Source organism: Homo sapiens, chromosome 9, assembly GCF_000001405.40.
Source record: "Homo sapiens chromosome 9, GRCh38.p14 Primary Assembly".
Classification (NCBI taxonomy): domain Eukaryota; kingdom Metazoa; phylum Chordata; class Mammalia; order Primates; family Hominidae; genus Homo; species Homo sapiens.
The window spans coordinates 27,076,492-27,320,284 of record NC_000009.12 but is presented as its reverse complement, the minus strand read 5'-3'; the positions used below and the strand labels follow the sequence as shown (position 1 = coordinate 27,320,284).

General features: G+C 40.1%; 2 protein-coding genes, 1 long non-coding RNA gene and 3 pseudogenes across 10 annotated transcripts, besides 8 other annotated features; 2 read left to right on the top strand and 4 right to left on the bottom strand.

Moving 5' to 3' along the window:
• Positions 15,732-16,232: an enhancer, noted in NCBI's record as "H3K27ac hESC enhancer chr9:27304051-27304551 (GRCh37/hg19 assembly coordinates)". NCBI's record gives its function as "activates a minimal SCP1, AML or CMV promoter by ChIP-STARR-seq in naive and primed H9 embryonic stem cells {active_cell/tissue: H9 hESC(naive and primed)}" and the evidence as "EXISTENCE:reporter gene assay evidence [ECO:0000049][PMID:30033119]".
• Positions 16,233-16,733: an enhancer, noted in NCBI's record as "H3K27ac hESC enhancer chr9:27303550-27304050 (GRCh37/hg19 assembly coordinates)". NCBI's record gives its function as "activates a minimal SCP1, AML or CMV promoter by ChIP-STARR-seq in naive and primed H9 embryonic stem cells {active_cell/tissue: H9 hESC(naive and primed)}" and the evidence as "EXISTENCE:reporter gene assay evidence [ECO:0000049][PMID:30033119]".
• EQTN (equatorin) lies at positions 23,135-35,631 on the top strand. Of its 3 annotated transcripts, NM_020641.3 has the most exons (8): positions 23,135-23,305; positions 23,547-23,672; positions 25,883-25,969; positions 27,798-27,884; positions 29,222-29,266; positions 30,554-30,613; positions 33,923-34,076; positions 35,313-35,631. In NM_020641.3, exons 1-8 carry the CDS (start codon positions 23,230-23,232, stop codon positions 35,560-35,562), a joined length of 885 nt encoding a protein of 294 aa, NP_065692.2. In that variant the 5' UTR covers positions 23,135-23,229; the 3' UTR covers positions 35,563-35,631. The 3 variants fall into 3 exon arrangements, with proteins under 3 accessions (NP_065692.2, NP_001155057.1, XP_011516222.1); NM_001161585.2 differs by lacking the exon at positions 27,798-27,884; XM_011517920.2 differs by lacking the exons at positions 23,135-23,305; positions 23,547-23,672; positions 25,883-25,969; positions 27,798-27,884 and adding an exon at positions 27,891-29,029.
• A 1,860-nt stretch (positions 35,632-37,491) lies between these two features.
• REXO6P (RNA exonuclease 6, pseudogene) lies at positions 37,492-74,601 on the top strand (annotated as a pseudogene). The gene is made up of 17 exons (NR_026679.1): positions 37,492-37,955; positions 39,361-39,517; positions 39,670-39,857; positions 41,557-41,924; positions 42,509-42,734; positions 43,175-43,321; positions 44,335-44,503; positions 45,999-46,195; positions 48,197-48,358; positions 51,768-51,864; positions 57,020-57,076; positions 57,482-57,573; positions 58,249-58,455; positions 61,517-61,590; positions 61,766-61,873; positions 72,775-72,895; positions 74,523-74,601. The product of NR_026679.1 is annotated as an RNA exonuclease 6, pseudogene (transcript).
• Positions 39,879-40,380: an enhancer, noted in NCBI's record as "H3K4me1 hESC enhancer chr9:27279903-27280404 (GRCh37/hg19 assembly coordinates)". NCBI's record gives its function as "activates a minimal SCP1, AML or CMV promoter by ChIP-STARR-seq in naive H9 embryonic stem cells {active_cell/tissue: H9 hESC(naive)}" and the evidence as "EXISTENCE:reporter gene assay evidence [ECO:0000049][PMID:30033119]".
• Positions 68,135-68,634: an enhancer, noted in NCBI's record as "H3K27ac hESC enhancer chr9:27251649-27252148 (GRCh37/hg19 assembly coordinates)". NCBI's record gives its function as "activates a minimal SCP1, AML or CMV promoter by ChIP-STARR-seq in naive and primed H9 embryonic stem cells {active_cell/tissue: H9 hESC(naive and primed)}" and the evidence as "EXISTENCE:reporter gene assay evidence [ECO:0000049][PMID:30033119]".
• Positions 68,635-69,136: an enhancer, noted in NCBI's record as "H3K27ac hESC enhancer chr9:27251147-27251648 (GRCh37/hg19 assembly coordinates)". NCBI's record gives its function as "activates a minimal SCP1, AML or CMV promoter by ChIP-STARR-seq in primed H9 embryonic stem cells {active_cell/tissue: H9 hESC(primed)}" and the evidence as "EXISTENCE:reporter gene assay evidence [ECO:0000049][PMID:30033119]".
• Positions 79,964-80,464: an enhancer, noted in NCBI's record as "NANOG-H3K4me1 hESC enhancer chr9:27239819-27240319 (GRCh37/hg19 assembly coordinates)". NCBI's record gives its function as "activates a minimal SCP1, AML or CMV promoter by ChIP-STARR-seq in naive H9 embryonic stem cells {active_cell/tissue: H9 hESC(naive)}" and the evidence as "EXISTENCE:reporter gene assay evidence [ECO:0000049][PMID:30033119]".
• Positions 80,465-80,965: an enhancer, noted in NCBI's record as "NANOG-H3K4me1 hESC enhancer chr9:27239318-27239818 (GRCh37/hg19 assembly coordinates)". NCBI's record gives its function as "activates a minimal SCP1, AML or CMV promoter by ChIP-STARR-seq in naive H9 embryonic stem cells {active_cell/tissue: H9 hESC(naive)}" and the evidence as "EXISTENCE:reporter gene assay evidence [ECO:0000049][PMID:30033119]".
• On the bottom strand, positions 90,111-211,060 carry TEK (TEK receptor tyrosine kinase). Of its 5 annotated transcripts, none has more exons than NM_000459.5 (23): positions 210,643-211,060; positions 162,143-162,454; positions 151,680-151,790; positions 150,656-150,808; positions 147,538-147,669; positions 146,923-147,063; positions 139,917-140,045; positions 136,675-136,826; positions 134,656-134,800; positions 129,595-129,756; positions 127,662-127,796; positions 122,686-122,970; positions 117,166-117,465; positions 115,220-115,374; positions 113,493-113,703; positions 111,054-111,164; positions 107,388-107,578; positions 106,688-106,801; positions 102,527-102,597; positions 101,468-101,508; positions 100,140-100,236; positions 91,980-92,079; positions 90,111-91,127 (listed from the first exon to the last, which is right to left on the bottom strand). In NM_000459.5, exons 1-23 carry the CDS (start codon positions 210,692-210,694, stop codon positions 91,053-91,055), a joined length of 3,375 nt encoding a protein of 1,124 aa, NP_000450.3. In that variant the 5' UTR covers positions 210,695-211,060; the 3' UTR covers positions 90,111-91,052. The 5 variants fall into 5 exon arrangements, with proteins under 5 accessions (NP_000450.3, NP_001362404.1, NP_001277006.2 ...); NM_001375475.1 differs by having other exon boundaries at positions 115,223-115,374; positions 210,643-210,835; NM_001290077.2 differs by lacking the exon at positions 139,917-140,045.
• RPL36AP34 (ribosomal protein L36a pseudogene 34) lies at positions 109,659-109,958 on the bottom strand (annotated as a pseudogene).
• On the bottom strand, positions 121,884-121,998 carry RNA5SP280 (RNA, 5S ribosomal pseudogene 280; annotated as a pseudogene).
• LOC124902134 (uncharacterized) lies at positions 213,744-217,587 on the bottom strand. The gene is made up of 2 exons (XR_007061440.1): positions 217,209-217,587; positions 213,744-215,673 (listed from the first exon to the last, which is right to left on the bottom strand). It is a non-coding gene; the product is annotated as an uncharacterized LOC124902134 (long non-coding RNA).
• Positions 239,227-239,427: a silencer, noted in NCBI's record as "peak7214 fragment used in MPRA reporter construct". NCBI's record gives its function as "represses an SCP1 promoter by STARR-seq MPRAs in K562 erythroleukemia cells {active_cell/tissue: K562}" and the evidence as "EXISTENCE:reporter gene assay evidence [ECO:0000049][PMID:32103011]".

The following is a 243,793-nucleotide window of genomic DNA, read 5'->3' as shown; positions in this document are numbered from 1 at the left end:
AAGAGAGGAAGTCAAAGTGTCTCTGTTTGCAGATGACGTGATTGTATATTTAGAAAACTGCGGTAGCTCATGCCTGTAATGCCAGCACTTGGGAGGCCAAGGCGGGCAGATCACGAGGTCAGGAGATTGCGACCATCCTGGCGAACACTGTGAAACCCCGTCTCTACTAAAAATACAAAAAAAATTAGCCAGGCTTGGTGATGGGCGCCTGTAGTCCCAGCTACTCAGGAGGCTGAGGCAGGAGAATGGCATGAACCTGGGGGGCGGAGCTTGCAGTGAGCAGAGATCGTGCCACTGCACTCCAGCCTGGGCAACAGAGCGAGACTCCGTCTCAAAAAAAAAAAAAAAAAACAAAGAAAAAAAGAAAAGAAAACCCCATCGTCTCAGCCCAAAATCTCCTTAAGCTGATAAGCAACTTCAGAAAAGTCTCAGGATACAAAATCAATGTGCAAAAATCACACGCATTCCTATACACTAAAAATAGACAAACAGAGAGCCAAATCATGAGTGAACTCCCATTCACAATTGCTACAAAGAGAATAAAATACCTAGGAATACAACTCATAAAGGATGTGAAGGACCTCTTCAAGGAGAACTACAAACCACTGCTCAAGGAAATAAGAGAGGACACAAACAAATGGAAAACATTCCATGCTCATGAATAGGAAGAATCAATATTGTGAAAATGGCCATACTGCCCCAAGTAATTTATAGATTTAATGCTATCCCCATCAAGCTACCATTGACTTTCTTCACAGAATTGGAAAAAACTACTTTAAATTTCAGAAGGAACCAAAAAAGAGCCTGCATAGCCAAGACAATCCTAAGCAAAAAGAACAAAGATGGAGGCATCACGCTACCTGACTTCAAACTATACTACAAGGCCACAGTAACCAAAACAGCATGGTACTGGTGCCAAAACAGATATATAGACCAATGGAACAGAACAGAGTTCTCAGAAATAACATCACACATCTGCAACCATCTGATCTTTAACAAAACTGGCACAAACGAGCAATGGGGAAAGGATTCCCTATTTTATAAATGGTGTTGAGAAAACTGGCTAACCACATGCAGAAAACTGAAACTGGATCCCTTCCTTACAACTTATACAAAAATTAACTCAAGATGGATTAAAGACTTGAAGGTAAGACCTAAAACCATAAAAGCCCTAGAAGAGGGCCAAGCATTGTGGCTCACACCTGTAATCCCAGCACCTTGGGAGGCCGAGGCAGGCAGATCACAAGGTCAGGAGATTGAGACCATCCTGGCTAATACGGTAAAAGCCTGTCTCTACTAAAAATACAAAAAAATTATCCAGGTGTGGTGGCGGGCACCTGTAGTCCCACCTACTCGGGAGGCTGAGGCAGGAGAATGGCGTGAACCCAGGAGGTGCAGCTTGCAGTGAGCCAAGATCGCGCCACTGCACTCCAGCCTGGGCGACAGAGTGAGACTCCGTCTCAAAAACAAAACAAAAAAAGCCCTAGAAGAAAACCTAGGCAATACCATTCAGGACATAGGCATGGGCAAGGACTTCATGACTAAAACACTAAAAGCAATGGCAACAAAAGCCAAAATTGACAAATGGGATCTAATCAAATTAAAGAGCTTCCGCACAGCAAAAGAAACTATTATCAGAGTGAACAGGCAACCTACAGAATGGGAGAAAAATTTTGCAATGTATCCATCTGACAAAGGGCTGACATCCAGAATCTATAAGGAACTTAAACAATTTTACAAGAAAAAACCAAACAACGCCATCAAAAAGTGGGTGAAGGATATGAACAGACACTTCTCAAAAGAAGACATTTATGCTGCCAACAAACGTGAAAAAAGCTGATCATCACTGGTCATTAGAGAAATGCAACTCAAACCACAATGAGGTACAATCTCACACCAGTTAGAATAGTGATCATTAAAAAGTTGGGAAACAACAGATGCTGGAGAGGATGTGGAGAAGTAGGAATGCTTTAACACTGTTGGTGAGAGTATAAATTAGTTCAACCATTGTGGAAAACAGTGTGGCGATTCCTCAAGGATCTAGAAGCAGAAATACCATTTGACCCAGCAATCCCATTACTAGGTATATACCCAAAGGATTATATATCATTCTACTATAAAGACTCAAGCACATGTGTGTTTATTGCAGCACTGTTCACAATAGCAAAGACTTGGAACCAACCCAAATGCCCATTAATGATAGACTGGATAAAGAAAATGTGACACATACACACCATGGAATACTATGCAGCCACAAAAAAGGATGAGTTCATGTCCTTTGCAGGGACATGGATGAAGCTGGAAACCGTCATTCTCAGAAAACTAACACAGGAACAGAAAACCAAACACCACATGTTCTCACTCATAAGTGGGAGTTGAACAATGAGAACACATGGACACAGGGAGGGGAACATCACACACTGGGGCCTGTCAGAAGGTGGGGGGCTAGGGGAGGGATAACGTTAGGAGAAATACCTAATGTAGATGAGAGGTTGATGGGTGCAGCAAACCACCATGGCATGTGTATATCTATAACAAACCTGCACGTTCTGCACATGTATCCCAGAACTTAATGTATAATAAAAAATAAGAAATAAATAAAAATGGGCAAAGAAAAAAAACAAGATAACGCACATGAACACATTTGCATTTTAGCAGAAGTTCCTTTATCCTATTACAGAATTTTCCAGGGAGACATCAGGCATATAGTTTAGCTTCTCAACAGATTAATGTTATCCTTTCCTGCGGTAGAATTCAATATTAAGTTTGATGATAACCTGGCTTATAAAGATAATAAAACTGGATCATAGAAAAACTTCACTGATCACAGCAGATAAACCTGGGTTTTAATCTCTGGTTTGCCACTACCATATACCTGTCACATTGGGTAGTTTATTAAACTGTGCCATACCTCAGATTTTAGAACTGCAAACTGGCCTTATGAATTTATTTCTATATAACTTATAGTCATTTTGGGAGAATAAGATAACATATTTGGAACAATAGATGTATATATAAATTCTGTATTTAATTCTGCTATATTAATAATATATTTATAGCTACTCTGTAATACAGATGATTCCAATAACAGCCACTATAGCTAATAGCAATAATAGGATACAGTATCTGATAAAAGCTTTTTATCAGATAAAATGACGCAACAAAGTGATTTATAGACAAAGAGCAATGGGGAATGAGGCTTCTATAAATCACGCATATAAGGAGTTCCTCTGCTTCTCAGTTTCACTGTGTGAAATGTACACCAAAATGTGCCACAGAAGTGGACTATGGACTGAATTTGGCCCACAGGCATGTTTTATTGGACCTATGCAGTTTTGCCCCAATTAGGCTTTTTTTAAAAAGCTAGCTACCATTTATACTTGGGAAATATGACAGATAAAAATCAGGAATCTTGACTTTTCTTACAAAATCAGATTTGGCAAAACCAAGCTTTTGTTACCCTGCGGCTGGACCTGGCTGAGAAGTGGCTGACCCGCTGAAATGGGACATAGCTTTGCTCTCCTCACGGCTCCCCATTGCCTTCCAGACACGCAGCTGACCGTTAGCTACCATTTATCTTCTTGCACTGAGATGCTTCACTCATACACATTTCTTGCCCCTTCCCTGGAGGCTTTTCAGGTTGTAGCCCCTGTTACACCATTTCTAGATAGGCCACCGAGGAAGCCACTATCAATTTTCAAATTTACCCACACACACATTGAATATCTGCTATATTCTTATTTTTTTTTCTAGTAACCAAAATTGTGTTAATGATGAGAAATGAAAAACAGTATTAGGAGACAATAAATTTCAACCAGATGTCTTCAACTCCCTACCCAACAACAAAAATTTATGTTCTCGTAAGAAGCTTACTTCCTCTATAGAAATTAAGATAATTAAATCCATCCAATCTTTTTTTTTTTTTTTTTTTTTTTTGAGACGGAATCTCGCTCTGTCGCCCAGGCTGGAGTGCAGTGGCATGGTCTCGGCTCGCTGCAAGCTCCGCCACCTGGGTTCACACCATTCTCCTGCCTCAGCGTCTCCAGTAGCTGGGACTATAGGTGCACGCTGCCATGCCCGGCTAATTTTTTTGTATTTTTAGTAGAGATGGGTTTCACTGTGTTAGCCAGGATGGTCTTGATCTCCTGACCTCGTGATCTGCCCGCCTCGGCCTCCCAAAGTGCTGGCATTACAGGTGTGAGCCACCGTGCCCGGCCAAATCCATCCAATCTTTTAATTATCCCAAATACATAAGCTTCAACTCTGCTTCCACAGAAACTTATCTGTGACAAAATTATAAATAAATGTCGCTGAAAAGCAATGGTAGCATCATTGTAATAATTATATATTTTATCTGGTTTTACTTCTCTTTCATTGTGTAATAGATTTTAGCAAAACATGTTATTTTAACTAAAACTTCTCATTGTTTTAATGCAACACTCATCATCTAATTGAGTTTTCATGAACATGAAAACCAAGCAAAAATCCCTGATTTGATAGATTAAAAACTAAATGAGGAAGTCAACTTCAATCTAATTAAACATTGATTTTGTTTGCAACTATATTACTGCATACCAAATTAAGTTGAGTGTCTACTCCAGAGGAAGTCATATGATTGAGATTTGACTTCGTATTATCAAATCAGCAAAGAATAAAAGTCTAAGCAGTTTTGAGAAATATATAGAACATGGAGGAAGATGAATATCAACAATCCTGTTTATTAACTCACAAACAACATTATGGATAGGTATTTTCCATGACTGTGTATATGTATGTCTCTGCAATGTATGTATTTGGTATGGCTGAAAACTGCTTGTTAGCTGATATCTGTAGAGGCAACAGCATTTAGGAAATTCCTAAACTGTGACTTGTCTATCTAGAGGCTAATTATCTCAATTATCTATCTCACTTAAGGCTGTCTTAATCAGAAGTATAATCACATAAACGTATAACAGGGATGTTTGGCCCACATGAGTCTTGGGAAGGCAAAACCTTGGTAAAGATGCTTAGTAGTTTTATTTTAGTCAAGAGGAAATTTAGCAGGAAAAGTTCATATTGGCTGGAAAATGAGGAACTGGGCTACCCACCGATGTCTGGTTGAGTCTCTTTTCCACTCACAACCCTGCAATACTATGCTACTCTTTTCCTCAAACTAAAAGCCTGGGCTCCCACTGCTCTTCCCCTTTCCCTCCAGCCCCTCTGGCCTCCTGGCTGGCCTTGAACATGCTGGGTATGTGCAGTGGCTGTTCCCTGCCTTGGATGCTGTCCTCCCAGATAGCCACACTTCCAGCTCTGTCTCTCTTTCAAGTCTTCTCATGTCACCTTCTCAGTAAGACCTCTATGATCACACTTGCCCACCAGAACTCACGGTCCCTCTTTCTTTGCTCTACTTTTCTTTTTCCCATAGCACTTACAGAATTTATTTCTTTATTAGGTTTCTTGTTTACTGTCTGTCTCCCCCAACTAGAAAATAAATCCCATGAGATCAGAAATCTGTCTATTTTGTTTATTGATGTATCCCAGGCACGTAGAACATAGGGTCTGGCTCATAGTAGATGATCAATAAATAGTTGGTGGATGAATGAGTACACATGGCAGATGGGTGCCTAATTAAAATCTATTACCAGGGAAAGATTAATTTGAAGTAATATATAAGAATAATATTAATTTAATGATATTAACACCCAAAGCTTACATATCAACTAAATGCTATTGAGCGCTCACTATACACTAAGTACACACTAAGTGTTTTACATGAATAATCTCATGTAATATTCATGGCAACCCCATGAGGTTGATCATCTATTTTTACCCCCATCTTATAGTCCAGGTTACTAAGTGATTTGTCCAAAGTCAGAAGCAAGAAAGTTATGGAGCAAGATTTAATGCCACATAAGTGTGTTCCAGAGACCACACTCTTAACTGTAGGGCGTAGATACCTTCACCCTTTTGGCACTGGGCACTCTTTCGGATTGTCTCCCTCTCGTTGGACACAAGCCCCATGTGGTTTAGCGATTCAGTCTTCGGTTTCTTTTCTGGCCATTTGTTACTGTAGTTTCATTAGTGCTTCTAATGATCAGTCCATCTGAGATCATACTGTATTTCTTTTCAAAAGCTGCACATTCAAGATAACAGAGGGTACCCTGAGTCAGAGATTAGGTGAGACAAAGGATCTAACGGGGGACACCAAAAAGGTCAGATTGACCAGTCCACAGAGTGTTGACTGACACAAAGTTAAGGCCAGAGGTGAAAGTGGAGTCCCTAAATTGGCAAGAGACAGAAAGACAATCTAAAGTCCGCTATTCAGGGTAGGAGCAGGGTGTTCCTATGATCACTCGAAAAGGGACCTAGGAAAGTTCTAGGTCTAGCTCCCTGCTGTGAAATAGAAATGAAGCATGCATTTCACTCACAGGAATATAAGCGGACTTTTAAGAATTAATAAACAGAAATACTCAAAGCAGAAGATATTATCTTCTAGTCAATATGAATTAATAGTTGCAAAACTATCACAGTTAATTTTTGCTAATTTTCCTTCTCTACCAAAGAAATTAACTGGCATTCATTATTCAGCCGTAATGTAAAATATCTGAGCACATGAATAATTAGAAATATGCACTCAAAGGCTAGAGCAATGTGTGGTTGTAAGATTTATTAATGCCTATATTCCATTAACTATATTTAGAAATCAGTAGGGATTGCATTACATGTTAAAAGCAGCATCTATTCGATTGACCTGACTTGTGTAGCTTCCTTTAAGGTCACTGGAAGTTATGCAGACCATAAATGTTCTCTGGTTCCTGGTTCCATCAGGAGATCTTTAATATGTTAGGATGTAATTCAGGCGTATGTTTTAAAACTTGGTGAAATATGCTGTGATGAAATGAATGTCTCTTACTTTCCCATTCCTAGGGCTTTGTCGACAAACAATTCAACTACAGAATACAGAAGGAGGCAGCTCATTAAGAGATGGGCAGGTGGAGAGTGAATTTTTTTACTGTTAAGTCATTAAAGTCAGCCATGACTTAACCACGGATGTTAAAGAAAATTTATGCAAAAAGCAAGCTCATTTCACACTTCCATAAACAATATGTAGCTCAAACCTTAGCATGAGCTTCCTGAGGTTGTGCAGATAGCATCAGGTGTAGCTTTCGTATTAAGCACCAGCAGGGCATTATATGGACAATGAATTCAGCAAAACCTTGTGAATTTATAGGTTTGAAATAAAGGAAATAAAAAATTTCAAGTCCAGAAAGTCACTAACAGCCATAAACCAGTTAATATCTATCATCTGCATTCAGAAGAAGGAATGTGCTACCTTTGGCCTCAGGATATTTAATTGGAATTTGAATTGTTTCTTCTAAGTGATTGGAAAAAGACTATTGTGTGACTTGGATAGAGAAACATAATGGGAAGGTACTTAAGTCCCTCCACTACTGCAAAAAAAAGAGATGATAAATGAAGTGATTTTTAAATGAACATCCTTGGCTGCTCATAGATTCCTGAGTTACTGTGTTAGAAAGGACTAGGAGCAGAGCAGGTGGGTATGCCAAGTGCTTTTTAAAGGAATTAGGGAAGATATTTTAGGGGAAAGAGATACCTGGAATTTATTTACTGAAGGTCCAGTTTGTGCCAAGCACCGTGCTTGGTACTTGACGTGTAGTCCCTCGTCCGATTTTTGTAGTCGTCCATTGAGGGAAGCATTGGTGACAGCAAACATTCTGTAGTCTGTGCAGATAGAGACTGAGCACTGATTGCATGCTGGGAGCAGTGGTGAGCTTAACCAGGGACAATCCCTGCTTTCATATAGAGGTAGGCATTGTGCCAAGCATTTTACTTGGGTCATCTGAATTAATCCTCACCATAAGGCTATGAGGCAGGTATCATTGCTATTATTCCCGTTTTACAGGTCAGACCATGCAGCTGGTTAGTGGTGGAGCTGGGATTGGAACCCAGGCAATCCATCTCCAGAGCCCCTGCTCTTAATCACCATGTTATATTGCCCCCCAACACATGCACACAAACACACTTTATTATTTTTTTTAATTATTCTTTCTTTTAGATTGTTCACTTGCTAAATTGGTTAACAAGGCTTCTTTCATCATGAGGATCATAAAATTAGTTACCCACCCCCGTCCCCTGCCCAAAAGACTAAAGGACCTTGGGAAGTAATGATGAAGAAGTTACACAGGACAAGACAAATGCCTCCTTCATGGTACAGAAAGGGCGGGTCTCATGAAAAAATGTCACGGGAAGTTCAGGTTGTCAAGGGAGAGGAATATGTGGGCTTATTGCCCCTGCTACAAATGTTTCTGACCTGGCCTTGCCTGCAGGAGAAAAGGGAAGAAAGACTGACAAGGGAAGCTCAACCTTCACCAGCTTGATAAGAGCAGTGAGGAGTCCCGGGGCCCTTCATCCCTTGATCCCAGTCAGAGGGGATCACATCATCCCACTTCCCACAGACAGTTTCATTTCTGACCAGACCATTGTCTTCCAGGGAAGACTAGTATATCCCGAGGGGAGGAAATAAATGCTGTCTCCTCATTTTTGGCAATGGAAATATGCAAGACTGGGAAGCATGTAGGGAAATTCAATCTAATTCAGTAAATATTTGCATCACTACTATAGCTGGGCACTCTTCGTCAACATAGTAATATCAGGCTCTTAATCAATATAGTAGGTTCTTAGTAAATATAGGCTCTCAGTCAATATAGTAATTTATCTGCAAATGCTATCATTGCATAGACTTCACAGTTTCCGTGGCCAAATAAGTTTGCAAAATACCAGGTAAAACATTAAAAAAGGGCTTTTTGCTAGAGTACTCTTGAAGCCTTCAGGGTAACGTGCACCATGACTGTCCAAAAGAGGAATGTAACATTTTGTGCAAATGCAGTTGATGACAGGAGCTTTTTATAGATCATTTTGTGGCATTGCAGTTTGATGCAACATATTTGGGCATGAGGTCTTTATTAGGTCTCAGTAACAACATGAATGATGGATATTACCCTCATGAATAGAAGAGCCCCAAAAGTGATTCTTGGCTTTTAGGGATATCTGTTTACAAACTGTTCAGTTCCAAATACTAACCATTGTAATTACAGGAGTTTTTCTCAGGATGTATTGAGAAGGCTGGCTACCTCTCTGTGATTTTCAGACACAGAGGAGAGGAGTATTGGAGGCCTCTCAGAGTCTGTTTGTCTTAGAGTCAGTGAATGATTTCAGGGCTTTACGCTATTAAAAAAGCATCTCCAGATAAGGGGTCCTAAGACAGGAGAAATATTTGCACTGCTTTCCATTATTATAATCACAAGCTGGGGATGTGATTATAATATTCTACCTTAGCACAGAAAACAAAAGTTGGCAACAGCTTCTAGAGTACACAAAAGGGAAGTCTCCAGAATGACAGTCCAACGATAAGAGGAGTGAGCCCAGAATAGGGCCTTGTCCTAGTTTTAAACAGTGTACCAAGGGCAACAAGAAAATGGGCGCCAGTCTCAAAAGTGAGATTAAAAAAGCTGCCCTCAGGCATTGGTGAGTGTAACAGAAGACAAGGTCTTTGAAGGAGTCCTCAAAATCTCCCCAGGGGAGGTTAGAGGAGGTTGGGAAACAATGGTAGGCTGGAACTAGCTTGTAATCCTGAGAGCTGATTAATGAATTTGCAAGAATTCTGCAAGCCAGATATTAAACACAGCCATTATTAAAAATAAATTATATAACTATACAATTAAATAAAGCATATTTTAAAATACAGGTAATAAATACTCAAAAGTTGACATTTCCTAATTATTTTACAATTATCTATGCTCAAGCTTATTTACATCCATTATGTGTGTATGATAGAAATGTTATATAATGCTGTGTTACTGGCTCATCTTTCCCCAACTCCGGATTCAGTGACATTATGTTGGTAGCCCAGAATCAGGTATGGTGGAGATACTTACAACATGAAAATTGGCAAATGCTACAGATCAAAACTTTTCTTTTTCTTTCTGTTTTTTTTTTTTAATTAGACAGCCAGTTAAACACTCACTAACACTCTTTTTTATGTAAAGCTGGTTTCTTTTTAAACTTAAAAAATGTTTTTAATTGACAAATAAAATTGTAGTACTTATGGGGTACAATGTGATGTTTTGATGATAATATGTATATATTGTAGAATGGCTAAATCAAGCTAATTAACATGTATATTGCCTCACATAGCACTTTTTCATAGTGAGAACACTTAAAAATCTCTCTCAGTAATTTTCAAGTGTATGTCATTATTAACTACACAACGTGGCGTAAAATAGGTCTCTTGAACTTATTCTTCTCCCTAGCTGAAATTTTGTGTCCTTTGACCAGCATCTCCCCAGTACCATCCCCCACCACCAGCCCCTGATAACCAACATTCTCTTCTCTGCTTCTGTGAGTTTGACTTTTTAAGATTCCACATATAAGTGAGATCGGCAGTATTTGTCTTTCTGCACCAACACTTTTAATGGAAAATGACATTTACTGAATGCTGAGCCCTGAGATAACTACTTTCCATAATTAACTCCTTTCAATCTTATAGATTCCTAGGTGCTAGTATCTTAGGTTTACTCTAAAGGAAAGGATGGAGATGTGGTTTTCTTCTTTGTTAATCCTAATATTCTGCTTCTGCAGACCAAAGAGCTGTAGTAATTCACATGGGATGAACAGATATTCAAGGATACACTTTTTTTAGTGACCAGCACCTGCCATCTCTAAGTCCCAGTTAATAATAGATGCTGTTGGTGTCCTGTCCATATCCCTCAGGAGGAAATTACAATTCATCCATGGGCTGTTTACCCTTGAAAATGAATGGGCCCAGGAACAATCCATAATACAAAAGAAATATGCATTATGGATTGGAACCAAGCAGATCTGGGTGGCACAAGTAAGTTAAACCAAGCAGTGGCCCAGACCCATGTCACCTAGTTATGTTGCCCCAATGCCTCTCTCTCAGCTTACAGTTATGATCTTATCCAGGACTCCCTACAAACAACTAAGGAGAAAAAAATTCAAGCCTCATTCATAGATGGGTCAGATCAATAATATGCAAGCCAAACATTCCTTGTAGCTCCACTGCTTCCCTATTGCTCCACTCAGTGTGACCCTGGAAGACAGTGATGCGGGAGGGAGTGGCATCCCAATGCGCAGATTTTCAAGAAGTGCTCCTGGCTATCAACTTTGCATGGAATGCAAAGTGAATTAATTGAGTTTAGTTTCAGGCCCACGTCCTTTGTGTGATCTTTCAGGTCCCACCATAGGTAATTACAAGGCTTTGCCTGGCAAGCTTCACCCCTCACACCAAACTTAGCACACAGCCAGAGCTTTTCAGTTTCCTGGAGGGAGTTGCAGTCAAGGACTCATTCATCCCCTGCGGGCTATATGCATATGAATACTTACAGTCCTAGTGCAGGTGTCACCATTTGTAGGCCTCCTCATCAGGGGCCCTTAACTAAGGAACTTTTCTCCACTTGACTCAGTACTTTTTTATACCTAGCCCTTCTCCTTAGATGAGGAGATGTGATGGCAAACAGTAAGGGGATCTAGAATGTGTGATAAAGAGCTGACATATGTCAAATATGGACCCAGATCCAACTTCAGCATTAGGGACTACACTTTATCTACTGGCCCTTATGTGGTGGGTCTCTTTTCAGAAACTGTGATTGGCTAATACCTTTAAGAGTCTTTGACAGCACTGAAGTAAACTCTGAACACTGATCAAGCTGCAATAATGATGTAATTGTGTTTTAGGATGGGGTCCAGGATAATGAATGAGGATGGTCCCTGAAGGCCTTACTGTGGGTCTTGTGAAAGAGAGCTAGGTCTTCCTCTTTCATAGTGGGATTCAGTAGGCATCACTTAATTCTGAAAGCCCAAAGCTATTATATTGGCGTGTTAGGAGAGATTTGGATGCAAATAACCAAAGAATAAGCTGAAGCACTGAAGATTTTTCTGGAAGATATAAATGAGGGGTACCTGGGACACAACTGTTGTTGGTAGCAAAATTTGTTAAGATGCTTGTCTCCTTAAATTGTATGCACATTTAATTTTGAGTAAAATTTTTAAAAGGAATCAGCGATGGGATAGAGGGAACTTAATGTGGGGTGTGTGTGTAACTGAGCAGCTAAGGGCTTGAGTGTAGCAGACGCTGTCATACCCCACTTTTATCCCCTTGACACTCCATTCTTGTGAGTACAAAAGGCTCTTTACTAGAAACATCTGCAACTATGAACCTGAGGGCTTGCCTGGACACAAGGAGATGCCCAGCTCGTACATAGGTGTTCCACAGTGGGCAGGCCTATGAAAGCCTACCCCAAAGTCTGAGGAAGCTGAGAGGCTGAAGAAAGAGTCTGATAAATACAGTTTCTTAGAAAGAAACATTTAAAAGGCCTTACAAACAGAAGCCATGTTTGCGTCTCAGGCCACCGCAAGACAAGATGGTGGATCCCCGCACCATTACCCCCAAGACCAAAGGCTTATACACCACAGGGAGAAAATTGGTTCAGCACAGATTTGTAGGACAATTGAAGTATGATAACATCAAAGTTATTTGACCTAAGGGAAGGATTTATGGTAAGTACTTGCTCTTACACGAGGAACAATAGATAAACTGGAAATTTTAGAGGCCTTTCCAGAATGTTGGTCAATCAGAAGCCAAAGTGGCAGATTAGCTTCCAAGATGGAGTTGCTTCAGCCTTCACAATGGGTCAGACTGGAAGAGATAGGGAGATGCCCCAAAGTGGTAGAAAGGGATCTAGACAGGGCACTGACTTTATCCACTGATGTTACTCCTGGGAGATGATCCCCCAAAGCACCAAGAGGCAAAGGGGGAAGTGACAGTGGAAGGAGCATCCCCTGCTGTGGACAACAGGAGCACAGTCCTATGAGGGACCTCTGGGAGATGATGCACACAAGCCTCAGAGTTATGGAGATAACCCCCAGGACACTGTGACCATTGCTAGGACTTCACTTGGTGAACTGGAAAAGTTGCAGGCAGAAGGGATGCACTGGTGCTTGTGAGAGACTTAGGGGAGAAGGTGAGTATGAAGACCCAGGGATCGGTTGGTAGTTGCTGAGTGTTCTTTATGCATTAAGAGGAAAATGACAGGTTCCGCTCAGCCAGTTATCAATTTAAGTCCCAACCTGAAGGTCAAAATCTTCATGGCAGCATATAGAGGGACCTGCATCTCCTGTAGTTAGTGAATAGATCCAGGACTAGATTGTCAGCAAAACTTCAGAGAAGACTGAATCTACAGCCTTGGCAAGTCTCTTATACCAAAATCAAGGCCCTGATAAGGAAGAAGTGGATCATGAAATGTGGAATAAGTATAACTAGGTGGATTTGTTCAACTGCCCCCTTGTAGAAGTATCCACTGCCCCTTTACCAAAAGATAGCACCTTCCCCCTTCCCTGAAGACTATGCAGAGGTCTCAGCTGAGGTGGCTTTATGCCCTGCAAGATGATACTTGATTTCTTTAGATATGCTGTCATCTCCTCCCTTGGCTACTAGATTAATAACTCAGGTCAAGTCTCAGCATGGCCTGATTAGGAAAGTACTGGTCCTGATATGGAAGGAATGATCCATTCGGCTAAGAAAGAGCAATAAAAATAGGAGGACATGCATGGGAATATATCTTAAACTGGTGCTTGACCAAGGGAGATAGAATATGAGGCTGGCTGGCTAAGAGAGTAGATTTGTGGGGGCATATTCTCAGGGCATAAGATTTAATGCCTTAATATACTGCTGGGATGGTTACTAGATGCTCAGAAAAACTCTGTTCCACAACTTTATGTTTCGTGAGTGTGGAAGCCCTGGTTCTCAGGGAGGAGACATTTCCATCAGAACATGGGAAGAATCCCACTAACCCTAAAGCTGTTAATGCTGCCTGGTCATTTAGGGCTCTTCATGCTAATAGACCAGCAGGTAAAAAGAGTTACCATACCGGCAGAGGTAATTGACCCTGACCATCCTGAGGAGCTAGGGTTGCTGCTACATAAGAGGGGCAGAGAGGAGTCTGGTCAGAACTCCATGTTAACTATAAATGAGCAATTACAACAACTGCAGCCTAAGTCATAGAAACCAAGACCCCAGCTGAGCAGACTAAACCATCAGAAGCTACCTTCTAGAACCAATTGTAGGGGACACAGATGATAAATGCTCATTATGGCCTCTGGACTGCCACAGCAATGAGAATTGTAGTTCTCCCATAACCCTCCTCTTAGAAGTTTTTCCCCAGAAGTTGTTACAACCATCATTCATCTTGAAGAATCCGTGACAGGATACAAGCGGATCTGATGAATCTGAGCAACACAAGGGGTGGGCTGTAGCGGATGTCAGCATCTTCCCACATCTCCCCAAACCTGTCTTTATCATTTTTAGGTACACCTGTCATCAGTCTGTTTAACTTCCAAAGCTAGCACATAGAACTCTTTCTTGGAGAACTGCCCTCAGATTCCCATAGCACACAGAAAGACCCAGAGGAACCTGGAAATTTAACTCCCCTGGGTAGCCCTTAACCACTGTCTGACATCAACATGGGATGACAGACTCAGCTCCCTTACTTTGGGCTGGGGCGATTCCGAGGCATGACTTTCCCTCCAAAATTTTCTTGAAGGATCAGGTTAAATTTCCCCTCTGTGAGACCTTGCCTAAGACTGCTCTCCTGCTTGGTGTCCTCTTTCCCTGTCCTGCTTCTTCAACTGCCTTACTTGCTTCCTATAGGAGCACTTCCTTAATCAATCACTGGTTCTCACATCCTAGTTTTGGAATCAGCTTCTAGAGGAGCCCAATCTAAGACACTTGCCAATATATACTTAACAGCATCACTTCAATTATCAACCCATAAAAATGTCCTCTTAAATTAAGCTTCATCACTCAAGGAAGCATCACAGGTATTTTTCCAGGGGTAAACAGACTTTTAAAGAGCTAGTTGTTATTTCATATTTTACAGATGAGGAAACTGAAGATCAGAGAAGTTAAACTATCATGCCATGGTCACGTATAACTAGAAAGTAATGGTGTTTGTAGTCAAGCTACATTTTATTTTTCTTTAGAATGCATGCTTCTCAACTTCACCACATGGCCTAGAAAGGAGAACAGTATACTCTTCATGTCCTGAGAAGATAATGACCTAACTCTAGTAGAAATAGTAATGAAAAGGAAGCGGTGGATATAAGCATGTCTCAAAGAAGGGAAGCCATCTGATTAGCTGTGGAGTAAGAAGCAAGGGATTAAGAAAAGTCACCTATGATACTTTATCTTCCAGCCTGGGAGACTGGAAAGTTGAGAGAAGAAGCTTATGTATATGCACATGAGGGAAGAGCCAGAAAAGGGCACAGAGCCAGGTAGAGTAGAGGCATAATATGTCTGTATTTGATCTCATCTCTAGGTTTAGAAGCTTTTGGAAAAGAATAATTTTGCCCATTTATGTGCAAATTTCCAGCATCCATTCTTATACCAATCATGTCTGGTAATTACAGAGATGTGATTTGCATTAGGGCCAGATGCAGGGATCTATTCACACAAAGAAGACACCTGATAATTACAAGAGTTCAAATGCAGCCAATCAGTGAATACAGACTGGAGAAAGCAACAATTGCCAATGGAAAGCTTGCCAAAACAGACTAGTCTGGCTGAGAGAAGAAGAAAAAGGCTTTTATTTATAAAAAGTATAAAATAAATTGCACCCCCCCCTTTTTTTGTCTCTACCTTTCATAGAAAGATTGTCCTGAAACGCAGACTCCCTCTTTTAATGAGATTCTGGAAAGACAAAATAGCTGATTAGCCCCAGCATTTGAGAAGAAAGATTTGTCGAAATTATTTTTAGAAAATTAGCACCAAAGCCAAACAGTCTCCCTTTCTGCATTTTCATGATCTCTGCATTTATTTTCATGGCCTCTCCTTTACCTCCTGCCCATTACTCTACAAATCTCTAGGCTCCTTCTCTCACCTTCTAGTTTTCACAAACTGAAACCAGACTGCTCTTTCTAAATCCAAGACCTGGTGATGACACTTTTCCTTCCCCATTCTTCCTCGGAATCCTTCAATGGCAGCCCATCCCTACCTGAATAACCTAAACTCCTCCCTCCAGAGAGACCCAAGTCAGGCTTTTCATAGGTTATGAAAAATGACCAACAGGGCCAGGCATGGTGATTCACGCCTGTTATCCCAGCACTCTGGGAGGCCGAGGCAGGCGGATTACCTGAGGTTAGGAGTTCGAGGCCAGCCTGGCTAACGTGGTGAAACCCTGTTGTAAAAATACAAAAATTAGCCGTGCATGGTGGTGGGCGCCTGTAATCCCAGCTACTGGGGAGGCTAAGGCAGGAAAATTGCTTGGACTGGGGAGGCAGAGGTTGCAGTAAGCCAAGATCACGCGGCTGCACTTTAGCCTGGGTGACAGAGTGAGACTCTGTTTCAAAAAACAAATAGAAAAAAGAAAATGACCAACAGTCCTTTCTTTCATGGGCTTCTAGATTTTTTAATTCTGTGGGCTAGAAAGTTTAAAATTAAAGAAAAGTGATTTATAGATGCAACTGTCTATTACCACCCTTATCCCATAGAAGAAAACATTTTAACACCTAAAGAGTAGAAAAGGTAAAACTAAAATAAAAGTCCTTTAGGTTCCCCTAAAGCTTCTGTGTCTTAGAGGGAACACTGGCTGACGCTATTTGGTTGTAATACAGTTGTTTGAAATAGGTATTTGCTGTTTAAGGAACAGGGAACTATTTTTGTTGTTTGTTGCTGTTGTCTTCTCCCTGGGGCATTCTGAGTGCCTGGAAGCACTTGATTTGCTTGTGCAGTCCAGCCCTTAAATGCCTGGTCATTCTCAGTGTGATCCTGCATCCCAGCCCCTGTCGCCTGACCCGGCAATGAGTCAGCCAGCCCCAGAAGAGGGAGGGCAGAGAGAGACACACACCCAGCCTGTGCTGTTGCCGCTGCCCCCGAGGTGACTTGATGATAACTCCTGCAACTCCCCCAATAGAGGAGAAATGACTCTCTTTTCTTCAGGCCGTGAGACTTCTCCACACCCACTTCTCTCTCTTCTTGCCCAACCTGCTTAGAATACGGAGAAACTGGAACCATTAAAGTCTCTTCTTTGGCTCAGGATCCTTCCTTTTCTCTCCAATGGGTGGTCTCACGAGGAAGTCAGGCAGCAATAGAGATTGTTTGTGTGCAAGCCACAGTCTGTGTTTCTGTCTAAATATCTCTAGAGGAACAATTAGCTGCTCCGTACCTAGAACTACACAATGCGTTTGTTTTGTTTTGTTTTGTTTTGTTTTGTTTTGTTTTGTTTTGAGACGGAGTCTCGCTCTGTCTCCCAGGCTGGAGTGCAGTGGTGCGATCTCGGCTCACTGCAAGCTCCGCCTCCCGAGTTCACGCCATTCTCCTGCCTCAGCCTCCCAAGTAGTTGGGACTACAGGCGCCCGCCACCATGCCTGGCTAATTTTTTTTTTCTTTGTATTTTTAGTAGAGACAGGATTTCACTGTGTTAGCCAGGATGGTCTCTATCTCCTGACCTGCGATCCGCCCGCTTCGGCCTCTCTAAGTGCTGGGATTACAGGCTTGAGCCACCGCGCCCGGCCGTAGTGAGTTCTTAATTAGAATAATACTCATCGAATCTGAGTTGGATATTAAAAAAGTAAAGAGAGATGGGGGCTGCTGGATGATGAGTGAGTGAAGAGGTCAGGAAATGTGAGACATCTAAGGGATTGAAGAACAAGGATGTCAGGTGTATCCAGAGTAGAGAGCTGCCAGGATGGAAGGATGTGGCAGAAGGTGATTTGTCTGAATGTAAGTTTCCAAAGTGTTCCAGCTATTTATTGCTGCATTGCAAAGTATGCTGAAACTTGGCGACTTAAAGCAATACCCACTTTAACATATCTCATGCTTTTGTGGGTCATGAATTCAGGCAGGGCTCAGCAGGGCAATTCTTCTGAATGATGTAGCTAATCATTTATTTTCTTTTATGCACTATGTAAACTTACTACTCAGATTTAAGGAAAATAATATTCAAATTAATTTTTTAAGCACAGTTTTTGGGCTTATATTAATGGACTGTGACAACTAATTTATACCTTGTGGAATTTATCTCCATTTAATGAATTCTCTCGAAGACTGGGATGACTCAATTAACATTCTTAATATTCTTTAAAAATATGTTTTAGGCCATTATATAAAATTGTGTTATTTATGGATGCGGTGGCTCATGCCTGTGATCCTAGTGCTTTGGGAGGCCGAGGCAGGCAGATCACCTGAGGTCAGGAATTTGAGACCAGCCTGGCCAAAATGGTGAAACCCCGTCTCTACTAAAAATACAAAAATTAGCTGGGCATGGTGGTGGGCGCCTATAATCCTAGCTACTCGGGAGGCTGAGGCACAAGAATTGCTTGAACCCTGGAGGCAGAGGTTGCAGTGAGCCGAGATTGCACCACTGTACACCTGCCTGGGCGACAGAGTGAGACTTTGTGTAAAAAAAAAAAAAAAAAAAAAATTGTCTTGTTTCTTAGTATGTGTATGTCTTCAACTTCATTCTCTATACTACTTATATGACCTACCCAATAGGATACTGGTGTACTCTGCCTCTTGAAAAAATATGGGTATATGAAAACCTCACCACATCTAATTCTTTTAGACCTGAGGAAAAATTATGTATATAAATCTGTAAAGTAAACAAGTTCAGCCCAATAAATGGGTCTTAAATAGTACTGGCTGTGAAACTTAATTTTCCCATTTTTCAGATGAGTGAAAGTTCAGGGTCAGAGAAGAGATGATTTGCCCATGATCATACAGCTAAGAAGTGATGGAGCTAATATCCAAATATATGGCCTCCTACTCTAGGCTTAGTGCTGTTGAGAGAAAAGACACAGAAATGGGAAAGGGCTTGTAATCCAGATGTGGTCAATAAACATGAAATCATTCAGGAAATAAAGTCACAGAGTACAAAGTATATTTAATGACATTCTTGGTATTAGCAAGAGATGCCTTTCAGGGTCTTCTTTAAAGACTTAAAATATGACATTATGTAGAGAAAATAATATACACTTGATTATTTTAAAGAAAAATTTATACTAGATTGTGTTATAGAACATCTACATTTATGGAAGGGCTACATTACAGCCCAAAATTATAACCTCCAGAGAGGACACGTTCAATTTTAGTTTGCATAATCTCTTCTATTTGTCTATTCTATACATTTGCTAGGGCTGCTGTAACCAGAAACGAGTACCACAAACTGAGTAGCTTAAACAACAAATTTATAGTGTCACAGTTCTCGAGGTTACAAGTCCTAGATTAATATATTGGCAGGATTGGCTCCTCCTGAGGGGCATGAGGGAGAATCTGTTCCATGCCTTTTTCCTAGCTTCTGGTGGTTTGCTGGCAATCTTTGATGTTCCATGGCTTCTGCTGTACCTCCCTGATCTCTCCCTTCATCTCCACATAGTATTTTTTCTGTGTGTCTCTGTGTCCAATTCTCCTCCTTTTCATAAAAACACCAGTCATGTTGTGTTGGGGTTTCATCCTACTCCAGTATGACCTCTTCTTAACTAATTATATCTGCAACAACTCTATCTCCAAACGTGGTCACATTTTGAGGTTCTGGGGATTAACACTTCAACATGTGAAATTTGGGGGCATACAGTTCAACCCATAACACCTCTGAAAATATGTTCTAAAAAGAATACTGATCATAGGACAAAGAAAGGTTAACATCATTTTTTTTTTTTTCTTTTTTGGAGCAATAGGTCTCGCTATGTTACCCAGGCTAGTCTCAAACTCCTGGGCTCAAGTGATCCCCCTACCTTGACCTCCCAAAGTGCTGAGATTATAGGCACAAACCACCACACCTGGCCTAAAGTCAATTTTTAAACAAACTTAGTTTCATTAAATCTAATGCTTTTTTTATAAAGCCTACAATATCTGTACTCTACCAATTCAATTACCTAGGAAGAGCATTAGTCACATTAAAAACTAACAATCTTTTGAATATAGGAGGACTCAGTGGAGAAGCTATATGATAAAGAAAATTCCATTCATGTCATTAGAAAATGCTAAGTTGACTTTTTGGCACTTAAGTGCTTCCTGAACTAAATAAAGTGTTTTATTCCCTCATTCATCAAGCACCTGTTATGGGCCACACAGTGTGCCAGCTTTGGGGCACACAGTAGTAAACATGTTTCTCCAGCTAGCACTGACTTCCCCTTTATTGCCAGGGACAGGGGAAATTCCATTGATGCCATCTTCCTCCTGGAACAACTTCTTCCGAGTTTCACCAGGGCTGAGCTATGTCATTCAAAGCTCTAAGGTGGTTTGCAGCAACATGGAGCATGCTTGCTTCAAGTCTCTCTCCTTTTCTATGTGTCACCCTGTTAGAGAGATAACAAAGTAAAGGGCTCCCAAGGCCTGCCAGCTCTTTACTCATATCTCTTTTTTTCGCTTCTCAGCTTTCACTTGAGAATAAGCTAAGGAAGAAAAACAGCTCTACACAGGACCACTTCCCTTTGGCTGACTAAAGCTTTGATGCTAAGCTTTGCTTGCCTGACCATCTTTTCCCTGAGGATAAATCTTCCCAATTTCCTTCCTCCTCCTATGCAATTAGACTCCTGGTGAATCTATCTCCAGTTCACCAGGTGTGTTCAGTAGGGAGTCACAAGTTGGACTTAATTTGTGAGCATTCATTACCCTAAAAAGATTATCAAGTCTTTTTAAAGTCATGCTTTTTTTTCTTGAAGTAATATGTCATCTTGACTATGGATATTCTCTAATGTTGAGAAGCTGTCATCAACAATAATTACATTTGAGAGTGGGGAAGTTAGGTGATCCTATCAGGAAGAGAAATGCTGCCTATTTGATTTGTCTTTATTTCTTATTACTTGAGTTATTGTATAACTAATAATGGATAATATTGCCTATACTTAAGTCCTCTTCTAACTAATTAAATATTAGATTATTTTCTCCACTTGTATGTAAAGTAAAAGATGAGTTTCATGATAAAAATATTTTAAACAAAAAAAGTTTTATATTTTATGAAAAAAATAGGTTTTATGGCCAAAAACCATGAAAAAATGCTCAACATCACTAATCATCAGGGAACTGCAAATTAAAGCCACATGAGATACCACCTTATCCCAGCCAGAATGGCCATTACTAAAAATTTAAAAAAAAAATAGATGTTGCCATGGATATTGGTGAAAAGGGAATGCTTATACACTGTTGGTGGGAATAAAAATTAGTACAACACCTATAGAAAGCAGTATGGAGATTTCTTAAAGAATTAAAAGTAGATCTACCCTTTGCAATCCCACTACTGGGTATCTACCCAAAGGAAAAAAAGTAATTATATCAAAAAGACACCTACACACATATGTTTATCCCAGCACAATTCACAATTGCAAAGATATGGAACCAACTTAAGTGCCCATTAACTGATGGGTGGAGAAAGAAAATATGGTATATATACACCATGGAATACTATTCAGCCATAAAAAAGAAAAAAATAATGTCTTTTGCAGCAAATTGGATGGAGTTGGAGGCCATTCTTTTAAGTGAAATAACTCAGGGATGGAAAAACAAATACCACATGCTCTCACTTATAAGTGCGAGCTAAGCTATGGGTACACAAAAGCATACAGAGTGGTATAATGGACATTGGAGACTCAGAAGGGGGGAAGAAGGGAGCTGGGTGAGGGATAAAAAACTATATGTTGGGTTCAATATACACTACCGGGTGATGGGCAGACTAAAATCTCAGCTTTCACCACTATACAATTCATCAATGCAACCAAGAACCACTTGGACCCCAAAAGCCATATGAAATATAAATACATATAAGACCTATATTTTATATATTATATAATTATATATTTTATAAAATATATAATATATTTATATAACTAATATATAATATGTTATTATTAATTATTTATATAATATAGGCCTTAAAATCTAAAAATGACCAGTTTTAGAGAACTTTTCTAAAGAATTATAGTTAAGATAATCCATTAACCAGAACTTGTAGACTTGTAGGGCATTTGGCATCAGAACTTGGTTTTTCTGCCTAGTTGTTTTTTTTGTTTTGTTTTTTGTTTTTTGTTTTTTTTTTTGGAGACAGAGACTCACTTCTTCACCCAGGCTGGAGTGCAGTGGTGTGATCTCGGCTCGCTGCAAACTCTGCCTCCCATGTTCAAGCACGTGGGCCACCACGCCTGGCTAACTTTTGTATTTTTAGTAGAGATGAGGTTTCACCATGTTGCCCAGGGTGGTCTTGAACTCCTGACCTCAAGTGATCTGCCCACCTCAGCCTCCCAAAGTGCTGGGATTACAGGTGTGAGCCACTGCGTCCAGCCTCTGACTAGTTTTTAAAAGATATTTTTATTGCATTTATCCAAGAAAACACATCATATTGCAATGCTTTGAGAAACAAAAAGATCTGTTCTCATTTTACTCTTAACAATATTAATGGTTGCAGGGAGCCGAAGGCTCGTGGGACGTGAGCCACTCAGCATTCCACTGGAGGCTATATGATCAAACAGCAAACTGTTTATTATGAATGCAGGATGTGGGCAAACTCACGACTGCTCCTGCCCACAGAAGGTTTGCTGGAGGCAATCACTCCCTGGCACCGAGGTTATCTACTGCGACATCTAGAGAATGCAGTGTTGCATGCCTACTCTGGACCGGGCAGCTGACCCCTTCTTCCATCCTCCTTCTCACTATCTCTCTTGCCTAATAAATACAGAGGGCTGTGTAAAGCTCAGGGCCCTTGCCCACTAGAGGCAAGGTGCCCCCGACCCCTTCTTCCAAATATACTCTTTTGTCTTTGTCTTTTATTCCCGCATTCGTCCCCCTTTGTTCAGTCCCCTAGGTCCGTGCGGGTTACAAGTGGCACCCTGACTAGCCACAGAATCGAGTGCTCTACAAATGGTTCTTTAAAATCCAGAGCCGAGTAATTAACATTCTTTTATGAAAACACACTTATTAACTTTCAAAGAAAATCTTGTAATGGTTTATTTAAAAAATAACTAAAAACCATTATAGTACCTGAGATAAAGCAGTCTTCAGACTGAGTCACAAAGCTGTTGGGAACCCCCACCCCCACCAACATTCTGATGCCCATCTGACAGTGATGTCATAATGTCCTAGTTAGACACAGGACCTGCTGGGCCACAGAAAGGAGGCTCTGGGTAGACGCACTAGATTACTGGATAAATCACTTCAATTTCCCAATGAATTTTATATTGTTTATTTTTATACCTGGAGTTTTTTCCTTAAAAAGTAGCACTTTGAAGCCTACTATTGAAGGTGAGAGAGCATTTAAAACTTTTATAAAAATAGTAGGTAAGAAGGATGACCCATAATCATGAAAAATTGGTATGTGGCAGTTTTCTACAGGAGGATATAAACTTTATTGTTGGAGCTATGGTATGTTTTAGATTTTAAATCTCTGCCTCTAATCCTTTGTGAAAAAAATGCAGTTAGAAAAAGAAAGCAGTAAAAGAAATCAACATATTTCTGATCTATGGTGTGTGATACTTTTTTTTAGCATTGCCTAATGTGCTACCTTTAAATGAAGATGTTAATAAGCAGGAAGAAAAGAATGAAGATCATACTCCCAATTATGCTCCTGCTAATGAGAAAAATGGCAATTATTATAAAGATATAAAACAATGTAAGTCTTTAAAGTGAATAGAAATGTATATGCAAAAGTTGATTATCCTGGTTTCACTTAAGTGTCCTTTTTAAATTTCCATCATTTCCCCCTGTATTTGTTGGGTATTTTATTTCTACTTCTGTGACCTGCCTGTTCATACCCTTGCCCATTTTTCCATTAGGTTGTATTTTCATTTCTTTTTAAGGGCTCTTTTTATGTAGAATATATTAATCCTTTTTACGGTAAAAGTAATAAATGTTTTCTGCCAAGATGCTGCTTATCTTTAAGGCTTATTTTATTTTATTGTATCGTATTCAGTTTTTGAGACAGAGTCTTGCTCTGTCACCCAGGCTGGAGTGCAGTGGCACGACCATGGCTCACTGCAGCCAGCCTTGACCTCCCAGGGTTCAAGCAGTCCTACCACCTCAGCCTTCCGAGTAGCTGGAACTATAGGCACATGCCATCACACCAAGCTAATTTTTGTATTTTTTTTGTAGAAACGGTGTTTCATCATGTTGCCCAGGCTGGTCTCCAACTCCTGGGCTCAAGCGATTCACCCATCTCACCCTCCCAAAGTGCTAGGATTACAGGTGCGAGCCACCACACCTGGCCAAGCCTGTTTAAGTATCTTTAATAACTGAGAAGATTTCAAGTTTTATAATATCAGTTCTGTTTATTTATTTCTTTATAATCTCTGCATTTTGTGTCTTGCCTAAGCAGGCTTTATCCAGTCCAAAATATTGTTTTCTTGAATTTTAAAAGTAATTTTATCGTTGTTTTTTTTTTTTTTTTTTTTTTTGAGACGGAGTCTCGCGCTGTCGCCCAGGCTGGAGTGCAGTGGCGCAATCTCTGCTCGCTCCAAGTTCCGCCTCCCGGGTTCACACCATTCTCCTGCCTCAGCCTCCTGAGTAGCTGGGACTACAGGCGCCCGCCACCACGCCCGGCTAATTTTTTGTATTTTTAGTAGAGACGGGTTTCACAGTGTTAGCCAGGATGGTCTCGATCTCCTGACCTCGTGATCCGCCCGCCTCGGCCTCCCAAAGTGCTGGGATTACAGGCGTGAGCCACTGCACCCGGCCTATGTTTTTGTTTTTAACTTGAGCTTTAAATCCAATTATTTTTGTGTATGGCATAAAGTAGGGATAAAACATTATGTTTTTCAAGGATGATAGCCAAGTGTCTAACACCAAGTCCCTACTGATGTGAAACTTATATTTAATTAACCAAACTCTAAGATGAAATTAGGCCAATTGTTATACTTGTTTTTTTAAACTGTCTGTCCCTAGAAAGATACCAGTGTTTCAACTTTTATACTTTCATAACTCATGGCATGAGTGTTGGGTTGTGACTTTGTTTTATTTTTCCATAGCTCTGTCTCAGGAATTGCTCAAAAACGATGAAATATTAATGGTACCGTTTTTATGTGTGTCGTCCATAATTTATCTGTTATCTTGTGGGAGAACATTTAGTCTATGTGCAGTTTTTCCCATGTACATTCTTCTCATATACACACTGGGGTGAATTTCTTTGTTCTCACAAAGAGAGAAATGAATACATATGTAAATATTAAATACACATACATTCGTGTGTGTATAGAATTTTGTATCATCTTATGAAATTTTGGAGAGAGGAGACACATGTGCATGTCCAGTCTGCCGTCTTGATCCAATTCACTTTGATCCTTTGGCGGGGGGAATATATACATTAGTTTTGAATTGCAGCCAACTCCACTAATGAGTCTTAAGAGCAGCATTCTTTATGTGCATGTGTAAATTTGAGTATATGTGAGGGACCTTAATTGTTATCAAATGATATGCTTTTTAAGCTGAAGTGTTCATTCCATAGTCTAACAGAAGGTTCAAGGGCAGGTAAATGCTTCTTACCCGGTTTTTTGATAATGTCAATACAAACAGTGATAATGTTGCACATCTACAAATCTACTTCAGCACCTGTTATGTGCTTACATATTTTTTTCCACAAATTTCTCCAAAAATTGCTTCTTGGAAAGGGTCATTTGGCATAAAGATACTAGTTTGGCTTTTTTCAATGAGTTTTAGATTTGACCCTTGCCCCACTTTCTTATTTTGTAGATGAAAAAAAAATGACTATAACTTTTTTAATTTTTTTTTAATTAGTGCATGTTTTAAGAAAAAAACTCAGAGGAAGAAAAAGGTAAAGGAAAAAAAGTGACTTAGCTAGTTGCTGAAGACTTTCGCTTTTGTTTTTAGATGTGTTCACAACACAAAATCCAAATGGCACTGAGTCTGAAATATCTGTGAGAGCCACAACTGACCTGAATTTTGCTCTAAAAAACGGTAAGAAGTGAAAGGCACCATTGCACATGTAAAAGCCATTAAAGCAGGATTTCAAAACAGCAATAAGAGACTGTTGGGGAGAAAAGAAGTCTTCGTTCCTAAATAAGACTAACATTTTCCCTCTAAAGTAGATTCTGTGACTGGGATCCAGCTTAGTTCTTGGCCATCCTCTCTGCTTTTCTCACACTTCCTCCCACACAAATACACCTGAGACTCCACATCCATTACACTGATAATTTCAGAAGCTGGGGAGGTTCTTGCATTTCTAAACCTCATACATATGGTTTATGTGGAAAGAAAAATTAAATGATAACTACATTTAGGATTCTAGGAAAATTTACATCTTTCTTAAACCCACGTTTTTTTGCCTTTCTGATTTTTGTCTTCAGCTTTAAATGGGGAAGAGAGAATGTTTCTAGCTATGGCAATGTCAATATTGAGAAATGTGAGACTCAGGAATGCCTAATTATTAACAAAGCTACTTGATAATAATGGAATATTTTGAGCAATTTCAAACCTTGGGATTTAAATGAGACAGTAACATTCCAAGGGCTTATATTAATTCAGTAAATCACTTACGGGAATCTTGCTTATCCACAACAAACAACATCTTGAGTTGTCTGGGACAAGACATGAAGAGGCAGCTCTTAAGTGTACCAGCTACCTCAAATTCCCTTAGGATATGAGTTATTGAGTACAGACTGCAGGACCCAAGGAAGAGACTGCGAAACCCTCACTTTTATTTCCACAATTCAGGCCCCCAGAGGATTGTCAGGGAAAGTGGGATTGGAATAAGACATTCCTGCCATTTTAAACGGGGCTCTGACAGAAGGAGACCTGCTGGCATGGTAGGGACGTTCTAGAGGAGCAAGCCCCCAGGAAGATGGAGATCTGCGGATAACTTTGACTAAGGGTTGCTTGCTTAAGTATAGTCCCTAAAACTCTGAAGGCAAGGGGGAAAAACTGAGGCAATCTAGATGCTTTTCTCCAGAGGATAAGGGTTGCAAAGCAGAATTTAAGGATGACTTACTCACTTTTCGAGTTCTGCTTGAATCACTATCAACTCCAGTAACTGATTCCCTTTCCCAACTTTCCTTGGCAGCAAGACACTTGTCATGGGTTTGTGGGCTTGGTGTGAATTTTTTCTGCCCCTCTGTAGAAGTCCTCCTATAGAGGGTGCCCTGTACTCCGTATGGAACTTTATTGACTCCTGTATTAAGCAGTTAATTGAAATGGCCATCAACTTGAAGAAAGGGTCTTCCAGTCACAGTTGTTACCAAACACTCCCTTAGTGACATTCCTCTAGAGGGACCCATTACAGACTGAGATATATACTAAATTAGACCTGAAAACCCTTGATTTGTAGTCCAAAATCTTTATATCCAAATGTCTGTTTCCAATTTACAAACACACTTAATACTCAGCCTCCCTTTCTTGCGTCGTTACACTGAACAGCAGCCAAGCTGCTCTGGACAAAGAGGATCATTTCACCGCCTGTGCAGGGAACCATCTGGAGCCAATTATCTTCTCCAAGAGATCTTCTTTACCTCTGAAGAAAGCCCGGGGCCGCATGTTCCTTTGCCTCTCTTTCACAAATTATAGTCATGTTAATCCCACCTCAGACACCCCATGATCACAAAAACTTTATTCTTCAATACCTTCTTCTTTCTCCTTTATTTCTGGAAAATGTTAATGTCTTTCTCTTCCGTTTCTTCTCTCTCCTTTTCTTTGTTCCATAATATCCATTTAATAGATATTAAAAAATATCTATTCTCAGATGTTTCGTCAGTATTTTTACATGCTGATAATTCTTTTTCCCTTTTCCTAGATAAAACTGTCAATGCAACTACATATGAAAAATCCACCATTGAAGAAGAAACAACTACTAGCGAACCCTCTCATAAAAATATTCAAAGTATTTAAATTACTACACTGTATTCATACCTGGAGAATATCATTATGTGACTTAAAAATTTAAGTTTCACTACTCTGAGCATTACATAAAGCCATAGCATGCTTAAAGAATTTATACTGCTACCTTTTAAAGTCACTAAAATCTTTTAAATGGTGAATGTCTAACAGTCAGTCTTCAGGTATACCTGACAAAGGATGAGAAATGAGCTTTTGTAGAAATAGAACTTTATTTTAATAAAAATGTGTTACATTTGTGTCTATATTAAATACGTACTTACAAATTAGTATATATTTATAAATATATGTCGAATGTATTTGAAATATAATTTATTTTGCTAATAATGGAAAATATTCTGCCTGCTTGAGGAATAAACTTATCTCTGGTTAGGGTCAATTATTAGTGTTTCCTATGATTATTTGAGGTTGGGAGTGGGAGGCTGCAAAATCAAAATTACCATTTTACTTCCCTGTCAAGAATATTGTTCCTTATAAAATATGTGTGGAGCCATAACAACCCAGGATGGCTCTCCTCTAAGGTCTTGAATAAGCGGCCTAATTGAAGAGAATGGATACTTACGTGTCGTTACATGAAACCCTATTTTCTCCAGTTTATGCAATCCAAGTATGTTTCTAATGTAATTATTCTGAATTAGTTTGCATTTTTAACACTACTGAAAAAAATCTTTTTTGATGTGTTTTAAAATGAAAACCTGATCATCCTGGTATTCCCCTTCTTAAACGTCTTTAGTAACTTACTACTAAGTTTGAGGTCAAGTTTTAACTCCTTAACCAAGCATTCAATTCCGAAACAATCTGGCCACTGTGAAAATTTTCCACTCTCAACTCTGGTTACGTTCTGCATCCACACCCTTCACTCAAGACTTACCTGAAGCTCCCAGAGCTTACTGAGCCTGCTTACGATTGTGCGTTTGCTCACGGCTGGAATGAGCTCGCTCTCACCTTGTTTGCCTGGTGAACTATTGCTAGTTCTCTAAGCTTATATTGGAACATCATCTCCCTTTTGAAGGGTTTCTGGCCTTAAGAAGTTAAATTAAACCCTGTGCATACCACCTGTGCATTTCCATTAACGCCTTCATTAATCTGCTACATAAGCAGCAATGATTCTTGTCTGCAGCCAAAATTAAGGTGGGTTCCTTGACTGTAATGTCTGAGCCTTGTTTACTTCTATAAGTTAGTGCCAACCACAGGTCTGACACATTATAGGAGCTCAAAGTTTAACTGCTAAATGACTAACAAACGAATGTTCCTCAAACTAAATTATTTTGTTATCCTGTTGTTTTCTTGTTGTTCTTGTTGTGTTTTGTTTTGTTTTAACAGGATCAACCCCAAACGTGCCTGCATTTTGGACAATGTTAGCTAAAGGTAAAGTCATACAGCTAGGTAGCTTGGGAAACATTTTGGTTTTCTAAAATCTTACTTAGAGCTAAGATCAGTCTAAATACCTCTAATACTGAGACAATAAGTCAACATTTTGTTGCCACATGTAATAGCAAACTTCAAAACAAACCTAGAAAGGTGATAAAGTGTCACACATTTTCTGATTACTCACTCTTTACAAAAGTTTTATTCTCTTACAAATGTTAAATGTTATTCAATTTATTTATGGTTAAAATTTTTCAATAAGATTCTTGCTCAATATCATTCATCTTTGTATTTGGAGCAGTGCATGCAAAAGCACACAGATGCATATATAAATGCAAAGTGTATACCAAAATATATGCATGCATAAAAGTGTGTCTCATAAATATGTAAGCATGCATGTATAGCATGATGTACATAGTATTTCTATGCGTGTGTGTATAAATGCATGTGCATATATGGATGTACACATGTATAAAGGTAATGCATGTATCACACAGAAATATATGCATTGTATATGTGAAATATATACCATATTCAGTTGATCATTATTTGCATATTCTGTGTTTGCATTCTGTATCACCTACTCATTAATATTTCTTTGTCACCCCAAAATCAGTAGTTGCAACACCTTCACAGTCATTTATGGACATTGGCAGAGCTTTGAAAATTTTTGATTGTCTGACACACACATTCCCAGCTGAAGTAGAACAAGGCAATATTCTGCCTTCTTTATTCAGCTCTCGTTCTGTAAATAAGTGTCATTTTTGCAGCCCACTTAATGCCACGTTTTTTGCATTTTTTGTGCTTTTTTGTTGATGATTTTGCTGTTTAAAATGGCCCCCAAATGTAGTGTTAAATTGCTGGTTATTGTTCCTAAGTGCAAGAAGGCTGTGATGTTCCTTATGGAGATAATATGTGTTAGAGAAGCTTCATTCAGGCAAGTGTTATAGTGCTGTTTTCTATGAGTTCAGTGTTAATGAATCAACAATATGTATTAAGTGAAGTATCTTTTAACAGAAACACACATAAAACAAGGTTATTTATTTATCAGTTGATGAAAATGCTGTGACCAGACTTGCAGGAATCTAACCCTGTATTTACCCTGGGAGCAACAGTTCAGTATTCGTTAATACAGTGTTTATAAGACTTTATAGAATATAACTGCCACGAATAATGAGAACAGACTGTACACACACTGGGTACTATAATTATACATACACATACATACACAGGCAATAATTTTAGTAAGTGAACGTTGTTTACCATAACCCCAATTTGTTTTAACAGCTATAAATGGAACAGCAGTGGTCATGGATGATAAAGATCAATTATTTCACCCAATTCCAGGTAAGAACAAAATATTTCAATTGACTGGGTGCAGTGGCTAATGCCTATAATCCCAGCACTTTGGGAGGCTGAGGCAGGTGGATCGCTTGAGTCCAGGAGTTCGAGACCAGCCTGGGCAACATGACAAAAACCTTTTCTCTACAAAAAATACAAAAATTAGGTGGGCACGGTGGCATGTCATTGTACTCCAGCCTGAGCGACAGAGTGAGACCCTGTCTCAACAAATGAACCAAAGTACTTCAACTAATAGACACATAAATACTCTTACACATCTTAGTGTCTTTATGATGATAATATTTTTCCTAGTGAAGTCTGGCGTATGAAAGGTGACTAACATCTCAGAGAGGACATTCACTGTTCAGGAGAGTTATAGTTCCCAAGCATTCTTTTTTAGTTATACCTCCCACATGACCATTACCACCTTCCTGTTTTGTAACATTTATTCCTGAAACCAAATGGAGGAGGTGAGTGAATAATATGTAGAATGCAGTCTTTTTTCAAAATAGACTTTATTTTTAGAGCAGTTTTGGGTTTAAAGAAAAATTTGGCAGAACGTACAGAATTTCCATATTTCACCCTCCTCAGTTTCCCCTATGTCTTGCATGATGTGGTACCTTTGTTACAATTTATGAACCAATAATAGTGATTCATTATTAATTGAAGTCCATAATTTACATCAGGATTCACTCTGTATTATACAGGTCTTTGGGTTTTGACAAATGCATAATATCACGTGTCTACCATCCCAGTATCATACGAAAGTTTCACTGCCCTAAAATCTCCTCTGCCCCATCAATTCATCCCTTTGTTCCTCTCTCCTCCTGAACCCCTGAAAACCACTGATCTTTTTACTATCGCTATAGTTTTGCCTTTTCTAGAATGTCATATAGTTGGAGTCATACAGTATGTAACCTTTTCAGACTAGCTTCTTTCACTCAGCAATATGCATTTAAGATTCCTCCATGTTTTCTTGTGGCTTGAGAGCTCATTTATTTTTATTACTGATATTCCATTGTATGAATGCACCCTAGTTCATTCTTCTACTGAATGACATCTTGGTTGCCTCCAATTTTTGGCAATTATGAAAAAAGCTATTGTAAACACTTGTGTGCAGGGTTTTGTGTGTACATAAGTTTTCGACTCATTTTGGTAAATACCTATGAATATGATTTCTGGATCATATGGTAAGAGTATGTTCATGTGCAGTGGGTGGCTTGCCTGTAATCCTAGCACTTTGGGAGGGCAAGGTGGGAAGATGAGAGTGGTTATCTTTGTAAGAAACTACCAAACTATCTTCCAAAGTATTTTTGGAATTCTCACCAGCAATCAATGTGAGCTCCTGTTGCTGGATAGAGTTTTCCTTAATGGCTTAATTATACTAATAGAGGTAAAACTCCTAATTTGAATGGAAAATTTCATGAAAGAACCACATTAATTTCCCCAAAAAAAACCTCTGTCCTACAAATAAATGGTTGAAAAATAGCATGATGATATATCTAAGACCTGTCCCCTCATTTGTGCACTGGATTGATAAGTGTGGCCATTTGCCTTGTGGCGCTTCAAGAAAATTGAGTCATTTGTCTGGGTACTGTAATCCCAGCACTTTGGGAGGCTGAGGCAGGCAGATCACCTGAGGTCAGGAGTTCGAGACAAGCCTGGCCAACATGGTGAAACCCCGTCTCTGTTAAAAATACCAAAAAATTAGCCAGGCGTGGTGTTGGGTACCTGTAATCCCAGCTACTCAGGAGGCTGAGGCAAGAGAATCACTTGAACCCGGGAGGCAGAGGTTGCAGTGAGCTAAGATTGTGCCACTGCACACTGCACTCTAGCCTGGGTGACAGAGCAAGACTCCATCTCAAAAAAAGAAAAGAAAAGAAAATTGAGTGATCCTTCTTTGTTTAGAAAAGTTATAAACAGGAATGACAAATGCTGGCTCATTTTATAAATACTGTGTCATTTCTCCTATTTAATATTTAAGTGATTAAATTCAGCTTGACTGATTTTATTGTTTATTGAGCACATACTACGTGTTAGGTGTTGTAGATACATTATTATGTTAGTCTTCACAGCAACTCCATGAAGTTGGTATTATCTTCATTTTACAGTTGAGAAAACTGAGGCTTAGAGAGAAAAGCTGCCCACGCTTGTAACTAGCTTTTCTGTCACTTCCAGTGATTACGAATTCCAAACCCTTCTCTAGTTCTGACCATCACCTAGATAAAGAAGATGTACTATGAGCACACATCTTTATTAAAAACCCTTTCAGGAGACAGAAAAGCAATTCAGGAGCACAGCCCATTTTAACGTAATTTGTTTAATTATTCCCAAAATAACAGGCCTCGAAGCATTAAAAGAGTCATTGACAACTGTATACATTTTCATAGTCTAAGGTCACACACTGACAATTATAATTTTTTAAAATCAGAGAATATAGACATGGAAGCTTGTCATTGCTTATCACCTAAATATCATTACCTAGAAAATAGTGAAAACCCTTGGAACTTTTGAGTTGGCAGATGCTGGGGGTTGGCTGGGGTAAAGGGGAGAAATAACATGTTGCCATCATTAAATGTTTATTAAGTCAGATATATATTCAGGAAAATGTAAAATTTGGCAGTAAACCTATCATTTCATTAATAGATTTAGTTAAAAAAAGACTCTTGATATCTCTGGATCCAGACATAATCTTATATTTAACTTATTTTAGAAAGTTAAATAAATTGATTCTATTTATTTTTGTAATGTGAAGTACACTAGGTTTAGTCTTTTCAGTAATAAAATGGCAAAACTAGCCCTTAAGCTTCATGGAGGAAGCATTCACTATACCACCCTTTTAGCTTAAAAGAAAAATCAGTGTATGACGCAGCACTAGAGCATGCACCTTTACCTCCTGAAAGACTGGTCCCTTGTGTGTAAGTCAATCGTTTTGAATAATAATCTCTTCAGACATGGTAGATTAAATCAGAGAAAGTCTGCTATATATGCATTTTGACATCTGGTAACCCGGATTTGCAACCAGCTTTTGCCACTTACTATGTGCTATGCGCAAACACAGAAACTTCTGTGATACTGTAAAATGGAGCTAAGGACAGCTCCTTCGGGGTTGCTGTGAAGGTTAAAGAGGCAAGTTAATAGTGCTTGGCTTTAGAGAGTAGCTTTCTCCTTTGCATTGCCTGCGGGATGGGAGACCGGCCAGTTAATACTCTGGATGGTGGAGGGCTTGCTTCTCTGTATTTGCTTTGCAATCTTTACTCCTTCAGGAGAACACACTGAACACCCTATTTTCCACTGCATTCTCTTTCTTTTCAGAGTCTGATGTGAATGCTACACAGGGAGAAAATCAGCCAGATCTAGAGGATCTGAAGATCAAAATAATGCTGGGAATCTCGTTGATGACCCTCCTCCTCTTTGTGGTCCTCTTGGCATTCTGTAGTGCTACACTGTACAAACTGAGGCATCTGAGGTAAGTCTGCAGACCTCTGCAGTCTTTACAACAAATGCATGACATCGCATTCTCTCCCTCCTCTCTTTAGTAGATTCTTAGGAATATGTGACCTCTGAATTCATCCATACGACATTCAAATTGATTCCATTTACCCTATTCGGATGGAGCACGGGACTGTCTTTAAGGGAATATCCTACTTGAACTTTTTCCCAGTAGTCATCCAGAGATAGAAATAACCTTAGTCAATTGGAAAGGATAAAGCGAATCTAGATATGCTCTTTTTTATATAGCCCTGGAGCAAATATATTTTGTTCTGAATAGCATATCTGCTTAGCATCTAATGTTTTTTATTCAAGCAAGCCTTGAGACTTTGAAAAAACAGCCAATCTCTATCACCTTTACATTGTGAGACCTGTCCAGAGGCTCTTTCTTATAAAAATATTAAATTCAACTCAAGCCTGATTGAAGGAATTATTTAACATTTTTCAGGCAGTGTAACAGATTACCTTCAAAAATCCTAACAGAATTGCTTAATGTTCATAATGATCATTAATTCCATTCTTTTCATTGTGCTGTTTTTGACGAATGGTGTATTTCTGTGGTCCATTAAAACTGTGATCCTAGGTATTTATTCCCCATCATTCAATTTCATTGTACATGTTTCTTATTAAATTTTATTAAGGCAACTTCTACTGTTTTAGTAAATTGGTTTATAAATTCTAGTAGAGATTTGAAACATGCTTCAAAGTGTTACATAGAATCAAATTACAATGAAAGAAAAACTAGGCCGGGCGTGGTGGCTCACACCTGTAATCCCAGAACTTTGGGAGGCCAAGGCAGGTGGATCACGAGGTCAAGAAATCAAGACCATCATGGCCAACATGGTGAAACCCCGTCTCTACTAAAAATACAAAAATTAGCTGGGCATAGTGGCGCATGCCTGTAGTCCCAGCTACTCGGGAGGCTGAGGCAGGAGAATCGCGTGCCCCTGGGAGGCGGAGGTTGCAGTGAGCCGAGATTGCGCCACTGCACTCCAGCCTGGAGATAGAGTGAGATTCTGTCTCAAAAAAAAAAAAAAAAAAAAAAAAAAAAAGGAAAAGAAAAGAAAAACTATATATCATTCACATAATGTTACTAAGTAACTAACACTTTGGGCAAAATTCGTATATTTTAATTTTTGAATGCTTTTCTAAGCTGAGTTACAAATGTACACAATTAAAAACAATTCTTGATATATGTTCTTTTCTTCTTCAGTTATAAAAGTTGTGAGAGTCAGTACTCTGTCAACCCAGAGCTGGCCACGATGTCTTACTTTCATCCATCAGAAGGTGTTTCAGATACATCCTTTTCCAAGAGTGCAGAGAGCAGCACATTTTTGGGTACCACTTCTTCAGATATGAGAAGATCAGGCACAAGAACATCAGAATCTAAGATAATGACGGATATCATTTCCATAGGCTCAGATAATGAGATGCATGAAAACGATGAGTCGGTTACCCGGTGAAGAAATCAAGGAACCCGGTGAAGAAATCTTATTGATGAATAAATAACTTTAATTATTTTGTCATCAAAAGACCTTTCTTTATGTCTTCTGTTAATGTCATGAGTTTGAAACTGCCGAGACAAACATTCTGGTGTCTTAAAAGGAGGACAGACTCAATACAAATTATCTCTCGGTTATAAAATTTAATGGAAAATACACAAGAAGATAATTTAAGGTGTGAGAAACTCATCAAGTAAAAACATTCCTGGAGAGTGACTTTGAAAGATATTTTCTCTAGGCTGGTTCACTTTAAAACAAGGACATTTAGATATTTACCTTCCCCAGGGGCATTTTGAGAACATCAGGGAACTCACCACTGCCTATGCGCCCCCTCACCACCGCTGAAGCAAAAAGAACACACCTGTTCATGTTTTATTGACAAAACAGTTGTGCCATCAAGAGATGAAACTAAATTAATGGTAGGAACTCTTAGCATTCTTGAACTGTTTAAAAGTCGTCAGGGGTTGCTCTCACATGACAAAAGGTAAGAAAGAAAAGATACTTTTCCATTTCTTTTCTTTTCTTTTTTTTTTTTTTTTTTTTGAGAGGGAGTCTCGTTCTGTCGCCAGGCTGGAGTGCAGTGGCGCGATCTCGGCTCACTGCAACCTCTGCCTCCCGGGCTCAAGCGATTCTCCTGCCTCAGCCTCCTGAGTAGCTGGGATTACAGGCACACGTTACCACGCCCGGCTACTTTTCGTATTTTTAGTAGAGATGGGGTTTCACCATGTTGGCCAGGATGGTCTTGATCTCTTGACCTCATGATCCGCCTGCCTTGGCCTCCTGAAGTGCTGGGATTACAGGTGTGAGCCACCGCACCCGGCCATATTTTTCCATTTCTAAAGTATCCATAATCGTTTGAGACAACACAGTGTTCCAGAAGAAGAGAGAGGAAGAGGGGAATTCCAGAAGGTAATTTCCTAGCTGGGGACTCATGGACCTTGAGTCTTTTAGAGCTGAAGTGCCCTTCTTTCTCTCTTCCCCCAGGCATCCAGGATTATTATGTTTCACTGAAAGAAAAGCAATGCTTTTCAAAGACTTATTCAAGTTTATTAGTGACTTTTGTGGCTATCCATACCAAAAGTATTTCAATTTACAAAGACAGAAAATAGGGATAAAGTTTCCTTTTTAGAAATTAGTTTCGGCTGGGCGCGGTGGCTCATGCCTGTAATCCCAGCACTTTGGGAGGCCCAGGTGAGCAGATCACGAGGTCAGGAGTTTGAGACCAGCCTGGCCAACATGGTGAAACCCTGTCTCTACTAAAAAAATAAAAAAAATTAGCCACGTGTAGTGGCACACGCCTGTAATCCTAGCTACTCAGGCTGAGGCAGGAGAATTGCTTGAACTCGGGAGGCAGAGGTTGCAGAGAGCTGAGATCACACCACTGTACTACAGCCTGGGCGAGAGAGCAAAACTCCATCTCAGAAAGAAAAAAAAAGAAGAAATTAGTTTCAAGTGGAGGGATTTAGCGACATGCATCATGTCTTTTCTGGATATGTATGGATATGGGAGAAGAACTTAGGGCATGTTTCATTGCCCTCTTCAATTCTTACCATACCAATAGCTTTCATTTACTGAGTACCTACTTTATAATAGGCACTTTAGAACATTGTATCACATTAAATTCTACTATCTTATGAAAGGTGAGTTTATTTTACAGATCAGAAAACAGAAGTTCAGGTAAATCAGATAAATTGCCTAAGAGCACCTGCTGTGATGTGCTTCCAATCTGAGGTTCTCTCCATGATCCATGAAGGTGAATAGTCAGACTTGCAGCAAAAGTCTTTAGGATCAACACAGGCCCAGCACCCAAGACACATAAGGTTCCTTAACTCAGGTGTTCTTTCAGCTCTTGGGAAACTGTTTTCCTTTCCTTTAGCTTGGGTATCTATAATTCTTCTTCCTCACGAGAATAAACACACATTTTACTCTCACCTGCCACTTCCCCTACTATCCATTGTTAGAGTCCTTCACTCCCAAATTTCGCCGCAGACTCCCGCCCAGTCTCACTCACCATTGGTTGGGAAAGCTACGAAGCTCCGCCTTTGAATAGTGATGGGCTATAAAAGACGGCACCTTTGAGGGAAAAGGCAGTAGGTCAGGCGCTCACCTTTGCCTGCTCTCTGGCAACAGTGCTCACAGTTTCTGAGCCAGTGGAGGTGGCCTGGAGCAGCAGCCCATGCTACTCTCTGCCGGTTATTTTGCCATTTCTCTGTGCCCTTTTGACAGCTCCAGGGATCGGTGCCAGCATTTGTACTGCCAGTTCAGGCACCTGCAGATCTGGTGGAAAAGTGAGGGAGGTGATTGCAGTTGCTTGGAGATGCTCCAGGTGCAAAGGAGTTGTGTTGAGTCCACAGGTGAGAAAGGGACATGAGAATATCAGGTGGGCTTGGAGCGAGGTTGATAACCAACTATTCCCACGTTTTCTCTCCACCCCTCCTTAGGAGGTACCAAGAATTTTCCTGATTGGAAAGGGGTGGAAGAGCCACTTTTCAATCATGTAAAAAGTAGTAGTAGTACTAGTAGTAGTAGTACTTGTCTTTGGTACTAAAGTAAAGCATTGTACAAAGTTGAGTACAGCATTACTCTGGCTACAATATCTAAAATGGCCAAAAGAGATATGTTAGCTATATATTTTTAAATGGGCTACTCATCCTTAGACCGTTGGCATAGTTTGCCTTGTAAAGTGCAGTGAAGGTATTTTGAGGGGGATGGAAGGGGAGTGGGCACAGGAAGAATGTCAGGAGGTACTGGTATGTGTGGTCTCTTTTCCTCCCTCTCCTGCTCTAAAAGTGAGAAGAGGGTCTCACAGCCAGTGCTGGTTGGGAGAGGTCTTCTTGTTTCTCACTGCTGACCCTCTATGCCATCCATAACTAAACCTTCATTTTCTGAACAGGTTTTCTGGACCTCTGACCTGCTTGCCCTGGAAGGCATCATAAAACCGGTTCCTTTTTAGCCTATCAGTCTCTCCCCCATTCTGAAACTCCCTCTTATTTCCTGTTGCTGATGCTCCCTAATCATCCTCTTCCCCAAAACCTCAAAGGGGACTTTCAATTCTGTTCCCCCATCCCCGTAGGTGTATTTTGCTGCTTTGTTTTCCTCTACCTTAACTACTCACAGTGATGCAGGTGAACCCCAAAACCGGGGCTCAGCTCGGGAGGGTTCTTGGCTTTGCTCAGGAAAGAATTCAAGAGCCAGCCAACAGTGAAAGCAAGCAAGTTTTTAAAGAGTAACATTGTACAGCGAAAGTGGTGGCTCCATAGAGCAGGGCTCCCTCAGGCAGAGCAGCACTTGTGGACTGCCGGCTTAGCTATATTTATACCTACTTACAATTACAGGCTAAGTAAGGGGTAGTTTGTTCACAAACTTTCTGGAAAAGGGGCAGGGAGTTTGTGGAACCAGATAAAGTAACTTTCTGCCATTGCCATGGCGTTTGTAAACTGTCTTGGCACGGGTGGGAGTGTCATTATTTTATGCAAATGGAGAGCCCAGAGCAGGAGCTACAGCATGGGTTGCTGCTATATTTATACTCACTCTTAATTGCATGCTAATCAAGGGGCGGGTTATTTTAAATTTTCTAGAAAAGGGGCAGGGAGTTCCTGGAACCATAAAAGGGAACTTCCAAGCATTGCCATGGCATTTGTAAACTGCCACGGCTCTGGTGGGAGTGTCTTTAATAATGATCATTGAGAGCAGAGGTTGCTTTCCTTGCCGTCTTCTGGTTTCTGGCAGCTTTCTCTGCTACATCCTGTTTTTGATCAGCAGGAGCCTTACTGGTGCTGGAAAAGCAAGTCCTCCTGATCTACCTCCCTACTGCCAAAGGAACCTAGGATCAGTTCCTACGGACTGGCTGTGACGGGAAAGAAGCACCAGCACTCGCCTTAGAACTAGCAGCCAAGTCCATCTAAAGTGACCAGGAGTAAGTCTTCCCAGCATCACACACCCAGGAGCAGCAGCCTTAAGTTCTAGCCCCTATTCCCTCTTTCTTCCTCCCTCCTGCCACAAGAGCGTCCTAAACATGCCGAACAGTGAGGGTGCTACAGGGGTCCTGATTGACGGTGTTTTTTGCAGGCCTTTTGGGTGGTCCCTCAGTTCCTGAAACACTGGGTTGTAGAGGGAAGCTGTCCCAGAGATGTTTGGAAAGGTGGTTGGCTTGGGCAGGCGTCAAGAGCATCTCTTCCATCCCTCAGGAGGAGCGGGCACCAGCTCCCCAGTAACCGAAAGAACTGCTGGGCCTGCGGGGCTCCACGGTGCCCCAGGTGGGTGGACCAGCGCGCTGCTCAGATGGGGGCAGGGCCAAAGTCACCAGGTCAGGAAGTCGTGGGCGAGGGGCTTGCGTGGGCGCGTGAGCTCTTTGCGAGGACCAGTAAATGGCATTTCTTGGGAACGCAGGATCCTAGGAAGGTACCTAGGATGCCGTGCATAAGATTTGCTGCTTGTTAAGAAACAGGTGCAAGGTATCCTCTCTCCGTCACTCATCCCCAAGGTGGAATTACTATAAGGAGCTTCCTGTGCTCTTGTGAAAGGTGGAAAAGACAGGAAGAAAACTGGCTGTTAGGCCTCTGTTAATTCTGGTGAAGGCAAGGAATAATTACCAATCAAAGGAGCTGTTGCCAATCAGCTCTAGCCTGAGAAAAGATTCTAAGCATGCCTTCAAACTTCAAAATTAACGCTCCAAATCTAGCTTCTGGTGAAGTTAAAAAACAGAAACAGAAAAACTTAACACTGTTCGTGACATGGAAGGAAAGTATAATCATGTCTTTTCAGTAGTGCCCCCAAAGCACTATGTAACAGCCCTTACTAAATCATTGCAACCAAATAAAACCCAGCTTAAGCAAAAGGCACTTCCACCTGCTTATCTGGAGTTTACTGCCCTTAAATTTAAAGAGAAATTAGATCCAGGCCTTTATCTTTGGATCCTAAGATAATTCTCATTCTTGTGCGTGCGCCTCTCCTTCCCCATCTATCAAAATGTCACATTTCCACTACATTGTTTTGGATTTCAATCATGTTAATTTCTTAATAGGAAATGAATGGTAAGTTGAAAGACTGTTGAGCCAGGAAAAAGCTTATTATGTGAAAAGGAAGCATGTGTGTGTTAACAACACATGTAGGTTATCTAAAATAAATTCAGAGTTATAAAAAACAATATAATTGGGACCACGTCTCAGATCTGAAATCTCTTGTTTGGGAGAAGGTATAAGTTATCCTGTAATTGATACAGGAAAGTGTATCTTGGAAAGAGAGAAGAGGTCGTATTTATCCTGGTAAAAATTAGGGAAGGAGCTGCCAGGGTGTTGTGGACAGCTGTTACTTCAAGCCTATGTCTTGTCACTCTCCTGGGTTTCCTCAGTAGTGTAGATCTAGCTAGAGTTTTGTCTGTCAATTCTTAGATTGTCATGGTTGTTAAGGGCTGGGGGTTATTTTGTGCTTGAAGCATTCTATAGATATCAGGGACCTTAGAATGTTGAGACTCACTAAAGGAAGGAAAGACTAATGCTTTAAATACATTTTTCTTGTGGACAGAGGAGATGTGCCAGTGGAGAAGACTATATACAGTTCTGTGTAAGTGGTATTCAGTTATTTTAAGTTTCCAAATTGTCATTGCTTGGTAATAAGGTGAATATTTTCTATCCAAAGTATGTCATGTTTGACACAAACAATTAAGCACAAACAAGGCCTGTCCTACTGATGTATAGTCACCTTAGTAATAAGGTGTAAATGTATTTTAATCAGTCATGGGAATGAGCTAGACATTTGGAAAACTTAAACAGTGATAGCCATTGGCTTCTCACTCTCCATCTAGAACTGATCACTTAGCAAACTACCTCCTGTATTTAAAACTGGGTTTGGAAGGGTTAATGTCCTTCTGATAGGAAGCTACTTCTCCAGGGTATTCTAGAATCTGCATTTCATCATGATTGTAATGATAAAACAAAACTTATTTTCTACTGACAGTCCTAGACATAACTATGGAAAAATTAGAACAGAAAAAATGAGTTAGTCAAGGCTGAGGTTGAAGAAGAGCAGAAGAGGATCTCCAAATGAACTTTAGCACTTGAAGAACTGACTCAAAGCCCTGTGGCCTCCTTGAATGACACAAATGTGAGGCAAGATTTTCCTGAAAATAGCCTGCTCCCAGAGGAAAAGTGAATTGCACCATCAAAGAACAAAGACAGACTGGAAAGTATGTGATGGACCTCAGATGTCCAGAGACTGATCTTGAATATGATCCTTTCCTCAATTATTCTGCGGAGGTACTTGGGGCATCTAAAGCAAAGCAGGATGAGGCTGATCAACAGCACTTCTGCCACTTGAAAACACCTGTGAGTGAAGGTCGCCACACATCCCTGGAGAGCCAAAGGCCTTCTGTTTCACCAATAAGAAGTAAAACAGATCTTTAAGAATCTGAAGATGATCTTATAATAGATGTACCTCCAGTCATGCCTACTTCTAAGAAATCTAAACTATGTAGAGGCTTCAAACATCATTATAAGGATAAATGGACACATATCACGCCCCCGGAGGAGAAAAATCTTAAAATTAGTGGCACAGAAGAAGAAAAAAACAGATAAAACCCAACTAACCACACAAATAGATGATGACAGTAACAAATTACAACTACCTACATTGCTCATGAAAACATCCCCAGGTATTAAAACTAATGTAAATTTATATCATTTTAAAACAGTACCTAAGAAGGAAAAATTTGGGGATGAAAAAAGCCATGACTGTATTTTAGAAGGAGGTTCATCTTCTGCACCTCTCAATGGCAATGAAATAATGAAAGAAAGTTGTAATAAGAAAGTTACCTAAAGAACAAAAAACAGGTAAAAACAAAATTATGATACACAAAAAGAAGAAATTAAATGTTGGTATTCACCAAGCCAGTTCCACATTTCTTATTCAGATGACCTTGCAAAAGACAATGTGCCAAGAATGCAAGGTAATAATCAAGACCTCATTACTTTTGAAGAAGCAAATTAGCCAAATTTGGTTCTGATCCAATCAAATCTGATAATGGTTGTACTGAAGATGACACCTCCTCTCATTCTGATGACACTATGAAAGAATGTCTTTAAGTTTCTAATGAGCTCGTTGAAAGTGAATCTCATAAGGAAAAGACTGCTAAACAGGTTAGCATTTTTTTTCTTTTATTGTTTTCTTAAATCTAATGGAGTTTTGCTTAAATACATATTTTATATTTGTTCTAAATTCTATACAATATACACCTACATAATACACATATTCTAATAGTTTTGATCAATAACATATTGGAGTGACAAGGCAAAAGCCTTGATAAGTGGCCAGCCATAGTGTCTGGCAGAGTTGACAGTTTCCAGAGGCCATAGTACTATATACAGTAACTTATAGTTGACTTCTCAAATTAGAGGATTTTTTGTTGTTGTTTGTTTTGAGATGGAGTCTCTGTCGCTCATGCTGGATCGCAGTGAGGCGATCTCGGCTCACTGCAACCTCTGCCTCCCAGGTTCAAGCAATTCTCCTCCCTCGGCCTCCCAAGTAGCTGGGACTATAGGCGCGTGCCACCACACCCAGCTAATTTTTGTATTTTTAGTAGGACGAGGTTTCACCCTGTTGGCCAGGCTGGTCTCGAACTCCTGACCTGAAGTGATGCACCTGCCTTGGCTTCCCAAGGTGCTGGAATTACAGGCGTGAGCCACCGCGCCCGGCCTAGAGGATTCTTTTATAGGAATCTACACAGGTAAAACTATTCAAATTCAGTTTTTTGTGAATTTTTATTAAAAAATTTGTCCACACTTTGTTGCTTAGATTCCTATGGCTTTTTGAGAAACATGCTAAATTTGCCTTTACTGTGCTGAAATTGGATAATTCTTTTTTCCACTAGGCTTCAGAAAAGGATGATATGTTATATTACAAAAACACATCTGGACCAAAAAAGAGAATTGCACACTCTGGCAAATTTGATGTGAATTATTTAGTTCCTCATCTCCCCGCTGCTCAAAGCTTTATATAAAGTGCATACCTTGTTATTTCCAGTTTTATTATTCTAGGACTATTTATCCTTTTGTCCACTAGGGGGCACAATTTACTGGCAGTCGGTACATTGATTCCTGCTTGTTAGCATTTTCCTGTCCGTTTCCCCACCCCACCCACAGATCTAACATTTTCATTGAAAGCAGGTATATTATCATTGGGTAGCCTCTTAACCATAAATTTTAAAAGTCGATCCTCATTATTCACAGATTCCAAATTTGCGAATTCACCTACTCAGTAAAATTGACGTGTAACCTTAAAATCAAGACTTGCTGTGCTTATGAGATCATTCACAGACAACGCAGAGTGGCAAAAAATTTGAATTGCCTGACATGCACATTCCCAGTTAAGGCTGAAGAAGGTGATAGCCTTCTTGTTTAAGCTCACATAATGTAAAATGTCCTTTTGCAGTCCGTTTAGTGCCAGGTTTTTTTGTATCTGTGTGCTTTTTGTTGGTGATTTTGTGCTGAAAATTGCCGCTCATTGTAGTGCTGTCTAGTGCTCCTAAGCATAAAAAGAATGTGATGTGCCTTACAGAGAAAATATGTGCTAGATAAACTTTGTTCAGGCATGAGTTTTAGTGCTGTTGGCCACGAGGGTATTAAATGAGATGTCTGTAAACATGACACATATGTAAAGCAAGGTGATACTTTGATTGACCAAAAAAAAAAATGTGACCAGAGACTTACCTGAACCTAACCCCATGTTTGTTTGTTTTAGGAGCAGTGGATTCAGTGTTCACTAAATCTGAGTTTGTGGTGACTTACAGAGTATAACTACCTGAAATAACAAGAATCGACTTTAGTTTTCAAAATAATTATAAACTTTTGTAATTTATAAGTGCTGAAGTTCTTTTATGACATAAAAAAGAAATTGAAGAAGCAGTTCAGTGAGTAGTATTCCTTTAACATTTTTGTGTTTAAAAAAGTGATATTTAGGCCAGGCGTCATATATCATGCCTGTAATCCCAGCACTTTGGGAGGCCGAGGCAGGTGGATCACGAGGTCAGGAGATGGAGACCCTCCCGGCCAACATGGTGAAACCCTGTCTCTACTAAAAATACAAAAATTAGCTGGGTGTGGTGGCGCATGCCTGTAATCCCAGCTACTCTGGAGGCTGAGGCAGGAGAATCGCTTGAACCAGGGAGTCGGAGGTTGCAGTGAGCCGACATCGCACCACTGTACTCCAGCCTGGCAACAGAGTGAGACTCCGTCTCAAAAAAAAAAAAAAAAAAAAAAAAAAAAGATATTTAATAAACTTTCTGCATGGCAGAGTCTATACTTCCAAATCACAAATGAAAACCTGAATTTCAGTTCTTCATAGAATAGTTGGGTGTCCTTGGGCAAGTTATTTAATTTTTCTGAGCTTCAGTTTCCTTATCTATGAAAGGAAAATTGAGTGCCTACCCCAGGGTCAAATATATAAGTACTTAATAAATGCTAGTTACCTTCCTCTTATTTCTTACAAAGTTTTTTTGGTGGCTAACATTATTTCCCTTTAACTGCAAATGTTGTGGTGTTTATAGTTTTAATTTTATTGTGCTATGTAAAAAAAAAAAAAAAAAAGCCAGGTGTGATGGCGCGTGCCTGTAGTCCCACCTACTCCCTGTTACCCCCTCCCCAATTCTTGTATATAAATAGTTTTTGGCTTTGTAAATAACTGTCCTTAAAATTCTCACAAGTTGAAATAATTGGACTAAAGATAAAGAATTTTAAGATTTTTAAAGCATTCTTTAAAAATCTTATTGTCACTGTATTGCCTTCCAGAAGGGTTTTCACAATTTATAGTCCTTCTCAATGTTTCAGAGTTCTCTTCCCACAAACCCTTACCTACGATGCACATTATAATTTTTTAAAGCCTGCAAATCTGGTTAAAATTTTATTGCCTTATCTTATATTACATTTCTTTAATTATTAGTGAAGCTAAACATTCTTTCCCATGTTCCATTCTCTTATAACAAATGTTGCTGTGGAGAAGTCTGCTTGCCTGCTATTTCACCCTTTGAGTCGTGTGATACTTTTGTCTGCCTATCCAAAGGATTCTTCCTTTAATTCTGAAGTCCAATAACTTTAGTAGATATGTCTTATTAGCTATTCTATTTTTTCTGTCTACATACAAAGTATCACTTTTGTATGAAATTTAATTTTTTAGTTAAAACTTTCTTAAATTATGTTTCAGTAGTTGTTCAGTTTTATTATTTCCTTATTTCTGGGGATACTCCAACTATGCATGCATTGGATCACAATCAGCGTTACAAATGTGGTCAATTTACTGTGTGGCTGGCTGTAAGGCCCCCAACGAGCTTCTATGATAGAAGAAAGGCAAAATTATCAATTTTATCAATTTTTCATCATTTTCATTTGTTTTATGTTGCTGCCCTATAGGCCTCAACCAATAAAGAGGTCATTAGACCATTCAGGGTACCAGTCCCACTGCTAACAAGCCCCACTGGAATCATTCGGGCCCAGCAAAGCAGTACAGATAAAGGCTGCCATAAAGAATGGGAAGGCTTTTATTGATGCCACTTCAGAACAGAAGAAAAATGCATCTACATGTCCAGCCTCTCAGAGCCAAAGGAAAGGTTTGGAAAAAAGCTTTTTTTAAAAAAAAGTCACTTATTTAAGAAATGGAATTTTACTTCATTTTAAAAAATATTTCTTAAAAATCCACATGCTACCAAGTATAGTTGAATCAATGGCACAGTTTTACATGAAATAATATGATTGATATTTAAATATTTTGTCTACATCTTTTTTTTTTTTTTTTTTTTTTTTTTTTGAGACACAGTTTTACTCTGTGGCCCAGGCTGGAGTGCAGTGGCACAATCTAGGTTCACTGCAACCTCTGCCTCCCAGGTTCAGGTGATTCTCATGCCTCAGCCTCCTGAGTAGCTGGGCAGGCATGTGCCATCCATCACACCTGGCTAATTTTTTTTTTCTTTTTTTGTATTATTAGTAGAGACGGGGTTTTGCCGTGTTAGCCAGGCTGGTCTCAACTCCTGACCTTAAAGCGATCCACCCACCTCGGCCCCCCAAGTGCTGAGATTACAGGCATGAGCCACCACTCCCAGTCAATACTTTGTTTATCTCTAAATGATACACAATAGTAGTACTATTTTGCAAGTATTTTACAATTGTTTTATCAATTATCTCAATTCATTCTTCTGAATTATACTGGAGTGGGTTATTGGGATTTTTTTGCATTTGAATGTTGTTTTCTTCCAGGTTGCATGTTTCAAACCTATAAAGGAAGTGTTGTGAAATTTTGAATTAATGATTAAACTCTAATCATCTGAGGTTAATGTCATTAAAATTTATCTTTTCTTTTCCTTGTTCATGAAAACTTCTTAGAATATTCACTCACAATGGACCTTCATCTGAATGTAGTTCTTTCAAGAGAAAACCCAACTGCAAAACCAACCAAATCGTTCATTCCTGTCAAAAGTATTGCTTCTCTTTCTGTTTAGGTATTATAAACTAAGTCTGAACACCAGAATTATATTTCATCATATCCTGCTTACATATAGAGTCCCTGGAAGAGTGGCTATATTTTTTTCTGAAGCTTTCAAATTCAGATAAATGCCAGACCCAATAGAGAAAAATGTCAACATTTTTTAGCTTACCGATGAATATAGTTATTTTCATTATGATGTAATTTGTGTCACTCTTAGATGTTTTGTTGATTCTATCCTTGGAAATAGTAGGCATTGTTTTAGACTTAAAACATCTATGGCTATGGTTAATTGAAACCTACTCAACATTTTTTAAAAGGAAAGTTTCAAGCTGTGTCCAGTGAGGGTGTATATTTGTTTATGTATATGAGACAGAGACAGCTCTTTACTAAATAATGCCATCAGTGATATGATGTTGTAGCCTTCTTTAAGTAATTCTTATTCTACTTGTGGCAGTGATTTTCCTCCCCTGTTTTCCAATTATTTTGTAGCAGAAAACCACCTGGCAGTTTTAAGGTTTTCTCCATCCCTAAAATGTCTTTGTATTACATGCAAACAATTACTGAGAAGTATGATGTTGGCTTGGTTTTATTTTTCCTCAAAGGTGAAGCAGATTAACTGATTTTAAAGTTCTCTGGGTCTTTTTATAAGTCCTTCAGAAGAAATGCTAAGAGTTTATAGCTGGGATCACTTTAATATTAAGTATACTCAAGTCACTCAGAAATTTTAAGTCCAAGCATTTTTCTTAATGATGTGCTATCAGAAAGACATTGGGATACATAGTTGAAGGATGGCAACCTACAAACTTTGCTATATTTGAATCAGAGGAGCAAATCCCAGCTTTAGGAATCTGGTTGTGGAACAGTAGTACAATTAGATGAGTGATCAGCTATCATTGCGTACGTGCAGGTAGCAGCACAGATGTGGCAGTCTCACTTCTCCATTTTGTGAGTTTAAGTAATTTTATACTTTGTGTTTATTCTACCTCTTCAACTTGACACTTGAAATTACTTTTCAATTTAATTTTGATATAACTGACCTAAGGTAGTTTTACTTCTTCCATATACTCAGTAGGAATATTAAACAGAAACATGTCTTCTTTTCTCTAATAACACTTTTATTTTTAACAAGAGGCCAAAAGATACATTTAACAAGATGGCTCATCGGAAAAGACATTCAGTAACATCAGAATTCTTATCCAAAGTACCTGATGAAGTAAGACAACGCTACATCAACCTCTTTGTTGAGAAGTATTTGAAAGTTTGTAAAACAGAGGATGAGGCTGTTTACAAGGTTGGTATTATATAATGTAATTTATCTGAAGACACACACAAAATTATTACATTGAATAAAAAACTCATGGAGCACAACTAGCAAATAACTTTATTCATTTTCTCTTCATTACATTTTCAAAACCAGGCCATGGGACTGGTTCAGTTCCTTCTTCCCTCTTGGATGACTTTTATGGTCTTTTTCAGTTACCAAAAGTCCCCTGGTTACTTCTAGGGGGTCTGGGCAGGGTGAGGACTGTCTGCTAGCTCCATCCTCTGCACAGGGGAGCCCCATGGCTCAGAAAACCTAACAAAGGAAACATGGGTACAGCAGTGGTAATAAGGGGCATGCTTGTCTTATTCCTGATCCTAGGGGGAAAGCTTTAAGTCTTTCTTCATTAAGTACAATGATAACTATGGGGTTTTTACATATAACCTTTATTAAGTTGAGACAATTCCTTTCCATTCCTAGTTTGTTGAGTGCCTCATTGTGTTAGATTTTGTTAAATGCTTTTTTCTTCATCTATTGAGCTGTCACACAGGTTTTATCCTTTATTCTATTAATATGATACATTGCATTGACTTTCTGTGTTAAACCTTACATTTATTTGATAGGTGTTCTTGGTCATGGCATATAATCTTTTTTTATACGTTGCTAGGTTACATTTCCTAGTATTCCATTGAGGATTTTTGTGTCTATATTTATCACAGATATTGTTCTGTAGCGTTTTTTGTTAGTGTCAATGACTTTTTAAAATTGCTATAAAATACACGTAACATAAAATTACCATTCTAACCATTTAAGTGTACAATTCAGTGGTATGATGTGTATTCACAATGTTATGAAACTATCACTACTATCCATTTCCAGAGCTTTTTTATCATTTCAAACAGAAATTCTGTACTCATTAAATAACTCCCCATTCCTCTCTCCTTTCAGTCTCTGGTAATCTCTATTCTACTTTATGTTTCCATGAATTTTCTTTTCTTTTCTTTTTTTTTTTTCTTTTTTTGACAGAGTCTCACTTTGTCACCAGGCTGGAGTGCAGTGGCGCAATCTCCACTCACTGCAACCTCTGCCTTCCAGCTTCAAGCGATTCTCCTGCCTCAGCCTCCCAAGTAGCTGGGATTACAGGTGCATGCCACCATGCCCAGCCATGTTTCTATGAATTTTCTTATTCTATTTATCTCATGTAATTGAAATGATATACTGTTTGTCCTTGTATGTCTGACTTCTTTCATTTAGCATAATGTTTTAAAGGTTTATTCATGTTGTAGCATGTATTCAAATTTTATTTATTTTTACAACTGAATAACACTTTACGGTATGTATAACCATACTTTTGTTATCCATTTTGTTCACTCAATAATGGATGGAGATTGTAGTTTTCTTTGCAGTAATGATTCTGTCTCTTTTTTGGTCTCAGGGTTATATTGACCTCATAGAATAAATTGGAAAGTGTTCCCTCCTCTTTTATTTTTTGGTTTATAAGACAGCCTTAGCTTTCACTTCCTGCTTGTGCAGGGCCTCAAGGTTGGCCACTGGTGAATGAATAGGATTTTCTCTTTTCCCAGGTCTTAAATGGAACACTTGTTAAACCCAGGATTATGTCAGAGCCTTTACAAATCTCTAGGGTCATCTAGTTCTCCAAGAGTTTCTTTTAAATTCCTAGCCAAACTATTGTTTGCCAGACTAAAACCATAGCCCTAGCTAGCTGTGATATTGCCAGGATATTGCTATTGTTTCAGTTGCACCCTGGAGATAGGGTTTTTTCCCTCCATACTCTGAACTCTGAGTCAAATCAAATACCCACAACACCCTAGGAATAGAGATTTTTCAGGGAACTGGTTTTTTGTTTGAATATTGATAGTGCTCTAGCAATAATGCTTTTAGTATGGTTCTAAAAAAGATATGTCTACTCTGTTGGCTCTCAGGGCCAACCTTTCACAACCGTGGCGCCACTAAGCTGGGAAGGGAAGGGAGGTAGGAATTTCACAGAACCCACTGTGTTACCAAGGTTCAGTAGTTTCTCTTAGACAATTTTCAGTTTGTTCTGTGGCTTTAGTTATTAGAATTTTGAAATGGTTGATTTTTAGTTGTTTTGCCAATATTTTTATTGCTTTTGTGGGACAGTAAGTTCATGAAGGTTCTCGCTCTACTATTCCAGAAGTCTGTGTCCTCTAGGATTCTATGTAGGTTAAAGAATAATGGCAAAAATAAAAAGGGACAATATGAGCCTCTTATGTGTTGTTCATTTTCTTCCAGCTTTGTCTTTTTTCATCATGTGTCTTTTCTTCCTTACTCCCTCTAACCTCCCATGGCTTTATCTCTGATGATTTAGTGTAATGAGAAGAGTCTTGGTGGCATTTGGGTACACCTAGGTTCAATTACCAGCTCTGTAACAATAAGCAAGATGTTTCCTTTGTTCAAGCCTAGTTTCATCATATAAATCAGTGATGACACCCATTCTCATACAGTCATAATGAAGATTAAATGAGAAAACATTTAATATGCTTAAAACAAACCTGCATATACTAGGTATATAAATTAATAATATATTTAATATTTATTATCATAACACTCCATTTGCTTGTTTCTTTCATATTTCATTCCTTTTCCTTTTACTGACTTAATGACCCTTGGTATAAAAATAATTATGTAATGGTTTCAGGAAGGTAAATTTTATAGAAGAAAAAATGAAGATCATGTCCTCCATTTGCTGTGTAATCCTAAGCAAATTAACCACTTTGAGCCTTAGTTTCTTTTAAATGGAAATAGTAATATATGCCTCTGGTATATTTGGGGCTGGCTGTGAGAATCAAATGAATTGATGTATATTCTCAGCTTTGTATAGGTATTGCACTATATACCGTATACCAATATACAGTAGCCTTTTGTCTATGAAGCAAGAGTATCTGGTTCTTGGGTTGGAGTCATAGAACTGTTTTTTTTCTTCTTTTTTTGAGACAGAATCTCTCTCTATCCTCCAGGCTGGAGTGCAGTGGTGTGATCTCGACTCAATGCAACCTCCACGTCCCAGGTTCAGGCGATTCTCCTGCCTCAGCCTGCGGAGTAGCTGGGATTACAGGCACCTGCCACCACGCCGGGCTAATTTTTGTATTTTTAGTAGAGATGTGTTTTCACCATGTTGGCCAGGCTAGTCTCAAACTCCTGGCCTCAAGTGGTCCACCCACCTCGGCCTCCCAAAGTGCTAGGATTACAGACGTGAGCCACCATGCCCGGACTATTTTTTTTTTTTCTTCTTAAAAAACAAACACAAAATGGAAAATAAGTTGCTTTTCATTGGTGGCACAGTTTTCCCCCATTCATTAAGTTACATAAATATTTTGCCATATTCATTATATTGCAAATGACATTTCCTGTTCATAGGCTTTTGGCTTAATATTTAATTATTCAATTTTTGACCTAGGCTAAAATAGAAAAAAAGGCAATATATGAAAGGTGTAGCAGGAGAAATATGTATGTGAACATAGCAGTAAATTATCTTAAGAAGCTAAGAGATCAAGGTAATTTATTTTTTTCAATTAATCAAGTGATAAAACCTGTAATTAGTACCTGACCCTGAATACTTTTTCTCATTAGTAGGGCCATCTTTAGCTTATACCAAGGAATTTATTTTTTAAATAGTCTCTTTAGTGGAATGTGTAGGTGGTACTTGTGGTTGAAAATCAGCTGCATTTGAAATTGGATGTATAACTATAACCTTATTGTCAGAGGTTATCACTGAAATATTTAAACTTGTTTTCTGGTTATGAAAGTAACTCACTTCTATGCGGAATAGCATTTCTCAACCTTGTTTTCGTTATCGTCCCCCTAAGAAATCTTTGCAGACATTATTTTTTCTATCACCTCCCTCTTCCCCCTTCATAAAATTAAGTGCCGCTTTAGGAGATACACCTAATGCTAAATGACGAGTTAATGGGTGCAGCACACCAGCATGGCACGTGTATACATATGTAACTAACCTGCACATTGTGCACATGTACCCTAAAACTTAAAGTATACTAATAATAAAAAAAAATAAGTGCCAAGGGATAAGATTTTATTAGGTAAGGTTGAATTTTGAAGAACCATATACCATCATAGTATTTAAGATTTTCTTCATCCCTCAAGAGTCAATTTTGCTCCCTTGTGGGCAGTATCAGTTCCATCAAGAATGTATGGCATGAATTCAAATAATATAGAAAAACATAAAGAGTAAAAAGCAGCCAAGACAACTCTTTCATATTTCTTATTTAGACCTTTCTATGTATTACTACAGAGATGTATATAGTTTTAAAATTTTTAGTGAATATGATAATTTTATATATACAGTATGTCTAGCTATTTTCACTGAATAAGGTATCAGAGGCCTTGTCAGTTAATCTAGAATCTGTTAACATCTGGATCTATATCATGCTTTTTATAATGGCTACGATATTCTATTATGTAGAATCTATACGATAGATATTCTTTTCTATAGAACTTATACTAAAGATACAAAAGTTAGCCGGGCGTAGTGGTGGCCCAAACACATTTGGATATTTGGAGTGCTTACATTTTTTCCTATATGACTTTTTCATATATGATTTTTTTCTCTGACTTTTGTAGATGATTATTTCACATAGAAAAAAATATTTTTCTATATATTCTGTGATAAATTTAAGTGTAACCTCTAACATTTTCTCCTACATGATGATATGTATCCTAGCACAAATTCCTGTGCGCAGAAGCAAGGGTCTGCGTGTTTGAAACTGGTAAATATTGCTAACTGCATCCAAAGAGTTTGCCCATTTATATTCCCCTTCGATAAAGTAGAAGTATATGTGTTTTTCTCACACCTTGCCAAAGCTTATCATTTAGCCTCTGTCAGACTGCAATGGTGTAGAGCAAAAATGAAGTTAGTTTTTTTTCTTTTCTTTTCGAGACACGGTGAGGCTCTGTTGCCCAGGCTGGAGTGCAGGGGTTCAATCCTTCGCCTCCCATGGTCAAGGGATCCTCCCACTTCAGCCTGTTGAGTAGCTGGGACTACAAGCATACTCCATCACACTCAGCTAATTTTTGTATTTTTTGTAGAGATGGGGTTATACCACATTGCCCAGGCTTGGTCTCGTGTGCCTGAGCTCAAGCAGTCCTCCCACGTAGACCTCCCAAAGTGTTGGGATTACGGGCATAAGCCACCACTACTGGCCTGAAGTTAGTCTTTTTTAAAAAAATTTATTACTGGCAGAGTTAAAGCGGTTCTTTTTTTTTCTTTCTCTCTCTTCTGCATCCCTCCTCCCACTCCCCCGTTTCTTATTGGTCTGTTCATCTGGAACAACCTTTGCCTATCACCGTTTTAATGTGCTGCAAATCCATTCCTCAGTTTATCGTTTGTTCTTCAGCCTTATTTATGAAGTATTATTAGATAGATGTGATTGCAAAGTGTAATCAGTCTCTTTGATTTCTGGGTTTTGTCTCAGACTATTCCAATCTCAAGAACATAAACTATCAATCTATGATTTTTGTGGCATTTCTTATGTATGACACTTTAGGGGTTTTTGGGTTTTGTTTGTTTGCTTGCTTGCTTGTTTGTTTTGAGACAGAGCCTCACTCTGTCACCCAGACTGGAGTGCAGAGGTGTGATCTCGGCTCACTGCAGCCTCCGCCTCCTAAGTTCCTGCCTCAGGCTGTCAAGTAGCTGGGATTACAGGTGCCCACCACTACGCCTGACTAATTTTTGTATCTTTAGTGGAGACGGGGTTTCACCATGTTGGCCAGGCTGATCTCGAACTCCTGACCTCAGGTGATCCGCCTGCCTCGGCCTCCCAAAGGGCTGGGATTATAGGCATAAGCCACCACGCCCGACCTCTTTAAATAGATTTAAATACATGTGTTAATATATGCAGGGTCTGTTAGGTTAGTCTTTTCAGGTTAAGCTAACTCTTCCCCCTTCTATTCATATTAAATATAGCACATAGAAATGGAACGTAGAGGTCTTAGTATCTGTTTTAAATATTTCCCATGAAAATAGAAATGGTTTGCAAGTTGTTACAGTTGTGGTAAATTATAATATAAAACATATTGACTCAAATTTAGACATAATCCATTATACAAAATGTATTAATTTGAGCAAATATCAAGTCTTGACATTTTTAATAGTTCAGTAGATTTAACTTTTTTCCCAGCTTGGAATTTGTTATGAAGACATTTGGACTCACATGTTGGATACTTGTTTTAAGATAAAAATAAATATTTTACCATGCTTATATCTTTTTTAATGTGCTATGTGTTTTTATGGAACAGACAAGAATAATCATTAATTTCAGAGAATTTCTTGTATCTTTTAGTCGTGCCTAGAAGCAGTAATGACAAGAAAACAATTTAGAGAGTAGGAACAGAAAAATAGGCCACACGCGGTGGCTCACGCCTGTAATCCCAGCACTTTGGGAGGCCGAGGCAGGTGGATCACGAAGTCAAGAGATCGAGACCATCCTGGCCGACATGGTGAAACTCCGTCTCTACTAAAAATACAAAAATTAGCTGGGCGTGGTGTTGTATACCTGTAGTCCCAGCCACTCGGGAGGCTGAGGCAGGAGAATTGCTTGAACCTGGGACACAGGTTGCAGTGAGCTGAGATCGCGCCACTGCACTCCAGCCTGGTGACAGAGCAAGATTCTGTCTCAAAAAAAAAAAGGGGGGGGGGGGAGTGGGGGAAGGAACACAAAAATGGTAAGCTTACTGTAATAATAGTAATAAGCCCTGTAATTGATACCTTAAGGGGAAAGTAACCCTGGTATAGTACAAATATTAAATTATTATGTTTATGAAGGGTCAACTGCATACTATGCATTTTTGATATCCTTTTAAAAAATCAGTACAAATACACCATGGAATACTGTGCAGCCATAGAAAAGAGTGAGTTCATGTCCTTTACAGGGACATGGATGAAGCTGGAAACCATCATTGTCAGCAAACTAACACAGGAACAGAAAAGCAAGCACTGCGTGTTCTCACTCATAAGTGGGAGTTGAACAATGAGAACACATGGACACGAGCAGAACATCACACACTGGGGCCTGTCGGGGTGGGAGGCAAGGGGAGGGAGAGCATTAGGACAAATACCTAACGCATGTGGGGCTTAAAACCTAGATGATGGGTTGATAGGTGCAGCAAATCACCCTGAGATATGTATACTTATGTGACAAACCTGCACGTTCAGCACATGTATCCCAGAATTTCAAGTAAAATAAAAAAAAAGTATAAATAAGGGGAAAGAACTTACATTTAAGCTATATTTGGATTGAATTCTCAACTATTTTGCTTTTTTGATTAGCATGTGTTAATTTTTCTTTTTTGGTTAACGTATGTCCAGTCAGCAAGACCAATGCTTCTCAAATGTCAAACTTTCCATGGGTTTGAATTACCCGGGACTCTTGTTAAAATGCAGAATCTGGTTCAGTAGGTCTGGGAAGGATCTCAAACCCTGAATTTATAACAAACTCCAAGGAGCAAGAAGCTACAGAAAAGGAGTTATTAGACTTTGGCTACATTTTGAATAAAAGCAAATGGTAGTGCTTCTCCTCTAATAAAGCCTTACATATGAGAATGAAAACAAAATAGATCCTTTTGAATCTCCTAATACTTCTCACAAAATAATTTTTCCTTTTGCCAAAGCGTTTACCAAAGAGTATCTAGCAAATTCTGTTAGAGTTTTAAATAAGAAAATAGATACAATTCTAAAAGAATCCGTAAAAATGAGGGGCTCTTGGTCTGGGTTAGTGATGTTGGAAATGGAACCTGAACTTGAACTCTTTTGCCATGAGAGACTTGTCGTGTTTCCCTCTGTGGTCCTTGATTATAAGCATTTGTTGTATCCTTGTCTGAATATTAAGGATAACCGCATAGTTTGGAACCAGAAGGCCTGGGTTTGTGTGTCAGTTGTGCTGTGTAACCTTGGGCATGTGTCTTTATTTTTCTGAGCCTCATTTTCCTCATCTGTAAAAATGAAATCAATGCAGTTGCCTTTCTAAGTTAATGTAAAGTTTAAACCAAAGTGCTATGCTTACTATATGCTATTACTGATATGATTCTTCCCTTCTCTCACCCAAAGCGTATGATGTCACATGGTATACGGAACAATGTCGGTTTTGTTGGTGTTGCTGGATGATGGATATGAAGACCTAGAATTTTTAGGCCACTACCTTACTTAATCAGAACCCTAGCATTTCAGATCTGAAAGGGTTGGTAAACTCTAACCTTACCACAATGTAAAGAAAGATAATGCTACATAAATTTTATGGAATAGCTTTTCTTTTTTTCTTAGTGCTCATAGGAGTTATTCTCTATAGACATCTTAAAAACTACTTGCTAACTGAGGAACAGCTACACAAAAATAACTACCCTAGACCATACCCCAACAAACCAGGAAGTATTCTTTTAAACCTAGGCATGAAAAAAACTTGGAAATGATGGTAAGTAGATGGGGCCCACAATTACCCTTTCTACATGCTAAGACTGAAACCTAGGGGGCCCAGTGTTCTGATAAATATATATATATGTTTATGTTTTTATATATGTTTATATATATGTTTATGTATAATTATTTTAGTGGAAATGAGATTTTTTGGTCAGCATAGTTATACCACTGATAAAAACATTTTTGCACTGTGTTTCATTTCCCTTTTCATTTCAATTATCTAGGTGCTTAATTTTATCTAAGTGATCTACTTTATTAAGTCCTCAAAACAACCATTTCAGGTAAGCATTGTTATTCCCCTGATTACACAAATGAGGAAACTGATGTTCAGAGAATTCAAATAACTTGTCAAAGGTCACAGAAAATAAGTGGGACAGCCAGGATTTGAAGCCAAGGTGTCCAACTCCTGAGCTCCTACTCTTCATCACTATTCATTTACATATACAATGCCATGTTTTGAAAACTATAAATTCTCACTGTGAATTATTATACAAAGATTTATAATTAGTCTTATTTTGCATGTTCTCCAAATACTAGGCATAATTAGTTAATATGTTCATCCCCACTGAGAGAGAATGCTAAACATCACAGCTGTCAAACTTTAGGTTGATGATCAGAGTATGAAATGCAGTTATACAAATATTCTACAGTGACTAGAAAATATTTGTCATCTTCTGCATCTTTAGGACTTCTCCCTTGGGATTATCTTCACTATTAGCTTTTCTCGTTTTGTTTTATTTTTTCACATCCCCTCAATGGAAGGCAATACACTTAGCAGGTAAGAATATGGACTCTGAAGGGGGAAGTCAGGCTTCCTAAAGGCTGTTTTCTCAGTGAAGTGTTATTCAAGGTCTGGATGCTAGATAAGTCATTTAACCCCTCCTACCCTCTGTTTTCTCATTCTGAATATGAGGATAATGATAACTACCCCATCAGGTTGTTGTGAGAATCCATTAAAATAATGTATATAGAGTGCTTGACACAGAGCCTGCCTCATAATCTAATCTCATCATGGATATTCAAATAAGAGTTGCTGTTATCACCATTATTATCACTATCAGAACCAGTCTGAGGTTTATTAATAAAACAAATATTCATGAATGGGTCTAGTGAAAAACGCAGATATACTCTTAATAACTTAATAATAAATGTACAGTTTATTGTGGGAGACTCTTGAAGGGATAAAATCATAAGGAAGACATGGCTCCTATTTCAGGGAGCTATTATGTACTAGAGTAGTTGACTGGTCAAGTTGGTTACAGTCAAGTTGTAACACTAAAACTACAATTGGCTGGCACTGGGCTGACTTTGGAGCTAGGTAGGGGGGAGGGGGCGCCTGTTTAAGCAGCAGCAGCCCTGGTGCAATAAGCAAGCCACTTGCAAATTCTCCCTTGAGTGATCCTGTAGCTTCTCCTGTTACTCTGTAATCACACTGGGTATGTGCTTCCCACAGGATCAAGCATGCAAAGGCAAGTCTCCACATTGGCTCATTTACCTTTTCTCTCCCATCTCATCTGGAATAATCCTACTTCATGTTTTGTTTCGGCACCTAAGAAGCTCTGTTGTCGATGTGGAAAAATATATGGTGTGACTCCCTCAGGTTGACACAGCAGGGTAGAAGAATGTAACTACCAATTTGGCGGAGTGTTGAGTCATAAAGGTAAGTATTTGGTAGTTCTGTTTGGTTTGACAAGCCAGCTGTTCAGAGAAGTGGAATGAAGTATTAAGTTCAATGTTCAGTACAGTCCAATAAAGAAAAAACTACATCAACTCTAAAACCTTTATTGTAGATACCTGCATCTGACCACCACTTGACTTACCCTTGCAGCTCATTGGCTCAAGAACCCTCAGGCTATGACAATTCTTCTTTTTTTAAGACCTTAAGTCAGTCAGCTGCCTCCTGACCTTGCCCTTTCCACATGCCAACATTGCAGTAGTTTTTGTTTGTTTGCTAATTGCTTCAATTCCTTGCAGGTGACCTTGCCTAATACTTTACTGAAAAAACAAAGCCTTTGCGAAATAATGCCCTGCTCTTCCCTCCCAGTAGATTCACCAACATCTGCTCCTTTCTGGAGTCATGATGGAGGAAGCATCCCTGTTCCCGTCACAGTTCCTCTCCATGTGCTCTGTATCCTGTCCTCGTGCACCTACTCAGGGACTCACCAGACTCCCCTTCTCTATAAGATCAGCATGTTCTCGACATACCATTCTGGTATCTCCCATTTGTTTTAGCAAACTAAACCTCCATGGTCCCGGTCTCTTGCTGCATAGCTACTCTCATTTCTCTGCCTGTCCTCCAGCACCTACTCAGGGACTCACCAGACTCTCCTCTATAAGATCAGCATGTTCTCGACATACCATTCTGGTATCTCTCATTTGTTGTAGCAAACTAAACCTCCATGGTCCCAGGTCTCTTGCTGCATAACTACTCTCATTTCTCCGCCTGTTGCATATGCTTCATGCACAACAAAGAGTTGTCTATGCTAGCTGGCTTTACTCTCCACTCACCACTGAAGCTCACATCAGTGACCTCGAGGCTGCTGGATCTAATAGACTTGTTTCTGAGTCACTTGACTTATCTTTTCAGTACTGTCTTACCTTATAGTATTCTCCTCTCTGCTTTTGTAACAACACCCACTTCTGCCTTTCTTCCTCCCTTTCCAGCTACTTCCTTTCAACCTCCTCTGCTGAATATTCTTCCTTACCAGCCTCTAGTGGCAGAAATTCTCAGAGCTTTGGGAGCCTTGTCTCTCCATATCCCCCTTCTCCCTAGATGAACTGATTCTTTCCCATGGCTTTCAACAGCCTCTAACTGCTGTTAGCCCCTAAATGTGTATCTCTAAAGAAACATTTCCCCTGGACTCCCAGCTTTGCTGAATATCCATCTGCCTGCCTATGTGGGTTTCCCTCGGGTACCACAGCATCACCTGCATGAAGATGAGCTTGTGATCCTCTCCCCACCCTGGGATCATCTCCAGCACCCTCAATTCCCTATAGTCCACTTAGGTGTATTTGTTCCCCTGCTTAACCAAGAAACCTGGTGTCATCCTCACTGCCTCCTTTTTGTACACCCTTTCATCTGGACAGTGTGCGAGTCCCACTGTTCTGTGTCAAAAGCATATCCCAAACCTCCTGCTTCTCTGATCTGGCCCCTGCCCCCTCTTCCACCCTTTCCCTTGCTGTCTTTACACCACACTTTCTCCCACCTTTCTGGAGCCTTCTTGCCTGCTGCATCCTCGACTTTTCACATGGCTAATTCCTTCTTAACCTGGAGGTCTCTGCTTAATTGTCACATCCTCAAGGTCTTTTCCTGACCGTACTTTCTAAATAGGGCCTCCCTCTTCTGCAGCACCCTGTCTCTTTCTTCTATAGCAGTTAATTATATTTTGTAATGAGTTAGTAATCTGTCCACCATCTTCAAAAAATAAGCTTCTGGAGGGACTGTCCAACATTTTTTTCTCCCCATGTTCCCCCAGCACTTAGCACAGTTTCTGACACACGCAAGCCATCAGTAAACATTTGGATGGGTGAACAGGTAAATTATTTATGTAGATGTGGACATAACTATGGATAATATTGTAATAAATCCTATAAAAAGGAAATAGAGGGGAACCATGGGAGGAAAAATATATGAATAAATAATGTCATCAAGTAAATCAGACAAGCTCAATCCATCTTTAAAGCATGGAGGGCTTAGTTTGGGAAAGTGGGAGACTGTGAATTCCAAGAAGACGAACAAGGAGGGAAGATGCTGAGGAAGAATAAGTGTAGCAAACAAACCAGTTGGGCTGATGGGACCATACAGGATAATGGGCAGAACAGGGACTTCGGAGCCAGCAGAGCTGAGAGTTGGGGCTGTTCTGCTGCTTGCTTTCCCGGGCACGTTACTTTTACACCCTGAGCTTTTCTTACCATTTTGTAGAAAGGGCTTTGTATGGCAGTTTTTACTAGAAAAACTAGTGCAAAAACTAGTGCAAAAACTCCCTGGAGGCAGAGGGACTTGTTAGGGAGCAATTGGGAGAATATTTCCTAGGGCCAGACAGAAGGGCTCAGGGTAGGTAAGGGTATGGATGAGGTGGATGATAGGAGTAGGGTAAGAAAAGAGATATGAAGTATTGAGATTATTGCTGCGAAGAACGTGCAAGGTGTCTGGCGAAGGATGCAAAAGCCGAAGGCATCAGGACTTTGAAGGTCCAGCCAAGGTTGGAGCCAACATCTGTATTGTGGTCTCAGTCTGCATAACTGGGTGATTTTTCTTGGGTTGGATAAAAATCTGGATACAGGAATGGAGAAGGTGGTAGTTGGAACTAGTCATACAGAAGGTTCTAGCAGAAAGAAAAGGTCAGGGAGTAAGAGTAGATGTTGAGAGGATGATTGAAGTGGTTTGACTGTCAAACCAGTCAATGCAGGATAAAGTAAGGAAGCCAGAGGAGAGCTGATGGGCCAGGGCAAATGATAAAAAGAGGGGAAGAAAGGTGTTCACAACATTAGCAATTATAATTCACCTTCAAGCATGGCCCGTGAGAACTCTGCTTATCGGAATAGATTTTTGTCTATTATGCAATATCTAAAAAAGTAACTGAAGAGAGGTGACTTAAAAATATTTGCACAGTAGAGTCCTTAAAGCTCTTTAAGGGTCAAAGAAAATGCATGTTCATGAGAGTTAGTCACTCTGCCTTGTAAAGCTTGTTTTGATTTTTATTTTTTCGGTTGGTTTACAGTCCTCAGTGGCTTTGAATCTCAATACGGCTGTTGTGGAGGTTTCCTTGGATCGCCCCGGTGTCAGGTCGCCAAGGTAGGACTTGTCACCCAAAGTGCTGCCTGTTTCAGAAACCAAGTTGTAGCCTCCAACACAGGCCTTGGTGATGGATAAGCTTTTGAAAAAATTAACTAATTTTCAGTTGATGACATTTTATGAGCCTAATTGTACTTAGAAAAAACAGTAATTTATTTGACAATGTTTGTTTCAGCTTCATGTTCATGACCACAAAGAAAACCTAAAGGGCTTTGTGAAGACTTTTGTCAAGTTCCCACCTGCTGATGGTAATCACCGTGTGTTTGCAGTAAGTTGTGAGATGGTATGTTGGTTTTATATTTTACTTTACTGTGGTTATTATGACTGAATGATTGTGTAGCAGTCTACCTGGTAGAAGGGTTTCCAGGGCCTTATTCCTTGACGACACAGTGCTGCATTGGTTGTTCACAAATTTTCAGATGAAGCCATTAAAGCTGAGAAGAGTTAGTGAATTGGTTAAGTTCACGCACCTAGAGCGATGGAGCCAGGAACTGTCCTGAGTGTCTTTTTATCGGTCAAATTTCTAAAATATACAAATAGTGGTAATTCTACTCATCAAATTGCTGAAATTATGTGAGTGAAAAATAATCAGCATAAAAGCTTTAATGCTTTTGGCAAAATCATTTCTAGAGACAATAAAATCTTTATAGGGACTTATGTTCCTTTACATAAGAATCAGTGCTAAAAAGTGGGGAAAACAGAATTTGGAATTACAAGACCTGGAAAGTTCTACTAGCTGTGACCTTCTGAGCAAGTCTCTTAGATGCTCTAAGCTGTAAATTATGGAGTCAGTAACAACCCCATAGTGACTATGAAAATCAGATATGCTAAAATATAGGAAAGTGCTTTGTACATGTCAAACATATGAATAGTCATCTTTAATAAAACATAAGATAAGTTTTTATTCCCCATTGTATATTTGGAAAGAAGATTTGTGGCATTTCCTTATACTAAAGATAGAAGACAGTATTCCATTTTCCAGCTTAAGATCTTTTTATTATTGTTATTATACTTTAAATTCTGGGGTACATGTGCAGAACGTGCAGTTTTGTTACAAAGGTATACACGTGCCATGGTGGTTTGCTGCACCCGTCAACCTGTCACTTACATGAGGTATTTCTCCTAATGTTATCCCTCCCCTAGCTCCCCACCCACCAACAGGCCCTGATGTGTGTTTTTCCCCTCCCTGTGTCCATGTGTTCTCATTGTTCATATCCCACTTATGAGTGAGAACATGCGGCGTTTGGTTTTCTGTTCTTGTGATAGTTTCCTGAGAATGATGGTTTCCAGCTTTATCCATGTCCCTGCAAAGGACATGAACTCATCATTTTTTATTCCATGGTGTATATGTGCCACATTTTCTTTATCCAGTCGATCATTGGTGGATATTTGGGTTGGTTCCAAGTCTTCGCTATTGTGAACAGTGCCACAACAAACATAAGTGTGCAAGTGTTTTTATAGTAGAATGATTTATAATCCTTTGGGTATATACCCAGTAATGGGATTGGTGGGTCAAATGGTATTTCTGGTTCTAGATCCTTGAGGAATTGCAATACTGTCTTCCACAATGGTTGAACTAGTTTACACTCCCACCAACAGTGTAAAAGCATTCCTATTTCTCCACATCTTCTCCAGCATCTATTGTTTCCTGACTTTTTAATGATCACCATTCTAAGTGGCGTGAGATGGTATCTCATTGTGGTTTTGATTTGCATTTCTCTAATGACCAGTGATGATGAGCATTTTTTCATATGTCTGTTGGCTGCATAAATGTCCTCTTTTGAGAAGTGTCTGTTCATATCCTTTGCCCATTTTTTGGTGGTTTTTTTTTTCTTGTAAATTTGTTGAAGTCCTTGTAGATTCTGGATATTAGCCCTTTGTCAGATGGATAGATTGCAAAAATTTTCTCCCATTCTGCAGGTTGCCTCTTCATACTGATGATAGTTTATTTTGCTGTGCAGAAGCTCTTTAGTTTAATTAGATCCCAGTTGTCTATTTTCGCTTTTGTTGCCATTGCTTCTGGTGTTTTAGACATGAAGTCTTTGCCCATGCCTATGTCCTCAATGGTATTGCCCAGGTTTTCTTCCAGGATTTTTATAGTCCTAGGTCTTACGTTTAAGTCTTTGATCCATCTCGAGTTGATTTTTGTATAAGGTGTAAGGAAAGGGGTCCAATTTCAGTTTTCTGCATATGGCTAGCCAGTTTTCCCAACACCATTTATTAAATAGGGAATCTTTTCCCCATTGTTTGTGTCAGGTTTGTCAAAGAACAGATGGTTGTAGATGTGTGGTGTTATTCCTGAGACCTCTGTCCTGTTCCATTGGTCTATATATCTGTTTTGGTACCAGTACCATGCTGTTTTGTTACTGTAGCCTTGTAGTATAGTTTGAAGTCAGGTAGCGTGATGCCTCCACCTTTGTTTTCCTTGCCCAGGATTGTCTTGGCTATGCAGGCTCTTTTTTTGGTTCCATATGAACGTTAAAGTAGTTTTTTCCAATTCTGTGAAGAAAGTCAGTGGTAGCTTGATGGGGATAGCATTGAATCTATAAATTACTTTGGACAATATGGCCATTTTCACGACATTGATTCTTCCTATTCATGAGCATGGAATGTTTTTCCATTTGTTTGTGTCCTCTCTTATTTCCTTAAGCAGTGGTTTGTAGTTTTCCTTGAAGAGGTCCTTCACATCCCTTGTAAGTTGGATTCCCAGGTATTTTATTCTCTTTGTAGCTATTGTGAATGGGATGTCACTCATGATTTGGCTCTCTGTTTGTCTGTTATTGGTGTATAAGAATGGCAGTGAGCCGAGATCGCGCCACTGCACTCCAGCCTGGGCGACAGAGCGAGACTCCGTCTCAAAAAAAAAAAAAAAAAAAAAAGAATGCTTGTGATTTTTGCACGTTGATTTTGTATCCTGAGACTTTGCTGAAGTTGCTTATCAGCTTAAGGAGATTTTGGGCTGAGACAATGGGGTTTTCTAAATACATGACCATATCATCTGCAAACAGAGACAATTTGACTTCCTCTCCTCCTATTTGAATACACTTTATATCTTTCTCTTGCCTGATTGCCCTGTCCAGAACTTCCAATACTATGTTGAATAGGAGGGGTGAGAGAGGGTGTCCTTGTCTTGTGCCGGTTTTTAAAGGGAATGCTTCCAGTTTTTGCGCATTCAGTATGTTGGCTGTGGGTTTGTCATAAATAGCTCTTATTATTTTGAGATAAGTTCCATCGATACCTAGTTTATTGAGAGCTTTTTGCATGAAGGGGTCTTGAATTTTGTCGAAGGCCTTTTCTGCATCTATTGAGATAATCATGTGGTTTTTTTCATTGGTTCTGTTCATGTGATGGATTACGATTATTGATTTGCATATATTGAACCAGCCTTCCATCCCAGGGATGAAGCCCACTTGATGATGGTGGATAAGCTTTTTGGTGTGCTGTTGGATTTGGTTTGCCAGTATTTTATGGAGGATTTTTGCATTGATGTTCATCAGGGATATTGGCCTGAAATTTTCTTTTTTTGTTGTGTCTCTGCCAGGTTTGGGTATCAGAGGATGTTGGCCTTGTAAAATGAGTTAGGGAGGATTCCCTCTTTTTCTATTGTTTGGAATAGTTTCAGAAGGAATGGTACCAGCTCCTCTTTGTACCTCTGGTAGAATCTGGTTGTGAATCCATCTGGTCCTGGACTTTTTTTGGTTGGTAGGCTGTAAATTACTGCCTCAATTTCAAAACTTGTTATTGGTCTATTCAGGGATTTGACTTCTTCCTGGTTTAGACTTGGGAGGGGGTATGTGTCCAGGAATATATCCATTTCTTCTAGTTTTTTCAGTTTATTTGCGTAGAGGTGTTTATAGTATTCTCTGATGGTAGTCTGTATTTCTCTGGGATCGGTGGTGATAACCCCTTTATCAACTTTTTTTGTCTATTTCATTCTTCTCTCTTCTTTATTAGTCTGGCTAGTGGTCTATTTTTTTTATCTTTTCAAAACACCTACTGGATTCATTGAATTTTTTGAAGGGTTTTTCGTGTCTCTAGCTCCTTCAGTTCTGCTCTGATCTTAGTTATTTCTTGTCTGCTGCTAGCTTCTGAATTTGTTTGCTGTTGCTTCTCTAGTTCTTTTAATTGTGATGTTAGGTTGTTGATTTTTAGATCTTTCCTGCTTTCTCTTGTGGGCATTTACTGCTATAAATTTCCCTCTACACACTGCTTTAAATATGTCAAATGTGTCCTAGAGATTCTGGTACATTGTATCTTTGTTCTCATTGGTTTCAAAGAAAATCTTTATTTCTGTTTTCATTTTGTTATTTACCCAGTAGTCATTCAGGAGCAGGTTGTTCAGTTTCCATGTAGTTGTAGGGTTTTGAGTGAGTTTCTTAATCCTGAATTCTAACTTGATTGCACTGTGGTCTGAGAGACTGTTATGATTTGCATTCTTTTACTTTCAATTATGTGGTAGATTTTAGAATAAGTGCGATGAGGTGCTGAGAATAATGTATATTCTGTTGATATGGTGTGGAGAGTTCTATAGATGTCTATTAGGTGCACTTGGTCCAGAGCCGAGATGAAGTCCTGAATATCCTTGTTAATTTTGTCTCGTTGATCTGTCTAATATTGACAACGGAGTGTTAAAGTCTCCCACTATTATTATGTGGGAGTCTAAGTCTCTCTATAGATCTCTAGAAACTTGCTTTATGAATCTGGGTGCTCCTGTATTGGGTGCGTATATATTTAGGATAGATAGCAGTTCTTGGTGCATTGATCCCTTTACCATCATGCAGTGCCCTTCTTTGTTTCTTTTGATCTTTGTTGGTTTAAAGTCTGTTTTATCAGAGACTAGGATTGCAATCCCTGCTTTTTTTTTTTTTTTTTTTTTTTTTTTTTTTTTTTTGCCTTCCATTTGTTTGGTAAATATTCCTCCATCCCTTTATTTTGAGCCTATGTGTGTCTTTGCATGCGAGATGGGTCTCCTGAATACAGCACACTGATGGGTCTTGACTCCTTATCTGATTTGCCAGTCTGTGTCTTTTAATTGGGGCATTTGGCCCATTTACATTTAAGGTTAATATTGTTATGTGTTAATTTGATCCTGTCATTGTGATGCTAGCTGGTTATTTTTCCCAGTAGTTGATGCGGTTTTTTAATAGCATCAGTGGTCTTTAGAATTTGGTATGTTTTTTCAGTGGCCGGTACCAGTTGTTCCTTTCCATGTTTAGCGCTTCCTTTGGAAGCTCTTGTAAGGCAGGCCTGGTGGTGGCAAAATCTCTCAGCATTTGCTTGTCTGTAAAGGAATTTATTTCTCCTTTGCTTATGAAGCTTAGTTTGGCTGAACAGGAAATTCTGCCACTTGTTTCTTTTCACTCTTTTTTCTCTAATCTTCTCAAGTTGAAAATTCTTCCCTTTAAGAATGTTGAATTTTGTCCCCCACTCTCTTCTGGCTTGTAGGGTTTCTACAGAGAGATCCGCTGTTAGTCTGATCGGCTTCCCTTTGTGGGTAACCCAACCTTTCCCTCTGGCTGCCCTTAACATTTTTTCTTTCATTTCAACCTTGGTGAATCTAACAGTTACGTGTATTGGGGTTGCTCTTATCGAGGAGTATCTTTGTGGTGTTCTCTGTATTTCCTCAATTTAAATGTTGAGTTGCCTTGCTAGGTTGAGGAAGTTCTCCTGGATAATATCCTGAAGAGTTTTCCAACTTGTTTCTATTCCTCTCATCTCTTTCAGGTACACCAATCAAACATACATTTGGTCTTTTCACATAGTCCCATATTTCTTGGAGGCTTTGTTTGTTTCTTTTCACTCTTTTTTCTCTAATCTTCTCACTTTCATTGAGTTGATCTTCGATCTTTGATATCCTTTCTTCCGCTTGGTCGATTCAGCTATTGATACTTGTGTATGCATCACAAAGTTCTCGTACTGTGCATTTCTCAGCTCCATCAGGTCATTTATGTTCTTCTCTAAACTGGTTATTCTAGTTAGCAATTCGTCTAACCTTTTTTCAAGGTTCTTAGCTTTCTTGCGTTGGGTTAGAACATGCTCCTTTAGCTCAGAGGAGTTTTTTATTAACCACAGTTTTGTTCCCTTGCTGGTGAGGAGTTGTGATCCTTTGGAGGAGAAGAGGCATTCTGGTTTTTGGAATTTTCAGCCTTTTTGCGCTGGTTTCTCCCCATCTTTGTGGATTTATCTACCTTTGTTTGGCCTTTGATGTTGGTGACCTTCAAATGGTGTCTTTGGATGTCCTTTTTGTTGATGTTGATACTATTCCTTTCTGTTTGTTAGTTTTCCATCTAAAAGTCCGGACCCTCTGCTGCAGGTCTGCTGGAGTTTGCTGGAGGTCCGCTCCAGACCCTTTTTGCCTGGGTATCACTAGCGGAGGCTGCAGAACAGCAAAGATTTCTGCCTGTTCCTTCCTCTGGAAGCTTCACCCCAGAGGGGCACCTGCCAGATGCCAGCTGGAGCTCTTTTTTATGAAGTGTCTGTCGAACCCTGCTGTGAGGTGTCTCCCAGTCAGGATACATGGGGGCCAGGGACCCACTTGAGGAGGCAGTCTGTCCCTCAAATGCTGTGCTGAGAGATCCGCTGCTCTCTTCAGGGCTGTCAGGCAGGGACATTTAAATCGGCTGAAGCTGCGCCCACAGCCACTCCTTACACTAGGTGCTCTGTCCCAGGGAGATGGGGGTTTTATCTATAAGTCCTAACTGGGGCTGCTGCCTTTTTTTCAGAGATGATCTGCTGAGAGAGGAGGAATCTAGAGAGGCAGTCTGGCCGCAGCGGCCTTGTTGAACTGCGGTTGGCTCCGCCCAGTTTGAACTTCCCAGTGGGTTTGTTTACCCCGTGAGGGGGAAACCCCATACTCAAGCCTCAGTAATGGTGGACGCCCCTCCCCGCACCAAGCTTGAGCATCCCAGGTCGACCTTAGACTGCTGTGTTGTCAGTGAGAATTTCAAGCCAGTGGATCTTAGCTTGCTGGACTCCATGGGGGTGGGACCCGCCAAGCCAGACCACTTGGCTCCCTGGCTTCAGCCCCCTTTCCAGGGGAGTGAATGGTTCTGTCTCGCTGGCATTCCAGGTGCCACTGGGGTATGGAAAAAAAAAAAAAAAAAAAAAAACTCCTGCATCTAGCTTGGTGTCCGCCCAGCCACCCAGTTTTGTGCTTGAAACCCAGGGCCCTGGTAGGGTAGGCACCAGAGGGAATCTCCGGGTCTGCCGGTTGCAAAGACTATGGGAAAAGCACAGTATCTCGGCTGGAGTGCACCGTTCCTCCAGGTGCAGTCTCTCATGGCTTCCCTTGGCTAGGGGAGGGAAATCCCCCAACCCCTTTCACTTCCCAGGTGAGGCGATGCCCCACCCTGCTTCAGCTCATCCTCCGTGGGCTACACCCACTCTCCAACCAGTCCCAGTGAGGTGAACCGGATACCTCAGTTGGAAATGCAGAAATCACCCGCCTTCTGCGTCGATCTCACTGGGAGCTGCAGACTGGAGCTGTTCCTGTTCAGCCATCTTGCCAGCCCTCCCATCTATTATACCCTTATTTGTTCTTATTCTTCCATGAGTTTAATAGAATCTTCCCTAATTCCTTTTTTTGGAACGAATCAGGAAATAGGTAACTATTGATATTCATAATGACAAAATGAGAACTGAAGGGCTGACATTAGTTAAAAAACAAAACAAAACAAAACAAAAACCTTTGAATCTTGAAAACATTCAAATGCATTTGATGCATTACATTCTTTAGAAAATATTTTTAAACAAACCCATGCACTCCATCTATGCTAACTTCTTCTTGATCTAAATGTCTTATTAACTATGTGTCATATTCCCTAACTAAGCCAAGTAATGGAGCCAGGTATCTTTTGCTCCTTACAAAAGACAATATCACCATATAGTTTCAGTTAAAAATACTTGTGCAGTATTTTTCTCCCTTAGCAGTAGCTGAGTTCTAAATATTTATTTTAGTGTGTGCTTTATGAAAGCCACTAGAGTAGTCACTTTCCTGCATGCATTTTCATTGGGTCCTCATAAACTAGTAGGTTGGTAATTATCCCTACTTTACAGAAGAGCAGACTGAGACCAGAAGATTAAATAACTACCTGAAAATAACATATAGTAAGTAAATGGCAGATCAAAGCATAGTTCAAACCCAGGTTTTCTAGAATCTGCCCAGGGCTCCATCTGTTCGACCATGCTACCCATATTTTGTCTTTAGGCTTATGTTACTGGGAGACAGGATACTTAACAAATGGTATTGAATAAAATTCAGATTATGCAAAGATCAGAATTCAACAGGAACTCTGAACTTGTAATAATGTATTCTCCCCTCAGCCTTGCATTATGGAACCAAATGATAAATTTTCCTAGTTTACCAATGTAAACTAGCAGAGAGGTAGTTGACAGTCATGCAGATAAGATCTTTGTTTCATTCAGCTGTTTGTCACATTGGGTCAATAATGTGTTCTAACTATAACTGATAAAATTCATGGAGTTAAATTTTTATATGCTATTATATGTCATCTTGGGGTAGGTTTTCTGGTGTGGCAGAAGATGACTTGAAGAACATTAAAACATCAACCCGTGATGTCCAAGCTATCTTGTTGAACCTGTTTAGTGCTGACACTGTACTAATGTGTCACTAAAGTGATGTATTAATCGGACATCACTTTGAACATAGTCTATACCCTTAGGTAAAGAATTAGAAGCCAACATATTTTTTTACAAAAAAAATGTATAAAACCACATGTGTTAAGATAGCAGTCATTATCATTATGTTATAATTGATACTTGATTTGCCCTGTTAACCAAGAAGACAATAATCGCTGTCTTTGCTGATGATACAGTCTAACTACCACAAACTAGAAGCCGTGTCAGACAGTTCACATCATCTGGCTAATCAAGATCATAAAGAATAGTCCCTCATCAATTATGATAAAACCCAAACCATTGTTTTCACAGACTTTCCTTAATAATCAAATAGACAAGACTAAATTTATTAACTGATTATTTTATTCACATACTTAGGGGTCTTTTTCCACATTAAGTCAGGTAGGCTCAAAATTAAATGTTAGGTTCATTTTCTTGGCATAATAGACATGAAAACCTTTCCTTAATATACTCCAGGTTAAAATGTGTGTGTTTTGCTCTACGTTCTAGACCTGGGCCAGTGAACTACGGCCCATGGGCTGGCCACCTGTTTTTCTAAATATTTTTCTTGGAATGAAGCCATCATACCCACTCATTTACAGATTGTGTATGGCTGCTTTCACACTTTAATGATATTGTTGAGTAGTTGTGACAGATCATGTGACTTGCAAGCTGAAAATATTAAATCTGGCACTTTTAGAAAAAAGTTTACCCATCCCATCGTAGAACGGTGTTATCCAAAAGAACTTTCTATTCTACATCTGCACTACCCAATATGGTAGACACTAGGCACACTTGGCTGTTGAGCACTTGAAAGATGTCTAATGTGACTGAGGAAATGCATTTCTAATTTTGTTTAATTTTAATTTGAATTTCAACAGTCCCATAAAGCTTGTGGCTACCACATTGCACAACACAGCTCTAGAACTTTCGGGACCTTTAGCTGAGTGTTTGTCTCAGCCACCCCTAGGACTAGCCTTCATGCAGAGAAGGGCTAGCTCTTCTTCAGTGCAAAAATATGAGTAAGGCCATTTAATTTTCATAGATGAATATCAGCCTTTTTCTTGATGAAGCTGGTATCCAAAGTATAGGATATTTGTTTCAAAGAGTAATGTTGTCTCTGCATGTGACAAATGAGACTGGAATGTACTTGCCTCTGGACCTTGCCAAACTGTAAGAAAAGAGAGTTGGGGACATGAGTTTTTCATAAGAAAAAAGGGGTATCCTCTTGTCCCCTCAAAAACATCATCTCCCAAACTGCACCTCTCACTATGACTTTCCTGCCCCTGATTTCTCAGGAACCATTCTATCCTGCATGTCCTCCAGACCAGAAAATTTCAAAACATTGCATTTCCTCATTCCTTGGAATCGTTCTGTTTCTTCCACCCAGAAGACTCATGGATTTTCATACTTTTCTCTATTTCCACCATCAACTTCTTTTAGAGTCATCTTATGGAAACTTCCCTTGTCCCCCAAGCTGAGTTTTGTCTGTTCCAACCCCTGTTTCACCTTTCCCCACTACTCTGAAAATCCCTGAGAGTAGGGACACTGTGCTAGGATGCCCCAAAGTGGTACCTGCTGCGGGAGTTCCCCACTCCCTCCTTCTCCCGTGCAGCTTCTTGATCATTTCTCCTCTTCTTGTGCTCTGTGCTCCCTACAGACTACCCTGCAGGTAGGAACCAGTGCCGAGCATGGTGGCTGGCACACTGAATAATCATTTAAAGTGTTATGTCAGGCAAGGCATAGTTGATACTAAATTTTAAATTTATGACTCCTCATTTCTTAGTCTTCAAATTACTCTTGTTCTCAGGCTAATCTTTAAATGCTTCTTTCAAAGTACAGTTCTCCTAATAAGGAATCCAAACTGGTACCTGACTTCCTGAGCCCTTAGATTATCTGACCCCTCTCCCTCCATATCTATTCTATCAATAATATTTTCCACATCACCAAACTTCAGTAAAAACATATTCAGCTTCTTCCATGTGTAATCATGGGGGATTTGGAACTAGATAGGCCTGAGCTGTTGTGTGTGCCTTCTCCCCAGAGGCAGATAAGCAAACCACTGAAATGCGATATGGCATGTACTGAACTGGGGTGTGCCCCTCTCAGCCAAGTCACAATGTGGGCAGAGCCTGGTTCTCTGCCTCCCCGAGTGCTTGTGAGAACCTCTCTGCCCTGATGTTGCCCTCTGGTGGTTCCTCATGGTAGAAAAGTGTGGACTCTGAAGTTAGACTGTTTAGATTTTATTTCCTTCAGCTCTACTAAGTAAGTTTAGGCAAGTTTTTTAACCTCTCAAAATTTCAATTTCCTTGTCTATGAAGAGGGACAATAAAAATACCTATCTCATTAGGTTACTCTGCAAAGTACAGCAGGATAAACTATGCAATATACTTAGTCCAGTAACTGACACATCACGACTGTTGCCTGTTCTTGTATCATAGTCCTTGTTCCTAAGTAGTTATTGCTGCTATCAGCATCCTTATTTTGGAGTTTTTACTTTTATTTGAAAGTTAAAGGTGTTTTTTTTTTTTTACTTTTATTTGATAGTTAATTCACACTTCAGTTGTGGACATATCGGTTATGTTTCCTCATCAGCTTGGCTTGCCTCCCAAAAGACCCCTTAGGAGTCTAATGGCTGATTGCCTGCAGAGAATCGTTCAGGATGATGGTAAGAGCCCATTTGCTCATGACTGATGTCAAGACCCTCAGTCTGACTTGACTGAACAACAGTGAGGTTCATCATAAAGGTCTACTGTCTAAGATGCTTAAGGTAGGAGACCAGGTTCTTTTCTGGGGGTTCTCTCCTCTGGTGGAGAATCCTAAAGCATCTGCCTGTGCTTGTGTAAAAAACCATTATATGCCATTGCCTGGTATAGTCCTGGGTGTTCCTCATGAATCAGAACAGCAATCTCACTGAGAACAGTGGTCAGATCATTGGGTCTGGCCTTTGAATTCATGCACAGAACTTTTGTTGTTCCATTCTAAATCTTGCTGTATACCTCTTTTCATATGTGCTTCTCATTAGAACAAAAGAGGTTCTTTCTACATTTGATTGGGTCCAGGTTATCTCACCAAGAGAAAATTTGTGTGTGTGTGGGGTGGGGGGGGGGGTATGGCTCAAATTCAGTCATTATGTGTGAACTTGATTTATACCAGATTTGTATATCTTGCTGCCAATTTTTCTATTTCTGCTTTTTCTGATGAAATATACCCAATGTTAAACAAGTTAATCAAGTACAACAAATCTAGCCACCAATTACCTGTTCGTGGCATTGCTATATGCACAGTTTCACCAGTGTCTGGCGTGGAATGGAGGATACCTGTATATTCATGTATGCCTATATAGGCCCTTCCTGTGTACAAACAGTAGAGCAAGTTAACTTTAAATATGTTAAAATTATATTACGCTGCTTTGTTTCTAAAGATTCTCGAGATATGGATGTTCCTCTGATCATATCATTCATTATACAAAATGATTTCATTTTATGATGAACTTACACTCCTCTCCAGAGAATCTTTTACATCCTCTGCTTTGTTAAGAATACTCATTTCAGAAAGAATTCCCATAACATTCTATTATAGAATTTGTAGGGCCTTCTGTTGAAAATAATCTTGAACCATGGTCATAATCTTTCAGTTAACAAATCTGTTTAAAACAAAATCTTCTAAAAGTTAAAAAAATATCAGAGCTTTCTTGGGGTAAGACACAAGTAAAGAAATGAAAACTATTACACCATTTTAGAAGCATTGACCATACGACTTTCTCACCCAATCTCAGATATCATTTATTATTCTCACCAGAACTATACAGCTTTATGTTTTGGGTAAATTTTATCTACTTTTTAAAACCATATAAACTTGTGCCTAAAGTTGTTCTTTTATTTAGAGAGATTACTTTTTTTTTTCTTTTTTTAACCATTCGACATTTCTGGCTTCTAGGCAGATGTCTTGCTTTGGTGATCCCTCCACTTTCTTCTCATACCTCCCTGGGAAGGAGATACACAGCTGAGGGTACCGATGTGCTAGCCAATCATTGCAAGGTAGTGATAATGTGACAGAGGAAAGACTACCTAGAAAAAGAACAATGTTTGTTAATCTAGTACATTCATGTAAAACATTTATAAAGCAATCATTGGAGGTTGTATTAGGTATTAATGATATTTCGATAGGTGAGCAGTGTTAACTTTGTTAGAAACATAAATTGAAGGCTTAATTTTGAGAAATATGTAAGTAACATCAGAGATTATGGTTGTCTTATGTCTAACACTTTAAAAAATATTCTGTACTATTTGGAGGTCACAATGCTAGTGAAAATGCAAAAGCCTGCATGGATCTGGTCATTTGGAAGGTAAAAGAAGACGTGAAAGGAAAGAAGTAGTCACCTTGCCCAAGAACATCTTTAATTTCTGAATTGCTGTTTCGGTGACTTCTCTGGCCCCTACTACTGGCAGTAGAGTTTGGTCGATGATGGTATGGGGTTTCTGGACACTTTCAAAGAGAAGAAGAGGAAAAGCGCTGTTGAGGTTGAGTTACTACATTTTTTTATTACACTTTAAGTTTTAGGGTACATGTGCACAACGTGCAGGTTAGTTACGTATGTATACATGTGCCATGTTGGTGTGGTGCACCCATTAACTCGTCATTTAACATTAGATATATCTCCTAATGCTATCCCTCCCCCTGCCCCCACCCCACAACAGGCCCCGGTGTGTGATGTTCTCCTTCCTGTGTCCATGTGTTCTCATTGTTCAATTCCCACCTATGAGTGAGAACAGGCGGTGTTTGGTTTTTTGTCCTTGTTATAGTTTGCTGAGAATGATGGTTTCCAGCTTCATCCATGTCCCTACAAAGGACATGAACTCATCATGTTTTATGGCTGCATAGTATTCCATGGTGTATATGTGCCACATTTTCTTAATCCAGTCTATCATTGTTGGACATTTGGGTTGGTTCCAAGTCTTTGCTATTGTGAATAGTGCCTCAATAAACTTACATGTGCATGTGTCTTTATAGCAGCATGATTTATAATTCTTTGGGTATATACCCAGTAATGGGATGGCTGAGTCAAATGGTATTTCTAGTTCTAGATCCCTGAGGAATCACCACACTGACTTCCACAATGGTTGAACTAGTTTACAGTCCCACCAACAGTGTAAAAGTGTTCCTTTTTCTCCACATCCTCTCCAGCACCTGTTGTTTCCTGACTTTTTAATGATCGCCATTCTAACTGGTGTGAGATGGTATCTCATTGTGGTTTTGATTTGCATTTCTCTGATGGCCAGTGATGATGAGCATTTTTTCATGTGTCTTTTGGCTGCATAACGTCTTCTTTTGAGAAGTGTCTGTTCATATCCTTTGGCCACTTTTGGATGGGGTTGTTTGTTTTTTTTCTTGTAAATTTGTTTGAGTTCATTGTAGATTCTGGATATTAGCCCTTTGTCAGATGAGTAGATTGCAAAAATTTTCTCCCATTCTGTAGGTTGCCTGTTCGCTCCAATGGTAGTTTCTTTTCCTGTGCAGAAGCTCTTTAGTTTAATTAGATCCCATTTGTCAATTTTGGCTTTTGTTGCCATTGCTTTTGGTGTTTTAGACATGAAGTCCTTGCCCATGCCTATGTCCTGCATGGTATTGCCTAGGTTTCCTTCTAGGGTTTTTATGGGTTTAGGTCTGACATTTAAGTCTTTAATCCATCTTGAATTAATTTTTGTATAAGGTGTAAGGAAGGGATCCAGTTTCAGCTTTCTACATATGGCTAGCCAGTTTTCCCAGTACCATTTATTAAATAGGGAATTGTTTCCCCATTGCTTGTTTTTGTCAGGTTTGTCAAAGATCAGATGGTTGTAGATATGCGGCGTTATTTCTGAGGGCTCTGTTCTGTTCCGTTGGTCTATATCTCTGTTTTGGTAACAGTACCATGCTGTTTTGGTTACTGTAGCCTTGTAGTATAGTTTGAAGTCAGGTAGTGTGATGCCTCCAGCTTTGTTCTTTTGGCTTAGGATTGACTTGGCAATGAGGGCTCTTTTTTGGTTCCATATGAACTTTAAAGTAGTTTTTTCCAATTCTGTGAAGAAAGTCATTGGTAGCTTGATGGGGATGGCATTGAATCTATAAATTACCTTGGGCACTATGGCCATTTTCACATTGTTGATTCTTCCTACCCATGAGCATGGAATTGTTCTTCCATGTATTTGTATCCTCTTTTATTTCATTGAGCAGTGGTTTGTAGTTCTCCTTGAAGAGGTCCTTCACATCCCTTTTGAGTTGGATTCCTAGGTATTTTATTGTCTTTGAAGGAATTGTGAATGGGAGTTCACTCATGATTTGGCTCTCTGTTTGTGTGTTATTGGTGTATAAGAATGCTTGTGATTTCTGCACATTGATTTTGTATACTGAGACTTTGCTGAAGTTGCCTATCAGTTTAGGGAGATTTTGGGCTGAGACAATGGGGTTTTCTAGATATACAATCATGTCATCTGCAAACAGGGACAATTTGACTTCCTCTTCTCCTAACTGAATACCCTTTATTTCTTTCTCCTGCCTGATTGCCCTGGCCAGAACTTCCAACACTATGTTGAATAGGAGTGGTGAGAGAGGGCATCCTTGTCTTGTGCCAGTATTCAAAGGGAATGCTTCCAGTTTTTGCCCATTCAGTAAGATATAGGCTGTGGGGTTGTCATAGACAGCTCTTATTATTTTGAGATACATCCCTTCAATACCTAATTTATTGAGAGTTTTCAGCATGAAGGGTTGTTGAATTTTGTTAAAGGCCTTTTCTGCATCTATTGAGATAATCATATGGTTTTTGTCGTTGGTTCTGTTTATATGCTGGATTACGTTTATTGATTTGCTTATGTTGAACCAGCCTTGCATCCCAGGGATGAAGCCCACTTGATCATGTTGGATAAGCTTTTTGATGTGCTGCTGGATTCGGTTTGCCAGTATTATATTGAGGATTTTTGCATCAATGTTCATCAGGGATATTGATCTAAAATTCTCTTTTTTTGTTGTGTCTCTGCCAGGCTTTGGTATCAGGATGATGCTGGCCTCATAAAATGAGTCAGGGAGGATTCCCTCTTTTTCTGTTGATTGGAATAGTTTCAGAAGGAATGATACCAGCTCCTCCTTGTACCTCTGGTAGAATTCGGCTGTGAATCCATCTGGTCCTGGACTTTTTTTGGTTGGTAAGCTATTAATTATTGCCTCAATTTCAGAGCCTGTTACTGGTCTATTCAGAGATTCAACTTCTTCCTGGTTTAATCTTGGGAGGGTGTATGTGTCGAGGAATTTATCCATTTCTTCTAGATTTTCTAGTTTATTTGCATAGAGGTGTTTATAGTAGTCTCTGATGGTAGTTTGTATTTCTGTGGGATTGGTGGTGATATCCCCTTTATCATTTTTTATTGCATCTATTTGATTCTTCTCTGTTTTCTTCCTTATTAGTCTTGCTAGCGGTCTATCAATTTTGTTGATCTTTTCAAAAAACCAGCTCCTGGATTCATTGATTTTTTTGAAGGCTTTTTTGTGTCTCTATTTCCTTCAGTTCTGCTCTGATTTTAGTTATGTCTTGCCTTCTGCTAGCTTTTGAATGTGTTTGCTCTTGCTTCTCTAGTTCTTTTAATTGTGGTGTTAGGGTGTCAATTTTAGATCTTTCCTGCTTTCTCTTGTGGGCATTTAGTGCTATAAATTTCCCTCTACACACTGCTTTGAATGTGTCCCAGAGATTCTGGTATGTTGTGTCTTTGTTCTCATTGGTTTCAAAGAACATCTTTATTTCTGCCTTCATTTCGTTATGTACCCAGTAGTCATTCAGGAGCAGGTTGTTCAGTTTCCATGTAGTTGAGCTGTTTTGAGTGAGTTTCTTAATCCTGAGTTCTAGTTTGATTGCACTGTGGTCTGAGAGACAGTTTGTTATAATCTCTGTTCTTTTACATTTGCTGAGGAGTGCTTTACTTCCAAGTATGTGGTCAATTTTGGAATAGGTGTGGTGTGGTGCTGAAAAGAATGTATATTCTGTTGGTTTGGGGTGGAGAGTCCTGTAGATGTCTATTAGGTCTGCTTGGTGCAGAGCTGAGTTCAATTCCTGGACACCCTTGTTAACTTTCTGTCTCGTTGATCTGTCTAGTGTTGACAGTGGGGTGTTAAAGTCTCCCATTATTATTGTGTGGGTGTCTAAGTCTCTTTGTAGGTCTCTAAGGATTTGCTTTATGAAACTGGGTGCTCCTGTATTGGGTGCATATAGATTTAGGATAGTTAGCTCTTCTTGTTGAATTGATCCCTTTACCATTATGTAATGGCCTTCTTTGTCTCTTTTGATCTTTGTTGGTTTAAAGTCTGTTTTGTCAGAGACTAGGATTGCAACCCCTGCCTTGTTTTGTTTTCCATTTGCTTGGTAGATCTTCCTCCATCCCTTTATTTTGAGCCTATGTGTGTCTCTGCACGTGAGATGGGTTTCCTGAATAAAGCACCCTGATGGGTCTTGACTCTTTATCCAATTTGCCAGTCTGTGTCTTTTATTTGGAGCATTTAGCCCATTTACATTTAAGGTTAATATTGTTATGTGTGAATTTGATCCTGTCATTATGATGTTAGCTGGTTATTTTGCTCATTAGTTGATGCAGTTTCTTCCTAGCCTTGATGGTCTTTACGATTTGGCATGTTTTTGCAGTGGCTGGTACTGGTTGTTCCTTTCCATGTTTAGTGCTTCCTTCAGGAGCTGTTTTAGGGCAGGCCTAGTGGTGATAAAATCTCTCAGCATTTGCTTGTCTGTAAAGGATTTTATTTTTCCTTTACTTATGAAGCTTAGTTTGGCTGGATATGAAATTCTGGGTTGAAAATTCTTTTCTTTAAGAATGTTGAATATTGGTCCCCACTCTCTTCTGGCTTGTAGAGTTTCTGCCGAGAGATCAGCTGTTAGTCTGATGGGCTTCCCTTTGTGGGTACCCTAACCTTTCTCTCTGGCTGCCCTTAACATTTTTTTCCTTCATTTCAACTTTGGTGAATCTGACTATTATGTGTCTTGGAGTTGCTCTTCTCGAGGAGTATCTTTGTGGTGTTCTCTGTATTTCCTGAATTTGAATGTTGGCCTGCCTTGTTATATTGGGGAAGTTCTCCTGGATAATATCCTGCAGAGTGTTTTCCAACTTGGTTCCATTCTCCCCATCACTTTCAGGTGCACCAATCAGACATAGATTTGGTCTTTTCACATAGTCCCATATTTCTTGGAGGCTTTGTTCATTTCTTTTTATTCTTTTTTCTCTAAACTTCTCTTCTTGCTTCATTTCATTCATTTGATCTTCCATCACTGATACCCTTTTATCCAGTTGATCGAATTGGCTAGTGAGGCTTGCGCATTCATCACATAGTTCTCGTGCCTTGGTTTTCAGCTCCATCAGGTCCTTTAAGGACTTCTCTGCATTTGTTATTCTAGTTAGCCATTTGTCTAATTTTTTTTCAAGGTTTTTAACTTCTTTGCCATGGGTTTGAACTTCCTCCTTTAGCTTGGAGTAGTTTGATCGTCTGAAGCCTTCTTATCTCAAGTCATCAAAGTCATTCTCCGTCTAGCTTTGTTCCGTTGCTGGTGAGGAGCTGCGTTCCTTTGGAGGAGGAGAGGTGCTCCGATTTTTAGAGTTTCCAGTTTTTCTGCTCTGTTTTTTCCCCATCTTTATGGTTTTATCTACCTTTGGTCTTTGATGATGGTGATGAACAGATGGGTTTTTGGTGTGGATGTCCTTTCCGTTTGTCAGTTTTCCTTCTAACAGTCAGGACCCTCAGCTGCAGGTTTGTTGGAGTTTGCTGGAGGTCCACTCCAGACCCTGTTTGCCTGAATATCAGCAGTGGAGGCTGCAGAACAGCAGATATTGGTGAACAGCAAATGTTGCTGCCTGGTCGTTCCTCTGGAAGTTTTGTCTCAGAGGAGTACCCAGCCATGTGAGGTGTCAGTCTGCCCCTACTGGTTGTTGCCTCCCAGTTAGGCTACTCGGGGGTCAGGGACCCACTTGAGGAGGCAGTCTGTCCGTTCTCAGATCTCCAGCTGCGTGCTGGGAGAACCACTACTCTCTTCAAAGCTGTCAGACAGGGACACTTAAGTCTGCAGAGGTTTCTGCTGCCTTTTGTTTGGCTGTGCCCTGCCCCCAGAGGTGGAGTCTACAGAGGCAGGCAGGCCTTCTTGAGCTGCTATGGGCTCCGCCCAGTTTGAGCTTCCTGGATGCTTTGTTTATCTACTCAAGCCTCGGCAATGGCAGGCGCCCCTCCCCCAACCTCGCTGCCACCGTGCAGTTTGATCTCAGACTGCTGTGCTAGCAATGAGCGAGGCTCCGTGGGTGTAGGACCCTCTGAGCCAGGCTCGGGATATAATCTTCTGGTGTGCCGTTTGCTAAGAGTGTTGGAAAAGCGCAGTATTAGGGTGGGAGTGACCTGATTTTCCAGGTGCCGTCTGTCACCCCTTTCTTTGACTAGGAAAGGGAATTCCCTGACCCCTGGCACTTCCTTGGTGAGGTGATGCCTCGCCCTGCTTCGGCTCACGCTTGGTGTGCTGCACCCACTGTCCTGCACCCACTTTCCGACACTCCCCAGTGAGATGAACCTGGTACCTCAGTTGGAAATGCAGAAATCACCCGTCTTCTGCGTCGCTCATGCTGGGAGCTGTAGACTGGAGCTGTTCCTATTCAGCCATCTTGGCTCCACCCCCTGACTTACTATATTTTTAAAGGTTACATTTCCACAGTAATTTCTAAAATTGGGACTGAGCCAGGTGAACAGGACAAAGAGAAATAAAGTTGGTTTGAATTTTCAGCTCATCTTCAAAGTAGTGGAAGATGGTTTAGATTTGAAGCAATGAGTCTGTGACTTTCATGAGGATCATTTCTCAGGTTACCTCCATTTCTTTTTCCTCTGAGATACCTGAAACCATCATACTTCTTGAAGTTAAAAACATCTTTACCTAACAAAATTATAACAGATTTCTTTAGCTCTCGTATCCATAAATAGAAGTTGAGATTTTTCTCCCCCTCACAAAATATATGGAAGTAAATGTAAACTTCTCAGTGCACTCTGTTGACATAAAGGTTTTGGTCATTTGGCTATTGTGTAATGTGTTTTTATTCTAACTTGTGCAGTTACTTGATTTTTAATTCATAACAACTCACTGATTATTTAAGGCCGTCTAATATGGATCTTCTAAACACAGGAAGTTCTAGACTATATCCCTAGTACCTGAATTGTCTAATCTCTTTAGGGGGTTAGTTCTTTCCTGATAGAGATAGAGATAGAGAAATATAGAGATACATATAGAAATATATAGATATATATATAGAAATATATAGAGATACATACATATGTGTGTGTGTGTGTGTGTGTGTGTGTGTGTGTGTGTGTGTGTGTGTATGGCAGTGGGATCTGGATCTGTCTCTCAGGCTGGAGTGCAGTGGCATGATTATAGCTCACTGCAGCCTCAAGCTCCTGGGCTCAAGTAATTCTCCCACCTCAGCTTCCCAAGTAGCTGGGACCACAGGTATACTCACCATGCCCAGCTAGTTTTATTTTTTGTAGAGAAAGTCTTGCTATGTTGCGCAGGCTGTTCTCAAACTCCAGGACTCAGGTGATTCTCCTGCCTTGGCCTCCCAAAGTGCTGGGATTATAAGAATGAGCCACTGAGCCCAGCTTGGACCTATATTTTTTAACTGAAAAGTAAAAAAATTGTATATTTATGGTGAACAATGTGATATTTTGATATACATATGTACATTGTAGAATAACTAAATTTATTTAACATTTGCATTACCTCACATATTTTTTTGTGGTGAGAACACTTAAAATCTACTCTCCTAGCAATTTTCATGTATACAATATATTATTATTAACTGTAGTCACCATGATATACAATAGCTCTCCTAATCTTATTCCTTCAGTCTAACTGAAATTTTGTGTCCTTTGACCAACATCTCCAGTGGCCCTCACCCCCAGTCTCTGGTAACCACCACTTTACTCTCTGTTTCTGTGGTTTGACTGTTTTACACTTCTCAAGTGCATGAGATACTGCAGTATGCATCTTTTTTCTCCTGGCTTACCTTACTTAATATAATGTCCTCCAACTTCATTCATGTCACAAATGACAGGATTTCCTTTTTTTTAAAGGCTGAATAGTATTCCATTGTGTATATATACAACATTTTCTTTATCCATTCATTCACTGATGGACACCTAGGTTGATTCCATATCTTGGCTATTGTGAATAATGCAGCGAACATGAGCGTATAGACATTTCTTTGATATACTGATGTAATATCCTTTGAATATATATCAAGTAGTGGAATTGCTGGATCATATAGTAGTTCTATTTTTAACTTATTGAGAAACTGCCATACTGTTTTCCATAATGGCTATACTAATTTACATTCCCACCAACGGTGTGCAAGGATTCCCTTTTTTACACATCCTCATTAACACTTGTTATCGTTCTTTTTGTTAATAGCCCGTCTAACAAATGTGAGGTGAGAACTCATTGTGGTTTTAATTTGCATTATTCCGATTATTAGTGATGTTGAGCATTTTCTTCATATGCCTGTTGGTCATACGTATATCTTATTTTGTGAAATGATTTATTCAGGCCCTTTCTCTATTTTTTCAATTATTTGTTTTCTTACTATTGAGTTGTTTGCATTCCTTATGTATTTTGAGTATCAACTCTTATCAGATGGATGGTTTGCAAATATATTCTCCCATTTTGTAGGCTGTCTCTTCACTTTGTTGATTGTTTCCTTTGCTGTGAAGAAGCTTTTTAGTTTGATGGAATCCCATTTGTCTGGTTTTTCATTGCCTGTGTTTTTAGGGTCATATCCCAAAAATCTGCTCAGACCAATGTCATGGAGTTTACCCCGGTGATTACCTTAGTACCCCTAGAACTACTTCTAGTAGTTTTACAGTTTCTAGTCTTACATTTAAGTCTTCCATCCATTTTGAGTTGATTTTGTACGTGGTGTGAAATGGGGGGGTAATTTCATTCTTCTGCATATGAATATCCAGTTTTCCTAGCACAGTTTATTGAAGAAACTATTGTTTCCCCATTGTGTGTTCTTGGCATTTTGTTAAAAATTGACCACAAATGTGTAGATTTATTTCTGGACTCTCTATGTTGTTCCATTGGTTCATACGTCTGTTTTTATGTCAGTACCATACTGCTTTGATGACTATAGCTTTGTAGTAGATGTTGAAATCAACTAGATGCCTCCAGATTTGTCCTCTTGCTCAAGATTTCATTGGGTATTTGGGATCTTTTGTGGTTCCATACAAACGTTATGGTTGTCTTTTCTATTTCTGTGAAAAATGCCATTAGAATTTTGATAAGTATTGAATCTATGGATCACACTGGGTAGTATGAACATGTTAACAATATTAATTCTTACAGTCTGCGAATGTGGAAAATTATTTCATTTATTTGTGTCTTCTTTGATTTCTTTCATCAATGTTTTATGGTTTTCATTGTACAGATCTTTTACCTTTTGGGTTAAACTTATTCCTATTTAGTTTTTAGTAACTATTGTAAATGGAGTTTTATTTCTTTTTCAGATAGCTTGTTGTTAATAGATACACTACTGGTTTTTGTAGGTTGATTTTTGTATCTTGCAGCTTTACTGAGTTTATTTACACTAACAGGGTTTTTTGGTAGAGTCTTTAGAGTTTTCATTATATAAGATCATGTTGTCTGCAAACAGAGACAATTTAACTTCTTCCTTTCAGAACTGGATACCTTTTCTTTCTTTCTCTTGCTTAATTGCTTTGGCTAGGACTCCTAGTATTAGGTTCAATAGAAGTAGCAAGAGTGGGCATCCTTTTCTTGTTCCTGATCTTAGAGGAAAAATTTTCAACTTTTCACCATTGAGTATAATGTTAGCTAGGGGACTGTCCTATATGGTGTTTACTGGGTTAAGGTACATTCCTTTTTATACCAATTTTGTTGAGAATTTTTATCATGAAGAGATTTTGTTACATGGCTTTTCTACATGTATTGAGATGATCATATGGTTTTTGCACTTCTTTCTGTTAATGCCATGTGTCACATTTATTGATTTGCATATATTGACCCATCCTTGCAACCTAGGGATAAATTGCACTTAATTATGGTGAATCATGCTTTTAATGAGCTGTTGAATTTGGTTTGCTAGTTTTTTGTTGAAGATTTTTGCATCTGTGTTCACCAGGGATATTAGCCTATAATTTTCTTTTCTTGTAGTGTCCTTGTCTGGCTTTGGCATCATGAAATGAACTTGGAAGTTTTCCTTCCTTTTCAGTTTTTTTTGAAAGAGTTTGAGAAGAATTGGTATTATTTCTTCCCTAAATGTTTGATAGAATTCACCAGTGAAGGCATCAGGTGCTAGGCTTTTCTTTCATGGAAGATTTATTACTGACTCATAATCTTCTTACTGGTTATTGGTCTGCTCAGGTTTTCTATCTATTAATGATTCAGTCGTGGTAGGTGGTATGTATCTAGAAATGTGTCAATTTCTTCTAGATTATTTGTTGTCATATAGTTGTTCATATTAGTCACTTATGATTTTTCTTATTTCTGTAATATTTCTATCTATTCAGATCTATTAATATTTGCTTTATGTATTTAAGATGCTCTGACATTAGATGCATACATATTTACAGTTACTATATCTACTTGATAAATTGCTCTTTTTATTATATAATGACCTTGTTTGTCTCGTTTCACAGTTTTTGGCATAAAATCTATTTTATATAATAGAGACACTCCTGTTCTCTTCTCGTTTCTATTTGGACAGAATACCTTTTTCTATCCTTATACTCTTATTCTGTGTGTATCTTTAAAAGTGAAGTGAGTCTCTGTAGGCAGCACATAATTGGGTCTTATTTTTTTATTCAGCCAATCTATGTTTTTTAATTGGAGAATTTAACATTTACATTCAAGGTAATTATTGACATGTAAGGACTTACTATTGCCATTTTGTTAATTGTTTTCTCTTTGTTGTGTAGATCTTTTTCCTTTTTTCCTTAAGATGATTTTCTCTAGTGGTATGTGCTTTGATTTCTTACTTTTTTATCTTTTGTGTATCCTGTGTAGATTTTTGCTGGTGGTTACCTGGAGGCTTATATAAAAATCTTACAGTTATAATAGACTACTTTAAGCTGATAACAACTTAATTTTGATTGAATAAAGTAACTATTCTTCCACCCCCAACATTTTTTGATGTCATAATTTATATTTTTTATATTGCATATCCCTTAACAAATCATTGTAGCTGTTATTTGTGATAGTTTTCCATTTTAACATTCGTCCTAAAGATAGTGATTTACACACCACAATTACAGTATTATTCTGAATTTGTGTTTTAACTTTTGCCAATGACTTTCATATTTTCATGCTATTAATTTAGCAGCCTTTTCATTCAGCTTGAACTCTCTTTAGCATTTCTTATAAGTCAGATGTAGTGGTAATGAAATTCCTCAGCTTTTGTCTGGGAAAGTCTTTATTTCTTCATTTCTGAAGGACAGCCTTACCGGATACAGGATTCTTGGCTGACATTATTTTCTCTTCAGAACTTTGACTATATCATTCCACTCTCTCCTGGCCTGTAACATTTCTGCTAAGAAATTGGCTGCTAGTCTTATTGGAACTCCGTTACATATGTTAATCTTCTTTTTCCTTGCTGCTTTCAGGATCCTCTTTGTTTTTTGACAATTTGATTATAATATATCTTGCTGTAAATATTATTTGGATTGAATCTGCTTGTAGACTTTTGACGTTCCTGTACCTAAATATTTATCTTCCCCAAATTTGGAAAGTGTTATGCTGTTTATTTCTTAAATAAGCTTTCTACCCCTTTCTGTCTCTTCTCCTTCTTGAACTCTTATAACTCAAACATGTGCTCTTTTGATGCTGTCTCACAAATTCCATATGCATTCTTCATTACTTTTCATCCTTCCCCCCAACCCCATGACTACATATTTTCAAATCACATATTTGAATTCAAATTCTTTTGCTGCATCAATTCTGTTGTTGTTGTCTATCGCATTTTTCATTTCATTTATTTTTCAGCTCCAGAATGTTGGGGTTTTAAAATATAATTTCCATCTGTTAAATTTCTCATTTTGATTGTTTACTGTTTCCATGACTTTATTGAATCATTTCTCTGAACACTTTTGAAGTTTGCTGAGCTTTCTTAAAACAATTCTTTTGAATTCTTTATCAGGCAGTTTGTATATTTCTTTGGGGTTAGCTACTAGATTATTGTGCTCTTTTGGTGGTGTTGTGTCTGTTTTTTTTTTTTTCTTTTTATGTTTCTTGTTGCTTATGTTGATACCTGTGCATTTGGTGGAACAGTCACATTTGCAAAACTCATGGGCTAGTTTCACTGTGGAAAGACCTTCCTCTCCATGGAATATCAGACCATTTGCTGACTGTGGTGCAGTAGTTCTGGCACCAGTTCTGTCAGCAGAGGTTGGTGTTGACAAAGGTGGCAGGCCTCCTCAGTGGTCAACACTGTGGATGTCCACAGTGCCAGCAAGGGTTGTTGAGGTCTTCAGAGACAATGGCTGAGGAGATCCTCCTGATCTCTTTTCTCCCACTAGGGAAGTTATAGCTGAAAGGGTATGTCTTGGCACTGGGTCTGGTTTATGGGCTGTCTTGCAGTAGTGACAGTACCAGTATTTGAGTGGTACCTGTGGAACAGTCATGGAGCTGAGGCCTGAAACATGAGAACATGTGGAGAGTCTGTTGCTATGAGATCTGGGAATTAATGGCACTGGTGCCTGGGGCACAAGCAACCCTCCTACAGTAACAGTATGCAAGCCACAGATGCTCTGGAGCGGCTGGTAGAGACAAGAATGGGAGCACAGACACGCACAGTGTTAGAGAAGCTCCAGAGTCAGGGCAGGGCCTCGTTCTCTATGGTGACTGAGCTGTTGGCTTGAGGCACAAGCACCCTGTCTGTCATGTTGGTAGCAGCTTTGGGCTACAAATGCTTGTGAAGTAGCCAGGGAACCAAGAATGGAAGCACAGGTATACACAGAGTTAGCATGGCTCTAGGGTTAGGATGGAGCCTAGTTATCCATGCGGCTGAACTGGTGTGTAGAGTATGGACTCTAGGGCCCAGGGTACAAACTAGCTCACTATGGCAGTCGCTACAGTGTCTGAGACGAGGGTGGGCCCAATGCAGCCACAGAGCCTGAGACTGGAGCTTGTGGGCTCTTATGAAGTGGCTGCAGCCCCAAGATTGAGGTATGTACAGGGTTAGAAGAAATGGTGGCTCCTTTCTTAAAGTGTCTCAACAGCAACCACTTCTGGGGGTAGGGGTTTTTAGGGATGTGCATTTCCTTTTCTAAGGTTCTCCAGTGGGAATGACTATCTGATACCTCAGTGGCAGGAGATGCTGGTATCCTCTGTAAAGCAGGTCACTGTGACCACAGTAGTTCTGCTGTGTGGCTCATACCAAGGCCTCCACCTTTGTTCGTAGACATCTCCTGGTGTATTAAATATGCTGATCACAATCCTTTCTGTGTGATTATTCTCCATTATTGTGCTCCACTGTATTGCTGCATATCCTATAATGGGCCCTTGCACTCCCTCTGGGTTGTTTTGGTATGTGAATAGTTGTCTGTGTTTATTTATCTATTCTTTTTTTTTGTGGGAAGATAAAGACTGGTATCTCCTAGTATGCCCTCTTGGTGAAGACATGCTAGACCGATATTTCAGTGGCTTTTCATTCATGTTTCCATTTAGTTAAGTGTTATGTGAGCAGCCTTTATTTTGCTCTGTGTCTTTGCTTGAATATGCTGTTGGGAATAAAGAGTGTTCAGGATGAATTCAGTTGCCTAGTTGTAATTCCTGAATACATAAGAATATGTAAAGTTTGTGCAGCATGTAGAACTACAATATGTCCTCAATGTTCTCAATAGGTTCTTGGAAACTGACTTAAGTGAAATAATGTACTGTATGCTACAGACACTTAACTCTTGTCTCTTTCTTTATTATACTTTAAGCTCTGGGGTACATGTGCAGAACGTGCCGGTTTGTTACATAGGTATACACGTGCCATGGTGGTTTGCTGCACCCATCAATCTGCCATCTACATTAGGTACTTCTCCTAATGCTAGCCCTCCTCAAGAGGCCCCGCTGCGTGATGCCCACCTCCCCCACATCCCCCCATGTCCATGTGTTCTCACTGTTCAACTCCCACTTATGAGTGAGAACATGTGGTGTTTGGTTTTCTGTTCTTGTGTTGGTTTGCTGAGAATGATGGTTTCCAGCTGCATCCATGTCCCTAAGAAGGACATGAACTCATCCTTTTTTATGACTGCATAGGGTTCCATGGTGTGTATGTGCCACATTTTTTTTTATCCAGTCAATTATTGATGAGCATTTGGGTTGGTTCCAAGTCTTTGCTATTGTGAACAGTGCTGCAATAAACATACGTGTGCATGTGTCTTTATAGTAGAATGATTTATAATCCTTTGGGTATATACCCAGTAATGGGATTGCTGGGTCAAATGGTATTTCTGGTTCTAGATCCTTGAGGAATCGCCACACTGTCTTCCACAATGGTTGAACTAATTTACACTTTCAGCAGCAGTGTAAAAGCATTCCTATTTATCCATATCCTTTCCAGCATCTGCTGTTTCCGGACTTTTTAATGATCACCATTCTAACTGGCATGAGATGGTATCTCATTGTGGTTTTGATTTGCATTTCTCTCATGACCAGTGACGATGTGCTTTTTTTTTCGTGTTTGTTGGCTGCATAAATGTCTTCTTTTGAGAAGTGTCTGTTCATATCCTTTGCCCACTTTTTGATGGGGTTGTTTTTTCTTGTAAATTTGTTTAAGTTCTTTGTAGATTCTGGATATTAGCCCTTTGTCAGATGGCTAGATTGCAAAAATTTTCTCCCATTCTGTAGGTTGCCTGTTCACTCTGATGGTAGTTTCTTTTGCTGTGCAGAAGCTCTTTCGTTTGATTAGATCCCATTTGTCAATTTTGGCTTTTGTTGCCATTGCATTTGGTGTTTTAGTCATGAAGTCTTTGCCCATGCCTATGTCCTGAATGGTATTGCCCAGGTTTTCTTCTAGGGCTTTTATGGTTTTAGATCTTACGTTTAAGTCTTTAATCCATCTTGAGTTAATTTTTGTATAAGGTATAAGGAAGGGATCCAGTTTTCTGCATATGGCTAGCCAGTTTTCCTAACACCATTTATTAAATAGGGAATCATTTCCCCATTGCTTTTGTCAGGTTTGTCAAAGATCAGATGGTTGTAGATGTGTGGTGTCATTCCTGAGGCCTCTGTTCTGTTCCATTGGTCTATATATCTGTTTTGGTACCAGTACCATGCTGTTTTGGTTACTGTAGCCTTGTAGTATAGTTTGAAGTCAGGTAGCCTGATACCTCCAATTTTGTTCTTTTTGCTTAGGATTGTCTTGGCTATGTGGGCTCTTTTTTGGTTCCATATGAAATTTAAAGTAGTTTTTTCCAGTTCTATGAAGAAAGTCAATGGTAGCTTGATGGGGATAGCATCTCGTTTCTATGAGTTACTCTATGGTAAAATTGGTTTCACTACATAGTACTGCAGTTTCCACAAACCTATCAATGACATTGTGTGAGGACTTTATTTAACATTGTAACACAATTAAAAGGAATTCCAATTCTAAGCCCTTGGTTCACACTGGAACACTCCCAAAGGTGTACTGCCTGTTGCAAGAAAAAGAAATAAGCAGTAGAACACTTCTAGGAGACCTTTTCAATCTGATGAGCTTCAGATTCCGTAACTGGTGGAGTATACTCGCACTACTCTAGGTGCTAGGGATGGATAATTTAAACGATTTTTCTTTAAAGTATAATAAGGACATGTGGCAATAGCTATGAGACACACTCCTGGATGAGACGTGAGTAGGCAAGACATTTATTCACTCATGATATATCAGTGCAAAGTGTGCCTACAGTATACAAGGTAAACTCACAACTCATCAAAACTAAAACTTTTTACAATGTGCAATACATGTAGGGATATTAATTCAATATATAAATGTCACATGTCTCCCAAATGTCACCCAGGCTTTCTGTTATTTCTTAAAATATACAAGTCAATATTACCAGAGAAAAGAAAAGAAAATCCCATTATTTTATCCTAAACTTATGTATACTTCTCTAAAGATTCTTAGGCTTGTAAGCAATGAGATTTAAGTCTATTTTTAGATGTTAGCATCCTGGACTGACTTGCAGGCTGTGGAAACACAAGACAGAGTGGTCACATGACTAAATGAAACGGGACTGGCTGCTACAGGTGAGGGATAAAATTGAGAGAGAAGAATCTGATTTATATCACTTAGATTTTTCAGTGTCTTAAATATTAACCTATGACTTGTTAGAATTCATATAGTTCTCTCACTTAACCTGTACTATCAGGGTCATTGTTAGGTTTATTAACAATATTTTACTTTGACACAGGAAAACATTTAATAGCATTCAACATAAAGGTAAATATCAAAATATCTAGGACAACAATGAGTTATGCATTATACTAATTGTACTCACGCCTTCCTATGAAGTCCACATTTTTAAAAAAATATATTATTGCATATGAAACCACAAACAGGCATTCTGATTTCAGCCCATTCTTAAAACAGTATATACAGTCCTATTAGAGTCAGAGCATACTACATAGATCCATGCATGGGATCTACAGTGGTGAAGGTCCCAGGTGTACAGCACATATGTACACTTATATATCACATCCTTTGGCAGAGGCATGTTTTCTCAGCAGGTGTCAAGGGTCTCCCATGCCAGTGAAAGGGAAACAGAGGGTATACAGATGTTCTGTCCTAGGCCGCTTCTTCAGCAGAACAGTCAATTCCTGCATAAGTAAACTTCTCATAAAGCGTGGTATTCACGTAGGTCTGGAAGAATGAAAATGGTTCAGAGACATAGGCTGCTTTGATTCCACCTCTGCCAGCGGCAGTTACAGCAATACCTTGGTTTTCTTAGTTTGTTGCAACTCATATACTAAGCACTTGGGGGATACTTTTCTGTCCTCAGTCCCTCTGTTGTATTTGATGACTTTCTTCCTAAAATGCATCCCCTTGCGTTCTGCAAGTAAGATTTCATACTGTATCCTCAGTTTCTGAGCTTGCCTTTCTCACAGTGTCTTATTGGTACCTCCTAATGTGTTCAGCTTCCCTAGGGTTCCTTCTTCTGGGTTCCTTCCTCTGTCTGAATCTCATTTTCACATCTGTGTGATCTCACCTGCATCTCTAGTTGAATTACCACTTGGGTTTTGATGACTATTTCTTTAAACTGTGTTTACTTTTATTTTGACTCCCAGATCGGTACAGCCAACTTACTTCTAGAAATTTTTATGGAGTTCCTGACCCTCATTATAGTAACCTGCAGGTCAGGCTCTGTTGTCTACTTGCTGTGTGTCCTTGGTCAAGTCACCCACTTCTGAGTCTGTTTCTTCATCTATAAAATTAAAGGGTCAGGCTATATGACGAAAATTCCTTCCAACTCTAATAGGCTAATTCTGTATGTTATTCTAGTGTGTACGTGACTGTATCTTGTATAGAAATCTTATTTCCCCCCAAAATTGTAACTTCTTCAAAGTCGCGGGGGTGGAGGGACATCCTTTGTTTCTATAATACTTAGGGCCATGCCAAGAAGAACTTCTTCAATTATTTCAATGTTTTTTATGAACCACCCTGGGCACATCAGGTATTCCAATTAAAGATCTCCTGCCTGACTTTAATACTTACCTTTCGCTCCTCTAACATTCTGTTTAAGGACACCAATATCTGGGCAAATGATGGCCTCTCATAAGGCTTCTCCCGCCAGCATTGTCTCATTAGATCATACCTTCGAAAGCAAAGAATTAAAGGGTTAATTCTATAACTGTGCTTCAGTCCTAGGCACGGCAGGAAAAGAGAGGAGAGAATGAAGCCACCCAATGCATGGTTATGAAGCTTAACCAAAGTACAGCCCCTAGGAAGTTTCTATGAGGACTCCCACCTCCCTAAGCCAGTCTCATTTCAACTCCTCATAGATTTAGTTCCTACCCTCGGTACTGTTTCTGCAGGACCTTGGTCTCAGCTATTGCAATCATCTAGAAAGAACTGGGTATGTGTCTAGAGCAGCATTTGCCTTGGAATGCTGCATATTTCAAAATGTTAGTGTCTCTTAAAGGGCCCATGCTCAAACTTGTAAAATGCCACCCACATAAAGTCCCTTTAAGAGGCAGGACTTTTAGAAGCACTGTCATTAAAAACAAAAAAATGCCTGTTTAACCAGGTGCTATGGACTGAATGTTCATGCCACCCAAAAATCATGTGTTGAAACCATGTGATGGTGTTTGAAGGTAGGTCCTTTGGGAGGTGATCAGGTCATGAGGGTAGAACCCTCATGAATGGGATTCGTGCTCTTACACAAAAGGCCTCAAAGAGCTCTTTTGCCCCTAGTGCCACGTGAGGACACAGCAGAAAGATGGCCATCTATGAGCTAGGAAATGGCTCATGGCCACCAAATCTGCTAGCGCTTTGATCTTGGATTTCCCAGCCTTCAGAACTGTGAGAAATACATCTCTGTTGTTTATAAGCCACCATGTTTATGGTATGTTGTTACAGCAGCCGGAAATGACTAAGACAACAGGTTTAACACAAAGTTTCCAAAGTAATTGACCGCAGAACTCCTTTCCCCTTGCATCATGTATTTATATCTTGCACAACACGTGAAAACATAGTTTGGGAAACACTGACCTAAGACAGTGCTTACTCAGTTGTGCTCAGAACTACTCTGTTATTAAAATGCAGAATTCTGGAACCTGCCCTAAACTTACAGAATCAATGACTGACAGTGGGGACCAAGAGCCCACATGCTGAACAAATGACTCTGGGGAACCTTATGTGCATGGAAGGCTATCAACCATTGGCTTAGGGTGTCACAGATCCCAGAACAGCTTACACTTTAACATAAGTTTCTTAAAGACTAAAAAATCTTCTCACCCCTTATGAAGTGAATCTCAAAAGGTGGAATTTTAGGGACTGTCTAGTGATGGTCAACTATGTCCAGGTTTTTCCAGGATGGTATGTATGCTTCTTGCTCCAGTGAGATTAACACCCTCCTTCACTCTTAGAAGTAGCTCCATTTAGACAATAAATTATCTGCTCAACCTAGAGCCTTGCAGTCTTCAAACATGCCAGTTAGCTTCTACCACGGATAGTTCTGGGAATGCTGGTATCACTACAGTTCATTATTCTTACCCTTGGAATAAATCTTACTTTTGAAAGTAATCTTAGCAGAAGCAAGGTTCTAGGCAAGAAAATGTATCTTTATTTTTTTATTATTATACTTTCAGTTCTGGGATACATGTGGAGAACATGCAGGTTTGTTACATATGTATACAAGTGCCATGGTGGTTTGCTGCACCCATCAACCTGTCATCTACATTAGGTATTTCTCCTAATGCTATCCCTCCCCTAGCCCCCACCCCCCGATAGGCGTGTGATATTCCCCTCCCTGTGTCCATGTGTTCTCATCCTTAAACTCCAACTTATGAGTGAGAACATGCAATGTTTGGTCTTCTGTTCTTGTGCTAGTTTCCTGAGAATGTTGGTTTCCAGCTTCATCCATGTCCGTCCAAAGGACAAGAACTCATCCTTTCTTATGGCTGCATAGTATTCCATGGTGTATATGTGCCACGTTTTCTTTATCCAGTTTATCATTGATGGGCATTTGGGTTGGTTCCAAGTCTTTGCTATTGTGAACAGTGCTGCAATAAACATACGTGTGCATGTGTCTTTATAGTAGAATGATTTATAATCCTGTGGGTATATTCCCAGTAATGGGATGGCTGGGTCAAATGGTATTTCTAATTCTAGATCCCTGAGGAATCGCCACACTGACTTCCACAATGGTTGAGCTAATTTACACTCCCACCAACAGTGTAAAAGCATTCCTATTTCTCCACATCCTCTCCAGCATCTGTCATTTCCTGACTTTTTAATGATTGCTATTCTAACTGGTGTGAAATGGCATCTCATTGTGGTTTTGATATGCATTTCTCTAATGACCAGTGATGATGAGCTTTTTTCATGTTTGTTGTCTGCATAAATATCTTCTTTTGAGAAGTGTCTGTCCATATCCTTTGCCCACTTTTTGATGGGGTTGTTTTTTTCTTGTAAATTTGTTGAAGTGCTTTGTAGATTCTGGATATTAGCCCTTTGTCAGAAGGATAGATTGCAAAAATTTTCTCCCATTCTGTAGGTTGCCTGTTCACTCTGATGGTGGTTTCTTTTGCTGTGCAGAAGGTCTTTAGTTTAATTAGATCCCATTTGTCAATTTTGGCTTTTGTTGCCATCGCTTTTGGTGTTTTAGTCATGAAGTCTTTGCCCATGCCTATGTCCTGAATGGTATTGCCCAGGTTTTCTTCTAGGGTTTTTATGGTTTTAGATTTTACGTTTGTCTTTAATCCATCTCGAGTTAATTTTTTATAAGGTGTAAGGAAGGGGTCCAATTTCAGTTTTCTGCATATGGCTAGCCAGTTTTCCCAACGCCATTTATTAAATAGGGAATCCTTTCCCCATTGCTTGTTTTTGTCAGGTTTGTCAAAGATGAGATGGTTGTAGATGTGTGGTGTTATTCCTGAGGCCTCTGTCTTGTTCCTTTGGTCTATATATCTGTTTTAGTACCAGTACCATCCTGTTTTGGTTATTGTAGCCTTGTAGTATAGTTTGAAGTCAGGTAGCTTGATGCCTCCAGTTTTGTTCTTTTTGCTTAGGATTGTCTTGGCTATGCAGGCTCTTTTTTGGTTCCATATGAAATTTAAAGCAGTTTTATCTAATTCTGTGAAGAAAGTCAATGGTAGCTTGATGGGGATAACACTGGGCAGTGTGGCCATTTTCACAATATTGATTCTTCCTGTCCATGAGCATGGAATGTTTTTCCATTTGTTTGTGTCCTCTCTTATTTCCTTGAGCAGTGGTTTGTAGTTCTCCTTGAAGAGGTCCTTCACATCCCTTGTAAGTTGGATTCCTAGATATTTTATTCTCTTTGTAGCAGTTGTGAATGAGAGTTCACTCATGGTTTGGCTCTCTGTTTGTCTGCTATTGGTGTATAGGAATGCTTGTGATTTTTGCACACTGATTTTGTATCCTGAGACTTTGCTGAAGTTGCTTATCAGCTTAAAGAGATTTTGGGCTGAGACAATGGGGTTTTCTAGAAATACAATCATGTCATCTGCAGACAGAGACAGTTTGACTTCCTCTCTTCCTATTTGAATGCCCTTTCTTTCTTTCTCTTGCCTGACTGCCCTGGCCAGAACTTTCAATCCTACGTTGAACAGGAGGGGCGAGAGAGGGCATCCTTGTCTTATGCCGGTTTTCAAAGGGAATGCTTCCAGCTTTTGTCCATTCAGTGTGATACTGGCTGTGGGTTTGTCATAAACAGCTCTTAATATTTTGAGATACGTTCCATCAATACCTAGTTTACTGAGCGTGTTTAGCCTGAGGGGGTGTTGAATTTCCTTGAAGGCTTTTCTCCATCTATTGAGATACATGTGGTTTTTTTCATTGGTTCTGTTTAGATGATGGATTATGTTTATTGATTTGCATATGTTGAACCAGCCTTGCATCCCAAGGATGAAGCAGACTTGATCATGGTGGATAAGCTTTTTGATGTGCTGCTGGATTCTGTTTCCCAGTATTTTATTGAGAATTTTCGCATCAATGTTCATCAGGGATATTGGCCTGAAGTTTTCTTTTTTGTTGTGTCTCTGCCAGGTTTGGGTAACAGGATGATGCTGACCTCATAAAATGAGTTAGGAAAGATCCCTCTTTTTCTATTGTTTGGAATAGTTGCAGAAGGAATGGTACCAGCTCCTCTTTGTACCTGTGGTAGAATTCAGCTGTGGATCCGTCTGGTCCTGGACTTTTTTTGGTAGGTAAGCTATTAATTCTGCCTCAATTTCAGAACTTGTTACTGGTCTTCGACTGGGATTCGACTTCTTCCTGGTTTAAACATAGGAGGATGTATGTGTCCATGAATTTATCCATTTCTTCTAGATGTTCTAGTTTATTTGCGTAGAGGTGTTTATAGTATTCTCTGATGGTAGTTTGTATTTCTGTGGGATCAGTGGTGATATCCCCTTTATCATTTTTGTTGCATCTATTTGATTGTTCTCTCTCTTCTTCATTAGTCTGGCTAGCAGTCTATTTTGTTATCTTTTCAAAAAACTAGCTCCTGGATTCACTGATTTTTTTTGAAGGGTTTTTCATGTCCCTGTCTCCTTCAATGCTGCTCTGATCTTAGTTATTTCTTGCCTTCTGCTAGTTTTTGCATTTGTTTGCTGTTGCTTCTCTAGTTCTTTTAATTGTGATGTTAGGGTGTCAATTTTAGATCTTTCCTGCTTTCTCCTGTGGGCATTTAGAGCTATAAATTTCCCTCTACACACTGCTTTAAATGTGTCCCAGAGATTCTGGTATGTTGTGTCTTTGTTCTCACTGGTTTCAGAGAACATCTTTATTTCTGCCTTCATTTCGTTATTTACCCAGTAGTCATTCAGGAGCAGGTTGTTCAGTTTCCATGTAGTTGTGTGGTTTTCAGTGAGTTTCTTAATCCTGAGTTCTACTTTGATTGCACTGTGGTCTAAGAAACTGTTATGATTTCCGTTTTTTCGCATTTGCTTAGGAATGTTTTACTTCCAGTTATGTGGTCAGCTTTAAGTGTGATGAGGTGCTGAGAAGAATGTATATTCTGTTGATTTGGGGTGGAGAGTTCTGTAGATGTCTATTAGGTCTACTTGGTCCAGAGCTGAATTCAAGTCCTGAATATCCTTGTTAATCTTCTGTCTCGTTGATCCGTCTAATATTGATAGTGGGGTGTTAAGACTCCTCACAATAATAGTGGGAGACTTTAAGTCTCTTTGCAGTTCTCTAAGAACTTGCTTTAAGAATCTGGGTGCTCCTGCATTGGGTGCATATATATTTAAGATAGTTAGTTAGCTGTTCTTGGTGCATTGATCCCTTTACCATTATGTAATGTCCTTCTTTGTCTCCTTTGATCTTTGTTGGTTTAGTCTGTTTTATCAGAGACTAGGATTGCAACCCCTGCTTTTTTTTATTGCTTTCTATTTGCTTGGTAAATATGCCTCTGTCCCTTTATTTTGAGCCTATGTGTATCTTTGCACGTTAGATGGGTCTCAATATTATAATGTGTGAATTTGATCCTGTCATTATGCTGCACTAGCTGGTTATTTTTCCCATTAGTTGATGCAGTTTCTTTGTAGTGTCGATGGTCTTTAGATTTTGGTATGTTCTTGCAGTGGCTGGTACCGGGTTTTCCTTTCCATGTTGAGTGCTTCCTTCAGGAGCTCTTGTAAGGTATGCCTGGTGGTGACAAAATATGTCAGCACTTGCTTGTCTGTAAAGGATTTATTTCTCCTTCAGTTATGTAGCTTAGTTTGGTTGGATACGAAATTCTGGGTTGAAAATTCTTCTCTTAAGAATGTTGAATACTGGCCCCCACTCTCTTCTGGCTCGTAGGGTTTCTACAGAGAGGTCTACTGTTAGTCTGTTTGGCTTCCCTTTGTGGGTAACCTGACCTTTCTCTCTGGCTGCCCTTAACATTTTTTCTTTCATTTCAACCTTGGTGAATCTAACGATTTATGTGTCTTGGGGTTGCTCTTCTCAAGGAGTATCTTTGGGGTGGTCTCTGTATTTTGTGAATTTGAATGTTGGCCTGTCTTGCTAGGTTGGGGAAGTTCTCCTGGGTGATATCCTGAAGAGGGTTTTCCAACTTGGTTCCATTCTCCCCATCACTTTCAGGTTTGGTCTTTTCACGTAGTCTCGTATTTCTTGGAGGCTTTGTTCATTCCTTTTCATTATTTTTTCTCTAATCTTGTCTTCATGCTTTAAGTGTATCTTCAGTATCTGATATCCTTTCTTCCACTTGATCCATTCAGCTATTGATACTTGTGTATGCTTCTAGAAGTATTCGTGCTGTGATTTTTAGCTCCATCAGGTCATTTACGTTCTTCTCTAAACTGGTTATTCTAGTTGCAATTCATCTAACCTTTTTTCAACGTTCTTAGCTTCCTTGCATTGGGTTAGAACATGCTCGTTTAGCTTGAAGGAGTTTGTTATTACCCACCTTCTGAAGCCTACTTCTGTCAGTTTGTCAAACTCATTCGTCCAATTTTGTTCCCTTGCTGGCAAGGAGTTGTGATCCTTTGGAGGAGGAGAGGCATTCTGGTTTTTGGAATTTTCAGCGGTTTTGCACTGGTTTCTCTCCATCTTCGTGGATTTATCTACCTTCAGATGAGGTTTTGGTGTGGAGGTCCTTTTTGTTGATGTTGATACTATTCCTTTCTGTTTGTTACTTTTCCTTCTAATAGTCAGGCCCCTGTGCTGAAGGTCTGCTGGAGTTGGCTGGAGGTCCACTCCAGACCCTGTCTGCCTGGATATCACTAGCAGAGGCTGCAGAACAGCAAAGATTGCTGCCTGGGTTCATCCCAGAGGGGCACCTGCCAGATGCCAGCCAGAGCTGTCCTGTATAAGATGTCCTGTCGACCCCTACTGGGAGATGTCTCCCAGTCAGGGAGCACAGGGGTCGGGTCAGGGACCCACATGAGGAGGCAGTCTGTCCCTTAGCAGAGCTCAAGTGCTGTGCTGGGAGATCCACTGCTCTCTTCAGAGCTGGCAGGCAGGAACGTTTAAGTCTGCTGAAGCTACACCAACAGCCACCCTTACCACTAGGTGCTTTGTCCCATGGAGATGGGAGTTTTATCTATAAGCCCCTGGCTGTGGCTGTTGCCTTTCTTTCAGAGATGCCCTGCCCAGATAGAAAGAATCTAGAGAGGCAGTCTGGCTATAGTGGCTTTGAGGAGCGGCGGTGGGCTCCACCCAGTTCGAACTTCCCTGTGACTTTTTTTACATTGTGAGGGGAAAACCGCCTACTCAAGCCTCAGTAATGGCAGATGCCTCTCCCCTCACCAAGCTGGAGCGTCCTCCCCCAGGTCAACTTCATACTGCTGTGCTTGCAGCGAGAATTTCAAGCCAGTGGATCTTAGCTTGATGGGCTCCACTGAGCTAGACCACTTGGCTCCCTGGCTTCAGCCCCCTTTCCAGGGGAGTGAATAGTTCTTACTTGCTGGTGTTCCAGGTGCCACTGGGGTATGAAAAGAAACTCCTGCAGCTAGCTTGGTGTCTGCCGAAATGGCCACCCAGTTTGGTGCTTGCAACCCATGGCCCTGTTGGCATAGGCACCAGAGGGAATCTCCTGGTCTGCAGGTTGCAAAGACTGTGGGAAAAGCTTAGTATCTGGGCTGGAATGCACCATTCGTCATGGCACCGTCCCTCCTTCGCTAGGAAGGGAGTTCCCCAACCCCTTGCGCTTCCCAGGTGAGGCTTCAGCTCACCCTCCATGGGCTGTACCCACTGTCTAACCAGTCCCTATGAGATGAGCCGGGTACCTCAGTTGGAAATGCAGAAATCACTTGCCTTCTGCGTTGATCTCACTGGGAGTTGCACACTGGAGCTGTTCCTATTCAGCCATCTTGCCAGCCCGAAAATGTATCCTTCTTAATTAATCTTAATGAACAGCTTTGAAATCTTTATCCCCAAGGATAGTGTTGTATGTTTAAAGAATTTGTTTCAGAGCTTTTCTGCATTTGTTGCCCTTCCTCATTTCAACCTTCCCAAGAGTCATTAAATTCCTCCTGAATTTCTATGCCTGTAAAGCTAATACTTCTTGTGTATTATATAACAGTATTAGGTGAATAAAAGGGGAGGGGTTCCTATTTGGGATCTCTGTGTGTAGGTGTTTGTGTATAGTGTATACCGGCTGACTTTGCTAGAGTCAGCTGGCCCCAGAAACACACAGGGGGAAGGTAAGACAAAATAGCCCCAGGATGAGGCCTGACTTACACCTCATCATCACAGTTCAGGGGCTTCTCCAGTCTGTAGCCCTGGGGCAGCTTCTCGTAGAGTTCTGCACAAGTCATCCCGCAGTAGGGTGTGCCTCCTGGAAGACAAACAGTGCCACTCTAAGTCCTCTCTGGCATGAAAAGCAATGCTTCCTGTCCAGGGTTTCTAAATATAAGGGGCCAGGAGGAAGACATGGTATGGCAAGAGAGGGTGAGCATCCTGCATGCCTCCCTTGGCAAACTCACTGCACATCAAAGCTGGGCTTACACTATAGACTATGCCAAAGCATGATCATTGCTTCAGGGGAAGGAACCACCACAGGCTTCCTTAGTGCCTGTTCTAAGTCTCCCCACACAAAGCACATCTATTATACCAATAAGATTAACCTTTATTATACCAATAAGATTAACCTTTTTTTCTGATTGGAAGTCCATAGTTTTATAACTCATATTTTATCAATGATAGTTATGGCCAGTTTTTTAATTACAAAAGCCATGCATGTTGGTTTATTGTAGAACAGTTTTTTAAATTTTAAGTTCTGAGATACATGTGCCATGGTGGGTGGTTTGCTGCACCTATCGACCCATCATCTAGGTTTTAAGCCCCACATACATTAGGTATTTGTCCTAATGCTCTCCCTCCCCTTGTTCCCTACCCTCTGACAGGCCCTAGTGTGTGATGTTATCCTCCCTGTGTCCATGTGTTCCCATTGTTCAACCCCCACTTATGAGTGACAACATGTGGTGTTTGGTTTTCTATTCCTGTGTTAGTTTACTGAGGATGATGGTTTCTAGCTTCATCCATGGTCCTGCAAAGGACACGAACTCATTCCTCTCTTTTTTGTGGCTGCATAGTATTCCACGGTGTATATGTACCACATTAAAAAGCATGAAGAATAAATGTTATTACCTTTCTGTGTAGTGCCTTCCAGTTTTTTAAAATATGCAATATTGATAAAACTAGGATCAGGGTATACATGAAATTATTACATATTTTCACATGCTATTAAATGGCTTTCAAAAATGTGACTTTTAATAGCTGCATAATCTAAGAGTTTTAGAAGTTAACCTGGCAACTTGTACAAGCGGAGCCAATTAATATATAATAAAGTTCATGGCCTCCAGGTCATTAGTGTTAAATATGACGTTAGGTATAAGGCTTTTAAAAAGAAAAATATGGGAATTAATACACTATGTTTCTATTTCCAAGTCACATCTGGTAGAACCACATACAAACGGCATCCTGTGGAATTATGCAGCAAGGGAGTGCTAGAGGCTTCCACTCACTTTGCCTAGAGTCTCACCTGGTAGATAAACATAGATACTCACCTAAGCTAACAATCTCCCATAGTAACACACCATAGGACCATCTGCAGGAGGGACAAGTGTGAAACCAACAATCAGCAAACAGAGTCACCGCTCATTTTCCGGCCCCAAAAGCCAGGGAGACCCACCCTTTCTGAGAAAAGGAGATGTTAAATGTCTACATCCTAGGATAGGCCCTTGCACACAGTGTAGGTTTCTCTCCTCTTAGCTCAATGGAAGGGTTACAACAAAGAAACAGTGTTCACTTTGCCAGAGCCCCCAAATCACTTTAACTAGAGACTACAAGGTGGTACTGTCCAAAACAGATGAAATTTGTTGTGGAGCTTGACAGATCTGAGTTAAATCCAATCTCTGCCACCCAATACTTATGTGACCTGGAAACAGTTGCTGAACCTCTTGGGACCTCTTAGTGTATTCTTCCAAAAGTGGGGACAATAATCCCTGCCTCAAAATTATGCAGAGAAACATAAAAAGCACCTTGCATACAGTGAGGACACAGCAATTGCCCACCCCCTCCTCATGCCCAGACATCAGCAAAACCCCTTGGACAAGTCACCACCCTCGGGGCCTTGGTTTTTCCTCCTGGAAATGGGGTACAAGGCAAGATGACCTAAATCTCAAGCCAATCCTTCCTTTCACCGCCAGCCTCTGATGCATCACTGCAGGCTGCAAGCAGAGACGACCCCCGCCACTGTCTGGCCTTATTTTGTCCCCAGCAGCTATTCTGGGTTGCTTCCTCTGATCTAGGTCTGGGAGAGGAGCCACAGGAAGGCCGGTATGTCCCTTCTTCCTGTTGAGTCCGAGAATTCGCAACTTGAAGCACATGAGGAATACACAACTTCAGTATGCAGAGGGAAACCCAAAACCTGCCACAAGTGATTCTGCACTCCTCTGGAAACTGTCTACTCTGTGGCTTTATTCTGCTAATTTATTTCCTGAGCTTTTTAGTTACCTTTGTTCCCGAGAGCTACAGGACATTCCTGTATCTTTTTAAAACCTCTGTCAAATGTATATGTTTCTGGGAGGGAAAAAAAATCCCTTGGCAATAAGAAGTTTACTCACACATCACTGTTGGTTGTGTACACACTGTAATTCAGTGACTCGATGGCCATCCAGCGCACTGGGAGCCTTCCCTGGAGAGAACAAAGTGAGATTTCACTTAACTGGGACAGGGTCTTTAAGAGGCTCTCAGCCTGCCTGAGCTGTGGCTCCACAAATGATTGCTGGGTAGACTCAGAAATCATTGCTTTGTGTATGTCCCAGCTACATGTGTTTTCAAATTTCAAAACATGCAAACAAACAGTATAAGTCCTATTTATCTTTCGGGGTCCAGCAGCGTTATATGAATGGAAGTGTGAGTGTGCACGCATGGTAGTCGGTCATTCCTTATTCACCTTATAGCCCTCAGAGGCACTCCGAGGCTTGAAAGGGGAGACAGGCATAGACACTGAGTGAGAATTTAACTGTATTAATAATATGGAAAAGGGAAGCAGGGTGGAAAAGGGAAACTGGGGTAGGGTGAAGAGAACAACTACGCCTGGAGATGATGGAGGGAGATTCTCCAGAGGACGGGATATCCCAGCATGGTTCTATAAGATGTTTAGGTGTCATTAGGTAGATGGGAGAGGAAAGAGCATCTCTGGACAAGGGGAACAGTGTGCATGTGTAACAGTAGAGATTGAGCTGATTTGTAGCTAGTGTAGTTTATGTTGGGTTTGGAGACATACTGATCCTTTCGATGCCTGGTCCTGACTGCCTCCAGGCTCTCCCCATATCTTGTTTTACTGATCCCAGGCTAGGCAAAATCAGATGTGCCTGGACATTGTAAAGCTTGACTTTAAAGTTTTATTCCTAGTTTCCTCAAAGTCTCTATGATTTGGGGCTCCCTTCCTATCTACTCATTCAAGAATCATAGGGTTGGTCATTGAGAGGTTGATCCCTCCCTCCCGGAGATTTGTCCAGACTTTCACAGTGGCATCTCCACCTAGATTAGCCAGTGGGTGGAACAAAACCAGGAGCACTTGAGGGACCTTTCTCAGCTCTCCAGAGCAGGTGTTCTCCTAGGTCATGCATTTATGAGACCAGCCCTGCCCTAGATCCCAAGGACGATTCCTGAATGTGCAATTGTCTCCCAGTTCTTTGTGGAGTGGCAATATTCTGATGCATACATTTCTAAACATAAATTCTAAATGGTAATTTTGTACTTTTAGGTTCAAGTATGGAAGTATTTTTTCTCACATCTACCTATTTATTGTTCTCCTCCACATCCACACCTCCTCCCTTCACTCTCTGTCCACACCACCCCATCTCCCAGCTGTTATTCTAACTCTCTCTACAGTGTTATCTGTTTTCTTTTTGCCCTCATTCACTCCCAGCCTGCTGGCTTCCAACCTCACACCTCCTAATTGTTAAGTTCCTTGTGCACTTTTTCATTTATTTTTTTATTTGACTTCTTTTGGATCTCGTCACTTCTGTCTACTGTATCACCTCAGTTCAGTCCACCATCATACCACACCTGATGACAACAATCTCTCCTGGTCTCTCTGCCTAACTGATCTCCCTCCCTAATTGTCTGTTCTCTACCCTGTAGTCAGGATGATCATGCTAAATGGCAAATTTGACCATGTAGTTCTATTCCTTAAAATTCTTTAATGTCCCTATGGTTCCAAGATCCCAAATCCTTAGCTGGAATTCAAGGCCCTTCAGGACTTTATCCTTGCTTCCTCTTCCAACCCTGAAGTTTAACTCTCCCTTCCTCTCTGCAATACACCCCCAGCCATAGTGAATTACTTAAACATCTCCTAAAGGTTTCATGCTTTCCTTTTCCTCTAGGGGTTCTGTATGTACTGTGTCCTCCAGCTCATCCAACTTATTCTCACATCCTCACTGCCTATCTAACATTTACTATGAAACTCAGGATTTGACCTCCTCCAGGAAGCCCTCCTTAACTTCCTTTCAGCTTGGTTCAGTGCACCTTCTTTGTGTTCCCGTAGCATCTATGCTTTCCTTGCTCTTTGCATTTATCAGCTGTTACAATCCTGAGTCATATGTCTACGAGCTCTTTGAAGGTGGAGACTGTGTCTGACTTATGTTACCCCAAAATCTAGCACAAGCATGAAACATTGTACTAACAAATCCATGATGACGGGATGGATATATTAATCTATGATAGTGAAACCCCAAATTGCTTAGTATAGTAGTTTGCAGTAATACTTCCAGTATTAAAATCACCCTGGGTAACTTAAAAAAAAAAAAAAAAACCCTAATGCAGGGTTCTCACCCTAGACCAATTGAATCAGAATATCCACAGGATAGGACTCAATCATCTGGGGATCTTTAAAAAATGCAGATGCTTTGAAGTACAATGAGAATTGAAAATCTGATTTTAAAATTGGCTGCCAGAGAAGGTAGCCACTGTGTTCTCTAGGAGTGTCTTGCCACACTGCACCTTTCTTGCAGGGAACTTGCTCCTCTCCAATCCTTCTTTCTTCCCCCTTCCCTCAAACCTGGCCCTTTCCTCCCCAGCCCCAAGGTGCTAAAGAACACCTTTACCCTGTTTAGTCTATTGTAAGATAGAGTTGAGACCTGATAGGTGCTCTCCCCCTGTAAATAACCCCAATATTGCAGAAATCACTGCCCTTTATGAAATGCCAAGCAAACCAGTGCTAGTCTTGGGAGGCTGAGGAGAGCATCCAAATAGAATGGGTAGATTGTGGAGTTATCCTGTGTTATCCCTCCACCTTCTCACCCAGGGTACCCACATCCCCCAAGTGCTGGAGTAAAGCAGGGAAAAGGATTTCAGGAAGGAGATTTGAGGACACCAGGTGGTGAGGGAGGAGTTGGGAAAGCTGGAGTAGGTAGGTGAGTGATGGATTCTGCTTCTTTAAGAAAACAAGCCCACCCCTGCTCCAGAGAAGCATCTGCTTTGAGTATGCCTGAAAAGGTTAGGGAGAAAAGCATCACCTGGAAGCCAGCCCTCAGGGAGGCACACATGGCTTCTGAAAGTGTTGATGTTGATAAGCATGCAGGGCCCTCGAAGAGCCAAAGGGACCCAGCTTCACACCCTCATCAGAAAGGAGAGTGGAAAGATCCAAAATGATTACGTTCACTGTGGTTGTAGCTATGTAAAAGGATGTATGCTGTGAAAGGCAATAAGCCAAAATGAAAAAAATATATATGCCAAGGTGGTGAATTATGGGTGATTTCCTTTCAAAATGTTCTTGAGTATTGTTTTACTTTATCTTCTCAGTAACTAAAATAAGTATGATGGGAAAAAAAGAAGCCTGGAATTGAGAATAAATGCCGGAACCTGAGCCTTGCTAAGAGACAATTTGGTGTGCCCACAAAAGCAAAAAGATTGTCTATATCTTATGACAACTGGAGCCATCCCAGGAAAGCTGGGACCAAGTAATGTTCATCAGACCTAAAAAAGGGAGAGCCATCCACCAGAGTAGATCTGCCAGACACATGGAAAGGCTGCAGGGCTTGTCATCCCTAAGGCCCCTGCATTCTGCCCACCCAAGGAAAAGAGAGGATGGTGACATTTCATCCACACAGCTGTAACATGCAGGGATGCGGTACTTCTAGGACTATGTGATTCTAGACTGGGCACCAAAAGCAGAATGAGTATCTCTCTTCCTCTAAGACTGTATGGTTAGGTTCTCCTGCAATCTTGTACTTAAAGATAAAATATTACTGTTTGGGAGAGTGGATTTTATTTGGGTTTGAATAGTGACCATTGAGGTTTCAGTGAAGAGAGAAATCTTAGATGAGCCTGTAGAAGTTATGAATTTCTCTGTAGAGCCTCCTGGTGATTTAGAAACCATTTAGTTTGTCTTCTTGACTTTTGGAAAATATGTTAATTTTTTTCCTTGCTGTGTCAGCTGTGCATGAAAGGGGATTGTGCAAGCTCCTCAGAGGTTCCTGAGTGAGATGCCTTGGGGTCTGGACTGGATAGAACCAAGACCCCAAACCACTAGGTTTGAACATTCAATCACTTGGTCACACATGACAGTGCCTTCTTCATTATTAATTAATGCAGATGCTGCAATCATGTTAGGAACCAACATTTAGAAAGAATGTTTCCCAGGGCACACAGTATCTACTGGGACATACAGTCAGATGCTTCAGTCACCACAGAGCACTGACAGTCTCAGAAGCAACATCAGGAGACAGGGGAGTACCTCGGAAAGGATGCGATCAGTGTCTGTGTCTGGCACTTACCATTGTCTTTTTCACATACACCTCTTGACCTCGGGACAATCCAAAATCTGCTATTTTTGCCACATAGTTTTCACCAACTAAAATGTTTCTGGCAGCCAGATCCCTGTGGATAAACTGAAATTTTTGAAAACATTATGTATTTTCAGCCTAATGAAAGCCCCAGGGCTGAAAACTTTGGGGAACAGGAAAGAAAACAATAGTATAAAAAAGGATTTTAAACAGTCACAATCCAGTTCCCTTAAAGTTCCCCTCCAAAATTCCCTGGTAATGGATTCTGCCAAATGACACACCACATCTTGGCAGAAGAATTTCAGAAAACGAACAAATAAAAAACACAGGTTGTTAAATCCTCCAGCTGTAATGTAGTGTGTCTCTGTTATTACACATTATTTAGAGGCAAACCAGGCTAAGAGAGCTTAAGGTACCTCGCTACGTATTAGGAAAATTATAAAATTTGCATATATGAAATTAGATAGAAGAAAATTATACAATTTTCATAATTATGAAAATTGCTAGATAAACATATTGTCAGTACTAATTTTTCTTTAAATAGATGGACTATTCACAGAGAGATTAAAATGAGGGAGATTTTAAGAAGGAGTTAAAGAAGAGAGGTTGACAGACCCTACAAACATATTGAAACTGACTTTAGAGGGAACTCCACAGGAAAGATATCCAAAGCGAAGTCCTCCGGACAAACCTGTTTTTGGCTCAAGTAGTCCATGCCCCGGGCCACGTCGGCAGCGAAGTGAAGGAGCTGCTGGGAGGACAGTGTGGACGCGGTGCTATTGGCAATGGCAAATGCTGGGTCCGTCTCCAGCACACGGCTCTTGCGAAGGAAGTCCAGAAGGTTTCCATGGGGCGCGTACTCAATGGCCAGGTACAAGTAGCCTGGAGGGAAGGAAGAGAGCATCGACTCATCAGTGGCCCTGAACAGCTATGACATTTAAGAGATGTGCTGTGGAAATTGCCTATAAACTCCATTTTGTCTAAAAAACACATCTAGCAACACCACCCAGGGAGCACTGGGGGACAGGAGGAAGACGGGTGACACCCTCCTGCAATACTCAAAAGGGGCCAGGCTGCAACGCTTGGTTTTGCTCCTTCCCACCCCCTCTCCATTCCTACCAAACCTGCACTCACACAGAGGGCTTCCTGAAATGCTTTTACCCACTCAGTAATAACAGTAGAGTGAGTCAAAGCATGCTCTTCCAGATCTCAGACACGTTCTTCACGTCACCTTTTCATTTGCATTCCATTTTGATCAAGGAGCTTAGTAACATGAGCCAGGCATGTTATTCTAGTCTGCCTCTAGCTATTCCTGAGGTTGTTATTATTTTTCAACAATTAAATATCCATGTGGAAGGAGCCACAACAGGTAATTGTCTCTCCTGCCTTCTACTCCTCCTCAAAACCCATCCTAAGTCACCATATTGCTGATTGGGTCTCTGGCCACCAGAGGTTAGTTTCAAAGATTGCATTTTGCTTCAAGATACCAGAAAACTCAAGCTTTTAGGAAAAAATAAAACAATAGTTCCTAGAAAAACTTATGGTTCATTGTCACTTTTTTGTTCCACATCATTTCTCTCTCTCTTTTTTTTTTTAATAAAACGTTATTTGCCCAGTTTTGTTACTTTTGTTTTCTTGGAATTTTTAAAAAATAAATTATCCCCTTGCGAAAATTTTTTTAAAGGGAATTTACTTGCTAAAAACATCGACATTTATACCTACTAAAAATGTAAAGTTAAAGTTATTTTACTGGTTTTTTTTAAAGAAGAATTTTTTGGGCAAACCATGTTTTTAAAATGATGTATGAATTAGAACTTGAAGCCCAGTGCAGTGGCTCACACTTGTAATCCCGGCACTCTGGGAGGCCAAGGCAGATGGATTGCTTGAGCCCAGGAGTTTGAGACCAGCTTGGGCAGTATACTGAGACCTAATCTCTACAAAAAATAAAAATAAAATAAAAATTAGCCAAGCATGGTGGTGCATCCCTGTAGTCCCAGCTACTTGGGAGTACTTAGGCTGAAGTGGGAAGACTGCTTGAGCCCAGGGATGGGGAGGTTGCAGTGGGCTGACATCGTGCTACTGCACTCCAGACTGGGCAACAGAGTGAGACCCTATCTATCTATCTATCTATCTCAAAAAAAAAAAAAAAAAAAAAAGCTTGAAAGATCTTCTAAGAAATTGAAATTCTAGCAAAAAAGAAAAGTAATATTGAAACCTGTTGCACTATAATGAAAGTTAGACCTAAATTATGGTATACATGTGCTTTCTCACATCTTTACTGAATTATTTTAAAATAATTTAAATATGTATTTATTAATAAAGATAAAGGTAATTTACCTTAAATACATATATATGCACATATATTCATATATATACACATATATTCATATATATACATATATTCATATATATATATACACATACATATATTCATACATATATATTCATATATATATATATTTTTTTTTAAACTGAGTCTCTCTCTGTCGCCTGGGCTGAAGTGCAGTGGTGCGATCTCGGCTCACTGCAACCTCCGCCTCCCAGGTTCAAGCGATTCTCCTGCCTCAGCATCCCGAGTAGCTGGGACTACAGGCATGCGCCACTAGGCCCAGTTAATTTTTTGTATTTTTAGTAGAGACAGGGTTTCACCATGTTGGTTGGCCAGGATGGTCTCGACATCTTGACCTTGTGATCTGCCTGCCTCGGCCTCCCAAAGTGCTGGGATTATAGGCGTGAGCCACCACGCCCGGCCTATCTTAAAATTTTAAGAGCCAGCTATGTGCTAATGTGATGACGAAGCAAAATTTTAAGGGATATATTTTTGTTGTTGTGGTTTTTTTTCCCAAGAAGGAAGCTGCATTAATATCATGGTTTATTCTCTCCCTAAAGACCAACTGCAACCAGATGAAGTAAACGTAACCTCAAGATTTTATTGTCCTCAGAATAAAACAAAAGCTGAAACTTAGAACTGGATCAACTGGCCATTTCTCTTCTTATCTCCTCCTAGTGCAAAGTGCCTGGATCCCTTAAGAGCCAGCATTCTCTTAGATCTGCAGTGGGGTCAACACTAAAGCCTCAGCACAGTCTTCTTTGTAGTTTTAGCCTTTTTCCAGAAAACTGGTTTAGTCTGTCCACCACGGCCACTTGGCTTCCTGTCATAACACCACTTTCCCTGGGCATCCAGAGAATCCTTGCCCTTTTGTACTGTGTCATTTGTAGGGTTTGTACAGAAAGTCAGGCGGGTTTTAAGAACACTCACCATGTTTGTGGGAGTGCTATCAGCAAGGACAGCAGGGTGTGTGTGTGTGTGTGGTATGTGTGTGTGTGTGTAACTTTCATTTACACTCCTGTGCCATGCTCATTACTGTTTTCAGGAAGTAGCTCAAAAAATAAATGTCATTACTTCATTATTTAACCTAAGGGACATGATCTGGCTTTCAGAATTACACCCTTATTGGATCATAGAATGATAAATTGTTTGAAGCACCAGTATTTTTAGTTTAATAAATTGAGGAAATGGAAGTAGTCTCTTTTCTATTGTTGGTGTTTGTGCTGCAAAGTCAACAAGAGGCTGTCAAGTTTGTAAATAATTACTGCATGGAGCTTTTTGTGGGAGCAAACTTTTCCACGAGAAGTGAAGTTTAAGCAGAGATTCAGAACTACAAGGCCATGCTGCATGCAGAGGTAAACCCATAGAGGATTTTTGTTGTTACCTACTCACTCACCAGTAATTACATGCATTACAGTAGAAAGTACTCAATAAACATTTGAATTAATAACATAAATTTAACTTTAAATGCATGTGCAACACAGGATAGTTGTAAAGCTCCATTGTAATTGTACATGAAAGCATTCTGGATAAAAACAAAGCACTATCGCATGAAAGCTTCTTATAATTATTTTTAAAATCCAACCATCCTTAGTTTTCATATTACACTAGATTGCTGGCATTCATGGCTTTTAACATTCAGAATACCAATTCCCTGGGTTTCCAGGAAAAATGTAAAGGTAGGCAATTAAGAAGCTGATGGTGGGGGCTCCCCTACTATAATAGTAGTGGTAGTGGAGAAAACCTCTGCATGGCCAAGGATGGGGCAGGTAGGAGCCATGAATACCTTTGGGCAGTAATGGCTGAACCACATCAGAGGCTAAATAGTCCAGCCTCGGCACCTCCCTCCAAAAACAAGGCAAACCACAGCACAGTCTATAAATGGGACTAGACAGACATTCAGATAGAAGATGCAACTTTAAAAAAAATAGGCAACATTCTTAAGATCATTATCTTTCCTTATATCCATATGGAATTTGTCTGTTTTATAAAAACTCTGGCAGGAAAGACAGGAAAAGAGCATCTTACCTCGATGTTCACATGCTCCTAAGAGATTGATGATGTTTGGATGGTGTCCAAGTTTACAAAGAACTTCCAGTTCTCCTGCAAAGTCCCTGTGATCATCTTTGGAGGCATATTCTGGGAAGAAAGTCAAGGGTTGTGATTCTTCTTTGTTACACCTTTTCAGAATCAGCTGTCCCGTCCTGCCCCCTAAGAACCTTCAGCTACCCTCAGTCACCATCAACTGTATACAACCAAAGAGATTACTCTAAAGTAGAGTTTCTCGGCCTTGGCACTATTGACACTGGGCTGATAATTCCTTTGCAGGGGCCTGTCCTGTGCATGGTAAGATGTTTTGCAGCCATCCTGGCCTCTACTAACTAGATGCCAATAGCCAATCAAAAATGTATCCAGATATTGCCAAATGCCCCCATGGGCAAAATCACCCCTGGATGAGAACCACTACTCTAAAGTTTTCTTGTTGAAGCTCCCAGATCCTCAGGTAAATGACTTGGTAGAGGTGGAGCTGTATCATCTTTTAGATTTTAGCTCTTCCAGCTAAATCTACCATCCAGAGACAACTGAGGAATAGAACCAAAGTTTCCATGAAACATCACCAATAATGCATGCCTCTTTGTTCACTAACTGTAACTTATTTTTTACAAACCAGTCTCAATCTGGTTGATTGAGCTAAACAAATCAAATCCAAATGGTATCTTATGGAAGTTGCATGGGAATCAGGAAACTGAGTTGCATCTGCTTCTATTCTTTTTGCCTTGTCTCTCCACTAGCACTTTAACCAGAGGGAGAACACAGCAGGCACCAGAATGAAGAGAAGGCTATTGGTTGGTGCATAAACTGATCAGTCTTGAGTCAGGGACAATGAGCTATGGCTGCTTTAAAAAAAAAAACACACATTGGGTGGCAAGGAAAGGAGTGAGGTGCTGGTGGCCATAAACATGGCTGCTCATGCTTAGAAACTGTGACAATCATCTCATGAGGGAATAATGGTACTCATAAGTCAAGTGCTCTGTTCATACTACAGAAGCCTCATGGAGGGTCAATATCTTGGGAATATTTTTTTAAAGTTCTTTATAGTGAGGTTGTCCACTTCAGTAACTGCCCTTCTTTGGATGCACTGCTTTGCCTGCAGGATTTATCTGCCCTGGTGCCTTATTAAGCTATTTTCCCTCTTCACATGGGCACAAGGTAGAAAATCAGGCTCACAATAGATCCCAATAAAAACTGCCTTCATAAGATTCTACACCCCTCTCCTCTCACTATCCTCACTGCTCCCCAAAACTCCCTGTGACTAAAGTAGCAAAACAGAAAAGGGATTTGTGGCTGTTTTGCAAGTAGTTTGTATTGTTTTTAAAGAAACATATTGCTGTTTCTAATCATAGATAATATTTTGTTTTGTTAGTCTTCCTAACAATGCAGAAAGCAGAGATGATTTAATAAGATTTAGAGGTAATTCATAGATTCAATAGTGTGGTCCAAAAAAAAAGAAAAATCTGCCAGCATCCTTAGAGAGCTCTTAAGATGGAGCTGCACAATGATAATAGTTCATCATATTCTCTGCTTTAATGCACCACATTCCAAGCCTGTATTTTGTAAAATCAATAGTGCAGCCTCACAGTCAAGTCTTATACAAACTGCTCTTTCATGCAGAAGAGAAGACAGCTAGCTAATTTGCCAGTGAACTAGTCATGCTGCTTTCTCTGAAGATATTATCAAATATTATTAGATGGGTAGGTACCAAACAGTCTTGAGATGAACAAAGCTGGAAAAGATTTAGTTCTTATGACCTTAAGTCAGTGGTTTTCTCTGCAAACCTGAGTGTACAGAGGAACCATTGAGAAAGCCACTTAAGAACACAGATTTTCATATGCTACCCAAGAAACTCAGATGTAGTCAAGGAGTAGAAGAAACCCAAGTGAATGCATTTCTAACAGTGTCCCCAGGAACTTATATACAGTTAACCTATGAAGACTGTGGTTTGCAAAATGTGGTCCCCAAACCCACAAGATAGCATCACTGGAAAACTAATGAAAAATGCAGATTCTCTGGCCCTGCCCTAGACTGAGTCAGAAATTGTGGGGTAGGGCCCAACAGCCTGTTTTTAAACAAGCCTTCCAGGTGATTCTGATGCACACTCAATTTGGAGAAGCACTGCTTTAAGAGAAACAATGATGCTCCGCAAAAGTTAGCCATATATGACCAAGAATCTATAGTATCTCATCCCAATGAATCAAGACAGTGATGTTTAAATGGCTCCTGCCTTTGTATTGATATCCTGACTATCACAGGCTCAACTTCAAAGGAAGCATAACCTTCAGTTGCAAATAACAGCTATGTCTGATACCATGCCAATTTTTTGTAAGACCATAGAGGAAAGAATGAGCAGGAAATCAAGTTTTCTCCACACCCTCACGCAATGCTGACTCTATCTGGTCAACCACTGACCTTTCATTCTTTTGATGGCAGCATCCATCCGTAACCCATCCTTCTTGATGCGCGCCTTAAGAACTTGGCCAAAATTGCCCTCCCCAATCACATCTTGAAATTTGATGTCATTCCAGTCAAGCACTGGATAAATTGTAGGATCTGGGTTGTTTTTGACCTTCCTGTTTAGGGCCAGAGTCCCTGAGTTGAACTGCACAGCTGGTTCTTCCCTCTGGAAAAATAATTATTTCATCATTTTGTGTCAGGATTTTTCATAATTCTAAGGGGCATAATGTCTTCTGGTTGGCATCCACACCAGATGAAAAAAGAAATACTGTATTTAATTCTAGACTGGAAAGGGAAATAGGTTTTCATCACACAGGACTGCCCTGATAAACCAGCTGCCCACAGGGCTGCACGGGCACAATTCTGGGCCTCCCCAGAAAAGCCTGTTGATTAGCAATGTCTGTAAAGGGTGACGGAGGAAGGAGTAACAGTACATATTCCATGTGTTTGCCATCCTTGCGTTAGTTGTACGTGAGTTCCCTACAGTGTTGTGAAATGAGCAAGCGTTCAGTTCTGGTTTGGAAACTAACTTGGAGAGCCTATGTGGGGCAGCCACAGGATGCGCCTCAGTGAGAGCTTTCTTAGCATTATCTTGATCCTACTCTATTTTTAGTGCACACTCTTTCTCTCTCGTAGTAAGGCTTAGAATCTCTAAGTCCACTCTGGCCACAAGATGATTGAAGCTTAGAGCCAAACCCAACACAGTATCTCTTTCTCCTGAATTCAAATAGCTGCTGGTGCTACCATGAAAAAGCACCGGTATTTTGACAGGCTCAGCACTCCCAACCCCCTTGCTGGCCCTTCTTCTCCAGCGACAGCCTGAATTGAGCCAGCTCTGGCATGGAGTCAGATAGTGAAGTTCCTCTTGTCCTCCGTGGAAGGGAAACTCGGGGACTCATGCACATGGGGTACACCTCATTTGAATCATTGCACTCAATGCATTATATACAGAATTGATAAAGTCTGGTTCAAATTAATTTTACAGGGCCTGAACCCACAAACTAGATACATTTTCAGGCTTTAGTATACCAAAAGAACTCAAATAAGATGCCTCTTGGTAAAGTGTGATTTTTATAGGCCTTTGCTACTGGTTAGAATTCCTAGATGAAAAAAAAAATGAGGCAGTACCAAGTGCCAGGAACTCTGACTTCAGACTGAGGGTACACAGGAATGGAAGACACACACAGGTATATACAATTCTTACACATACGAGGGGTGATAAGATTGAGGGACTTACTAGAAAGAAATGGGAACTGGAAATAGGCAAATGTGAGGAAAACTTGTCTAATATATTACGTCATTACCTATCTCACTGAGGTCTGGTTACCCTCTGTCCTTCCTTACCAAAAATGTTCAATTTATTCTGTTGCAAGATATCATCTCTGGGGACTTACTACTAGGATGACCATATGTCTCATTTCAGCAGGCAGGGGCAGACCTAGTTTCCTGCATAATTTACTAAGAGCACCCTTTTCACTCTCAAAATTGTTCTGGTTTGGATAAGAAATTAAAAAGTCATACTTTTTATCTCCCATTTCATAATGAAAGCCAAAGAGAAGATGAGGCTTGCCTAAGGGAAATATTTACTTTATAAGTAAATTTCCTGGTCCATATCTTTAAAGTGAAGGTTCTGCCTGTACTTGGACTTGCCCTTATTAGCTAGTAGGAAGATGAGACACTACCACGTTTTGGAAGGCTTGGGCCATTCTCCTTTGCACATTTGCCCTCTTCAATTGCAATATGATCAGAAAGGCCAACAGCACAGTCAGGCAGGTCATTCCAGCAGAGCCAAGGATGGCTATAAGCAGCATCTTCCCCCCTCCGAGGTCCGCTGGTGCTGTGCAGGAAGACAGAGGTGAAGCAGGTAGTTTAGTTTACATAGAGAAACAGACCCACACCGTATGTGGGAGAAGACACAGTGTAATGGGAACTTAACAGCAGCCTTAACCCTGCCACCTAACCACTATATGACCTCGGGCTACTCATTTATATTCCAAACTCAGTGGAGATGAGTCTGACTCACAGGGTTGTAATAAGATTAAAAAAAAAAAAAACATGCAAAAGTGCTGTTACAATTAGCAATATGCTAATCATTAGTTGTCATTTGTTCAACTTTTATTTCCAAGTAGAATCCCAAGCAAATGAACAATGTTGAATAATAGGGAGAATTACTACAGGTATAACTTTGAGAGAGTGACTAAACCTCCCTAAACCTCAATTTCCCCACCTAGAAATGCTTTAAAGTTCAATGATGCTAAGAGCTTACAGTCTATCAGGTATTTTGTTTTGTTTGTCTTGTTTTAATGAGTTAATGAAGAAAACCTAATGATACCCAATAGAAGAAGAGAGAGAGGGAGGGAGGAAGACAGGAAAAGACAGAGGAAAAATTAAATTTAGGGCTCAGGTCAAAATAAACTATTAAAGACTATGGTCAAATCTATTTCTTTTCCTTATTTAAATAAAATTAAACTCGATATATTTTTATTAGCAATAGCACATAGAACATGATCTCGTCCTCTTAAAAGTATCCCTCTCTTCTCATTTATCTTTTCTTCTATCTCTATATATGTACAGATACAGAGATGTCTAGAATGGTGAGAAACTTTTGGTTTTGTCTTGTTTTAAAAGTTTTCTCTTGGTATTTTATGTATAGCTTGAATTTAGGAAGTTACATTTCGCCAAAACACAAGTAATTACAAAAATGGGGCATTCACTAAGAGTGTGACCTGAAAACCATGATTTTCTATATTTGGCAGACTCTTCATTCCTTGAGCATTTCAAAAATGTTCCAAAGAATCAGCACTGTTAAAGCGACTTGTTTGATTTTGTTTCTTAAGGTCTAGGTAATCCTCCAAGAGAACCAAGAAGTTTTCAGATTTAGTTATAGTATTTTCTTTAAAAACAGACTGTAATCCAAATCATAAATTTTCAAAACTTGCCTCTAACGTGCCTCCATCTACATTCTCTGGCACACATTGTACACAACACAGAGAGCCGGGAGGTGCCTCTGCACAGACTTGAAGTCAATCCTCCTGCTGCAGCTCCACCCACATGGGACCCTTGTTCACTTAATTACACTCAACAGACTTTATCAATCACAAATGGTGGGCACAGTATGGCATCCAGAGAGGATCTCTATCTAGCTCAAATCACATACTTTTCCTGGGGTTGGGGTTAGTGGTGGACATGGAATAACCTGCATCAGTAAAGTAGAAGAAGACTCAGAATTGCACAATGTCATCCAAGCTAAAAAAAGGAGTGTTTGAGGAAGAATGGAGCATGGTTCTTGGAGCCTCCTACTGGAGCTCTTGCATAGCTTGCCTTCTATAAGCAGCTCCCACATTCTTCTTTCTCCTAGGAATTAAAATTCATATTCCTCAGAGCTTTCTTCTTAGATTGCTGGATGGGGTATGCTGATAGACTGATCTATTCTAAGGTTCAATAATAGAAAACGGACCAACAGGGATCCTTCTCAGAGGCATTTTGATATTAAGGACCTCTCTGTAAATGCCTGTCCATTCAACCACCGACTTTTCATAGGCTTTCATCTCACAGGCCTGTCCTGATAAACCAGCTGCCTATAGGGCTGCACGGTAATCCTATGTAAATACTTGTCCATTCAACCAACCTTGAGATTCTGGGAGGGTCACCAGTTCATGAGAAAAGGCTGGGTTGCTTGACCCTATGTTGTTCTCTGCAAAAATGTCCACCTGGTATGCTGTTTCAGGCTCTAGGCCCTTGAGCTGATACTGAGTGATGGTGGCATTCTTTATCTTCACATCAACGTGCTGGTCTTCATTCTTGCCTTGAACCTTGTAACGGATAGTAATAGAAGAAATAGAATAGCCATCCAATATTGTCCAAGAAATCACAGCTGAGGAGTGTGTAATGTTGGAAATCTTGATGTTTTCTGGTTGAGGAGGAAGAACTAGAAATTAAAAAGAAAAAAGATTCACTTAAGATATACTACCATGGCCTAGATCATTATGCTTTTGAGATAGAGTTCATGTCAGCTCATATAAGGCAAACAAATGTTTTCTCATATGGTACCCCAATCAATTGGTAGTGGCTACTGGACTCCACGCAGACTTGAAAGAGTGGCACAGACAGAGAAATGGCAACACATATCATCTATCTGTCATCTTGACACTAAATGAAGGCCTTAGAAATTCTGTTATTCCACAAACCTGTACTTACTATTCTTGATGCTGGGAAGAATGGAAAGCTTCTGAGGGCTGGCATTTATATAGTGCTTACAATATGGCAGGCATTGATCTAGTCTCTTGTATATATTAACTCACTTCCTCTTCATAGCAATCTTTCTGTAAGTGCTGAGGTCTGGAGAGATTAAGTGACTTAGCCATGGTGACACTACTGTTAAGTAGAAGAAACAAGATTCAACTCCTGGCAGTCTGGCTCTGTAGTCCATAGTCTTAGTGTCATGTGGTCAGTCCTTGCCCTCAATTTATGGAGCAGCAGGCAGGTCAGTGTATACATGAGAAAATGTGCTAATAACTTTTAGTAGACAAAGTATTATAGGGATTTGGGGAAAAGTGGAATCACATTCCATTCAGGGACACGGGCAGGATGAGAAAGAGATGCCTTGAGGTTTTCCACATGTGAAGATGACAGGCACCGCAGCATCACTACATTCTCACTCAAACTCTAAAGGGCACAGGCTAGAAGGGAAGTTCGTGATCCAATAAAGGCTAAGCCTATTTGATCCAGGAAAAGAATGGATTCGAGCTCTTGTCCTTAATAGTAACTGTACCTTACATTTATGAGGCTATTTACAATGTGCTTCCACATGCAGACACTCTCTTGACTTGTATAACCACACAGTACTGAGATTTTTTATGATCCACATTTTAGAGATGAGAAAACTGAGACTTCAAAAGTTTAAGGGGTTTGTACTTGTCCCAGTAGGCGAATAGTAGACATAGGCTGTTTCATTCCATACACCATTGTTTTTCCACATGAAAGTTACTGCTTATAAACAATTTAGAACCTTTGAGAAGTATCTCAAGGTACATCCTTTCTATTTTAAATTTCTTCTTTTCATTATGTTGACTCCCCCTTGTTACTCTTTAGGGGACTGTGGCAATTTATGAGAATTAGGTATTGGATTTAGAACCTTCCAAATCTGATTGTTATGTTCTATGTCTAGCAGATGGTACAGTATCCAAAAATCACAATTAATCAACAGTATGTCTTAACTTTCTTTACATCCAGTACCAAGTCTTTTGTATATTTTTATAAAAATATACAATAGCCTTTCTTCCCACATGAGATTGAAGGAGTAATAGAAATACCAACATTTTCAGATTACTATGATCACATAGTTAATATTTGTATAGTTGTGGCTCAAAAAATTCAACTTCATAAACCAGTGGTCTTCTAAGCCTGTCACAAAAAGCAGCAGTGTCTTTTAGAAGCTTGTTAGAAAAATAATGAATATAATTTTTGTGCCAACTAAAAATCATAAATTTGCATCTACCAACTTACCATTTTATGCCTGAAAGGAGTCATTCTTAGGGATAGCTCAATAAACCTTTGATTTAAATTCAGCGGGTCTGGACCCAGCAATCTACATTTTAGCAGGTTCTCTGGGTGACTCTACAATAGATTCTAAAATGCTTTAGGAAACACTAATCAGACCTTAAACAATTTAGAAACGGGATATCACTACTTAAAGAACCTCTAGAAGCATAGTTGCTTTGAAGCAGTGGGTCGCCCATCCAAAGAGACAAGTGCAAGACATTTGTAGCATGGTGGGGGGAAAAATAGAACTAAAATGTGGATTAGAATCCTAATCCCCATGCCGTACTAGTTCCATAATTTTGGGCAAGTCACTTACCCTCCTCTGTGCCTCAGGTTCCTCATCTGTTAACTGTGATAATCATTCTTACTCTACTTTCCTCAAAAAGTCATTGTAAGGGTCAAATACTCCCCATGTAAATGTTTTCCAACAGGAAAACATAACACACATATATTATTTTTAACATATGATTGGGGTGATACGCCAAATCTAATTCACTCCACTTCTTACCCCTGGACCAGATGTAATTGCTAGGCTGGAAACCAACACAAACTTTATAACTGGAAGTATTAATTTTACTTATGAACATACATGATCAATGACAACACAGCATATTAACAAATATTTTCAGGTAAAAATGAGATGTTCTCATTCACATCCTCCTTCCTCGGATTTCCTGACCCTATAGGGATCAACTCCTACCCTGCCAATCTCACATCCCTACTACCACCACCAGCATTGACCCTCCATCAAACTTCATACAATCATCCAAGGCAAGTCGACTCCCAGTGACTATTAACTAGTTTTTGTTTAATCCTATAAATATGATAATGATAGTGTGATTTTGAGAGTGTATCATTCTAATGAGGATGAAACTTATGTAGTTTAGGTGAGTGAGCACCTCAGATAATTTTGAAATAGGAAATAGTGATTCATCCCATAGTTACTGACATTTCACAAGTTTATAGTTAATATGCTGGAAATGGTACAGGAACAAACAGATCAATGGAAGGGAACAGAACATCCAGAAATAGATGCAAAATGAATATGAGAACCTGGCATATGATACAGAAATCATCACAACTCACCATGGGGACTACTCAATACGTGGCATTGGGACCACTGACATGCCATATGTGAATAAATAAGATTAAAATAAAAATATTAAAATATACTGCACCCCAAAATAACATTTTTATATCTTAAAGACCTAAATACACAAAACAACACTAGAACTACTAGGAAAAACACAGAGAATATGTTTATGACCTTGGGATAGGGAATAATTCCAAAATGCAAAAAGTATAAATCACACAGGCAAATACTGACAGGTCCAGCTGCATCAAAATGTCAAGTGTCTGTGGGTTAAAAGCCACCACAAACAAGGTTACAATAAAGGGATTAGGAGAACATATTTGCAATACACATAACAAAGTATTTAGATTACACAAATAATTTTTACAAATCAGTAAGAAAGACAACCTATTCCAAATGAGCAAAGGATATCAATAAGTATATCAAAAAAGAGGACATCCAGTATATCAATAAGTATATCAAAAAAGAGGACAATTAACATAAAAAGATGCTCACCTTTGCTAGCTATCAAGGAAATCAAAATTGAAATTAACAATGAGGCACCATATTTTGCTTTTGAGATACGCAAAGTAAAAAGGTGTGACACTATCGAGTGATATAGGGAAAGGATATAGACATAGAGATGGGTATAAGGAAAATGGCACTGTCATACACTCCTGAACATAGTACACACTGACTAACCACTTTAGAGGGAAATAGCCCATGAGTTCCACCACCGGACTTGTTCCTAGAAAAACTCTCACACCTGTCTATGCACATGGAGACATGCATAAGAATGGGCATTGCATTTTGTTCATGATAGTAAAAAATGAAAAAACCTACATCTCCCTCTAAAAGGGAGAGGATGAATGACAAGATACATTCATAAGATAGAATATTATACAGAAGTTAAAATTACATGCATCAAAGCTAAATAAACATGGATCGATAAAATTCATAATGTCCATTCAAAAAATGAAGAATGATATGTATGCATGTGTATACTTTCAGAGATATTAAAATTATAGAACATTGGGCTTGGCACAGTGGCTCATGCCTGTAATTCCAGCACTTTGGGAGGCGAAGGCGGGAGGATTGCTTGAGCCCAGGAGTTCCAGACCAGCCTGGGCAACATAGGGAGATCCCATCTCTACAAAAAAATTTTTAAAAAAAGTCAGGTGTGGTGGCGTGTGCCTGTGGTCCCAGCTACTCAGGAGGCTGAGGTGGGAGGATTGCTTGGGCCCAGGAAGCCAAGGCTGCAGAAGCCATAATGGCACCACTGCTCACCAGCCTGGGCAACAGAGCAAGACCTTGTCTCAAAAAATATATACATACAACATTAAATTAAAATATACTTAACAAACTCATAATTTTGGTTGTCTCTTGGGAGAGGGGAATAGAAATAGATAGGGATAACAGTTGCAGGAGATACTGATACACCTGTAGTGGGTTATTACATAAGTCAACAACAAATGCTGAAAGCAAATATGACAAAATGTTAACAGTTGTTAATTCTGGATGGGAGGAATGTGATTGTTCGTTGTGTTACTGTTAGCATGATTCTGCACCTTGGAAATTTCACAGAATTAAACATTATATATGAAGAATTCCTAAACACTGACAAAACAATTCAGACTTTCATAAGTCACTGATGCAATAAAAGAGTGGCCAAAGAAACACTGAGCCAGCTTCCACACCTGTTCCTGAGGAAGTGGAGAACCAGCTGCAAAGACAGCCTCAGACTCTGGGAGGTGGCAAGGGACCACATAATCTCCCATCCAGGCCTGACCCTGCTTAGCTTCCAGGATCAATGAGATCCAGTGTGTTCAGGGTGGTAAGGCCATAGACCACATGATCCTGACTTCAGTGGTAGTTGTGTGTGGCCAAGAAATAGTTTACCTTTCCAAGGGTTCCAAATGCACACAGTTCTAATTTCAGTGAATCAAAATAAAACTCTCTGCTTAGTTTAGTAATGAATAGACTTTCAATACTACAAAGAAACCCAAGAAATTCCCATTAATTTTAAATGACCAATCTGAAATTGAGAAGCCTGAAATGCAAAATACTTTGGAAAAAAAAAGTGATTTTATTACTCCTAGATAAATCTTTTAACTTTTAAAATTACCTGTTTTCAAGGGGTTTCAAGCAAAGTTATTTGGTTTTTATGGTTAGGTAAGACCCATCTGGAATTAACTGACATCTGTGTACATGTAGATATATGATAATTCTTCAAAACTACCCCATAAATGGTTCAACAAGCCCTAGAAAAACTTCTTGTTACTAATTTACTAAATAAACAACTGCACACCAAGGGAAGGTAAATTTTAGCACAGACCTGCCTGAATTATTGCAAATCCAAATATATGTTATATATTGCAAGTTATTAAAATGATTAGGTGGGGGGCACTAATTAGCCTTCTCTCACAACTAACTTTCTTTCATAATTTCCAATAGTCCTGCAGTGATGTTAGCTAAGTCTGCATGGCGGTAGCCCCTTATTGCTCAGATGAGGCTGGAGCAGCATGAATTACTTACTGTCACTAAGGGTCCAAGCAGTGAGATCTTCACTCCATTCCCCCTGGGCCTTGGTGTTGACTCTAGCTCGGACCACGTACTGCTCCCTGGGATGTAAGTTGTTAAGTAGCACCGAAGTCAAGTTGCCTGGAACTTTAATATTCTGCTGATCACTTTTTTGCACAGACCTTCTCTCCACTTCAACATAAAAGTCATCTTCCGAGCTTGGAAATATTGGTTGCCAGGTCAAATTTAGAGTGGTCTGACTTTTAGGCAGGAGATTTAGACCTCTTGGAGGAGGGAGTCCTAGGAGAATCCAGAAAAATCATTATTTTTATATATGGCTGATATAGTTTGGATTAGTGTCCCCACCCAAATCTCATACTGAAATGTAATCCCCAGTGTTGGAGGTGGGGCCTGGTGGGAGGTGATTGGTTGATGAGTGTGACTTCCCATGAATGGTTTAGTACCATCCCCCTTGGTGCTGTCCTCCTGATACCGAGTGAGTTCTGATGAAATCTGGTCATTTGAAAGTATATAACAGGCCCCAGTGTGTGATGTTCCCCTTCCTGTTTCCATATGTTCTCATTGTTCAATTGCCGGGGGAGGGGGGAGGGATAGCATTAGGAGATATACCTAAAGTTAAATGACGAGTTAATGGGTGCAGCACACCAACATGGCACGTGTATACATATGTAACTAACCTGCACGTTGTGCACATGTACCCTAAAACTTAAAGTATAATAAAAAATAAAAAATAAAATAAACAGGAGCTTTGTCAGAAAATAAAATGTTAAATAATTTCCATGGAAAAATAAATAAATTATGAAACAGTAAAAAAAAAAAAAAAAAAAAAAAGTGTATAGCACCGCCCCCCCTCACTCTTCTGCTCCTGCTTTCACCATGCAAAGTGCCTGCTCCCACTTTGCCTTCTGCCATGAGTAAAAGCTCCCTCAGGCCTCCCCAAAAGCAGATGCTTCCTATACGGCATGCAGAACCATGAGCCAATGGTTACTGTTTTTACTGTTTGGCTTGGTAAAAAGCCAAACCTCTTTTCTTCCAAATTACCCAGTGTCAGGTATTTCTTTATAGCAATGCAAGTACAGACTAATACAAGGGTGGAGTCAATGACAGCGCTAAAGGGCACCTTTTAAGAGTAACCTTGGCTTCTAGAATAAGATACCACCTCATAAGCTATCAAAGAAACACAAGCAAGTGGCCCATATGATACTTTTTTCCCTACCAAAATGATTCATTACATTATTTATAACAGCAAACAATTGGAAGAAACCTAAACACTCAAAATAGGAAACTGCTTTAATAAATTATGATATAGCCATTCAGTGGAAAAATAGATAACTAGGATAAGTATGAAAGCCCAATAAAGAGACTTCAAGTACATGTAGGCATGCTAAAAGTTATGTCTACAATGGTGAAGGATAGGAAGGAAACTGATAAAAATCAAAACAGTAGATTTGCCAAGGTTATGGGATTATGGGAGAGTATTTACCGTTTCTGTTACCATTTTGAGCAATACATTGTAAAGCAATTTAGGGGTTCCTTCCCCTTAGCAAGATTTTCAGAAATCATACAGCTGTGGTGGCAGGGCCAGGCCTATTCCTGCTCTGATCACATCAAGGTATCCGCTATGACTACGTGATGCCTGGCCATAATCACCCACAGGAGCCTGGGCTACCAAGACATCACTGAATAGAAACAATATGGGTTTTAAAATCAGAGAGACAGGAACATGCCACTTTACTTTTGCAACCTTGGGCAAATTCATAATCTCTCCAAGTTCACCTGTAAAATAAAATTAAAATATCCATCTTCCAGACTCAGGAGTAATAAGTGAGAAAATGGATGTGAAAATGCTTGGAAGGTGTTAGGGGCTCTATTAACACTGGTTTCCTCCCTCCCTTCCTTCTTTCGAGATGTCTTATGTCACTGGACAAAGGAGGAAATAGTGTGTTTTCAGTTAATAATAGTAAATTGATTTTTAAATTCCAGATATGAAGTCCTTCCAAAACGTAGGATAGAGATCCTCTAATTCATGCATTCTCAGTAGGGACACAATCACTCCTATGGGGCAAAAAAATTTGTTCTTAGTGTATGAGAAAATTTCAGATTACTACAATTGTTTACAGAGGACCATAATACAGAAACAGATATAGAGCATATCTGTGGTATTAAAATTTCACGGGAGGCAGGATCTACTAGGATAAACGTATCTGAAACAGCTCACTGGGGATGAGCAATACATTTTTTTTTAAAGGTTGAGAAACACTGCTCTTACTCTTGGTTCGAGGTGAGAGGAAGGGTCTGTTTCCATCTACTGGGAATTAAGTCCCACCAGCCTGGTTCTGACTACCCTCAGACTAGTGAGAACCAGCAGCTAGGCATGCATTTTCTTGGCATTATGCAAAAGGTCTGATGGCCCTTTCTCTGTAACCTTTGCAAATGGAGAGAGGTGATGCCATCTCCTCTTGTTAACCTCTGAAGTTTAACCTCCAAAATAGCCACCCAGAGTGGTTTAGGCAGGTTTGCAATGACAAAGGAGAATGGGGAGTTGATATTTTGGAGAATACATTTACACCTCCTAATCCTGTGCCTGGTACAGAAGAGTAACTCAATAAATAGTCATTTCCCCTTTTCCCGCCCTTTGGGAACATGATTACCCCATACGCCTCCCTGTCTGCCCCTTTCTGCACTATGTTCAGAAAGTGTTCTCTTCCTTCCCCTCCCGGACTCCCTGGCCTTCACCATCTCAATCAACACACATAAACAGTGCAACTGCCAGACGAAATGAAAAGCAAACAGCAGCAAAATTCAAATGATGGGAAAAGAAGAACCTTCAATAATCCCCTTCCCGCCTACCCCTGAGAACTACTTTGAAATATTCTGAGAGACCTCCTGGCTGCAACACATTCTGAGGGCTGAAGACAGTACAGTGTGGGGCTGTGAAGTGTTTTATGTTCTGTTCCATAAATACTTTCCATCTGAGTCAGTTTATGCTCTTCCCCTCTTGACTCACCAACAGTGACTTGAGAGAGAATTAACTACCATTTGCCTTTTAGCAGTAACATGATGACATATCAGGGATCCCTTGGGTCATGGTTGTAGAGGTCCCTTTTTCCTCTCTATATAGTTTCTGGGTTTATTTTTTATATTCACAACCAGGTGGGTCCCCAAGCAGCCATTTCTTACTTGTGTGTAATGCTTCTATAAGTCTCAGAGTAGCTTTTGAGTCTCATTTGGTTCTTTAAGGATGCTGCTAGTAACATAAAAACTAGGTGGGTGGTGTGAAGGAAGGATGTTTCTGTTAAGGGTGCACAATCTCTGCAGAAGAAAAGTGGATGTTCTTCCTGGTTTTTTCACTCAATCATAACATATCCTTCTACTTTTAGTAAATGGAGTAAAACACAGGCAAATATGTGAACTGGGATAATAAGCTGGTGCCTTTGGGATTCTAGGTAGAAATAATAATTGGAGAAACAAAAGGATATGGAGCCTGGACTGGGAGTGGTGACTCATCCCTGTAATCCTAACACTTTGAGAGGCCAAGGCTGGGGGACTGCTTGAGGCAGGAGTTTAAGACCAGCCTGGGCAACAAAGCAAGACCCCGTCTCTACAAAAAAAATTTTTTGAAGTAGCCAGATGTGGTGGTGTGCCTGTAGTCCCAGCTACTCAGGAAGCTGAGGTGGGAGGATGACTTGAGCCCAGGAGATAGAGGCTGTAATGAGTGTTGATCAAACCACTGCACTCTCCAGCTTGAGTGACAGAGCAAGATCCTGGCTCTAAAAGACAAAGATATGAAGCCCGAAGATTTAGTATGGTGATGCATCTTACTGTTATTAAGTACTCTGAGTCTCTACTTTTCAATCTGTAAAATAGGGAAGATGATAATTCTTACTTTCCTAGGTGATATAAATCAAATATATATGAAGTTGAAAGTATAAAGTACTGACCAAGAGAGAGTAACAGAATGGTTATACACAGTGAACAATTCAAAGAACCAGGAATGGAACCTTACAAAAGATCACTCCAGTATTTCAATGGAGGGTACCTGGGTAACAGAAAGCTGGAGGTCAGGTTAGCATCAAGGAGGCTTCACAGAGTTAATTAACGCAATAGAAGGCCAGTCAATACCAAACACCACTGAGAAGTCCAGAAGTAATTTTACACATGTTATCTAGAACGTGTGGACCCAGGACCAGCAGCATCACTTGGGAACCTACTAGAAATGCAAATTTTTGAACCCCGGCCCCATCCTCACCTCAAAACCATTGAATCCGAAACTCTGGGGACGAGGCCCAGAAACATCTTTTAACAAACTCTCTGAGTGATTCTGATGGACACTTAGGTTTGAGAACCACTGATTTAGAAAAGGGAGGTAAATATAAGAAATAGCTTAAGGAGATGAAAGTGGCTACCTATAGGAAGCAGGACTGGGAGGTGGAGGGTGGAGCAGGAGAATGCTGTTCTTTAGATAAAAGCTTCTTATTCTATTTGATGTCATGACTCTGACCATGAATTACTTTGAAAAATTGGAAATTATTTTTGAAAATAAATAAACTGGGACTTCTAAAATATGCCTGTGGCAAGAGCCTGGTCTGGGCCCTTAAGATGGAAACAGGAAGCCAGTGATAAAATGCAGGAGCTGAAGCTCAGCACAGTTGCTGCTGTGTAAATCCCAGCTCCTAGGGGAGGCCCTGCCTTCCTGAAGGCTCATCTGCTTCCTTCTCTGTCCCTACAGAGTGCTGCAGACCTCCTCCCCCAGGGAGACAGACCAGGAGTCCAACCCAAATAAAGGAACAGTTTGGCTTGAAGTTGCTAGCCTTCCTGTCACTTTCCCACCCATTCAAAAGCGAACTCCTGCCACCTCCATCCCCACCCACCCACTCACCCACCACCACCCTTCCTGGTCTTCCTTCCTCTTTCCCCTTCCTCCCCCTCCCACCCAGCTCATGAATAAATGCCTGTTGGCTTCCACTGACCGATAGAAGCTGTTGTGAAGCGTCTCACAGGTCCAGGATGCCCTTCCCCACCCTCTCCACGACGGACCAGTTGCACACAGAGTTCATATTCTGTCCGAGGTTCCAAATAGTTGAGTGTAACAATCTCATTTGTCACTGAGAAGAGAAAACGTCCAGGAAACTTAAGTTGGCATTCTCTTACATTCCTTAAGCCGGGGTTGTTGTTATTGCGATGTGAACTAATTTTAGGTTTTCAAAACTACGTCTTAGTGAAACAGAGAGGCAATTCCATCTTCAAGGCCTCATCCTTCCCAATATGAGGAAAATTAGGCTTTTGAAATGTTTCCAGGTTACAATGTACACATTAAAGTGTGTATTTCTGTGCCACTTACACATTTCTGCTCTGGTGCTTTTGTCTTTTCATTTGTAGAATAAAACCTCACAAATCTATATGGAATACCAGATTGGGGGAATACTCAATTAGAATAATTTAATTGCTACTGTTTTCAAGTATGTACACTGATTGCAATCAAGCTATCGAGAGAAAAAGATGCTTAGGAGGTTTGCTCAAAATGACCAGAAAACTGATTTGCAATGGTCATACTATTACAATGAAGCATTCTGAAGTCCTTGAAAATAGCACCCATAAACAAATGGTATCTGTCTCTTTTCTCCTTACCTATTTGCTTTAGTCAGCCTCTGTTTCTCCATGGATACTGCAAAGATAAATTTCTGCCTTATCATATGATAAATTCCTACTTGGTAAGAAAAAAAACTGGGATGTGTTTAACAGTTCTTAGAAGACCACTTTGTGGATGTCCACTTGTAGACAAAGGTGATGGATTATTACCACCATATGACAGCAAAAGACCTAGCCATTGATGTTGGAAACAGCAATTCAGCAAATCAGCCTGACATCCCTGGAATTCTGAATTTTGATAGAATCTACAATAGTATGTGAAGGACTCAGTAATAATACCATTTTATTCGGTCTACCCAGGTCAGCTAGTGTTATTCAGCCCAAAACCCTCCTCCTCTTCTCTTTTTTTTTTTCCATAGTTTTCTTAATTATCTCCATATAGTGAATAGAGGGTCATTTTAAGGAAATCATAGGCATAGTAAGACAAAGGTATGGGCGGAGGAGGACATGCTGCCTACAAGCATGTTAGTGGCAGGTCTTTTTACAGAATAGTCCAATTGAAGCAGCATGGTCACTGATAATGCTCTTTGCTTTTTAAAATTGTGATTTTACATTATCATACAACAAATATAATTGTAATTTGTGTTTCAAAATAAATTCAACTGTTTTCATGAACTTTTGGCATTTTGTCACATTTTGTTCAATTATTTTTTTCTTTCAGGAAGTTAGGGGAGGGGTCTGTAGCTCCCTTTGCCTGTCCTTGTCCTCCCCCGAGCCCATTCCAGTCTGCCACAGCCCAAACTTTGCAGGTTCAAATTCCTTCAAAAATCTCTCTGTGTTAAGAGTCTGCAGGACAGGGCAAGACATGAAATGAGAAAAGGAATAAACAACTCAATACAGCAGCAACAATCACCCCCAGGATTTAGGCAGATTAAGCCTCTCTGCCCTTCCAGCAGGCTCTGGACTTTCCTGCTACCATATTCATGGCATAAACAAGTGCCTTTCCCCATGACCAGCCAAGATAGAATAACTAAAAACAGGACTGGAGATCCAAAAAGAAATATTGATATAGATAGTAACTCATGGTGTGAGCTGGTTCTGTGTTCTAGAGCGCACAGTGACTTCAGAAAGTTAGCCCCAGAGCTCAGGGGCCCCCTGCACTCTCTCTTGAATACTCTGAAACAGAATCCTCTGCAACAGCCACCACCTTGAGGTAGAGGATTGAGGCAGGGAGAAGGGAATTTCTAGATTTGGAGAAAAATAATTCTCCTGGTGCCACATCCCCAGCTGGCATCTATCCTGTCCAAAGCTTACCTTGAATATGTTGCCAAGCCTCATAGTGATTAACGGGTTTGTATAGAAGCTTCTTGGATTTGATTGGTCCATCCCCAAAGTAAGGCTCAGAGCTGATGTTGATGACAGCAAAGTTATGTCCAGTGTCAATCACGTTTGGGGCATTCAGGGGCTTTGGAAGAACTAAATACAATTTCAGAAGGCAGATTAGTCCTTCGGCTTTGAGGTTTTGTGATTGTTCTTAGGTAGAGGTAGAAGATATGTTTTACATGTCCAACAAAGTCCTCTTAAAGTTTTCTGCTCAGACTCAGTGAGATCACCTGCTCTCTAAGCTCTCTGCTTTGCTTTTGCTTCCCCAACCCATTATCCTCAAAGTGCTTCCTTAAAATAAATGTGCCCCTTTGCTCAAGACCCTTCAATGGATTCTCATCACATGTAGGATAAAACCAAAAATTCATATCGTGACCAGCCAGGCCTTGAGTGATTAAGCCCCTGCCCACTCTCCAGCCTCCTCTTCCCCTCACCTAGTACCCTCCAGTCCCACTGACCTTTCACTTCATCCAACTAACAAAGCACGAACCTCCTTTCTTTAGATTGATTGTGGATGTCTCTCTTCTGCAAGGAATGCTCCACCTCCCATTATTCTCCCAGTTAATTCTTAGCTCTGATGTGAATATTTCACAGGTGGCTATCATAGAAACTGAATTAAGGTATTGTATACTTTCACAGAACCTCTACTTTTCCTTCATGGTGATTTTTAGGGGTTATTACTCTTTGTAGTATGATTATTTGATTATTTGATATTGGTCTTTCTTCTAGATCATAATTCATTCTCTCTCTATATATATATATCTCTCTCTTTCAGCCAAACAACTCAAATTTATTATAGTTCTAGAAGTCAGAAGTCAGACATGCATCTCACTGTGCTAAAATTAAGGCATTAGCAAGGCTGTGTTCCTTTCTGGAGGCTTAGGAGACCATCTGTTTCCTTGTTCTTTCTAGCTTCTAGAGACTGCCTGCATTCCTTGGCTCAAGGCTCCTTCCTATCCCTTCAAAGTCTACAACATCAGGCCTCTCTGATCCTTCTCTGACCACCACATCTCTGACTATTGTCAGGAAAGTTTCTCTACTTTGAATGACTCAAGGGATTGGAATGGGTCCACTCAGATAATCTAGAACAATCTCCCCATCTCAAAGACCACATCTTCTCAATGGGGATGACAGCGCCCCAGAAACAATGAAAATTGGTTCTTGGAGGATGCAAAAATTTTAGATATTACAATGGGTTGCAGCCCGCCAAAGAGCCATAGTACATAAAGAGATATAAAGTACATCTGTGATAATAAAATCTTATGGTGATGAGGGAGAGTTCTGGAATACAATTTCTAAAAGAGCTCCTTAGTGGGATGATAATAAAAAGGTTGTGAAACACCACACTACACTCTAAATTCCATTAGGGCAAAGACTGTGTAGTTTGTTCACCAGCACCGACTAGGTGCTGAGTTATTGTTTGTGAAGTGAATTTCCAATGAGCTCTATAGTTCCCTTGGCCCAGCCTTCTTAGAAATGCATAACTCGTTTTGTTTTTCCTCCCCAAGAGTGTGTATTATACAATGCAGAACCTTTCAGATTTCAGAGGACATTGCAATGTTCAGTAATTTTTCCTTTTCTTTCTGTCTCAATGCTTTGGCTCACCTTCCTTAGACATAACCTTCAAGTCTTTGCTCAAATATCTTCTCAGGAAGGCTTGATTACCCTATTTAAAATTACAGTCACCACTCCAGCCCTGCCCCAGCATTCTCTACCCCCATTTCTGCTTTAATTTTCTCCAAGACACTCAGCATTTTCGTGAACTGTACATTCTACTTATTTATTTGCTCACTGTTTATCTCCCTGTGGGAATGTAAGCTCCATGGTGAGTCTTTTTCCCCCTGTATTATTCACTGCTCTATTCCCAGTGCCTAGAACAGGGGCTGAAACATAATAGGCCTAAAGTAAATTCTATTGACTAAGTGACGACTTAGGAAGTTGTCCAAGGTCAGGATAATAAAGCCAGTAAGAAGCAGTATCCCCTAACTGGAGGCAGATCATGCCAATATTAAGTTAGATAAGTCTGAGTACACATTTCACTTAGGCTAGAAAGGAGGGCAGTGCTGTAAGTAAATTTGTTCAAGTAATGCTTTCCTTGTATGATAAAATAAGGCCACCCCTTTCTTTAAACCAGCAGATGCACATTTTATTACAGCCATTAATGTCAGTCTGTGATACTTCTACAAGGGTTTAAAAATTGCTACAAAGGCTTCCTCTTAGTAATCTACTATTTTATTTTTTGCCTTTTAATCATTTTTACTGAGATGGAACATACATATTGTAAAGCGTGAATATCTTAAGTGTATTTAGCTCAAGGGACTTTACCTATGTGTACACCCATGTAACCACCACTCAGATTAAGATAGAAAATATTCCCAGCCCTCCAGAAGGCACCTGTGTGCCCTTTTCCAGTCAATATCCTCTACCCAGAGGTAGCCTCTATTCTGACTTCTGTGACTGAAGATTAGTATTGCCTGTTCTTTAGCTTTATATAAATGGAATCATAAAGCATGTACTTTCTTTCACTGGTTATCATGTTTGCAAGATTCATCCATACTGTTGCGGAAATTAATTCTTTTTTATTACTGTTTAACATTCCTCTGCATGATTTTATGGGCTAAATTGTATTCCCCCCAAATCACACATTAAAGTCTTAACCCCTAGTACCTCAGGATGTAACCGTATCTGGACATAAGGCCTTTAAAGAAGTAATTAATTTAGAATAAGTTTATTAGGGTTTGCCATAATCCAATATGACTGGTGTCCTTGTAAGAGGATTAAATTAGGACACAAGTACAAAGGGAAGACCCTGTACCTGTGTCCTAATTTAATCTCCCTGTGAAGATACAGGGAGACAGTGGCCATCTACAAGCCAAGGAGAGAAGCCGCAGAAGAAATAAACTCTGCTGATGCCTTCATCTTGGACTTGTAGCCTCCAGAATTATGAGAAAATAAATTCCTGTTGCTTAAGCCACTCAGCCTGTAGTATTTTGTTATGGCACCCTAGCAAACTAATACATATGAATATACTACAATTTGTGATTAGTGTATCCTTTCTAATGTTGATGGACATTTGAGTTAATTTCAGTTTGGGGCTACTATGAATACAACTGCTCTGAACATTCTTGAAGATGTCTTTTTTGAACATAATACAGCCATTCTTTTGAGCATATACCTAGGGGTGGAACTGCTGGTTCCCAGGCTAAGTAAATGTTTAGGTTTAGTACAAGTTGCCAGTTTTCCAAAGTGACTGTATCAATCTGTACACTGGTGTTAAAGCCTAGTATCTGTTTTTGTAAATACTATAATAAAAGATGCTGATTAAATTGATTAAATTCCCTAATGGCTATTTACATTTTATGGCTGCCAGTCAATGTGACAGCAAAGAGACAGCAGTGACTTAGGACTGGAGAAGCTTCTACACATTGATGTTGTGTGCCGTGTCTTTCACTACAAACTAAAAACTAGACCCAGTGACTCTTCTGTGTATTCACCACATGGTTTGTTTTGGACGTATGTCCATGGGTAGCAAACATTCCCAGAAGCTTAAAAGTAGGGTAATTTTTCTTGTCTGCATATCATTTCCTTTCTTCCAAGAACATTCAAGATGCAAGAAATTATTTTAATCACGTGAATGTTCTACCAAATAAAACAGATTTGGGCTCTTTCCTATAACCAAAAGTAATAATAAGAAGGAGGATTCTGAGGTGGTTCATATGGATTCTCAGGGCACAGAATCCAAATCTATGGGGTTGCATTTACGCTACTGTTGTTATTGGCCTTTAAAAAACAGATTATGTTCTGAGTATTTACAGCATTTCATTTATAGAAGTTACCTCTGAGATCTCCCAAGAGATTACTAATGAAGTAACGAAAGGGGGCCAAATACAAATCAACTTTGGTCACCTCACAGTCTCCTCCTCTGTAACACAAGAGACTCAGAAAGCAAAATGGTCCAGAAGAGATAGTGCTGGGTTTGGAGTCAGAAGATCCAGGTTTAATACTAAGATTTGTGCTTACAATGTGTGCTACTGTATAAAGTTGACCCTTTGTATCTGTGGGTTCACATCTGTGGATCAGCCAACTGTGGATCAAAAATATTCAGAAAACAAATTGTGTCTGAACATGTACAGACTTTTTTTCTTCTCATTATTCTCTAAACAATACAGGATAGCAACTATTTACAGAGCATTTACAATGTATCAGAAATTACAAGTAATCTTAGCCTAGTATCTTTCCTAGAATATATGCCAGAGAGCTGTTAGGTATTCTTGTCTAAACAGGTGATTAAGTAACTTGCGGATTTAAAATTCCTTGCTGTAGCTACGTACACCAGCCAAGTTAACGTGGACTTACCTCCATTTTAGTTCTTCCACTCAAGCCACAAATCTACACACAAACACTCAGATTAATTTGAATTTTGAAATACTAATTTATAGCAGGAAAAATGCCCACAGCCCTGAATGTGAAAAGACATTCATGTTAATTATATAGCATAGCCTGGGCTTCTTATTAAGTGAGTAATCCTCAAAATAGGGATTCTCCAAATAATTCTCTACAATAATGAACAGGAAGTCACAACGGCAATGCTAACCTTCTTGTGAAATATAATCACTACCAGATATGTTGTGCCTGACACAACTCCAAGTATTGTATGTGTTTAACAAGGCTTCACAATAACCCTAAGAGGTACCTAAATTATGCTTCATTTGCAAATACAGAGACACTCAAAAAGGTAACTTCATTTGGTCAAGGCCACCCACAAGATTATGAGCTGTTAGGGACAAAATCAAACCTGGGGCTGTGTGACTCCACAGTTCATACTCTTAATTTCTTCACTCTAGTTTCATGCATATAATTTTTTAAAGGCTTACTATCCTGGAAATTACCCCAAAGGTATTTTAGTGGTCGCATACATTTCTGTCTAGAAGCAGCAATACAAAAACATAATGCATCAAGGACACAATCCCTTTTTCTGGGAAATGAACTTACCTTTAACAGAAATGTTGAAGGGCTTTTCCACCATCCCAGCCACTGTGTTCACACTGCAGACCCAAACTCCTGAGTCAGGGGGGAGGATCCGGTGGATGGTGAATATGGCTACTGAGAAATGATCCGTATGGTTAAAGTCTTTTGGCTGAAAAGGTCAAATACAAAAAAATAAAAACTTCTAGGGAGGCATAAACGCAAAGGTCCATAACATTGACCCCATCTCATTGTTTAATAAGAAGTTTCCTAGGAGAGATCAAGAAGCTAAATGTAATGCTAATATAATTATTGGCTTATTTCCAAAGCTATTGTAGTAGCCCTGAAAGTTTATTTTGGATTGATGCCCTGTCAGATCCTGCTGTTGTATTTGTGTGTTTAGGAGTACGGGGTAAACACTTACAAGCAAGACACCTGAAGCATGATTTCTTTTAAACTCCTCCTCATAAGATTTGTTCCTTTCCTATCTAACACAGAGATGGCTGCGTGGGAGGACAAAGTGACTTCCTAAGTGTTTGAGAGGCTGTCAAGTGGGGAGTACTGGAAAAATCCAGGGTTCTGAAGAGAGATGGACCTCTGCCATTTTTTTTTTTTTGAGAGACAACAAAGTCTTGTTCCTTGGCTCAGGCTGGAGTGCAGTTGAGTGATCATAGTTCACTGCAGCCTCAAACTCCTGGCCTTAAGTGATCCCCCCACCTCACCCAAGTAGCTGGGACTACAGGTATATGCCACCATGTCCAGCTAATTCTTTTTTTATTTTTTAAGAGATGGGGTCTTGCTATGTTGCCCAGGCCGGTCTCAAATTTCTGGCCTAAAGTGATCCTCCCACCTCAGGCTTCCAAAGCACTGGGATTGCAGGCATGAGTCACCGTATCTGGCCTCTTTGCCATTTTTGACCAATTCCTTAGTTACTTAACTTCACCCAGCCAGTTCCCACTTCCGCCAAAAAAAAGAGACACTAGGCAATGTTAAGTAAGAAGTTACATATAGTTATGGCCAACCTTACTAAATAGTAGCCATTACTTTCATTAACTCATGAAAAAGCCAATAAGATTTTGGAAGCCATCAATTGGCTTCTTCTACCTGATGGGTTGTTTGAGTGGAATCAGGGACATTGAAACGTGGACCCTAGTAATGGTACATTCTACATATTCCTCCCTCAGAAGGTCACTCATACCTGCCTCTGGTCAAGCTGATTTTGGTCATCTTTGATAGAAAAATAGGATAATAAGTATTTCTAAATTTTTAGATTAAAAAATACATCAATATCCTAAGGATCACTTTCAACACAAGAGAAATTTGGGGTGGCTCCTGTCTCTGCTGCATTTGGTATAGTTGGGAGAGAGAAGGAAAGCATGTTCGAAAAGTAGCTTGATCCTTTTAAACAAAAAATAACTGCTGTGATATTACCTGACCATGGGTGAGCATCAGCAATGAAGGCAAAGGGAAGAGGTGGGTAGAAACCCAATGAATGCATTCAGACCTAAGGGATCCCGTGGATTGTAGTTTCAGAACTGGGGAACTCTCCTCTTCTATGCTCCCCTAAACTGCTGCTCCAAAGAGCGTAATAGGAGTGGACCGGTCATCAAAACTCCATGTCCTGGTTGCACTTGGTAGCACGTAAATCTGCTGATTCATGGGTTGCAACACCACCTTACTCTCCTGATATGAGTAGTTAGAGATATGGGGACACTGCGAGAGCAAAGCTTTGCACAGATTGACACGTACTTCTCCCCATACCAGCTGGACAGTCCTGCAGGATGTGTGCCATCCTTGGCACCCAGCTCTGTCAGTTCCCCAGGAGGCATATTCCCAACCATGCAGAGCAGTACTGGCCAACAGAAGAAATCAGTGAGGCTGCAGTGAGTCAGTTCTGCCTCTCCAGGAATAGGGCATTTTATCAAAGCCAACAACACACTAGCCTAGGAGGATAAAAGCACTGAATGGTATCTATCATTTAGTGGGGTGATTACTACACTGAAGCATCTCATGCTTTAAGAAGGGCAAATTAAGAATGGCTCTTACATGGAGCACTGTCCCATCCGGCTTCACCAGGGTCATTTCTTCATTAGTAGGTAGCGGCCAGCCAGAAGCTTTGCAAATGGGATTAAATTTACCACTGTTTACTTCTATATGATCTGGCAAATCCACTATCTTTGGGGTCATCCTCTGTATGCCTGAAGGAAGAAAACAGCACTGTGAAATCTAATATTTAACAGAGCCAGCAGCAGTAGTAATAATAAAAATAGCTACTTTAGTAAGTCATGCACCGGGCAAGAACTTTGCAAATATTTTACTGTTTTGTCATCACATAAGACACCTGTGATGTGGATGATATTGTGGTCTCCCATTTTATGGATGAGGAGACAGAGGCTCACAGCCCAGATTCAGACTCAGATCTTTATAAATCCAGAGTCCACGCTCTTTGCCATGAGGCTGTGCTCCTTTCATGGACCAGGGAGGAACAGTCTCAATATTAAAATGATTATCATGGCCATATCTCCCCTAGACTTTGCTGTTCAATCCCCCTCTTTCTTTTTACATGAATGATTACAAAAATACAACAAACAAAAAACTAGTTCTTCCTCCACTCATCAAATAACCCCATGGTATTGCTGTTCAACAGCATTGACCTCAGTTTAGATATACGAGAGATGTCTCATTCATTGGGAAGTCTGCAAATAGCAGATAACTAAGAGGAAAAGGTGAATAAAGTTGCTCACAAAAGAAGTACATCAAAGAAGTGAAATATAACTTCCCCAAATCAGTATCCACTCAACAGCCAAATCAAAAATGTTGCTGCCAATATTGAAAGAAGGAAAAATGTCTGTAGTGTCAATAAAGGTAATGGTGTCAGGATTTCTTGCCTAACATCTACACAGTAGAGAATGAATAACCCTGAAATATACCAATTTTATTCTGAACCATAGGGACTCAGGGAACTGTGGACTATTTGTAATTGAATGTGAGACATGTTTGAAAATTGTCCAACACTCAGTAAACAATGTAGGCGATAGAGGTGCCCTCAGAGCAGCAGTAACTACAGACTGTTTCTTATCGGTGGTGGGAAGAGGCGGGGTCAATAATGATATTTTATACTGATATCCTACTTCTCAGGCCTAGAATGAAATGGGTAAAGGTGTGGAGGAGAAGGGAAAGAGGTCTAATACTTACAAGGTTATTCCTTGATATATCTGTAAACTTGGAAAGATTATGGAAAACGTGCCAAGTTTTTCAGCCTAAGTAGCTATTTGAATAGGAATTGAAAAACATGTTTTGACACTTTTAAAGCATTTCTTTCCTTCATCGTCCCCTTGTATTTTCTGAAGCTGGGTGGGGGTGAAGGTGGATGTGCTGGGCTAAAGTGGAATCTGGGAAGGGAGCTACTCTCTGAAAGCCCTAGTGACACCCTGGTTAACCTGTCTTAGATTCTCCCATCAGAATGCACTCCTTTTGCAGCATCAGCAGAAGGGAACAGACGGGAAGGAACAAAGCACAAAATTCAAATCCTTAAACTTGTTAGCTGCCCACGTTCAATACAATCCCCTAGTAGCCCCATGGCATTTCCTTCCCTTTCTAACCACTCCCTGATTCCTGCCCTGTAGTAAAGTCCAGGCTTGGCAAAAGAAGAAAAAATATAAAGTTTAAGGACTTTGAGAAAACACTTACTGGCATCCCACCCCCACTCCCAATATTTGTTCTGATTTCCAAAAGTAACAGAAAAAAAGGCCATAGCTGTATTATTGTGAGTGTAGATTTCACTGGATATGTATTTATTTCAATGGCATTTATATTTATATGATTGAAAAAGCAATACATATTTATTAAGTTTGAAAATACATATGTCTGCTTCTTTTAATTTTAAAAAGTATATTCTACGACAGTGGATAGCAAACATTTTCTGTAAAGAGAGCAAATACAGTCAGCTTTGCAAGCCATGTTTTCTGCCCTTGTAGTACAAAAGCAGCCACAGACGACATACTATAAATGAATGGAGGTGGCTGTGATCCAAAATTTTTTTCTTTATAATAACAGATGGTGAGAAATAAAAAAGGAATGAAGTACTGATACATGCCACAACATAGATAAACCTCAAAAAAGGTGTGGCAAATGAAGCTAGTCACAAATGACGACGTATTATACAATCTTGTTTACAGCATATAAAATGTCAAGAACAGGCAATCTACAGAGACAGAAGATATGGTTGACCCTTGAACAATACAGGCTTCAACTGCATGGGTCCACTGACATGTGGATTTTTTTCAATAAATATATTGGAAAATTTTTTGGAGATTTAGGATAATTTGAAAAAACTCACAGACAAACTGTGTAGCCTAGAAATACCAAAAAAATTAAGAAAAAGGTATGTCATGAAGGCATAAAATATATACAGATACTAGTCTCTGTGTTAATTGACTATGTTATTGGTAAGGCTTCTCGTCAACAGAAGGCTATTAGTAGTTAAGTCTTTGGAGAGTCAAAAATTATATGTAGATTTTCTACTGCGAGAAGGGTCAGTACCCCTAGCCCCCATGTTGTTTAAGGTCAACTGCAAATAAATGGTTGTCAGAAATTAGGATGATTGGAAAATGGAAGTTTCTATTAATGGGTACAAGGTTTGTTTTGGTATGATGAATATGTTGTAAAATTAGATTATGGCAATGATGGCATAGCTCTGTAAATATACTAAAAACCACTGAATTTACATTTTAAAAAGTTGAACATTATAATATAAAAAATGTATCTCTATAAAGCTGTTTAAAAAAAGATAGTGGGCTGGATTTAGTCTGTGGGTTAAAGTTTGCTGACTCCTGCTGAAGAGTAACTTCTGAACTAGAATGACATAAAATTTCATTTTGAGCATAATCTTTTCTATTTGTTTTATTCTTTCTATTGCTTTAAAAATATCCCCTGTCTAAATCCATCCCAAATTGCTCTTTCTCTGTTACGCATGTCCAGGGAAAAGGTTGGTCCTAGAGAAGGGAGCAGAAAAGGTAGGAGAGCTCTCAGCTGGCCAGTCATCACTTAAGCTGCTACAAAGAGCACGTGGTTTATGCCTAGTGCAAAGACAAATAAAGCCTACTATTAGGGTCAGTAGAGCAGAATTAAAATGCTGTGCTTTAGGATTTAGGATAAACTATTCCCAACTTCTGGATGGAAACAAAAGAGGCTTGAGGATCTTAGAATGCCGGCACAAGAATTACACTACCAAAGCTCAGTTCAGACATGCTGAACATGGCCCTGACTACAGTGTTACCTTGCTTTACCTTCTCTCTCACACTGGAGCCCCTGCCATCCTGGAGAGCAGAGACATCCTTGGAAGCGATCACACATCTCCCCATTGTTGCAGCTGCACCTAAGCTTACAATCTGGCCCGTAAAAACCAGGGTGGCATGCTGTAAACAGAGACATCAAAAAACCAGTATTAATCCAGGGGAAGAGAGGAAACTAAGACTGCAGGTGTTTAGTTTTATTTTTCTCTCTAAGCCATCAACTTTGCTGATTTGTGTAAGGTAGGGGGTAATTTATCTGAATTACCAGGAACTTAAAAAGCTGGGGAGTTATGCTTCCAAAAAAAGTTGAATGAGCTCCTATCATGCCAACTTTCTTGTAGGTACAACTACATTTAGAAAATAACTTCCTGAAAGCACTTAAGAGTGGGATAGGAAGAAAAAAGACCTGGAAGATTCTGGAGGGGAATTGAAATTTGGAAGATGGGAATGATGTGTTTCCCAATTTTCAGCTTTTAGCCTAACTGTTAGGTACAGTTGACACCACGTATGGAAGCTACAACTCCAAAGAAAACCTGCAGTCTACTGGCCTGATGCATCAGAGACAGAGTCAGGAAAACCACAGCCACTGGAGAGAGAGGGAAAACCCAGAAAGAGTCAGAGAAAAGTCCCAGATCTTTGGCTGATCCTTGATCCATGCATGCTCAGTATAGACTCAAAGCAGCCCAGCTAAAGATAAAAGAACTAAACTGAGTTTGACCTGATTCCTAACAGTGAGAGTTTGAGGTTTGAATCCTACCAAGTTAATTGCCTGCTAAAACAAAACAAAATCAACATTCCCAAAAGGAATGTATCATATTCCAGAGTCTCCATAATGTAACATTTTCAATGTTCAAGATACAATCCAAAGAAGAAATGGAGAATTAAGGCCCGTTTTTTAAAGGAAAAGAAAATAAATAGAGACCAACTGTGATGACTCAGATGTTGGAATAGACAAGAATTTTAAAACAACTATAATAACTATGCTCAGTAAGGTAAAAGAAGATATGTTCATAACAAATGCAACAATGAGAAACTTCAGCAGGGAAATAGAAACTATTTTTAAAAAGCAAAAGGAATTCTAAAACTGAAAAACACAATATTTGAAATCAAATAATCACTGTATGGACTTAGCAACAGAATGGAGATAACAAAAGAAAGAGTCAATAAACTTGAAGCAACATCAATAGATAGCCCATCTAAAGAAGAAAAGTAGGAAAAAGGTTGGAAAAAAATGATTTTTAATCCTTAGGGACCCAAGAGACAAAACATCTAACACACATGTAACTGGAGGTCCAAGAAGGACCAGAGAGAAAGGGTTAGACAAAATATTTGAAGAAATAATGGTTTAAATTATCCCAATTTGTTGAAATTTACACATTCAAAAATTTGTTAAGCCCTTAGCAGAATAAATATAAAGTAAACTATGCATAGGCACATCATGGTTAAACTGCTAAAAACTAAAAATCAAGATAATTTAAAATGTTAGCTTTTTAAGACTGTTTCTTTATAGTAGAATATTTAAGCCATTCAAATTATGTTTTGATACTTGTAATAAGCTCCTGGGAAGACAGGGTAGAAGCATTATTTTCCCTTGGAGCTCACTAAACCTGCCAGGACAATTCTTAGAATTTGGTACATGGCAAATGGATTCTGTTAACTGGGTGTCCTTATTTTGGTCAACTGTAACATTACTAGAAGGCTTCTAACCAAAAATTAATGCAAAAGCTTGTCTTTTGGGGCTATGATGATTTGTTTTGATTTTGTATTTTATTCACCCAGCTAAAATGCAGTCTTTATTTTTAGTATCAATCACAACTAAGTTATCTACAAATTCAATACAATCACTATCAAAATTGCAATGGTATTTTTCACAGAAATAGAAAAAACGATACTAAAATTTATATTGAACCACAGAAGGCCTAGAATAGCCAAAGCAATATTGAGCAAGAAGAACAAAGCTAGAGACATCACATTACCTGATTTCAAAATATATTACAAAGCTATAGTAATAAAAACAGTATGGTACTGGCATAAAAACACACATATAGACCAACGGAACAGAATTGACAGCCCAGAAATAAATTTACACATTTACAGTTAACAGATTCAACAAAAGTATGAAGAACACACAACAGGGAAAGGATAATCTCTTCAATAAATAGTCCTGGGAAAACTGGATAACCACAAGCAGAAGAATAAAATTAGAACCTCATCTCATTATATTCAAAACTCAAAACAAAATTGACTAAAGACACAACATAAGACCTGAAATTGTAAAACTACTAGAAGAAAACAGACGGGAAAAGCTTCTTGATACTGATCCGGGCAATGATTTTTTTGGATATGACCTCAAAAGCACAGACAACAAAAGCACAAATAGACAAATGTGATTGCATCAAACTAACAAGCTTCTGCACAGCAAAGAAAACAATCAACAGAGTGAAGAAACAATGTATGGAACAAGAGAATGTATTTCCAAAGTATACACCTGATAAGAGGTTAATATCCAGAATATATAAGGAACGCAAACCACTTAATAGCAAGAAAACAACCTGATAAAAAAATGGACAAAGGACCTGAATAGACATCTTTTTTTTTCTTTTTCATTTTTTGAGATGGAGTTTCACTCTTGTTGCCCAGGCTGGAATGCAATGGCATGACCTCAGCTCACCACAACCTCCACCTCCCTGGTTCAAGCGATTCTCCTGCCTCAGCCCCCCAAGTAGCTGGGATTAAAGGCATGCACCACCGTGCCTGACTAATTCTGTATTTTTAGTAGAGACGGGGTTTCTCGTTGTTGGTCAGGCTGGTCTCGAACTCCCAACCTCAGGTGATCCGCCCGCCTTGGCCTCCCAAAGTGCTGGGATTACAGGCATGAGCCATCGTGCCCAGCCGACATCTCTTAAAAGACGACATACAAATGGCCAACAGGTCTATGAAAAATACTCAACCTCACTGATCATCAGGGAAATGAAAATCAAAACCACAATGAGATATCACATCACGCCTGCTAGAATGGCAAGGATGTAGATAATAGGGAACCCTTGTATGCTGTTGGTGGGAATGTAAATTGGTACAGTCATTATGGAAAACAATAAGGAAGTTCTTCAAAACACTCAAAATAGAACTGCCATATGATCCAGCAATCCCATTTCTGGTATATATCCAAGAGAAATGAAATCACTATCTCAAAGAGACATCTGTTTTCTCATGTCCATTGCAGCATTGCTTACAGTAGCCAAAATATGGACTTGACCATTCGTCCATCCATGGATGAATGGATAAAGAAAATGTGGTGTGTACACATATATAATGGCATATTATTCAGCCTTTGAAAAGAAGGAAATCCTGTCATTTGCAACAACACGGATGAACCTGGAGGGCACCATGCTAAGTGAAATAAGCCAGGCATATAAAGACCAATACTGTAAGATCTCTTCTATAAGTGGAATCTGAAAAAGTCAAACTTATAGAAGCAGAGTAGCATAGTGGTTCCCAGGGACTACAGGGTGGAGGAAATGGGGAGATGTTGGTCAAAGGGCAAAAACTTTTAATTACACAGTAGGATAAGTAAGTTCTGGAGTTCTAATAGACAGTGTGGTAGCTAAACTTAATATTACTGTATTGTACACTTGAAATGTGCTGAGCAATTTTAAATGCTCTCACCACACCCACACACACAGATAACTGTGTGAGGTGATGGATATGTTAATTAGCTTAACAGCAGTAATCATTTCACAATGTATAGATATATCAAAATATCACATTTTGCACCTTAACTACATACAATTTTTATTTAGCAATTAGACCTTGATAAAGCTGGAAAAAAACTTAATCACAACTTCTTACTCAAAGCAGATGGTAGAAAGGTTAAGAACTATTAATAAGCATAAAGGAAATCTGACTACTGAAATCAAGTTTCTGTTGGGATGGCAGAAGACCTTAAAATATCATGAAGCCTTGATTTTTTTAGTTTCTAGAATACACTAGAACTTTCTTCCTGGCAAAGTGTTCTGAATGACTTTGAATTATCACATATTTGCACAGTGGAATTCCCCTGTTCTCTTTATTGTCCCCACTATTTGCTTCAAAAATTTCTATTATTGCTTATTTCCTCAGATAGAAACCAGCCCTGATACATAAAACTTGCCAGTGTACAATCTATTGTTGACTATTCTAAATCCTGGACTATTAAAGGAGACCATGTCCTTAAGTAGTTACTGTTAGAAATGTCTCCTTGCTTTCCTACTGCTTTTTGGATGGAATGAACAGGATAGTAATTGTTGAAAGGAGTCTGGAAGAATATTAGAACAGTTCTATTCATAAAATCTTGGTGATTTCTTGAGCCAGGAATGGGCTGAGATGAGTTCATGAAATGTACTCTTATAAACCTGGGCAAGAAACTACCATCAGAGTGAACAGGCAACCTACAAAATGGGAGAAAATTTTCACAACCTACTCATCTGACAAAGGGCTAATATCCAGAATCTACAATGAACACAAACAAATTTACAAGAAAAAAACAAACAACCCCATCAAAAAGTGGGCAAAGGATATGAAGAGACACTTCTCTAAAGAAGACATTTATGCAGCCAAAAGACACATGAAAAAATGCTCATCATCACTGGCCATCAGAGAAATACAAATCAAAACCACAATGAGATACCATCTCACACCAGTTAGAATGGCGATCATTAAAAAGTCAGGAAACAACAGGTGCTGGAGAGGATGTGGAGAAATAGGAACACTTTTACACTGTTGGTGGGACTGAAAACTAGTTCAACCATTGTGGAAGTCAGTGTGGCGATTCCTCAGAGATCTAGAACTAGAAATACCATTTTACCCAGCCACCCCATTACTGGGTATATACCCAAAGGATTATAAATCATGATGCTATAAAGACACATGCACACGTATGTTTATTGTGGCACTATTCACAATAGCAAAGACTTGGAACCAACCCAAATGTCCAACAATGATAGACTGGATTAAGAAAATGTGGCACATATACACCATGGAATACTATGCAGCCATAAAAAATGATGAGTTCATGTCCTTTGTAGGGACATGGATGAAATTGGAAATCATCATTCTCAGTAAACTATCACAAGGACAAAAAACCAAACACCGTATGTTCTCACTCATAGATGGGAATTGAACAGTGAGAACACATGAACACAGGAAGGGGAACATCACACTCTGGGGACTGTTGTGGGGTGGGGGGAGGGGGGAGGGATAGCATTAGGAGATATACCTAATGCTAAATGACGAGTTGATGGGTGCAGCACACCAGCATGGCACATGTATACATATGTAACTAACCTGCACATTGTGCACATGTACCCTAAAACTTACAGTATAATAATAATAATAATAATAAAAAGAATTAAAAAAAAAACAAAAAAACCTGGGCCCAGAGACACATTCACTACAAAGCTGATGAAGTTTATGTTCTAGAGACTGCTGGCATGCACCGCTTCCTGGGTCCTAGCAAAGTGTTCATAGTTTGCGTAACATTTTAATTTTTTTTAAAATACAAGGGATCTGCCCCCTGCCTGGAGTCACCTTTTACCTTAACATACACACTTCAGAGGCCAGATGGGATTTCTCCACTGCTGTGGCTCACTGCATGTTCCGGGGGGCAGACATAGCATTTAGAGGGAACTGAATGAGGTATTGCAGGTGGCTGAAGCTTACTTTTGTGTAACTCTCCTCTTTGTCCTCCTCCTCCAAGCCCCTGGAGCTATGCTGTCCAGTACAGTTAGCCACGTGTGGCTATGGAACTCTTAAAATATAGCTAGTCCAAACTGAAATTTCAAAGACTTACTATGAAAAAGGGAATGTAAAATATCTCATTAATACTTTTTTCTATTGATTACATGTTGAACTGATAATGTTTTTAACATATTGGGTTAATAGATCAAAATTATTTCACCTATTTCTCCTCACTTTTTTAATGTGGACACTAGAAAATTTTAAATTCTATATGTGGATGGCTTATATTTCTACTGAACTGCTCTGCCCTGGAGCATTGTTATCAAGTTGCTGGGACCCCATCGTAGCTACCTTTAGTGCCGGATATGGGAAAAGCTGACTTTGTGAGATAAACACTGAAAAGCCTTTGAGCTCTGGCTAATTCACAGTATTAATATACATTAGGGAGGTTCTGTCACATTTGTCTGCAGGTTCATGTTGAGCTACTATGCAACAGTAGATGTGAAATGCATACTGAAAAGTGGATGTCAGATGCACTCCACAGAGCCTGGTCAAATGGGAAAGCTTATTTTACAAAGGGCAGAGGGACTCTGAGTAGATGATGTTAGTACTACTTGCATAAGGTCCACGGCAGGTAAGATTTTAACTTCTTCAATTTTTGAGCCCCAAATCCTGTCTGGATCTGACATAAAAGCTCTGATTTTGATTTTTTTTTTTTTAAACGAGGTCTCACTCTGTTGCCCAGGCTGGAGTGTAGTGGTGCAATCATAGCTCACTGCAGCTTCAAACTCCTGGGCTCAAGGGATCCTCCTGCCTCAGCCTCCTGAATAACTGGGACAACAGGCATGTGCTACCATGCCTGGCTAAAGCTGTGATTTTATGATTCACTGAAAAAAAAAAAAAAAAAAAACCAAAAAAAAAAAACAAGTCTTCTATGGTCTTCCTACTCAAAGCATGGTCTGAAAACCAGTAACATCGGAACTACTTGGGAGCCTGTTAGAAATGCAGAACCTCGGGCCCCAGTCCATGCCTACCAAATCAGAATCCGTGCTTTAGTAAAGATCCCCAGATGATAGTTATGAGAAGTACTTTCTATGCGGTCTAGATTTTTACTGTGAAAGTATAATTAACATTGGATGTAAACATCCATGATTCAAAATCCTGTTGTCCAGTAGTGGGTAGCTAAGCAGTCCAGGTATATCCGATGTTGTGATTGACAGCAAACTGGATCTCCTTTATATACCTGCTAGAACATCCTCTGTCCAAGGGTGTGATTGGTGCATACCTTCATTGCACTGCAGACCCTTCCAGCCTGTGGCACAGGAACACCCATAGGGGTCAGGGAGACAGAACACATAAGACTTGCATCCCTCTTGTCCACTGCACCTTTCTTTACAAGTTCTGCCAAACGTGTGCAGTTCACAAGCTTTGGGAGGAAAAGAAAAGATGATTCAGAGTCAAATATGCAACCCCTTGAAATACATAATTCTTTAGATTCATTTCTCCTAGTCTAGTGAATATGGGAAACAGTCAAATCTCAGCTGTGGCATGGTAGGATGAACATACCCTTATGGCCCATTTTACTGATAATGAAACTGCCCCACAGAGCAGACATCAGGGACATCACTCACAATCATGCAGGTTTGTGCAGTGCACAAACCTAGGGGGCAGCATTCACACTGTAAACATCACGGATCTGTATATTTATTATAACTTTCCAGTGGTTGGCATTAAAGAACCTTTAGGAAAAGGCACCTTTTTCTAATTCACACACAGGTACCATCTGACCTAACAGAGGCCATTTAGCGTCCATTCCCATCTGTGTCGAGATCTAAAATTCTAGATCCAGCAACGATGGCTTTTTAAATCCACAGCTTACTTATCAAGTCTCTTTACTTACCCTTCTCACACGTCCTTCCCATAAACCCAGGAGGGCAAATGCATTCTCCAGTATCTTCATGGCAGACACCATTGTTCATACAAGCAGTACAGAGATGGTTGCATTCAGGTCCCCACTTCTGGGCTTCACATCCTTTTGTTAAGGAAAACAAGGCTGTGGTGAGTAGAGCGCATTCGCTCAACACATCTTTATTGAGCACCTACTGTGTGTCAGTCATTCAGTGGACAATGGTGAATAAAGATAAAATACAGGCTCTGCTCTCTAAAAGCTCATCATCTAATATGGGAGACAGACATGTAAACAGGAAATCGCGACAGAAACAAAGACAAGGAGTACCTAACTCTGTCTGGTGGATAGAAGAGGGCATAAAGGAAGGCTTCCCAGAGGATATGGTATGCAAGCTGAATCTGCAGGACCAACTAAGTAGCAAAGAAGATAAGGCTGGAGAGTGTCTTCCAGGCAAAGACAAGGCATGGGAAGACAGCATGGCATGTCCAGGGAGCTGCAGGTATGGTTACAGGCTGGAGCTGTGGTTTTCAAAGTGTGGTCTCTGACCAGTAGCATCCCCATCATCTGGGAATCTGTTAGAAATGCAAACCCCAGATCCCACCCAACCACGACCTACTGAATGAGAAATTCTAGAAGTGGCGTAGTAATCTGTGCACATTGGTGTCAGAAGTGTTGTGTTCAGTGAGAGCAGAGATTAGGAAAAACACTTTGGTTTTCCTATCTCAAACAACTATATATCAACATGTATAGGTATGTCTGACCTTCCTAGAAGATGTACCCCATTTACCCTCTGAGTACACCTAGTACATGGTGTTATATCAGACTCCAGAGAAACTAGCTAAATGAAATAAAGGCAAATTGCTTCCTTGACATTCAGACTCTCCTGAGTAGTGGAATAAAAGGGGATGTCACTTGCTTCTCCCAAGTCCACAGAAACTTCATGTAAAGGTAGCTGTGAGGCAAGCTACTAGAAGCTGAATATTGCAGTTTTGCTATCATCATAAATTATATTTTTTAAGATTCATATTACAAAAAGGCTGCTCTGACATTTAATAGAAGTCAAGCACAGTAGTCATCCAGAAGGAAATAGGTCTTGGGTACGTGGAAAGATTCCCCTCGACTCAAGCCCAAATAGTCCTGCCTATAAAACACCTTGCTATATTTTATGTCCATAGAGGTGGCTAAGCATGGAGCATAAACTAGAGGAACCACACTTCTCATACTTCTATTGTCATTTTTCAATATTTATTTAGCTAATTATACACGTGCCTACTCTGATTGGGAATGACCCAAAGGACACGGATTTATCTTATGATCCTGTATTCTCAACACCAACACAATTCTTGGCACAGAGTTATGACCAACACATTTTGGTAAATGAATGGGGGAACATAACGCAAAGCAAATGAATTGGAGATGGCAATCGTTAGAGGAATGACAGAGAAGCCCAGGCATTTAGACCTGAAGACTTCAATATTTAATATTATGAAAACCTGATCTAGCTGGGGAAAATTCAGGGCAAATCATTTTCTTTCTATTTGTGAAGTTCCTGTAAAAATTACAGGAAAATGTAATGGTGATATTTATGCCCCCACTTCAATAGTTATAATGGAGAAAAAAAGTTTTTACTAGTTCTAACTCTTACATTTTTCAAAACTGAAAATAAAAATCACACATAAGAGTTAAATGACCTGGGAAGTGTGGGATTTACAGGAGGCAATGTTTAAGCAGATGTTAGTCTAACCCAAGAGGTCCAACTCATCCCCCTAGAGCAGACACGTTTCAGTGAGACTGCTTTACTCGTTGTGATCCCCCTTTTTATATGGATGATTATGCTGTACAAATGTGAGCTTCTAGTGCCTGTAACGTGTAGTACGTGACTCCACCCTTGTCTATAGCTCACTGGTCTAGGCTGATAGACATCTAATATATGTTAGGCCAATCTGATTATTTATCCTGGAAATTCAAAATTTGGAAGTGAAAGAAACATTGCTGAAGCTGAGACATGGTAAAAGCAGCATCTTAGAGAGAAAGCCCACTCCCTTACCTCCCCACACCCACCACAACTGAGCCTCAGCTCTTCCTTGAAGCTTATCTTTTCTGGAACTTGCTTTATAGTTTTTGTTTTTGTTTTTGAGACAAGGTCTTGCTCTTTCAACCAGCCTGGCCCACTGCAGCCTCGACCTCCCGAGCTTGAACTATCCTCCCACCTCAACCTGTCAAATAGCTAGAACTACAGGCATGCATCACCATGCCTGGCTAATTTTTGTATTTTTTGTAGAGACGGGGTTTTGCCATGTTGCCCAGGCTGGTCTCAAACTCTTGAGCTCAAAGGGCCTCTCAAAGTGCTGAGATTACAGGCATGAGCCACCGTACCCAGCCACTTTTCAGCTTTCCCATCAGTTTATTAAGAGTCCTTAGTGTCCCCGTCTGGTATGGTTTGGCTGTGTCCCTACCCAAATCTCATCTTGAATTGTAGTTCCCATAATCCCCACGTGTTGTGGGAGGAACCCAGTAGGAGGTAAGAGGTCATTTAATCATGGAGGCAGTTGCCCTCATGCTGTTCACATGATAGTGAGTGAGTTCTCATGAGATTTGATGGTTTAATATGGTGCTTCCCCCTCTCCTTCACTCTCATTCTTCTCTCTCCTGCCGCCATGTGAAGAAGGATGTGTTTGCTTCCTCTTTTGCCATGATTGTAAATTTCCTGATGTCTCCCCAGCCATATTGAACTGTGAGTCAATTAAACCTCTTCCCTTAATAAATTACCCAGTCTCAGGTATGTCTCAATAAAGAGCATGTGAAATTAGAAATGATTTGCCCTGAGAAAAGAAAATGATTTGCCCTGAGTTTTCCCCAGCTGTATCAAGTATTTGTAATATTAAATATTTAAGTCTTCAGGTCTAAATACCTGGGTTTCTCTGTCATTCCTCTAATGATTGCTATCTCTTATTCATTTGCTTTGCAGCATAAGAACAGACTAATACAACCTCCAACCAATGCCTGGTTTTTGCTTAAGAAGCCATGGTTAGTTTCTGTTATTTGCAACTAAAAATCCTAACAACCTAACAACTACACCATCACAAATGGTGGCCTCTCCATCACTTACTCCGGACTATCAGCCTGGTGAAGGCCGAGGTGAAGAGGTTTCCTCCTATATACCTGGCCGAGTACACTCCAGCATCCTGGGGCTGAGCATGAGGCAGGTGTACTTCTAGAATATCAGGTACTTCATGCCGGGGCACTGAATGGATGAAGGAACCTAGTAAGAGGGAAGAGTGAAGAACCGTAGGTCACACTGAAACATACCTGCTTCCTTGTCTGGTTTCTCCACTTAATTAGCTTTCCCTGACATGGTCAAGAAAATGTGCTCTCACATATTGGATGTGGGAGAAGAATGAAAATGCTGAACTATTCAGTACTCTCTCAATAGTCAAGAAAGTCATAGTGATAGAACAGATAGGTTAGTCTGTGGGATCTACCACCAAACACATGAAGATGGGGGTGGTCTAAGTTCTTACATTCTACAGGGAGAGGCGAACATAGTTGGCAGGCAAAGTTAGGTGAAAAATGATAGGTAACCCTGTCAACTAACCAATTAACCAGGAGATATCTATAATCGCTACTCCAATCTGGAAGTCCTATCCACTCACAGACTTCAGAATGATCCCCATCAATATTCCAGCTGGATCAGGCAACTGACACTGGGTGGTACGAAACCATAGCTAGGACCTAGACACATTTGGATTACACAGTTGGACTGCCAGAACTGCTAACAATTGGCTTCCCATGTTTACTGTGGTAATTTCCTAAACCTTGCAATCAACAATGTCACAATCAAAGAAACTCACACTTTATATGGCTGAAGTTGGGATCTCACATTATGATGGGGTTTTATTGTATGTACATACACCATGTACATTCATATATATGAATTCCACTTTAATATCCTTAAGTAACCAAATATGTCACCTAAGAGGGCTTCTATCATACACAGAATTTGAAAGCTTGCATCATAGCAGCTTTAATTCAAACATCTGCCCACAAGACCACAATAGGAAAATGATTCAATATGTTGTATGTTATCTGATATCTCACATCATACTGGGGAAAGCAATGAAACACATACTCACCATTTTTGTAAATCACTGCATCTTCTTCTTTAATCAATACCTTTTTGAAAGATATGTTCACGTTATCTCCCTTGTCCACAGTCATAGTTAAAGTAGCTGGTAGGAAGGAAGCTTTTAAAAGAGAGAAAACAAATACCAAAAATGGGATCACACATTTTCTCCAGGAGCAATTGAGCTTTGAGACTCAGAAAATGAGGGCTGGCACTTGCTAGGTGTCAGATGGTTTTTGGAAGGTGAAAAACAGTGGTGGCTAATGCGTTTTAACCTTTCTTAACATTATGTACCTTTCTAAGAATCTGATGAAAGGGATGGTCACTTCCTTTATAAGAGTGTAAATATATACAAACAATATGCCTATACACAATTTTTCTATTCAGTGGTTGGGGAGATGAGGACTTTGTGTTGATTAGTTCAGAATGAATATCCCTTATCTCAGATACTTAGGACCAGAAGTGTTTCAGATTTTATTTTTCCATTTTGAAATATTTGCATTATGCCAGCTAAGGATCCCAAATCAGAAAATCTGAAATCCAAAATGCTCCAATGAACATTTCCTTTGAGCATCAAATTGGCTCTCAAATATTTTTGGATCTTGGAGCATCTCAGATTTCAGATTTTTGGATTTGGAACACTCAAACTGTACCTATTATCAAACTAAGTCCTGATACTAACAATAAACTATATTAACTATGAATCTGCCATCCTTCTCCAATCCCAAGTATTCTTAAAGTGGGAAAAAAAAAACATGAATGAAATCTGAGTTTCCCCAAAGTGAAAGAGAAAAAAAATTTACCAAATGGCTTTTCCCCTGGTCCTTTTGTGTTGCTGTTGTTCCAAATAATTCTAATTGCTTTAGAATGCCCCATGCGTTGCTCAAATAAAATGAGCAAAATGCTGGACTTACTACTTATGGTGTAAATATTGGAAGATTGAAGAATAAAGACAAGGATGGAATCTAATATCTTGCCTTCTACCTTTTAATTATATATGTATGAACTGACACAGTTATGGAACTGGACAGTACTGACATGTAACTGGGAAAATTATTTTATATTTGACTTACAAAATCATAAGCCAAGGCCAGGCACAGTGGCTCATGCCTGTAATCCCAGCCCTTTGGGATGCCACCGTAGACAGATCACTTGAGGTCAGGAGTTCGAGACGAGCCTGGCCAACATGGCAAAACCCCATCTCTACTAAAAATACAAAAATTAGCCGGGCACGGTGGGACATGCCTTTAATTCCAGCTACTCGGGAGGCTGAGGTAGGAGAATTGCTTGAATCCGGGAGGCGGAGATTGCAGTGAGCCAAGATCATGCCACTGCACTCCAGCATGGGCAACAGAGCAAGACTCAGTCTCAAAAATAAAATAAAATAAAATAAGCCAATTGATTGAAAATTTCTGTTACTGTGTCAAGCTTGCCATGCAACATTGACTGATTCCCTTGGCTTATTGGACAAGATATGGGAATAAAATCTTCTAACTTTCTTCCAGCAACAAGAGTTTCTGAATTCCCTTAACTTATATCATAATCTGCAGAAAGCCAAACTCTGTGACATAAGGAGGCATTAGCTTTAGGCTTTAAGTTAAGCCAATGTTAACAATATAAGGATCACCACTAAAGGAAGAGAAACAGTCTATCTAACTTTCCTCAACAAGAGGGCAAGAGAGAAGATAAGGAAACAAAAGACATAAAATGAGAAAAAAAGGACCAGAGAAAATCATGGTGTGGAAAAGATAGGATAAGGTGGCAGACATTATGCCAAATGTATGTTAAAAGACAGGAGCTCACATCAAATTCAGATCAGAAAATCTTAGATTCTAGAATCTCAATTCTAAAACACACACACACATAAAACTGTGTGCTCTTTCATGAAGTATACATTCGACATAATGGCACATAAGATTGTGAATAAAGGGATATAAAAATATATAGCAAACTAATACTAAATAAAGCTAGTATTGCAACATTTATACAGAAAAAATTATTATAAAGCTAAAAATTAGGGATATAGATGGTCATTATGTAATGATAAAACAGAACCATCTACTAACTGATAAAACCTTGTTAGATTTTATTCACGTGTCATGTTCAGGAAGATATTGTAATCCTGAAATTATATATGCATCTAACAACAGAATTTCAAAGCTCATGAAACAAAAAGTGTCAGAATTAAAGAAACTGACAAATCCGTGAACACGGTGGAAACTTTCAGAAATTAATCAAAAAGACTGAAAATTACTAAGGAAATATTTAGAAGATTTTAATAACACTATTAGAGATCTGTTGAATATTCATTAACCCCTTGCTCAGTTATTGAAATACACATTATTTACCAGAACATTGCCTGTTTATCCACAAAGCACATCTCTGTTAATAACAAAATTCTCTGACCAGAATGCACCTAAATTAGAAATTAATAGCAAAACATCCTGTCCCCCAAAGTAAGAATTCCTATAAAGATTCAGACCAGGACCAAGCCTTGGGATCATAGGGATCCTGCTGAGGACCTTGTGATGAACCAGCTGGTCGCTGTGCCCTCATTCTCATCTCATCCGTGGCTTTCAGATGGTGGTTTGAGAAAGACTAATCAAGCGCTGTGCGCGCCACTGGCTGAGACAACTACCCTGTGAGGGCAAAAGATGCCTCCGAACCATGCTCAGAAGGACCTGGGCTTTAGGTTTGCCTGCTTGCTTTCATCGGCTGTGGGCTGTGCCTGCGGATCCTAGCATGGGTGCCTTGCACAGACTCCCCTGGTGGTCAGGTATGTGAATGCCTTTGGTGCAGATGATGACCTGGGGGCAAACCCAGAGAGAGCACGGGGTAGATCATTCCAGCAGTGCGAGCGCTGGAATCAGACACATTCCTGGGCTTGGATCCACCCTCTGCCACCCTTTTTGAAAGCTGCTTCACCTCTGCAAATCTCAGTTTTCTCATGTGTAATTGAAAAGTAATGATACCTACCTTCAAAGGTTGTTAGTAATATTAAGTGATGTAGGCTAAGCCCTGAGGTGCCTAGAAGAGGTCGGTATCCTTCTAATATAAACAGCAACACTGCTGTGCTGACATTTGTGATATGAGCATGAGGGACACTTTTCTCCAGAGCACTAAAATGAGCCAGCCATAAAGGAAGAGCAGACAGGGGACTGGATGGTGAGGGGGGCTGTCTTTGTGGGGCTTCTGCTCACGTTGCCAAGTGCTTCATTTAGACCTCCAAATGCATGCAGCTCTTGCTCTCTGTGGCATGCTCCTGGACTCCTACGAGAATTTTTTTCTGACCATTTCATGCTGTTGTTCCTGTCTATATGGTTTGTTTATATTTTCTGCTCCTTTGTGTGAGAATTGTTTAGCTGACCGTGGGACTTCTCACTCAGTATTGTGTTCTGAAAGGAACCAAGGTTCCCCAGTAGGCTCAATTCCAAGTAGCTTTCCCCCCACCACTCTGTGGCTCTTTATTATTTAGGACTGTGCTTTTTAACCTCCTGTTTTCTTAGGGGCATTATCACACCAGAGTTTCACTGCTGTCCAGAGTTTACCTCTGCATGAATGTCTCTAGGCTGATTGCTCTCTGTTGAGTACTAACGAAGGAAATCCAACATTCATGTTCTACTTTGGGCTTTCTGATGACACAGGAGCCTGGCTTGTATTCAGTACACATATATTGATGTTATGTGACTTGACTAGGCCATAAAAACGATAAATACCTTTTAATAGCACCTACTATGGACCAAGTGCTGTTATAAGCACTTTACACAAATTTAATTGTCAACCTGGGGGCGGTGGCTCATGCTTCTAATCCCAAAATTTTGGGAGGCCAAGGTGGGAGGATCTCTTAAGGCCAGGAGTTTGAGACCAGCCTAGGCAACACAGTGAGACCCCCGCTCCATACAAAAAAAATATTTAAAAATTAGCTAGGTATGGTAGCACATGCTTGTAGTCCCAGCTGTTCAGGAGGATCACTTGAGCTTAAGAAATCAAGACTGTAGGCCAGGCGTAGTTGCTCACGCCTGTAATCCCAGCACTTTGTGAGGCCAAGGTGGGCAGATCACAAGGTCAGGAGATCGACATCATCCTGGCTAACACATTGAAACTCCATCTCTACTAAAAATACAAAAAATTAGCCGGGCGTGGTAGCGGGCGCCTGTAGTCCCAGCTACTCAGGAGGCTTAGGCAGGAGAATGGCGTGAACCCAGGAGGCGGAGCTTGCAGTGAGCTGAGATTGCGCCACTGCACTCCAGCCTCAGTGACAGAGTGAGACTCCATCTCAAAAAAAAAAAAAAAATCAAGACTGTAATGAGCTACTGCACTCCAGCCTGGGCAACAGAGCGAGACTCCAACTAAATAAAAATTACTTTTTATAATATCCCTATGAGATAGGTACTACAATTATCCTAATTTTACAGATGAGGAAATTAAGGTACAGAGAAGCTAGGTAACCTGTCCAAGATCACACAGCATATACATGGGAGAGCCAGGATTTGAACCAAGGAATCTCGCTCTGGATGCTTTCATAGATTATGTAATGTTAGCACTCAGAAGGCTTTAAGGTCCAACCACCTCATTTTAAATTTGATACTGCTGAGGCCTAGGTTGGAAGATAACTTGCTTAAGATCATTTGGATGGGCTAATTCATGGGCAGAACTTAACTAAAAATATAATTCCTTATTCCATAAGGTCTGGAGAAGAAAGTAGGTGGTAGTAAAAGTTATACACAAGTGAAAACACAGATGAAAAACAAGTGAGCTCAATTTCAGTCATCTCCTTTCAATTTAATTGTTGTGTAAGTACTACAGGAAATAATGTAGTTTCATATCTGTGATTATTTTGTGCAATTTCACCACAGTCCTGTGAAGACAGTATAGCTACAGTTTATCCATATGGGAGATGGAGTTAAGGAAGACTAAGTCCCTTACCCAAGGCCTATCAACAGTGAATAAATGTGGAAGTTGAGACACAAACTCAAGACCTCCACCCCTAGTTCTCCAGACTTATCATTCTCCAGGTCCACATCCTTAGCTCTCAATTCCAGCCACTTTGAACTGTATTCAGTTCCTCAGCCAGATCTCATCACTCATGTCCAAGTCATGAGTTTTCTTTCTTCTTTTCTCCTCCTTTTCTCCTCAGCCTCACCAGCTCCTGCTCATTCATCAGTTTCCATTTAGGAATTTTCAGAGACCTCACACAACACCTGGAACACAGGTTAGATGCCCTCATAGCTACTCCCTAAATACCCTGCATTTTTTCATTATAGCCCCACTCATGGTATATATCCCCTACTAGATTGGGTGTTCCAGGAGGGCAAGATCACATCTGTTTTGAAAGGTAGCACAGGGTGATGGTTAAAGCCAGGCTTCTAGAATCGGGCCTGACTTCACCTTCCCAGATCCAACACTCACTAGCTAGTAAATGCACGTTAAGTTACAATAGCCAAGCCTCATCTATTATTAGTGGGGTCTTAAAAGTCCTCATCTGATATATATTTGATAAAGACTAAGTTAGTAATACATATGAAGTTGCTAGGGGAATGTCAGGCATACAAGTATTCAGGAAAACATGTGGCAAAAATAGAGGCTCAAGAATAATTGTGGTGGCTGGGCGCACTGGCTCACGCCTGTAATCCCAGCACTTTAGGAGGCTGAGGTGGGTGGATCACAAGGTCGGGAGATGGAGACCACCCCGGCCAACATGGTAAAGCCCTGTCTCTACTAAAAATACGAAAACAAGCTGGGCATGGTGGTGCGCACCTGTAGTCCCAGCTGCTCGGGAGGCTGAGGCAGGAGAATCACTTGAACCCAGGAGGCAGAGGTTGCAGTGAGCCGAGATCGCGCCACTGCACTCCAGCCTGGGTGACAGAGCAAGACTCCGTCTAAAAAAAAAAAAGAAAAGAAAAATTGTGGAATGAAAGTATAAATGAACTAAACTGTTTCAGATTTTCCCATTTTCTTGATGCTTTTAACATATTCCTTTGGTTATTTAGGTGCAAATGGCTCTTCTCTAACAACTTCGTAAATTATGTTTGGGAAGTTTGATATTCTTAATATAAAGCTATTTCTCAAATGAAAGTAGGAATAAAATAACCCTCTGTTTCTTCTAATGGATCAGTTTGAAACAGGTCTTTGGATCTGAAAACGTTTCAAACTTTATATATAATTTCCTACCCCCAAATGAAATCACCAAGGAGGTTTGAGTCAAACTGCTGTTGACTATTTTGGATGATGCCATTGATAAAATCCAGTTTGTCTGTTTGGAGTGTGTGAGCCAATTTAAGCTGTGTTTTGGCACATCTCAAATGGATTTTCCACTTCCTCCACAGATGTACGAGTCAGCAGCAAGCAGGAATATATTGATGTTTATTTTATCCTGCTGTGTCCCTAGGCAGGCATTTCTGAGTTTCCATGATGTTTTAATAACGAATTAATAGTGACATGAAAACATAGTTTTGGAGGTTTTTCCTGATTCATCATAAAGGATTTCACTTTCCTCAAACCAGATTTCCCCCACTGGATGGTCAGCAAGAAAAACAGAACCTGTTCATCAGCCTGAGATGCTGTTATTGTTAAAATACAGGAGAGAACATACCTATTTTTCCATTTTGTGTAAAACTCCATAATATGTGAATGCATAGTAAAAATTTCTACAATTGAGTCGGAAAATTATCTCACCTATTACTCAAAGAAATTACAATAATCAGTTGTTAAACATTTACTGTGAAGCAGATAATGTAATTGGTAATAGTTAAGTGCCTCATTTAATTTCCAAATATGTGTGATAAAATCTCTATCCTTATTTTTTTTCACATGAGGAAAAAATATGACTTCAATTAAGTAACTTGTCCTGAGCCACACCACTCAGTTGCAGAGGTAGACTCGAACCCATATCTGTCTGACTTCCACTCTCATACCTCTACTCTGTGCCCTGGGTTGCTTTTTAGGACTTCAGGTAGGATCATTGTACTTTATAAAACAAGAGCTCAGAATCAGGGAGAGTTGCTAACATTAAGTGAGAATGATATCCAAAGGGTAGCGTAGTGGTAATAAATACTGGCTCTGAAGTCAGATCACTCGGCATCAAATGCCATTCCCACCATTTACAAGCTGCTATTATTCTTATTACTATGTACCTTATTCTGCAATATATTGCTTTACCTAAGCTTTTAGGGACAACGTTCACTGTGTAAATCGATGCTTCTTGTATATACCAACTTATTTAAAACAAAACAATTTTGTAGGTATTATTATACCCATTTCACAGATGATGATAAATGAGACCAATAGAAGTTAAATAACTTGCCAAAGGCCACACAGCTGGTGAGTGATGGAGAACGAATTAAAACTCAAGTGAGCATAATTCTAAAAGCCATCTTCTCGTTAGTGTTTCTCACTATCCAGGTCTGCCTTTGCCTTATTTAACTGAAGTTAAGCCATCCTTTACCTGTGATCACCTAGCCTCTCAGTTTGGGGGGATCATTACAGCGGGTTTTTAACTCCCAATGTTCTGGTCCAGTTTGCTTTACATGTTCTTATTTATACATTGTCAAGGATGACCTCAGGACAGTACAGCAAGGACACAGTGGCACTTCACATTTTGTTCCCACGAAATGACTGGGGCATAATCTCAGATCATCTTCCTTTAGAATGTGGAAACATCAGCAGAAGAATATTAGTCTTTATACAAGTCAAATCCAAAATGACACATGTGAAAAATAATAGAGCTGACTTTCAGCCATGATAGCTTTGGCACACCTCACATCCCTTTGTTCAACCTCTCTTCCCTCAACGGAGAGCTGCATTCCTGGGAATTTCTGTTGTGCACTTTTCCCACTTGCCCTGCTGTCATTTAAAGGTGAACATTCTAGTTTTGCTAAGAAAACCCTTTCCTTCATTTGGAATGAACAGCAATTTTATTACTTTTGACCTTAAAATGAGTTTGCTGCCTTCAAATCTTTTCATTACTACCATTAGTAAATTCAAAGAAATATTTTCAGCTGGACCCAAGTTAGAGGCTAACTCTAAACTGCTACTCAAAGCGTGGTCCATGGTCGAGCAGATTCTCATCACCTGGGACCTGGGTAGAACTGCATAATCCCAGGACTGTCCCAAACAACCTATTAAATCAGAGTCTGCATGTTTACAAGAACTACAGGTGATCTGTAAGCATGTTCAACTTTAAAAAGCATTGATCTAAAAAAAATGCAGACTACAGATGGTTAGATTATAAAAGAAACAGCCAATCAGCAATGTGCAGAGGTGTGTTACTTAACTGGATCAGCTTTCTAAAAGTCAGGCCTGGTGGGCTCACACCTATAATCCCAGCACTTTGAGAGGCCATAGTGGGAGGATGGCTTGAAGCTAGTAGTTCAAGACCAGCCTAGGCAGCAAAGCAGGACCCCCATATCTATGAAAAATTCGTTTAATTAGCCAGGCATGGTGGTGCATGCCTGTAGTCCCAGCTACTTGGGAGGCTGAGGTGGGAGAACAGCATGAGCCCGGGAGGTCAAGGCTGCAGTGAACTGTAATTGTGCCACTGCACTCCAGCCTGGGCAACAGCAAGACCCTTGTCTTTAAAAAAAAAAAAAAAAAAAAAAAAAAAAAACCCTAAACAGCTGACAATGTCATTATTTTATGTAATGACAAGTCCTCAGTCCACAGCTCCTGTGGTTGTGATGATACTAATTTGGAAAAGACTCCTTCATTTTAGGAATCAGCAGCCCAGACAAAGTGGCTGATAGGGGAGAGGCCAGATCATTCCAGGCAGAACAAAGAGAGGTCACCTTAGCTGGAATTCTGTACCTTCCTCCCAGCAGACAGCATCAAGAGCACCAGAAGTCTGCCTGCCTGTCCAGGACTGGAACCTTATAATACAATTATTAAATAATATTTGCAACACCATCTCCTTCAACTGCCATCACACAGGTGGACTGGTCTAAAGATTTAGCTTAAGGCCCACTTTTATTTTGGGAGGAAGACTTCATCACATCATCACCTTGTGGGGTGGTAGCAAGTCTTAATAATCCTCCCTTAGAGGAGGCTTTCAAAATCCTCCGGCAAAATTCTGGTGTTTTCTGAGCTGGACCTGGGTACTCGACTGCTAAAATTAAATCATGGTCCTTTTCCAAAAATGGTAGCCTGCAAAGAGGGCCCTAATTCTTCATCCCTCCCTGTATCCCTGACTCTTTGTCATTTCAGTTTGTAGTGCCCTCTCACTCTGATACTAGGCTCAGCTACTTAACTGGCTTAGGTTGATAAAATGAAGCAGAAGTGATAGTGTACAATTCTGAGCCTAGGTTGCAAAGAGCCTCATGTCTACATCTCATGTACATGAAATGTAGATGGCAGTGGTACAAAAAAATAGAAACACATGAGGCTCCTGGCAACCTAAGCTGAGAATTGTACACTATGACCTTATACTACCTTAGCCTGCTATAGTATAAGGAACTGAGCAAAGTTGCCCCAGCCAAGGCCAGCCTACTAAGCCTATAGCCAGGCAACACCATATATGTAAGGAATCCCAACCAAGGTCAATACATCCATCTAATCAACACAGCTGACTTAGACTCACAAGCTATAAATGCTCATTATTGTATGCCACTGTGGTTTGTGGTTATGTTACACAGCATTATTGTGGCAATAGAAAATTGATACACTGGCCGGGCATGGTGGCTCACGCCTGTAATCCCAACACTTTGGGAGGCCATGGCGGGCAGATCACGAGGTCTACAGATCAAGATCGTCCTGGCCAATATGGTGACACCCTGTCTCTACTAAAAATATAAAAAATTAGCTGGGTGTGGTGGTGCTTGCCTGTAATCCCAGCTACTTGGGAGGCTGAGGCAGAAGAATCGCTTGAACCCGGGAGGCGGAGGTTGCAGTGAGCCAAAATCATGCCACTGCACTCTAGTCCGGTGACAGAGTGAGACTCCACCCCCCCAAAAAAAAAAAAAAAGGAAAAGAAAGTTGATATACCAAATAACTAATTAAATTAAGTTACTGATGGATATTCCCCTTCTAAAATTCTTATTTATATTTAATTTTCTCCTGAAAATATTAACTTCCATTAAGGGTATTTAGGGACAAGCAAAGCAATGTATCACATGAAAAATCAAATAAGAAAGCTCAAAATAGTAGTTTGGCAATGAACACTTGTTTTCATTGCTATGATTTTCATATTACATACATGTAACAGTCAACTATCCATAAGTACCATGATGCCCTTAGAACATATGAAATATTTCATCTCACAAAGTAGGCACAGTATCTAGTTAAGGGGTTGGACTGGGTAGTCTCCTTTATCTCTAACATTCCATGTACCAGACACGGTGATGCATGGAAAGAGACAGGCAAGATCGTCAAGCTCTACATTCAGGTAGTGCATGCCCTGCCCCTGAGGGAGCAGCTGCCAAGACAAAAGGTGTGTGTGTTCCTCAGTGGGCCTCACCTGCCCAAAACTTAGGGGCATGTTACCTTGTTGACGCATCTTCATGGTTCGTATCCTGATTGCCTCTCCTCGAACTCGCCCTTCACAGAAATAAGCACCATTGATCTTACTAGCCTTTTCTCTCTTCCAAACAACTTTTTTAGCCCATTCTCTGGTCACATCTTGAGTAACTTCCAGCGGATCCTGGTGCTGGTTCATTAAGGCTTCAAAGTCCCTTCCTATGGTGATGGGCTCATGGGGGCGCCACCCAGAGGCAATGCAGGTGAGAGATGTTTCAGCATCAGATACAAGAGGTAGGGAATTGATCAAGATCAAGTCCATGGCACCTTCCACAGTTCCTAAAAGGAAAGAGAGACAATAATGTATGACTAAGGTTATTAACATGACCCCATTGGGTAAACTGGTGCTCACAAAGCCTTGTCTTAAAGTTGTGTGAGGATTCTTTCTAAAATGCTATTCTGACCATGTGCCTATCTTCCACTGGACAAAATCCAAAACTCTTTACCAAGGCATCAAGACCCTTCATCAGCTAGACCCTGCTAACCTCTCCTGCCCCACTGCATACCCTAGTTGCAATGGACTACCCATTATTCCCCCAACAAGCCATGCACTAGACATAGCTGGGTATTCAGGAAATGTATGTAGTATTAAGATGAATTAATAATAATGACATTATCATTATTCATTTAACTATTAGTTATCAATTGATGCTAATGTGATACTGTCACAATAATAAAGTATTCTAAAGAAATATATCAACTACATAAACTTATGCCTTATAGATTCTCATTTTTAAAGAATTGCACAATTCCACATTAAATACCTCAAGATAAGTGACAGACAGTGACTAAGTGAAGTCTTCATTTCCCTCAGGGCCTCATTTACTCCATCAGGATTCTTGTAAAGATTAAATAAGATAAAATACATAACTTGCCAACCACTCTGTCTGTTATATATTGCATACTCAGTGATTATTATTTCATTTCTCTTTATTCTGTTTCCTGAACACTTAGCCCCAAACCTTACCCTCTCCCCAAATGTAAAAACAAAAACAAAACCTTACCCAAACTTTAAATTTTATGAATTTGTTCTGTAAATGAGGAAGTACACTTTTAAAAAGAAAATCCTCTCATGTTATTTTCTCACTATTTCTCTTTCTTTCTCTCTCTCCCCTCCCCACCCCTCCCTTTTTTGATTTCTAAAGGTTCTAACATGAGCAGATAGAGTCTGTGTCTATTCTCTCCTCTTTAAATGTGGAAATATCAGGGATGGAAAATGTTCTCTAGCTCCAGTGATGGTTGGCTCTCAAATGTGCATAAAACAATCAGGAGACTAGAAAAATCAATTGAGTGATGAGGGCCCAACTAGAGTCTCAGAGACCTTTGTGTAGAAGTGATTCAAATAAGCTACATGTTATCTTATTGAATACCCATTAAATTCAGCAACTCTGTGAGGTATGCACCATTATCTCAATTTTAAATATGAAGAAATGAAGGCTCAAAAGATTGAGCAGCTAGTTTCATTTTCCACAGCTATTGAAGGCAGAGCTGGGATTCAAATGCTCACTGGTCTTTGATTCCTTGGATACAAGATACTCTTTCCTACCTCAAAGCCTTTGCTGTTCCTTCTGCCTGGAATGTTTTTCTCCACTCTTGGCATGGCCACCTTCTGCTTGTCCTTTGGGTCTCAGCTTAAGTGCCACTTTCTCATAGAAGGCTTCTCTACCTGCCTTATCTATAATACCTATACACTCTCATCCCATTGACCTCTAATTTGGCCTCCTGTTTTATTCATACAGATTACCATAATTTGTGATTATTTTATTTACTCTCCCTCTAAATGATAAACTCCAAATGTTCTGTATAGGAAGAGGAATTTAGGAATTGGTTTACAATGGAATATTCTCCGTAATCTCAACATATAGAGGACTTAAGTATTTGTTGGATGAGTGTATGGATGAATGGGATGGATGGATGGGCAAATTTTATTTCAGATCTGCCTGACTGAAGTCCATCCATTTGCTCGGCTTCCAATTCTAGAATAATAAGGTTAAAAATGAAAGTGCGGGCCAGGCACAGTGGCTCATGCCTGCAATCCCAGCACTTTGGGAGGCCGAGGCAGGGGGATCACCTGAGGTCAGGAGTTTGAGACCAGCCTGGTCAACATGGTGAAACGTTGTCTCTATTAAAAATACAAAAATTAGCTGGGTGTGGTGGTGGGTGCCTGTAATCCCAGCTACTCGGGAGGCTGAGACAGGAGAATCATTTGAGCCCGGGAGGCAGAGGTTCCAGTGCTGCGCACCAGACTGGGCGACAAAGAGCAAAATTCTGTCTCAAAAAAAAAAAAAAACAAAAGTGCTCCCCCGAGTCTGAACTGACCTCCTTGCCCATATTTAACTGTTTTGGGGCAAAAAAACATTATTCCCAATGTTTTGGGGAAAAAAACATTACAATTTTTACAAAATGCCAAAGAAAAGTGACCAATGACTGCTGAGCGTTTAAGGCTAATATTCATTTACCAGAATTTTTGAGCACCTACTTATGTCAAGCATTGTACCTGATATAAAGTCCTCATATAATTTGTTTTTAATGGCAATTGCCAGTGTTTACTGTATTCAGTGATGTTTTGAGGATAATCTTGGTACAAATTAAACCTTTATCTGAATGATTAGAAAGAAAAATTTCAAAGTCAAGTCTTCGTGTAAGCAGGAGTTACACCTGCATTTTATTGTAATATTAACTCATTACATGAGATTGAGGGAGAAAATCTCCACTAGAATGAGTTCCCAAGCCTGGCCTTGAAGCATCCATTTTACTTCTAGCCTCATTGGTAACTTTTAAGATCTCAGGACAGAGAATACAAGTTAGGATAGTAAAAACATTGAAAGAGACGACGAGCTACAAAGCCTAACAGTGGAATTACAGCCTCCAAAAATAACACCAGCACACACCTCCCCTTCCACGTACATACCCAGGCCTGACTCTGAGTGAACACCACTTCATCTCTCACACTCACACATTCCAGGCATGTTCCAGAAAGAGTCATCAAGAGGAAGGAAACACTGTAATTCTTTCAACTCCAGTTCAATCCAGCCCCATTTCTAGGGCCAGTCAAGAGTCTTGCCAAAACCACAGGATCTGCTCTGAGCTCCCAGCGGTGGCAGTGGCCGTGGTTTATTTAATAGCTTTAGGAAATAATACAAAATGCAGTTGATTTGAAAAGACAACCAAGCTATGTATAAATTATTTCTAGGTATGTATCTAGTTTCTTTTTCCTCTTGCTCCTTTCAGAGATCTCCCTTTACTTTCAGTGACGGAAAAGGAAATTGTGGCCTCTGGGAGTCTGGACTTGACTATACTTCGCTACCCTTGTTCAGCATGCCGGTTAAGGAAGACCTCTTCCACCAGCCAGTACTCTGTCCTTTGTAACCCCATTTACAGTACCAGAAGGATCTTCTATGTGAGCTTTGGGTATAAGAAGACATACCTACCAGCTTCCTAGGATGAGTCTTGAAAATCACCTGCTTAGTTTTCTTAAAATGAGAATCTATAGTTGTATTTGCTAGTATCTGCCTAAAGAATTTCTAGAAGGTGACACATAAAAAGAAGAACAACGATGACCTATTCGGGGGAACTGGGTAGTTGGGGCACAATGGTAAAAGGAAGACTTTTCCCTATATGCTTGTGTGTACTGGCTTTTGAACAATTTGACTATTATTCACACATAAAAATTAAACGTAAAAAAAAGTGTTATGGCCCATTTCTTAAAAAGGGGCAGCTGGAGGCTGGGCGCGGTGGCTCATGCCTGTAATTCCAGCACTTTGGGAGATTGAGGCAGGCGGATCACCTGAGGTCAGGGAGGGATAGCCTTAGGAGAAATACCTAATGTAGATGACAGGTTGATGGGTGCAGCAAGCCACCATGGCATGTGTATACCTATGTAACAGACCTGCACGTTCTGCACATGTATCCAAGAACTTAAAGTGTAATAAAAATAAATAAATAAATAAAAGAGAGACAGAAAGAGAGAGAGAAAAAAATGGCAGCTGGAAAAGAATCAAGAGCCATGGACATATATGTCCCTTTATGTCTCATCCTTCAGCCCTATATCTACTCCAAATTTCAAATTACATCCAAATAATGCATTTTTCTCTTTCTCTCTTCTTTGAACTAATAATAGGAAATGTGATGTTATCTCACAATGCTGAAAAATAAAGGAGTTAAAACTTAATGCTGAAAAAAAAAGTAGCCAAACAGCCTTTCAGAAAGAATAGAGCAGAGGCTCCACGACAACGAGTACAACTGTGGTCCGTGGCTTCTTGAAAGAGTTCTGCTGCTGACACCATGAAAGGCATGGCTGCCACTGCATATCTGGTGCCACTCAAGACATTTTCTAATAGAGACATTTCCTGAGAATCATTGCCAGAAGACAGATCCTATCTGGGCTCATACCAATATCAATCTCTCTGCTTAATACCCTTTCTTACATTATAGCGCTATCCTCTCCAAATCATGTTGGGGACGGATAGTGAGTTGTTTCATCACAACCATATCTAAAAGGCTCTGATCAAATTCATTAATAGTTTAATTCATACTTCTATCATGAAGGCTAATAATTTGCTGAAACAAGATGCATATTTAATATCATACATCTTATAAGTTTTAGAGATTAATGCTATTTTTCCTTAACAAAGATCTCTCAAATACTTTTTCTTTTTTTGAGACGGAGTCTCGCCCTGTCGCCCAGGCTGGAGTACAATGGTGCGATCTGGGCTCACTGCAACTTCCGCCTCCCGGGTTCAAAAGAATCTCCTGCCTCAGCCTCTCGAGTAGCTGGGATTACAAGTGCCCGCGACCACGCCCAGCTAATTTTTTTTCTATTTTTAGTAGAGGCGGGGTTTCACCATGTTGGCCAGGCTGGTCTTGAACTCCTGACGTCGTGATCCACCCGCCTCGGCCTCCCAAAGTGCTGGGATTACATGTGTGAGCCATGCGCCCAGCCTCAAACACTTTTTCAATGTTTGCATAAAAGTGTGTCCTTGTTTATAAGGAACTACTTGGCATTGTGGCATGACGTCTACCAAGTTAACAACCAAGCATCACAAGTGAAGCATAACAATCCTCTAAAATGTTTTGCTCACTGTATTTTCTGTGTTCTATATTGAACAGTATCTAATCTTTCTTAGTAGCGTCTTCTCACTAAATCTTATTATGGTGAACTCAAAATGTTGTTTAACTCTAGTTTTTATATTTACATTTTCTTGTATTCAATATTGCTATGAATAATGAGCCATTAACTAAGACATGGGAATATTTTTATTTAAAAATAGTTATGGAAATTATTGTGGGCCTGAATCAACACCCATATTATAGAATTTAATTACATTAGAAATTAGAGACAGAGCCATGTTAAACTGTGTTTAAAGAAACTGTAATTTCTCATGTTCTAAAAAGGTGCTCCAGAAGTTTCTGAGAGTGGAAGAGGTGAAATCAACAGAATGGACTCTAGACCCACACCCTCACCCACTCCCAGTGAGCTACTCAACTTTATTTTATTTTATTTTTTTGCGGCGGGGGGGCTTCATATAAGATTTTATTTGAAAGAAAAAAATTTTGCTTAATTAAAAACATAAAACCTCAAAGGTCAGCAATTTTCATTTTTTCACAGATGAAGGGGATGAAAGGTTAAACATATCAATGAAAATACACTCCACTGCAGCACAACATGCTTGCTCCAATTAGCTTTTTTTTTTTTTTCCACATTCCAGTTCACATACAGCTGCAGATGAAATCAAGTCCTGATTTACCCAGTTCCCTGATCTTCGAAGTGTTGGCAAGCTAGGAGACAATTTTAGGCAGATTAAATTATTGCATCGCAGGCTTATTCCCTTGTGCTTCTTACTACCTCAGAATTGTAGTATTGGGTGGAATTCTGCTAAGGTGTGTTTGGAATAATGCGTCATGTCTTCAGAACAACTAACTGTATGGTCACTGTATGGTTTTTTGGAAATTTGGTATTAGCTATGGTTAAATTTTTCAAAAGGTGTTCATGGTAATTTCATCTTTGTAACAGAAGTAGGTATCTTAAAGTTCTAAATATTTGAAATACCAATTAGCACTTCCTTGGCCAAAGGCATTTCAGAAATCAGGGAACTGGCAATGAACTGAAAAGGTCTGAGTCAAAAGCATTTCTGGAATTAAGGCCGTGGCAATGAGCCAAAGAAGCAAAGACAACTCCCAAACTATCCAGGATATTTTGCGAAATTGTTTGGATTTTAGTTTAGGTTTTTTGTTTTTGCTGTCCTGAAAAAGAAAAATTATCTTCAGTTCAAAAAGCACTCATTAAGTTGTTTATGTGTCCATTCATTCACTTACCACGCAGACTTATTGCATGCTTCCCCTGTGCCCAGTACTGCACTTGGCCCTGGAGACACAGCAGTGAATATACAACCGTCTCGTAGCTTATAGGCAAATGTAGGAGACAGACATGGAAAACTAATCACATAAACACATAAATACAGACAGGTACTAAGAGAGAGAATTACAAGATGCTTATGAGACACCATAATGGTAAACTTTATCAGACTTGACTGTTTTGAAGGAGGGTTTGTGGACTTTTAGTCTAAAGGAAAGTTGGGGTTAGCCAGGCAAAGCAAGAGAGAGATGAGAAGATAATCAGAAAAATCTTCCCCAAAATGGTAACTACTGAGCAGTAGTTACTCATTTTTCAAAAATGAGTTTTTAGTAGGACTCAATTCTAGAATGTTCTTTCTCTATCTTAAAGTTGCTATTAATTTCTTTCTGTTGGGCCCTAAGAACTACCAGCACTATTCCTCTGTGTCAACCCTTATGTTAAAGTATTTTCAGTATCTTTTCTGCCTTCTTGTCTCCCATGAAGAAATCCAGTTCCCAGGCATGTTTCCAACACTTTAATCCTTTTTTATTCTCTGTCTTCCTTTTGTGTATGTAGTAAGTCTCTGAGCAATAACTTCTTCCTCAAGATTCCTTCCAAGAAGATATTGGGCAGCTAACAAGAAGATACCAAAATATACAAGACTGGAAATAACTAAAGGAAGTTGCTAACATTTTTATTGTATAGCTGGGAGTTCAGAGTTATCCAGGGGCATCCTGGATGTGACTGGGCTGTGACTCTCTAACAACAAACTCCTGTGCTCACCCAGGAGTTGTACCAAGCCAGTTTCCCCAAAGGCCATGCCCGTTTCCCATCCCTGCTTTCCAGCCAAATGGCACCCTTGTCTGTCTGCTGGAGGGAATGACATCCTCTCGCCACCTTCAAACGCCGGAAATTTTCCATCTAGGCCAAATAACACATGTGTTAGTTAGAATGAGGATCAGTCAGCTGGCAGGAAACTTTTTATTTCCAGGGAACAGACAGAGCATCCACACAACGAGACTTTACTGAACATTCATTTATATGCAAACTCCATTCTGTGAGGCAGTGGGGGTGCAGGAAGCATGGTTCCATCAAATCAAGGATTGTTTACACCGGAAGAGGTTTTACAGACTGCTTGGTGCAAGCCTCACACCTTATTTTTTTGAGACAGTGTCTCACTCTTGTCACCCAGGCTGCAGTGCAGTGGCACAGTCACTGCTCACTGCAGCCTCGAACTCAAGGGCTCAAGTTATCCTCCCACCTCAGCCTCCTGAATAGCCAGAACTACAGGCATGCAACACCCCTCCCCCCAGCTAATCTTTAAATTTTTTGTAGAGATGGGGGTATCACTGTGTTGCCTAGGCTGGTCTCGAACCTCTGGGCTCAAGTGAAGCTCCTGCCTTGGCCTCCCAAAATGCTGGGATTACAGGCATAAGCCAACATGCCTGGCCAAGCCTTACACTTTATAACAGGCAATCTGAGGCATATAGAAAAGAGACCAGTTGGTGATTGCACAAAGGGTAGTGGTAGAGCCAGCCCTCAAGTGCTGATTTCTCTCCAGGGCCCTTTCTGTCACCCCAGAGTAGCAGTGTTAACAGCCAAGTCCTTAGTGTGAGGGAATATGGAATGTATATACATCTGGCAGGAGGGCGCCTGGAGAATCCTGGAGTTTGGTAGAAATTGGGGGAAGAGAAAAAAGATTTTGAGGAGAGGTGGCTAAAAAGCTAGAAAGGGTACAGGACAGAGAAATTGAGAATATCTAGAGAGGAGTTTTGGCCACCTTACAGATTCCCTTAAGCCTGGCAGTGCTGCCTCATCATCTTCCCTACTCACTTTGTCTCAGGAGTGGGATGCTCTCTAAATGCACTGTGTTTATCAGCACCAGGATACCCGGTATGGGAAAAATGCATCTTTGGAACCAGACCACCTTTTTCTGGGCTCTTCTCCTGATTCAATTACCTGCCAAGTTCCCAACTACCCTTATGCTGCTCAAAGACGTACATACCCACACCCACAACCAAGCATATCTATCTTCCAAGACAGCACTGAACAAAATTCAGTGTCTCCTCAGTGCCCTGTTCTTCTGCTCCCAACAGAGAAGGCAATTTGACTGACTTGCCTGCACAAAGAGGAGAATAAGCAAGAATTGCTCAAAGTGACAATTCACGGAGAACGATTGGAGGAGCAAATCAAAGAAACGAGTCTATAATGGAAGAAATTCAGGATTATATTTGCTAAGAGGAGATTGACAAAAGAAGTCACCTAGCCTTCCTAGTAGGCCTGAGATTATACCATGTAGAAAAGGAAGCTGACAATTTTTATTATATAATACATAATAAACACAATGCTAAGTGCTTTACAAACATTGTCCACTTGAATTCTCACACTATTGAAGGAAAGCATTTACACTCAATTTTATAGGTTAAAAAACCCTGAAATTCAGGAATGTTTAGGGATATGCCCAAGGTCACATAAGTAGAAAGATACAATTTGAACCTATGTCTCATTGATAATAAGTTCCATTACTACCTACCATGCTTTAGTCTAAACACCATCTAAAAGTCAATTTTGCCCATCGCTGTATCTCTAACAATGAGCACAATGCCTGGTTTATAATAGGTATTCCATAAACATTGATGAATGAATAAATAAATAAATGAGTGAGTGAGATTGGCCTTCAGTGAATGCATTCATTCAATAAACCTTTATTACTATGGGCTGGGCTCTGTGCTGCTTTCTGTGGGTCAAGAAAATAATAAAAAATAAAATATGGTTTCTGCCTTCAAAAAGCTTACATTCTGGCCATCCAATGTCATGAAGAAAAAACACTGATAGATTTTATCACAGAAAAAGCCAAAACCTTCTATACAGCAAAAGATTATATAAATGAAGTTAAATGACCAAGTAGAAAAATACTGTTACATGTAAAACGTATGTTACATGTAAAACTTAAGGAGTTAATATGTATAACATATAAAGAAATTTCATAAGTCGTTGAACCAATAGCAATTCACAGAGAAGGAAACACAAACAGCCAGTCGCAGTAGATTCATGAAAAAGTGGTCACAATATTTTGCATTTCATTCCATCAAGAAGTGGAGTTTCTTTCTCCATCTCTTGAATCTAGGCTTGGCCATGGGACTTCTTTTGATCAATGGAGGATTAGCCAATGTGGCATAAGCAGAGGCTTGAAAAGTGCTTGCCCACTGGGCTCTCCCACTGGGCTTGCACTCTTGCTGCTGCTCTATGGAACCCTGAGGCCATCATGAGGAGACGCCAAGACTAACCCGCTAGAGGATGAGAGACCAATCCAGCTTAAGCCAAAGAGTTTCCCAGATGACATACAGAAGCATAAGTCATAATAAATGTTTGCTGTTTTACCATTATGTTTTGGATGCCTTGTTACTCATCAAAAGCTGATATACTCACAACATGTGAAAAGTTGAAAAGATGTTTAACCTGACCACAGATCTCAAAATACAAACTAAAAAGACATCTCATTATTTGCCTATCAAATTGTCAAAGAATGGAGAGGGTCATAATATCTGGTGCTGGCTGTTGAATAGAAACATCTATATTGTTGATGGGCAGTGTAATTAGTAAAACATGTTTACAGGACGTGCTCGCAATATCTACAATAACTGAAAAGTTATATAAAAGCTAACCCTAATTCATCACTTATTATGTCAGGTACTACTCTAAGTGTGTCAACACATAATAACTCAATCCTCATAGCAATCTAGGCAGTAGGTACTATGACTGTTTCCATTTAACAGAAAAGGAGACTATGACAAAGAAAGATTAAATACTTGGTGATTGTTACACAGCTAATTTGTAGCAGAGCTGAGACTGAAATTTAGGTGGACTGGTTTCACTCCATTCTTTCAACAATTAAACTATATTACACCATCTCACGTCAAAAATGTCTAACAATTCAATGAAGTTGTTTTCAACAAATAATACTGGAACACTTGGACATCAATATGCAAAAAAAGAGCCCTAACCTAAAACCACCCATGTATACAAAAATTCACTAAAAATACATCGTGTAAAACATTAAAATACAAAACTTTAGGTATATAGAAGAAAATCTTCATGACACTGGAGTTAGAAAGTGATTGTTAGCTATGACACCAAAAATTAGCTGTCATAGACACCATGAATAAAAAAGAAATTGTTACGCTAAATTTTATTAAGATTTAAAACTTTAGTCTATGGAAGACATTGTTAAGAAAATAAAAGGACAAACCATGAACTGGGAGAAAATATTTGCTAATCACATATCTGGCAAATGACTTGCATCTAGAATGCATAAAAAGCTCTCAAAACTCAACAGTAAGAAAACAACTCAATTTTTTTAAATGAGCAAAAGATTTGAGACACTTCACCAGAGAAAATGTATAGATGGCAAATAAGCACAAAAGATGTTTAATATCATTAAACATTATGGAAATGCTAAGTGAAACCACAATGAGATACTGCTACAAACCTATTAGAACAGATCAAAAAACAAAAAAAGAAGAAAGAAAAAAGAAAACCTGATAATACCCAGTGCTAAAGAGAATGTGTAGGAACTGCAATTCTCATCCATTGATGGAAGTAATTTAAAATGGGTGGTATAGCCACTGTGGAAATTGGTTTAACAATTTCTTATAAAGTTAAACATACACTTACGTATCACCCAACAATCCCACTTGTAGGCATTTACCCTTCAGAAATGAAAATGTACATTCATACAATGAATGTTGGCCGGGCGCAGTGTCTCACGCCTGTAATCCCAGCACTTTGGGAGGCCGAGGCGGGCAGATCACAAGGTCAGGAGATCAAGACCATCCTGGCTAACACGGTGAAACCCCGTCTCTACTAAAAATACAAAAAATTAGCCGGGCGTGGTGGTGGGCACCTGTAGTCCCAGCTACTCGAGAGGCTGAGGCAGGAGAATGGCGTGAACCCGGGAGGCGGAGCTTGCAGTGAGCCGAGGTCACGCCACTGCACTCCAGCCTGGGAGACAGAGCAAGACTCCGTCCCCCCCGCCAAAAAAAAAAAAAAAAAAAATAGAATGTTTATAGCAGCTCTATTTATTCATAATCACCCCAAACTGGAAGCACCCAAATATCCTTCAGTGGATAAATACATAAACAAGCTATAGTATATCCATGCTACTCAACAATGAAAAGAAAAAACCTATTGCTACTTGCAGCAACATGGCATTATGCTGAGTGAAGAAGCTAAAATCATCTTCTACCTACTGTCCGACTGCATTTATATGACATTCTAAGAAAGGCAGGCCTGTAGGGATGAGACCAGATGAGTGGCTGCCAAGGATTAGGGCTGGGAGAAATCTGACTACAAAGGGGCAGCACAAAAAAGATTTTTGGGGTGATGGTACTATTCTGTATCCTGATCGCTGTTCTTAGTGGCAGATACATGAGTGTATGTGTTAAAACTCATAGAGTTGTATACACACAAAAGCCAATTATACTGTATATTAACTTTAACAATTATAATAAAAATGTATCTTTCATATTTACCAGTAAAAATATGCAAAGATATGGCAAGGATATTCATTGCAGCATATAGCCACAAACTGTAAACAATATAAAGTTCATCAACAGAAGCATCTCTAAATAAATAACGGTACATACATGTAATAGGGTATTATAAGTTTGCATGAGCCTTGAAATATAAAGTGAAGAAAACAAGATGTAGAACAGTACGATGACATCTAAGCTTAGAAGTCATACACCAACCTGATAACAGTGTTACCTGTTGCTGATAAAACTGGCAGGCACATGGGGGCTGAGAGAAGCAGCACCATAGAAGATATTCACTTATTGCTTTGCATGCTTAGTTTTGTATTTCATTTCCTCTATAATTTTAAAATAAAGATTTTTATTTATAGGAAGGCACACACAACTAATCAATCTAATGACATTGTTCTAATTAAATATTGACATGTCTGTCTTCTTCCTTAGACAATGAGCTTTCTGTCTTCAACGCCCCAGCACCAAGCACTGTGTTTGACAGACTACTCATTTTAAATATGTATGAGTTGAACTGGAACAATTCTAGCAGTAACTGAAAGTAATACATCTTAAACCCAGGTGACTATTTTGTGAATTACTAATTGCCTGACATGATTAACAGGACAGTGGAGTCATTAAGAACTTTGGTCTTGAAGTTCTGTCTTAGTTTCCTCATGTGTAAAACAGGGTGATAGCTTCTAAATCATTGATTTCTGTGTAAAGGACTATTGGTATTATCATGGCACAAAGCCAGTTTGATCAAGTAAATCTGTGTGAAATTATGGCCTGTGTCATCCCCAGAGGAAGACTGTTTTTAAAGTCATCTTGGAGCTAAGACACCCTTAGAAGGAAGGACGGCTCATGGCTTTGTGTCCTGCTGTGTGCTTACCCTCCCTCACACTTCAAACCCACATGGGCAGGAAACAGGCCGATCAAGAGCTAAGGAAGAGTTCCTGTGTTTCCTTCAAGAGTCCTTTGATTCTTGCCCCCTTTTTTACAGGGCTGACCTTAACAGGAGACCAGTTCTCTGCACGTGCAAGCAATTCTGGAAAAGCAGTTTCACAACCAGCCTGGCAATGTGGTGGCAGCCTTGGGGAGATCAGGGGGCTATTTGGAGATGAGCTTAAGAAGTTGCTTCTTGGGTCTTTGCCAGCTGAACCTCAGGGAGACCACTCACCTAACCTAACCCAAAGAGCCCACATATGTGTCTCTAAGCCCAAGAACCCCCACTTACATTTTCTTCATCTTTAGAAGTGTGTGCACAGTCGATATTCTATTCCTGGCAACACTGTCTTGTGGAATTCTGTTTGTTCAACCTGACAATGAAATATACTCTCCCAATATTTTGCTCCAAGAATTCTCTTTTCCCTCCCTATATGTTGCTTTTCTTCCCTCTCGAACAGGACAGGAGCTCTAGGTTCTGAAGCACAGTTCTCCAGCTCACTAGAGGGGACATATTCTTAGCTCAGTACTGGAAGAGGGCTCAGAGGCCCTCCAGCCTTGTACCATTTAGTTTAGGAATTGCTTTACTACAATTTTGGAATCTATTGTCTTCCAGGCCATATGTGAATTATTTCTGTGATTGTGTGCCACCTATTTGGGAAGTAGCTTGTCTGATCACATTCCCTCGCCTCAATTAAAAAAAAAATCCTGTGTGCTTCCAAACGACAGATAAACATTTGCCAGGTGAAATTCCAACTGGATTTTATGTCTGTTTTTCCTCTATCAAACTGCAGGCCTAAATATCTCAAGAGTCGGAGGCCTATGCGCATTCGTTAAGAGAGAGTTCTTGAGAAACTTTAGGTATAAATGTATTAAGTGTAATCCCCATGGGCCCCTACCAGTCCCCATATTCATTCCGATGGCAGTAACATCATTCCAAACACACTGGGAGCTCTTCTTTATGAATCATCCATAGCATCTTCGCATGAGCTACGCTCTTTACATATTCTCCTTTTCCTTTTTTTTTTGAGACGGAGTCTTGCTCTGTCTCCAGGCTGGAATGCAGTGGCGTGATCTCGGCTCACTGCAAGCTCTGCCTCCTGGGTTCAAGCGATTCTCATGCCTCAGCCTCCCAAGTAGCTGGGACTACAGGCATGCACCACCACGCCCAGCTAATTTTTGTATTTTTAGTAGAGACAGGGTTTCACCATGTTGGCCAGGATGGTATCGATCTCTTGACCTCGTGTTCTGCCCACCTCAGCCTCCCAAAGTGCTGGGATTACAGGCGTAAGCCACCGCGCCCAACCTCTTTTCCAGTTTTTCATGAGCTATACTCCCTGTCTGCATTGCCTTCCTCCAACACTTCTCTTCTCTCCACATTCAACTGGCTAACTCCTGCTCAGCCTTCAAGACTTGGCTCATGCTTTCCTCTACCCTGGGAAACCTGCCAGATGCCACATGGAAGGGGTTATGTCTTACTGACTATATAAACCTGGTAGCCAGTAGGTATGGCAGTATGACAGGCCATGATCCTATATACAGCAGCTGCCATGCATTTCATGACACTAATGGCTTAGGAAAACAACTTCTCCTTTATCTTCCTATGTAGACAATGTGCGTGTGTACATATATATATATGTTGTTCTGGAAGTAAGGAGACACAGCCTATCTCTGCAGTCACTTGAGGAAAAGCCATCTAAAACATGAAAGCCAGAGAGGCAATTTCATTAAATGTTCAAATCAGATATTCTGGTCATGGGCTGGCTCTATTCTTAAGTCACATTTAGTACACAAATTTCAACATCACAGTGTATGAGTCTCACTTGCTAAAACCAGGCTGTTTCTCGGTTCTTCTCTTCATTCTGACAAGGTGTGCCCCCTCCCTGGCTGCTCTCCTCCCTTCTCCACTCAACCCTGGATCCATGATGGCTACCTATGTCCCACTGGGTTCAGGTAGCAGAAAGTGCCAGCAGGACATACAAGGGTGGAAGGACAGTGTGGTCAGGCTATTTATTTTCCCAGCTCCGTCTCTGTTGAGCCATCTACAGAAGCCACAGTTCTTGGGGACAACCCTCTCTTGCCAATGCTCTCTCTAGTTTCAATCACCGCTCCCTCCCCTGGTGCTTTTAGGTCTACCTACGCTCATTTCAAGCAACGCACACAGATAACACCATGCTTCCTGTGGGTTGATAAAGAAACAGAAGCCCAGCTTTGTACATGCTCCCTCAATCTTGAAGCACTCCCTTTGGGTACCTCCCTAGAGCGGCTCTTTAAAGAGCAGTGTGCAAATCACTACTATCAAGTGTTTGCTAGTTGTGTTTCACAATAGCAGTGTTTCAATGACACACGAATAGTTACAAAAATCATTAACAATAGCTTTAACTTATTAAGTAACTTCCACAGTCTAGTTACTTTAACGTGCATTGTTTTTAATGAGTTCTCACAACCACCATATGAATTAGACATTATACCTCCATACCACGGATGAGGAAACTGGCTTAGACAAAATAAGCAACAGCGATGACTAAAGGAGATCTCAAATGTAAAACATCCGGAACAGTGATAGAATTCATAACTCTTCCTTTTTCCTAACAAAGTTGGGCACAGTAGCTTCTCCATATCCATTGTTTGACTGGGAACCCCTTTGCCTTAGTACTTTGATCATCCCAGTAGAAACACGAGTACTCTCTGGACCACATGTAAGACTATGAATCTAAAATAGCAGATTTCTCTTGGATCTCATTTCCCATTCACCCTCCTTGCCAAAACTCAGCAAGTGGCTATGGCCTTAGCCCAGAAATTATGGCCTGACCAGTGCTACGGAAGTCCCCATTTCCGTTTTCACAGTGATCTCACCAACTTTCAGGACTTTGCTTAGCACCTGTTCCAAATCTAGGTCTCTAATTCTGTCTTCCCAATAATAAATGCATGTTATGAAAGTGCCTGCTGGACACCTACATAGGCATCTCAAATGCAACATGTCCAGTAAGAACTTAGTATCTTCTCTCCTCTCAACCTTCACTCTTTCTCTCATTGTATCGTAAAGATTCACCTTCACAAGTACAGATGCTTAAAAACTCCAAGTTATTGTCAACAACTCTTTCACTGCTAATATCCAGTCCATTGTCTGTCCATTCTAGCTCTGTATTGTCCCTCACATTCCTTTTCATATCCTCATTCTCTCACTTCAACTACTGCAAATTTTTACCTTTGGTCTTTTTAGCCCCAAACTCCCTGCAAGCTTTCCTTTCCTGGACATTGTGACATTATTTCTCCTGCCAAGGATGCCCTTCTCTACATATGTTTATCTGCTGAAGTCCAATCTCTTCCAAGATGCAGCTGAAATCTCAATGGTAATAGAGATTTATGTTCTGTTACTTTGCACAATTCAAAAAAATAAAGTTTAAATGTGCAGACTGTTATAACTAAAAATCCAAACCCATTATACCTGTTTCTTTTTTAATTAAAGAAAACAAAGGATTTTAAAACACACCAATGTTAGGTCACATTTAATTAACAGCATCATGTAATGGAAGTATATCCACTTAATTCTGAAGTCCGGACCTCAGATTTAAAATGTCATTTGACTAGCATCCTTGTCAGTCTCTTCCAACTTCCCACTAAAGATGAGAAAATATTTTTTAAAAATTGTAACTACAGTGCTAACCAAGTAGTCAATAGACTTATTGTCACATCTAGTAACCATAAAGGCCAATGGAATTAGACTGAAAAATGTATTTTCATCATGAAAGTATATTTTAAGTCAAAGTTCCTCTTGAAAATAACTACTGCAAAAAGTAACATATATCTCAGATTTCATGGTAAATTAGCAAAGACTTGGAAGGGAAAAGGAAGGATGAGAGAAAGTTACAGTATGCAGAGTTCCTCATTGACACATGAGTGTTCAAAATATACTTTCACTATTTAATACTAGAAATAGAGAAGTACAGGTTAAATAACACTTTTGAAAAACTTGAAGGTGGCCATTAATAAAATAAAAAACAGGGTGTATACATCAAAATAACCAGGGAAGATAAATATAAACAAAATATAAGCCAAATAAGCAAAAGAAAGAAAACAAAAACCAAAAAGGAAAAACAGGAAAGTGTAAAAAATAAAGTATAAAACAATATGTTAGAAGTTAAGATTGACTAGCATTTATGATTTAAAGGTAAATGTTTTAAGTGACCTATAGAAAGACAAATACTTTCAGACAGCAGAAGAAAATTAAATCTTCCAAGATGATGCTTGTGGAACATTCACTTAGAACAAAAATCATAAAATCTTAAAAACAGAGATAGGCAGAGAACTTAACGAATAAATTAAAAGAAAAAAGGACCAATAAAAGAATGAAGAAAGAAAAGAAAGCAAAAATAATACTAGTTTCAGACAAGGTAAAACTCAAGATTGAAGGCATAAAGTAGAACATAGTCTCTCATATTATGTTGCTAGAAAGTAAAATCCACAGTAGAGGCATAACAGCTATGTATCTTTGTTCTCCAAATCATATAGGATCAAATATATAAAGGATAAACTGTTAAAAGCAAAAAAATGTAAGGAAAACATAATAGTTTTAGAAGATAGCACCACACCACTCCCATTTTGACAGATAAAGTAGACTAAAAATCAAATATAACATTTAAATAATTATAAAGATATGTATATCTTTATGTAAGACATATATAAGATATATGTCTTTATAATTACATATATAGCCAGTGGAGCAACACATTCTATAGGAGTCGAGGTTACAAAGATCAGTGCAATCGTATATAGACAAAAGGACTCTTGGCAATCCTTAAAATAACCCATAAAGGGAAATGTGGACATATATCATTTATTCACCAATGAAACAGGTAGGTTTTCCTCCAGCATTGGAAGAGATTAATGTTTCTTTTTTTTTTTTTTTTTTCTTTTTTGCTAATGTAAGTTTCACAAACAGATCCCTGTTTCTTTGGGTGAGAACCAGATAAAGTGGTGTTCAGGAACCAGACAGCATAAAAAGTATGTATGCCTTCAAACATGGTGAGCGTATGAGAGACCACAAGAATTGGGACTAAGCTCAGTGTGGGGCATATGAAGTGAAAGGGCAAGTGAAATCACCTGCATTGTTTATATTATACTTATTTTCTACATGTTTTCGATCAAGAATTATATAGTTGAATTTGCCTAACTTAAATAAGTTTGGTGTTGCTCAAAGGTGAAATTCAACCTGGACCAACCGATTAAAATGGACACTGATCTGAGCACCAGGAAATGGATCTGAAAAACCCTAATGGGCTAGCATTAACCCTTTCATTGCTAAATTACTGGGAAGTCTAGAGAGTCTAAGGTAGCGGGACTGGGGAAGCCAAGGTGGCAGGACAGGGGGAACATAGGCGGCCCATGCAGCAGTTATTTACCAAATCATACACAATTATTTCACTCTTTTAACAACTAATACAGACAAACTAGTATACAACTGTGGAATATCAACCCTGTTGTTACTCCTGCTGTACTATACATACACACACTCTCTCTTCCTCTCCCTCTCAACTCACTGAAGCCCAACAAAAGAAATTTTCCATACAATACTCTCAAACCACAACAAAACAATCCCACACCACAACACAGTAAATCAAGTTTAACAATATATTGTTGAACAAAAAAAAAGAAAACCAACTTCTCAAAAATCATAAAGCTGTCAGCCAGGCATGGTGTCTCACGCCTGTAATCCCAGCACTTTGGGAGGCCGAGGTGGGCGGATCACCTAAGGTCAGGAGTTCAAGACTAGCCTGGCAACATGGTGAAACCCCGTCTCAACTAAAAATACAAAAATTAGCTGGGCATGGTGATGCACACCTGTAATCCCAGCTACTCGGGAGGCTGAGGCAGGATCGCTTGAACCCAGGAGGCGGAGCATGCATTGAGCCGAGATTGCACCACTGCACTCCAGCCTGGGCGACAGAGTGAGACTCAGTCTCAAAAAAAAAAAAAAAAAAAAAAATTGTTAAAGCTGTCTTCCAAATAATTATTAATTCTCAGAAAAAAATCAAAAGTAAAAAGACAGGATTTTTAGACAATAAAAAATAAGAATCCTACTGTTTTTTTTTTTTTGAGACAGAGTCTCGCTCTGTCGCCCAGGCTGGAGTGCAGTGGCGTGATCTCGGCTCACTGCAAGCTCCGCCTCCCAGGTTCACGCCATTCTCCTGCCTCAGCCTCCCTCCGGAGTAGCTGGGACTACAGACGCCCACCACCATGCCCAACTAATTTTTTTGTGTTTTTAGTAGACATGGATTTCACCAGGTTAGCCAGGATGGTCTTGATCTCCTGACCTCGTGATCCACCCACCTCGGCCTCCCAAAGTGCTGGGATTACAGGCTTGAGCCACCGTGCCCATCTAAGAATCCTACTTTCAAAACTGCTACAGTGAATCTAAAACATTACATAGCTGTTCCTTGGTACACACAGGGGATTGGTTCCAGGACCACTTGTGTACAACCAAATTCACACATACTCAATTCCTGTACTCCACTCTAGTAACACGCATATACGAAAAGTTGGACCCATCTGTTTATGTGAGTTTCAGATCCTGTGAATACTGTATTTTCCATCTGTGATTGAAAAACAGCTGGGTGTAAGTGGGCCCATGAAGCTCAAACTTGTGTTATTCAAGTGTCAGGTATAGTTTCAAATACTTTGCTTACTACTGAATATAAATAAATCAAGAACTCTGCTCAACAGTTTTAAAAGTGAGAGGTGAAGCCAGCTGGACTTCCTGGGTCAAGTGGGGACTTGGAGAACTTTTCTGTCTAGCTAGAGGATTGTAAATGCACCAATCAGCACTCTGTAAAAACATACCAATCAGTGCTCTGTGTCTAGCTAAAGGATTGTAAATGCACCAATCAGCACTCTGTAAAATGGACCAATCAGCACTCTGTAAAATGGACCAATCAGCTCTCTGTAAAAAGGACCAATCAGCACTCTGTAAAATGGACCAATCAGCTCTCTGCAAAATGGACCAATCAGCAGGATGTGGGCAGGGCCAAATAAGGGAATAAAAGCTGGCCACCTGAGCCAGCAGCGGCAACCCGCTCAGATCCCCTTCCACACTGTGGAATCTTTGTTCTTTTGCTCTTCACAATAAATCTTGCTGCTGCTCACTCTTTGGGTCTGCACTACCTTTATGAGCTGAAACACTCACTGAGAGGGTCTGCGGCTTCACTCCTGAGGTCAGTGAGACCACGAACCCACCGGAAGGAACAAACAACTCTGGATGCGCCACCTTTAAGAGCTGTAACACTCACTGGGAAGGTTTGCGGCTTCACTCCTGAAGTCAGCGAGACCACAAACCCACTGGAAGGAAGAAACTCCAGACACATCTGAAGGAACAAACTCTGGACACACCATCTTTAAGAACTGTAACACTCACCGCAAGGGTCCACAGTGAGACCAAGAACCCACCGGAATGAATAAATTCCGGACACAAAAGAACTAATACAACCAGGAAAGGCAGAGAGAAAAAATAAACCTAACTAAAGAGAAAAATGAGAAGTCTAAAAGATGTTCTTAGGTGTGGGTAGAATTCACAATAGTGAGCCTCTGGGATCTCTTTGTAACTAAAATTGAGAGTAAAACGAAGTAAATCTTGTTAAGAAGATGCTTTAATCATACGGGAACTATGTACAATTTTCAGGTAAGTTTAAAAATATATATAAAATGATTTTTATTAGGAAATATAAATTCCTAAAGTTGAACTCAAAAAGTAAAAAGCCTAACTTATCTCACCAAAAATCCATAGGGCCAGCTGGTTTTGCTAATGAGTTTATGTAATATAAGAACTTTGTTTTAAATTAGGTATCTATTCTTTTAAGCTAGTAGAATTCTGTTAGCTAACCTAAAATAGCTGAAAAAAGAAAACTACTCCTTACATGTGAAAAATCAAAAATCCCAAATAAAATATTAGCAAATTATTTCAGCGACTTATTAAATGATTTATCTTCCATAGATACTAGGGTATCTGATTAGTAAATCACAATTGTAATAGCACAATGTGAAATGCATAGGGTACATATGAAAATATCCGTGAAGTTTTATCAAAAGATAGATTTAGGCCAGGCACAGTGGCTCACACCTGTAATCCCAGCACTTTGGGAGGCCGAGGCGGGTGGATCAACTGAGGTTAAGAGATCGACACCATCTTGGGGAACATGGTGAAACCCCGTCTCTACTGAAAATACAAAAAAATTAGCCAGGCGTGGCAGCAGGCGCCTATAGTCCCAGCTACTCGGGAGGCTGAGGCAGGAGAATCGCTTGAACCCGGGAGGCAGAGGTTGCAGTGAGCCGAGACTGCGCCACTGCACTCCAGCCTGGTGACAGAGCGAGACTCCATTTCAAAAATAAATAAATAAACAAAGATTTAAAAACATGGAGAGATTTTTTTTCTCTTTAGCAGAAAGGTAGAACATTGGAAAGATGATAATTCTTCCTAAATTAATTCATAAATTTAATATAATCCAAATTGAAATTCCAATGGATGGCACAAAAGGAAAGAGAAAAAAAAAGAATGGCCAAGCAATACAGTATGCAGCTGAAGGACTTGAACAGATAGGGGAGACTGATACTTGTGAAGTTCTTTGCATTGCCTCTGTAGAAACTGCTTCTTTGTCTCCAGTCGTCAGTTCAGTGTGTTGTACTCACAATACTCACAAATGTATGTCAGTCCCCGTGTCTCTGTATTTATGATTGTGGCTGTATGTCCATCTGTACCTGTGTGTCTGTCTGGGGGTGGAGAAATTGCTCCCGTTCTTAGTTTTAGTTGAGGTAGAAGGCTGAGCTGCACATCTGGGTTGACAAAATTTGAACAGAGAGGCATAAGAGTGAGTGAATTAAAGTAAAGTCAATTGAAGCCGCAGCTCAGTGTCAGAGGTAACTACAAGAATGTAAGTAGGGACCGGCGCAGTGGCTCACGCCTGTAATCCCAGCACTTTGGGAGACCGAGGTGGGTGGATCACGAGTTCAGGTGTTTGAGACCAGCCTGGGCAACATGGTGAAACCTCGTCTCTATTATAAATACAAACATCAGCTGGGCGTGGTGGCATGCACCTATAGTCCCAGCTACTCGGGAGGCTGAGGCAGAAGAATTGCCTGAACCTGGGATGGGGAGGTTGCAGTGAGCCAAGATCGTGCCACTGCACTCCAACCTGAGTGACAGAGCGAGACTCCATCTCAAAAAAAAAAAAAATAACTGCCCTGGGAATTCACAGAGGAAACCTCGTAGAGGGCATTTGAATTCCGCAGAAAAGGATATAAAATTCAATCTTATCTAGAAAATATTAACAGTGGCTATCTCAGAATGACGGTACGGTACACACAGAACAAAAAGATAAACATTTTTAAAATTGAATCTTTTGGCAGGAATGCAAGTGACTTGGGCTCTGCACATTTAGTCTTGGAATTTATATTAGCACCTTCATCATGGTGATGTTTTAAAGGCGTCCTCTCTGCTTCTAAGTGCCTGTGCAGTGCTATGCCTATCTCAGATCAGATTAAGGTCTGCTCTGAGATAGACCAGGAAGCTTCATGGTCAGAGTCCAGGGATTCAAGCCATCCTGGGTTTGAATTCTAGATCTGCCACTTACAAGTTAAGTTATTTAGCCTCTGTGCCTCAGATTGGTCATCTGTAAAATGAAGCTGGTGGTACTTATTTCTAAGCATTTCCCTGAGGATGTATCAATGTATACATACATACGAAAAAAAATTTTCGTAAATTTTATGGAGGCTGTATTAACAGTATGTGGCAAATAGTGGAATATTCAATAAATGATTACAAAGACATGATGATAAAGGTGATGATGATTTGTGATTCCCTAAAATTTTGAGACTAATGAAGAGAAACAGGATTTTTTTCCCCTGCAAAACAGTCACAACTAGACCCTCCTAAGGTGGCAACCTACCCTACAGAGCCCATCACAAGGAAAAGCTAATGTTTGTGGTGGCATTTTTTATCTTATATGGAGAGAAAATGAGGTCTAAGGGTGGGCTAATGAATGCCAACCAGCTCAAAAATAGTACACTAAGACAAGAATCCTTTGTCTCAAAAAAAAAAAAAAAAGTCTCACTCTGTCACCAAGGCTGGAGTGCAGTGGCACGATCTCGGCTCACTGCAACCTCCACCTCCTGGGTTCAAGCGATTCTCCTGCCTCAGCCTCCCAAGTAGCGGGATTACAGGCATGCACCACCATGCCCAGCTAATTTTTGTATTTTTAGTAGAGACAGGACTTCTCCATGTTGGGCAGGCTGGTCTTCAACGCTTGACGTCAGGTGATCCACCTGCCTCAGCCTCCGAAAGTGCTGGGATTATAACAATTTATTACACACCCTTTTTGTTTCTTTTAAATCTAGTAACAGCCCAGAGAAGCAATACAAACATGGGCAAGAAATGAGCCACAGCAGCATACGTATTTCTGAAAACTCAGACCTATATTCCTCCTATGTTCTGGTATTCTGAGCACATTGCTAAGGTTTCTCTTCTTTTTATTAGATCTTTAAATGGACTTGACTTCTAGTAGGGGATCATGAAAACAAGTTTTAGTTTATGGATTATTTAATGATGATATCTGACTCCTTCTAAGGATGGCATACATGTATCATCTAGGGTTACACTGGAAAATGAAGTTTGCCATGTACTCTAGGAACTGAAGTCTAAGATCTCTAGATTCAGAATTTTAAAATATGACTAGTCAGCAAGAGCCCTAGGCTTCAAATCATATTTTTGATACTCCTAATTTTGGCTCATAAAAGAGATAGAAACTAGGTTAAATTGATTTTAGTTCTTAGACTGTGTAACGTAGAATGTGTTCAAAGAAAAGCAAAATTTTGCTCTGTTGTGTGATTGAAACGAAAACTTGGTTGCTGAGATTTGAGTGGCGAATTTTAAATTTTTAATGTCAATTTAGAAGGAAATAACTGTGTACACTCAATAGAGTCCCTAAACTCCTACAAATCCTTGAGTTTGTGGGCAGTATATCTCACAGAGTAAATGAGCTGATGTTAACTCTCTAATCCAAGTACATACAATGTTAATATGAATACAGTAACAGTTCATCTACCTAAAACTTTGCTTTCTAGCAAACATGCTTAACCATACCACTGACAAAAATCAATGTCATAAAGCTTATGACTTAAAATCCATCCCCTCTACTAGAACAGCCTGTCACTCAAACCTTCGATCTAAGCATTACCAGCCTCTACATACGAGCATGATTATCTGGTTTCCAGTCTACAGCCAGTGGAAAATACAAGTCAACTTCCCATGCCTCACAGTTCAGTTTCAAACCTGTACCTCTAACGACTATTGGCTTGGCCAGTAACTCCTCACACAGGACACCTATCCATCACTTCCAGCTCTGGGCTGTCTTTGTCTGAGCAAATCCTGCAACTTATGTTAGGGGTTCCCCAATGTGTTTTTATTTAAGCAGAGGCATCGTTTTACCAAATTAAATATTATGTAAAAGACAATATGTTACACCTAAAGAAAAGTATAATTACTCTGGTTGAAATTGGGGTAAAATAGGGGTAAAGATCCCAGAGACGTCCAGGCATGGGTCTCACCCTCACCATCCATGACAGTCCCACAGGCATCTCCTTTGGAACCCCTCGAGCTCCATAAAGCAAGTATGAAAGCCACTAGCCTGCAATCTAATAGGAGATTTACGGAAAGATGAGGCATGCACTAGCAATTGATTTGGATACAGATACTAAAAAATAGCAATAAGTGGAGGACACTGGCTTTCAGGTTGGATGCATCATATGGTCACTGACATAACAAAGGAGGCTATGTTGGAAGATTGTAGAGGGCATCAAAAGGCTGTAGGCTTCACCTGACTCAAACTCAGCCGACTGTGGCTCTTAAGGCTCATAAGGAAAATGGTAAAGTGAAGGGCAAAAGACAGACTCAGAAGTACACGACATTTTGAAAGATGCCCTTTTGATGCCAGAAATTCTTAGACCTTTCCAACTATTTAATGATCCTAAAAATAAGCCATGACTTGTCCAGATTTTTTTCATTAACAAATATTGTATATATGACATTCTAATCCCATTTCTGTTATTTACCCTCACACTTCTGCCATTCCTCACTCCATCCTTCAGGGTTAAGTCTAAGTGATGAGAGGAGGTCCGGAGAAAAGAAGGAAGTATTTATTTCAGGCATTACTCAGTAACAATATGGCAGCTTCGGAAGACCTGGATTAGTTCTGTGACTTTACTTTCCATGAGATCTCTCTGGTTTATAGTCAATGATCCTATGGTTGAAACTGTTTTCCTCTTTTTTAGCTACCCCTACCATCATACAACAGAACATGTACAATTGTGTTTATGTTTAAAGGTAATAATTACCAAATGTTTAAACCAAACAGCCAAACCTGTCTCTCTCTCTGTCATCTCTCTATTTCTCTGTCTCTCTCTCTTTCTACCTCCCTCTTGATTGCTATAGATATAGATTTCTTGTATCATTAAAGAAGCACATTTGTTAACTCTGGTGACCATACATTTAAAAACATTTTTCTGTATGTCTACATTTTCCCACCTGAACATAAACTATTTTTATAATCAGAAAAATGTATATTTTAAGGAAGCTAAAGCACACAAATGCCATAGTTTGAAATAACTCAGAGTTCTCATTTTATAGTTTTTGTTCCCAAACTTTAAAAATCAACTGAATACTATGAAAGAAACATTTCTCACTGTCTCTCCTTGTCTCATTTCAATAGGCCATCTGAATGCCCCGGTGTCCCAATAAAAATATCCAGGAAAGACACTGTCTCTGGAATCTTTTTCCATAATAATACTGCATTAATTCATGTATGATAGTCTTAGATATTTTATGTACTCAAAATAGCAGTCCTGATAAATATGGGTTCTTCTATAATTATTTTTATCCTGTTAATTGGTACTGATTTAAGAATAAAAAAATCACACTTTCGGAGGCCGAGGCAGGCAAATCACAAGGTCAGGAGTTCAAGACCAGCCTGACCAACATGGTGAAACCCCGTCTCTACTAAAAATACAAACATTAGTCAGGTGTGGTGGTGCACGCCTGTGATCCTAGCTACTCAGGAGGCTGAGGCAGGAGAATCACTTGAACCTGGGAGATGGAGGTTGCAGTGAGCCAAGATCATGCCACTGCACTGCAGCCTGGGCGACAGAGCAAGACTCCGTCTCAAGAAAAAAAAAAAAAAAAAGAATAAAAATAAAAGATGTCTCCAAAACCACAAAAATAATACAGAGGTCTTAGAACATTCCAAATATAAATTATTTAGAAATATATACCATCATTGTGAAATCCTTCTTTAAACACTAGATCCATTCTATCTAAACACAGTACGAAATGGTTAGAAAGGAACATTTTAACCCTTGCTGACATTTTGATGCATAACTTTCATTTCTTTCCTAGACTATTTAGAGGGGAAACTACAGAAACAAACATATATAGCTTTATCAAATTTCTTTCTTTTTTTTTTTAAACAAAATCTCACTCTGTCACCCAGTCGGGAGTGCAGTGGTGCAATCATGGCTCACTGAAGCCTCTACATCCAGGGCTCAAGAGACCTGCCTCAGCCTCCTGAGTAGCTGGGACTACAGGCATATACCACCACACCTGGCTAATTTTTTTTTTTTTTTTAAGAGACGGGGTCTCCTTATGTTACCCAGGCTGGTCTCAAACTCCTAGGCTCAAACGATCCTCCCAACATGCGGGGATTACAGGCATGAGCTACCACGCCTGGCCAAATACTGTTTCATATTCGAATTTTTACTTAATTTTATCATAACTTTTTTTTTTTTTTTTTTGAGACAGGGTCTTGTCCTGTTACCCAGGCTGGAGTGCAGTGGCATGATCTCAGCTCACTGTAACCTCCGCTTCCTGGGCTCAGCTGATCCAACCTCCTCAGCCTCCCAAGTAGCTGGAACTACAGCACCACACCCACCTGATTTTTGTATTTTTAATAGAGACGGGGTTTTACCATGTTGGCCAGGCCAGGCTGGTCTCGAACTCCTGACCTTAAGTGATCTGCCAGCCTCGGCCTCCCAAAGTGTTGGCATTACAGGCATGAGCCACCATGCCTGGCCTATCATAACTTTTTAAAAGCTCTTGGTCTACACTGCCAAGTTTATTTCTAAAAAGGTGTAGTATGTAAGAGAGTGAACATTTCACCAACCTCAGCCATGTATTACTGAGCCTTTTCACTTGTTTTTAATCTTCGCTAGTTTGACGTGGAAAATTGGTATCTTGTTTTGATTTGATTTAAATTTGTTTTAGAGGGTAAACTTTTCGCATGCTTATAAGCCATTTGTATTTCCTCCTTTTGTGAATTACTTGTTCCTCTCTTTTTCTATTGATGTTTTTATTTTTTTCTATCACTTTCAATGAGGTTTTGTTTTGTTTTGTTTTTTAAAGTACTTTGGCCGGGCGCGGTGGCTCACGCCTGTAATCCCAACACTCTGGGAGGCCAAGGCATGTGAATCACGAGGTCAGACCAGCCTGATCAACATGTTGAAATCCCATCTCTACTAAAAATACAAAAATTAGCCAGGCGTGGTGGTGCACACCTGTAATCCCAGCTACTCAGGAGGCTGAGGCAGGAGAATCGCTTGAACCCAGGAAGCGGAGGTTGCAGTGAGCAAAAAAAAAAAAAAAAAAAAGTACTTTAATCTTTTATTTACCATATTTGTTCCAAGTATTTTTCTCTTTTTGTTCTTTGCCTTTTATTATTCTTGAATTGACACTTTAAATATTTACATAGCCAAGTGTGCTGATTTTTAGTTTTGTGGTTTCTTCTATTGTGTTTTAAACTTAAAAAGTCCTTCCCATATGAAAATTCAATATATATTCATTTCCATCTTCTCCCTTTGATGGCTTGAGTTTTTTTACATTTAACATTTTAATCCATTTTGAATTTATTTTGGTGTGTGGTAAGAGATGGTTTTTTTAAACAACCCTTTTTTCCAAACAGAAAATTAGTTTTCCTGTTATTTCTTTCTCCATTGATTTGTATGCTTTATAAGATTATTTAAATTTTATATAAACTCAAGTCTGGTTCTGGCCTTTCATCTGTTGATCTGTGCATCCAAATTCCTGGAACTGTAACACTGTTATTACAGTAGCATATTCCACCTAAGATCCAGTAAAACTATTCTCAAGACATTACTTTTCTTTTTCAGAATTTTTTCAGCTATTCTTCCTGCTTATTCTTCAAGACAAAGTGTATAATTATTTTGTTAAATTTCAAAACCAATATCTTTAGGTGATTGGATAAGAGTTATTAGAAGGCAATGCTTAGAACTTATGTGATACGAATTATGAAACTTTGCTGTGAAATATATAAGAAAACAATACTTAAACCTACCTATGAGTTTTATGGAAGAAAATATTATACAATATCTCTTTCCCCAAAGCCATCAGTTTAGTGGAAATCTATTCATTTATTGAATATCCAGTGTGGCCAGAGCCTGGTCTAGGGTCTTTAGAAATTGCAGAAACCATGGATCATGCGTTTAAGATGAGAAAAATGCTTATTCTGTCAGGAATAACAGGCAGAGGCAATGATAGGGAGGGGCAACTGATCTGGGACCTTGTACTTCTTTATTGCTTGTGCCAAAATATGAAGGAAATATTTTATTGGGTGAATATTTGCATAAGCCCCTTGGAAGGGGCTCAATGAAGGATGGAGTAAAAACTGAAAGCCATGCTTGAGTAACAATACAGAGCTCCTGCTAAGATTTCCAGAGGAGATGGGCTTAGATAACTACCTGGTTTTTGTTCTGCCAAGTGGTATATATGCAAGGGGGAAGTGGCATGGGGATGTATGTGCAAAACTGGAATTTCCAGGAATAGTAGGGGCTGTGGAAGAGAAGAGAAAGAGTAGGCTGGGAACTGGAAAGGAAATTAGTCATAAGAACAGAGAGATATCTACTTGTGCATGTATTAAGTTTTATTTTACACACTGTACAGCACAAATCATCTTTTCCTTTGACCTGCTAAAAATTTTATGTTACAAACATAATCCATCACATAAACAGAATGACAAAAACCACGATTATCTCAATACATGCAGAAAAGTCCTCCGACAAAATTCAACACCCTTTCATGCTAAAAACTCTCAATAAACTAGGTATTGATAGGACATATCTCAAAATATTAAGAGCTATTTATGACAAACCCACAGCCAATGTCATAATGAAGGGGCAAAAACTGGAAGTATTCCCTTTGAAAATCAGCACAAGACAAGGATGCCCTCTGTCACCACTCCTATTCAACATAGGATTGGAAGTTCTGGCCAGGGCAATCAGGCAAGAGAAAGAAACAAAGGGTATTCACGTAGGAAAAGAGGAAGTCAAATTGTCTGTTTGCAGATGAAATGACTGTATATTTAGAAAACCCCATCATCTCAGCCCAAAATCTCCTCAAGCTGATAAGCAAATTCAGCAAAGTCTCAGGATAGAAAATCAATGTGCAAAAATCACAAGCATTCCTATACACCAATAGCAGACAAACAGACAGCCAAATCATGAGCGAGCTCCCATTCACAATTGCCACAAAGAGAATAAAATACCTAGGAATACAACTTCCAAGGGATGTGAAGGACCTCTTCAAGGAGAACTACAAACCACTGCTCAATGAAATAAAAAAGGACACAAACAAATGGAAAAACATTCCATGCTCATGGATAGGAAGAATCGGTATCGTGAAAATGGCCATACTGCCCCAAGTAATTTATAGATTCAATGCTATCCCCATCAAGCTATCATTGACTTTCTTCACAGAATTAGATAAAACTGCTTTAAATTTCATATGGAACCAAAAAAGAGCCCGCATAGCCAAGACAATCCTAAGCAAAAAGAACAAAACTGGAAGCATCAAGCTACCTGACTTCAAACTATACTACAAGTCCACAGTAACCAAAACAGCATGGTACTGCTACCAAAAGAGATACCTAGACCAATGGAACAGAAAAGAGGCCTCAGAAATAACACCACACATCTACAACCATCTTATCTTTAACAAACCTGACAAAAACAAGAAATGGGGAAAGGATTCCCTATTTAATAAATGGTGTTGGGAAAACTGGCTAGCCATATGCAGAAAGCTGAAACTGGATCCCTTCCTTACACCTTATACAAAAATTAATTCAAGATGGATTAAAGACTTACAAGTTAGACCTAAAACCATAAAAACCCTAGAAGAAAACCTAGGCAATACCATTCAGGACATAGGCATGGGCAAGGACTTCATGTCTAAAACACCAAAAGCAATCGCAACAGAAGCCAAAATTGACAAATGGGATCTAATTAAACTAAAGAGCTTCTGCACAGCAAAAGAAACTACCATCAGAGTGGACAGGCAACCTACAGAATGGGAGTAAAATTTTGCAATCTATCCTTCTGACAAGGGGTTAATATCCAGAATCTACAAAGAACTTCAACAAATTTACAAGAAAAAATCAAACAACCCCATCAAAATTGGGTAAAGGATATAAACAGACACTTCTCAAAAGAAGACATTTATGCAGCCAACAAACATGAAAAAATGCTCATCATCACTGGTCATTAGAGAAATGCAAATCAAAACCACAATGAGATACCATCTCTCATCAGTTAGAATGGCAATCATTAAAAAGTCAGGAAACAACAGATGCTGGAGGATATGGAGAAATAGGAACGTTTTTACACTGTTGGTGGGAGTTTAAATTAGTTCAACCATTGTGGAAGACAATATGGCAATTCCTCAAGGATCTAGAACTAGAAATACCAAATACCATTTGACCCAGCCATCCCATTACTGGGTATACACCCAAAGGATTATAAGTCATTCTACTATAAAGACTCATGCACACACGTTTATTGTGGCACTATTCACGATAGCAAAGACTTGGAACCAACCCAAAAGCCCATCAATGATAGACTGGATAAAGAATATGTGGCACATATATACCATGGAATACTATGCATTCATAAAAAAGGATGAGTTTATGTCCTTTGCAGGGACATGGATGAAGCTGGAAACCATTCTCAGCAAACTAACACAAGAACAGAAAACCAAACACTGCATGTTCTCACTCATAAACGGGAGCTGAACAATGAGAACACATGGACACGGGTGCGGGGGCCATCACACACCGGGACCTGTCAGGGGATTGGGGGTTGAGGGAGGGATAGCATTAGGAGAACTACCTAATGTAGATGATGGGTTGATAGCTGCAGCAAACCACCATGGTACATGTATACCTATGTAACAAAACTGCACTTTCTGCTCAAAATGTACCCCAGATCTTAAAGTATAATAAAACAAAAAAAGTTGTGTTACTAGCTAACATCACGGAGTTGCATCTGTTTTATGTTGTTTTGGCATCTCTAAGTGTTGGCTCTTGCTTGTAATGGGTGTGAGTGAGGAGAGGCCTGCTTCGGGGAATCCAGTCAAATCTGGGTTACACTGTACAGTGATGGAAGCCAAAATCCTTCCATCCTCTGGCCCCAATCTGGGTAATCTGGCTGCATTTAGCCACATATTTTAATTCCTCCTGCTTCCATCACTACTGTCTCCTCTGTGTCAGAAATGTCCTTAAAAGTCTCATTTCAGTTAGTGGAGCCTGATTGATTACCCTAGACTGGAGCAGTTTCTCTCTGGTCTGTGCTATATTGCCCTGTATTTCTATGGAAACTTTATTGCAGTCTGACTTGCATAGTCATTTTTATATACAGTGTATCCTCATCATTTATAGATTCTGTATGTGTAAATTTGTCTACTGGCTAGAATTTATTTGTAACCTCAAAAGCACTTTCCCAGTCATTTGAATACATGCACAGAGTCCCTGGATAAACACATTCCCAGGTGAAGCAGAACTTCTGCTCAGCCCTCATACTATAAACAAGTGTCCTTTTTGTGATATATTTAGTGCATTAGTTTTTAATATTTTTGTGCTCTTTATTGCCATTTTCACCATTTACAATGGTCCCAAGTCTAGTGCTGAAGTGCCATCTACTTCTTAAACATCACAAAGCTGTGATATGCCTTAGGAGAAAACTTATGTGTTAGGTAAGCTTTGTTCAGGCAGGAGTGCCTCTGGCTATGAGTTCAATGTTAATGAATCAGCCACGGAGACCAAATGGTTTGTCTTTACACCAAGACACAAATAAAGCAGGGTTATGTATTAATGTGTTGACGAAAATGTCGTGACCAGAAGCTTGCAGTGACCCTAACCTCGTGTTCGTGGTTTACAGAACATAAGCACCATGAATAACAACAATCTACTGCATGTCTAGCTGTGACCCCAACAAAAACCTCCTTAGCTGCAAGTTTCTGTGTTTTTTTCTGTTTATATCTTCTGAGTACCTGACTCAGTGTTGGGCACAGAGTAGAAGCTCAAAAAATATGTATAGAATAGAAAGAGTTGGAAAGAAATGAGATGTGTTGAGAGAGGTGGGATGGAATGGAACAACATTTATACAGATTCTTGGAGGCAGGGTACTCTTAGGAGCAATTACCCTAGTAGCACAGGGAGATACAAAAAAATAATGATAGTTAATATTATATTGAACATTTGTTATACACCTATATTTTGCTAAGCATTTGACATGCTTCAAATCATGTAACCCTCATTAAAGGGTAATATTGTTATCCTCATGCTACAGAAAGGTGAAACAACTTACCCAAGGTCACACAGCTGTCACATTTTTGAATGGGGCTCCAACCCAGATTTATCTGGCACCGGAGTCTGTGTTCTCAACTGCCTGGGCATAAGGTGAAAAGATGGGCTTGGTAGGGGTTATAAGCCATGAGTTTCATTAGAAAGATCTCTAGGAGAGAAAAAGGGGGCCTCTAATAGAAGCTAGTCTTAGTCACCGGCTCTCCTAGCCTGAAAAAGAAGACAGTGATGCACTTAAAGGTGACTTTTTCCTGGCTGGCAACAGCACTGTCTTTTGTTTGATTCCAGAAGCAGCTGGCAGAACTCATGTATTACTCATGCTGCAATCATAATTTACTGATGGGCTTCCATACTCTAGAGTTACTCAGCAGTCAGAGCTGTATCCAAGCCTGTTAGGCGATTACTACAGGCTTCTGAATGTGGCTGAGCTTCTGCAGCTGTTGTGTGTTTCTGGCTCCAGCTCCACATCTCTTGGCAGATGGTTTGTGTGAAAAGCACTGCTGACTCTGGGTGTGAGATACACAGGGCCGAGGCGGGTGGGGAGACCAGGCAACACAATGCAAGCCCATGCTGGTTGGGTCTTGAGTTTGTGGCTATGATGCAGTTATGAGAGAGGAAAAAGGGGACTTATAAATGAGCGACTGGGGACTGTTCCGAAGGTCACTCCTTCAAGCCCTTCTGCTGGAAGAGAATCAGCTGACACTAGGCCAATCTGCGAAGTCAACCCTAACCCTCCTATAGCCACTCTGGTGGGATAGACCTCATATGCACAGGTGTTGATGGTTAGATGGATTAAATATTAGTACTGTCACTAATTTTCTTTGTGTTTTCTAAATTTAAGCATTGTTCTAAATGGTTTATAAGAACTACCTGAATTACTTGCTCCTCCCTCCAAAAAAAACCCATGAGGTAGGTACTATCATGCTGCATATTTTACAGATGAAGCCGAGTGAGTTGCACCACAGTGCAAAGCTAGTAGTTGTTATAATAGGTTGAATTATTGGCCCCAACTCTCCATCCTTCCTTGCTTCCACATTTCTGCTTTGGCCTCGTTGTGGGCAGAGTGTATTTCCCGTCCCTTGACTTTGGGCACATCACTTTGGGTGTGACAACATGCTAGTTCTGAGCCAAGGCCTTAAGAAGCCCCACTTGTTTACTTGTTTCTACTTAGCTCTCTTGTGTTTCTAACATCACGAGTAAAACATGCCCTGAGTGATCCGCTGATCCAAGAAAGATGATATGTGCGCAGAGTCATCCAGGAAACCCACATACCTACAGCAAGGAGCAGAGCTGCCCCAGCTGCTGCAACCTGAAGCAGAGCTACTCAGCTGTGTCAAGCATAGATCAGCTGAACCTTGAATGAGCCAAAAACATGGGAGTAATTATAAATGTTGGTTTAGCCACTGAGTTTTGGGAGTAGTTTGTTACATGGCAACAACTAACTGATACAGTAGTAAGGCTGGGATGCAAGCTCAGCCTGTCTGACTACACTGTACGTGCATTAAGCTGTAATTTACATTGCCTTCCATGCTCTTTTAAAGTGAAGAAATTCGCCAGCTGCGGTGGCTCACGCCACCCACCCGGCACTTTGGGAGGCCAAGGAGGGTGGGTCACCTGAGGTCAGGAGTTCAAGACCAGCCTGACCAACTTGGCGAAACCCCATCTCTACTAAAAATACAAAAATTAGCCGGGTGTGGTGGTGTGCACCTGTAATCCCAATTACTCAGGAGGGTGAGGCAGGAGAATAGCTTGAACCTGAGAGGCGGAGGTTGCAGTGAGCCGAAATCATGCCATTGCACTTTTGCCTGGGTGACACAGTGAGACTATCTCAAAAGAATAAATAAAATGAAGAAATTTAACCTCTATTGAGTTGACTGAATCTGAACAAAATGCTGACTTCTCTGGGCCTCAGTGTTGTCATCTGTAAAATGAGCAGGTTAAACTGAACCAGAATTTTTCAAAATATAGAACATTAGCTCCACGTGATACTCAAAAACAATAAAAAAGATTATGCAAGTCTCCTAGAATTGGTATTCTGTTAAGAGATTTCAGAAACACTGGGCTAGATAATCTTTTATGTCTCTGACAGTTCCAGTATTCTGTTACTCCAGGTAACTGTGCGTGGCCTCTCCATGAAAATACCTACCCTCATTACAGTGTATTTATAAAACTAAAATATCGCCTAATTCAGGTGATTTAAGGGACCACATGCAGGGGAAGGAGAGTACCTGTGATGGCAGAGCTCTTTCCTTACTCCCTTTACACCCCCGCATATCCTTTTAGTACCTTGAGCCTATGACGGCAGAGAGAAGGACCTAACCCCTTTCAGCAGCTCACCCTATAATTAAGCTTACAGAAAGCACATGGAAATAGGAACCTACCAGGATGTGAGACATCTCCCAGAAAGGAATCTATGCTTACCCGCCCCATCTCCCTCCCTTCCCACTTTCTCCTAAGCCCAAGCCCTGCCCATTCACTAAAAATGCTTCGCAACAGCACCCAGCTGCTAATTCTCTAGTCTCTCTTCCTAGCCTGCTCTTTCCTCCAGTTTTTTTTTTTTTTTTTTTTTTTTTTGAGACAGAGTCTCGCTCTGTCACCCAGGCTGGAGTGCAGTGGCGCCATCTCGGCTCACTGCAACCTCTGCCTCCCAGGTTGAAGCGATTCTCCTGCCTCAGCCTCCCAGGTAGCTGGGACTACAGGCATATGCCACCACGCCTGGCTAATTTTTTGTATTTTTAGTAGAGACAGGGTTTCACTGTATTAGCCAGGATGGTCTCGATCTCCTGACCTCGTGATCTAGCTGCCGTGGCCTCCCAAAGTGCTGAGATTACAGGCGTGAGCCACTGTGCCCGGCCTCTTTCCTCCAATTTTTGATATAGTTGAAGCTCCTCCTTCCTTGGCACATCCTTTCAGGATCATCAGTCTCCTCTTTCTCTACCCGTATTACCTCTCGATGTAGGTTCCCAGACCTACCTGCTGTCCTCCTCTTATCTCCAGACACGTCTCACTACCTCACACCGCTTCATCCTATACCCTAAAGGCTCTTATAAGTGTCTCTGTCCCTGCCCACTTGGCCAATCTCAAACCAAATTACCTTTTCTCCAACCCATCTTCCCACTTTTAATCCCTGCCACCTTCTTCAATGAACCCATTGTGTAGCCGCAAAAACCACTGCATAAAAGTCTCTTAAACATTTTATCCCAAATTTTCATGCTTTCCCCTCTGCCTAGAATGCCCCTCCTCCTCACTTCCACTCCTGATCTTCCATAATCCTGTTCTCCCTTCTCAAATGTCACCCTCCTGGTGAGATCCCTGTTTTCTCTCAGAATTGCTCACTCCAGTTTCCATGTTTCCATCTGCCTTTATTAGGGCAGGGTTTCTCACCCACCAGACTGCAACTGCTTGAGTTCAAGTCCCTCTCTTAACTATCTTTGGAACTCCAATGCCTAGCAGATTCCTAGTACATAAAAAGGGTTCAGTAGATGCTAGCTGGAATGGATGAGTAGAACTGACCAACCATTTCTCTACTGACGGGCATTGCCTGCTCGTTAGCTGGGCCTTTTGTGAGGAAGCCCACTGTGCCCAAGGTCTTGTCTATAATTTTATTAACAAATACCCACTTTCCAGGTTTCCTGGGAGAAACAAAATTAGAATCCGTGACGGTGCTTTGAGACAGGTCGATCACTGTGAAACTCTGTTTCACTTTGTTTATGTCACTAGGATAGCATTAATTACACGCCCAAAATGCTTTTGTTATTTCTTTGGATACACATGCACATACACAGTTCTAAAAAGGACAGGATTCGAGTGGCTAACTCATCTGGTTATAGCAGTGTCTCTCAAATTGCATTCATTCATGGATCACTTTTGTGATTCTTACTGAGTCTACATATCACCTGTGCAATTTTTCTATCAATCATTATATTTAAATTAACTTTTTTTCTTATCCTCATATTAACGAGGACTAATCATGAAATCACATGACTGATATGATACATATGCACACATATATACATATATCTATAAACAGATGCAAATAAATGTTTATATATGTAAATAATTTTGCATATTGCATATAATATGGAAAATATATTTATACATATAAAAATACATATGTATACAAATAAAATATGTATATAAATTTATAAAATATATTTATAAAATAAAAAAAAAATTTATTTATGAAATATATATACAAATCATCTTGCAGGCCAGCAGTAATATATACAACACACTTAAGGTAACCCTAACTCAGAACATTTAATACAAAGCAAAGCTATTTTTTTTATTTATTTATTTTGAGACAGAGTTTCACTCTTGTCGCCCAGGCTGAAGTGCAATGGCACGATCTCAGCTCACTGCAACCTCTGCCTCCCGGGTTAAGTGATTCTTCTGCCTCAGCCTCCCAAGTAGCTGGGACTACAAGTGTGCACCACCACGCCTGGCTAATTTTTTTTTTGTATTTTTAGTAGAGGCGGGGTTTCGCCATGTTGGTCAGGCTGGTCTTGAACTCCTGACCTCAGGTGATTCGCTGGCCTCAGCCTCCCAAAGTGCTGGGATTACAGGCGTGAGCCACAGCACCCAGCCAGCAAAGCTATTTATTAAAGCATTTCTTCGTCAGCTAGTACATCAAGTCAGGTACTGGAAATACTGAAATGCCAAACACAGCTCATAGTCCAGCGGGCAAAACCAACCAGTAAACTGTACATTGTAATTAAATTTTCTAAGTATTATGACAAAGGCAAGTACCAAGGTGCCTGTATCTGAAACCTCTTAGGCACCAGTGCAAACCCTCCTCATCCCAGCTTTTGCCCTGGCTGCTCCTGCAAGGGCCACTTCTGATCCTTGAGCAGGTGCAGTCTCAAAGTAGCTCACCTAGAGCCCAGTCGAGTATATCTTACTTCCTCACCTATGGTAACCTGCTAGGTTCTTAGGTCTACATAACCCTTGAACAAAGGGAATAGCAATAGATGAATGCCTCCCCTTTTCATTTGCGGATGAAGTTCTAAGTCTCATTTCATAAGGCTCCTCAGAAAGTCTGGAGCACCAGGCTTCTGTCGCTGCAGCCAGCTTGACAATGCATCCTTGTAGAGTTTCATTCCACTAGTCCCTCACTCTTGCTTCCTGGGATCATTATCCCACATAATCCACCTGCACATATGCCTTGGCCTTCAGGCCATGTTTTCGCCTCAGGCTAAGGCAGGGCCCTAATCCATGCGAGGAGGTTAAAGAAGACTTCTTAGAAGATATAACACCTGAGCTAAACCTCTAATCATAAATAAGTAAAGCAGGTGAAGAAGAGGTGACAAGGGCATGCTAGAAAGAGAAACCAGCATACACAAAGGCATAAATGCTTGAACATGAATGTTTGGAAACTGCAAAGAGTCTGGTATGACTTGAGTACACTTCCATCATAGTATGTGGGACTGAGAACCACGAGAGGCTGGTGAGGCAGGCAAAGACTGTCTCCTGAAAAGCTGCTGACCACAAGCAATCACCACTGCCACCACCGTCTTCTTCGATTCTGAAGTGGTAGCAATGATTAATAAAATAGATGGATGTTTAAATCAACCCCAGAAGATTAGAACATCCTTTCCAGATGCAAGGGGTATTGGACACAAAGTAGAATGGAGACTAAAGGAAGGTGGAATTAGAGCAAATATGTGCTGAAATGGGGGGAGAGCTATTTCTTTCTCTCACACGTGTGCATCCACACCCACATGCACACACACACACGCATGTGCACACAGACACCAGGATGGGTCCAAAAATGCAACAAGCTTAGTCACAAGTGAGGCAGATTCCACTAGAAGTAAAAAAATTGTCAAGAAATAGGAATCAATAGGTTTGGGATAAATGAGGTGGGAACCTTCAAATGACAGATCATCCTAGAGCCCGTGATCAGTCACGACCCAGAAATGAGAGGAAACTGGGGGCTGGCAGGAAAAAGGTTGGGAGCCCAATGTTGCCAGCTCGTTGAGCAACAGAGAGGAATCTCCCCACCCGACTCTCCACCCGACTCTCCACATTTTTAGCAGAAGCCCAAGAACCCACAGGTGTAAGCCTCTCTCACCTTGTCCCCACTATAAGGCCAGACTTAGGACACCAAGGGAAGCCAGGGAGCCTCATCTGCATGGAATGTGGGTTGCCTGCCCTCGTGGATAAAAATGTGCTTTGAAAGGAGTAACATAAGGTAACATATGAGACACCAGTTTCATTTATAACCAAATCTTAATAACATCTGATTTTTATCGAGTGCTAACTATGAGCCGGCACTGTTCTAAGTATTTTTAAGTTATTTTTTTTAAAAGGTCTTCCCCAAAACCACATGAAGAAATGCTGTTACCTTCATTTTCTAGGAACTAACCTGAGGTGACCATGAAACACTAGTTCGAAGGCAGCACAGTGAGGTGTTTTAAAGAGCCCAGGATTCGGGTTCAGGTCATTTTTCAGTGTAACTCTTGTCTCCATCATTTCCTACTGAGACATGTGGTCAGTCAGGATGATTCACTTCCAAGGGATAGAAGCTAACTCAAAATAGCTTAAACAAATAAAAGAAACTAGCTCACAGAACTGAAAGAGGCAGGGCTGCGTGTTTGAAAATCCTTGGACCCACGTCTCAAATGCTATCAGAGTGCCTGTCTTGGTCCATCTTTTGTTATTGGCCTCATTCTCTCGTACTAAAGACTAGCTTCCTTCAAGTGGTCAGCGAAGTTGGTAGCTCCAGGGATACAGTGTCCTCTATGAAGAAAGAGAGGCTTTTGCTTTCAAAGTGCTCATAAATTCCCAGGGAAAGAGTCTAACTGGCCCTGTTGGGTTGTGCATCTTCTGTTTGAACCAACTGCTGTTGTTAGTTGGCTGGGACATTCTGTGACCAGTGATTGGCAGACCCATCAGAATCACCTAGAGGGAAAGCACGGCAGTTCTTGAAAGTTTGAAATGTTAGGCATCCAAAATAATGGATGGCCGCCATTTTCCGGTTTGTTGTTGTTAAGATGAGGTCTCACTATGTCACTCAGGCTGGAATGCAGCGGCATGATCACGACATTCATGCAGCCTAAAACCCCCAGGCTAAAGCGATCCATCTATCTCAGCCTCCCGGGTTGCTGGGACCACAGGTGTGTGCCACCATACCCAGCCAATATTTGTATTATTTGTAGAGATGGGTCTCCCTATATTGCCCAGGATGGTCTCGAACTCCTTGGCTCAAGCAATCTGCTTGCTTTGGCCTCCCAAAGTGCTGGGATTACAAGCACGAGCCACCACACCTGGCTGGTCACTTACATTTTAACCTTGGACATGTCACTTAACCTTTGTGAGCCTTGGTTTCCCTGTCTATTAAAAAAATAATAATACCTATAGTGTAAAGTTGTGAAATATTAAAAATCATATTTAACACTTGGCACATAAAGGCATTCAACCTAGGGTAGTCATTTTTGTTATTACTGGTACTCTTATTGTTTTGTGGTTGTTTCTGACACAGGGATCAGAATTTGAAGCCCATCCCAGATTCCCAGATGTCTAAAGCACTCCTGTCCCCAGGGTGGAGTCCCCTTTGGCTCTGCAGCCAGACGCCTTGCACAACCCAGGCCCTGTGTGCCAAGGTTAAGCTGGTTCACCATCTGACGGCCGCAGAGCAGTGAGTGCCTCCCCAGCCCCAGCAATGTCAATACTGCCTTCCTGACTCCGCCTATTGTATCTGGAGGAAAGTGGCCGAGCATTGTCTTCCAGTGCTCCCCCCAGGAAGCATGATATCACCCTTTAACAAAAGCGGGAAAGCTGACAGATCTGCTGAGATGGGTGTGACCAGCACATACACCTCACTGGTCAAGCCCTGGGCAAGGGGCTGTGACAAGCAGAGAGCAAATGACAGCCGCCCACGATGCCCTTCAAACCCCACGCCTGACTGGCTTCTTTGGCTAGTCCAAATTTTCTCCCTCTCTTTGTCACACTCATACCACATTAGACATGAAACCACCAAGCAATGGGTATGTACTTCCTCTAATATGCAGATGTGTTGAAAAGTGTCAGGACTCTGCATCTGGCACATCCACGTCTTCACACCTGCTCCTGCAGCCTTTGGGAAGGAGCAGGAGAGAAGAATGATCAGATTCCTGAAGGCACACAAGGGGACAATGGGGGTGGGGCTGGGGGAAGAGGTCACAGCTAGATCTAAAACTCATTCTGCAGGTGTAACACGAGTTAAGGAATCGTCTGGCCAGATGGGTAAGAATAGGGTTATCAGTTCAAAATTCCAAAAATAAGGGAGGCAACTTTAGACATTCCCTTTCCTGAAAGCCAGGAGTGAAGCCAGCTGCTCTCTTCCAGCTCTGGTTTGGTGATGCTGCCGGTGCAGCTGGCTCTCTGTAAAATAACACACCTGCAGGCTGGTGCTCCAGTGTCAGGCCCGGAGGCTGTTACTCTGCTGCCCCATCTTACTGTCTTCTTAAAATTCTCTTTCCGGCCGGGCGCAGTGGCTCACGCCTGTAATCCCAGCATTTTGGGAGGCCGAGGCAGGCGGATCACTAGGTCAGGAGATCGAGACCATCCTGGCTAACACAGTGAAACCACGTCTCTACTAAAAATTAAAAAAAAAAATTAGCTGGGCGTGGTGGCAGGCGCCTGTAGTCCCAGCTACTCGGGAGGCTGAGGCAGGAGAATGGTGTGAACCTGGGAAGCGGAGCTTGCAGTGAGCCGAGATCGCACCACTGCACTCCAGCCTGGGGGACTGAGCGAGACTCCGACTCAAAAAAAAAAAAAAAAAAAATTTCTTTCCATGGCTGCTACAGCAGCAATTCTCTAAAGTCCCAGGATAGGAATGTCATTGGTTTTGCTTCTCCTGTCAGCTCCTTACCTGTTTCTTCTTCATCAAATTTTTGGGTATCTGCTCTTTCTCGTTCCTTCATTTCAATCTTGAAATATAGCCATGCCCGTGGCTTCACTTACCATATACCAAAGATTTCTACATCTCAATCTCTTGCCCAATCCCCTTCCTCTGAGCTTCAGATGTGGGCAGCCAAATTTTGATAAATATCTTCCTTTATGGCCAGGTGCGGTGGCTCACGCCTGTAATCCCAGCACTTTGGGAGGCCAAGGCAGGTGGATCATGAGGTCAGGAGTTCAAGACATGGCCAACGTGGTGAAGCCCCGTCTCTACTAAAAGTACAAAAATTAGCCGGGTGTGGTGGCAGGTGCCTATAATCCCAGTTATTCAGGAGGCTGAGGTGGGAGAATCACTTGAACCGGGGAGGTGGAGCTTGCAGCGAGCCAAGATCGTGCCACTGCACTCCAGCCTGGGCGACACAGCAAGACTCAGTCTCAAAAAAAAAAACTTCCTTTACATGTAGCCTCAAAATCAACATGAACAAAATAATTATTTGCCTTATCCCAGCCCACCTCCATTCAGCACACTGAATGGCACCACCATTATCCAAATCAGAATGCTGGAGCAATGACTTATTCTCCTCCCTCCCTCTCAACCTTCCATATACAACCAATCACTAACTCCTGCAGTTTCACCTCCTAAATCTCTCTCAAGCCCCCTGTTATCCTCACAGTCCTCTTGCCTGGAATGTTAGGAAGCCAACTTGGTCCCAGCCTATGGTCTCTACCATGTTAATCCATCCTGAAAACTATTATTAGAGTGAATTTTTCAAGACATAAATCTGATATATGACATGATAGAACAAACACTCTGCTAAATTTCAACATGTACAGAATGAGGGACAACCTACTTAAAATGGCCTGTGAGGCCCTTCTTGATCTGACCCCAACTTTAATTCTCTACCTTCATCCTACATTACAGCTTCACTCAGCTTCCTTAAGCCTGCCCTGCTATTTTATACACACCCCCTTTGTATAGGTTGCTCCCTCTATGTCCTTTCTTCCCTTTTCCTTTTCATCTTGGTTTCAAAATCATTTGGCTATGAGCAAGTTATAACTATAACTGGACCTGACTTTTGGCAATATTCACAACTATTTAGGAGTTCTTGCAAAGACAGAAAAATCAACCTACAAGTTGTTTTCAAAATACTACTCATTTTCTTTAGTTGACATTCCACGTTTTTAGACATTTAATTAAATATTTATGTTCAATTTAGTTTCGTTTGTTTGTTTGTTGTTTTTTTTGAGACAATGTCTCGCTCTGTTGCCTAGGCTGGAGGGCAGTGGTATGATCATGGCTCACTGCAGCCTTGACCTCCCAGGCTCCAGCAATCCTCCCACTTCAGCCACCCGAGTAGCTGGGACTACATGCACGTGCCACCATGCCAGGCTAATTTTTGTATTTTTTGTAGAGATGGGGTTTTGCCACGTTGCCCAGGCTGATCTGAAACTCCTGGGCTCAAGCGATTTGTCTGCCTCAGTCTCCCAAAATGCTAGGATTACAGGTGTGAGCCACTGCACCAGACCTTTATGCTCAATTCAGATATTGCTATTTCATTTTGTATCATTGGACCCAATAAAAACTTTTACAGCCCTTGAAAAGCTCAGATTTTGTAAATACCTTTATTTGCTGTAATATCTCTATTAAATCATTTATCACAACATTTTACAATTCATCCGCCTATATTCATTTTTCCCACTAAAATGTGAGCTTAGCAAAGGGAAAAAATTATTTATCCTTATTTATATTCCTAGTTTCCAGGACAGTACATGGCTCAAAGGAAACCCTCAATAAGTCTTTGTTTATTGAAAGGATAGATGAGTGAATGAATGAATGAATGATTGGCACACAGTAACTCAATAAATATCTATTGAATAGAAAATACGACTATGTTATAGGTAATATTCAACAATCATACAATACCTCATCTTAAGTAAGGCCCTGGTTAGAACCACTTTTATGAGTATATCTTTTATGTTTCACACCTAACAGAAGAAACTTTCTTTCAACTTTATTTACATCAAACATTTAATATAAGCTAAACTTTTAAGATGAGAGTGAATATCATTTACAAGATATATAAAATTGATTATCAGATTGGTGCAAAAGTAACTGCAGTTTTTACCACTACTTTTCACCAACCTAATATTAAATTTTTTTTTATTTTTTTTTGAGACGGAGTCTCACTCTGTCATGCAGGCTCGAGTGCAGTGGCATAATCTCGGCTCACTGCAACCTCTGCCTCCCTGGTTTAAGAGATTTTCCTGCCTCAACCTTCCGAGTAGCTGGGATTACAGGCACATGCCACCATGCCCAGCTAACTTTTGTATTTTTAGTAGAGGCAAGGTTTCACCATGTTGGTCAGGCTGGTCTCGGACTCCTGATCTCGTGATCTGCCCACCTTGGCCTCCCAAAGTGCTGGGATTACAGGCATCAGCCAACGTGCCTGGCCCAATGTAATATTATTATTTCGATGTTACTGAGATCCTTTCTACAATGTTCTCTTTTCCTTTCAGCTCCGCTGTGAAGTACCAACATTTTCTTACTGTGACCATAAAACTCCATTCAACAGAAATTACTAAACATTAAATACATGTACTAATGAGAATAGAAAAGAAATAATATCTGTTGTGAGAGATTTAGAGGCTAATTGGGCTAAATCTGGCTGCCCAAAGCTCAAAGACACAATCTGCATGGTAAAGGAGCCTAAACTTAGGGGAAGAACATCAGGAGGAAGAGTTGGCCTGGGCAAATTGAGTTGAATTGTGTTTGCAGAGTAGAGATGAAAGATGCCATTTCTAAATGGATGGAACAGCATGAACAAGAGCCAAGAGGAAAGAATGTGTAGATTGTGGAGATGGGCCTGGTTGAAGCAGACAAGATACAAACAGGGATAAATGGATAAGTGAGGGGAGGGTAGATGGGTAGTTGGCAAAGTGTTTGGGTTTATTCAGTTGGAATTGGCCAGCACAAAGTTTGAGAGACAGGATTATACTGAGGTTTTGTAGAAAGAGACAGCATCTATGAATATTAAGTGGTTCTCCTACATCCTGGGGCAGATTAGATCAGTCTTGACTAGCACAGTGGTTCTCATAGCAACACTTCTCTTTTGATTATACTAGCTTCATTATTTATTTTATTTTATTTTATTTTATTGAGACGGAGTCTCACTCTGTCACCAGGCTGGAGTACAATGGCGTGATCTCAGCTCACTGCAACCTCTGCCTCCTGGGTTTAAGCGATCCTCCTGTCTAAGCCTCCCGAGTAGCTAGGACTACGGGCACACACCACCACACCTTGCTAATTTTTGTATTTTAGTAGAGATGGGGTTTCACCATGTTGGCTAGGATGGTCTTGATCTCTTGACCTCATGATCCACCTGCCTGGGCCTCCCAAAGTGCTGTATTACAGGTGTGAGCCACAGCACCAGGCCCCAAGCTTCATTTATTAAGAGAGTTCTCACTGGCTAAGCATTTCACAGGCATTATCACATTTGATTCTCATCACAACCCTGGAAAATGGGTATTTCATCCATAAAAGATGAGAAAAATGTGGCTTAGAGAAATTAAATAACTTGCTTATGGTTATCCAAGTTGGGCTTTGACTTTGTAATCCATGTTTCCTCCTTCAGTTTGCCTGCTATGTTCGCTGTTAAATTTCTCAGGTCTTCAGTGCTTCATGGATGTGCTCTTAGCAGTAGATTTCAGTGAAGTGATTACCATTTCTGATTTGGACTTCATATTTCTGCTAATACAACATATGACAGCTTATGCAGTACCTTTTTAGCAAGCAGAGCCTATGTTGTCTTCCATGACTTTTGTGTATCCCCAAAACCTAGGTGTCATTCACAAGAACTTTCAACAAACCAGGTCTCTCCCACATTAAATATACATAACTTATTTCTTGAACCCAAACACAGAACCAGACATTTACCTATTTTGAAATGGTATCTTTTTGTTTTGGTTTTCCACCCTTCCAGCCTAGAACAATCTATTTAAATCCTGATTCTGTGAGCTCACCAGTAAGCCATCTACAGAGAATAAGCAGGTGATACAATCACACAGATATCCTTTGGGGAGATAGAGGCTCAGGAGGCAAACTGATAATTTCAGAAGAATTTAGAGCCCACCCACCTAAATTCCCCAGAGAACATCACATAGTCTTTTGAGATGAACTTAGAAGACTCCTTCCCTCCTGGAGAGACGCCTTGGAAGAACTAGACTCTTCCAGGAAGCTCTCCCAGGGCAGGGCTGAAAGGGAAATGCTGAGACCTAACAAACAATAAAGACAATGCTTGGAAGGGAGCATCTGTGAAAAAAGCAAGCTCCTCCCTCTGAGAATAATTCCAAAGGGTGTCTCCGATCCCAGCTTTCAGACCTCCACCCTTGATTACTCAGACTTGACACTAGCCTTCTGAGACCAGCCCTAACAAGGGGGTTTCATCTGGGAGCACTTCCCTGACCTTACAACTGTTTCCTCTGCCACCCCAGACAAGATGTCTGCTATCTCTGAATCCAGTTGTTATTTAAAATGTCAAGTGACAAGGGCGGGCGTGGTGGCTCATGCCTGTAATCCCAGCACTTTGGGAGGCCGAGGCGGGCGGATCACTTGGGGTCAGGAGTTCGAGACCAGCCTGGCCAACATGGTGAAACCCCGTCTCTACTAAAAATACAACAAATTAGCCAGGCATGGTGGCGCACGCCTGTAGTCCCAGCTACTCGAGAGGCTGAGGCACAGAATCACGTGAACCTGGGAGGCGGAGGTTGCAGTGATCTGAGATCACTCTACTACATTCTAGTCTGGGTGACAGAGCGAGACTCCATCTCAAAAAAAAAAAAAAAAAAGTCAAGTGACACAGTAAAGAGGTATGAAAGCATGAGACTAGAGACTTCCTATTAGATCATTGTTGATCACGTAGAAGATACTATGATAAATCACAGTGATTTTTTTGTTAGTTTTCTACATATACAACTTTTTAAAGAGAACAGCCTGGTTTTATGAGGAAGAGTAGGGAAAAGCTAATATAATAGAACCTGTTTGAAAGCTGAAGTTAGCAATGATTCTCAATTCAGAAAAGGAAAGCAACAGAATCTAGGAGTATTTGTAAGGAGCTTCTGAGAGCTACACATCCCCTCCAGCCCTCTTATGGGTAAACAACTCTGTCATCCAGAGCCACCTTCACTAAAAAAAAGTGGCTTTTTTTTTTTTTCAGTCTGTGGGTTCAGAAAAAAGAAACAAGAAACAACCCACTGGACTAGAGAGATAAACCTTTAAGCCATAAGCCCCTTGCTCCACTGCTTTAGTCTACCAGGAGTTTGACTAGAGGAACGGGCTCCTATGGCTGTGGACATTATCTAGCTGGATTCTTGTTGCAATTATCAAGCCTTGAGCAGTCATGCTCATGGAGGCTTAGACTAGGAATGCAAGCTACGATCAAGACAACAGACCTACCTCAGAAACTAACCTTGCTAGTGTCACCCTTCCTAACAAGAACATGAACCTACTTCCTCTCCTTGGTCCTCTGCCTTTTAAAGGCAGTGCTGTTTTTTCCAGGGATCTGAGGTCTAGACATGGAACAAGTATTTTGGCTACATACCTTTTTGTTTGATTTTATGACAATTCTTCTAAGCCTGTATTGCAAAGTGCTATAACACAGTTGCTTTAGGAGTAAAAAAAGTGAATGAAAACAGTTGTGTGTGTATTAACCTACAAAGTACCTCAGAGAAACTATAGACACCTGGGCTTCACATCACTATAATCCCTGGTATAGAGTAAGTTCCAGATTTCATGTCACTGGTAAATAATGGCACTCAGAAAAAAAAAAATCAAAAATGGAATCATGATAATTATTTGAAGTACATATTATTGGAGAAGTCAACATTATTTAAACAATTTCCACATAAATACTGAAGCCACCTAAAATCTTTTAATTTTTAGCAACTTGTGTTACACATTCTTAAAGAATATTATTAAATTCTCAAAATATTGGTTGTTGAGAGCTATAAAACAAACTGTATTCAACTCAGTTATTTCATTGGATTTGTTTTTTGAATATTTAATAAAATAGTTCAAACACCTAGAAAATATAGCAGATACTTATGTATACTCGAATCAAATTATATTAATATGCCCTATATCCATGAAGTTTAGTGAATTTTCCCAAATTCATCTCCAATATCAATTCGATTTTCGTTATTAAAATTAGAATGTTTTCAAACCGAAGGGGAGAGACTGATGGCAATGATAAATGTATTTGTGATATGTAGTTCAGGTTTGGATACTGCCTTCTACCTATGTCACATAGGCTGAGTGAGCTACAGAGGCACACCACTATCTGGAGTATCTAAGCAATAAACACGCTGAACCCAACACACTGGCCAACCACTCCTTCACTCTACAACAGGCTTCATATACTCTCCTGTGTTAAAGATTTTGGTAACTGCCTAAATTTTTGTTTCATTGGGCCAGTAAACCCTTTATGAATTACTACATGGCAAACATTTTTTAAAATAAAACAAAAATTCTAATAGCCCCAATCTCCCTGACCCTAACTACAAGAAAAAAAAAAAAGCCTACAATTTCATTGCTTTGCTTAAAATAGGATGTAGATATAAAATCTTTTTACAGAAAAGCATCTTTGTTCCCTTTTAACAGTGACAATCTATACACTGCCTTAATTGGGCCCCTGTATTTCTCAGCATGAATTTCATTTTTTACTGAAGATTTTCTTTAAAGCAGGTAAAACCGGTTTGTTCTTTAAAAAAAAAATCAATAAGAAAAACACTCCAGAATGAGGAGCAGGAAAATAATGCATGATAGTAAGGGGATCTCTTCAAATAAGATGATTTAATCGGTCCTCAAAGAGTTTCTAACACAGGGGCCAATCACCCAGAAGACAAACTAGCAAAATCAGTTCATGCCACAGAGCCTTTGCATTTCAATCCTTCCACACATATTGACTGGAGACTCACAGAGAAATGGTGCCTTTGCTACAGCCACCCCTTGTTCATCAGCACTGATGAGATTTGGGGAGAGCACCCAGAAATCACTAACTCTGTTTTTTAAAATACTAAATTAAAAAAAATAAAGCCAAACCTTACCAGAAAGGAGCAAGCTGACTCCACAGAGAACTAAGCTGGCTAAAGAGTCCATGCTTCCCCAAATCTCTCCATCCAGTTTCCACAAATGTGCATGAGGTCCCAAGGATCCTTTCAAAAACCCAGCGGTTTGTGACTTTCCATTAGCATCGTCCTACTACGTCTTGTTTACAAGTTAGAGGCAAGAAGGAACAGCACAGAAGCAGGCTGTAACAGTCTCATTTCTGTCTGAGCACAGGGAGTTTTAAGTTCCTTTTTCCTGTTTCCTTTGTAGATTAGGATGGGAAAGGCTGTATCTTAAAGGCATTTGGTATCAGCAGGGCTGGGGGCACTCAAGCCCTATCCATCTCGCAATTCATCAAAACACTTATCTGTTGCTGTTGCTTCTGCTGCTGCTTTTGCTGCTGCTGTAGGGGCAGAGGAATTTTTGTTGGAAGTGTGGGTCCCGGTCAGCATTTTCAGAAACAATAGGGGTATCCTCTCATAGGCGGGAAACTGAGAATAACAAGCCCTCCACCTATGTATGGTATGCGATGATGACCAATCCTTCTCAGACTTCTAACAGCTCTCCCGGGGCTACTGGGATCTCTGACAGAAGGAGCTTTTGGGTGTGGGAAGCCGTTTTGGCTTTTGTTTTCTCATTTTAACCCACATGGTTTGAATTGGGAGAAGAAGGTTTCCGTGATGAGAAAATACAACCTGAAAAGCAATTAATTTCAGTGAGCACCGGTGAGGTCAATGCTCAATGTAGCCCCAAGAGACCAGAGTCCAAAATTGTTAGCCTGTTTTCTTTCACACAGATGGCCTGTTGGTTGGCCATTAGCCCAAAGATACCCATGTTGCCGGCTATAGCTTTAATTTTCATTAACAATTCATCTAAAGGTGATCAAATTTCTTGAAGAAGTTGGCATAGAAGGATTTTGGTAATGAGAAAGATTTGGTAGTCATTGAGCAATGGTGTTTCAGAAGCAAATTATATATAACATTTAAAAACTAATCTGTGTAAAAACACAAACATACAGGATTAGATTGGGATAAAAATGGTGCTCATGAGAGCAAAGAGAGTTCATGGACCAAAATGAAAATAGCCATGGAATGTACAATATCTAGAATGAGGTCAGAGACCCTACACTTATCCAGATAATTACTCCACAATATGAATTATGACATTAGATTAGAGAGTATACACTTTGCTCATCATCGACCTTCATGCCTGAGGAAATCATTATACTCCTCCTTTTCCTACCCACCAGAGGAAAAGGCAGATGCAGCTAGTCTTGACTAATTTCTGTCCCAGGTTTTATCACATCGATGATGATCTTAAGAACCAATTAATGTTTCCAGTTTGCAGGTGTGAAAAAGCCCAGGTTCTGTCTGCAAACAGAACTGGGTTCAAATACTGGCTCAGCCACATGTGTAGCTGAGAAAAGTTACTTAGTCTTTTTGAGCCTCAGTTTCAACAGCTGTGAAATGGCAAAAATATCTCCTTCCCAGGTGTTTTGAGAGGAATAAATGAGGTTTAAAAATATAAAACCATTTGGTACTATGCCTAGTTCTTTGAAGGTTCTCATTAAATGTTAATAAGTTTATTTTCTTTCATCTTTCCATTCAGTCTCAATTTAAATTCCAAGAGCTTCTACTAAAAAGCTATTTTCTATTCCTATGAGATGACTTTAAATTTGTCATCACGAAAAAAAAAAACAAAAACAGTGGGCCTGGCACAGTGGCTCACGCCTATAATCCCAGCACTTTGGGAGTGGATCACCTGAGGTCAGGAGTTTGAGACCAGCCTGGCCAACATGGCAAAACCCCATCTCTACTAAAAATACAAAATTTAGCTGTGCTTGCTGGCGTGCACCTGTAACCCCAGCTACTCTGGAGGCTGAGGCAGGAGAATTGTTTGAACCTGGGAGGCAGAGGTTGCAGTGAGCCGAGATCGTGCCACTGCACTCCAGCCTGGGTGACAGAGCAAGACTCTGTCTAAAAAAAAAAAAAAAAAAAAGAAAAAAAAGAAAGAAAAATGAAGTTCCACACAGGCTAAGTTACTTGCTCTGCTGTGAGTAGCAGAGGTAATAATATCTGAATCCTGAGCTCTGGACCTCCAATTTTTCCCTTGTTTCATAGTTGAAAAGTAGATCAAGAGTAATGTAGGACATCACAAACACCAGCAGGGTACACCTAGACCTTACAGAAGTATTTGAAATGAAACTTTGACAGATAAGAATAGTTTGGTGACACTGAGAAGTGCGGTCAGTTCTTAGTGTGCTTCTGAAATAACTAATGTCAGGATCGGTGGGTGCTGTATTAATTCACTTCAGGAAAATGAAAGGGGCCTCCTCATGAGTCAAGCTCATTCCATTTAATTTGATTTTTCCAGACATACCTACAGTAAAAGCATAAAGAAAACCAAACCAAACTAAACAAACAAACAAGGCTCTTGGCTGATTCTTCATTTTCTATTTCCTGCTTTTTGCACTCAATACATGAAAAACACTATAGACAACATTAAAAGTCTTTGAGACTAATTAACAAAGGTATCAATAGATAACAAAACGGTTTTTCTGAAAGAGGTGGAAAATAACTTACATAATACTACTATACACTGGTATCACATGTCAAGAGGTCAACATCACAAACACAAAGCAAAAGCCTTGTATGCATACCCTTTGGCCCAGAAAATCCAGTTTTTTTTTTTTTTGAAATAGAGTCTCACTCTGTCGCCCAGGCTGGAGTGCAGTGGCACTATCTCGGCTCACTGCAACGTCCGCCTCCTGGGTTCAAGCGATTCTCCTGCCTCAGCCTCCTGAGTAGCTGGAATTACAGGCGTGCACCACCACACCCGGCTAATTTTTATACTTTTTAGTAGAGATGGGGTTTCACCATATTGGCCAGGATGGTCTTGAACTCCTAACCTCATGATCCACCCCCCCCCCCCCTTGGCCTCCCAAAGTGCTGGGATTACAGGTGTAAGCCACTGCGCCCCACCAGAAAATCCATTTTTATGATATACACCAAGCCAAAATCAAATATGTGCCCCCAAATTTGTGTATAAGGACATTATAGAAGCATAGTTGATAATAATCAAAGCCTAGAAATAATCAAAATGGTCAACAAAAATGGATTATTTATTAAAAATCATGGTATACAATGAAGTTCCAGACAAGTGTTCAAATACTATGGTGAAATCAGATTGACATAAAAAGATGTGAAAATGTTTATGGTATACTGTTGATTGGGAAAAAAACACAATTTAAACAGAATGAAATTTATACACACTGAAATACACACCACAGATATACAACAAATAAATATCAAAGCGTTGAAAGTGACTATTTCTGAGTTGTTGGAAAACATAATTTTTATTTTCTTTTTTATACTTTTCTATAATTTTAACACTTTTAGAAATAACGAACATATATGTAAAAATGAAGAAGACTGAGGGGACGTCCTTGAGAAAGTTGACCCAGGGCAATAGGATGTATACTTTAAAACATCCACTGGCAAATAAGAAACAGAATCCAGGCTACCATATGACCCAGCAATCCCACTGCTGGGTATACACACCAAAGAAAGGAAATAAGTACATCAAAAATACATTTACACTCCCATATTTGCTGCACCACTGTTTACAATACCTAAGATATGGAAGCAACGTAAGTGTCCATCAATAGATGAATGGATAAAGAAAATGTGGAACATCTACACAGCAGAGTACTATTCGGCCATAAAAAAGAATAACATCCTGTCATTTGCAACAACATGGATGGAACTGGAGGTCATTATGTTAAGTGAAATAAGCCAGACACAGAAAGACAAACATCACATGTTCTCATTTATTTGTGGGATCTAAAAATCAAAACAATTGAACTCAGGGAGATGGAGAGTAGAAGATGGTTACCAGAGACTGAGAAGTGTTGTGGGAGGGTGGGGGAGGTGGTGAGGATGGTTAATGGGGACAAAAAAAGCTACTTAGAAATAATGAATAACACCTACTATTTGATAGCACAACGGGGTGACTATAGGCAATAATGACTTCATTGTATATTTTAAAATAATGTAATTGCATTGCTCATGACACAAAGGATAAATGCTCGAAGGGATGGATACCACCACATTCTCCATGATGTGGTTATTTCACATTGCATACCTGTATCAAAACATCTCATGTACCCCATAAATATATACACACCTGCTATGTACCTACAAAAATTTAAAATTAATAAATTAATAAAATAGGATAATTTTAAAAAGAAACAGAATCCAGATACATAAAGTGTGGCCTCCAGGAGGTGACCAAGAAGATGGGGTGTCAGCCACCTACAGTACAGCCCGGACATTCTGTCTTTCACTGGTCTGTGGGCACTGAGCCACCAGAGCCATCCCATCTGACTTCTTAAGGACATTAATGAACTTTTTTGTGAACCCACTGTACATAACAGTGGCTAGCAGAAAAGGAAGGGTCAGGCTAGGCATGGTGGCTCACGCTTATAATCTCAACACTTTGGGAGGCCAAGGAGGGCGGATCACGAGGTCAGGAGTTCGAGACCAGCCTGATCAACATGGTGAAACCGTGTCTCTACTAAAAATACAAAAATTAGCCAGGCATGGTGGTATGTGCCTGTAGTCCCAGCTACTCAGGAGGCTCAGGAGAATTGCTTGAACTTGGGAGGCGGAGGTTTCAGTGAGCCGAGATCACACCATTGCACTCCAGCCTGTGGGATGGAGTGAGACTCCATCTCAAAAAAAAAAAAAAAAAAAGAAAAGGAAGGGTCATCAACAATTAAGTTTTGGCCTTCAGCCAGGACACCACAGTTAAAGGGACAACATCCACTCTGGTTTGGCTGTGGAAAATACCTGACCCTCTCCAAACCCCATTTACTCTAAACCCTCTCAGCTATTGCAGCATTTTTCTTTTTCTTTTGTTAACATTGAAACGGCAAGGACTATATTATTCACCGTAGGAAGAGACACAGAAATAGAAGATGTTGTCTCTGCTTTTGAAGCTCATAATTACAAAATCCCAGCGTGGTGGCACTGCATCAAAACAGGAAAAGTTAAATCACAAAATCAGGCATTGTGCTGTTGAATACCAAAGGGTGGTACAAGGAATAAAGTTCTAGCAGTTGTTTGCTTTTGTACCCTTTAGACTAGAGAACACCAATTCTCATACTTTTTTTTTTCTTTTCCTGGTATTTCCTAGACACAGGTGGCATCTTTCCAGATAGACTGTAAGCTCTTAGGGCAGGAGCTCTGTACTTTATTTCGAATCATCCTATGCCTTCTCTCAATGGCTTAAGAGAAGGAGTAACCTGGATGTCTTTGCAACCATTGTGAGGTCATGTGGCCGCAGATAACATAGACTAGGTATAGATAGAATAGATAGGACACAGATACAGGTATTCCCCTGCCTTGAAAAAAAAAAAAAGCTTTAAAAATGATAAAATAACATGAAAAGAAAAAGTAAACTCCTATTCCTCCTTCAAAATACAATCCAGGCCGGGCACCGTGGTTCATGCCTGTAATCCCAGCACTTTGGGAGGCCGAGGTGGGCAGATCACTTGAGGTCAGGAGTTCGAAACCAGCCTGGCCGACATGGTGAAACCCCCGTCTCTACAAAAATACAAAAGTTAGCCAGGTGTGGTGGTGCATGCCTGTAATCCCAGCTGCTCAGGAGGCTGAGACCGGAGAATCACTTGAACCCAGGAGGTGGAGGTTGCAGTGAGCCGAGATCGCGCCCCTGCACTCCAGATTGAGGACAGAGTGAGACTCTGTCTCAAATTAAAAAAAAAAAAAATTCAAATGTCATCTCATCTATGAAACCTTCCTCTTGGTAGCTACCAATACCTAACAAACCACCACATAATGTAGCAGCGTAATACAACAATCATTTATGTAGCTCGTGACTCTGTGGGTCAGAAGTTCGGGCTGCCCTGCACAGTTCCCCTGATCTCAGAGGGCCTCCCTCATGTGTTCACAGTCAATTGTCAGCCATTAAGGTAGTTCAGCTTCAGGTATGGGCTGACTGCCTGTGTGGCAACCAGGATGGCAGAGCTTTAACTCTCTCACCTTCCAGCAAGCTAGTCTGGCTTCTTAACGTGGCAGGCTCAGAAATCCAATAGAGTGGAAATAGACAAGTTCTCTTGAGGCCTAGGCTTAGGATTAGCATATCATTACTACTGTACATTCTGTTGGCCAAATCAATTCATATCACTCAGACTGCATCTAGGAGCGGAAACATAAACTCCACCTTTTGATTTGAAGAATTATAAAGTGTGAAACTAAAATAAAATCAAGAATTTTGGTCATTTTTTTCAAAAAGGTTTGTTGGAATATAATTTATATACAGTAAAATTCACCACCTTTTCAGAAAATTGTGGTGAAAACATACATACCATAAAACTTACTATCTTAACTGGTTTTAACTGTACAGGCCAGTAATGTTAACTATACTTACATTCTTGTACAACAGATCTCTAGAACTTTTTTGTCTCGAAAAACAGAAACACTATATCCATTGAACAACTCCCCATTTCCCCTCCCCTAACCCCTTCGACCACCATTCTACTTACCTCATACAAGTAGAATCCTGCAATATTTGTCTTTTTTATGACTAGCTTATTTCACTTTGTATAATGTCCTCAAGGTTCATCTAAGTTGTAGCATGTGACAAGACTTCTTTCTTTCTAAGGCTGAATAATAGTCCATCATATGTATATACCACATTTTCTGCATCCATTCATCAGTCCGTGGACATTCAGGTTGCTTCCACCTCTTGGTTGTTATAAGTAATGCTGCAAAGAACATGAGTATGCAAAGATGTCTTCGAGATCCTGCTTTTAATTCTTTTGGATATCTACCCAGAAGTGGGGTTATGAGATTATACGGTAATTATATTTTTAATTTTTTAGGAATCTCCATACTGTTTTCCATAGCAGCTGCTCCATTCTGTGTTCCCACCAACAGTGCACCAGGGATCCAATTTCTCCATATCCACTTGCTGTTTTCGGGGTTTGTTGTGGTTGTTGTTGTTGATGATGATGATGTTGTTGTTGGATAGTGGGAATCCTAACAGGTATGAGGTGGAAATTCACTCCATTTAAGTACACAATTCCGTAACTTTTGGCAAATGCATACCTTGGTATAATAAGTGCTCCAATCACCCCAATATCCGTCACCCCAAAAGTTTTCTTAAATCCCATTGTAGTAAAAATCTCCTCCCCCAACGAACAGCCACAGGGAATCACTGATCTGTTTTCTATCCCTATAGTTCTGAATTTTTCAGAATGTCATATAAAGGAATCATACAGAATATAGCTTTTTAAATCTGGTTTCTTTCATTTGGCATAATTCATTTGATAAATTCATGTATTTGCATGTATGAGTAGCTTGTTCCTTTTTTGTTCCTCAAAAGTATGCCATTGTATGGACATACCACAATTTGCTTATCTATTCACCAGTTTATTTATCTATTCGCTATTTGGAATATTTTCAGTTTTGAGTGATTATGAATAAAGTCCCTATAAATTTATTCATCTTTATAATTTAATGTTCAGAAATCCACATACATATTTTTGTGTGAGCATGTTTTTCATTTCTCTTGGGTAAACACCTGGGACTGAAATTAGGGAACTCCTAAACTTTTCTGTTGTGGTTGTGCCATTTTTTTTTTTTATTTCCATCATCAGCATGTAAAGTTCTGTAAGTCACCATGGTGTTTGCAGAAAAAAAATCTGAAAAAACAAAAACAGTCTTAGTTATCATGCATCCTTGCTAGCTCTTGTTATTGTCACTTTTTGTGTGTTTGTTTTTTAGCCATCCTAATAGGTGTGCAGAGAAATAAATCAGTGTGATTTTTAAATCTACATTTCCCTAATGACTAACAATGCTGAGTATTTTTTCATGTTCTTTTTGCCATGCATTTATCTTCTTTGGTAAAGTGTTCAAATTGCCCATTGTTCAATTCAGTTGTTTGTTTCTTCTTGTTGAGTCTTAAGAGTCTTTTATGTACTTTTGTCAAAATACGTGATTTGCAACCATTTTCTCTCAATCTGTGGCTTGTCCATTTTTTTTACACTGTCTTTTGCAGAGCAAACATTTTTAATTTGAAAGAAGTGCAATTTATCCATTTTTTTCTTGAATAAATAGTGCTTCTGTGTTATATGCAAGGAATCTTTGCCTAACACAAGGTCATAAAGATTATTTCTTATGCTTTGTTCTAAAGGTTTCATAATTTTAATACTTAGGTAACATTCTTTTTGAGTTAATTTTTCATGTAAGGCATCAGGTATAAGTTGAGGTTTATTTTCCTGCATGTGGATGCCCAATCATTCCAGCACCATTTTTTGAAAAGACTATCCTTTCTCCATTGAATTTTCTTTGCACCTTTGTCAAAAATTACTTGGCCACAAAAGTGAGTACATTTCTAGACTCTCTGTTGTGTTCCATTTATTTACGTGTCTTTTTTTTCTTTTTCTGAGAGACAAGGTCTTACTCTGTCACCCAGGCTGGAGTATAGTGGTGTGATCGTGGCTCACTGCAGCTTCAAATTCCTGGGCTCAAGTGATCCTCCCACCTCAGCCTCCCAAGTAACTGGGCTGCAGGCATGCACCACTATGCCCAGCTAATTTTTGTAAAGACAGGATCTCTTTATATTGTCCACACTGGTCTCAAACTCCTGGCCTCAAGGTGATTCTGCTGCCTCGGCCTCCCAAAGTGCCTGGATTAAAGGCATGAACCACTGCACCAGGCCTATGTGTCTATTCTTTTGTGAATACTATACTGTCTTGGTTACTATAACGTTTTTGTTTTTGTTTTTTGAGATGGAGTCTCGCTCTGTCACCCAGGCTGGAGTGCAGTGGTGTGATCTCGGCTCACTGCAACCTCCACCTCCCAGGCTTAAGTGATTCTCCTGCCTCAGCCTGCCAAGTAGCTGGGATTACAGGCATCACCACCATGCCTGGCTAATTTTTCTATTTTTAGTAGACACGGGGTTTCACCAAGTTGGCCAGGCTGGTTCTGAACTCCTGACTGCAAGTGATCCGCTCGCCTTGGCCTCCCAAAGTGCTGGGATTACAGGCGTGAGCCACCGTGCCCAGCCAGTTACAACATGTATGGTAGATATTGAAATCAGGTAATAAGAAGTCCTTTAACTTTGTTCAATTTCAAAATTATTTTTGGTTGTTCTCGTTCTCTTGCATTCTTTTGCTTGCTTTGGACTTATTTGCTCTTTATTTTCTAATTTTTTAAGATAGAAACTTGTATCACTAATTTGAGACCTTTATTTTTTGTAAAATATATTTATGTAATGATATAAATTTTCCTCTAAGCACTGCTGTAGTTTCACCCTACAAATTTTCATATGTTGAACTTCCATTTTTCTTTAGTTCAAAATTTAATCTAATTTCCCTTTAACCCATGAATTATTTAGAAATGTGTTACTTAGTTTCCAAAATCTGGGTGGATGTTTCAGGTACCTTTCGGTAAATAATTTCTTTTTCTTTTTTTTTCTTTTTTTTTTGAGACAGAGTCTGGCTCTGTCACCAAGGCTGGAGTGCAGTGGTGCAATCTTGGCTCACTGCAACCTCCACCTCCCAGGTTCAACCAATTCTCTGCCTCAGCTTCCCAAGTAGCCGGGATTACAGGCGACCACCACCACACCCAGCTAGTTTTTTGTATTTTTAGTAGAGACAGGGTTTCACCATCTTAGCCAGGCTGGTCTTAAACTCCTGACCTCACGATCCACCCGCCTTGGCCTCCCAAAGGGCTGGGATTACAGGCGTGAGCCACCGCACCTGGCCAATAATTTCTAGTCTAATTTTTTTGTGATCAGAGAACATACTTTGTATGACTTCAGTTCTTTTAAATTTGTTAAAGTTTGTTTTACAGCCCAGAATGTGGTCTATCTTGGTATGTGTTCCTTGTGCACTTGAAAATGTGTATTCTGCTCTTGTTGATGGACTATTTTAAAATTTTCAATCAGGGCTGATGAGGCAGCTTGTACCTGTAATCCCAGCAGTTTGAGAGGTCAAGGCAGGAGGATTGCTTAAAGCCAAGAGTTCAAGACCAACCTTGGCAACAAAGCTAGGCCTTATCTCTACAGTTTTTAAAAATTAGCCCATCTTGGTGGCACACACCTGTAGTCCCAGCTACTTGGGAGGCCGAGGCAGAAGGATTCCTTGAGCCCAGGAGTTTGAAGTTATAGTGAGCTATGATCACACCACTGCATTCCAGCCCGGGCAACAGGATGAGATCCTATCTCTAAAAAAGTAAAAAGTTTCAATTAGGTACAGTTGGTTCATAGTGGTTTTGTTTTTTGTTTATTTGTTTCTCTTTTTAAATTTTACTTTAAGTTCTGGGATACATGTGCAGAACATGCAGATTTGTTACATAGGTATACATGCCAAGTCTTCTACATATCTCTACTGACTTCCTTTCTACTCTTTTTCCATCAGTTCTGAAAGCAGAGTATTAAACGTTCTGCCTATGATTATGAATTTATAGTTATCCTTTCAATTCTGTCAATCTTCACGTATTTTGAAGGTCATTTGTTAGGTTTATTCATATCTAGGATTTCACATTTGTTATGTATCTTGGTCAATTGAACTATTTATCTTTATTTAACATCCATATTTATCTCTGGTAATATTCCTTATTCTGAAGTCTACTTTGATATTAGCAGACATTATTTATTCACAGTTACATTTTTATTCACCTTCGAAAGGCCACATACAAGAAGGGACTCTTGAGCTAGATATTGAAAGCTGAGGTGCTTCCCAGGTGAATCATGGCAGCGGGCAAGGAGGTGGGATGGGCATTTCTGATAAATGCACCAGTAATCTGATCCAAACATGAAAGTATGATATAATAAGTTATAGCAACCGGCTGGACATGGTGGCTCACGCCTGTAATCCCCGCACTTTGGGAGGCTGAGGCGGGTGGATCACAAGGTCAGGAGATCAAGACCATCCTGGCCAACAGGGTAAAACCCAATCTCTACTAAAAATACAAAAATTAGCTGGGCATGGTGGCACATGCCTGTAATCCTAGCTACTCGGGAGGCTGAGGCAGGAGAATAGCTTGAACCAGGGAGTCGGAGGTTGCAGTGAGCCAAGATCGTGCCATGGCACTCCAGCCTGGTGACAGAGAGAGACTCCGTCTCAAAAGAAAAAAAAAAAGAAAGTGAAATAATATACCATGTGTTAGTCTGTGTTGCTAAAAGGAATATCTGAGACTGGGCAATCTATGAAGAAAAGAGGTTTAAATTTGGGCTCATGGTTTTGTCCGCTGTACAGGAAGCATGCTGGCATTTGCTTCTGGTTAGGGCCTCAGGAAGCTTACAATCATGGCAGAAGGCAAGGGGGAGCCAATGTGTCACATGGTGAGCAACAGAGTAAAGAGACAGAGGTGGATGTGCCAGTCTCTTTTAAACAACCAGATCTTGCATGAACTCATTATTGCAGGGAGGGCACCAAGCCATTCATGAGGGATCTGCCCCATGACCAGAACACCTCACACCAGGGGATTACATTTCAACATGAGATCTGGAAAGGACAAATATCTAAACTATATCATTCTACTGCTGGTCTCTCAAATCTCATGTCCTTCTCACATTGCAAAATACAATCATCCTTTCCCAATATTCCTCAAAAGTCTTAACTCATTTCGGCATTAACTCAAAAGTCCAAATCTCATCTGAGACTCAAGGCACTTTCCTTCCACCTATGAGCCTATAAAATCAAAACCAAGTTATTTACTTCCAAGAAACAATGGTGGTATAGGCATTGGGCAAACGTTTCCATTCCAAAAGGCAAAAATAGGCCAAAAGAAAGAGCAACAGGCCCCACACATGTCCGAAACCCGGCAGGGCAAACATTAAACCTTAAAGCTCCAACATAATTTCCTGTGACTCCAAGTCCTGCATCCAGGGCACACTGGTGCAAGGAATGGGCTCCCAAGGCCTTGGGCATCTCTACCCCTGTGGCTTTGTAGGGTGTGGCCTCTGTGGCTGCTCTCACAGGTTGGAGTTGAAGGCCTGCACCATTTCCAGGCTCAGGGTGCAAGCTACTGATGGCTCTACTATTCTGGGGTCTGGAGGGTGGTGGTTCTATTCCCACAGCTCCACTGGGCAGTATCCCAGTGGGGAGTCTGTGTGGCGGATTTAACCCTACATTTCCCCTTGGTGCTTCCCTAGTAAAGGCTTTCTGTTGGGGCTCTGCCCATGCAGCAGGCTTCTTCCTGGGCATCCAGGCATTCCTACACATTCTTTGAAATCTAGATGGGAGCTGCCAGGTTTCCTTCACTCTTGCATTTCACACATCTGCAGGTTTACCACCACATGGATGCCACCAAGGCTTACAGCTTGCACCCTCTGAAGCCACAGTCTGAGCTGTACCTGTGACCCTTTGAGTTCTGGCTGGAGTCAGAGCATCCAGGATACAGGGAACAGTGTCCCAAGGCCATACAGGGCAGTAGCTGCCTGGGATTGACCTTTGAAACCATTCTTCCATTCTAGGCCTCGGGGTCTGTGATGGGAGGGGCTTCCCTGAAGACTTCTGAAATGCCTTTGAGGTCTTTTTCCCACTGTCTTAACTATTAGCACTTGGCTCCCTTTTAGTCACGCAAATATCTCTGGCAAGTGGTTGCTCCAAAGTCCTCTTGAATTCCTCACCTGAAAATGCTCTTTCCTTCTCTACTACATGGCCAGGCTGCAAATTTTCCAAACGTTTATGCTCTGCTTCCTGTTTAAATGTAAGTTCTAACATTAAGTCATTTCTTTGCTCCCGTATCTGATCACAGGCTGTTAGAAGTAGCCATACCACTTCTTGAACACTTAGTTGCTTAGAAATACTTTCTGCCAGATATCCTAGGTCATCACTCTTAAGTTCAACCTTCCGCAGATCCCTACGGCATGGACACAGTGCAGCCAAGTTCTTTTCTAGGGCATAACATGGGTGATCTTTACTCTAATTCCCAATAACTTCCTCATTTCTATTTGAGACTTCATTAACCTGGTCTTCATTGTCCATATTTCTATTGGCATTTTAGTCACAACAACTTAAGCCTCTAGGAAGGTCCAAACTTTCCTTCATTTTCCTGTCTTCTTCTGAGTTCTCTGAACTCTTCTAATATGTGCCTATTACCCAGTTCCAAAGCTGCTTCCACATTTTCAGTTATCTTTATAACCACACCTCACTCCTTAGTATCAATTTCCTGTGTTAGTCCATTTGCGTTGCTATAAGGCAGTGTCTGAGACTGCATAATATGTAAAGAAAAAAGGTTTAAATTTTGGCTCATGGTTCTTTGGGCTGTGCAGGAAGTATGGTGCCAGCACCCACTTCTGGTGAGGGCCTCAGGAAACTTACAATCATGGCAGAAGGCAAAGGGGGAGTCAGTTGTGTCACATGGTGAGAGAGGGAGGAAGAGAGAGAGGTGGAGATGCTAGTCTCTTTTAAACAATAAGATCTTGTACTCATTACCACAGGGAGGGCACCAAGCCATTCATGAGGGATTGCCCCCATGATCCAAACACCTCCCACTAGGCTCACCCTCCAACACTGGGGATACATTTCTACACGAGCTTTGGAGGTGACAGACAAACTATATCACCATGTAAGGGGAAATGTAAGCGACTGAGCAAGGATGAATTATATAAGAGTGAGAAAGGGTGTGGCCAGAGACAAGGTGCTTTATACAAACTGGGTCCAGACTTGGTATTCCCTACCAAGGTCTATAACAATGAGAAATAAAAGGTTTTAAATCAAGGAGTGTCACGATCAAATTTCTACTCTGGGAAGATTACTCTGAGAGCAATAACATGTTAAATTGGTAGAGATTACAGCCAGGAAAACACACGATAGATGAGTATTGCAATGTGGCATTTAAAGATCATGAAAGTCTGAAATAAGGCTATAGCAGCATCAGAGATGGAGAGAGTTACAAATGTTAAAGCAATGAAAATATTAACTTTAATGACTGTTAGACGTGGCACAGAGGGAGGAGACTAAGACAAGTTCAAGGTTGCTGTTTTGTATAATTTGAGAAAACATCTAGCATAATTCCTGATAATGACAGCTATTAGTATTATCATCATCGACTACAACTCACACATTTCACAGGTTAAAAAGCATCAACAACCTGTGGCCCCCATAGAAAGAGTGGAATCATACTCCTACTGGAGAAGCTACCATGCTTTATTGTAGAATAACTGTTTGCCCACCTCTCTCTCTCATTGTTAAACTGTGGACTCTCCAAGGGCAGGAATCCTGTCATATTTATCTCTGCATCTCCAGCAGCTACTTTTATAAATGTTTGTCGATTTGAAACATAAAATACGGAGCCTTTAAATGCTATTTAGTAGCCATTCCTGTTTGAAGAACTTTATTTTGATACCTTGGAAAACCAAATAAAGGCAGCTCAACTAGTTCCTACTTAAGCAGGACTTGTTCAATTCAGTGCTGTTAGCACTGATGGTTTATACGTCCAGGAAAAGCTCTCTGAATAGAGGCTGTGTTTTGCATATAAGATTTACAGTATCCCTGTGCACGTGTTCATAAATGACATTCAAGATATCCTGCCAGACCAGTCAGGAATACAGGCATGTCCCTGTAAAATAACAAAACAACACTCCTCTGACCTTCTAAACACCACTCACAAAACTGCTAGAAACTCAGGTCCAAATCATTCCCTTTTGATTCCCTGGGGATAAACTAATAGACGCTGAATTCCAGACCACATGGAAGTCCCCCACCCTTTGTGACTCAAGGCCTCCTCATCAGCTCTGTATTGTGACTCCTGGCATGGCTGCAGTCCCATACAGAAGCCATCCTGCCAGACTCTCCAGCTTTGTCTGCAGTTGCCCTCCCTGTGCCCTCTGCACTCTACACATCATAGCCTTCTCACTGTTCCTGGAACATTCCAAGCCCACAGCCCATGAACTCATCCCCCTAAACCTCCAAGGGACTTTGTAATAGGTTCTCCTTTGACTTGAAAGCTCTTTCAGTTAATCACTTCAGTGAAGTGGGTAAGAGACGGAGAACAAAATTAACCTGGAAAGAATGTTAGATTGTGTGTACCATCTTTTCACCCACACCCGCTCTCTGAGATTGCAATCAGCCCTTCTCAGATACAGAAACAAACAAACAAAAAACAATTGTAATGAGGAATTTCACAAAGACCACTTAAAATAGAAACTTTCTTTTAAAGTAAGGAGCTATTTTTTTTCTCTTGCATTTGGCAAAATACTCTAAGTTAGAGGCATGGAATCTGTGCTTTACTTTTTTTTACACTGGAAAGTCCATATTGGAGTTGGCCTCTAAAACTGGCATCCCAGTTCTCATAAAGTTAATGGTGTTAATTATTGATAATCTTCTGTCCTTCAACCTGGCTTACTCTAGCTTCAATAAGGACAGACAATCTGCAAGCAGGAAAAACTTATTTAATTACTTATAAGTGTTTAAAATATAGATACATATTAATACCACCTACACACCCATGCACAATATATAAACACATAGACAAACAATTCATGCTATGGCAGGTTTAGCCAACCTGGCCTGTCTATAAATCAATCAAACTAGGGTCTCTCCAAGTATAGTACAGAATATTGTTAGGACACCAGGCCTTGGAATCAGAAAAGCAAATACAAATGCCTAAGTTCACCATTTCATTCCTAGCATGTTACACCAGAGATTTAAGCCTTAGCTTCCTCACCTCTAATAGTATTTTTAAAGTACTTACCTCACATATCGTGTCCGGAATTGGTGGGTTCTTGGTCTCACTGACTTCAAGAATGAAGCTGCAGACCCTCGCCGTGAGTGTTACAGTTCTTAAAGGCCGCGCGTCCGGAGTTTGTTCCTTCTGATGTTCAGATGTGTTCGGAGTTTCTTCCTTCTGGTGGGTTTGTGGTCTCGCTGGCTCAGGAGTGAAGCTGCAGACCTTCGCGGTGAGTGTTACAGCTCATAAAGGAAGTGTGGACCCAAAGAGTGAGCAGCAGCAAGACTTATTGCAAAGAGAGAAAGAAGGAAGCTTCCACAGTGTGGAAGGGGACCGAAGCGGGTTGCCACTGCTGGCTCGGGCAGCCTGCTTTTATTCTCTTATCTGGCCCCACCCACATCCTGCTGATTGGTCTGTTTTGACAGGGCGCTGATTGGTGCGTTTACAATCCCTGAGCTAGACACAAAGGTTCTCCACCTCCCCACCAGATTAGCTAGATACAGACTGTGGACACAAAGGTTCTCCAAGTCCCCACTGGAGTAGCTAGATACAGAGTGTCGATTGGTGCATTCACAAACCCTGAGCTAGACACAGGGTGCTGATTGGTGTGTTTACAAACCTTGAGCTAGATACAGAGTGCCGATTGGTGTATTTACAATCCCTGAGCTAGACATAAAGGTTCCCCAAGGCCCCACCAGAGTAGCTAGATAGAGTGTCCATTGGTGCATTCACAAACCCTGAGCTAGACACAGGGTGCAGATTGGTGTGTTTGCAAACCTTGAGCTAGATACAGAGTGCCGATTGGTGTAATTACAATCCCTTAGCTAGACATAAAGGTTCTCCAGTCCCCACCAGACTCAGGTGCCCAGCTGGCTTCGCCCAGTGGGTCCCCCATCGGGGCTGCAGGTGGAGCTGCCTGCCAGTCCAGCGCCGTGCGCCCACACTCCTCAGCCCTTGGGTGGTCGATGGGACTGGGCGCCGTGGAGCAGGGGGCTGCGCTCCTCGGGGAGGCTGGGGCTGCACAGGAGCCCACGGACGGTTGGGGAGGCGCAGGCATGGCCGGCTACAGATCCCGAGCCATGCCCTGCGTGAAGGCAGCTAAGGCCAGGCGAGAAATTGAGCACAGCAGCTGCTGGCCCAGGTGCTAAGCCCCTCACTGCCCGGGCCGGTGGGGCCTGCCGGCCTCTCTGTGTGCAGGGTCCGCAGAGCCCACGCCCACCCGGAACTCGTGCTGGCCCGCAAGCACCGTGCGCAGCCCCCGTTCCCGCCCGCGCCTCTCCCTCCACACCTCCTCGCAAGCTGAGGGAGCCGGCTGCGGCCTTGGCCAGCCCAGGAGGGGGCTCCCACAGTGCAGTGGCGGGCTGAAGGGCTCCTCAAGTGCCGCCAAAGTGGGAGCCCAGGCAGAGGAGGCGCTGAGAGTGAGCGAGGGCTGCGAGGACTGCCAGCACGCTGTCACCTCTCAATATGAGATAGTATATGTACAATGTTTAGTACAGTGCCCGGGATAGAGTATGTAAAAAATAAATATTACTATGTATTATTATTGTTAAAGCTTTAAAAATGAAGTTAATAGCCATCACTTGTATAAAGCTTGTAATAATGTCCCAGTGATTAATTTAAAAGATGAAAACAATACAAGATATGTTCATATAACTTTAAGTGATCACAAGAGAGACAAGCCATTATAAATAATGCAAGTATGCTTCTGTGTTCATTTCTCTCCAAAAGTAACATTTCACTCAAGTGTGACTTATGGCTTGATTACCCCTTTCAGAAACAGGAAACATTTGTTAAACCTTATTCTCCTTAAAAAAAAATTCGAATAAAAAAACTTAACTTCACAGTGCAGATAGAAATGAAAATAAACTTCTAGTTTAGAGAGAATGAATTACTCATATGCACTAGCTACGTCTCTCTCTCAAAATTCATTAAAATGAAGTCCATGAAATTTTTAAGGACATAAGACCAACAAGACGAAAACAAAACAGAAGACAGAAACCACAATATTTTGGAAGCTAGAAATCGTTCGACCAGAGTTAACTAGACACAGAAATGGTACTAACTAATTGGTGGGGGGAAAGCAATCTGCACTGCAGAACCTCTAAAAGAGCATGAATTAGTGTCTACTTGTACGTTTGGAATTGGGGATCAGGTAAAATTAAAATTAAGAGGAGTAGTTGAAAGTATGTTTAAGGCCAGGTGTTGTGGCTCACGCCTGTAATCCCAGCACTTTGGAAGGCCGAGGCAGGCGGATCACGAGGTTAAGAGATCAAGACCATCCTGGCTAATATGGTGAAACTCCGTCTCTACTAAAAATACAAACATTAGCTGGGCGTGGTGGCACGCACCTGTAGTCTCAGCTATTTGGGAGGCTGAGGCAGGAGAATTGCTTGAACCCTGGAGGTGGAGGTTGCAGTGGGCCGAGATCGTGCCAACACACTCCAGCCTGGCAACAGAACGAGACTTGGTCTCAAAAAATGAATAAATAAATAAAAATAAATAAAGTATTTTTTTTCTTTTTTTTTTTTTTTTTGAAACGGAGTCTCGCTCTGTCACCCAGGCTGGAGTGCAGTGGCGCAATCTCGGCTCACTGCAAGCTCCGCCTCCCGGATTCATGCCATTCTCCTGCCTCAGCCTCGTGAGTAGCTGGGACTACAGGCGCCCGCCACCACGCCCGGCTAATTTTTTGTATATTTAGTAGAGATGGGGTTTCACCATGTTAGCCAGGATGGTCTCGATCTCCTTACCTCGTGATCTGCCCACCTCGGCTTCCCAAAGTGCTGGGATTACAGGCGTGAGGCACCGTGCCTGGCCAAAATAAAGTGTGTTTTTAAAAAAACAGGCAAAATGTGATACCAATTCATTTATACCAGAGTGGGTGGCTATAATGAAAAAGATAGTAACAAATCTTATATAGGATGTGGAGCAATGGAGACCTCATATGCTGCTGGTGGGAATGGAAATGGTGCAGCCACTTTGGAGACCAATAGTTCCTCAAATGATTAAGCACAGTGTTAGCATATGATTGAGCAATTCTACTCCTAGGTATATACCCAAGAGAAATGAAAATATGTCCGCACAAAAATTTATTCAGTCTATGATTGTTCATAGCAGCATTATTCATAGCAGCATTATTCATAGCAGACAAAAAGTAGATATAACTTCAAGCCATCAAATGATGAATGAATATATAAAATATGGTATATCCATACAATGGAATATTTTTTGGCAATAAAAAAATGAAGGACAGATTCATACTACTACACACATGGAAACAGAGGCTAAGAGAAAGAATCCAGTCAGAAAAGACTGCATAGTGTATGATTCCATTTCTATGAACTGTCCAGACTAGGAAAATCCATAGAAACAGAGAGGAGATTAGTGGTTGCCTAGGTCTGGGGTGGGGTGGAGGTGGGGAGTCAGTGAAGGATGGGGGCACTGGTTGGGAAGGATGACTTCTAAAGGGCATGTGGTTTCTTCTTGGGATGATGAAAATGTTCCAAAATTGACATGATGGTTGCACAACTCTGACTAAATATACAAAAACCATTAAATTATATACACTTTTTTTAGATGGGGTCTTGTATTGCTGACCAGGCTGTGGTTGAACTCCTGGGTTCAGGTGATCCTCTTGCCTCAGACTCCCAAGTAGCTGGGATTTCAGGTGTGCACCACCATGCCCAGCTGAATTTTATACTTTAAATGGGTAAATTGTGTGCTATGTGAAGGATATTTCAATCAAGTTGTTCAAGAAGAGTGGGGGTCTTTTCTTTGGAGGGAGTAAAAGAGAGGTTCACTGGTCCACACTGCATGGGCAATAAGATTGGGCTGATTTAAATCTTGGGCCTTTGTCCCTCTGTTGGCTCTCCGAAAGCTGTCAAAAGTTTATCCTCTAGAGAGATCAGTGGATCTCTGGGGAACCTGACTAGCCCAAGTGAATAAAGCTGAAGATGTTAACATGTGTCCAACAAAGTCATTCCTCTAGTTTTGCTACTGTGGTGCTCGCAGTCAACAAACTGAACTCATGCTCAGTCAGCGTTTTGGTGCCCCACTCTTAAATGGACAGCCAAGACAACCAGATTTTTTTAGGGAAGCGTCTAAAGCAGAGGCTCACAAAAATAGCCAGAAGAAAAGCAACCTGGAGGAAGAAGACACTACTAAGGAGAAGGAAATGACAAAATGTTTAAGGGACTAATATTAATATCAGAAATATATGACATGTTGCATGCATGAAATAAGAACAGGATGCTATTCTTAAAATACTCAAATACATTCACACAATAGGATACTATTCGGTGACAAAAAGGATGAGCTATCAAGCTATGCATAGATAGGGATTAATTTTAACTGCATATTGCTAAATGCAAAAAGTCAGACTGAAAAGGTCACATCCTGTATCCTCCAATTATATGACATTCTGGAAAAGGCAAAACGATAGCAACAGTAAAAAAGACCAGCGGTTGCCAGGGGTCTGAGGAGAGTGCTAAATAAGCAGACCACAGCAGATTTTTAGGGCAGTGATACTATTCTATATGATACTGTAATGATAGATACACGACATTAAGACACTATGCATTTGTCAATTTAAAAAAAAGTAAATCTTAATGCAAAATTTAAAAATTATTTAAAAGCTAGAGGATCTCAGGATGGAATACAGAATGTGACAAAACAATCTAACTGCATTACAAGTGCGTGAAACAACCTCACTGAACGGGGTGGGGAGAAAAAAGGAAATGCCTTACTTGTTTTAAATCCCAGCATTCCAAACATTTAACCACGAAATTCTATTAATATTAGTGAAGTTAGCAAACTTTTTCATGTAACATCTCCAAGTAGATACTGTAATACTCAAAAAATGACAGTGCTAGTTACAAAACAGCACAAGAAAAACTTGCTTTCTAGATAGAGTATCCCTAATCTTGAGAACAAGTTAAGCAGTCCATTTCTTTTTTATGATTTTCAGAAATCACCTGTTTATAAAAGAGAAAGAAAGACATTTATGCCACAACACAGGCCAGGCACTTGCACATATGTTATCTCATTCAATCTTCTTCACCTTTGAAAGATAGCAATTTCTATTCCCATTTTACCAAAAAAAATTACATAAATAATGTCCAAGATCACAGAATATGTGGTAGATTTTCAGTGAGTGTTTACTGGAAATGAATAAAACAATGAGTAATTTAAACACAAGTCATGCATATGAAACAAAAAGTATATCATAAGGCCGGGCACAGTGGCTCACGCCTGTAATCCCAGCACTTTGGGAGGCCAAGGTGGACAGATCACGAGGTCAGGAGATCGAGACTATCCTGGCTAACATGGTGAAACCCCCATCTCTACTAAAAATACAAAAAATTAGCTGGGTGTAATGGTGGGCACCTGTAGTCCCAGCTACTCGGGAGGCTGAGGCAGGAGAATGGCATGAACCCAGGAGGCAGAGCTTGCAGCGAGCTGAGATTGCACCACCGCACTCCAGCCTGGGCGACAGAGCGAGACTCCATCTCAAAAAAAAAAATATTTTATACATCGCTGAGCATGGAAATACATAATGAATTTAAATATTACTTATTTAGAAAGTTCAGTTATTGTTCAATGTTCACTGAAATTTTCATAAGAGGTTTCAGTGAGGGGAAAATATTTGAGTTGGGCTTTGAAGTATGGATAGACTATAAATAAATGGATGGGAGGGAGAAAGTTGAGGTGGAGGCAGCTACAGGCAAAGTCATGAGTGGGCAAGAACATGGCTGTGTAGAGTGAAGTGGATTAAAACACTTTCCTAGGAGCCTTTCAACTCTAACTTTGTTTCCCCACAATATGTAGAGGCTCTGCAATCAATGTCTACTAATGTTATGGGTCTTGTTAATATTTAACTTTCTTCAATATAATAACAAATATGGAAACATCATCAGATAAATAATTAAGTCAAAGAATGTAAGAACTAGGAGACCCTTAACATTTCCCAGGGCAATACACATGGTAAATGGCAGACTTGGGTGTGAACAGATATTTCTGGTTTCCATGTTCTTTATTCTTTCTACCTACAAGGTTTGATTCCTCATTTACAAATGAGGAATGAAGTCTGGAGAACTTATATTACATAGGTTTGTTGTTGTTGTTGTGGTTGTTGTTTTGGTTTTGAGACAGGGTCTAGCTCTGTTGCCCAGGCTGGAGTGCAGTGGCACGATCTCGGCTCGCTGCAAACTCCACCTCCTGGGCTCAAGCAATCTTCCTACCTCAGCCTCCTGAGGAGCTGGGACTAGAGGTGCACGCCACCACGCTCTGGCTGATTTTTGTAATTTTTGTAGAGACAAGGTTTCACCACATTACCCAGACTGGTCTCAAACTCCTGGGCTCAAGCGATCCGCCCTCCTCTGCCTCCCAAAGTGCTGGGATTACAGACATGAGTCACTGCACCCGGCCCATAGTTTTTATTAAAGAGCAAATGCAGTCAGGTTTTTGCATTCCAGTTTCTCTGGGAACACAGAATAACAATATATAATATAAATAGAACGCAGATACCAGGCTCTGTCACGCAGAAACAGAAGTCAAAAGCAGAGGAGTAGGTTACGGAGGAAGATGAATCTATTTGGTTTGTGTTGAATTTGAGTTTCTGCTAGATAAGCTTTGGATTTCCAGAGCACCCTTCTCAGAAGATTCTCCAAATTATGGGGAAACCACTTAGAGTTCTGGCAGAAATAATAAACTGTTTGTATATGCGTCTGTTTATTCTAATTCCAAACATTCCTTTTCTCCTTCAGTTAAGTGACCAAGTTGTGAATCGGCCCTTTGACAGTTAGGTATTATGTGTGTGTGCATTTTCTTAGCTTGATAGTTTAAATTACCCTGTAATCATTTGCTTCTTTGAAGGTTTAGGCTGAAAAGAAGACATATGGCACTTCTTAGTCACTCCCACGCTGGAAGATATGCCTGGTCTCTACCTTCACCCACTTGTCTTCATTTCAGTGGAAACCTCATAAAGACCAGGCCCACTGCTTGTCTAAACCTAGAGCTGATGAGAAAAGACAATCCCAATGTTACTGTAAAAGAATATTCTGTGTCCTGCCCCTGACTTTCCCCAGGAATTGGGGCAGAATCTCTCTTCCTTTTCATGAACACATTGCCCACTTAATTTGAGTTAGTGTTTTTTTAAAAAAATAAAATTGAGTTTCTGCAGTCCTTTAAAAAGATGACAAATGTCTTAGAAAAATAAATATTTTCCAGGATGCTCTCATCTTAAGGATAGTTGTGATTCAAGAAATAAGAAAATACAACTGATAAGAAACTCAGATAATATTCTCATTGCCTAAGTTTCTCGATGTGTTGAGAAAGAAAGCTAATAACACTTAGATTTATGTTTAAAAATGTATTTTCATGTTTAATGAAACATATGGGATAGTTTTGTTCTTTAAATAATTTGAAATTTCATAGGTACTTTGTTTCAAATTTCATTTTCATGGTGTCTTTTAAATTGGTTCATTTGGCCATGGACTAATCAGATTTTTTCCTGTTGATCTGCAGGCTAGAGGTTTCACAGTTTTAAGTCTTTTGCATTTTGAACAGTTTCCTTTTAGCCAATTTTTTTTTTTGCCTTTTTTTTGGTTGTTGTTGTTGTTGTTTTGTTTGTTTGTTTGAGACGGAGTCTCCCGCTGTCACCCAAGCTGGAGTGCAATGGCATGATCTCGGCTCACTGCAACCTCTGCCTCCTGGGTTCAAGCGATTCTCCTGCCTCAGCCTCCTGAGTAGCTGGGATTACAGGTGCCCGCCACCATGCCTGGCTAATTTTTGCATTTTTAGTAGAGACGGGGTTTCACCATGTTGGTCAGGCTTGTCTCGAACTCCTGACCCCGTGATCTGCCTGCCTTGGCCTCCCAAAGTGTTGGGATGACAGGCGTGAGCCACTGCGCCCGGCCCAATTTTTACTTCTGTATCACATTTTTAAAGTAAATGTGCAGATTAAGTATGTTAATATTTTTACTTATTTTATATCTACTATGTACAGGACTAACATTTCTTAATGGAAATTACTAATGAAGAAATTTAAAAAAGCTAACTAGCCTCTATTAGTGTTCTTATTAACAGGAACGGCCCGATAAATATGTTTCATGAAGTGTTTTTTTCATTCCAACTTGTAAATCATGGTATTTTATCCTGCTCCCTATAAAGATGTACTGTTCAATAGCAGTGAATTGAGCAATTAACTCTGCTAAGACTTCTTACGCACTTGTTTAAGGACTTGATAGCATCATCGGTATATCACAAAAAGCCCTTGTTCTTGGAACTCTCTCCCCTTCCTCCACTCCCTACCACAGAAAAGTAGTGAAAAATGTTTGAGTAGTATTTATCAGCATGCTGCACACCACAAAACATTTTGCCAAAAAGAAAAAGCAGCTAATGAGCTTGGAAGGAAAAGTGTGTCGCAGCAAAACAACTGTGTATTCCTAAGATGATCAGACATCCTGTTTTAGGACAGCACTATTATAGAAAGTCACTATTGATGAAAGTGAACTTGGAAAGATTTGTATTTCCGTATTCTTTCTTCTTCGAGCTTCCTGCCCCTGCTCCAATCCCCTACCGAATTCCACTTTCTAATAACAGTAATTTTAAAGGAGGGCATATCCCGATGGAATGCTTCTTTGTTTAGAACTTCCTTACCAGAAATTGTTTTCTCTTTTTTAAAAGATGTTACATTTATTGCTACATAACTGTTGTACACAAGTGACATTTTCTATAAAAGTGACCTAAAATGTCACTTGCTGTTATATTCCCTGCTGTTAATGGAAAAGATTCATCAATATCTATTAAAATGTAAAATGCACATGTCCTCCAGTCTAGCAATCCTACTCCTGTGAATCTATCCCAAAGAAATAAACAGATCAGTAAAGACATACAAGGATATTTATTGTAGCAGCGTCTGCATTGCCAAAAAATGGAAACAAAATCAACAGATGAAGGATTGCTCAATAGATAATGCTACCTCTAATCATGCAATATTGTGCTGCCATCAAAAATATGAATTCAAGGCCGGGCACGGTGGCTCACGCCTGTAATCCCAGCACTTTGGGAGGCCGAGATGGGTGGATCACGAGGTCAGGAGATCGAGACCATCCTGGCTAACACGGTGAAACCCCGTCTCTACTAAAAATACAAAAAAATTAGCCAGGCATGGTGGTGGGCGCCTGTAGTCCCAGCTACTCAGGAGGCTGAGGCAGGAGAATGGCATGAACCCAGGAGATGGAGCTTGCAGTGAGCTGAGATCGTGCCACTGCACTCCAGCCTGGGCAACACACCGAGACTCCATCTCAAAAAACAAACAAACAAACAAACAAACAAACATATATATATATACATGAATTCAACTTTATACCCAAATGATTTGGATGTATTTCTCCCAGGTAATGTTGGGTGAGAAAAGTAACCTGCTTTATAATATGGCCCCATTTTTAAAATTAATGATTTTTAAAACCCTGCATTTGCAATATATGTAAGTATATGTATGAATAGTTCTGCATGGAATTACATAAATCAAGAGTAAAAATGTAAGGATACATACTAGGCTATTAACATGAATTACAATGGAAATGGGATGTAAGGAGGTTGAAGTGGGGAGAAAGGAGATGAGATTTTTAAAAATTCATTATGAAAGCAGGTATATAATCACATTTATGTATTATCTACAATTATATAGAAAGCCTTAAAGATAGGAACATTTTTAAAAACAAAAGGCTTAGGCAACAATACCTGAAATTTGTCCAAGTCTATAATAATTATCAATGGAAACTGGAAATCAAAATAGAAAGTACATCATCTGAGACTATTTGTTCTTATAGCGAAAAGGCACTCCTTAATACATTATAGCCATAATGCAATGTGTAAATGCCATTAAAATTTTAAATTGCTGCATTGCCATTATATAATATCTGAGAATGTATAATAACTTCCATTTAATAATACTAACTGCTACCATTTTTGAACACTTTGGTGTTGGGTACTGTGAAGAGGCTTTAATACATTAGGTCATTTAATCCCAATGGTTTGCTATGAGAGAGACATAATTTTTCTTATTTTGTATTTGTTGAAATTGAGAATTAGACAAGGTAGGTGATCTAAGTTTATCCGGCTAACAAGTAGAAGACCCAGGGTTAAAGCCCAGTTGGGCTGACTCCACAATCCATGCTATTAGCCACTATTCTACATGCACTCCCTTTGTTCTGAAACCCAGATTTGCTCTGTTTTGTAACCTTTTCTTCTCCTGCAAAGGTTGTTGTGTGATATCTCAATCCTCTTAGCTGAGGTAAGCCTGACTGTGGGACTCATAGGATGTGCAGTATATTTAGAAAGAAGGAAACCCCATTAAGAAAAACTCTATGATATGTGCTACTTCTCTGCTTTGATCACTCTCAGAATCAGAATCTTGACTATCCAATACAGGGTATAAGTTTCTTAAGTTAGAATTTTATCACAGTAACAAAAATAATCATTCATTTATCCAACAAATATTTGTTGAATACCCGCTACATGCAAAGCATTATTCTAGGGACTGTTGGGAATGATAGGTTCATCCTCCATTATATTCCACGATATACTACAAACTATACACGATTTATAGTAAGGTTATTGTTTAATTTTTTTTTTTTTTTTTGAGATGGAGGAGTCTCACTCTGTCACCCAGACTGGAGTGCAGTGGCACGATCTAGGCTCACTGCAAGCTCTGCCTCCCGGGTTCACGCCATTCTCCTGCTTCAGCCTCCCGAGTAGCTGGGACTACAGGCGCTCGCCACCTCGCCTGGCTAATTTTTTGGATTTTTAGTAGAGACGGCGTTTCACCGTATTAGCCAGGATGGTCTCGATCTCCTGACCTTGTGGTCCACCCACCTCAGCCTCCCAAAGTGCCGGGATTACAGGCGTGAGCCACCGCGCCCGGCTGGTTACTGTTTAATTTTAACAAAAACTTAGTACTATTATCTAATTTGTTTTTAAATGTCCCTTTGATTAAAAATTTCAAATAACAAATAATATCTTATTTTCGGTTGGTGCAAAAGTAATTGTTGTTTTTGCCATTAAAAGTAATTGCAAAAATCCCTTTAAATTTCTATAAAGTGAAAAGATAAGGCTTAGACTAAGAGAAGATATTTGCAACATAAAACTTCTAAAAGACAAACAATACAATAGAAAATGGGCAATAGATATGAAGAAGATAATTCATAAAAGAATGTCCAATTGTCATATGATCTCATTAGTCATCACAGAAATCCCATTAAAGCAACAATTAGAAAAAAATTTAAAGTTTGAAAATACTGAATCCAGGATTCATAACTGGTGAGAGTGTAAGTCAGCACAACCTCTTTGGGAAGATCTAATTGAAAATGTGCATTCCTTATCTTGCAATTCTATATCTAGGTAATGAAAGCTGTATACATGTGCACAAAAAGTCACCAGTGAGCTCACTGGGGCATTGTAGTAGAGAAAAACGTAAAGCAACTAAACATCAATCTGTAAGACAATTGAAATAATAATGATGTATTCACACAGTGGAATACAATACACAGCAATTAAAATGGAAAAACAGGATCTATAAGAATCAACAGGGATAGCCTTCAATTAAGTAATGTTCAATGGAATAAAGAAAGTAGAGAATGATACCATTTATGTAATTTTTAAGGATATAAAACCATTCCATATTTTGCTTGTAAACACATATATAGAATAAAAGTATAAAAACAGCCTGGAAGGATAAACACCAAATTTAAGGTGGTGACTAATTCTAGACTATGGGAATGAGGAAGAGAACAAAAAGGACATCACCGTATTTGTAATGTCCATTTCTGTTACCATATTTGTAATACCACTCATATGTAAACACAAATTATTAACAATTTGTAAACTCTAGGTAGTGAAAACACTGATGTTTGTTGTAAAATTATTTATATTTACTGAACTTTCAATATTCTTTAATAAAATCAAAAGTATTACTGTGACTGCTCTTGAAGAATGGATTGCAGAGAGGCGAGAGATCAATTCAGGTCCAAGTATAACATGATGGTGGCTTGGATTAGCATTATAATAATGAAATGGAAAAAAATTGACTGATCAAGTGATTTTCTGTAGGTAAAATTTTAGAAGATACTGATGAACGGAATGTAAGGGGTAAGGAGAGAAAGGAATGAAGGATATCTCTGAATTCTAAATCATTTTTTTGTACACAGATTTATTTTCTGTTTGCAGTCTGATCTTGTAAATAGTTCCTCAGTTGGGTAAAAACATGGATAGTATGAAATTATCTGTATAGTCCCATTAAATGTCATTCAAAAAAAGTCACTTGGAACAATTACTGGTTAATAACTTCAGGCATAAATGTAAGAATATTATACTTCCACATCTTGTTGAAAAGTGCTTTATCCACAAATAATGCAAAGGGAACATACTAACAGGGCTTGGGTATTACTGGTCGTATTTCTAGTTAACCATGCTTTTTTATTCCCTGGAGTTCAACCTTCTTTTCTGTTTGGCCAGAACATGACATGTAGGCTAGAGGTGGATAATAGGGACAGAGGCTGGAGAATGGCAGTAATATTCATTTATGCCTTCTTTAGAAAGTGATTGTGAGAAACACATTCACCCATCCAAACTCAAAGAATGGACTTGGAGACACAAAGAACAGTGGAAGCAAGACTTTGCATGGTGGTCTTGCAAGATTGGGTGTCTGGTAGGCAGGCACACCCAATCTCCTAATTTATCTCCTAATGATAAATCAGCATGTAATTTATCTCCTAGCATGCAAGTCCCTGCCCCAGTTCCTCACTGGTCGAGTACTATCGGGTTACAATCTTTCCAGACAAAGCCTAAGTTTTATTACCCCCCTTATAAGGTTATACCCTCCCATCGCCTTCCCAGCTTAAGTTTGATTTCCCAATAATGAAACTTTCTTCCCTTTTATGGGCTGACCTCTCCTTTACAGTCTGTTCGCTTATCGTGACTTTCCAGGTGCACAAGCTGTGTGGTTTTTTACATCCTTAGGCTGGCTGCCAGTAGTTAGATTTATCATGCCTTGAAAATGGACCATTTAAAATGTTTTTTTCACAGTGATTATCCCATAAAATTTGAGAAAATTGATGTGAAATGAAATGGCAGGCCTTGAGGAATCCCTGGAGGTTTCACTTGAATACCTGAGGAAAAAACATTTTACAGTTAGTAAAGGGTTCATGAACCTGGAAGTTGGGTTTATGAAGGGACACTTGATTTACTTTTCCAGAATCAGCTAGTATTTGCGCTTTCCACAGAAAGTGTATCTTTACATAAAATTGCGTAATATATTTATTGCCCATGTCTCCCATTAGAATGTAAATTCCAACTGGGTGGGAATTTTTATTGGTGTTGGTCACGTCTTTTTTTTTTTTTTTTTTTTTTTGAGACGGAGTTTTGCTAAGTCGCCCAGGCTAGAGTGCAATGGCACGATCTTGGCTCACTGAAATCTCCACCTCCCAGATTCAAGTGATTCTCCTGCCTCCGCCTTCCAAGTAGCTGGAATTACAGGCATCCGCCATCATGCTTTACACATTTTTGTATTTTTAGTAGAAACGGGGTTTCACCATGTTGGCCAGGCTGGTCTTGAACTCCTGACCTCAGTTGATCCACCACCTCGGCCTCCCAAAGTGCTGGGATTTCAGGCGTGAGCCACAGCACCCGGCCGTGGTCACTTCTTTATTCAATAAGTTTTAGTTAAATGAATTTGATAAATGGAAAGTTTTACTTGCTGATAGGTTGTCTTTATAGTACAAACATATTTTGTTTTACCCATATGATGAACTTTACATCGTTAGTGCTTCCTGTTATTGGCAATGGGATTATGATAAGTATAAGGATGAAAACTATAGCTGGTGAAAAAAAAATAACTGCAGAGGGTTGAGGCATATGTTGTGTTCATGCTCTGCAATGCTTGCTGTATTAGTTTTGTATTGCTGCTGTGATAAAATACCACACATTCCATGACTTAAAGCAGCACAAATTTATTATTTTACAGTTCTGGAAGTCAGAAGGCTGAAATGTGTCTTAGGGTAAAATCCATCTAGAGGCTCTAGGGGAAAATCTGTTTCCTGGCCTTTTTCAGCTTTTAGAGACTGCTGCAATTCTTGACTCACACCCCCTTTCTCCATCTTCAAAGAGCATCACTCCAACCTCTGCTTCTGTTGGTATAGCTTCTCTCTGACTCTGGCCCCCTTGTCTCCCTCTTATAAGGATATTTGTAATTATATTTTGCCAATCTGGATAATCCAGAATAATCTCTCCATCTCAAGACCCTTAAGTTGATCACATTTGTAGTCCGTCTTGCCATGGAAGGTAACATATTTGCAGGTTCTAGGGATTTGGATGTGAACATTTTTTGAAGGGGGAACTGTTCACATCCAAATCCCTAGAACCTGCAAAGATGTTGTCTTCCATGGCTATTCTGGTTTACCACCACCATTTAGAAATTTCACTTGCATTGAAATTTTCACTCTTTGCTCATCCACTACTGTTGCTTCAACGGCAAAAATACTGAAAAATTCTGAAAATTTACAGGCACTCAGCAGAGTTTCACCCTGAATCAAAAAAATTTATTCCTATCTCAGCTGAGAAGTTCCTCATTATCTTGATAATAAATGGGAGGAAGGGAGAACATTATGTCTTTTATCAACTATTTTAAAAGATTGAAATATAAGTTATAAACAATAATTGTCAAGTTGTAAGGCAGGTTTGCACCTCACCTGGCATTTCTTACCTTCTAAACATGCTGAAATTTTCTTTTCAGTTACATTCAAATGTGTGTTGTGCTTCAAAGCAGCAAACTTGGTAGGGCAGGCTTTTAATCACAAGGATGTTGCTTTTATTCTCAACATTTTTATAGTTTCTTTTTTTGAATTGTCTTTAGAGACAGTTCACTAGACACGCAGGAAAACATGGCTCATTATTTTAAGGTCACAAGGTACTTTGCTTGCTCTGTCTTCTTCCCTTCCCCATTGTTTTAGTCTAGTTAGCCTCATCTCCACTCCTTCCTCTGCTGATATTAGTGCCAGAGATCTGTGAGGTTGAGAGGAAGGCCTGGGGAGCCCAGAGTGTAGCTGGGAAGGGAGCAGGAAGAGCCTCACAAAGGGCCTACAAAGTAACAAACTCTAATGTACATTTGTGTGATCCAGTTCATTTTACATACTATTAATAAGTTGCTTGAGCATCAGTCATGTCATTAAAATAAATATGTATTGAGAACTGTATGTAATTTAATCTAAACTTTTATTAGTTCCCAATGTAAATATTATCTTAAATAAAAAGGTATACTCAAACAGACTTTTTGATGTATTGCTTTTTAACAGGAGAGGTGGGATCAGTAAAGGAGAGACTGGAAAAATGTTGGAAATTTTCTGTACTGACTCTTCTCAAAGTATGTTTCAGTTTAGAGATTTTCTTAGAACAGCTCTATGATTTGAAGCTTTTCAACTTCAGTAATGAAAGTTTACTAGTTACGTAGGTACACGGATAAATTTAAAACATTTTAATAATGACATCATATGAAATATTTATACCATATAATACAGGCTACAAATATTTTTGAATACTGGAGTTATTAAATGTAAACACAATTTACAAACCTTCTGATATTTTCAGTTTTTGAATTTACAAAATATTTGGACAGATTCTTTCAGAGGCCCCATTCAGAAGAAAGTTTCTAAAATATTTGATATATATATATATATATATATATATATATACACAGACATATAATATTTTCCTCATAAACCAATTAATATTACTAGTCGATAAAATATATTTGTTATATATATACAGACATATAATATTTTCCTCATAAACCAATTGAGATTACTATTTAATAAAATATGTCCAGCCAGGCGCAGTGGCTCACACCTGTAATCCCAGCACTTTTGGAGGCCGAGGCGGGCGGATCATGAGGTCAGGAGATTGAGACCATCCTGGCTAACACAGTGAAACCCGTCTCTACTAAAAATACAAAAAATTAGCCAGGCGTGGTGGCGGGCGCCTGTAGTCTCAGCCACTTGGGAGGCTGAGGCAGGAGAATGGCGTGAACCCGAGAGGTGGAGCTTGCACTGAGCCGAGATCGTGCCACTGCATTCCAGCCTGGGCGACAGAGCGAGACTCTGTCTCAAAACACATAAATAAATAAATAAATAAAATATGTCCATAACTGAAGAGTAATCAAACGAAGTGCAATGATAAGTCCTATTTTAGGCTCTAATTTCACATAAGAAAATTGTTTTTTTCTTTTTCCTTACAAGACAGATATCCTCTATTTAACAAAACTGCCTACAGCCTAGTTAGTTGCTGCTCTCACTGTGTCTTTCAGAATAATCTATTTTGGTCTGAAAGCCATCAGAAAACTTGAAATAAGTGAACCATGTAACAAGAGCTTGTAGAAAAATAAAGAAACTGTATTAGGCCATTCTTGCATTGCTATAAAGAAATACCTGGCCAGGGGCGGTGGCTCGCGCCTGTATTCTCAGCACCTTGGGAGGCCAAGGTGGGCAGATCACAAGGTCAAGAGTTCGAGAACAGCCTGGCCAACATGGTGAAACCCCGTCCCTGCTAAGAATACAAAAATTAGTAGGTCATGCTGGCATGTGCCTGTAATCCCCGCTACTCGGGAGGCTGAGGCAAGAGAATTGCTTGAACCCAGGAGGCAGTTGCAGTGAGCCAAGATCACGCCACTGCACTGCAGCCGGGGTGACAAAGCAATACTCTGTCTCAAAAAAAAAGAAAAAAAATCTGAGATGGGGTAATTTATAAAGAAAAAAGGTATAATTGGCTCACAGTTCTGCTGGCTTTACTGGAAGCAGGGTGCTGCTCAGCATCCGGGAAAGCCTCAGGAAACTTACAATCATGGTGGAAGGCAAAGGTGGGGCAGGTGCTTCATAAGGCAAAAGCTGGAGCAAGCAAGGGGGTAGGGAAGGGAGGTGCCAGATACTTTTAAATGACCAGGTCTTGTGAGATCTCACAGGGAGAGCTCACTTATCACCAAGGGGATGGCCCAAGACATTTGCAAGGAATCTAACTCCATCACCAAACTATCTCCCACCAAGCTCCGCCTCCAACATTTGGGATTACAATTCAACAAGAGATTTGGGCAGGGACGCAAAGCCAAACCATGTCAAAAACAAACAAACAAACAAAAGTTGCTCTTCGGCTTCCTTTGATGGCTCATCCCTTTGCTATAATAAGAATAGAAAGCTCTAAATTCTAAATCCACACTGTCCCACATGCAGCCAATCTCTGTATGTGAACATCAAGCACTTAAGTGTGCGTAGTGTGAACTGAAATGTGCTGCAGGTGTAAAATACACATCAGATCTCAAAGACTTAGAATGAAAGAAGAATGTAGGGGCAGTTGGCAAGATGGCTGGCTAGAAGCAGCTAGTATACATGGCTCTCACGGAGAG

Coding starts and splice junctions, on each gene's coding strand:
- EQTN (NM_020641.3), top strand. CDS start 23,230: ATGAATTTTATATTGTTTATTTTTATACCTGGAGTTTTTTCCTTAAAA. Junction 25,970..27,797: donor GAATTTTGCTCTAAAAAACG/GTAAGAAGTGAA, acceptor CCCTTTTCCTAG/ATAAAACTGTCAATGCAACT. Junction 30,614..33,922: donor ATTATTTCACCCAATTCCAG/GTAAGAACAAAA, acceptor CTTTCTTTTCAG/AGTCTGATGTGAATGCTACA.
- TEK (NM_000459.5), bottom strand. CDS start 210,694: ATGGACTCTTTAGCCAGCTTAGTTCTCTGTGGAGTCAGCTTGCTCCTT. Junction 150,809..151,679: donor TGCAGTGATTTACAAAAATG/GTGAGTATGTGT, acceptor CCCTCTTACTAG/GTTCCTTCATCCATTCAGTG. Junction 100,237..101,467: donor ATGGGAGATTGTTAGCTTAG/GTGAGTATCTAT, acceptor TTTGTCTTCCAG/GAGGCACACCCTACTGCGGG.